This window comes from Sarcophilus harrisii, chromosome X (assembly GCF_902635505.1).
Source record: "Sarcophilus harrisii chromosome X, mSarHar1.11, whole genome shotgun sequence".
In the NCBI taxonomy this organism is placed as follows: domain Eukaryota; kingdom Metazoa; phylum Chordata; class Mammalia; order Dasyuromorphia; family Dasyuridae; genus Sarcophilus; species Sarcophilus harrisii.
In genome coordinates, this window is record NC_045432.1 from 75,399,910 (window position 1) to 75,688,267 (window position 288,358).

The window sequence follows — 288,358 nt, forward strand, 5'->3', positions numbered from 1 at the left end:
TGCAAGGTTGAGATTTCCCACTATTATAGTTTTGCTATCTATTTCTTCTTGCAGCTTTCTTAACTTCTCCTTTAAGAATTTAGTTGCTGCAGCACTTGGTGCATATATGTTTAATATTGATATTGCTTCATTATGCTACCCTTTAGCAAGATATAGTTTCCTTCCTTATCTCTTTTAATTAGATCAATTTTTGCTTTTGCTTGATCTAAGATCAGGATGGTTACCCCTGCTTTTCTGACTTCACTTGAAGCATAGTAGATTCTGCTCCAACTTTTTACTTTTATTCTGCATGTATCTCCCTGCTTCCAGTGTGTTTCCTGTAAACAACATATTGTAGGATTCTGACTTTTAATCCAGTCTGCTTCTGCCTCTGCTTTATGGGGGAGTTTACTCCATTCACATTTATGGTTAACATTACTATATCTGTATTTCCTGCCATCTTGTTAACCCCAGATTATGCTTTTCTCTTTTCTTTTCCCCTTAACCCCCCTTCCCAGTATTAAACTTATGAGCACCACTTGTCTCACGCAGCCCTCCCTCTTTAGAATCCCTCCCCCCACCTTAGAGTCCCTCCCCTTTTCTTAAACCTTTCCCTTTCAATTTCTGTATTCCTATTTATCCTACCTCTTCCCTTTTCACTTCTCCGTTCCCCTTTTCAATGAGATGGGAGAAGTTTCTCTGTAAAGCAAATATGTCTAATATTTTCTCTTTAGCCAAATCTGATGAGAGCAAATGAATCCTAGTATTTTGATGGTGATGATGTCAGCATTTCTTTTTTATTTATTATTATTATTATAGCTTTTTATTGAAAAAACTATGTGCATGGGTTATTTTTCAATATTGGATGTCAACATTTCTTTTTTATTTTTATTTTGTCAATGTTTCTTAGTGCTAATTTTGTAGATTAATAACAGTGTTTACAATGAGCTTCAATGTTTGATTAGATTAAGAATAGACATGTAGGCTGTGATATTGACATGATAGAGTAGAATCGGAGGAAATGAGTTCAAATCACATGACAGCTTGTATCTTGTTGGACTTTGACCTTCCTTTTCCTCATCAGAGATTGGACCAGATGTGACCCTAGGTGTAGGAGCCTATGTTCATACATATGTGGAAATAATAGTTCTGTGATCCCATGATTGTGAATTCACCAAAAAGCAGTAGTAATTGTAACTGCAAGTAGGATCTAGCAGGAACAAAAATTGAAAAGGACCAAAGATAGCATTCTACAGTGGCAAAAGGAAAAATAAGTTCTGAACAGGGAAATGGTTCCTATTTTTTTAGGCACAGAAACACTTGCTGGTTAAAATCATATATTATCTATGGTCCAAGAAGAAAAAAAACCCTAATAGTAAGTGAACAACATTCTTATCTGAAGGTGAGAAAGCAAATCTGAGTTACTGTGCAGATGAGGCACAGGTGAAAATTGGCTATTAAACTGGAATAAGTAAGTACATGAAGAGAACACAATTGCAGATGTGTAGAATGTACACTTGAAGGCCTGATAACAATTGTTCATATACCCTGTCAGAGAAAAGCTCTAAAATAAAACCTGGGTTAGCACAAAGGAATCTATATTGCATTTTCAGAACACAATAGAAGAAAAGAAGAAAACATTATAGCAGAAGTTATGAAAAGACACAGAAATGAAGCAGTCTACTCAACCATGAAATGAGCAAATATAAAAAGTAGGTAAGAAAATGACAATAACACACATCGAAAGGTATGGGGTGCAGCCAAGCTCGTTATAGAAAGTCAATATAGTGATCCAGAGTTGAGTGATTGATGAGTCAGTTTAAATGAAGGAGAGGAAATAAAAAAATGTCAGCTGGGATGTAAAACCATTAGAAAAGGAACAAAACAACAGACCAAGGGAAAACACAAAGGGGGTGAAAACCCCAAACATAGCAGATGTTGAAACAATAATTTGATTTAAAAACCAGGAGTCATTTTTAGAAGACCAATCAAACAGAGAAATCATTGATGAGAGGAGAGGGTAGGGGATGGGGAGGGGGAGATGATGCAAATTGGCAAATGTAATAATGGAAAATGAGAAGTTGCAATAAATGCAAAGAAAATAAAAAATAATTAATAGGGAAGCCTACTGAACTATTGTCTCTTCTGTCTTAGAATTGTTTACAAATCATATACATTTCTAAAGTATGAATTACTTGAACAGATATAACTGGAAAGTCATACTTCTTAGGCCTATCTCAAAGGAGAAATAAGAGATGTAACGAAAGCATTAGGTTGCCAGAAAACCACCTTGTCCAGATGGCCTCACAGCAAACCTTCCAAGCTGGCCAAAATAGAAGAAATCCTATTTTTTTTTTCCTTTGAGGGTGGCAGTGATATCCCTTATAGTACTCATGAGCACTTAGGAAGTGATTTGAAAGGTAGTCGGCCCCTCTACCACTACCTTGTGTGTTTTAGACAACTCATATATCCTTCCTGTGCTTTGTTTTCCTTATTTGTAAAATGAAGAAATTGGATTTGGGCAGCCTCCGAGTCCCTTATGATCTAGAGCTATGGTCCCAGCGTGTGGATGTTCTAGCCCATGACGACTATGACTAATTTCCCATTTCATGGAATGCTCCTCCATGTTCTCCCTGAAGTCCCCACTGTAACTGGTAAATCCAATTGTTTTGATTAAGAGTTTCAGATTCTTCATATTTGATGTCTTTTTTTTTACTTTCTCAATATAAATTTTATTTTTTTAATTTAAAAAAATTCTTCTTTTTTTATTATAACTTTTTTATTTACAAGATATATGCATGGGTAATTTTTCAGCATTGACTCTTCCAAAACCTTCCCGTCTAACTTTTCCCCTCCTTCCCTCCTCCCCCCCAGATGGCAGGTGGACCAATCCATGTTAAATATGTTAAAGTTTATGTTAAATACAACATATGTATACATGTCCCTACAGTTATTTTGCTGTACAAGAAGAAATGGACTTTGAAATCATGTACAATTAACCTGTGAAGGAAATAAAAAATGCAGGTGGACAAAAATAGAGGGAGTGGGAATTCTATGAAGTGGTTCATAGTCATCTCCTGGGGTTCTTTTCCTGGGTGTATCTGGTTCAGTTCATTACTGCTCTTTTGGAACTGATTTTGTTCAATTCATTGTTGAAGAGAGCCAACGTCCATCAGAAATGATCATCCTATAGTATTGTTTTTGAAGTATATAATGATCTCCTGGTCCTGGTCCTGTGCCATTATAAATTCTTTAAAAAAAGTTTTTTATTATAACTTTTTATTGACAGTATGTATGCCTGGGTAAATTTTTTTTACAGCATTATCCCTTGTACTCACTTCTGTTCTGACTTCCTTTCCCTCCCTTCATCCCCTCCCCTAGATGGCAGGCAGTCCTATACATGTTAAATATGTCACAGTGTATCCTAGATACAATATATGTGTGCAGAACCCAACAGTTCTCTTGTTGCACAGGAAGAATTGGATTCAGAAGGTAAAAATAACCTGGGAAGAAAAAAATGTAAACAGTTTACACTCATTTCCCAGTGTTCCTTCTCTGGGCGTAGCTGATTCTGTCCATCATTGATCAGTTGGAACTGTATTAGATCTCTTTGTCAAAGAAATCCACTTCCATCAGAATGCATCCTTATACAGTATTGCTGTTGAAGTATATAATGATCTCCTGGTTCTGCTCATTTCACTCAGCTTCAATTCATGTAAGTCTCTCCAAGCCTCTCTGTATTCATCCTGCTGGTCATTTCTTACAGAACAATAATACTCCATAACATTCATATACCACAATTTACCCAACCATTCTCCAATTGATGGGCATTCATTCAATTTCTAGTTTCTAGCCACTACAAAGAGGGCTTCCACAAACATTTTGGCACATACAGGTCCCTTTCTCTTCTTTAGTATCTCTTTGGGGTATAAGCCAGTAGTAACAATGCTGGATCAAAGGGTATGCACAGTTTGATAATTTTTTGGGGATAATTCCAGATTGTTCTCGAGAATGGTTGGATTCATTCACAGCTCCACCAACAATGCATTAGTGTCCCAGGTTTCCCGCATCCCCTTCAACATTCATCATTATTTTTTCCTATCATCTTAGGCAATCTGACAGGTGTGTAATGGTATCTCAGAGTTGTCTTAATTTGCATTTCTCTGATTAATAGTGATTTGGAACACTCTTTCATATGAGTGGAAATAGTTTCAATTTCATCATCTGAAAATTGTCTGTTCATATTCTTTGACCATTTATCAATTGGAGAATGGCTTGATTTTTTATAAATTAGAGCCAATTCTCTATATATTTTGGAAATGAGGCCTTTATCAGAACCTTTAACTGTAAAAAATGTTTTCCCAGTTTGTTGCTTCCCTTCTAATCTTATTTGTATTAGTTTTTTTGTGCAAAGTCTTTTTAATTTGATATAATCAAAATTTTCTATTTTGTGATCAATAATGGTCTCTAGTTCTTCTTTGGTCCCAAAATCCTTCCTCCTCCACAAGTCTGAAAGGTAAACTATCTTATGTTCCTCCAATTTATTTATAATCTTGTCCTTTATGGCTGAATCATGGACCCATTTTGATCTTATCTTGGTGTACGGTGTTAAGTGTGGGTCCATGTCTAATTTCTGCCATATTAGTTTTCAGTTTTCCCAGCAGTTTTTGTCAAATAATGAATTCTTATCCCAAAAGTTGGGATCTTTGGGTTTTTCAAACACTATATTGATATAGTTATTGGCTATTTTGTGCTGTGAACCTAACCTATTCCACTGATCAACTAATCTATTTCTTAGCCAGTACCAAATGGTTTTGGTGACCACTGCTTTATAACATAGTTTTAGATCAGGTACAGCTAGGCCACCTTCATTTGATTTTTATTCCCATTAGTTCCCTTGAAATTCTTGACCTTTTGTTCTTCCATATGAATTTTGTTGTTATTTTTCTAGGATATTAAAATAGTTTCTTGGGAGTCTGATTGGTATAGTGCTAAGTAAATAGATTAGTTTAAGTAATATTGTCATCTTTATTATATTCCTTCAGCCTATCCAAGAGCACTTAATATTTTTCCAGTTATTTAAATCTGACTTTGTGTGGAAAGTGTTTTGTAATTTTGCTCATATAATTCCTGACTTTCCTTTGGTAGATAGATTCCCAAATATTTTATGCTGTGGACAGTTATTTTGAATGGAATTTCTCTTTATATCTCTTGCTGTTGGATTTTGTTGGTGATGTATAAAAATGCTGAGGATTTATGTGGATTTATTTTGTATCCTGCAACTTTGCTAAAGTTATGAATTATTTCCAATAGCTTTTTAGTAGAATCTCTGGGGTTCTCTAAGTATACCATCATATTACCTGCAAAGAATGATAATTTGGTTTCCTCATTACCTACTCTAATTCCTTTAATCTCCTCCTCCACTCTTATTGCTGAAGCTAGCGTTTCTAATACAATATTGAATAATAATGGTGATAGTGGGCAACCTTGTTTCATTCCTGATCTTACTGGCAAAGGTTCCAGTTTATCACCATTACATATGATGCTTACTGACAGTTTTAATTATATGCTCCTGACTATTTTAAGGAAAAGTCCATTTATTCCTATTCTCTCAAGTGTTTTTATTAGGAAAGGATGTTGAATTTTATGAAATGCTTTTTCTGCATCTATTGAGATGATCATATGGTTTTTGTTAATTTGCTAATTGATATAGTCAATTATGCTAATAGTTTTCTTAATATTGAACCAACCCTGCATTCCTGGTATAAATCCTACTTGGTCATAGTGTATTATCCTGGGGATGATTTTCTGTAATCTTTTTGCTAATATTTTATTTAAGATTTTAGCATCAATATTCATTAGGGAGATTGGTCTATAGTTTTCTTTCTCTGTTTTCAACCCAACTGGGTTAGGTATCAGTACCATGTCTGTGTCACAAAAGGAATTTGGTAGGACTCCTTCAATCCCTATTTTTTCAGATAGTTTATGTAGCATTGGAGTTAATTGTTCTTTAAATGTTTGGTAGAATTCACATGTAAATCCATCTGGTCCTGGGGAGTTTTTCTTAGGGAACTGATTAATACCTTGTTCTATTTCTTTTTCTAAGATGGGACTGTTTAACCAATTTACTTCTTCCTCTGTTAATCTGGGCAAGCTATATTTTTGAAGGCATTCATCCATTTCATTTAAGTCATGGAATTTATTGGCATAAAGTTGGACAAAGTAACTCCTAGTTATTGCTCTAATTTTTTCTTCATTAGTGGAAAGTTCTCCCTTTTCATTTTTAAGACTAACAATTTGATTTTCCTCTTTCCTTTTTCTTATCAAATTTATCAAGAGTTTATTTTGTTGGTTTTTTCATAGAACCAACTCTTAGTTTTATTAATTCAATAGTTTTTTTACTTTCAATTTAATTAATCTCTCCTTTTATTTTTAGAATTTCAAGTTTAGTGTTTGGGGTTTTTAAATTTGTTTATTTTTTAGCATTTTTAGTTGCAAGCCCAATTCATTGACCTTCTCTTTCTTTATTTTATGCGAGTAGGCCTTTAGAGATATGAAATTTCCCCTTATTACCGCTTTGGCTACATCCCACACATTTTGGTATGAGGTCTCATTGTCGTCGTTTTCTTGGGTGAAGTTATTAATTATGTCTATGATTTGATGTTTCACCCAATCATTCTTTTGTATGAGATTATTTAGTTTCCAATTATTTTTGGTCTATTTTCCCCTGACTTTTTAATGAATGTAATTTTCATTGCACCGTGGTCTGAAAAGGATGCATTTACTATTTCTGCCTTTCTGCATTTGAATTTGAGATTTTTATGTCCTAATATGTGGTCAATTTTTGTATAGCTTCCATGAACTGCTAAGAAGAAAGTGTACTCCTTCCTGTCTCCATTTAGTTTTCTCCAAAGATCTATCATATCTAACTTTTCTAGTATTCTAGTTACCTCTTTGACTTCTTATTTATTTTGTGGTTTGATTTATCTAGTTCTGAGAGTGCAAGGTTGAGATCGCCCACTATTATAATTTTGCTGTCTGTTTCTTCTTGCAGCTCTCTTAATTTCTCTTTTAAGAATTTAGTTGTTACAGCCCTTGGTGCACATATATTTAATATTGATATTGCTTCATTATCTATGCTACCCTTTAGCAAGATGTAGTGACCTTCCTTATCTCTTTTAATTAGGTCAATTTTTGCTTTTATTTGATCTGAGAACAAGATGGCTACTCCTGCTTTTTTTACTTCACCTGAAGCATAGTATATTCTGCTCCAACCTTTTACCTTTACTCTGCATGTATCTCCCTGCTTCAAGTGTGTTTCCTGTAAACAACATATTGTAGGATTCTGGCTTTCAATTCGGTCTGCTTCCGCTTCCTCTTTATGGGGGAGTTTACCCCATTCACATTTATGGTTAAAATTACCAATTCTGTATTACTTGCCATCTTGTTAACCCTTGTTTATGCTTTTCTCCTTTCCTTCCTCCTTACCCCCTCCCCAGTATTGAACTTGTGAGCATCACTTGCTTCTCACAGCCTTCCCTTTTCAGTATCCCTCCCCCCACCTTACACTTCCTCCCCCCATTTCTTACCCTCTTTCCTCACAATTTTTGTATTCCCTTCTGCTTAACTTACTCCTTCCTTTTTCACTTTTCCCCTCCTACTTTTCAATGAGGTGGGAGAAGTTTTACCACAAATCGAATATGTCTAATATTTTTCTCTTCAAGCCAATTCTGAGGAGAGTAAGATATATACTATGTTCATCCTCCTCCATTCTTTCTCTCAGATATAATAGGTTTCCTTTGACTCTTGGTGAGATGTAGTACCCCCACTTTACCCTTTTTCTGGTACAATTTCCTTTCCGCCTCTAGTTTCTAGAACAAATTATACATGTGTCCTTTATATATCTTTATAGCAGAAATATAGTTCCCAAGATTTCTTTTTACCTTTTTAGGTTTCTCTTGAGTTCTATATTTGGAGATCAAACTTTTTGTTTAGTTCTGGTTTTTTTCATCAGAAATAGATGAAATTCATTTATTTCATTGAATTTCCATCTTCTTCCCTGAAAAAAGATGCTCATTTTGGCTGGGTAAATTATTTTTGGCTGCATATCAAGTTCCTTAGCCTTTCAGAATATCAGATTCCAGGGCCTTTGATCCTTTAATGTGGACACTGTTAGATCCTGGGTAATCCTTATTGTGGCTCCTCTATATTTGAAGTGATTTTTTCTAGTAGCTTGTAATATTTTTATCCTTGGTCTGATAGTTCTGGAATTTAGCCACTATATTTCTTGGAGTTTTGATTTCAGGGTCCTTTTCAGTAGGTTCTTTCAATGTCTATTTTACCCTTTGTTTCTATAATATCTGGGCAGTTCTCTTTGATACTTTCCTGGAAAATAGTGTCCAGGCTCTTTTTTTCATCATATTTTTCAGGAAGTCCAATAATTCTCAGATTTATCTCTCCTAGATCTATTTTCCAGGTGTGTTGTTTTCCCAAGAAAGTATTCGACATTTTTTTCCAGTTTCATTTTTTTTGGTTTTGCTTGACTGATTCTTGATTTCTCCTCGAGTCAAAATTAGATGGACCTTCTGTAATATGATATAAAGCATCTATCTAAAAGCAAAAGCAAGCATCATAAGCGGTAGGGATGCCCTAGAATATTTTCTAATAAAGATGGGAGTAAGACAAGGGCGCCCACTCTTTACACTATTTGATATAGCTTTGGAAATGCTATCGAGAACAGTAAGACAAAAAAAGGAATTTGGAAATATTTAAAAGCAGTGGCTCAGTGGCACAGTGGAAATCTCTATATACGTTACATAAAATACTTTTGTGTCATACTGTTGTTAAACATTTCAAAACAGAGTCAAATATTCCCCTTAGTTCCTTGTCAATTTCTTATTCCCCAAAGGTATATGTACACTAGCTTGGCGATCCTTGTACTAAAAATATGGAGGAAGCAACCAATAAATCTAATTTCTCCCTCTACAAAATGTTTTCAATCAGTAATTACACATACATCAAGACTGTGCCAATTGAGGGGCCTATGTAGGTTAAAGAGAGGCTTCCCTGCTTTCTATTTAATAGCAGACTATATCTTTACTATTGTGTAGTTGACCCAAAAAGCTATGGATTACAGGATCCCATGGCTCCTCTTTGTTGTTGACTTTTTTTAATGACTTGCAGAAGGATAATGGGTTTGATCCAAAATTAACCTAGAGGAGGGAGTAGGCTGGATAGCCTAGAGAAGCAATAGAGCTCATTTAATAACACCTCCAATTTCCTCCCTCATCCTGTGAATACTTGTACTTTGTTAACACCAATATTTGAAGCACTTCTTTGGTGGTAAGTCACAGAATACTAGAATCTATAATATATTTAAATATAGTATCATTCAGACAGCAACAGAGGCATACATAATGAACAATAGTATTAAGACATATCAAGGACTTCCGGCCAAGATGGCGGAGAGGACACACACATCTATTTAAACTCTGTCTTTGCTCTCAGAATACTTTATTTCATGACAAGGCCTCAGAATTAGTGCTTGACTGGAATAAAACCCCACAAATAATTACCAACAGAAGATATCCTCAAAATTCACCAGAAAAGGTCTGTTTTTGCTTGTGGGTGGGGACGGTTAGATCCTGGGGGCAGACTGAAGGCAGGCAGTGGCAGCACAGCAGACAGTGAGAGTACGCAAGGCAGCTCACACTGAGCTGACCTGAGGGGGTTGGGGTGTGATCTCAGCCGTTTCTGAGGGGAGAACTTTGCCACAGTGTTGGCTACTTTGCCCTGGCAGCAAGTAGTAGATTCACAGAGAAGTTGTAAACACGGGGGGTAAAGACTATAACTCTGAAAAGCTAGGGTCTCTCGGGACCTGGCCACAGCCACCCCAAGTGTCTCAGCAGGCTCTCAGAGTCTCGGAGAGCAGACTCAGCACAGCCATTGCTGTCCTGCTAGTGTAGAATTTTTAGAATAAATGTGTTATGTTTTATCAAAGGCTTTTAATTCATCTATTGAGATGATCCTGTGGTTTTGGATATTTTGGTTTTTAATATATTTAATTATGTTGATCATTTTCCTTATGTTGAACCCTCCTTAATCAGACTTAACAATGGGCTTATCAATTTTGTTAACCTTTTCAGAGAATTACTTTCTAGTTTGATCATTTCTACACTTTTTGTTTCAAATTCATATTTTTTCCTGTAATCTTTATTATCTTCTCTTTTTGTTCTTATTTTAGGTTAACTTATTTGTTGATTTCCTAATTTTAAAAAATGCATATTTAGGTTATGAATTCTCTCCTTTTATATTCTGTTTACGTATATTTGTTTTGTTGCCGCTGACTTTGTTAGCTGCTTCTAAGAAATTTTGCTATCATTATTTTGTTATCATTTTTTTCTTTTCTAATCCTCAGTTTTTCTGTTGGTTTTTGCTTAACTGAAGTGGCAGAGGTTAGATGCTCCTGATGCGCTTGATTGTCTCACTCCAATTTTTCATAATTGAAAGGTGGCGGAGGTTAGATGCTCCTGCTGCGCTTGATTGTCTCACTCCAATTTTTCGTAATTGAAAGTTTCTAGAATAGTTGGTAATCAACACTATGGACTCTACATAAGCTGATGTTTTGATATTTGCTCAATGCAGGTCTTTATTTTATGTGCTTGCCGAGAAGTTGAGGCTATAGCAAGGGTAGCCACAGTTCTGTCTGATGCCATTTCTGGTGAAATGATGTTATAATGGCATACTGATCAAGTAGACCCAGAGCTATGTCAAAGCTGGGACTGACCCCATATCAGCGTAATGAGCAACGATACAGATGACGCGTCCCACAGAGGGATAGTCGGCATTTAGTATCCCACAAGAAAGTACACAGTACAGTTGAAGTTTGTTGAGTGATTTTCACAATAAGTCATTGGACCACTTAGTCTCACTGCTCTCCTTACTCTAGCCTAGTTATTATAGCAGACAGCAAGGGAAGGGTGGCTCTAGGACTTCTTGTAAAGCATATGCCTATGTGGTAGGATGGGACCAATATCCTTCAAGTTGTTGAGTGTGCTCTGGTTAATCATCTTTCTCCTTCTCGTAGTATTAGATATTAAGCCTCCTCACTGGCAGTTTTGCCTGCTTCTAGCTGTTTTCCACATTTTTTATGAAATATCTAAAGTTTAATCATTACCATGTACAATTTACACTACAGGGTATGTTCAAATCCCCCCATGTAATAGATCTAATGGAAGTTGAGTGCAAGAGTATCCATTTGGTTAGTCCATTTGGCAGAAGATAGAAAAATGCTCTCTCTTCTCTAGAAATATGGTTACTTGTAGTTAATTGGTGGTCAATTACCTTTTAGTTTTGTTTTCATTAATATTGGTGTAGTGTGGTGTGTGTGCGCACACACATGCTCATTTTTATACTGTGGTTCTGCTTTATAACGTGGTGGTGCTTCTCTTAATTTCTAATTTATCATGTTATATTTGTAACAGATTCTACATACTATATGGGTTTTTTAGTCTTCTCAAATATATAGGCTTTTCCTTGTTCCCACTCTGGTTCCCACTCGGTGTTCCTCTAAATGATTAGTCAAAAGCGTGACCGTTCTGCCCATGACCAACCTTCTCGGGATATTCATCTAGAAGTCCCATTGCTGGCTGGTAGACAGGTAGGAAAAGTTTGGTAGATGTTCACATCTGAAACTAAAGTTTTATTTGCAAAACAACAAAACCGATTCATAGTTTGGTCCAGTAACAGTTTCATCCCTCTTTTCCACAGTTGTTCCTGTCAGCTTTCTTTCTTATCAATAATTGTAGTAAGTGGTGAAACTTGGTTTAAGTTGGCTTGCTCAGATAATAATGGAGAGTATTCTTTTCATATTGTTGCCAATAAATTGCAGTTGTTTCTCGTGAAATCTGAATTTGGGGAGCTTTGGACCATTTACTTGTAGAGGAAGATCTTTTAGTCTTTTATACAGATGTGTCTTGAATATCTGACTAAGACCATGTATCTGATGCAGAAGCCACTTTCTATCCCACAAATGATTCTCTTCTATGTGTTTTTAGGTACTTAAACTTGCTATGGATTCACTTCAATAAAAATCTATTCTTTTCCTGTAATCAGTTGTTAAACTTTGTGTGAGAAGACTCTTTCCCACATTCCTCCCAGAACTCTGTCTGAAAGTTGTAGCCTTGTACATCCCAGATGTAACTGCAAGATTGTCACTTGATTTATTATATCACACTGTAGTTTTTTGGTGAATGAGGAATTACACTCTAAATGAAGCTTAGAATTAAGCTGCTCCTATAGATGACATAATTCATCTTTCCCATTGTTCCCCATTTAAAAAATAGGTAGTATATTATGACAAGATGTATGACACTTACATGTGCCGTGGCACTGAAAGGGAAAAATAATTATAGATAGCATAGTCCCTTGCATAATAAGGAATTACAGTCTCCTTGTCTAGGTCTTGCTATATTTCTGGAAAGAGTGTTTTATACTTATATTTAATTCCCTAAATGTCATGGAAAATTAAACTAAATATGCTATATAACTGATGATCATTTTGTTCTTTTTTTTTATAAATTCAATTTATCTTATTTTTAGCCATGAGTTTCCCTCTTCCGTTACCTCCCCTTCTCCCTATCCTCATTGAGAAAGCAAGAAAAAGAAACCTTGTTAATAACAATCAAGTACGACAAACTCTCACATTGGCCATATCCAAAGAAAACATGCTTCGATCTGCACTTTGACTCCATCAGTTCTCCATCTAGAGGTGGCTAGTCCTTGAGTCAGGAGCCCTCTGGGACCAAAGTTGGTTCCCTTGTTTTGATCAAAATTTGTTGTTTGCCTTTACAGTGTTGTAGAAATTCTTGTGGTTCTCTTCACCTCATTGCATTAATTGCAATGTTTCTCTATCACCTTTTGTCATTTCCAATAGAACAGTAGTATTCCATCACCTTCATATACCACAATCTGATCTGCTGTCTCCAATCTATGGGATCACCTTCCATTTCGAATTCTTTGCTGCCACAAAAGCCGTCACTATAAATATTTTGGTACTTATGGGCCCTTTTCCTTGATATTTTCTGCATTTCATATTATTTAGAATGGCAATTACGTTTTTGATATTGCCTCTTGGATTTTTAAAAATTGTTATATACAGATGCTGTTGATTTTGGGGCTTATTTTATAGCTTGAATATTTGTGGAAGCAAATAATCTTAGTGTTAGAGAATCCCGATTCCCTAGAATTTTCTAAGTAAACTGTCACGTCATCATTAGGAAATCGGAGTTATCTCCGCTTTGCCTATCATCATGCCTTGACTTTCTTCCTCTTGGCATTGCTGCTGTTAGCATTTCCAGAACACCATCAAATAGTGGTGGGGAGAGTAGGCATCCTTACTTTACTCCTGGATTTGCTGAGAAATAGTCTAGTGTGTCCCCATTACATGTGATTTTTCCTTTTGGTTTTAGGTAGATACTTGGTAATGAAAAAGCTCTCTCTGTGCCCCTACTTTGTTTTTTTAAAGCATAAAATGCCTTCTGTACTTTGTCAAAGGCTTTTCCTGCATCTACTGAGATAGTTGCGTGGTTTTAGGATCTTTTTGTTTCATTATGTTGCTTGTTTTTCCTGATGCTGAACTACCCTTACATCCTTCATATAACTTGTTCATCAGGAATGATTTTTTGAATGAATTGCTGTATTCTGGTGGACAGGATTTTATTTAAATTTCTGAATCAATATTTAGGAAGGATATTGAGTTGCAGGAAGGCGTTTGATCATCTTCTTCTTCTCTGGTATGAGGGGGGCAATGAGAATAACCAGACAATTGGACCAGAATCGTGTCAATCAAAACAAGGTTAATTGAGTTCTTTAGTGAGGGTGGCTTTCCTGCTTGAGTAGAATCACAAAGTCCAGGGATGGAATACTGCTTTTATGGGGCTAGAAAGGACTGATTTGTCAAAGTCTCTGTTTACTTGGGGCCTTGAGGCTGATCTGGGGCATTGCCAGCTTCAGGATTAGGGGTTTCTGTATAACATTATGGAGCAGGGAGGGATAGGCTGTTTCTCTGAACAAGTTGGACAGCAATTATACTTTGGTAATCCTATTTTCCATTACTTGGATTGCAAGTACTAACAGGAGAGTATAAAATCTGTGTGAAGAAAAGAGTGATTCTTAAAATGAAGTCACGCCGGATCTACACTGCTTTAGTTATTAGAATTATAATTGTGTAGTTAAAAGAGCCTGGGAGAGTGCTTTCTGTTTTTGAGAATCGGGTGTGTACCTGTCAGATTGGTTAGAATGACAGGGAAAGATAATGCGGAATGTTGAGGGGGGATGTGGGAAAACAGGGACACTAATACATTGTTGGTGGAACTGTGAATACATCCAACCATTCTGGAGAGTAGTTTGGAACTATGCTCAAAAAGTTATCAAACTGTGCATACCCTTTGATCCAGCAGTGTTACTTCTGGGCTTATATCCCAAAGAGATCATAAAGAAGGGAAAGGGACCTGTATGTGCACGAATGTTTGTGGCCGCCCTCTTTGTAGTGGCCAGAAACTGGAAACTGAGTGGATGCCCATTAGTTGGAGAATGGCTTAATAAATTGTGGTATATGAATATTATGGAATATTATTGTTCTGTTAGAAATGACCAGCAGGAGGATTTCAGAAAGGCCTGGAGAGACTTACACGAACTGATGCTGAGTGAAACGAGCAGGGCCAAGAGATCATCATTTATTTCAACAGCAATATTATATGATGATCAATTCTGATGGACGTGGCCCTCTTCAACAATGAGATGAACCAAATCAGTTCCAGTAGAGCAGTAATGAACTGAACCAGCTACGCCCAGAGAAAGAACTCTGGGAGATGACTAAAAGCCATTACATTGAATTCCCAATTCCTATATTTTTGCCCACCTGCATTTTTGATTTCTTTCACAAGCTAATTGTACACTATTTCAGAGTCTGATTCTATTTGTGCAGCAAAATAACGGTTTGGTCATGTAAACTTATTGTGTATCTAATTTATATTTTGATATATTTAACATCTACTGGTCATCCTGCCATCTCGGGGAGGGGGGTGGGGGGTAAGAGAAGAAAAATTGGAACAAGAGGTTTGGCAGTTGTCAATGCTGTAAAGTTACCCATACATATAACTTGTAAATAAAAGGCTATTAAATTTAAAAAAAAGGAAAAAAAAAAGAGAATCGGGTATGTAGTATTAGTTGTATTTTTGCTTTAAAAGTTTTCTCCAATTGTCCTGTGGGGCCAGTAGGACCAGGACTTTTTCCTTTGATAGTTCCTTGATAACTCCTTCTATTTGCATTTCTATGATTGGATGTTTTGCAGTTGTTGCTTTGGCCTTCATTTAAGGTGTGGGTGGAAAGCAGGAATCAAGAAGATTCGAGTTTAAATCCATCTTCAGATATTTATAAGTAGCATGACCATGGACAAGTGACTTGAAAAAAAACCCTCTATTTGCCTCAGTTTCCACATTTATAAAAAGGGGATAATAGTTGCAACTACCTTCCAGGATTGTTGTGAGGATGTGAGATAAGTCATAAAATGCTTAGCACAGTGTCTGTTGCGTACTTAGTGCTATATTAATGTTAGCTATTTTGTATTTTATTTGAAAATTACTTTTCTGATGATTTAAAAAAAAATCTCCTGGCATGGTGATTTTCCCTTCTTCAATAGTGCCTTTTCTCTACCTTCTGAGGGTATCAACCTCTGACGTATTGCATTTTCAAGGAGAATGAACAGTTTCATAACATTTTCAGGCTCGGTTCCAAATTACTTTCCAGAATGAATGGACCAATTTTACAGTTCCTCCAACACTGCGCCCCACTACCCTGGTTTTCTCATAGCCCTTTCCTCTGCTGGTCATTTTCCTTTTTGTACATCTATGGCATTCTAATAGGCGAGAGCTGACATGGCACTTACTTTAATTTGCATTTCTCAGTTATTAGTGATTTTGGAGCATGTTTTTCACATGATTTTTGAAAGTTTGGATTTCTTGCCAATGTGCGTGTTTGTATCCTTTACGTCTACTTACGATCTACTGGGATTCTCTTCTCTTGTTCTTGTAAATTTGAATTTTTCTTTATATTTCTTTGTTAGGCACTTTTTCAGAGAAACTTGCTTCAAAGATCCTCCCCTGTTGCCTTTCTAATTTTAACTTTATTGGTTTTATTTGTGCACAACCTTTTCATTTTAAAATGAGCTATTTTATCTTTTATTCCTTACTCATAAACTCTAACCCCATCCCTAGAGCCAAAAGGTAACTTCTTCCTTTTTCTTCTAATTTGACTTCTGAGATAATTTTTCATTACGTGTTTATGCATTCATTTAGAACTTCTTATTTGGAACTTACTATTATTTGTAACCAAGTTTTTTTGGTCTAAACTACCTTTTTGTTTGATTTTATTTCCCATTTTCCAGTAGTTTTTGTGGTTTTTTTTCCTTTTTATGTTGTGTGCCTAATTTGTTTCACTGATCTCTTTTTTGACTACTGCCAAATAATTTTTAATGATTATAGTTGTTTTTGCAGAGTTTGAGATCTGGCTCTGCTCACCACTTTTTTTCATTGATTCCATTGATATTCTTGACGATTGGTTGCTGCAGATGAAGTTCATTACTTTTTCTAGTGCTGTAAAGTAATTTATCTTTCTTTTTCTTTCTTGTAAATTTGGGGTTTTTTGGTGAATTTATATGGTTCATTGTGTTCTAATATTTGTTATGTTGAACAAATTTGTGTTCCTGGTACAAATCCAAATTGGTCATGAAGTATAATGTTTTTAATACTTTGTAGGCTAGTTGGTAAGAGTTTATTAATTTTTTTTTTATCATTCTCATAGGGGAGATTGAGCAATGTCACTATCATTTTTGGATCATAGAAAAAGATGAAGAGTCCTTTCCCTATTTTGGAAACAGTTTCTATAATATTGGACTTAATTGTTCTTTGAGTATTTGATATGATTTGTCTTGGTCTAGAATTTTTTTAAATTAGGAGTTCATTTATGGCTCATTGAATTTTATTTTTCTGATATTTGATTATTTAAGTGGGATATTTTTTCTTTCTTTTTTTTTTTTTTTTAGCTGAGGCAATTGGGGTTAAGCAACTTACCCAGGATCACACAGCTAGGAAGTGTTACGTCTGAGGCTAGATTTGAACTCAAGTCCTTCAGACTTCATGGCTGGTGCTCCATCCACTGCACCACCTAGCTGCCCCTGATATTTCTTATTATTTAATGACTATTTCCTGTTTTTATTTGTCATCATTTTATCTAAATTGTCAGTTTCATTGGTGTTCTTTTTAGCTTTTAGTTATATAAATATTTACTTTGATTTTCAGAATTTATAAGTTTTTTATTTGCTATTTTCCTAATTTTCTTTTAATTGTATTCTTCATTTCACTGAACAATTTGTTTCATTTACTTTTTCTTTTGTGGAGGAAAATTTTTTTAGAGATATTTGTTTTTCCTTAAGGATGACATTAACCTATAAGCAGTGGTATATTGAGTAATTTTGAATCATTATTTGGTTAAAACATTCTGCTGCCACTATGATTTGTTCTTTTGACCCAAGAATTCTTTAGGATTAATTTTTTTATTCAATTAATTTGTAATTATCTTTTCAAAGTGCCTTTGTTGAATATCATTTTGTTATGTAGCCTGTAAAGAAGATGTACACATATTCTTCTTGCTTTTCTGAATGTGTTTTTCAGTTTTTTTACGCTCCACTACATACTCAATTTTGCAAAAGTGTTGTGCACAGCCAAGAAATATGTAGAATCCTTTCTCTTCTCTTTGATCAATCACCACAGAGCGGGCCTTACTAATTTTGCCAAGTTCTACTTGGGTTTTTAACCTCTTTCTTTTTTGTTAGATTTTTTTCTTGGGCTGAATGGGCGCAGTGAACTTCACTAATATGATTGTTTTGCTTTCTGTTTTCTTGCATTTTGATTAACCTGTAGTTTAAGTATCGAGATGTCAAGTTGTTTATTGTATGTATGTTAGTTGGGTCAAAGATGACGTGACTAAGGAAACAAAGGTTTGATCTTGTAAGCATTGATTAAGTAATGCCCGCCAATTGCCTACTACTAAATAGAAACCAGATCCCTTCTTCAGCTTAGGCCTTGACCCCAAATATATGGAGAGACAGACTTTTTACACATTAAAAGACCAGTTAATTAAAAGAAAATGAGACATCATTATATAATCTGATTTCTAATGGGATGAAAGATTAGAGACTTCCCAAGTTGGGAGGGGAAGAATAAACAAATGCTATTTCCCGACATCAGAAAAGGAGCTGTCGCACTGCTCCCAAGTGTCTGTGAACAAAGGAACCTGGAAACCATAATCGATGAGTCTAGGGCCAGTTTTCAGGTAAGACATATAAGTTGCTGGAGATGTAAAATTGAAAGAAAATTCTCATGTAAATCTTTGGATCTGATTGGGTTTCTGGTCAGTATAACCTAAGTCCTTAGTTCAGGGTCTCTAAGCAGCAGGTATGGGTTGTCCAACTTTCCAGCTGCACAGGCTACGGTCAAACAATATAATCACAGTTTTCTCCCAAGTCTCACAATTGACTAAAGATTTTTCAGACAAATTTGAACCTGTGTTTCTGTTTCTGGTCTTTTTACGAGGAGTGCTTAGAAGTTCTCTATTTGAGGGGCGGAGCCAAGATGGCGGAGAAGACACACGCGACTTTCTAAGCTCTTCTCTTACCCTCTTTATCAATATTATATCGAGCCTCAAAAATAGTCTTGACTGCTACAATTCGTAAAGATAAGAAGTAGAACAACTCACTGGCCGAAGAAAATCTGCAGTCTCGCCAAAAAGGTTGGTTCCGGGGCCAGGGGGAGATCGGGCAGACGGGAGAGAAATTAGGTTCTGAGGAGAGCCTCAAACCGAAAGTGAAAGCATAGATCTCAGCACAAGCTCGCAGCCGCAACCCGCAGTACGGGGCTTTTCCTTGGGGCAGCGGTGATCCTGCACGGCAGGAGGACACAGCCCGGGTTAGCCTCCAATCTGCGCAGTGGGGAGCTCGGCTTGGGGCCATAGAACTTTTCCAGGGCCGATTTGCATCAGGCAGAGACACTGGGCAGAGTTTGCTGTGGTCTGCGGTCTGCGGTCAGCTGCTAATACTCACAGTCCCACAAGAGGCTCCGGCCTGGGGCAGTGACACTTTCACCCCTTAGTTCTCAGCCAAGGGCAATCGCTAACCCACTCAGCCCAACTGGGCACTTGATAGCTCGGCCAGTGCTGAATCCACTTCCCTGTTGGGGAAGGGAAAACTCTCACCAGAGCACTCCATACTGGAGCCGGAAATCGGTTTACATCTCCCCTGCTCTGCAGAGGAAGCTGGTAACCCCCTTGCCTAGGAGACCACCTAAATTTAAAACATGAATAAAAAGATGAAAGAACGATCGACAGCTTCTATGCAGAAAAGAGCAGGTCAGCAAACCTGAAGAGACCTCAAACAGCAAAATGCATCAGACTGTCCTCCTTACATGATGCTCTACAGAAGAGACCATTAAAAGTCTCAAAAGAGAGTTAGAAGATAAATGGGGAAAGGAAGAGAAGCCTACAAGAGAGCCGACAACTTCCTGAAATAAATTGGAAAAGTAAAAATCTCAGGAAAGTAAGAATTGTGAATTGGAAAAATAAAGAATTCACTAGAAAGTAGGATTTGTGAATTGAAAAGACAAAGAACTCACAAGAAAGTAGGATCTGTGAATTGAAAAAGAAAATAATTACTAAAAAAAATTAGTGAAATGGAAAAAATTCCACATACCAAAAACAATACATTTAAAAACTCAATTGGACATATAAGAAGTAAAAAAGCTAATGAAGAAAATAATTTTTAAAATTAGAACTGAACAAATAGAAACTAATGATTCATTGAGACAAAGAATCTAAGCCAAACCAAAAAAATGACAAACTGGAAAACCATGAATTATCTACTTGCAAAACGACAGACTTGGAAAATAGATCTAGGAGAGATAATCTGAGGATTATTGACTTTCCGAAAACTATGATGAAAAAAGAGCCTAGATACTATTTTACAAGAAATCATCAAAGAGAAACTGCCCAGATGTAATAGAATCAGAAGGTAAATAGGTACTGAAAGAATTCATCGAACACCTTCTGAAAGAAACCCTAAAAATAAAACCCAAGGAATATTGTGCAAAATTTCAGAACCTATCAGATTAAGGAAAAATTTTTACAAGCAGCAAAAAAACATTTAAATACCGAGGTGCCACAATAAGGATCACCCAAGATCTGGCTGCCTCTACATTAAAGGAAAGAAGGGCCTGGAATATGATATTCCGAAAGGCACAAGAACTTGGGATGCCAAAAAAACTACCCAGCTAAGTTGGAGCATTTTCTTCCAGGGAAGAAGATGGACATTTAATGAAAACAAATGAATTCCATTTGTTTCTGAAGAAAACCAGAACTAAACAAAAAATTTGATCTTCAAGCATAGATCTCAAGAGATGCAGAAAAAGGTAAAATAACTTTGAGAATTGTATTTTTTAGATATAAAAAAGAATACATGTATAATTTGATTGTACTGATATAATATAAAAAGGAAGTAGAATGAAAAGGGATGATGGCAGAATGAAGGGGGGATAAAAAAGGAAACCACATCCCACAAAGAGGCAAAAGGAAACTTAATCTGAGGAATTTAGAGAGGGGAGAACATTGTGTGAATCTACTCCTCATCAGAGTTGGCTCAAAGAAAAAATGACATTTGTTTTAGAGAAAAATTCTCTCTCGCCCTCATTAAAACGGGGAGAGGAAAAGGAAAAAGAAAGAGTAAAAGGAAGGAAGGAAAAGACTCAAAGGGGGAGGAGGATTATAAAGAGGGAAGCATCGTGGATAAAGAGGGTAACATAAGTTTAAAAGGGGAAAGAGGTTAGGGAGGCAAAGTAAAGCCACAATCTGGGGTTTATTAAGGATGGAGGAAAATTCAGAACCAACGAAATGAATGGAGAACTCCCATAAAGAGGAGGCAGATAGCAGACTGGATCAAAAGTCAGAACCCTACAATATGTTGTTTAAAGAAACACATTTAAAGCAGGAGATAATATAGAGTAAAGGCAAAAAGGCTGAGCAAATCTATTATGCTTCAGGTGAAGTCACAAAAAGAGGTAGCCATCCATCTCAGATCAAGCAAAAGTAAAATTGGATCTAATAAAAAATAAGGAAAGAAAACTACATCCTCTAAAGGGTAATAAACAAAAGCAATATCAATATTAAACATATATGCACCAAGTGGTATGGCATCCAACTTCCTAGAGAAGTTAAGAGAGTTGCAGAAGAAATAGACAACAAAACTGTAATAGTAGGAGATCTCAACCTTTGTACCTAGAATTAGAAACAACCAAACCACAAAACAAATAAGAAAGAAATTAAAGAAGTAAATAAAATATTAGAAAAATTAGTATGTTGGATCTTTGAGAAAATTGAATGGGATAGAAAGGAATAACTTTCTTCCAGCAGTTCATGGAACCTATTCAAAAACTGACTATATATTAGACATAAAGACTCAAAATTAAATGCAAGAAAGCAGAAATAGTTAATGCTTTCTTTCAGATCATGATGCAAGAAAAACTACATTCAACAAAAATAGGGGGAAATAAAAAAAGTAATTGGAAACTAAACAACTTCATCTTAAAGAATGATTGGGAAGCAGCAAATATAGATACAATTAATAATTTCAATTAAGATAATGACAATGATAAATCATACCAAAATTGTGGATGACAAAGGTAAATAAGAGGAATTTTATATCCTTAGAGGCTTACTTGAATAAAACAGAGAAAGAAAAGATAATGAATTGGCTTGCAACTAAAAAAACTAAAAAGACCAAATTAAAACCCCAATCAAATACTAAATTGGAAATTTAAAATTAAAAAGGAGAAATTAAAAATATTAAGAAAAAACCATTGAACTAATTAAAAAACTAAGAGTTGGTTCTATGAAAAGCCAATAAAATAGATAAGCCTTGGTAAATCTGATTAGAAAAAAGGAGGAGGAAATGAAATTAGTAGTCTTAAAATGAAAAAGGAGAACTTTCCACCAACGAAGAGGAAATTAGAGAATAATAAGGATTATTTTGCTCAACTTATGCCAATAAATTGATAACCTAATGAAATGATGACCTACCTCAAAATATAGACTTAGACTAACAGAGGAGGAAGTAAATTACTTGAATAGTCCCCTTTCAGAAAAAGAAATAGAACAGGCAATTAAACAACCCCTAAGAAAAATCCCCAGGAACAAATGGATTTATATGGAATTTACCAAACATTTAAAGAACAATTGGCCCAATGCCTATATAAATTATTTGATAAAAAAGAATGAAGGAGTCCACCAAATTCCTTCATGACACAGACATGGTAAATACCTAACCAGGTAGGCTGAAAGAGAAACAAAATTAAGACCAATCTCCCAATATTGATGCAAAATCTTAAATGAATTAGCAAAGACTAAGAAAATCATCTCCAGGATAATACACTAATCAAGTGGATTTATACCAGGAATGCAGGGCTGGTTCAAATTAGAATACTATCAATATAATTGGCCAGTTAATAACCAAATTAACAAAACCATATGATCATCCTCCAATAGATGCAGGCATTTGATAAATCCAACATCCATCCTATTAAAACACGAATATAGAAAATGGACTTCCCTTAAAATAATCAGGAATCATTTAAACCATCAGTAAGCATCAATATGTAATGAGACAAACTGCAACCATTCCCAATAAGATCTGAGGAAAATTGCCCACTATCACCGTTACTATTTATAGATAGAAAGCGCTATAGAATAAGAGCAAGAAAGAGATTAAAGGAATAAGAATAGGCAATGAGGAAACCAAATTATCACCTTTCCAACGACAGATGGTATACTTAGAGAACCCCAGATTCTAAAAGATTTTTGAAATAATCCACAACTATAGCAAAGCAATGGTTATAAAATAAACCCACATGTCATCAGAATTCTTATTAATCACTAACAAAATCCAACAGTCAGAGTACAAAGAGAAATTTAAGTAACTACTGATATATAAAATATTTAGAATCATCTCCAAGGGAAAAATCAGAACTTTATGGCAAAAACCAGACCACTTTTCACACAAATTAAGTCTGATCTAACCAATTGAAAATATTAAATGCTCTTGATAGGGCAGCAAATATAATAAAGATGACAATATTACCTAAACTAATCTATTTATTTAGCGCTATACCAATCAGACTCCCAAAAAACTGTTTTAATGACCTAGAAAAATAACAACAAAGTTCATATGGAAAACAAAAGGTCAAGAATTTCAAGGGAATTAATGAAAAAAATCAATGAAGGTGGCCTAGCTGTACCAGATCTAAAATTATATTATAGAGCAGCAGTTACCAAAACTATTTGGTATTGGCTAAGGAATAGATTAGTTGATCAGTGGAATAGATTAGGTTCAAGGGATAAAACAGCCAACAAATATAGCAACCTAGTCTTTGACAAACCCAAAGATCCCAGCTTTGGGATAAGAACACTGTTTGATAAAATTGCTGGAAAATGGGAAACTAATATGGCAGAAACTAGGCATTGATCCATACTTAACGCTGTACATCAAGATAAGGTCAAAATGGGTTCATGACCTAGGGATAAAGAATAAAATTATTAATAAATTAGAGGAACACAGGATAGTTTACCTCTCAGACCTGTGGAAGGGGAAGGTCTTATGACCAAAGCAGAACCAGAGATCATTACTGATCACAAAATAGAAAAATTTGGATTATACAAACTGAAAAGTTTTTGTACAAACAAAACTAATGCAGACAAGATTAGAAGGGAAGGATAAACTGGGAAAATATTTTACAGTCAAAGGTTCTGATAAAGGCCTCATTTCCAAAATATATGAGAGAATTAACTCTAATTTATAAAAATCAAGCCATTCTCCAATTGAAAATGGTCAAAGGTTATGAACAGACAATTCTCAGATGAAGAAATTGAAACTATTTCTAGTCATATGAAAAGATGCTCCAAGTCATTATTAATCAGAGAATGCAAATTAAGACAACTCTAAGATACCACTACACCCCTGTCAGATTGGCTAAGATGACAGGAAAAAATAATGATTATTGTTGGAGGGGATGCGGGAAAACTGGGACATTGATGCATTGTTGGTGGAGTTGTGAATGAATCCAACCATTTTGGAGAGTAGTTTAAACTATGCTCAAAAAGTTATCAAACTGTGCATACCCTTTGATCCAGCAGTGTTACTACTGGGATTATATCCCAAAGAGATTATAAAGAAGGGAAAGGGACCTGTATGTGCACGAATGTTTGTGGCAACCCTTTTTGTAGTGGCTAAAGACTGGAAACTGAATGGATGTCCGTCAGTTGGAGAATGGCTGAATAAATTGTGGTATATGAATATTATGGAATATTACTGTTCTGTAAGAAATGACCAACAGGATAATTTCATAAAGGCCTGGAGAGACTTACACGAACTGATGCTGAGTGAAATGAACAGGACCAGGAGATCATTATATACTTCAACAACAATACTATATGATGACCAGTTCTGATGGACCAGGCCATCCTCAACAACGAGATCAACCAAATCATTTCTAATGGAGCAGTAATGAACTGAACTAGCTATGCTAAGAAAAAGAACTCTGGGAGATGACTAAAAACCATTACATTGAATTCCCAATCCCTATATTTATGCCCACCTGCATTTTTGATTTCCTTCACAAGCTAATTGTACACTATTTCAGAGTCTGATTCTTTTTGTACAGCAAAATAACGTTTTGGTCATGTATACTTATTGTGTATCTAATTTATATTTTAATATATTTAACATGTACTGGTCATCCTGCCATCTAGGGGAGGGGTGGGGGTAAGAGGTGAAAAATTGGAACAAGAGGTTTGGCAATTGTTAATGCTGTAAAGTTACCAATGTATATATCCTGTAAATAAAAGGCTATTAAAAAAAAAAAGTTCTCTATTTGATTCAGTGTTTGTTGTTCCTGGTCTCTTCCCCCAGAGGATTTATACTTAGTTTGGTAGGAAGTTATTCTTGATTGTAATCCTTGATATTTTGCTTTTTGTATTCATACATACATGCATATGTATATATGTATGTATATATATTACACATATATATGTGTGTATGTGTGTGTGTGTGTGTGTGTACACACACACACACACACACACACACACACACACTTTTTTTCCATTTATTTGTCTGTCTATTTTGACCTGGAAACTGGGTTTTGGTCACAAAATTCCTGGGAGTTTTATTTTGGGGTGTCTTTTAGTGTACCACTGGTAGGTTCTTTGTTCTTGGATTATCTTCTGCTTATAAGAGTTGGCGCAGCGGTAATGTGTGATTTTTTTGAAATAGAGGATAGAAGTGTTTATTTGGGGACCTGATTTTCATGGGGTTTGCTGCTTCTTCCATGATCTCTCTTCGACTGCTTTTCCTGGTCACTTGTTTTTGATAAGACATAGCCAGGCAGTTAGAGGCCTCAGTGGCTAGCTTGCTCAGCTGGGAGTAAAGACGACCCGAGTTCAGAGATAGCCTTACAGACTTACTACTTGCTGTGTGATCCTGGGCAAATCACTTCAACTCTGTCTGCCTCAGTTTCTGCAACTGTAAAGTGGGTATGATGGTAGTATGATGGTAGCACTTCCCTCCCAGGGTTGTTATGAGGATTAAATGAGGTAATTAATACTAGTCAAGTGCTTGGCACAATGCCTGGCGCGTAGTGAGTGCTTTTTAAGTGTTATTCACTGCATTTAACCTTTTCTTCCATTTATTTTTTTTTCCAGTCTTGATTTTCATTGAATATTTCTTGCATCCTGAAACTGTGGCTTTCTGTTTGGCTTATTCTAATATTCAGATAGGGGAAACTAGATGTCTTAAGTGGAGACTGTTGGGCCTGGAGTCAGGAGGACCTGAGTTCAAATGTAGCCTAAGACACTAGCTGTGCAGCCCTGGCTAGGTCCTTTAGCCTCTGCCTTAATGCTCCGAAGAAGAAAAAGGCAAATTCTCTCTGCTAAGAAAGCCTCATCCGGGATAATGAAGAATTGGACACAACTGAACAAGCCCAGTTTTGGGGTGTTCAGGGTTTCCCTTCATCTTCTTGAAAGTTTTTTCCCTGCTGTCGTTGCTCCTTATGGATTCCATTTTTGATCCCTTGTTTAATTTTTCCAATCCTCTTAGTCCTTTTGCGCAGGATATGCTTTTTTCCCCCAAGACTTTTCTCTTTCCCTGGTTATTATCCCCATTTTACGGATGAGGAAATTGCACATAGCCAATAAATGCCTGAAACAGGATTTCAGCTAAGGTCCAATTTCTCAAGCTGTGGTTCCTGGTCCCATGTGGGGTTTCGTAACTGAATGTGAGGGTCGTGAAACTCGGATTTCTTAGCAGTGGATGTTTGATGTGTGTGCCCAGGGTCACATCCACATTTCTCAGAGGAAGAGTGGTTGCGAGTGGCAAAAGCTGAAGAAGTTGCCAACTAAGGTTTCTCTTATTCCAGGCCCAACATCTCGCTGCCTAAGAACAAGGCTCTCCTAGGAGAAGGTTACACCCTTTATGCTTGGCTAGGGTGTCTCTAGACCTGTCAAGGGGCTTCCGAATGACGTGGTTTTTTCCATTATTGGAGCCAAGCCACCAGGGGTTGACCTGAGGCAGCCCTAGCCCAGTATCCTACCTGGGATGCATCATGGGAGCAAAACTGGGGGATATATTGCTGTACTCTGGGTCTTTAGAGAGAGATGGTGCCTTTCTCCTCCCCCTTTTGTCTGTGGAAGGATGGGCCTGTACGCTTCTGCTCTGAGGACGGGCGGGTGGGCGGGCTGGGTGTGAATCTACAGTGATGTGGAATGGTGGTACCGTGGAGTCATGTGCCACCCTCCACCTCTAATCTGGTGCTGACCAGCCAAGACTGATGTTAAATCCTCCTCCCTCTGTTGATAGTGCTCCTCCCTCTGTTGGTAGTGCTCATGTTTATCTTGACTTCCATAGGATCTGGCTCATGTGACGATTCCCAGCCTCCAAAAGAAACTCGCATTTCCCCCCAAACGGACTAATAGGACTGCTTCCCTACAACTTTGTTGCTTCCTGTACCTTGGTCCCATCTGTGGTCTTTACCTTCAGGTGAAGACATTTGTGATGTGCCGGGGTGGGCTTGGGGTATCCGGTGGGTGGGCGGGAGGGGAAAGGTAACGAGGGCTTCTCAGCCAAGCCCCATGGCTGTTTGGCTCTTACAGGACAGAACTAGTGGTTTTTGTCTGTGTCCCCAGTGCCTCCCACTGTGCTGGTCTATGGTTGGAGCTAACTCTGTGGGCGGGCCAGTTATCAGCCTATCTGTAAGCCATTAAGTCAGATGGTCCCTGAGCATCAAGTGGGACAGCGTGGGCCTCAGTTGAGAGAATCAGGCTGCCTGTGTTGCCCTACAGTTTCCTGGGAGTCGATTGGTCCGGCTGCCCGGAATGCTTCTGGATGCAGCCATCTGCATGACACAGCGATTTGACTTTCCTTTTAAGGGTCTAAAAGCAAGTCTCAGGGAGTGGGGTGCAATCCAGGATCTCTCTTGGTATCTTGCCCTTTCCCAGATATCCCCACTGGGTCACCTCACTTTCCTTCTCATCGCCCCTGAGAGTTGACAGGTGTCAGAGCATAGCAGAGGTCGTGGACCTTATTTTCTGCTCCTTCTCCTCAAAAGCCCAGAATGGTAACCGACACGTTGGCTTGGGGTTTGGGGGACTCCGCTACTTTATGCTTGGACGGGACGGCTGACCTGTTTACCCTCTGGTTACTCTGTGTTTTGAGAGAGGGCCCTGAGCCAGAAGGTCGGGATGTGACTTTGCCGTTGCCAGAAGGGCAACCTCCCAAGGTGAGAATCTAGAGCTCTCCAGATTGAGTATATGGGATTAAATAGGAGCAATGAGGGCTCAGTCACCCAAGGAACCAGCCAGGAGCTGCTTTTTTTTGCAAGGTCTTAATATGGGTAAAAGCCTTCGTGTAATTGTAAGCTAGTGAAGACTCCGATTGTGCCGAGACTTTAAAACACCCTATCCAGCTGAGGAATACTTGGGGAACATCCCCCCAGCCACAGTTCCCTATCTGGGAACCCCATTTGGAGATCGGGAAAGGGGGGCCGGCCAAAGACGTGCCTGGGAAGGTTAGGGCCATTGCTCTCAAGGGGATAGCTTGTAACAGACGGTCTGGTTTGTTCAAGGCATCGGTGCTTGCTGGAAGCGTGTGGAAGCTCACCAGCATGCTCACACTGTTAGGGGACTGGAGAGGGGCTATCTGCCGGCCACTATCTGCTGGGAACAGTTGGGGCGGCTGCGGCCGTCGTCTCCGATAGCTCCTTACCCACCCTGGGAACTGTCGCTCCTCGGGTGCCGAGATGGCTTCCCTCCGTGAGGGCCCACCCGGCGGGGTCACCCACTTGTGCTTGGGGCCCCCTAGGTCTGCTCGGGTGAAGATGTGTGTGTTACGGCGTCGAAAGAAAAAACCACAGAAGCAAGAGTAATTGAACACTTACTATTTATTTAATAAATTAAGAGAAATAGCACAAAGTTCTGGTGCGGGGGATATATTTAAGCACCAGGTATCTCGACAGCAAGTTACCTAAGATCATTCACAAGAGATTACCTTCGGACAAGGGGTTGGGGAGAGGGAGCGTACGAGGCAAGCTTTATTCTTATCATTAATATAGAGATTATAATAATACATCCATAAAGAGAATCTGTTGAACATTAAGGTTGCAATTATCTAGCAGGCAAGTTTTTTTGTTGTTGTTGTTGTTTTTTTAAACATCCAGATTAGTTAATAGACATTAAGATAACTTATAACTATAGATAGAAGTTTAATATCGAACACAGAGAATTGGTGATTGGCACAGGAATCTGAGAACCATGACCATGAGGGTTACTTGATGCTACTGTGTGACAATATGGAGACTGTCCACAAATGTGCTCTAAGCTAGTTATCGTTGGAGTTTATTGCTAGTGCAATTAAAAGTCTGTGGGTTTTTCAAAGGATCTCTGTTAACATGTGCTATGAGCTTGCCCTTTATATTTGACAGAAGAAATAAGATGTTTCCCATTTTCTCCGATACTCATTACTTCAGATCTGAACCAGGGGAGGGGGGGGGCGTGGTCTGGAATTGGCTTGAGGGCTGCTAAAAAGTGTTGTGTTTCTGTCCCTTACGGTTTCAGCTACTCTGCCGTCTGGGAACACTCAGAGATGGAATCGTGCGACACACGCGGTTCGCATGCAGGATTTCTTTAGACGGCGTCGTTTTGGGACAGACGAGCCGGATCTCATCCGGTCGTCATTGGAACGCTTAGACGTGCGGTTTGACGGAGCATACGGGCAAGTTGACTTGGACCTTTTCGCTTTGTTTTTTTGGGGGGACGGGGGGCAGAAAGGAGAAATCCATGCTCGAAGAAATGACCGACACCCAGCAGTACTGCAAAGCGGGCCGAGACCCCGCTGGTTTTGCCCAGCGTGGCGGCTCTCCCGCCGCCCCTCGGTTTTCCTCCTCTCACTGTCTAGGTGATCTCACATTGGACTTTTCACGAGCACGGACTGCCGCTTGCGTCAAGGCTGGCCGTGTGAGATTAGGCCCAGGGGTTCTGGATTTTCAGATTCTGCCACCTCCAGTTTCCAAAGTTTGGAACGTACACTCGGAGGTCGTGCAAATAATGTCGGGCATAAGCTAGCATCATGGAATCCTCCGGGAAAGCCACAGATCTGTGTGAAATGGATACACACACGGAAACACAACCACTCAGAACACTTGTCTACTCTGCACACAGCACACACTGGATGACCAGACGTGAGTAACTCTCAGGCCCTGGTGTCGGTGCTCTGAGTGAGGATGGTCATGGAACTGAAATGGAATCCTTAAGAGAGCGGCAGATCCGCAAAGAACACACAGATTAGAACACAACACAGATTGGTCACAAGGCTTAACTTCTTGTACAGGATTGTAATACGATGACGAGCTTGCCACTTGCACAAATGAGCTGCAGCCTTCTCTTGGACTAGCTAACGGGAGGAAGGAGCCAAACAGGAGATAACTAGCTTTGAGAAATCCAATGGAAACTCTGTATTTCTTTTTATTCCCAGAGTCGAATCATCGTTTGGATAGATTGACATTCCAAGGGCCTACTTCCGTAGTACTGAATCAAGTTAAGACTTGGAAAGTCTCCTCCTCTCGCCCTGCCAGGTGTTGCCCTTCGAGCTCCTGCCATAAGCTTGGCTTGAGAAAGGACTACGGAAGTTTGCCCTAAAGAGAGGTACTTGATATTCTTCCTTTTAATTTAGTGTTTTTGTTTTTTCTCCTAAAATCTCTGTCAATATAAGGCTAGAAGGTATCGTTTAAGTCTGCCTTTTGATTTTTTTTTTTTTTTTTTGGCTCGCTCGATTATTCTCTAAAGCGATGGGGAATTGTGGAATCAAGGGGTCGACCTCCCAGGGAATCTCAAATCGCAGAATGGGCAGCTAAGCTCTGGGATGGCGTCACCGAGCTCTATTGTGGGGACTAGGATTTTGGACCGAGGACCACCGAGAGAATGCTGATTTCCAATCGCTTGGTGCCGAAATCCGAATTTGGAAGGTGGTCCCCGGGGGGTGAAAAGCTAGTGGTGTGTGTATCTCTTATTGTCCTTCCGCTCACAAACCCGGCCACCGAGCTGCTGGGGGGGGGCACAGCACTATGTTTAGGGGGATGGACATCGTCATCACGCACCGAATGAGTCGGCTCCGACGTCCGGGCGTCGGCCGACAGGGCCCGGCCCTGGCCCTGGGGGAGACGGCGCCCGCTGGCGTCGGAGGTCACGACCCCATCTTGTCGTGATGATGCACGTGCAGGAAGAGAGCGGCGATCTAAAGAGTATATTTACTGTCAGGCTAGAAGAAAACATGCTTCTGGTGGGATAGATCTGGGGGTGGCCCGGGGCCACGGCTGCATGCACCTTTTTGGGTTTCGAGATGAGCGGCCCCCAAGAGAGATGGGCCCATTCCTCCTCCGCTACTTAAGGAGGAGTTGCCTTTTGGAGCCCACCAACGGGACGGGTTTGGCCAATTGGTCTTTTGGAAATCTCAGGTGCGCAGTAAATATATGACTTTAGACCATGCTCGTGGGCATGAGGCAAAAGTACAAGGTTGCAAAGCCATACTCAGACACCTTTGCTCAGAATGCTCTATTTACATGGGGTCCCAAAGGGGCAGAGGAAACGCTTGCCAGTCAAGCTCCCGTGATAGTTCACGTGACTGGACTTCCTCTGCGGTGAGCCGAAGCTCGGGGCCGGACCTCCTTAAACTGAACTGACCTTCTCATTGACCACGGTACAGGTATCCTCGCCTATTGCTTCCGCCGGCTGGGGAGAGCAAGGCTCCATCTCGATCACTACCTCGACTACCTCGGGAACGGGTCTGTCCTCAATGGGGACAATCTGGGGCACATCATCCTCATGGTGGCTGGGGCTGTATTCCCTGGGGACATAGGCCCGGGGGGTGAAGTCCCTCCCAGTGTATTCCCGCCCAGTGTATTCCCTGGGGTACAGGTTGGCAGCACTGACGGGGAGCTGCCTGGGAGGGCTCTTGGTGGTCCCCAACCACCCAAAGCTAAGGTATTTGAGGAAGGCCCGGCGGTAGGTCTTGTTGAAAAGGGTGTACACCAGGGGGTTGATGCCTGAGCACACGTAGCCGACCCACACAAACACACTCAGGAGCTCATCCATAGTGGACTTGCGACAAGACTGAGTGCACATCACCGCCATGATATTAGTGATAAAGAACGGGCACCACATGAGCAGGAAGAGGAAGAAGACAATACCAAGCACCTTGGAGGCCCTACGCTCATTAGCAATGGCCTGCATGGTTCCCTTACGGTAACCCTCCCGATGGCCGGGGGAGAGAAGGCGAACCGGCCCCCCAGTGTTGGGATTGTGGATCATAGAGATGTTGTGGGCGCTCCTCTCCCGCCGCAGGCAGCCGAACTTGGAACGCTTCCTCCGCCTCTCAGGGGCGAACACGCTGCTCTGGCCCTGCAAGACCTGGATGGTCAGGCAGTAGGTGATGACCATGATGAACAGCGGAATGAAGAACGCCACAAAGGAGCCGATGAGCACGAAGTTGGGTTCGTTCAGGGTGCAGCTTCCGTTCACGAAGACCTTGCTCTCATCCCTCAGGCCAATGATCGGGATGGGCAAGGAGACGGCTAGAATGGAGATGACAAAAGGGTTCTTGTGAATTGAGCCCGGGGCCCTGCAACGTCCCGGCCCCCATGGTCCTGCGGAACTCCGGATGCCCGATTGCGACTCTCGACAGGGTGAGCCTGTGCCCCTATGTCTTACAGAATGCCTCAGGCTAACTTTGGAGGGGCAAGGGTTCGGGCCAAAGCTACCCGAGGCTTTGGGGTTGTTTGACTGATGCAGGGAAAGGGGAGCTGGGGTGTGTGTTTCGTTTGGGAAATGAGGGCTGATTCAAGAGGACAGGCATGAGCTCGATCACCAGCCTGCTGGCTCGCTGTTACGGGAGCTCGCCAAAGCCACAGGAATAAGGCTTGGAGAAAGATGGTCCATCCTCCCTTGGACGCTATGTGGATCCAGAGTGGGGCGTGCCAGCTGTCCCGTAGCTAGGGGGAGGGTATTGGACCCAGCTGGTTCTCTTTTGGAATATTTTAGGACAGGCTTTCTGGGGAAGCTCATTTCTAAAGACCCACAAACCTGGGGGAGCGGTGGTTACTGGGTCTCCTATCTATAGCTGCCTCTCTTTCCCTCTCTGACCTTTCTTAAGAAATCTTGTCTGCCAGCCACTCGAAAGGTCCCAATAGGAAGTTGTTCTACTCAAGGTTCCCTTCTGCCAGCTGGGGAGTGGGATGCCCTTTTCTATCCTCTCCAGCCCTTTTATCAGCCTCCTAACACAGAAGCTCCCATGGCTCCTTTGGCTCTCATTTTGGATAGCGTCTCTTAATGCGTCCTCAATTCCGGCCCTGGCCGCTTCCTCTATGTCATGTGTCCGGGGGGAGAGATGCTATGGCGGAGCCATTAATCGTGGGCCCGTCTACAGGTAGGACGGGGTCGTCACCCAGGGCCATCTTTGAATCTGGTTGTACGTCAGAGGCTGGGCTAAGGCAACCTTTGCCCTCTCCGACACTCTACTGGGCGCATGGGGGACGATTGAGAGCACTAACACAATGGGAAAGAGCTTGGGAGATCTCACCTGTTACTGTTTCTCCCCCACTAGGTTTTTAGAGTCGGCACGCAACCAAATTCTGGCCACTGCTCATGGAGCCCCCGGGACGCTCGGCAAGACGCTGCCACCGAAGGGACGGAGGTGGGCCCACTTACCCATCGAGATGGTCCAGACGATGGCGATCTTCAGAAGGGCCTTGGTGCGAGAATTGAAGCGGCTGTGCTCAATCGGGTTCCGGATAGCGATGTAGCGATCCAGAGAGATGGCACAGAGGTGCATGATGGACGCGGTCGAGAAGAGCACATCAAGGGAGATCCACATCGGGCAGAGCTGCTTTGGAAGAGGCCAGGTGTATTCTGGGAAAGCAAGAAAGATGCACAAAAACAAAGTGAGTCGGAGTTGAGGCGGGTGTCAGAACGCGCAGTTACCTGTGCTGTCCAGAAGCGCAATCCCTGCTAACACTGCCCATTAAGCGTTAGGAAGAAGAGCCTCCTTGTCGGGAGGGGGGTTAGCTTTTGGTGGGAAGTGGTACCCGTTGTCCCCGGGGCCATCGGCTACTGCGAGGCGGTGCTCGCGTTGGTGTCTGGGACTCCCCAGGCGGGACTTCTTCACTTGGAGGCTGAATGTCTTAAGGGCTCCATTCTGGGACTAGGCTTTGTTCTAACGGGTTTCCTTGGTCATCCCGTGATATATTCTGAGTGAGGGTCCACGCCAGCCAGAAGGCAGCAAGCCCCTGTTTGAACCTATCCTGTGCTGTCGGGGGGGGGGCAGGTCTAGTTCCAAAATGATGCAAAGGGGATCTGGAGATCCCCATCATGGGTACGGGACACAAGCCTCAAGCTGTTGTTCTGGGTATCACCCGGGTCAGTAGCATCTCTTCCTGCATATGGATGCTTCCGGTCTTCACTCGGGGATCCTGGAAGGAAGGCTCGTTGGGATCCCACTGGTTACCAATTGGCCCACTTGGGGGGACCGGCCAGTGACTTCCTGTCTGGGGGGCAGGATGCCAGGCACTCTTCTCGGGAGGGCCTTATCGTCTGGCTTGTCCTTCCGTGTCAGAAGCCCCCGGTTCTGGCGGGAATGCCAGCCTTGGTGTTTGTGGGTAGCTTCCAGGGTGGGGTGCTGGGCCAGACTCACGGGCACAGCCGTGGACGCGGTCTCGGGTCCCACAGCTCGAGTCTTCTTCTCGGGACGGCTGGCGGTGACAAGCGCAGCTAGGTGGATCCTTCCCTGGCATCAGACACACGGCCATTGGCATGGCTATGTTTCCAGTGGGCTCGTGGTGTCCAATCCAGGGCCAGATTCTGGGGGGAGGATGTCTCTTTCTGGGGGTGGTCCCGGACCAGCGGATGGCTGGTTGGCTTCTTCATCTCTTGTCATTTTGTGGCTCAGTCAAGTGACAATTCTGCCTCGGAGAGTCTCTGGGTGTGAGGACCCAGACAGCCCCAAAGCGTGATTCTTGGGATGCGAGTCAGCACATTGCCCCAAAGTCCTGGGAGATGGGACCACTCTGAACTCGGGGAGGTCGGGTGAGGAGCTAGAGGGAAACTCCCAGGGTGGGTCCCCCACTTAAGCTCCAATGAACTGAACTCCTGACAATGCGCCCTGGGAGGAAAATGGAGACATATTGACATGGGTGGCTTTCCCATTAAGGGTAGGAGCGCTCAGGGGCGCCCCACACTGCCAGGACATGCTCGCCCTATGACTCTATTGCTCCAAGTGCCTCTGTGTGACCGCCAGCCTTCCTGGGCGGGAGGATACTACAGCTGGCGGCCGCGTCACATGCTAGCAACATTTCGAGGCCGGACATCTCTACCTCCTCCTCCTCTCATGGTACCCTGCCTGGGAGCGTCCGGGGCGGCTACCCAGACTCACCGTAGAGGATGGTGAGAACGGACACGGGCATCACTAATAACCCCACTAACATGTCCGCCACGGCCAGAGACATCAGGAAGAAGTTGGTGGCGGTCTGCAGTTTCTTCTCAAGGGCCACGGCCAGGATCACTAGGATGTTGCCGGCGACGGTGATGATGATGACGATGAGGATCAGGAGAGCGGGCCAGTTCTTACGGATGGGTCCAGGAGCCGAGGTCGGTTCGGGTGTGGTCGCGTTGTCGGTGCCGTTCATGTACTCGTCCAGCCCGGTGTCGGTCAGGTTGCGGCTCAGTTGTAGAGCCATGATGCCGTTTTGTAGGACACTGGAAAAGGAGACAGCACAGTCAGCTTAGTGGGGGCCTCTTACCGTGACTCCACCCACCCGGGGCGGGTTCTTGACATTTTCCCACCTGGATTTCAAGAGCATTGATTTCCTTTGGAATCTTTTGCGTTTGAAAAATGAATCTACCAACCTTCTCCTGAGAAGGGACTTAGAGACTTTCCCAGAATGCCAATGGGGTCCTCCCAACTGCTCCCTGACTGGGTTGGAGAGACTGTGTCTTCTCACCCCTTGTGGCCTTCTTGGCCTTAATCCCTGTGCTTTGGAGCTATCTGGGTCCTTGCACCTGGATCCCCAGTTACAAACTTCCTGCGGGCCACAGCATGGCAGGGATTAAGGGGTCTTCCCAGAGCCGTCAATGTCTGAGGCAGAATCTGGGGCGGCGCTCCACCCTCGGTCCCTCACGACCGTAAGTCTTGGGGAAGGGGAGAGGCCGGTCCTCTGACTCAAGGCTAGGGCTCCTTCTCCTCCCACAGCCCCAGTGGGCATTCAAAGCCCACTTGAGGACCAGACACCAGGACCATTCCTATCCTCACGGCCACATGGGAAGGTTTCGGGAGAAGCCCCTCGCCAGTCCCGCCACGCTCCCCCACAAGCTCACAGACCGCTTGGAGTTACTGTCATCTCTTCCTTAGCGTACATGTACTTGTGTTCTATGAACTGCCCCCACGATCCGGGGGTCTTTTCAGAACATGGGACCTCTCTCAGGATTGGGGCCGGGGTGTTGGATGAGCTTCCTGGTTCTGATTACGGAGGGGATCCTCGGGGATCCCTGGGAAGGAAACGACTTGCCCCCGGTCTCCCAGCTAGGATGAGGCCGGGTCAGGATTCGGGCCCAGAATCCTGATCCCAAGTCTAGTCCTGACACTCTCTCCTACTAATGTTCTTTCCCCATGTGGAGGGTTGGTTATGAGTAGGTCCCACTCTGGCATGACCCCCAGACTACGAAATGCACCCAGATAGGAAGCCCTGAGAGTGATCAGTGGTAGCTTTGGGGCCTGTAAACCGAGGGAACGGAGACCTGGAGCCCCCATGGTTCCCTTGAGCCCCCCGAGTTAGCAGTGGAGCCCTGTGAGGACCTCTCTGGAACTGCCCTAGCACAGCTTGAGGGAGCATCCCAAGTGGGGCTAGCACCCACACTAGCAGAATCGGGGATGCTTCCCAGGTTGCATTACTTGGGTCGTGGGCCCATTTCAGAGTTCTAGAGCTGGTGCTAGCGCGTCAGCGCTCTGTACTCCGGGGAGACACCGCGAGGGGATTCCACCCCACACTTTGATCTCCCATTGAGCCTCTGAGAATTTCCTCTGGGGGAACTGGTTATCTGCCAAATGGCCGTTGCCCCCAGTCCTGTGATCCGGCCCCGCTCTCCCTTTCTGGAATGGGTCCCCAGGCTGAATCATGGATGGGTTTGTAAGGCTGGAGAGTTATTTCAAGGAAAACAGTGGCCACCTGGGTCCGCTCTTGGCTGGTGGAGGGGCGGGAGGGCTGTATTTCGGTGTTAGTCTCCTGGGGCCTGACAACTTTTTGGCCCGTGAAGTCTAAAACTTTGACGGGACCTCAGAGACCGAGCCTGTCACTCGACGGCCAAGGCGGAATGCCAACCTTGGTTTGAGCCTCTGACTCCCAAAGCAAGGAGGGAGGTGGAGAGGGGCAGTTTTTTGGAAATTGCCAATCAGGCTGTCTGTCCCGGAGAATTCCAGGGAGGCCCTGTGCCAGGTCCCCTTCTGGGCTGTTGTTTACTTCTCCTGAAAGCTCCCGAGATAAAGTCTGGCCCTGCACCCGAGCGTGTCTCATCTGTGGTCTGCATTTTTTGGCAGGGTCGCCAGAAAAGCCGGCGCGCTGGCGTTTGTCTCGGGAGTTTTCGGAGCCGTTGCTGATGCCTCCGTGAGCTAGGACGAGGGAGTGGAGAGGCTGTGGCAGCCTAACAGGGAGTCACAGACACGCCGTGAGTACCCCAGGGGCTGTTCTGCCACGCTGGCTGCAGTCTCCACCCCCACGCTGCCTCTGGAGGCTGGCTCACTCACTTTGGGAGAGACTCATCAAAGATGATGGTAAAATAGATATCAAACTTGTTCCCCGAAACCTGTGCTCCCTAGGAGCTTATTCTGCCCTCATGGTCTGCTTGTGAGGGACGCACGGGAGGGCACTGTCTCTTGGCTGTTGGGGGGGGGGTGGTTCAGAGTTGGGAGATAGCGTACTCCCCAGAAAAGTCATCAAACCAGATGGAAGGACCATTGAGTAGGTGAAGGCCAAGGTCATTTGGATGCCCCCCAATTCTGTCTCCAGAGGCCACTTGGTGGAGGAGGCCCACTTTGGAATCCTGATGGCCGCCCCCCTCAGACGCTTGTTGTTTTCCCTGACACATCTGCCTATAAACCCCAAGGTCACAGAGGCAGTAACTCCAGCAAGAGGGAGCTAAGGCAGCAACCTCCTCTTAGGGAAGGGCAATGACCCCTTAGTCATTGAGAGCTGGAGCCACAGTCCTCTGAAGTCCCCGCCCAGCCTACTGCCCAAGGCCAAAGGTGAGGAGGGTGCCCCGGGCCTGAGACATCTGAGAGCAGAATCTGCCTGATGCAGCTCTACGTCATTTCCCCCCAGAAAGCAGAGGGTTCCGGGCCCTTCTGAGATGGGCAGTGGGAGTGGACTAGCAGAGAGGGAAGGCTCCCCCGAGAAGCTCTCTGAGCTCCACATAGGCCTCCCACGACATGACTCCCCTCCGCAGGAACCCCCTTCTTGGCCAGCACAGTCTCGGTCTCCATCTATGCTCCCTTACCTCTGCTCTCGGGGGTCTCAATCACCAGTGTGTCTCGTTCCTTCTCATTATACTAATGGAGATGCCAAGAGAAATGCCCCAGGTGGCCCTGGGGAGAGCGCCCGGCGGGGAGGGATCCTGGTCGTTTGCCGCCCCGGCTCTCCGAGTCTGGGGCTCGGGCCAAAAGCTCAAGTCCTTGCGAGACCGGAGCTTGGACTCTCTTGTCCCGATCCTGGCCTTTCTCTAACCTAGCCTCAGAGTCGCATTAAATAGATGCCCGCATGGCCTTGCCTTTCCCCTTTGGACAAAGGGCCAAGAGTTTCTGCATAACTGCTATACTTTTAATGAAAAGGGGATTAAAGGCTTTCAAAGAGTTACCTGGACCCTAGTTCTCCTTGGGAGGGAGGAACGCACCACCCAGGAGCCTCAGCTCAGGGGGCCAGGCACATGCACCTCTGGATAGGCTGGCTGGCTCGTGTGTCACTGAACAGCACTATCCTTGCCACCCCCCCCCATGCCCAGACATCACATAATCTGCCCAAAGCGGGGGATGGGTCTCAGGATTGGGCTCCCCAGCCTGGATGCTGGGCATCTTCCTGCCCTTTCCTGCTATAGGGCTTTGCTCCTGTTCAGAGCCGTTCTGGGCCTCCTGGCAAAGCCCCAATACCAAATGTAAGACCAGGGAGAGATGCTTCTAACCCACGGGGAGCCCTCCAGGGTTAAAGAGAATGACCACTTTGACCCTCTGAGCTAGTCTTGTCTGTGATACAAGTTAAATTACAGAGGGGGCGGGAAGTACCCAGAGAAGGAAATTTGCCCCTTTGGTATGATGAGCTGGTTGGGGAGACGTTCTGAATGACTGGGGGAGCTTGGCCGGAGTGCCCCCAATCACCTGGGATAGGCCATCTTAGGACCACATTCCCTTTAGACACACTCAGAGCTTCTCTCAGCCGGCGTGCTGAGCATTCACGCCTTGCACAGAGTTGAGCCAGTGGGCTCGGAAGCCAGTTTGGACACGAACACCCCTCCTTTGGATATATCTTAGACGGTAATCTTCGAGTTCTTGCTGTTACTGGGTTTTTTCCCTGTCGCTCCAATCCGGAGCCCCAGATTGTATGGGGGGTGGAATTGGATCAGACCCAAGGCCTCCACATGCTAAGGACTGGGGGCAAGGAGCTCATTCCCCGTGTATGGCCGTGTCCCCAAAAGTGCTGAGGCAGCTCTGTTTTGCGGGCCACGAGGGCCTGTTGGAGATCTGTTCTGACATGTTGGGCTACAAATCATTTGTGAATAAGTCTATTCATGATTATATGAGCTTTGTGCAAAAACTCGTTACTTTCTAATTGCAGGCACAGTGGAACGTCTGGCCAGGATTTGCATGAGACTTTCAGGGCACAATGACATTGTTTTTGCTTGATGGATTAATACCCCCTCCCCCTGTCAGGTATTTTTAGGGGCGACCTCGTTTAATTAATTGTGTGTGTGGCAGTCTCCAAGTCCTTCCTCCAGTCACCCCCTGTGAGATGAGAAGCCCTTTTCATGACCCGTAGTCTAGTTCTAAGTCGGGATTTTCCACAGGGCGGTTCTAGAGTGACAAACGCTGCAGGGACAGATGAGGTTTTAAGCGTACGCTTGTTCTTACACACACAGTCTTTTTGGCTGTTTATCCCTCTTCCCTTCTGGAAAGGGAGAGAGAACCAAGAGGAGGCTCAAGCCCTCAGAGCAAACACCTTTGAAGTGGCCCCACACTACTTTCCCTCCCCCCCGGGGCAGCGATGGGCCACACCAAATGTGTCGGGGTCTCCCACTGGTTTTGTGCAAGGTCCGTGGGAGCCCTGGAGAGGAGCTGAGTGAGGTCTTGGGGAAGGTCATATGTCCTCTGCTTCCCATATTCCAGCAGGGGGGTGGGAAAAAAGTAAGAGTCGGCACCAGTCTTTCTTGGGGGCCATCCTCAACCTCCCGTTGGACGTAAAAAGGAGGGGGAGGGTGTTACACCAAATTTGGCTCCTGTGTCCTGGGCTCTGCTCCCCCACCTTAATTTCCTGAAAGACAGCTAGCTAAATGAGACCAGACTGTCTTATCTTTTCTCTTGCCTCCCCTCCAAATGGCTAGCTAATTTCCACTCCTAGACAAGAGAGAGCACCAGTGGAAGGAAACCTCCAACCTCCACAAAGAGTTGATTTCCCAGGATTTAAAAAATCAGGGTAAAGGTGAAGTGGCTGAGGTTTTTGCAGTGACTACCATCGATCAACTTCTCTCTAGCAGGGTTCATTTTGCTCTGAAGGTGGGGGGGGGGGGATGGTGACCACTGCAGAATCTTTTCCACACTGGGAGCCCCAGACCATCTCTTTTAGGTTCTTACCTGGAGAGTGCCCTGAGTCTGGGTATGAGCAAACTCATGGTTGCGCGGTGCTTCCACTCGGGCGCCTAGGGAACATTATCAGTTGGCCGTTGAGTTGGGAGTCCTGGGCTTCCTTGGGGAGGAATCAGAAACTGCCGTGAGAAATTAGGCACTTCTCCCGTCATCGGAGCCCATCAAATAAAACCCACCCTTTTCTAAGTCTGTCGAGGGGAGCCCAAACGCAGCCGGGGACCTGCTCTTGGCTGATGTCATTAATGGTACCCCTTGAACTCTGCCCTTCTTGGCTGGGGGATCTCTCTGAAAAGGGTACCAATGGCTGAGGCATTCACTCGGGGCTCCTCACAAACATAACATGGGTGTGGGCAGCTCCTGGCTCTCTGACCTTGTGATCTAGGGGCAGAAATACTGAGAGAGAAGGATCTGTTTAGGATGAGTGCTGCCCCCCCCTTTTCTAGGCACATGTGAAAAGCCGCCAAACTGAGGGCCTCCCCATGGCCCCATGGATTTATTGTTCTATGAGGTGCAGGGTAGGACTTGGACAAGGAACTCACTGCTAGTGGAGCTGAGGAGAGGAAGTGAGGGAAAGACCCTTCCAGGCTTCGGGCAAGCAGCTTACCTCAGAGGAAGTTGCACTGGAGCAGGTGCGGCCCGTGTCTGAAGCTGGAAGACAAGCGGGAGATGAGTTAGGAGGCAGTTGGGGAGGGGTCAGCAGACCTCCAAGGAGGCCTCCCAAAGGGACTGGGTGCCATTTGAGACAACTCTGGCAGCAAGCAAAGCCGGGGAGACCACGGCAGCCCTAAGTGCCTTTGGCTAGCTACCACGCCAAATGCTCAGACTCGGCTCGCCAATGGGCTGCCCATGTAGGCCAGATGGTGGGGTGCTATTATTGAGCAAACCAACCTTCTCCTCTTTTCTAGTCCCATAGTCTGTTCTCTAAAGAAATACCAGTAGAAGGGTCAAGTGAGCCAGGAAGCATCAGTCTCTGCTCTCCCGGGTTCAAAATGTGGGGTGAGATCAGATCAAGCCTACATTTTCTTTGGCCCAGACTGGCAGCAGGAGCGCTGCTGGGTCGCCGGGCAGTCAGCTGACACCGTGGCTGTAAATTTGCCAAGAGTCTGGTCACTGAGAGCCCCCTTTCCTACCTGGAGAGGCCTAACCAACAGGCGCATTTGAATGAGGGGAGAACGGGGATCCAAGCTGCAAGGAGGCCCAGCCAGCCTCCCCTATGCTTCTGGGATCCACAAAGGGGTAGGTCTAGAAGCTATGAGCCCTCCCCACACCCGTAGCTTAGGTCTGGAGGGCTTATACTTACCCAGGCTGCCTTGTGAAGAGGAAAAATTCTACTCAGGGTTGGTTGAGGTGGCTAGTCATGGTCAAGTGACGGGGAGGTTATTTTACTGTCGCTGTGTCGTTTAAAGCATAGAGGTTGGTCATAAAACTCTGGAGCCCTCAAAGGGTCCGGAACCAAATGGAAAAGGCCAGATCTGGTGCGTCCATCCCTCACTTAGACATACGTCATGCCCGTGCATGTGTATATGATATATTGTGAACTAGAACCCTCTGAAGACGGGGAACTCGTTAGAACCGGGTTCTTTGTTTTCTGTGACTAAGATCAAGCTGCCTGTTCTCTAATTGACCCATAAGGACCCTGGAGCTTGATCTGTGCCTGTCCTTCAGGTGCTTCTTATCCCACAGAGGAAAGCAACAGGTTCTGAGGACAGAGCTCAGGGGCCTTGGCCACATAGCTCCCTGTTCAGGATCCCAAATTGAATGATCCCATTGCAGTTCTCCTTGGGAAATTTGATGGGACCCTCCCTCTCACCTGGGGTTCTCACCTCCTTGCCCAAACGTTAACGAGTCCACTGGACCAGGCTCTACTGGCAAAGCCCCGTGTCATCGTTCCATGGCTTAGTGACTTAGTGCCAGCTGTTTACACAGAGGCCTTTTATCCTTGGGGGCTTGGATGCCCACAGATCTTGGGCCCCCAGAAAGTCTTACCCATAGGCTATTGGGCAAAGGAGGCATATTCTTGAGTTGAAACAAGACTACTTTTCTTGTGGTCGGGGGCTTTTTTCCCCTCACGGTTTCACATTTCAGAGCTGCCCGTCGTCCCAGAGGACGATGTGTCGCCAAGAGGTTAGAGAGAAGCTATCCCCCAGGAGAAAGTGCGAACCGTTGCGAAGTCGCATGTTTATCAAAGACATTTCCAGGTGACTCAGACATTGGCAGTAGCACACGTTAAGTCAAATAGGGTACCATACATACCGGGAATCGTAGCGGCTGCCGGGGAGGTGCGTGAAGGGAAGCTTCGTCTCGAAAGGGCAGCACTCGGGGCTTTTTGGCAAAAAGAACCATCTGTAAAGAGCTGCTGTGAGCAACCTTTCCCCCGGGAATGTCCTTAGAGCTGAATCTCTCGCTTTCCTAGCTCTGAGCAGATATCCTTACAGCCAGTGCAGGTTCACTGACAGTAAAGACATGTGTGATATTCTGTGAGTGAGAGCTGAAGGGAGGGGAGGCACTAGTACAAGGACTTTGGCAGAAGTCAGAGGTGGCCAATCTCAGACTTTGAGGGAAGTCTGCGCCGGTAAGGGCTGCAGGATAGATTTCTTGCAGTACCTGCTTAGATACAAATGAATATCTTAGACTTCCTACCAGACGGGCTTAAACAGCGGTTTGTTTTGTCTTCTATCCATCCCGTAGCTGGAGCACACTGTGTCTCAGGGTTTGTTTGCCTACTTAGTAGAACAGCAGGAAAAAAGGCAAGACAATGAAGGCAAGGCAAAGCAGAAGACAGACAGGAACCATATGAAAACGACAAGAAAGCAAAATCAGAGCAGCACGATCCACAGAAGACAGCTCATTTTAGCAACACGGTGACTGAAAGGAGCTTTGCTCGAGCAGTGTGGCAACTGGCAGAGGCCGTTCCTTCTAATGAGTAAATTGAGTCACAGGTTGCTGCCCCTCCTCCCCCCCCCCTCCCATTCCTGTGCCAAAATAAATTAGCAAAGCATGATGGGGGAGTCCAGCTTGGAAACTGATAGACTTAGCTCTGTGACCTGCAAAGGGGGGGGCGTGGCTGTGAGGTAGCCAACTTAACTGCCTAGACTAGGGGAACCCATTCCTGTTTCTCTCCACGGCCCTGTGGATTCTGGAGGGACCAGGACTTGAATGGCCCTGGGCACAGAGTGGGGGCTCCTGGCAGAGTCTGAAGGGTCAGTGGGAAACTCCGAGTTGCCTCACCCCTATCTCATTAGTGCCTGGCCCTGTGGCATCCCCAGAGTGAATGTGGAGACCTCGGGCTCCGTCCTGCTGAGACAGAGGTCAAGAGGTCTTGGTGGGGGGATGGAGAGGAAAGGAGGGGGGGGGAGCCCTGCCTTAACTTTTAGCCGGACCTCAGCTGATTGCAGGGGTGAGGAGAGGTTGAGGGACTCCAAGGCAACTATTTCTCTCTTATGGGGGCGGGAAAGCCCCCCCAAAGCCTCATGGACCCCCTTCTCTCCAAGCCTCTGCTCATCCTCTGTAAGTCAGAGAGCCGGACCACAGGGTGGCCACAGTGCTTTTCAGCACTACCCACTTAGGCTAATTTCTTTCTCTTGGATTTGCCCCCCTTCCCTCGGTGATACCAATTGTGGCCCTAAGACACTGTCTCCCCCAGGTTTGTGACGGGTGGTGGAGAAGCTGCCAGATGTGAGCAAAAGCTTCTAGCTCCACATTGCCCTTCTAGGAGCCTTAGCTGTGGGAGTGGGGGGAAAACAGGAATGGGTGCAAGACAGCCAGGCTACTGCATTTCCACTCAAACAGGCGAGGTGAGGAAACGAGGGGGCTTCACGACAAGACGTGGACGGCCGAGGTCCCCAGTTACGTCTGCGGCCACGGGGGCTCCCACATCCCGGTGTGTGAGGAGGGGTGGCCGAAAAGGATGCCCCACAAGCCTCTGGCTGTGGGGAGAGCCTCCAGGGCCCGGGCTTGTGGCCACCGCCTCTGAATGGCCCAGGGATGAGCTCCTTGAGGAGGCTGGGGAGGGGTTCTCAGTGGGGATCCCTGAAGCTGTTTGCTTTTGGCATTTCACTTTGTTTGGGAGAGAGCCACAGGGCCGTGGCCGGGACGCCCACCTCCTGGTGAACTTTGGCCCAGCCAGGTGTTCCGTGGGCCACGAGGACCTCCTGAAGTGAGGGCTGAGGAGCATCAGTGGCTGCCCTCACACTCTAGCATTAGCTTTTGGAGGCCGGGCTCACATGCACCAGGGCCTCGGGAACATGAGAAAAGGATCGCCATCCGTGCAGGCCGAGACCAGTGGGGCAAGGTGGGCCCCCGGGACTTTAGGTCCTGAGGCGGGAGCGTTCAGAGCGGCGGGGGTTGGGGGTCTTGTTCAACCCCACCAAGGCCCCCAGCTTGGATTTGCCGGCTGAGCTGCTCCTGTAGAAATCCAAAGTTGGGACCAGGAGGAGCTGGACCAGTCACCAGAGTCACTTTGTTTTGGTAGAGGAGGAAAGGAGGGAGGGAGGGAACCCACCTTGAGCCAGGCAGGCATTAAAGCCGACTCCGGCTCGGAGGAATGCCAAAAGCAAACTCAGCTGGTGCCCCCAGCAAAGGCTGTTTTCTTGTCAACTCTTAGACAAAAACCAGGTGACAACCCCATGGGGAGGAGTCAAGGCTGCAGCACATCCCTCCATATGCCCCAGTCAGTCTGTGAGGCCCACCTGCAGCATGGCAGCTCAGTGTGTGTGTGTGGGGGGGGGGGGTTCAAAGGGTGGGAGCCACCCAGGCCAAACAGACTGGCAAAGCAGTTCATGAGCAGCAAAATGAGAACGGTGGAGGCCGGCTCATTCCCAGAGTGGGCATGGTGGCAAGGCCCCAGCTGGCCTCGCTGGGAGAAGGCCAAGAGCGCCTGTTCTCTTTTTTGGGGGAACAGCAGAGTAGGAAAGCCAAAGAATCTCCAGCCCCTTGACAAGATGGGGAGAAATCGAGTCCTGCCTCAAAAGGAGGACGGTCCGAGATCTTGTACAGAGGAATCTTGGTTTCTCTTTTGTGGGGGGGGGTAGGATGAGGGTCCTCAAGGCCCCTGAGGGGAGCCCCCACTGAGAATGACGGCCCCAGTAGCCATGAGGAGGAAGGATGGAGAGCCTGGAAATGAGGATGCACAGGAGGGGAGGGAGGGACACGGGGTTAGAGAGCCTTTGACACGGTGTCCATGTGGCTCCTGCCGGGGACAAAGGTGATGACTGACCACCTGTGCCTTCCAAATGGAGACTCTTTGGCAGCTTAATAAATGGGAAATCCCGGTGACCTGGGAACCACGCTAAAAGGCTGACTGCTGGTCGCGCTGGAGGCCGCAGAAGGAGCAGGACTGAGGGGAAGACAGTCCAACCGGTTCTGCGAGTCAAGCACCGACATCCACTATGGGCCATATGGGAGGGAAGGAAAGGACACGGAGGGAAACATGAGAGAGAGGAGATGAAGGGGGGACACAGGGAAAGAAGTGCTAGAGTTAGGAGATAGAACGGGGACAAAAAGGGAGAAAGATTAAGGGGACACAGATGGGAAGGAGACAGGGAAAGATGAGATAGTTAGGAGAGAAGCGGGAGACAGGGATAGAGGGGAGAGAGAAGAGGGGACACAGATGGAAAGAAGGAATAGAATTAGAGAGGAGAGAAAGAAGGAGGGACAGATGAGTTAGAAGGGAGAAAGATATAGAGGGGAGATAGAACGGGGGACAAAAAGGAGGGAAAAGTGATAGGAGAGAGGGGATAGAGAGGGAGAAAGGAGATAGAGTAGAGAAAGTAGAGGGGACACAGAGAGGGAAAGAAAGAATAGAATTAGGAGAGAGTAGATAGATGAGAGGGACAGATGGGATAGAGGGGAGATAGAATGCGGGATGAAGAGGGGACACAGAGGGAAAGAGGAGAGAGAGTAGAGAGATGACAGGGATAGAGGGGAGACAGAATGGGAGAGAAAGAAGGGAAAGAAGGAATAGAATTAGAGAGGAGAGTAGAGAGACGAGAGGGACAGATAAGTTAGAGAGGGGACAGAGATAGAAGGAAAGAAATGGATGGGGGGGGAGAGAAAGATAGAAATAGAGACATGGAGGGAGAAAAGAGGAGATAGAGAAGGGAAAGATGAGTTAAAAGGGATGATAGAGGGGAGAGACAGATAGATGAGAGATGAAGTGGAAAGAGGTGTTAGAGGGTGAGAGAGAAGACAGACTGAGAGCTCTTAAAGGTCTCATTTTTACTACCAGGGATGCTGCCAGAGAGTTTGGAGACTTAAGAGCTCTGGGCTCCCGGCCTCTGGGCCTGCTCTAAAGAGAGCTTTGGGACTTCAGATCCTTCAGCAGCTCCAGGATCCTTTATCTTACTTCCCAAGAAAGTTGTCGTGAGATCCCACAGAAGGAAGCCCTGACGACTCTGAGTCTCTGTGCCGTCCTCTGCCACTGAATTCTCCCCCAGATCTGACTCTAAGGTGTCTCTAGGAATGTCTACACTTGACCTCCTATCCCCTACACCCACTTAATTCACTTCAGTTTTAGGAGCAGACTTGACAAGGGTCTCTGAAAGGGGCCAAGGACCCAGAACGAGCACCTCAAAACAGCACTGCCTAATTCATGGCTCTGGGGACTAGTCTATGTAAGACTATGAACCATGCGACAAGTCACAGGTACATCCAGCCTTCTCTGTCAGCACAGCTCTGAAAGAACCTGGAGACTCCTTTGTGCCGAGCTTTTTCCTGGGAGCAGCTCATGTGCTTCCCCAGGCTGGTGGACTCCTGGGTCTCAAGGGATGGGGGAGAGAATTCTTGCCACTAATGAACACTGGAAAGTTTGTTCAATCCCATCTTAAGCTCTAATTAAATGGCAGAGCAGGGCATTGAGCTCTGCGTAGCTCATTATTAGGTTCTACATTTATATCGGCCTTCAGATTTGCAACATATTGGGTGATGCTCTCCCGCTGAGTGAGTGGAGATGAGGTAAAAATGGAAGCCGGTCCTTGCCTCCCTGAAAGGGGATGTACTTTAGAACCGCCCCCCCCCCCCACCTCATCGTAAATCCTCAGCTTGCTGAAAGAGCCAAAGGCCATTTAGCCAAGTCCTTACAATATGAGGCAGTGGTGTGATAAAAAAAGAAACTCTTGAGGGGGGGATTTCTCCCCTTAGCTCCAAATATCCTAACCACGAGTTGGGAGGAAACTGAGAGATCAGGCTGACCTCTAGTCACCGCAGTCCCCCAGATGTTCCTAGAGATGCCCGCTACGTACCAGGCCCTGCTCACGGTGGTCATGAGATTGGAAGCTTAGAGTCAGTAAGTCAGGTCTGGGGGAGAATTCAGTGGCAGAGGACTTTGAACAAACCATCACCACCTCATAGTAAGCATAGGGAATAGGAGGTCAAGTATCGTGTGGGCTGGCATGCCATTTCTTGAAATGAAAAGGAAAAGAGTTGTGGGAGGGAGGAACTGGCGCCAGGTTCCCACTTGCTCCTGATTACTTAGACAGCTTAAGTCAGCCCTACTTCATCTGTCCCAGCCAGTCAAAATAAAGCCCTTGGCTGGTAACAGCACTGATGTGCACCGACCGATGAGTCTGGGGAGGAGAATTTGGAAAACTGAGCAAAACTCATTCTCAGAGGTCCGCTCCCTGCCCAGCTAAGCGTGCTGGATGACGATGTGGGACCTTTAGTGCTCTCGCTGCATCCACAGTTGGGCAGAACCAGAGCGCAAGAGAGAAGGCAACGGACTTACCAGCAGGCGTGGAGCGGCAGGTAGAGCCTTCTTTGTCCAGACCTAGATGAAGAGGTCTGGGGAGAAAACAAAGATACACATTTCTGTATTATACGTGTGTGTATGTGTATATATACATATATACATATGTATATATACAAACACATACATACATATACATATTTCAATATTCAAAGATACAGATTTCAATTATAAGAGGCTCAATCATTACATTAAACACAAGTATAATCTGTAGCTACATTGTCTGACTCATTTCCTGCAGCACTCCATACTACTTGTTTTTGGAGGGGGAAGCAATTGGGGTTTAAATGACGTGTCCAGTGTCACAAAGCTATTAAGAGTCTGAGGCCATATTAGAACTTGGAGCCTCCTGGCTCCAGGGACACTAAGGGACACAGAGACTGTCCAATCAGTGGGCTCAAAGGCCCGTGGAGATCACTGCATCTCAAATACATGATGCTGGCATTGATTTCAGTTGGTGGAGGGAGCCCAAAACATGGCGACCGATGATAAGTGCCTGTCTTTTTTGTGGGGGAGCAGTGAGAAGCAAAAGCTGAGGGACGAGGTCATTTTGAGAGTAACCTATTGAGTCACTGCCCAGAGTAAGAAGAAGTGAAGAGCCTCCGGATCGGGGGGACCCTGCTTGTTCTTTATCTACATAGTTGGGGCCCAGGGAGGAAGGTTTGTCTGTGGTGGAAACTTGGCAGTTAGGGAAATGAAACACTTGGTCTCAGAACCAAGTGGGTGATCGGCCCACAGGCCTATTGAAAAGAAGCACCTCAGCCTGTGGAGAAGATTTCAAGTCTCCCACCACATGTTGGATTAGGGATCCCTCTTCAGGAGCTAAAAAGTACCGAGACACCTGTGGGCTTGCCAATATAAAGGGTGAATCGAGTTGGAGACGTTGACAAAAGACCCACCAGTAGCAGCTCGGATTCAGAAAGCCGGCCTGCTTGAATAAGCACCAACAAGTAGGATGCTACATTTTGCTACGAGACAGTCCATATTTCTCAAACCCAGTCCAAATCCAGGAGCACTGAGATATGACAATGGGGATGGCAAGTCTTCACTTATTCTTTCTTATTCCTCACGGTCCTCAAGGTTCCAGGGAACATTCGGGGCTAATTAATGCCAGGCTACCCCCACTGCGGTAATCCCCATTTCCCTCATTAGGAATAACATTTGAGCACCTCAGGGGTAGGCAGCCATCATGGAGCTTAGATAGAACATCAAAGACTCAGATGACAGGTTTGGTGACCTCCTGGGACCCTGTCTCGATGGGGGGGGAGAGCAGACCTGGAGAGCACTCTGTGCAACTGACCTTCACAATATCCAATACAAACAAGACACAGGGCGACACGAGCCCCCTCAGGATAAGCAGACACGCCACTGGGAATGTCAATCTCGAGTCATCTGTCCTCTCTCTAGCTGCCTCCCTCCTGAGCACTCCTTAACAGCTCAGAGAGAAGCACTGACCCTGGAGGAGAATCGTGACCATCAGGCCCAGCATTTAAAGCTCTGGTCCCAGTTCAGACGGACAAAGCCATCTCTCCGTGTCCGTCCAGGAAGAACCTTTGCCGACGTTGTGCAAATTCGAATCCGTTTCAAAAATGCAAGGAAGAAATAGAGTTCCTCACTAATTATCATCAGCATGTCTTTAGGGAGGCTCCAGATAGAAAACAGTGAGGAAGTAGGGAAAGAAATCATTTGGGCTAGTGTGGGAACCATCCGCACTGGCAACAGCAGGTACCCCGTGGGTTGGCTGAACGGTGGGGTTTGCCAGCAAGTGCCCAGGCAGAGCAACAACGAAGTCTCACCATTTGGGACATTCTGAGGATGGCGTGCAAGTGTGGCGAGTGTGGAGAGCCTCAGCAAAGCCCTGGTCATGCCGTTTCAAAATCAGCTCCAGTTAATACAAGGCCACTGACCTGCTGGTCTTTTCTTACGCTTTGGGGAGCTAAGGAGTTGACCCGTTAAGAAGCTCTGGCTTCTGCCCTCAAGGCAGTGCCTTCCAACTAGCAGGAGATATCCCTAGGCAGGAACTGTACCCATTCTTAAGAGTCACTGCCCTTATCTTCCTGTTCTTACTTCTACCTTGTCAGTAGACTAAAGAAATCAAGCCCTTGAAGCCGTTTCAGAGTAAGGGACGGTGAGCAGTCCTGCAGGGGAGAGAGTGCTGAGTGTGGAATCGGGGAGACATCCTCATGAGTTCAAAACTGGCCTCAGACACCAGCTAGCTGTGTGATCCTACGTAACTCAATCTCACCCCGTTTGTCTCAGTTTCCTCATCTGTAAAACAAGCTGGAAGGGGAAATGGCTAACCACTCTGTTAACTGCCGAAAAAACCCCAATTGAAATGAAGAAGAATCGACTCGATGGCAACGATTTCACAAGGACCAAAAGCCATCTAGAGTTCTGGGCCTGTGTGGGCGCTGAGCAATGGAAGGGATCCCCCAGATCCCCAACGAACACGATTGTGACTTATCTATGTAGGACTCACGCTTAGTAATGCTGTGGGGAGGGGCAATAAAAGGCTGATTATTTTTGTATTTGCCTTGCACTGGCTTCTGCCTTCACCATACTTCATACTTGTCCCTGATCCCCAGACTACATTTCCTGTCACAAGCTCCAACCTGAAAATGCCAGGGGTCGGGGGGGAGGGGGGATAGTTGGGGATGAACTCACCTCTAGGCTGCCCCTTGGAGTGGGAGGCAGGCCATCCTCAAGCTTCCCATTTTAAGTAATTATTCTTGCTACGGAGAGGGAAAGGAAGGTTTCTCTGAATGGTCATGGCCCCCTCACGTTTTCGCTGCCTTGAGACAAAGCCCCGGAAGGCTTGCCATTTGTCACAACCAGAGTTTTAATTAATTTGTGGTCACCGGTTCCACAAAGCAGACACAGGGCCTTCTGTCACTCCCCAATCCAATGTCACACTGCAGACTCAATTGAACGTCCGGATAACTGCAGAGCGCCTTCCCCCACCCCTCCCACCATCTAAAGCAGATGGCAAAACTTCAGCCTAGTTGATTTCTTCAGATCGATTTCCCCTAACGTAAATCTGGGGCCGTGCTAAGCAATTTGGGAACCCTGGGCAATCTGGCAATGAATAATAAGTAAGGTCCAATTAATACGGTGACTATTTATCAGATCTGACATTGCCAGGGAGGGTCTCATCTGAATTCTAACAGGACCATTTAGCATCAGAGGACATAGGAGTCTGGCTCCTTCCAACTGGGCTTATAAAGTGACCTTGGGAAATACTGGGAGCCTGCCTCCAATCTTTGGCCTTGGCTGGCAAGCTCTTACCTGACATCTGGGAGCAATTTTATCACCTTCCAAGGGTGGCTCTCCCCTCCCCACCTCCTCCACCGTTTCACTTGTTTCAGGATCCGGATTAGAATTCTGAACGCCTTCAGAGACCTCGGGTAAAAACGTCTCTGTGACCCTGGGTCCAATGGCACTGACAAAAGCAGACACTCTCCCTGGATATTTACCAAGAGTTTGCCTTTTTTGCTTGGAAAAGCCAAGAAGCCATGGGATTTGGACCGGGTCTCACAAGCTGTCAGCAAACATGTTATGTGCTGAGATAACTCTATTTCCTACTGTTCTAGGGCATTAAGTAAGGCCGGTTATCTTTATCACCTAATTCTTAGAGGACAAAGGTTCCCTGTGGTTGTATTGTTCTCCTGGGATCCCAAACCCAGATTTCCTGCTGGAAATCCGGGTGATTCATGATTCCACAGCATTTTTTAAAATGGCTTCATTTCATTCTTGCACTTTCATCTCGCAGTGATAAGCTGAAGTCCCTGACCTTGGATGAAAACTCAATAGGCTAAAATGGAGTAGATTCTATAGAGCTTTGGGGAAATTTTGATCCTGAAATTGGGCAAACTGTCTGGAAGTCCACGATGGGAGAATCAATCAACTCAGATGGATGTTGTACAGTCGAAACGGCAAACAGAAAAGGGGGAGCACAATTCAAAATCATAGACTCTCTGGAGGAAGGGGTTTGGTCACGCGATAGACCCTTAAGGGAAAGCGGAAAGCAGGATCGGTCGCATTTCAAGGTAATGACATAAAAATATCACCCTGTGCACAAAGCACATGTGGACACGGAGCAGAAGCTAGCATCGTGCACGTGTCATTCTCTTACCCTGCCTCACTTCTGTAAATCCCTGTTCATCGATACCCAGGAAGGAAGAGTCTGGCGGCCAAATAACTCTTGGTCTCGGGCTGGACCTGGCCTGTGCCTTAACCGTGGCCCATGGGCTAGGTCTCGAGAGCCCACACTGGTGCCACCATGTGAGATGCTATCCGTAAAGCATTCTGAACAATGGGCGGTCTGCAGAAGGCATTTTATCCCTTTCCTCCCCTGTCCCTAATCTCGCAGCCTGCCTGGGTGCCAAAAGATGGGCCACACAAGAACAAGCTTCGTTGGGGAGCCCAGTTCCCTTGCTAAGGGCTCCCGATATGCCGAAGGGAACCGAACTGGACCTCTTGCCCTTTGGCCAAACTGTGCTATGGGTTCTGCCCTTACTCCTCCTCACCTGGAAGCTGTACTCCTAAGAGTTCAGAACCCTGAGGCAAAAGTCTAAGAGGAAATGGGGAGAACAGCCAGTCCAGAATGGGGAGCAGGGGTTCTCACAGGCCATGGGAGCAGCAACTTGGGCAGGGGAACCAAAAGAAGCAGATGATGGGCTGCGGGCATGGCACTGGGCTGTGAGGAGGGGCCCACGTGCCTGAATCCAGGGCCACCCATTCTTTTGGATCCTGCTGCCCCCTTGCTTGGGTAGGAGTTCTGAAAAACAAAGCTAAGCTGGGAGTGCATTTTCTCCTGGGGACTCCTTCCAGCCTGCAAGTCCTCCCACCACTTCCCCTCCTCTCCCCCAGGGGGAATGCTGCCTTTATGGCAAAAATGGTTTCCCCTGTGTGTGTGCACCCGAGTACGTGTGAGTATGTACATGTCGGGACTCTTCTGAGCAGGCAGCATGAAATGATTTCCCCTAACCTAAGTCTTCATTTTAGCTCCAAAATGGCCATCCAGCTGCGGCCCTGGGGCAGTGAAGCCTGTTGGTACTGGAATACATAGGAGACTCAGATGTTCTCCCCCTCCCCCTGCTTTTAATTAAAAAAAGCCATCATTACAAACCCAGACCACTATATCAATGAGCACCCCAAGGTAAATGGGCTATCTGGCAATCAGGCAAACTCGGGGGCTGAAGAGAAAGCTTTGTGCCCACAGTGCCACCCTTCCTCCGGGGCACACCGAACGGGCCTTGCCACATTAGGCAATTTGTCCAGGGGATTTCTATTTGACCCCCACACAGCACTCAGGGGAGACATCCCGCTCCACTGGCCAAATGGTTTTCTGACATGGCTCCCTGTGTAATTTGCATATGCCCTTATTAATGCCATTAGCATTGTTAGTGGAAATCCTCACTGTGATTTCATTGTCCTCAGTGGCCTCTCGGCAAATGAAGAAAGGCTAATAATGTGCTTTTAAATTGGTCGTGCATGAAAAAAAAATGGAATTCATTTCTGCCTCCTGGACCAGCACTTGATTTCCAAATCCATTCTGTAACAGCTGCATTTGGCCCCCTGGAGGAGGAGGGCCACCTCATTCCCACCCAGGAATATAGCATCCTGCCCTTGGAAGTTGGTGGGCTGAGAAATTCAACTTTGAGATGAGATGAGAAGTGGGGTAAGGGCTGAATTGCGACTCCCACACCATGCCCAGCATCCCTTTCACTGTCACTAGCCTCCCTTGATCACCCTCTTCTTCTTTTAAGGAAAAAAGGAGCCCATGGAGTAGGAAAATGCTGGGGCAGTTGCCACTCTGAGGATCTTTGTCTCCACTTGCCTAGAAGACTTCCTGGCTACTGCCCTCTAGGATGGGTTGACCAAAATAACTCCGTTGCCAGCCAACAGACTCTCTTCAAACAGCGAGAGACACAACAGATGCGTCAACGGCATAGGAGAAGGTAAAGCGACGGCGTCATTCTACCTCTCATTTGAATAAAAAACTCCAGCGACTTTCTGGAGCTGTCAAACAGAAGCTTTTATAAGTACTGGCTTCGTTTGCTTTTCACTTTTCAAGGGAGAAATGAGTTGGCCACAAGTGACAGGCACAGCTTTCAGCAATAGCTGGTACTGATTTCCATTTTAAAAAAAAGACAAGTGACATTTCCTCCATCTTCTCGGCACCATTTGACACTGTTGATCACCCTCTCCTGCTGAATATTCTTTCCTCTGGAGCTTTTTCACGGCACTCTTTTTATCCTGGTTCTTGTCTTAAATATCTGCTCATTCCTTTTCCATCAATCCCCTTAACTCATTTGTCACTAGGTCCCCCTCACTAACCGTGGGCCTTCCACGGGGTTCTGCGCTGGGCCCCAATTTTCTCTCTATGCCATCTATGACTTGGTGATCTCCTAAGTTCTCAGGAGTTTAACTGAAATTAGGCTGATCATCTCCAGGCCCATATTCTGGCCCTAACCTCTCTCCTCTGTTCTAGTCCTGAAGGACATCTCGACAGTTTAGTGTTTCTCCTAGGGGATCCCAGCTTCCTTTTCTTCCCCAGCCTCTCCCTGGAATCATATGCTCTTTGGAAAGCAAAGCAGGACTTAGTTGAATATTTAAGACTTACTTAACACACGTAACTATCCCCCAAAGAGGCCTGGGCTAATAAAGTCAGGACCCTATTACTGAGAGAGGAACTAGGAGTTGGAAAAGCTGCTCAACAAAAGGGTTGCTCTCTTTAATTAAATAAATTAGAAGGGCAAGGCAATAACTAACTCATCTTCATGAATGTGTTAATTAAGACACCCTCTAAGGCAACAATGCTCGGACACTAGTGATTCATCAATTAACATCTGCCCGGTTATTTGGTGACCAAAACCCCACTCTTCTTTCATCACAGGATTTAATGCCAAGGGCGCTCTAGAGGCACAATCAGTGAATGGCCACAGCAGGGAGCTGCTATCTTAGTTTAGGCCCGCCTCTTCCCTGTACCAGAGGATTTAAGTTTAACCATTCTCGGCAAGAGAAAGGGAAGGGCAATCAGAGCAACTGGTGAAGGGACAAGGAGAAATCGGGAGATTTCTCTGCCACACAGGTTTCAGTAAGCTTAGTGTTTCCTGAGATGGGAAAGGAAAAAGTGAAACACCAGAACAAATAACAAACACCAAAACGATGCGAGGGGAAAAAAAATCAAAACAGTCCAACTTTCTAGGGCACCTGTCCCCTTATCTAAGGAAGGAATGGCTCTCTGATGTATGTGAGAACATACATTAGGGGTGCCACCCCTTTTAAGGGGACTGGTAGAGAGAAAACCTAGCTAGTGGCTAGATGCCTCTGACCAAGGTCCTGAAAGAGTGCTGTTCTGCAGGCCCGAGCTCTAGCTCCCATTTGAAGCCCTGTGTTCCTAGGCTAAGCAGGGAAAGTGCCCAGGCTCCTTCATTCCCCCTTCAAGGACTATACTCTGCATCTGCATGGGGGTAAGGACATTCTTGAGGGGAGATGTTCTCCCTTGCTACAGTAGACCTAAGATTCCGTTTCCTTCACCATGGGAGGGGTAGAGACCAGTGGACTTGAAGCTAGGAAGTCCTTAGATGGGTGGTGTGATCCTGGGAAGATGATGTCACTTTCCTGATCCTCAGTTCCCTCATATGGAAAATGGGGATGATAATGACACCCTATCTTAGAAGACTGTTGGAAGGATCAGATAAGATAAAATGTGATTATGGGTACAAAATGCTTTGCAGATTTTGAAGCACAATATAAATTTTAGTTATTACTATTTTCAGGGAGATGGCAAGCAGCCCCCTCATTTTTTCAAAACCAATGATTTCCTGTTCGACATCCATTGGTTCATTTCCCTCAAAGCATTTTCTGGTTAGATTACAAGCCTCTTTGATCTCGAAGTTCTGGATAGTATGTAACAGTGCCTCCAAGTTTTCGAAATCTTTTTCTTTCCCCAGGATGAGTTAGACTTAATCCTCATTTCTATCTTCCCTAATACATGCTGAGTTAGTGAAACAGATACTAATTATGCAAAGAAAGTTGGAAATCCCCAGTGGGAAGAATGATAGATGTTGTCAATGAGGAGCCTAATCCTTTGAATTCACAAAAATCTCACCCCATGAGATTCTGAGCTAGGAATTCCACCAAGGCCCCGATTTTCACATTTCTTGCTCTGACACAACCATCAAGGTGCTTCAGGCACTCATTTTCCTAAGGGAAGATTGATTTAAAAGGCAAAATTCTCTCATGCACAAAACAGAGCCTGGACTGGCAAGATAAGAGTCATCACGAGATAGATAAATGGATTTTTAGAGTCATTTTCCAAGAGCCTCATCTCCTACTCCAAAGAACTGAGTTTGGGATTAGAGTAGGTTGCCTCCGAAGTGTACAGGTTGGCTAGTACGAACTACCGAGCTTAAGCCATAGGCAACCATTAATTTTTCTAACAACTCATCTCTATTGACATCCAGTATTTTCCTTGGGAAAAGTGAAGAGGCAGAGAAAGTTTAATGGCACTGGACTAATGAATTCTTTGGAATATGCAGGAAGAAATGTGGTAATAGTTTCCCTAGGCAATCCACTTTAGAAGATTTCACTCAGACCGACCCAAATCCACATCTTCAGACAGAAACCAGTGGTTTTATCATCGCTCATTACTCAGGCATCCTCTGGCCTCTCTAATCTGATAAATGTAAGTACTGGTTGCAGCTGGATCTCTATGAATTTCAAGAGTAGCAAGTCATCGCATCTAATCATGCTAACGACTATAACATTTTCTCAGGAAATAGCATTACAAAACATCTTTTGTCCACAGATGATTAATCGGATGAGAAATTTGGAAAACATTAATGAAGGGCTAAATACTCTGTCTCAAGCTAAGCAACTATATTGCTGTGGCTTTTTAAACTAGGCTCCTAATCCGTACTTAATTAATAAAAGCTTAATGCATAGCAAAAGATTATATTATTTAATCTTTAAAATGAAATGCCCCTCCCCCAGGCCCAAGGCCACCTCATTAGAACATGGACATCTTATGCTTTTGGCCATTCCAGAAACATGTTTTAAAGCACCACCTAGAACTAGAGAATGACCTTTGTGGGCAAACATTAGATTTGCTAAAATGTATGGTATGAGGTGAATTTTTGCCCCACCCATAAAAGGGGATTTAGACCCAGATTTAGAGCTGGAAGGGATCTCAGAAGTCCATTTTACAGAGAAGGAAACTGAGGCCTAGAGAGTAAAACTGACTTTAAAATCAAGGTTACTTAGTCAGGCAGAGGAGCCTGGACTTGAAATCCAGGTCCTCTGGTCAAATTTAGTGTCACTTTTTTAGGCTTTCACTATCCTGGGCCAACACATATAACAATCCCCTCACTTTGTGGATGTTAGATGAAGCGATCTGGTCATTTCATTGATATTTGACAAGTTGTACTATTTTTGAACTCAGTTTTTAAAATAGCGAATTCATTTTTATCAGGGTTATTTTTATAAAGGGAGCTGGCTGTGGTCCCTCTGTGGTACAAAGCCACATCTTCAAAGTACCATAGTGAAGACAAATACAATCCTCCCACCTCCGTTCCCATTTTTGTAAATTTGGTATTTTTACAAAAATGCTGTAATACTTTATATGCCAAAAAAGCAGTCACACTTATTCTTGGGGTGTTTTTAAATAGTCTGATGAAAGTAGAAATTATCTATTTTCTTTCTAGAGGGGGGAAAAATCTCCCTCTTCCAAGAAATAACCGGTCCAAGAGAAAGAGGAACTGCTGCTAAATAAAAATAACGGTTTTCCAATTTTCCTGAGGCAGACAAGTAAGGAGTGTCCTGCTAGAACACACCTGGCTTCTGAATCAAAAGCGGAAGCAAATTCTAAAACATCACTTTCCTCTTGAAAGGATGGTGTCATTTCAGGAGTGAAGTGGCACTTTGGCGAGAAGGATCATCTCGGCTCTCCATCTGCCCCCCGTTTGACTCTTGCCCTGGGGTTTTTTAAAGAAATAACTTGGGTCTAAGATCTGCAAATAACATCTGGCTTCTGCAATCAGTGGGCTTGTCTGAGGCACTCATTCCATCAACAAAACCCAACGTTGCAATTCCAAGACGCAGGAGCCGGAGGCTTTGACAACAACAGATGGAGGCAGAATTGGGCTACACGGGACACCCCACAGAAATAACAAATGAAGCCATTCGGTTGTTTTGTGTGGCCTTCGTGCCAGTAGCACCTTAACAGAAAGTGTGCTGTGCTAGCACTGAATTTGGAGGCAGGGGACCTGGTAAAATGGGCTTTGGCGATTTCCTTCCTGGGTATACTTTCTAGAGGACCATTTTCCTTCTTTGAGTCAGAGTTTTCTCCTACAGAAAACGAAGGGGTGACATTACATGGTTTCCATGTGCCTTTCACCTCAAAAAAGATTTAATCTGATAATCCTAATACTAATGGCACTGTCCAAGAGTCACTTTTCTCAATGCTAAGGAATGGATCGCCAAAGAACAGATTTCTCGGGAACCCTGAGTGGATGCCTGGGCCCACTTTCTGGGAGCAACTGAGCCCACTGAGGACAGAGAATAAGGGCTTCATCTTGTCAGACAGAATACCTGTCTAATCCTTCCTGTTCAGTCATTTTTCAGTCACGGCTGACTCTTTGTGACTCCTTTGGGGGTTTTCTTGGCAAAGTTTCTGGCATCCTTTGCCATTTTCATCTCCAGCTCATTTTACAGGTGAGGAAACTAAGGCAACCGCTTAAATGACTCGCCCAAGGTCACACGGCTAATATCTGAGATCAGTTTTGAGCTCCTGAAGATGAATCTTGCTGACTCTAGGCCCAGGGCTGCCTCATGTATAGGCTATACACAAACCAAATCCACATGGAGGATCTTAATCTACTTTTAGACAGACAAAAGGCTTTTTTTCTTGATAAGTAGTAGGAAGATCACTAAGACAAGACCGGGACGGTTGTAGCAAAGACATTTCCTCCTACTTATGAGATTCCTAAGGTTTCTAAAGGCCAGAGATGGGTGGATAGGTTCCTTCTTTCCTCTTTTCCTTTCTCCCAATCTCCTTCCCTCCTTTCTATTCCACCTTTCCTTTTCCTCTCTCTTTGCCTTCCCTCCTTTTCTTTTCCTTCCTCCCTTCCTCCTTCCTTTCTTTTTCCTTCCCATGTTAGCTACATGACTATTAACAGGTCCCTTCTGGGGCCAGGAACAAACTTTGAAGAGAAAGTTATAGAGAGGAAAGCAGGTGGACTCCAGTTGTCCCCTGAGTGCTCCATCAGAGACCCCCTAGAGCTAGATACTCAGGCCGTGGCTTGATTCCACTCCATACTCCACTCCAGTATGGCCTGAGTGGAGACAAGACCTTTGTCATCCAGTTTCTGTAGATCCTGGCCACTGACAGCAGCAGGAGCACTCTGTATAATTTGCCTTCTTAGAACCTGAGGGCTAGCTAATATGATTGTGAGAGCAATGAGGAGAAAATAATGGTCATCCCAGACTACTTCTCTAGCAAGACAGAGCTTTGGAAACCACCTCATTTCTTCCCTTGATTTCTTCTGCTGCAGAGCTAACCTTAGCACAGACAGTATCCATATAATGGGGACTACAAAACATACAAACAGGCCGCCAGGCTGCCTGAGAGATGCTGTCAGTTGAGCTAGGGAGCTTACAGATTCAGAAAAGGATGAAAGGAAAGACAAATCCAATCCACAGGGGGCACTCTAGTACTTTGGCACAGAAACATTCAGAAGAATCTTCAAGACTGGTACCCAAATGGCCAAAGTAAGGACTCAATTTTGCATTTTTTTTTTTGCATCCCAGGGTCAGAAACCTTCCTAGAGTCTCCTTTGGGAATAAGCAGCCTTATTCCTCCAGGAGCCCTCCTCCTCGACTCTCTCCTTGGCAGTGACTGACCACTGAGGATAAAGGCTCCGATCAGGAAGAGTAAGGGCACTAGTGGGACAGAATCTCTCATCTTCCCATGAAAGCCCTAGGACCTTCCCGGGGACTCCTCTGGGGAAACGCTCCCCTCACCAAATGAGCGCCCTATCTGTTGAAAAGTACAATTACATTTTCCAACCAAATTGGAAGCTCAGTGGGTGAACAAGGAAAATTTCTCAGCTCAATGAGTTTAGGCATATGCATGGGTCTCGGGCTTCTGAGATTTCCGTCACTTGGATGGGGGCGATCGAACAACCCTAAGTGGTCAGAAAGGAGAGGGATCTAGCCACGGTGCCCTACGTGTCTCTGGTCCTGCTCTTATTGTCAGCCTGGAACCATACTGTCCTGTTCCATGACAGTGGCTAATGCTGGGCAAGCCCAGTCCCCTTCCTAGGCCTTGTGCTTATCCTCTCAGCCAGAATAAACAGAAAAGCCACAGATTTAACTACTACAAATCAGACACAGACAATGAAAAAGCACACCAAAATGTTATTCCTTGGAGGACTCGGGAGAAAGTGGATTTTCCCCTAAGCCCTATTCCATAAGCATTAAGTTAAAATTGCCAGTAATTAGCTGCTTATTGGACATGACTTGGAGAAGAGGGCTCCTTTGAGTGTGTGTCTTAATGCAGTGAACATTATGTATCTGAGAAGACCCAACCTGATGCCGTAGGTTAGGTTTTTCGCTCCATCTGGCCTAGGCAGTTCCATTGGCGCCCCCTGGCCTCTCTGCTGCTGATTATGAACATCTGCAATGAACATGATATAGGCCCGTGGGCTGAGAGCCGGAAGGGAGCTTGGAGGATCTCCAGAGCTAACGACACACAGGAAGTGAACAGCAAAGGTGAGATTTGAGCCCGGAGTCTCTGAGCCCTGGGCCGGGGCTCTTTCCATTAGACCTTGCTGCTTAGGCCAATGTAGTGTTCACCCTGGAGGGTAAAGGTTTGGCAGGAAATAGGATCTTGCCAAATCAATGAAAAGGAAGCTCCTTTCCAGCTTGTAAAACCTATAAACTTAAAGAATACACAATGGGCCTGCAATTTCATTCTGGTGGTGATTTTTCCACCCTATTAGTGGACAGAGCTCATTCCCTAAAATCTTCAGGAGTTTCCCAAAGCTCCCAGAAGTGAAATGACTTGCTCAGGTTCACACAGCCAGAATCAGAAGGGGACTGGAATTCAGATCTCTCAAGCCTCTGGCCATACTTCATCTTCCAAGTTTCATGCCTGATTCTAAGTTAGAAACTGCAAAACAACTAAAAGCACGTCACTACCTTTCCATGGCGACTTTCAGCAGAGATGCTAATGCCTGTCTTTGGGACACTGGACCAAGCTTTGTCCCGGTAGGGTCCAGGGCATGTACTGTAGGCAACTGTGAGCTCCTCTGTGCAGAAGGCACCAAGAGGCTACTCTGTCCAGTTTCTCTCTTCATAGCATACGCTGATAGAACATGGCCCATGGAGGGCAAGTTTGACAGGCCCATCCAAGACGAGCTTGGGCTCCAATTGCCAAATCTAAGGCCAGGGTTCATATAATACCAGTAGAGGCAGGTTTTTGTTTTCTGAAATCGTTATCGGTAGTTGTTATGGCCTGAGATCTCTTTAACATATCTCTTTATGGAATATTGTGTTTTTTGAATGCTTCTGGCCAATTTGCATATATTATTTGCCTAATTAAATGCTTTTAATCCCTACAGAATTTAACCTACCAACTAATCTTATGCATAATTTTCTTTTGGTTATTATTCCTTTAGCTTTCATTCTTGGCACAATAATTAGGAAAGTGCTTGGTTATTAGTAGTGGCTTTAGAAGTAGTAATTAACCATTGCTTCATCAAAGGGGACAACAATTCTCTTTTTGTCCACTGAGGCAGCTAATTCTATTTACCTTCTCTTTTGGCCCCGATTTATCTATGCACTATGTAACCGACAACGAGAGCCCACGAGACCGCTCTCATCGGTTCCCTCGGCCCCACGGCCTCCCCTCACAGCTCCGTGTTGGACTTTAATTTGATGCACTATGCATTTCTCAAGGGGCTATTGGGAGCTAGATGCTGGGGAGTGAGTGGCCCCAATAAACTAGAGCCCAGCAATTATATTTAAGAGTCCCAGTGGTCTAGAACAAAGAACATTGGACTCGAGGGCAGAAGACCCCAGGTTTGAATCTTGGTTCTCATGCTTACTGACAGACAGTTTAATCCTAAACACACTTCTTAATCTCTCTGGGCCTCAGTTTCCCCATCCTTAAATGGGGGAAATAGTGGAAATAGTACCTGTAATACCTTTCCAATCAGATCGCTATGAGCACTTAAAGTAATCTGCAAACCTGAAGCATTAAATATCAGCAAAATGTGATAAAATATCACATTTTGTTAACTTGGAGATTTTCATCAGAGAGACAAGCAAGTCGAGTGAGAAATGCACAGCACCCATGGTCAGAAGATGGAAGTTCCAGACCCATTATTTTACTCAACCTGTGAGGATGAACAAAGTATACCCTCACTCTGGGTCTTTGTCTTCCCATTTGGAAAGAAAAGAAATTTTTTTTCCCCTTGTGTGTGGCCCGTGACTGTTTATTCTTATACTAGTGGACCTGGAGAGAGGAACTTTGGGGAAAGCAAAGTTGGTTCTTCCTCAATTTAGGCCCCTAAAATAAAACCCACTGCTGGAATTCTAGGAGTGCGAAGATAAAATTAGAAGCAATGGCTTTCTCCAAGGGTTTGATTACGAAGGTCTCTTTATATCCATGTCTGAATTCCAGACCAGAAAACCAGACCGGACAGAGAAGGATTCTGTTCTAGGAGGGGCTATTCCCATCGTGTGGTCATTGCTACAGTCACAGCTCAAAGAAATACGGGATGAGGCTGCAAAGAATAAAGGGATTCAAAAGGTGGGAAGACATCTAGGTAACAAGAATGTGCTTTGGGAGGTAGGGAGGAAGGGGGATCGAGGTTGGCTTTTGTTGGTTGTCCATAGGAATCGGACTCGGTGTGCCCTTGGAAACGGGGCTTTCAGGTTGGTAGGATAATGTCTACTTAACAGAGCACTCGTTACCAAGATGCCAGCCTGGGCTGTAACAGATCTAGCCATCTTATCTCAGTTCTACCCAGTGCTTGCTGGGGAACCAATGACTGAACACCTTTCTCTTTTTATATTTAATAATACTTGGACTATCTGCCTCATTGGAATTTGAGTAAGGATCAAATGAAAAAGCAAACAGGATTTTGCTGATCATAAAGGAATATTCATTATTGTTACTTTTGTTTAAATATGTATCCTGCTCGTTGAGGCAGAATTAATTAATAATTACTCTTTTTTTCTATGGCTCTAAATTAAACTGCAAATTTTTGAAGGCAGGGAACATAGGACATTTCATTTATTTCTGCATCCCACAGCACCCAGCACTGTGTCCTGCACTCAGAAAACATCTACGGCTATGACCCTCCTGATCAAACACTAGTCCAAGCCAACAGCCGATATTCAGATGGATAGTTTCTTTGTTAATTCTTCCCATTTTGATATTTCTCTGCTCTGTTGCCACCTCTCCCTGCTTTCTCTTGCTATGTGAAAGCCTTATGGAAATCTCCAAGGACAGCTTGGTGTGGGTGGAAATCGGGCCTTCTCTCTGTCAGCTTCCTGAGACAGTGGATTCTCTTAATTAGCAAAGTTCAGAGCTCTCTTGCTGCTTATGTAATGTCAGTGCATTATGTCGAACTGAATGTTAGCTGAGTGGTCTGTGGGCAACCGATGAGTTAAATCTGGCCGGGGTAAAAAGGGAAGTCATTTCTACAGCTTGGGAGCGACAGTCAGTTAAATGCAGCAAGTCCATGTGCATCTGCATGTCTGCGACTGGCTTGAAACCCAACTCGGCCCAAAGGAAAAAATAATCACACGTTGCCTTGTTTCAAAGGAGGGCAAAGGCCAAGTTAATAATGTAAATAGGTTAATATATTATGAATGTAGAGGGCCAGAGCAAGAGGATGGTCTAGGCCCGGTGCCTTAAAAGAAATTAGGCCAGATTGCAAAGAAAACAGGCTGTGGGCGATTCAGTATTAATTAAAACTCGAAAACACTTTCCAACTAGTGTTTTTCTGGGCTCCCAATGCTTACTGTTATAAGGCATGGGAGTTAAGTGTGAATAAAGACTGATAGGTGAAAAAAAATGCTGAAACCTGAGGCTTCTGCCAATGGTTTGTTTGTGTCTCACCCCCCTAGCCTCATTGGTACAGGGACTTCACACACCATAGCGTGTGAAGCATGGGCCTGGACTCAGGAAGATGAGTTCAGATCTGGGCTCAGACATTAGCGGTGCGACCCTGGGCAAGTCACTTCACCCTGTTTGCCTCGGTTCCCTTTTCTATAAAAGGAGCTGGAGAAGGAAATGGCAATCCACTCCAGTATCTCCACCAAGAAGACCTCAACAAATGTGGTCATGGAGAGTTGGGGATTCTGTTTTTGCTAGTTGGGCCAGCAAACTCCTGGAGTGGAAGCAGTTTCACCAGTCACCCAACTGATAAATATTAGAGCCCTTCAGGCTTCCAGGCCAATGTTTACTCTTTGGTCTACCCCCTTCTGCCCTTTCACTAAAGGATGTTTAGTTGAAAGAAAACTTTCATGTTCATAGTCACAGAATGGTTTATGGAGATGGGGAATAGAAGGGCTCCTCAGAAGACAGAGGGATCCGGGTGAGGGCTAACCGAAAGAACTAAGCAAGATACCCAAACGGACATTGATCAAGCTGGGTTCCAGGCCTAGATTTGCCTCAAATGACGCGATGGACTTGAGGCAAAGCGTCATTTTCTCTTCCGTCACATGGGGCTCATAATGGCTGGCCAAACTAGCTCACAGCCTGTGATGAGGGGGTTCTCCAAGAGTAAATATCTGCTGGCAGTCCCGTGATCAAGTTCACCATCACCCACCTGAGCCCACAGCTAAATGTCACTGAATGTATTTAAGCAATTGATAGGTTGGAAGGCAGATACAGGGCCAATGTCAAAGGAAGACTCGTCGTCATCAGAATCCAAAGCGGGATTCTGTCCTCCAGTAGGAGGTTGGAGTCTCATTCTTTGGACTGCTCTGACAAGATAGTCTGTCCCATAATAGGGAATGATGGAATTCCCAATCACTAGGAAATGCCAACCGTTCCCCTACCTCCCGATTCCTGCAGAAGGGGGCCTTGCCACAAAGCCTTGCTGGGGAGCATCTGAGCGGAGGGAAGAGGGAGATGATGGCAAGCTTTGTTTTCCCAAATTTAAGATGCCTTGAGCATTCTTAGCCAGATCTCATTGGTTTAGACTAATTTAATACAAATCTAATTATCAACAGTCATGTCCTCAAATTCATTAAAAATCATCATGGGGATGTAAAAATGTGAGTAAAGGTCAAAGTGTGAAGAGAATCATTTCAATAATTTAGCAAAATCAATCTCTTGCTTGTTACTTTGTCTCAGAATTCATTATTCAGCAACAGATTCTTTTTTCATCTTGCAAACTGCTATTAAGTCCCTTGGGGCAGCTGCATGGTATCGCTGTGGTTTCCCTGGGCTCCCTTGGTGGGTGACCCGCCAGGAGCCTTAATACTATGGGCCAACACAGCTAATTTCTATAACCTGAATGCTCGGTATTTCTACCTCATGGCCTCCAGATGCATCATAAAGGCAGGAAGGGGAGCAGGAGCAGGTGTGCAGTAACCCAGGTTTACCTTCAGTGACAAGCAGGACTTACTGCAGAGGCAGTTGCCTTCCTCCCCCTTCCAGTAACGGTCCCAATGATCCAATGGGTACTTTAGCTGGGAAATTACTGATCAGAATAAGCCAGTCACAAGCCAATGGCTTTGGGGCAAGCAAACTTGGTGGAGGATGGACTGGCAGATACCCAGTGGCACCTTTCCCCTTCCTCCCTTTAGTTGGACTATCGAAAAGACCAAGGATTTCCTTTAAAGGATGGGGAAAGGAGATCTCCAGCATATATGGATTTAGAACCAGGGTGAGGGGAACCTTAGAACCCATCTAGTCCAATCCCCTTATGAGAGAACTGAAAACTGGAGGAGGACAGAAAGTAGAAGGAGCTCTTTGACCTCCAGCTTCACATACCTTCTAAAGCTCTAACTGGGGCTGGTTCCAGCACCGTCTAAGGTTCAAGACCATCCAGTCACCTAGCAGCAAGAGTGGACTTCACCTCTCGGGACACTGTCCCCATCTCTATTTGATCAGGGGACCTCATACGCTCTTGCTTCTCCTTACTTGCTATTCTCCTTCTTTGGGATTTGATCCCCGTCACCACACCATTGCACAAGCTGCTGTCCCCCCATGTCTGGAATCCCCCGTCTCCACCCTTCTACATCTTGCAGTTTCTGCCTCCCTTTGATTGTCAGTTAAGGTGCCAGCTCCACCACTGAGCCTGTCTCAATCTCCCATGATCTTCATTATGTGTACTTCACTCATCTGTGTATCCACCACATCCTTTCCCCTTTTGCCCCTACTCACATAGACTACAAACTTTTGAGAGCACGGACTGCTTTTCATCTTGTCTTGGTCCCCTCAGTGCAGAGAACAGGGTTATACACTTAGTAGGTGCACATCTGCCCAGTTGGCAGCTAGGTGACTCAGTGGATAGAGCTCTGGACTTGGAGTCCAGAAGATCTGAATTCAGATTTGGCTTCAGCCAACTCCTAGCTGTGTGATCCTGGGCAACTCACTTAATCCTATTTGCCTCAGTTTCCTCATCTGTAAAACGAGCAGGAGAAGGACTTGGTCAACTACTCCACTGACTTTGTCAAGAAAATCCCCAAAAGGAGTCACGAAGGGTTGGATGTGACTGACCCACAACAATCTGTCCGATTGGCCCGAGCAGGAGCAGGGTAAGAGGTGGGGGAGGGAGGGGCAGGCTCATGGAAGAACGAAGCAATAAATGAACAGAAACAAGGACAGGCCAAGGCTAAATCAGGGAGATGGATGATTAGAAGAACAACAGAATCCTGTCTCTCAGGGGTGACTCAGTTTCTGTCGATAGACCCCCAAACACACACATACCCCTGCCCGTTTTTAACTCAGACTCGTTCCCGGTAGTTTTGCCTTACTGCTTGGAACTCAAAAAGGGCATTTTACATATCAAGCTGTACTTTCTGAACTCCCGGTCATGTTTCCTCTTGCACTTGGCCCTGGGAGAACTTCCTTAGCTGGGGGGCAAGACTGCTGGGAGCTGGTACATAAACATGCAGCATTTCATTGGTCACTTTCCACTACGATCTGGACCCCTGGCACAGGCTTTTCATTGGGCCGTGTGATGCCAGTCCTAGGCAAGGACGGTTTCCTCCCTGCTCTCCATTATGATATGGTTTTTCTCCCCATAGAAAAAGCTAAATATAATTGACCAAGTTACTCCTCCCTCCCATCTCTCTTCAATAATTCTCCCCAATAGAGCTAAAAGGCTTTTGGAAGTTTTCTTTGCTTTTCTGTTTTACTGTGTTGTGGATCTGAAGGGACCTGAAGTGCTCTTCTGATTCAGAGGCATATGAGTCAGTGGCGACCTTTTCATTTCAGGAGTTTTAAAAAGAAATGGTGATGAGATATGTTTGGGTGAGATTCAGTCTTCATTCTCGCTAAGCAGACTGCAGGACAAGTCCTTCAGTCTCTTAGTCTCTCTGTCTCTGTCTCCGCCTCTCCCATTTCCTTATCCCCCTTCCCTCTGTCTTCTCTCTCTCATCTCTCTGCTCCCTCCTCGCACTGTCTGTCCTCTCTCCCTTTCTCTCTGTCCTCCCTCCCTTTCTCTCTGTTCTCCACTTCCCTTTGTCTTTTCTTCTTTGCTCTCCACTTCTCTCACTCCCTTTCCCTTGGTCTCTCCCTTTCATTGTTCCTCTAACTCTCGCCACTTCCCTCCCTCTTTCCTCCCCCCCTCACAAAAACCTTCTGACCACCATTATCCCCATTTGTAAAGAATCAAGGCCAGCAACCTCCAAGTACTTTTTGTCCCATCTAATGATGTGACTACTCTGAGGAATGGGTGTGTGGGAGGCCACAATGGAGCACAAAAGTGTCTTTAAAGTCCCGTCACTCCCAATAGTGACAAGAGCCACGATACAGTCATGCAAAGGGGCCAGGACTCACACTGAAAGCACAGAGGGAGGCCGGGTACCCTCAGTGCAACCTCACTAACACCCAAGCACGGTGTCCTGTGAGCCACACGGAGCCAGGGACAACTTTTGTTTAGGTCTAAAATGCTCCAGAGGCTACAGATTAGGGGCAAGAGAGGGAAGATAACATCCTCTCTCCTGGCCACGGAAGCAATGGAGAGAGTGCTGGACTCCTAGGTGCAGGAAGGGGCAAGTTCAAATCCCGCCTCGGCTATTTTCTGGCTCAATTACATCAGCAGATCACCTCTCTTCCTCCTCCCCAGGCCATTGACCTCTTTGAACATCTCTTTCCTCCTCTGTAAAATAACCATCCCTAGCTCCCAGAGTTCAAATGAAGCCATGTGTATGGAGCGCTGTACAGACTTTCAAGTATGACCTCAAGTGGGTTGTGACCTGCAGTCAGAGACCTTGGGGTTCAATCTTGGCTCAGCCCCCTCTCCCCCTGTCTCTGAGCAGGTCTCTTCCCCATTTGGAGCCTCAATTTTGTTCTCTGTAAAATCGGGAGGCCGGGCCAGATGGCTGGGCAAGGACTCGGGCCAAAGCACTGCTTCCTTCGGGGGCCTTCACAAGGGCGGGTACATTTTGGGAATTCACGTGTGAGGCTTAACTGCAACCATGAAGGCCATCCTCCTCACCTCCAGAAGCCTGATGTCATTTGTCTGAGCCTGAGAAATGGCCACTCTTGCCAAGAACATGATTCATTCAGTTGCAACTCAAATGTTTCCCTTTTGCAGACTCAATCTGGGAAGTTCAGAGAATGCTGTGGGGGGAATGACACTGAAATCCACCACCCATCCTACACTTATGGCCCCCAAGGGACCAAGGAACAGAGAGAAAATGCCCTGGGATGATCTGCCAGCTCCAATGAGATCCTTCCTTGCAAATCCCATTGTCAGATGCATTAAGCAGGCCCCCAAAATTGCCTAAGGGGTCACGTTGTTTTGGTTGCCTTCAGACCACCTAACAGGGTCATCATTCTCCAGAAGTGTTTAGAAAAAGTGTTGCTCGTGACAGCACTGGGATTGCTGGGGGAGCGAGGAGAATATGGGCAGGGGCTTCCATTCCTGCAATATCAGACCCTTAGAGCTGTCAGGGAACTTAGAGGTCCTCAAGTCGTTTTATAGAAAGGGAAATAGAAGTTCAGAGAAGGGAAGTAATTTACCCAAGATCACACGGTCATCAGCTGACAGTGTCAGGATTTACGATCAGGTTTTCCAGATGGAAACCCCATAACCTTTCTGCTGCAGCCTATTACCATCCCCAAAGTCATCCCCACAATGAATGACAATAGCAGCTCCTACTGAACCTGGGATTTCACTAGGGTGGAGACTGCCTCTACCAATACAAAGAGACAATTTCATCATAAGGAGCCACCTTAGCAAGCTGCGAGAGGGCACCCGAGAGGAGGGGACTTGCTCAGAGCCAACACACTAAGACTGGCGTGCCCGCTTCCTCCTTCCACTTTGCCAGGATGCTTCAGAGAGAGGCTGGGGCCAGAAGCAGCCCATTTAAGCAGAGCCCCTGCTATATCCTGACTGGGGCTTGAGTCCTTTCCCTACCACTATGTTGTCTGCCTTCTATCAGCCTGCAAAAGGTTATAGGAATTAGTGACTTCTAACATGAGCAATTGAGCCGAGGACAAAAGAAACACACGTTCGTTTGAGAGGAAAGGCCGACGCCATTTCTGAGTGAATTGCCTAGGAGATGGGACCTGCCCATTTTTCTAGGCATGGAGGTCTGGAGTAGAGAGCAAACTGCTTCTTCTTTTGGCTCCCTCACTGAACCAGGATTCAGTCTAAATAGCCCAATATACTGCTACAGTACATAACAGGGGCCTAATTAATTGACAGAAAAGCTCAGAGAGGGCTTGGGCTTGGGTACTCTGTTCCCCTGTCCCCATGCTCTGAGAGAACTCTCCTGCCCCAGCACAAATGCCAGAGTTAAATGATAACATGCATGCTCAGCAAAAGCCAATCCATTCTCACCAAATTAATAAATGAGAATATTCGTTTTTAAATTGATTTTCAAGCTTGAAAGTAGCACATAATGATCTGCATCCCACTCTGGCTCAAGCAGGAAGCTAACTGTCTTTGCTCCCACTTATCTCGCTAATCCAAGGGGTTGCTTTCCCAGGCTCCATATCTGCTTGACCCAGTTTGGTGATAGAAAACATCCTCAAACCCTGGACCGTGTCACAAGGCTGGTTGTATCAGTTCATAAAAACCTTCCCCCCTTTCATTTTTTCGTATCATCGGTCATGTTCAACGAGAGCAGGCCTTCTAGTCTAGTCCAACTTCCGATCCCCCACCGCTATGCCTTTGCCCGTTCAACCCTCCCCCATCACTGTCAGTGGTGTTGGGTAAATGGTCACAGTCAGAGGAGCCCCTCTCTAGGCCTTATTCACCAGGCTTACCTGGGACTAGGTTCACAGGAAGAGACTGAGAAAGGACCAATTTGAGATGATGTAATTATTGATTTCTAAGTCTCTCCTCAAGATTGGTCAAATCATGAATAATTTCCTTTGCAGAGGAGTCTGCCATAACTTTCTCAGACCTTTTCTTCTCAAAAGCTGTAAATTCTCTGTGCTTTCCTCCACACAGCCCAGCTCAGCACTCTACAACATTATAAAGAAAGGAATAACTCATAGTCCAGCCATTCCAATTATCCATAGGTCACAGAAAGTTATGGTATCCAAGGAAACCATTCATCCATCTGTCTATAACGGGTGGGAAACTGAGAGAATGCAAGCTTTCTAGAAAGCAAGCCAATACTCTTATCGATGGCACCACTGGAGTTGCCTGGCAACACTTTCTCTTGCAAAAGAAAAGTTATGTTAAGACAAGAAAGCTTAGAGGGTAATCATTCCATTTACACTCTAGATGTTGACTGGGTTTTCAAAGAAACAAATCATTTTTCTCTCTTCCTTTAGAATCGATTTGACTGGAAGAAAATCTCTCTGCGCCTCCGAAATGTTTCTGCATCTATTTAAAAAACCATTAGAGACTCAACCTGATGTTTAAAGAGCAACAGAGCAGGGCTGTTTTCCGGCCACTGGGGAAGGAAAACCTAATCGACAAACATCACGACTCACTCTGTCATGATCAGATGTCCAAGCCGTTGGCTTCAATAGGAACCAAAACTGGGGCATTTCTTGGTTGCAAAAGCCCTGTTCGTGAAGCCTGGAGATCCTCATACTTCATAAATTTAATCTGAGCAGATGTCTTAGGAAATGAAACCAAGGATGGCCCAGCTAGCCACCATTCCTGAATTGTTAGTGTTTAGAGGCAGCTCTGGGCCAATGGACAAAGAACTGGATTTGAGTCCCGTCTAACAGATGCTTAAAAACCCAATGGCCGCTTACTAGCTGTACGATCTAGGACAAGTCTTTGTCTCCATCTGGGCTCGAGTTCCCATTTCTGTATTATTTGGGATCTCAGTGATGGTCTGGAAAACGAGGGGGAGATTCAGGTGACTTCTAAATCTATGATCTCGTTCTATGAAGAGACAGGCTGGGTTGTCAATGTTTCCTGAGCCTTTTTTGGGATAGATATTTGATGAATTTGTCACAGTGCTTCCTCTTCCTCTGTTCTTTTTAGCGGGCCCACAACCATCTCCCTCTTCTGGGGCCATCTTGCTGGGGCAAGCTGGGCAAGGAGAGCTCTTGAGGTTCCCTTGCTGAGCTCTTAACTTTTGCTGCCACGCAAGGCGTTATTGATAAACAAGGGTCCCTGACTTGCTGGGGCACTTCAGTCACTTTGTGACTTCCAAACACGCGGGTAAATGAAGCAGCTAAGCCATAGTTGCCACTTAGAAGGGAGATGTTGTAATTCCTCTGGAATGAAAATGAGCTTAACCTAGAGCAAGTTTTAGTGTTTTTTTAGATAATTAGAAGAGTTTCTGTTCCCTTGTAGATCATGCTTATTTCTTTGTGCTTGCCTGAGTTCTCCTACTGATTAAATCCATTTCATCAACGGACAGGACTGAATAATGGGGACAGGCATGTGCCTTTGAGCAGAAAGAGTTAATGTTGCCCCTCCCTGTTGCCTAGATAAAGATCAGGGAAGGGCTGCCCTTTCATGGTCATCTAATCCACTCCCCTCAATTTTTTTCAGAGGAAGAAGCTGAGGTCTAAATAGGGGAAGACTTGTCCCAGATCACTCAGATGGAGGAATAGGAGCTGACCTCTCTGACTCTTGCCCATGGCTGCCTTGAATAATTATTTTCCTTCAGACTCTCTGAGGCTTCCTCCTCGACTCACTCAGACCTTAATACTCCTGTCTGGCAGGCTCTTTGTGAGCCATTTTGTGGCCAGCCTCGTGATGAGCTTCCGTGCCCTCAGCTAGGCTAAGATGCCCCCAGATGAGGGACAATGCAGTCTGTTCTTTGAAGGTAACTCTCGGCCTCTCCCCAAAGCCGGACTAGCTCAGAGAGTCCTGCTAGGACTTGGATTTTGCTACCACAGCCACAATGAGATGATGTGACTAGTCACTAATTGGGGAGAAGCGGTGTACAACATCATGAGATTTCCCACTGGCAGGGCTCTCCAGCTTACCAAGCTCCTGCCCTTATGACTTCCTTTGCCAGCCCAGTGGGACAAAGCCAGCACTTTGCTGGTCCATGGTCCAGGCCGTCTCTACGGTGGAAAAGGCATCTGACCATTTCCTTTAGCTGGATGCCTGGGCTAGGGCAGGGGGCCACCTTAGGTCAAAGATACCAGACTAAGGCAAGAGAGGCCGGTGAGCTTCAATCTGGGCCATTCACAGGCAGCCATTCCTCCCAAGATTCAAACATAGGCAGAGGGAGGCTGGGTCAGGGCAAATCTGGGCTCCCAGAAAGCCAACATTAACTAGACCCTTTGACCCTGGAGTTGGCCTTCTCTTGGCTGGCCAGGTCTTCATCTTCTCATCCCCTCGGTTCTCTACTCTCTCTTTGTCCCAAATGACACTTTTTCGTAACAGTGACGCCTTAGACCCCGTCTCCTTTGGTCAGAGGAGCATGCTGAAGCGCGATGCCTCTGGAGTCTGGAGTTTTGATGGCCTTTGGAATGGTTGGTTACACTTGAGCACCTGAGTCTCAGAATCAGAAATATGCACATATCACCAGGCACCCGAATGCTAATCGAGCAGCCAGTTCCACCTACCTTCAATCCAAAGCAGAGAGATGGCTCTCCAAGGGCTGCCTGCCGCTTGTCACTTTCAAATGAAGCGAACTTATTCAAAAAAAGCGATCCAGGCCAAAGTAGAGAAGGAAAAGAAGGAAAAGAAAATCTCCCCAACAGAAAAAAAAGCAGAACATGAATAAAAATAATAAAACAGGAGAAAGTAATGGAATCATTCTGGATAGGGTCCCACTGGAGAAGACACAAACACAACAGAATAGGCAGCTGTCAAATGGCTGGGAGAATCGCAAGTGTCAGATGGGGATGATTACAAGACTCAGAACTCGCAAAAACCAATGGCGTGAGCGTAAGTACACATGACAGCAGGTTAGAAGCAGTGAAGAAAGTTGCTAACAGCAGCCCTTTCAAGAACTCCAGACGTTCCTCATTAAAGACATCTCTGCTACTACTCTCTTTCCTCCACATTTTGGTTTGTCTGTTTGGTGTTTGTTTTGCTCCCCGAATTAAACTTGGCCAAGGTGTGGGGGGGATTATCTGTGTTCTCATAGCCCACTGGAATATAATGTTCAGATGTTATATTCCAACTCAAATACAGGGTTTCTGAAATCTGAACTGACCAAGCGGCTGAACCAGAGAGAGATTATTAGTATGGCAAAGCTTGGGGGGCAGTCTGGTGTAGTGGTTAGAACATGGACCTTGGCTTAAGAAGGGCCTGCTTTAAATTCCCATCTTTGGTACTCATTTCCCTCCATGACTACGGGCAAGTCTATCTCTCTGAATCTTGCAAGGTTGCTGTGCATTTTAAAAGCGAAGCGATGTGCAGATGTCAAAGCATCCCATAGAAACGCTAGCTATTCTCCCCTTTAGTGTGGCTCTCTCTGTAGAGGGTGCTAGCTTCCTCCCCCTTCCCATTTTCAATCAGAAGCCCTTTGGATCAGAACTGTCAGGCCAATCTGTCATCTTGGGGCTCTGGGAAGTGTGTTCCCTTTGTAGTCAGGAGCCCGTCATTCCTACATTGGAACTCACGGTTCAGAAATACCAACCTCGCTGCCCAATCTCAGCAGTTCACTTGGCCTAGCTGTCTCTCTTCTGCAGTGCTTCTCTTCATCCTTCTCCGCTCCTTAGTTTCTTGACCAAGATTTTCTCATCTTTTACAAAGCTTTTTAGATTCCTTCTGGGTTCTTGTTATCGGCCACATGAGCCACTTAAGGAGGGCTTGATGAGTCTGGGGAAATTTTCCATCACCCATGTCTCAGGAAGTCAGCAGGTCTACAGATAGCTACCTTGGTGACTCTCAGCAGGAAGTCGTCAACCTCCATCTCTTTCCTTTCTCTGCCCCTTACAAGAGCAGCCCCCCCCCCACCTCCATGTCTATCACTTAGAAGAAAAGTAGCTGCTGACTCTGAACTCCTGCTCCTCCTCCCAGTGTTCACTCCCTCCTCCTTGGGAAAAGCTTGCTATGAGTCTCTTAGTTCCACATGTTGGTGGTCCCCCTTTTCCTTTCCTCTTATCCAGCCTCAGATCTTGACACAAGTCCAGATCCTCTGTGTCTTCAGATCCTTTTTCTTCTTATTTTCTCATCGAAGCCTTCAGTCTGTTTTGTCTCGGTCATTTAGGAACACCCCATCGTTCCTTGGGACACAAAGGACGTTGATTCGGCTGAAGCCTCCTAGCTATTGTCATTTGTCTTAGCCACTCTGCCAAAGAGCGGTGGTAACCCACTCTCTTGAAGAGAATGCTTCATCTCGGTAGCATCTTCTTACCTTGTCAGAACCTCGTGATCTACACTTAACTTCCTTTTCTCTGTCTTGCCCGCTTTTCTTCTCTTTCTTTTTCGTCTTGAGTTTCCCCTCCTCCTCCTCTTTTTCCTTCTCCTCCAGATTGAGTCTTTCCCTCCTCCTCCAGCTTAAATCTTCCCTTCCTCTTCCTCCTCTTCTTCTTTCAGCTTGCATTCTTAGCCTTCTGGTTCTCTTCTTTCCACTCATCATCCTTTGCTTTTTGTCCTACTTTTCTTCACATTCTGCCAAACTTTCTCCCTCTGAATTCAATGTCCGGCTTTCTTTCCAATTTCCAAATCTTTGGGATCACTTTCTCGATGACTTTATTGCTTTCGGCTCAAGATCGTTTTTTGTTCCTTCTGCTGCTCAAGCCAGAAGCAAAAACCGTCGTCTCAAATCAAAGGCATGTCGGAACCACAGAGTCAGGCAGGCCTTCCGTGGCCAATGGCCTGCAGCTCCACCTGAGTAAGAATCTCCTCCACAGCAGTCTCCACAAGCAGTCCTGGCTTCTGGCCTAACTCAGTTCCAGAAATTGGAATGCTCTTTCTGCTGATCCGCTCTTCCACATGGACTCGATTTTTGCCTTCGGTGTTTTCAAGCTATGAGTTTCAGCCTACCGACTGGGGCTCTCCCCACCGAATTACCAATAGCTTTCAGCTACGTAGAGGAGTCAGATTCTGGAATTCAGGCCTTTCATTAATCCTCAACTACAGGCTTTGCTCAATACATTTCAGCTCTGAGGGATAAAGAACCCATTACACATTATTCACCAAAATATGCCTCAGAGAAGTATTTCATTCCCTGGCACATCCAGCCTAAAGCGACGCCCTGGAGCTGTGTGGTGAGGTTCCCTAAGGCATGCAGAACTGAAGAACCATCTTTTGTCTTTTGATGTCACAGAAGAGACAGTACCCCTGATTAGAAAAATTGAATTGACAAGGGGATTACGGAGTCGGTCTTGGATCGGTAATACTCCACAAAAAGCGCTTCCGGTGGAGAACCTGAGACCTGGAGATAAGAGAGAGAAGCTGCCCTGGCCTGGAACAAAGACGGGCCTAGCCTCCACAGTGGCTCCCTGTTGGAAATTTGCATTCCAAAGACAAGTCTGAAATGTTTTTATTTTGAAATAAAACTTAACACACAATTACTACATAGTTTGGAAAAATCCATTCCAAAGTTATGAAAAAGATCGCTAGCACACTGGGGCTGGAGTCAGGAAGACCTGAACCCAAACCCCGCTAGCTGGATCACCTGAGGCAAAGGATTGAAATTCTCTAGGCTTCCATCTCCTCAGCCACATTCAATGACCAAAGGGCCCTTCCCCATCTGAAATTTGACCTCCTAAAAATTTCAAAATCGCAAAGCGTAACTTTAAATGACTCTGCTTTCCGTCCTCATAGAAAACCATAAGTCCTGATTTCTTGCTCAAGTATGTTCAGAAACCAAAATTAAGACTCAAGCCTTCTTTTTCAGCTGGCTCTGCCCCTTTTCTTGGTTGGCAGTATGTGTTAAGTTTATGTTTGGCCACAAAATCATCTTCTGGGTTGGGGGGAGAGATCAGCTGACCAGCCTTGAATTTAACACAAAAGGCAAGTTCAAAACCGTGTAAAGAATGAATGCATTCCGTCATTTTCTTTTTTCCCCAACTACCAAAGGCCTGGTGAGGAGAGAGTAGAAAAGATGTGGGTTTTTTTAAAGAATAAATTTGGAAGTAGGTGAGAGTAGCAGCAGCAGATTGGGATGTTCTATCTCTACCTGGGAGGTAGGTACTGAACTCAACTGCCTCTTTTTCCCCCCAGTTGGGGAAGTATCAGAAGCAGTAGCCCCGGAAAGGAAAGGCTGCCAGAGGTCCAGCAATAGGGACTGAGGGGAGTTGCTCAATCACTGAATTTGCTTTAGTTTTGCCCTGAGACTTTCTCTGAAAATTGCAGCAAGCTACCCCAGAAGCCTTAAAGCAACCAGGAATGTTTTCATGATTATATATTTCCAAAGTGATCCATTTCCCCATCAATTAAAGATGAGAGTTGGGAGAATTGCAATGCAGGGAAAGTGGAAGCAAGCCAAGGAATGAGGTCTTAATGCCAGGCGAGGGGCCTATGGCCAAGGGATATAGAGTGTTGGGCTGGCATTAATGACAAAAATGATCCCAGGAACTGGAGATACAGAACCTCCGACCAATGTCTCCCCCAGTGATATCCCCACTATTTTTTTTTTTAACCAGGAACTCCTTAGTTTCAAGTACAAAATAGTACTTAAGCACCAATTTCTCTCCTTTAGAAATGAATGTCTGTCCTGGCTGTTCATCTCTGCTAAAACTCATTTGGGGGAATAAGAATCAGGATGTAGGAAAAGCTATAATGCTCCTTCTCCAGCTTTGTAGTCAAACTCCAAAAGTGCCATTAGAATTAATGGCGCTACATCAAGAGGAAAAGCTGGCATGAGTCAGTTTCAGTAAAGGAACATACTGAAGTACAAATGAACGTAATGAATTGTCAGTGCACATAGTCCCTGAAATGACCTACCTTCCTTCCTCTCTCTTTCTCTCCCCTCCCTCTCCCTCTCTCTTTTTCTCCCTCCCTCCCTCCCAACGGGCCATTTAGAATTTATTCAACTAAGAAAGAAGATGTGGATTTCAAGGTGGCAGATTTCAGCCGCCATGACATTTTGGGATGTCATTCCTGTGTAGGCCTGGCCCCGCAAGCCCTTGACAATAGTCACAGGCACCTCCTCATGGTCCGGCAAGAATTCTCTCTTTTTTTTTTTTAAATAAAACTGGCTCCAGAGCTCAATGAATTATGGCCATAGTGAGACCAAGTTATTACTCTTTTTAAAGCTTCAGGGGGCCTGCCTAAGTATCCAGAAGCCAAACTCTATAAACCACTCATGGTACAACATCTCGGGGGTACTGAGTCTACAAGGGGTTAGTCAACAAAACCTCTCACTCTTTCCAAAGAACTTGTTCATTTCAAGCCTAATTTCTTCACAGTTCTCCCCCATGAAAACATTTTCCCTCTGTTTCTACATAAGCAGCACGATGCAGTAAATAAAGCCAAGGAGACAGAGTTGAGTCCTGCCCCAATCCAAACAGTACAGGTGACCCAAAGCAAGTCTGCTCACTTCTCAGTGCTCTAGATAACTAAAGATTTTAGGTTGAAGAGAAAGGAAAAGCAGGCCTTGGTAGAGGGAATTTCCTCACCTGGGAGTTCCCTAGAGCAATGACTTTACAGGTCCAATCTCTACCCCACCCTGATCTTATGTTATCATCATAAGGTGATTGAGTTGTATGATAATATGTGCATGTGAAAGGCAAGAAGACAGAGGTCACCAGCTCCATTTCAATATGACTACTAGGCCAAGGAAATAATCATTTGATTTGCTTTAGTTTTTGGATTTCATCAGTGTGGAAACTCCCTCCACTGATGCAAAGTGCTCCTCTGTAACTTGTCTTGGAGATTTGCTTTGAGAGGTGGAAGGAATCTCAGGGGCTATCTAGTTCAATTCTTTCATGATGTAAGGGGAGAAATGGACACGCGTGGAGGTGAAGGGCTTTGCATGGGCTGCAAAACATCAGAGTCACATGGGATCCGAGGCCAGTTCTGTATCTTTAGGGCCAGTGCTCCCTCGCCTGTGCTGTCCCCTCATCCATGGGAGCTCATTTCCAACCCTGCCTTCAGTTTGCTGAACAGACATAAAGGCCAACCCCCTTTGCATAAGTCATACTTTTTCTCCTCCACACAACGGGAAGTAGCTTATGGCCAACGAGCCTCAATGATACAGAACGGTTCTCGCCTTACCACGACTTCCCTATTTGTTGTCACTAGCAAGAGTGGCTTTTCCCCTCCTCTTCCTTGTCTATATAGCATTTATTGAAATTCTTATCCCCAGACCTTTTGGTGGTCAAGTGACTTCTATGACATTGAAGTTTTCCTTTTTAAAAAAACATTTCTGAGGGACACCCACTTCGTGATGGCCACGTCTCTGTGGACAGAAAAACTAACCAAATCCCTCAGTCCTCGTGCCTAAATTCTGTAACCTTCTGCTTGATTTCACTGCCGAGTTCATCAAGGATGAATCCTTGCTAATTTGGACCTACTCAAAATAATCTCAAAACAAATCTCTCAATTTATGTATCTACCGAGCATTTCCGAGCAAACTTCCAATATTAAGAGGTCTTTTCGGTTTTTTAGTATTCTGAAAAAAAAGGTTCCCGGTTTTCAACCTCTCCCCCGCCTAGTGGCTGCATTCTATCACTCGATTTTTATCCCACCAGTCTGCACTTCTGAAATGGGGAGGGGGGAATATGTTTACAAATGGACATGGAGGTGGTTGATGACAATATCAATAAAGGCAAATGACATACCTTTGCTTTCTTCAGAAAAGCTCCAAGTGCTCCCCGAACAAACCTGTGAAAAAGGCACGGTGTTACTCCAATTTTTTAGCAAAATGAATTCTGACGGCTAGCTTTGGTTTTTACGTCCCACATTTCACCATAGATTTCACTCCCCACCCCCACCCGATTTCAATTTTTCAGGCACGGGAGCTCGTGCACACAGAGTTTTGATTGTCCCCATTGTTTCAGAGCTGGGACTCCACTCGCAAATGCAGCTCTCTATCCACTGGCTTACACGCCCTCCTGCTTGTGCAGAATGGGTTTAGGGATTTCTGACTGCTAATACAGAATAAAAGGACGTTGAGGATTGTGGAGTCTTTATCATCTCTTTGGCAAATTTCAGAGGTGTCGTGAGGTGATGGAGAGAGACTGAGCGCCTTGGAGTGGGGATGACAGGGATTCCAGCCCTGCCTCTTTCACAGCCCAGCCGGGTGATGATGGGTAAATCCCACAACTTCTTAGTGTCCCCAAACACTAAGAGGTTCTAATGTTCTACAGTTCCAGAGTTACTATCTGCACCAGCAAAAGGAGTTTCCATACTGGGAGCTTCTTAAGCTGATACAGTCACAAATTTGGATTCTTGTCTCGCCTCCCCCCCCCCACCCCCGTTTCAACAAACATTTAAAAACTTATACGAGGTTGCTAATGGGAGACAAATCACTAAAGAGAGATATGCATTGATCCCCATACACCACGCAGTGTGTTCGCTAGATTTTGGAAATGTCGCAGGGCTGATTTGCTGGACTGGGACATCTCCTAAGGGGCTATAGTGCATATCCAGTTCCATGGAAGATGCCCCACTCCAGTCAATCAGTAGTACCCTAATCACTTCTGCTACATAAAAAATTCTGATGAGAATTATTAGCGAGTTTCAGAAAGCCGACACTTTTCTGAAAGTAAACCAAAAAGGCAAAAGGCAATCAGTGTTCTGGAATGGTGGCAAAGCAGGGGCTAAGAGTCAGGCGTGAGCTGCCACTCCAACTCCTGATATTAACTCATGCTCAGGCAATTTCCCTTCTTTAGTTTTCAGTTTAAGGAAGCCTAAATGGGCTCCTTTGAAGGCTACTGAAAGGCTGGCTTGGGGAGCTCCCCCATAAGCCTACCACCACAATCCCTCATCAGAGAGAGGCAGGCCATTGCCTGGGGACATGGTCCAGTGATTAGCTACTCTGACTGGGTTCATTTTCTAGCTGAGGGCAGGTCTACGCCCATTTGGGTTTGGGATGAGAGGTCTGAGAAGGTTTGGAGTGAAGGTTGTGACCTTGGTTCTTGTGGGCCAATCAGCGAGAGCAAGAGAGTATAGTCCATCGAAAGGGCAGTGGGCAAGATAACCTTTGTTTTTATACTAATGGGTCCTGCTAAATGGTCAGTTTGACCCAGTCTTCTCATATAGAACCAGGACCTCCCATCAGCTACTTGCCATGTAAATTATAACAAGACTTAATTGTATAATCAATTTTTTTTTTTTTTGCAAAAAATACCGACTAGTGATTCAACCAGAATTAAGGGATTAGGAAAACGGCTTTTCTCCGTTGCTAAGGTAGTCCATGTCCTTGATGGAGTCTCATGCTGGGCACCTGAGCAGACTGGTGGGGGCATGCAGCCCTGCTGGGGGCATGTAGCCCTGCTGGGATAAACCCCGCTGAGTTTACAGTCAAGTTTAATACATAAAAACTATTCTATGAATCTCTAATCCAGGCATTGTATAATTGAAATCTCTATAGGCAGGTTTCTGATGTGTAGTGAACACATTACTCTCACATAATTGAACTCGCTTGGGCTACTAATTAAGGAAGGGACTGATTTAAAACCCCTTTTATGCAAGGACCCAACAAAACAAATTATATTTACATCGAAGGAAATATAGAATTTACAGAAAAACTCCAGACAGGGCTCTCGGGGCTCAATATTACTTGGAAAATAGGTGACCCCGCCCAGAAATGAAGATGCTTTCTATTTTGCATGAAAACTCGATCTGGAATTTGAGTAAACTTATCTCTTAGTCATTTGCCCTCTTCAAGAAAGGAAAACCTCCCAGAACTAGTTGGGTTCGTTCATGCTTTTGGGACAAGTGACTCCATACAAGCTCCTTCTTTAGCCAACTTCCTGACTTGGTGAGACTTTTGGCCAAAAAAGAGTTCCTTGCCTTCTGTATATTACTGGCTGTCTTAAAAGTCTATTAAATCTTAAAACTGAATTGACAATGTTGAGACATCCCATAGCATCCTTCTGCAATAAAAAGTGTTTGTTCTCTATTTGCCAAGGACAGGTGAAAACATCTCTCCAGGATTTTAGCTTTGAACAACCCTTTGGTTCCTCCCTTCTGGCATTGTTCCCAGTCATAAAACAATCTGGTTACATCCCTCAGGTACACACAACGTTCAGAGCAATCAATCAACAATTTTCAATTACCATGCACAATACATTTTTTTTTTTTAAAAGAGGGATATCCAAAATAGGACACAGTTCCTACTCACAAGGAACTCACAAACTATTTCGACAGTCAATAATAACAAAAGTAATGATAATACTAATAGCTAACATTTATCTAGTTTTTTGTAAGGGATTTACAAATATCATTGCATTTGATTTTCATAACAATCCTGTGAGATAGGTCCTATTTTTATAGATGAAGAAACGGAGGCTATGAGAAGGTAAGTGACTCCCCATAGTCACACAATGACACCAAATCCCCTAAAGGAACTTGTCTTGAGATGCCTAAATTAGGGGAAGGGAGAGAGATGCAACCTTTCTGTTTCTTGGCTAGCATCTGCCATGATGTTCTGGTTGCCCTCATCATTTTCATGATTTTATGCTTTAGAGATTTCAGACACTTGCCAAAGGCCATGTTTACCACCTTTCTGAATGCATAATCATTCCGAAACTCTAAAGTGTCTCTTTGTAATTTTCAGAGAAGCAAAGTCAAATAATTACAAATCTGTCCTAATGGCTCCCATGGGGCAATAAAGTCTATTAAGCTTTGAAATATCATAAAATATTTTAATGGTAATAAAATTAAAATGTATTTGCATATCTAAAATGAAACCAGGGACTGAAAAGTTACCAAGAGATTCTAAGTGGTTTCTCAGGCCATTTTCCAGGGTTACCTTTAGGCCAAGTGCCCCTGCTTCTTCTAAACATCATACAGAATTTTCCCAAGACCTCAGGTCCTCAGAAGAGAGAGTTGCTCTGTGTTCTGATCAGTTAAACAACGGTGGGTCCAAAGGAAACGAAAAATTGGCCCCATCGTCCGAAAACATTAAAGGACTAATAGATGTAGATGGGCTAGTCGATTCCTAGCAGAACAAATGTGTGCTGATTTAATTCTGGGTTGTAAAGCAGCTTGGCTTTTAAAAGTTCTGCTTCTTAAAAGAACATGAATCCAGTAAGGAAATGGGAGGGGGAAATTCACTTTAGACCTTGAAAGTTTGCCTTAATATCAGCTAGAATAGCCCTCAAGGGGGACGATAGATAACTTCATCAGTGATCTAGGCCTATGAAAGATACTTTATGGCAACGGGGCTGGGAAGTTACTGCCTCAGTCCAGTGATGGCCTCTTGATTTCAGGGTGTCTCTGAAAGAACCAGTATGGAAGAACTCCTTGAGAATAGGCTCAGACCAAGAGCAATCGATGATCCTGGAGGTTCCCTTACAAAACTCAAGAGAATTTAGGAATATGGGCTGAAATGGTGTGCCGTGGGGATATTTTCTCCTATTTGTAGGTCCAGAGACTGCAGTAAGTGCTTGAATCACCGAATGACCAAATGGGAAGGAGACATTAATGACCCTCTGGTATAATCATCTCCTTTTACAAAGTGGAGGGGGGAGGAACTGAACCCCAGAGAAGGGAAGGGACTTGTCCTCACAGAGTCACATAGTCTTGGTCTAGTAATGGTTTGCTGAGGCATCTGATAACACACAGTAGAAAGAGACAGGCTGTGAGGAGTGTTACCAATGGAATAAAGAGTGGATGGGGGCCCGTTCCCCCAATGCCTAAGACATAAGTTCCTAACCAGCGATGCATATAATTAGGGAAAGGGCAAAGAAATTAAGAAATATGTCAAATGCAAATCTGATCGAGGCCCTTAAATAGGATGATTGGAAGCTTTTGTCTGACAAATATGCAGCCTGGGAGATCAGGGGAAGGAGGAATGATGTAGAATGCAGAAGCGAACTTGGAGGACCTGGCTTGCATGCATATAAATCAGGGAGCAGGGAAGCTACAAGTCCAAGCACACCAGGAGCCCAGCTTCCCAGTAAGTATGCAAGATCTTTTCATCTTTTTGCCCATCTTGGGCTCTGGAATGGTTTTACCCATAAGAGGGGAAGAGAGAGAGCTTAATGGGCTTTGGAAGAGACCCCAAGAAAAGGTAATTTTCCAAACCACTGATAGGTAACAGTTACTTTGCTTTGTTTCTCTTCTCCCCAAAATCCTACTTCACACTGAGAACCCAATGTTGGAGCAGCTGCTGAGAGAAAATACCCCCTTTCTCAGAGGATGTGCCTTGGAGAATAGCAAAAAAAAAAAAAAAAAAAAAAAAAAAGGGGGGGGGGGAGAAAAAGAACTTTCATGGCTAATTCTACAGGGTGTTTGGGAATTAAATATTGATAATGTGGGCTTTTATCAAAAAAAATTGTGGGATCAATCAGCCAACATTAGCATGTATATATATGTGTGTGTGTGTGTGTGTGTGTGTGTGTGTGTATGTGTGTTTTAAGGGGACAGAGAGCTTTCAGAGATGGGTCAATCTTTCTGGAGGCAGGAACCTATCCTAAATAACCTTGCCATTTTCCCTTCCAACTTCCTTCCCTCTCCTAGCAGAGAAAAAACTGCTCAGACGAGTCCTCTTCACAACCTCTGAGGTAACTTCTTGGTAAATATGCCATCTGAGGAAGCTTTCCCAGAAGGAGAAGTCATGCAAGTATGTAGTTGATTTATCACTACACTGATGTAATTTCCTCTTAACTTAGTAAGAAAAATGACCAATGTGATCTCATTGCTCTTTCAGTTCCAGATCTTTGCTGAGGGAGAGACCCTGTAGGTTATGCTAAAAAGAAAGGTTAAGTAGCCACATGTTGTTCTTTATTCATGCAGTAGCTATCCAGTGGATACACGAGGCATTGTGGGAGACACAAAGTCACAGAAAACCCTGCCCTCAGGGAGCTCACGATCTAAGACATGATTGAGTACACGTAAGTTGGTCTGAGTGGTAGAACCATATGTGAACTGGGAGAGTTGGGAGTATGGAAGGAGAGGGAACTGGGATCTGAGCTAGAACTTCAAATGAAGGGAGCACTGCTGGCCCAAGCACATTTCTGAAGCACGGACGGGAATATGAGACTTAGCTTCTGTGGTGTAAGGACTCAGCTCCCCCACTAATAAGCACAACAGCCTATCACAAGAGGAGACACTTAATGTTGATTGAATTTTGACTGAGAGGAGAGAAGCCCTCATGGTGGGTCCAGCCCAGTCACCGCGTCCTTCCCATCAGAGTGTAAGCTACAAGGACAGAGGAGGATGACAAATGGCTGACTTGAACTGCTAATGCTGACCTGTAGTCACGACACTGGCTTGGTTTTTGCCATCGATTCTTCCAAGCCATGGGTTCTGACTACTGATCGGGGCTTTCAGCCTTTCCTACCTCAACAGCTCTCAGCTATCTGGACAAGTGAAGCCAAGTCCTTGGGGGCTGTACAGAGCATTCACATTTTCTCTTAACTGAAGGCACCTGCCATTTGCCCGAGGGAATAAATGAATGTCAGGATTTTAATGAAGGTTGACTTCAATAAAAGGCCCTCAACGTTATTAGACAAGCAGTTAATTAAATTAAATAAAGCCAAAGTAAGCATATAAAGCTGGAAATCAGTTTCTGAGAGTGCCGTGGTCAGGGAAATTAAAAGAATTAGGAAGTATCCGTAATCTTAACAGAACCTCTTTTCCAATTTGTGATAACCTGACAAAGTTGAGGGGAGTCACTCCAGCTAGCTAGCCGCAAGGCCCCCACTAAGTCTCTTCCCAGTCTCCTCGCCTTGTTGCTTTCTGCTTAACAAAGTGACGCCAAATGGAAACTGGCCTTTCCCCCACTGCCCTTCCTCTCCTTAAGTGAGACACACAAATAAGCTCTCCCAGGAATTGCCAGCCCATGCAGGTCAGTGTCCTGGGGCTCCAGTCTCTTTGAATCCTCTGAAAGGAGGATTTTTTTTTCTGAGAAAAATGAGGGATTCATGGCAAAAGCCAGATGCTTCCAGCTCAAAGCACTGTTGCCCAAGGGCTAGGTTGACATACCAATGATCTGCTCTCCCCGTGGACGTCTTGGGATTGGCTCTCGAAATTAATTTTTGCCTCGGCCGTTTTCTCTTTCTAACCCTATTGTGAGAGAAGCTTCCTAGAGAGTGACATTTCTGGGTTTCAAGGGACATGACAATTCTAAATGATTATAGATATGATGACAGGGGGTGTTAGGACTTGGATCAGATGAGAAGAATTCATCACATATTCCCCGTGTAAATAGAGAATTTACCCAAAAAATTAGGTCTCACGTAAAAATCAGATTCCTTTCAGGTAATAAAGGTGAACTTTTTTCTGAAAAATTTATCAGATCTATAAATGCTGGGAAATCAGAAGAATAATTACCATGAAGGGGCTCTGTGAATTTCTTTTGGTCTCAGAAAAATTAAATTCATCAAAGAGTGGAGAGTCTTTTTATTTTCCTCCTTGATCATTAAAGCACAGAAAAGGATGGCTTCACATCACAAAGTGACTGTTTTGTTTTCTAAATTTTACAGTTAACATGTCTGTCTGTCTGTCTCCTATCTGTCTCTTTCTCTGCCTCTGTCTCTCTCTGCCTGTGCCTTTTCTTTTCTGTCTCTCTTCTGTTCTCCTCTCTCTTTTCTGTTCTCTCTCCTGTTCTTCTCTGTCTGTCTTTCTGTCTCTGCCTCTCTCTGCATCTTTGTCTCTCTCTTGTGTTTTGTCTCTGTCTCTCTCTCTCTCATATTCCATTTTCCCTTCTCCAGTTTGAAAATTTCAAAATAAAACTAATCATTCCCTCCCTGTCCCCACACCACCATTGTTCTTGTCCCCCGGCTCAAAACCAGGAAGTTCCCTTGACCCCTTCTTTCCACTTTGTCACCTTCCCAACTCTGGCATGGCCAAGTCTTGGTCATTTGGAATCTGACATCTCTCAGGCTGTTCCATCTCACCACTCACACCTCCAAACCTCACTGTCAAGGCTCCCCTCACTCAGTACTTGGCCATTATAACTAAACTCTCACTGGCCTCTCCCTCTTCCTGGGTCTTCCTATGACTAGTCAGGTATGTGACAGTTATCATTTGGACTAGATGGCCTCCACCCAGCTGGGGAGGCATGGGGGCCACTTGGGGGGGGACTTTTGGATCAACTTTTCTTTGCCTTTCTGGGCTTCTGTGCCCCACACAGAGCCAGCTTATGCCCAGGCTGAGGATTATTGGGCCAGTCCATTCTTAGGACATTCCAACAAAAGGCAAAGCTCATTATTTCAGCCTCTACTAATTGAAAATGTGTGATAATGCCTTGATATGAAGAGAATGTTTTTTTCAGTAAAATAACCCGGTAGAATGGGATGGGGCTTAAAACACCTGAAAGGCCAAACTTTTTGGAAGGCCTCTTCAAGTTTACATAGAAACAATGGCAATGATCCTGATTGTTCTATAGCATATCACATCATTCACAGCTTCCTCCTTTACATTCTCTTCTTTGGGGGACTCCAAAAAACATGCGAACCAAAGGAACTGCTATACTTAGGGCAGGTGTATGACCATTACCCTAAATGCCAGACCCCTCCCAAAAAAACTACGTGCCTTGTCTGAGGCTTTGTCCAGTTCTTTTCCCATCAGAATAGCATGAATAAGTATCTCTAAGGACATTCAGTTTGCTCATTTTCAACACTCCAATGTATCGGTTATCTCTCTGGACTACAGGATGGACATCCTACTGTGTTCTTTCTATCAATCCAGCAGCAAGTCAGAGGCTGACAGTTTTCAAAATGATGTTTTGCTTCATATGATACAGATTTAATCCCTACATGGTAAAATGAAAGAAACAGTTTCTGGGGATGTGACATCGGCCCTGGTAGTGCAGTGCAACAATGCCATTGACTACGGGCCATTCTCCGGCACTCCCCGCGTTCTATTTGTTTGTGCTAAGTGGTGGGGTGGCTGGCTACCTCAGTATTCTGGCGCTTCCTGCTGTCTCAGCCTGCCTAGAGAATACCAATGCCCCCCGTAGGGACTGTGCAGAACCCCTGAGAAGCGGCCAGTGTATTCTACTATTGAGGAGAAGCTCTAAATGTCCACTCCATGGAGAACTGGAAGAAACTCCACAGGACACATCCAGTAAATTATATTTTGTGGGGTATCACAGCATTTGGTTCAATGACACATTTCCCTCAGTTTCTTTCACAGTGCGCTGAAAAATTGGGTAGCAGCTAAAGTGCCTGGACATCTTGGGCTTTCCAGGAGATTCTGGGAATTTAAAATCCTAGACTAGGTTTACTGGGCAGAATGCTAGCACTGAGTCTTGGATAAGCTCTGTTGGGTAAAAAGGGTGTGGTGTGTGTGTGTGTGTGTGTGTGTGTGTGTGTGTGTGTGTGTGTGTGTTAAGATTTTAAAAAATGGAACCTGTGGAAGGCCATGAGAAATTGCCAATGCTTGGTTATTTAGAAGAGAGTTAGGATTTCATGGAATCATTGAATTTACAAGAAGAAGAGACTTCAGAGCATGCCTTGTCCCCTCCCATTCCAGATCTTATCTTGAACATCCCTCAAAATGAGTAGCTAGCCAATCAGCCTTCACTTCCATTCCCAACCTGGCAGATGCCCTTTCTAAAATGCAGCACCCAGAGCATCATTCACACACAGTCTTCAAGTACTTGTTCCTTCCTTTGAGTTGGGGCCCATCCTCAGATGCAGAATCTGACTCTAACCCACCTCTCTGGCCTTAAGCCACGACACTCGGCTCACTATACCATTTCCCAGCCAACATCCCGTGTGCTCTCCTGCCCCCTTGATTTTGCCCAGACCATTCCCTTTGTCCTAGCTTCCCCCTTTTATCTGCTGTAGTTCCCTCCTTTGACCTCTTTTTGTCAGCCCTGGTCTTCCTCTTTTGCCCCTACAGGACATTTGTCAGCTCTCAGCAATTATCACTCATGATTTTGTATTTGAGTTATTGGGAACAGTGGGGAGCAAAAGGGGAGTTTCTGTGTCTATAACACTGCAGATCCTATGTGCACAGGGACCATTATTCCTCATCTCATTTTTCATCACTCCCAGTGACTAGTACAAGGACATTGTGTCAAATTAATTTGCTGACTGAATTAACAGTCCCCAGGACGGGCTGAGTGGCATGGTAATAATTCCATGGTTATTAGAAGAGGCCTTAAGCCTTCCCCAAGCTCGCTTGGACCTCAAGGAGCCTGGCTCCCACCCAAATCATTTGCAAAGTCTTTTCCTTTGTGGCCCCCACATGAAGGAAAGTAACTGTTTTCTCACTGGAATCATTTATTATATTATGGAATCCTGCCACATTCGTTGCCCACATACTCAGCCAAAGCAAAAACCAAGACGTGGCAGATGATACGAACATCAGCTTTTCCATAAAGACCTCTGTGGGCTCCACTGGAAGGCCCGTTCTGAAAAAGGACAATCCAGCCTGTTTGATTTGCTGATTCCCAAATGGGAGATGGTCAGTGCCATCTGCATGAAAGGGGCCACAACTCATTAGGTATTCAGGGTGCAAGGCAAAGAGGAACGAGGCAAACAGAAAGTGGGCACACAACCGGGATGGGAGAAATGATCAGATCCCTGACAAAATTCGATATTTGTTCATGGAACAAACCGAAAACAAACGACATCTATTAACTACAAAGACTTACAAGGCACCAATGCTACATAGAGGAAAAACAAAGAGATGAAGTATGTCCAGAGAAACTGATTTCTGTTTACAGAAATCACACAAAGTGAACAGGGTAAGCATGCAAAAGAAATGTAGCTTCCAAAGCCTGAGCGCTCCATTTTAAAAGGAGACGGACTGAATATTCACTTCACAGCCTACTGCCCTTGATACCATCAATATACATGAATTCTATTGATAGGAATCCATTATCTATTGATAAATCCATAGGAGAAACCTTTAACAGAGCCAGCCAATGGGCTTGCTGTCTAGGAGCCCCCAGTGGGGAAGTCTAAGTGTCTGGTCATACATGGGCACTTGCAAAAGCCTCGTGAAAATCCTCAGAGCCTCTCTCCCCTAATTGAATTCCCAGAGGAATCGGTTGAGGTAGGCTGGGAAGAAAAGGAACACATTTCCATGTTAGATCAGGAGTGATCATGCCTCCAAGGAAGCAAATTGCCAAGTTCTTGCCATAAGGAAAAACAAAACAAAGCAAAAACAACTCCCTTCCTTCCATCTGTTTCAAATGGGTTGCTTCTTAATTTCACTAAGTGCTTTCTACATGTAGAGTAGAAAACTGCATTATTTTAGGAAATGGCTCAAATCAAATATGAATTATTTATAAAGGGACAAATTGCTATTATTTAACCTCATAATCAAGGGCTATAAGCACACAGCGGCCCAGCGCTGCCAGCAAGCATTCATCCCAGGGCACCATTCTATTACACTGACAGAGGTCATCTGAGTAAACACCCTTGGACTTTGGCAATAACCTTTTCAAACACGAGCTGCTGGATGAAGATGTTTGGTGACCATTTAATTTTATTCAGTTATGATCCTTGTCACTGAGAGCCCAATGAGCAAGTGTTTTCAAAAGCTCTTTGAATCTCCTATCAAGAAACTGAGTTTCTCAGGAAGTGTGGAAAGGTAGAAGTGCTGTGCTCATTTCAACCTAATCATGCTCAAGGAAAGACAAACGGCACCTTTCATCACCCTCTTTCACCACTCTAGGATGTACAACTGCACCTTTACAATTCAGAGGGCTGTAGATATGTGTTTGTGAAGATGTTTCTGTGGCTCAGGACTTAATAAATCATGTTAGATGTCAAATCCCCACTAGCAAGAACCAGAAAATTTGCTAGGTTTCCTTCTTCCTTTCTGTAGTGAAATCAGTCTTCCCCTTTACCTCTCCACATGACAGGTAGCCACAATAAACAGGAGAAGTGGGACACTGCAGTGGGGACGTTTGTGGAGTGGTGCTTGTTGGTTTCCGGTCACTTTGTCAGATCAAGCTATCTTATGGTCCAAATGGAATAGCATGAATCTACCCTTTGAGATAATTCCAAAAATTCAACTGTGAAATCAAACTTTCAGCTTGCCACTTTCCAAGCAAATTAGATTAATGTAATATATTCCTTGAGAAAGATTTGATCCACTAGAAAAGGTCTCAGAAAAAAGGTGACAAATCTTCCAAGAGGTCATATGGGATGATGGGTAAATAAGCATTATTCTAGGCAGGAGGACTTTCCATTCTAGGTTTGAATCAAATGGAAATCTGTCATAAAAAGGCAAATTACTGACTAGAAGCCAAGCCTTTCTAACTTTTTAACTGAATTCTCTGGCTTGATTTCCTCTCTCTCTCCTCCTGCCCCAAGATGGAAAAAACCTTTTTCTTTCTTAAAAAAAATATTGTTTGTCCTTAGATATTTAAAGGCAAAACAGCATGGGAAACTAACTGGATATGGCTTTTTGACAGTCAGTCAGGTTGTGAAGCGTGTTGGTTTGCGGTAAACCTGTGGCTATGATATTTGGCCCTTCCTGCCAAGCTCTGCCAGCTGCCATCATATTTGCTGACTATTACTTGTTATCTGCCCTCATTTTAGAGGCCCAACAATTCAGTGAGCAATTAGAATAGTTTGAAATTCACAGCTTCTGGATCACCTATGGGCCCAAGACCCATAAGAATGGATTTGAATGGAGGTAAAAAAATAATTTATGAGGAATTCATTGTATATATGAATAGAAAAAAGTGAGCTTGAACACAAAGTAACCATTTTACTTCTTTCCCTACCTTGCCTTTCCCTCACTGAGAAGAAAAACGTGTACACAATCCAACCCTCCTGGTGCCCTATTAAGATCAACAAACAGTTAGGGTGATATGGGACAAAGATGACCCAAAGAATTAGCAGCAAGCTCAGAGAGCGTCTGGGAAGGCGTACAATGTAGCAAGACAAAAATCAATCGAGCAGATGAAATAATAAAATAATTCATCTCCTTGTACACAGTGACCCTCCACGATGATCAGCTGGCTCCGAGATCATGCAAACAAAAATTAAATGCTTAGTGGAAATGACTGAAAAATACAAAGGCCAGGATGGGAACAATCCAAATAAATGCTTCCTGACTCAGCAAGGAGGTTGTACAACCTTTTTATGATCAACATGTACATGATACAAAGTTGGAAAATCTGGTCTAAACTAATACAAAATGTCAAATACTAATGACAACCTGAAGCTGCACGCCATGGCAGAAGTGGAACCTGTCCATATCGGGGAACTAAGATCAGACGGTATCTCGTCTAATGATCTAGGTAAGGGGAATCTGTGATTAAAGAGTTGGTACTGGATAGCTCCGACTAGGTCAGAGAGCATTTGAAACCCACCAAGGCAACTTCAGTTAGTGAGAGGTGAAGATTCAGGCTAAGTAAAAAACACCAAATGGCTGAGATAGCACATCAACCAATCACCTTCCAGCGAGGACTGAGACAAGATGGTCTGTACTGAAAACTTACAAAAAGACTGACAACAGATGGGGGCCAGAGCCTCTATTTCTTGTCAGATACCAGATCCCAGTCATCTTTCCAGCTCTCAATTTCCAGCATTTGCATTAAATATCAAATCCTCAAGCCCATCTCTTTTCTCAGTCACCTGAATCTTTTAGGTTTCTATTCCTGCCTTGCCTCTATTTTCTGGGACGAATTGTGTAGCTTCCTCCACTCACTAGGGAGACTCGATAAAGTGTCTTACCAGGGCCCTGATTACACTCAAAGGATTTACATGACTTATCATTTGTTTGAAGGAGGCTACAGACAATCAGGCTCAGCGATAGAAAATAATTTCTCCCCCAATGGACCGATTGTCCAATTCTGGTGCATGTTGATGCCAGACCAAACCAGGTTTTGATTGAGGAAGGTCCCTGAGCTGCAAATCTTCACAGATTGGGACAACATCGAAACAGGTCAAACCTACAGTTGGAGCCCACCATAGATACCATAAATGTCCCTTGCTCAGGCCTAACAGTGGTCTGATAACATCTGGGCAGCATCTGAAGCTGGGACAAGAATTACGATCAAAACCCAAGATGGCCACCAATCCCATCTGTTCCATCAGGAATCTGGCCAATGCCTGCCCCCAAGGACAGGCTACTGACCAGACAAAAGCATCTGGTACAGCTTCATTAGCACATTTGCTGAATACACAAGGCCAGCGACCTCTCGAGGAGAGCAGAAAGAAATGAGTGATCGCTTTAGTACTGTTTTGACAATCACTTAAGCTTCAGAAGAGAAGCTTTCTCCCACTATTTGATGCCCTGCTCCTCCTGGGAAGTCTGGCCATAAATAGTATAATTACATCTACGTGTAGATATATATCTAGTTATTCACGTAGCACAACTACCAAAGGAAAAAACTCAGCCGACCCATATTGTGATTCTGCAGATGCCATCTCCATTTCTCCCACCTTCAATTTCAACATTCAGAGCATTTTCTCAAATACACAGAAATTAAGCCGTGTCTGCCTAATGAATTGGAATTAAAAGCTAAGTTCCATTCTCTTAGTCTATCTGGAAGTAGTTGAGAGTGGTTTAGAAAGCTGGTGGGAAAAGTGAATATGGAACAAGAGTTAAGAAATGTGCCGCTCTCTAGTCTCAGTTTGCCTGAGCCATGGTAGCAGCTGCCATTGGGCCCAGACACTGTATGAGTGCAACATGTGAAACACCCTGACTGCATGGCCACCACCCTCCAGTCCCAAACACTCCCCGGTCCCAAGGATTCGATTTTGGCTATTACTCCTGAATGCCTGAGTATCACAGAGTCCTGACGCTCAAGTTTATCCTATTGGACAGACTGGGCTGTCCTTGAGAGCGGGAGCTCTGTTTTACCTTTCTTTGTGTTCTTAGTCCTTAGCACAGTACCTGACACCTAGTAGGTGCTTAGCAATAAATTCTCATTGATTTGACTTGTGCCGTATCTGTTTTGTAAGCAGATCGGATCTGAGCAGGCAACATAAATTTCAACTGATTTATAGAATAAAGACCCATAACTCCCTCTCTTAGATTTTCATTAAACATTGCAGGGGGGGAAGTCCCCAAGTCTCCAAGCACAGCATATGATACGGTATCCCTTTTAGGGAGAAACAATTTCAGGACACCTGAGCATCAGAATAAAATTTGAACGCTCAGTCCCGGGGAGAAATTATAAATTCAATTCCAGCACCACGTATTAAGGCACTGTACTATGTGCTGAGGAGATGGAGATGAATCAAGAAAAAAGATCAGCCTGCTCCCAAGGAACCAAGATGCTACCAAATTATCTCAGCTAAGTTTTGTCTCAGCCACAAGACTTCTGGAGCACCAGCAAGTCTCTGACATCTCATTCTGAATTATGGACTTGATTTCCCCATCCTTCCCAATCCATTTCTCCCTGCTCTGCCATGGAGAGAAACGGAGGCCCAAGGATTCTGCTCTGTTGTATTTTTCCATCCACTTCCCAGAGAGCCCTCCTTCTGGCCAGGAGCCTCTTGGCACTGAGCTTGGCTGCTGTTGGACAGAGCCGCTTACAAAGGCATTTCCAGCATGCCAGGACCTGCACTGCCTCCACTTGGAGACCCTAGGCTCACCTCTAAGCCACGATAAGTCCACAGAAGCCTCTTTTGTTAAAAGGCATTGAATGTAGGCAGCACCATCATTTTTTGATCATGAGTGACTTGTTTTCCCTGATAGGGCGTCAAACACACTTCAATATGAAGAGATAATTGTTGGGGGGAAGTCACGGTGGGGTGGCGACATCCCCTGAGCTGTGTCAAATTTCAGAGGACAAAATTCTGAGGCTTAACTCTGCAAAATGGACATGCTATTCCCCAAAGCTCTGAATGTTTTACTCTCTTGATCTACCTACCTCCCAAATGATGAGGGCAAAATAAACACCACGTGCTCATTCAAAGCACTGGCAGAACAAATTAGTGGAATTAGAGGGACAGTTCATCAGATAGGGAAATTTGGAACAAGTTTACTTTTCTTATTTAGCCTTTCTTGTCTTCAGTACTCTGTCGTAAAGTGGATCAAGCCATTTAACAAGGAAAAAATCAGTGATGACAGAAAAAATTGGAGTATTTTTTAAAACAAGGAATTGTTCTCTAGAGGGGAACAATTGAAACGGGGACAGTAGAGAATGAGACAAAGCAATTTACGGCCTACTAGATGCCATCAGAGAATCAGATGAGGAGAAGAAGAAAAAAGATGGGCCAGATGTAATGAAAGAGAAGAGGAACTGATGACCAAAGGGGGTTGGAACCACTGGAATCCAGAGGCTGGCAAGTTATCTAGGGCAAGGGACACAAGATTCTGGGCCAACCTCTTGTGGCATATTTATGATAAAACATGGACAAAAGTCTCACAGGACAGGCAGGTATGGATTGCTGCAATCAGCAATTGAAATAGTAACTCCCCTCATGTCAAGGATCCCTGCAACCTGAGAGGAGTGACTCTTTCTGGAGATCCCATCTGCCACTGAGAGCAAGAACCACAAACAGAAGAGAAAATGGAGGCTCAGAGCTAGGAATAGCTTACCCAGAGGCCCTCGTCAGCATTTGAACCCAGGTCCTCCAGTGATTTCTCCAGTACCCCTAGGCAAACATGGCCTGAGCCAACTCAAGTTCAGCTTTGCAGCCATTTTACACTTGCGACCTATCAGGCAAGAGTTTGGCTAACTTGGAACATACATCTCCATACAAGGCTACCTGAAACCACAAACAGATGTGTCAAGAATGAACGATTTCTTGGAATGAGGCTGCCTGAGAGCTCCTGTCGGTTCTCATGCATCAGTTTTCTGTGACATTGCATTTGTAGCTGGGCCTACTTAATGCTGGGATCATGGGTCCTGTCTGGGCCTCTTCCAGCATCTGGAGGGGGGTATTTCTATTGATTTTCCTCTGCAATTTGATGGTTCCAGAGCCTTTTAGCAGCAGTCTGTGCTGAATAAACAGCAGGGCCAGTTCCCTACGTGAAAGAAGTGACTTCTTGAACTCAGCAGAGCTGCTGTCTGAAGGAGTGTCTCTACACCATCAAAGCATCCAGATTTTTCAATTATATCTGGATGTATGGGTGATATAGAGAAACTACCTCAACACAAATCTTTGAGGATTTCTCAATAAATTCCCATTCAAGGCAATTCACTGATGAAGAAGAGTTTGTAATAATAAAGCTCTTTTCTCACCCCAGGGGTTAATAGGAATAATCCTTGGTGGCACTATTACAATGAATTCTCAAAAGTGACTAAACCTATGGGAGAAACGTCTCTCTGCCCCATGTCCTATGGAACTTAATACAAGGATGCTCTCTGTCTCAAGAAAATCCCAGCAGTCTCTTTGCATAGTAGGTAGGGAGACAAAAAAACAAGGCTGACAATGAAGAGACCTCTCCACCATCCCTACTTAATCAGCAGCTCTTAGTCATCCTTACCTACTTCCAAGAGCCATTCTACTTATGTTTGGGTCTAAACATTATCATAAGATCATAGGTTTGAGTAGCCAAGGAACCTTGGAAGTCACCCAGTTCAATCCAACCTTTTAATTTGGCAGATGAGGAAACTGAGATACACACACACAGGTTAGGGTAGGTGTCCTGCCTAAGTCGCATGAGTATTGAGTGGCAGAAGTGGGATTTTTCCCAACACTCTTGGACTTTCAAGTCTCCAGTTTTGGGTAAGTAGCGAAATCTCCCCTTTAAACTGAAATGTTATGTTTTTAGTGTCCGGCTGAAAGTCATTCCTGTATCCTCCATGCCAACCCGGAGGTCTATAACGCCAACTTATTTGAAGCCATGGCTCACTGTCTTAGGCCACAGCTCACCGTCTTCACTAGAAAAGAAAGGAGGGCTGGTCAAGTGGCGAGGGATCGGGGATAGCCTATGTGCTCACCTGATGTCCTCTCTATGGCAAGAGAAAGTGAGGAAGCGAGGCAGCACACGGGGGTCCCTGGGGCGAATTCTTTGGGCAAGAATTCCACAGGATGGATGGGCGGGCATGGAGAGGCTGTGGGCCGCAGCGTTACTCAGTCAGTGCAGTCAACTTCCACCTCTGTGAGTCCCCAGGTCTGCTTGAGTCTGTCCCAGAAACAGTCCTTGCATGGCAGGAAGTCATACTCTGGCGTAAGGCCAGCCCCCTGCTTCTCCGGACAGCTCCTAGGAGGCCTGGACAGTCCCCTGGTCATGCTTCCTCGGCCACAAAATGGCATTTAGAAACATTTCCGTAACAACACGTAGAAAACTAGCCCTTCTCATTGGTAACAAGTTCCAAAGCCATGATTTCTTCATTGGTTCAGTGAATGAATAACCCCTGAAGAAAGATGGCTGCTACAGTCACATCATGTGATCATAACCAAAATCAGCATCTATCTGGGATCTACAATGTGCCAGGCAGTCAGGCAATTTGTTTTTACAAATGTTATCTCATTAGATCCTCAAAACCACCCTGGAAAGTTGGTGTCATTATTATCCCCATTTTATAGTTGAGAAAACTGAGTAGGCCAGAGATCAGGTGCCTTGCCCAAGGTCACACGGCTAGTAAGGATTCAAGGCTAGTTTTGAACTCTCCGGGTTCTCTCTGCTCTGTCACCTGGCTGCCTTTCTACTCACATGACCATACTTTCAATATAAACATCCACATCCACATACCACCCTCTGTCAGGGATGAAATGAAAACTACACTTGCGGGCCCGGCTGTGGAACCTAGGACCCTTTGGGGCTTTTCTTTTGCCTTTTGAGGAATTCAGATACTACTGGATTCACTTTCACGGGCAAGGATGAGAATGAGAGATATTCCCTTTCAGTGACAAGCGGGATTATTGAGAATAAGTCTTGCTTGCCTGGATTTAGACAGTGCTTTCCTCCAAGGAGAATAATTGTTGGAAGAAAAGAAATCTCAACAGGATCTGCCTTGAGGATTAACCTGCACAAAAATAAGCTGAGACTGACAGCCAAATATCCCTGTTGGTCTAAGGGCTTGGAAAAAGCATTAGTAGTCAGTTACTGAAGGGGAAAGGGCTTTAGGGAACCTCTCCTCAGGAAAAACCTGAACAAGAGGTCATTTACCCTCTGCTGAAGACAGGCCCTATAAGCCCAGGGTGGCCCATTTCACTTTGGGACAGCACTAACCATTAGTGACTTTCTCCTTAGAGTTAGCCAAATTCTTCCCCTTCACAGCTTCTACCCATTGCTTCTTGCCCTGCCTTTGGGGTCAACAAGGACAAGGCAATTACAACCCATCCACTACCTGGAGAATCATCCTATCCCCCTTCTCTGGGTGGTTATGGGTGTTCCCACGGGTTCTGCACATAGGCAGTGGACAGGAAATGTGGCGAATGAGCATTTTCCTTTGGATATTTTTTAAAAGATTTTTCAGCACTGACACGTCCTCTTCAACCTGACAAAATGGCATTCGAGGTAACATCTCAATTCTATTTGTTAAAGATTTAACAGTCACTGCCTCTGGAGATCCCCTTTCCCATTCAAGCTCCCTTGCTTTCCTCTTGCTGCTTTTTCTAGTGACCCACGGATCAACACTCTGAGTATCATCTTCAAGCAGACCACCCCCAAAGCAACCCAGAACTTGCATCTCATTTCAAACTGTCCAAGTTTTGCTCCTGCTTCCTTCTGTAAGTGAGCAGAAGCAAAAAGAGGAGGGAAAACAATTGTCTGCTGACAGGGACTCAGTTTCTGATTGGAGCACTAACATCCATACACTATAATTTAAAAAAGGTCACGCAGCTTACAAACAAAAACAATTCTCTCTAATGTTCCTGAAACATTGCTTTCTATTTCCAACAGTGGCAGTTTTTATGATCTATTATGCAGCTAGGAATATTACAATATGAATGTGATGGTAGAGACTTACGAAGAACCTAAAACGGAGAAAAATCACACTCATCAGTTCTGTGTAAGGGACCTTCAGGATGGCATCCGACAGGAAATAGGCAAGGGAGAGGGAACCAGCCAGGAAGCCAAGATAACATCACTGTCTCTTGGAGCTAAACCCTTGTTCCCAGAAGAGGTTTCCAAGTAGGAATAGCAAGCATAAGTACAAAATAGCATACCCGTCATTAAATTGGATTTCTGAATGGAGAGAAAGATGAAGAATGTTCATATCCCTCTCTTATTCTTTGTTCACTTTTCCTAAGTGCTGTTATTAAAGGCTAATGCTAACATGATCCAGGAGCCTATGAGTGAAATCTTAACAGACTTTCAATGGAGATAAAAATGAACCTAAATAAAGGCTGTTATAGCAACAGGAGACAGAGGCAGACATTGAAATCATGAATTGAAAATCTAATTTGGGGAATGGAAAAATTAAGTTTGTGGCCCAGTGTGCTGTCAAAACCAAGTCTAGTGCCGAGTACAAAATGTGACATTAATGAAGCATCCCTCAGAGCAGTTCCCCTTAAAAATGACAACTCTTTGATCATTCCCCCTGTATATTAATCTCCATTCCAGTCCCCATCACCATGCCGTAATGTGCAAAGGGAATGCCAAGTCCACTAGGGATATAATTGTCCAAAGCATAACATATGAAAAAAAGTCAGGAAGAATGTTTCTGATAATGCATAAATGGCTTTTTTTGGGAAAGGGGAGCTTGGTAGTTAGTCTGAAAACTGGTCAAAAGCTGGGAGAGTACAGGGTCAAAAGGGACTGATATATAAGGTAGCCATTCACTGCTACGGTAACCAAAGTGTGTGTGTGTGTGTGTGTGTGTGTGTGTGTGTGTGTGTGTGCGAGTGCATGTTATAACTCATGTCAATTCATCCTCCTACATATCTAACTTCCTTCTTTCCCTCTAGCATCAGGGGAAGTGCAGAACAGCTGCATCAAAGCCTACACCCATCGCACTGATTCCCTTGCCTTTAGCTATTCAAAGCTATCTGTCATTCTTCTTCAGACAGCAGGAAGCCCTTTCCTCAGAGGGCTTATTTTCAAATCCTTTCATCAGTTTTGTGAATCTTACAACTTTCTCCATGTCCCTGTTCTATCTCTTCAGTTGAGAAGCCCCAGACCGCACCCAATACTTCACTAAGGGCTCTGGCTTGAATGGCGCAAAATGGAAATGCTCCCTACTGAGCTCTCTGCCAAGCTACCACTAAGGGCCATTAATCATATTTGTCTTAAAAATCTCACCAACATCATATAAATGGCGAGGCTGTCATTTGGATTTCTGAATGCCACTGAGCCATCTTCATGCTAAAGTAGATGTTCCCAAATTGGAATTTGTCTTTAAGAAGGACCAGGGAGGCTGTGCGAGCAGAGAAAATGACTCCCAAGGGACTCTGACTTAGCAGCTTCCACTGCAAATCAATACACTGGCTCATTACCAAGGTCCACAATCTGCCTTCCTTGGAGTGGAAGCCGGAATAGTGGGGGTAATGGGGGACTCGAGGTAGTTAAACCAAGGCTTCAGTGACACCCTTGAGATTTAATTCCTTCAGCCTCGGTTACATGTGGTAGCTAAAGTACCTTGGATGGGCTCTCATCTAGCACAGCTGACTGCTCCAAATATTGTTAATATAGTAGGGCACTCTATAGAAAGGCTCTCAAGTTGGATATCAACTTAATCTACAGGAAGCAATGGTGTGTTGGACAGTGTCCAACACAGTCACAAAGAACACTCGAGCTATGTGACATTGTGTCTCCTCCTTTCTCTGGATACTGGGGAAACTCATTGTTAGAAAGTGTCTCTTAAACCAGCATCCCTATGATAGTTCTGGGATCACATGCTGTCACTTCAACCACATCCTAACTTGTGAGGTCAATAAGGTCAAATGAGGTCAATAAGAAGCCCTATTTTACAAAACATTCCTAAGGTTTAAATGAGAAAAGGCACATAAAACACGTTGACAACCTTAAATGCTAGCTATTAGACATTAAGGGCTGTAATTCAATCAACGTATTTTGACTTCCTTGACCCTTCTGATGGCAGTTTTCTGTTTAGTGATTGGACACTGTAAGCAACAGAGTCATGCACAGAAGCATCCAGAGATAGAAATCTCATCAGTATCAAAATCACAAGGATTTTGTCTTCTTTGTGAATGATGGAGAGAAATATTTGTGGCTAAAGTGCCTTGCTGATGTTTCCATCCTTAGCCTGGGACTACTCCTCAGGAAACTATTCCTTAATATTCAGAATCGGCTCAAAGTGGACTTAGAGGACCTCAGTTTAAATTCCAGCTCTGTTCTTTCCTTAAGTGACTCTGAGTAGGTGACCTCCTTCCTGTGGGCCTCAGTGTCCTTGTCTGTAAAATGGAGATGGGCCTAGATGACCATCAAGGTCCTTTTCTGCTCGAAATCTATGATCCAAAGGCGGGGAGGAAAGACAAAGCAAATTCTGACTTTCAAATCATACTGCATAGACTGTCTATTGTTAGGAATACTGGTACTAAGAACAGTACCACCAAAGTGTTTTTTAAAAAATAAGTAATTGTTCCCAAAGCTCTAGAGCCTCCACTGAGAACAGTACTCAAGCTTGAGAAAACTATTGCTTTTACTGGGCCACAGAGAAAGACCATGAGACACTAATGTTATTTAAACTATGGTTTTATGAGCTGGAAAACAAAGACAAAGAATATCAAAGTCAGTTGAAAGTCATTCCTTTGTAACAGGATAGAAATCTGACAACTTGAGCTTCACTACAATTTAACCTTCATTAGCCAATCTCTATTTAGTGTGCACTAAAAATAAATGCCTAGCCATATGTTCTCATCACAGATTCCCCTATAAATATTGCACTAGAAATGCAGGCGAATTAAATAATCATTTTCACCAATAAAGTCAATTTAAAGAATACCCAACAACTCGAGGAAAATTAATTTGGCTTTTAAAGTGTTCCTGGGAGCCAATTAAAACGACTTCCCGATGTATATAAGTATTTACCCAAGAATGACAATAATACTATCTGAAGATGAGCCAGGAGTCTTTGAAGCAGGCTTCCTCTATATGTAGGCTCCTCTCCAATCTTCCAGAACCCCTGGAGTACAAGGAAGTGAAGGCCAATGGTACTTTTCTCTATCAGAGATACCCTAATAAGCAGAGAGCATTTAGGTTCAACTCTAAGTCGGTAGTTTCAAAGTACCTGGAGATGTTCTGGAGGAAATTGTCATATAATCAGCTCCTATTTCTATAGCTGAAGACTGAAAAAGTGTTTTCCTCACAATCACCCTGAGCGAGACTGAATCTGAGGCATGTTTTACAGATAAGGAAACTGAAGCTTGGGAGCCACACATGGGATTAACCCCAGACTGTATGGTTTCTGGCCTGAGACTCCTGCACTACATGTGTACAACCTTTGCCCATGGTCAAAAACAAAACCTCACCTTCTCGGCTGTGGCTAATGATACCTTAAAATTTCTCTTGATCTCCTTTGATTTCCATTTCTCTCTACCTGTGCTCACCCACTGAAGTCTTGAGGACTTGTCATGGCGGGGAGGACACTCTGGCACAAACATCCATAGGAACAAACACTGGGAAGACCTAGTATGAGCCTGAAAATGGCTTGAGGATTATGACATGGAAGGCCAATCTCTGTCAGCTGGGTAGTAGGTTCAAGGAGCCTTGAAGTATCTTTACTTTTTATTGTGTATTTCTTCTCTAACAGGTCCATGGTTCCCTGTATACCAGCAGACTGTCAGGGGGTACTTGCCCTACTTCCCCCAGGCCACCTTAAGAGGTCCTATATGAGGGACAAGGGGTCCAAGGATAAGAGTTTATATGAAACTTCCTCACTCTTCTTAGTGACAAAGATGCAAAGGAACAGTCCTCAGAATGAAGAGGAAGAGTGGTTTTCTGACTCTAAACTTTGCCATATAGTAGCAATTAGCATAGATGAAGGAAAGAATATGGAGGCCATTTTATCCACACCTCCCAGGGCAAGTACAGAGTAAATCTCATCTTAGCATACTCTCTTTGAAAGGTTGTTAATATCTATTGGATAAGAGAGACAGCCTAATATAGAATACTTATTGACAAGTTAAGAGAGCTGGGCTCAGCTGCCTAGTCCTCCATGAATTACTAGCACGACCCAGGGCAAGTTACTCCCTGATCTGGGCCTCACTTTCCCATCCTTCTGCAAAATGAGGCAATGGTTTCTAATAAGTTCATGAGGTTGAATTGGGAGCTCTCCAAGGTACTTCCAGACGCTAAAATTTCTATGAAGGTCTTAATTTGACAAAGAAGATAGAGAAATTAGATTGAATAGTGTTTTCCTAAATTTCCAGGAAGTACTCCTACAAAATCAACTTAAAAACACCTGAATCCAGGGGTTTCCTGGATCCAATCCAATAAAATAATACACTGGGAAAGGTTCAACATCTCTCCTAACATGACAGTTACGGCAGAGCTGATACAGCCTACTTTACTCTCCCAGTCAGCCCTTCCTCACCAGTTTAGTAACACACCCCCTACTCTTTATATTTTGCTTTGGCTCCTTTTTAAAAATTTTTTGGAGCAGCAGTTTCTTTTCCAACTAATCTGAATTGCAGTCCTGCAGCATATACTTCTATAAATGACCTTAAGCAGTAAATTGATGACCATGCGATGATTTTGGTTTCTGGATCTCTTCCTATACAGGGTAATTTATATATAGACAAGATCTGGGGTTATTGTGACAAATGCTCCTATACTTTACTAATTTTTAGCCAACAGCTTGGGTACGAGAAGAGTTTTTGTTCAGAACAGACATGAGCCACAATCACTACCTATTCTCAACTGAATTTTGCCTCAAGCCTATAAAGAAGGGCTTATTCTTTGTTACTTCTCCATCCCCTACAGAGCTGAACCTATTCTACTGTGACTACAGAGACTTCTGGAGGAAAGTCGAAAATTACATCCTTCACAAGACAGTTTCAGATTAGAGCTGCCTGAGTAGAACAAGACTATACCCTTCAAGATACCAATGTTCTGTGAAATTGAAATTCATTAAAACATGGAATTAACATTATCATTCTTATTAAGTAGATGGATTGTCTGCAGAGGCTGCTAAATCAGCACATGCTCCAGGAATCTAGCCCTAGAAAAGAAATAAGATTCAGCAGGCTAATGCACCTTAGTGCAAAAGAGATATCTAGGAGTCTCCCAAATTTACGCCTTCTGGGAATACTTAGCATCTACAACAAAGTGCTTTATTTCATCAGTCACCATTTCCTATTGTTTGTTAATTACTTGGCCTAACCTTCCCACCTAAACCAGAAGTTACCTGAGAGCTCGGACTGGATTTTTAATATTTTATAACTCTCATGGTACCTAGCAACAAGGCTTAGCACATAGTGGGTGCTCAGTCAATTCTTGTTGAGTGACAGATCTGGAAATCTTATAGGGTGGAAGGAAATCAGTAATAGAGAGAGACAATGATAGAATGAAAAAAACTGGGCATGCCAATGGAAGAGGGGGTGAGACCGAGGCCATAACGTTAATGAAATGGGACCACTGTGAGGCTGGGAAAAATGTATGCACCAACTGCATCTGTATCCAAGGAATAACTCACTAACAATCCCATTTGTGCTCCCTATTACACTTCTTCCAAATAAACTTCCCCTTCTTGTTTATATTTCTTGGTCATCAGACTCTCCTCCCCTTATACAGAATCTTATTGTAATACTCACTGCAATCCACTTAGATTAAAAACTTAGGGTAGGAATAAAAGTAAGTAAAGGTCAGAAACAAACAAGCAGCTTTGCATTTTGTCATTTCCAATTATCTTGGTTGCTTCCTTTCATGTCGGGCTGACAGAGGACAAATAAAGTAGAGGGGACTTTGGAAAATGTTGGCCCACGGCAGTACTATGGGGCACCTTAAAACAAATTTCTCTGACCGTTTTCCAGACTCAGGCCAGGGTATTTACAATGACATCCTGTCTGGCTCCCGGCGCTATTTTTTGTGTTTACGCAGAAGAGAAGTAAAATAGATAAGCTGAAATACCCGACACTCAAATGAGCAAAGTTGGGGAGCCTTAGTCACCTGGCAGTTGTACAGGGAATCACTCTAGACTAAGTGAGCTAACCACTGCACCACTCAAAGATCAGACACTAATGTCTGTCTATGAAGGATGCCAATATTTAGCTACCAATCTCCTTCCAGTGAGAGGCTAAAAATGTTGGCTAATTGGTAGGAGTTTACTTTCTGGAAGGGCTTTTAACTACTGAGGGAGTTGGCCAGAGAGCCTGAAGATGATATTCCAAGTTTCTCTAGCACATTGCTCAGAAATGAAGTTATCGATTCCATGCTCTGACACACCAACTGTTATGATCGTGATCAGAGTAGTTTGAGACATCAGACCCTAAGAGATAGTTTTCAAATGAGTTGTAATTTGATCTTTATTTGCTAAACTACAAACCTGCAGAATCCAGTCTCATATATTTGGCTCTAAATAACAAGGTCACCAAAACAAAACCTTTACAAAACCCTTTGTAAGGTGGTTCTATTTTGTTTTTGTTTCCCTACACCACCTCTAGCGGTCCCCTGTCACAGAGAATGTGCATGATGACTTGTTGGTTCAAATAGACAAAGAGAAAAGGGGCCCCAGAGCAAAAGACCATTAGTTTTATTGTGAAATTCTGTTCTATATTTTTAAGAGAAAGGTAAACTTTCTCTGGTTTTACTCGGGGCTCAATTCTGCTCATTTCTATTGATAGAAAGGATTCTATGTCTAATAAAAAGTGATTTCACTAAAAGAGGAGGAGCAATGTGTTTCAACTCATGTGTGTGAACTCGAATCTAAATGCACCTGTTCCTTGACTCACTGGAATTTTCAGTAAATCAGGTCCTGTTTCCATTTTTGGATTTAAATGAATACTGTTCCTCATCATACTGAGAACTGTAAAGGTTTGTGTATGTTTTCATCCAGGGGAGTTTATCAAATGTAGGAGATGCATTAACACAAGTCATTGTGTTACTTCTCCTTGGCCAGCCAAGATCTCAATAATCAGGTACTTTCTGGTTAGGGATTTTGTTTTAGCATTGGGGATTGGGAACTGATATCTAGATTGGCTATTTTTTCCATCAACTGTTGAAGTTGTCTTTTCTCTATAGAAGGCAGCTCGATCATTTTCCAAACACAATTGTGTTCAGACAAAACAAGCTTATTTGCTCAAGAACAAGTGCTGATTGTGTTGTATTTACCCAAATCAACAATACAGGAGCAAAGACAGCCCCAAGAAAACTCCAACCAGCTCCGTTCATGTTCTTTTCCTCCCTTCACCTTTTCCTAAGCCTTGCAGCTTCCTATCATGTCCAACTACAAGGACCAGAACTGAAAACACCGATTTCATTTTTTGTTCAAAGAATCCGGCCTATTGAGAGGAGTCTACATTCCCCAACGACTGCAAGGCAGCCATCCCCATACCTGAGCAACTTTCAAATATTAGTTATTTTTTCCACAGCAGAACAGGAAATTGTATCCTTTTGGAAATCCTCTGTTTTTATGCTACAATACAATAGGAAAGCATCTCAAACTGAGTCTACATAGCCAAGTTATCAAATGCTGTAATGATATTTTGAGTACCATGGAGTGTTGATATCAAATATTACCTACTGAGTTTATAAAAGTAGAATGAGACACTTAAGAGTGTGTGATAAAAGATCACTGAACTCTTCTGATTTGGGAAGGACTTAGGGGGTTTATGAAAAGTTTAAAAGAAACCCAGGAAGAAGAAATTGGTATTTAATCACTATTTCATCTCCTACAAAGAGGCAGTGTGACCTAATGAAGAGAGAGCTCTGGCCTCCAAGCCAAGAAGACCAGAGCTCAAGTAAATCCTTCCTCTGACACACACTGGTTGTAGGACCCTGGGCAAATCATTTAACTCTCAGTGCTCTGGACAACTCTCTAAGACTAGAGGGGAAAGAGAAGACACCAAATTTTGAGTTTTAATATTTATGAAATTGAGATTATAGCCCCCTGTAGGCTTTTGTGCTCACCTTCCATTCCTCAACCTTTTTTCTATCTCTAATCAATACAATATATACGATATGTATATATAAACACACATATGTGGGTATGTATGTCTGTGCAGATTTAAAAATCTACATGGGTCAGTGAGTTCCTTGGACAACCACTCTGGACTCTTTAGATCCCTTCTGTCCCTACACAAAGAATCCTTTGTGTAGCAGGGTTTCCTTCCTGAGGGCAGTCGATCATTCTTGGGCCAACTCTACATCTTCTGCCTAGAGCTGTTCCCCAAGGAGGCAATGCATCCAAGGCTCTGCCTGCCTTTGGCCTTCTATTCCTTATCTAGCAGCCTTTGCCCTTTGTTCAGATTGACCATCTCCAGTTGCCTCCAGTGCTCCCCAGATAGCATGGGCTTGAGATCTCTCTCTCCCTTGCTGCTTGCCTTCATCTCGACACAGTGGTCTATGCTTGGGGCCCAGAAATGAACATTTACCCTCTGTCAGACTTCTAGAATTTACTGTCCACATACCCTGATCTTTTAAAAATTGCCAAAGAATACAACTGTAATGGAAACTCCTTGATTTGCGGTTGAATCGCCTTCGAAGAAACAAGTAGGAGAATACATAATTAATAGCTGTCAACAACTCACTGACTCTTCATTGACTGACCCTTTTATCACTTTTTACTGAAATCCTTTCACCCAGAGCTCTTTGCCCTGTTAAGTTAAAATGTATTCATTTCTGGGTTGTACAGTGAGCTGAAAGTCCAGAGCTCTAGGTTTCATTCCCAATTTGATACAAGCAACCAAATGATCCAACTTTAAAATTATTGCTTAAAGATGAATACATGAGAATTTATACATTACCCATATAAAGCAATAACAAAAATCAAGAGAAGAAGGTACATAAATTAGAAAGACAGTATCAATTATTCAATCAATTCTGCTCTAAGAAGTAATTGCTTCATCTATATTGCCAAGAAAAGAGACCCAGCAGCACTTCATTTATTAGGAAGACATTGATTCAGCAACCACCCCAAGCTAGACCACAGTTGAGAGCCAAGAAAGAGGCAGGGGTGTGGGGGGTGAAAGTCCTCCCCACAGTCCAAATAGATGGAGATATGACCCCATGCACTAAAGCCAGTGCTGAGGCTTAAGCTTATCCAGCTCCTAATTTACCAAGTTTTCAGTCATTTGAAAAAGCTTGGCTATTTGGGGTCCCAAATGTGGAGAAACAATCTGCAGTGGGGAAGGGAGGAGCCATCCCTAGAGGCAGGTGCCCAGAGAGTAGTAGAATCATGGGGTCTTCAGTGGCTGCACAGTCAATCTCTGCTATGACACAATGGACAAGTGGCCACCTAGCCGTCTGGCAAGAATTAACTAGTGAGAACCTAACAGTGGACTCACAACCTCACGAAGCCCAGTGGCAAACAGATTTCCTCTTGGAGCTCTCCCTCTATGTATATCTCTGCCTCTTCAAGTCCAAGGTCAGGGTCTACCCACTAGACCTAGGACAGCAATTGGCTTTTAATCTAATTCCATTTTCTTTGCTGCTCTGTTTATCTCAGTCATTATGCAGACTTTTATTCTCTATTTCTAGACGTCACTATTGATAGAACTGTATACTGGTCTTAAACTAGTTCCATTTTACAGATGAAGAAATGGAGAGCTTAAGCCCAGGACCACAAAGCAGGATAGACATACTTCACAATCAAAGCACATGCCTTTCAACATACCCTTATTTTTCTTCTAGTTTGGCAATCTAGCTACTAGCTGAGCTCCCCCCTTTGGTGGAGGGCTGTACCGATATTTACTCTATGAGAAGACCTGGCCAGTGCATTAATTCTTTGTATCGTTCAGGTTGGTTTTTTTTTTGGAAATAAAATGGAAGGCTTTCCCAAGTCAACATCATCATCGGCAGTTCCAGTTGTGTATATTTGAGACTCCAAATGGCTGCCTCAGTGTCACCTTGGCTCATGCCTCATTTCTCCTAACGCTTCAGATTGAGAGCTATAGTCTCACATAACATTACTTCGGCATAATTATGTTTAATGCCATATACTGCCTGTTTCAACCTCGGAATGAATGGAGCCCAAGTGCAAGGGAGACTGGGCCTTTTAAACTTGTCCTTTGCTTTACACATGGAGCACTTAAGTCCCAGATTTAGCTGCAGTCTTAATATTTCAGTACATTGTCAAGTGATTCTATATGCCTTTATGTTTCTCTCATCCTTTTCTTCTTCCAGGCTGAATGTTTAAAAGCCTGAGTGCTCTATAAATCGAGGAAATAAAATCATACCATTTTACCGGCAGAATAACACAGAGGTTGATTTATAATTCATATGTATATTTGAAGAAATGGAACCTCAACAATTTACTTATAATTCAACTTGGTTTCCAGCTAGTACTAACTGGTTTTCAGCTGTTCACAAGCATCTCTGCTTAAAGTTCTTTGTTGTCCTCAGCCTATATATATGTGTATGTGTGTCTATATATGTCTATATATACATATATGTATATGTGTGTGTGTATATGTCACCAGCAGCTTCTCTACATGAAAAACTGTGCAAAAAAAGGCATACCCTAAGGCAGGACATTTGGCTAGTATGGAAATCCAGCAAACCAGCAAAGGCACTTTGGTGTATGAGATCGTGTTTGTTTAATCAATGAGATCACAAGAGGGTCTAGTGACCAATTTAGTCCTTATGAAAGGCTGACTGCCCCCAAACACTTGTATTCCTGCTTGGAACAACCACACCACGGTGTAGAAAACCACTGTGGAGCCATAGGAAAAGTGGTTTGTTGAAAAATTGTTGTGATGTTCAACCTGTGTTTTACAATGATCAGGAAAGAAAATGGCAAAGCCCTAGTAAAAAACAGATTTAAAAAGGCGCCAGTGGAGGCGGAGCCAAGATGACAGAGTAAAGGCAGGTTCTCACCTGATCTTTTACCCAAATCCTTCCAAATGCCTTTAAGTAATGATTCTAAATAAATTATGGAGGGGCAGAACCTACAGACAGATGGAGTGAAACCATTTTCAGCTCAGGACAACTTAGAAGGTTGTCAGGAAATGTCTGTGGCAGCAGGGTGAGATAGAAGCACAGACCAGCACAGGCCCCAGCAAAGCAGGAGGAGGCCTGGAGAACAGTGGCAGCAGGGAGAAAAAGGAGGCCCCCAAATAGCAAAGAAAGCAATACCTGAAAAGACAGAATAGGCCAAATGCTAAAATCCACTAAAGAAAAGAATGCCTTCAAAAGCAGAACTGGATAAATGGGGAAAGCCCTACAAAAGCCGACTGAAGAAAAGAACTCCTTAACAAAAGAAGTGACCAAATGGGAAAAAGGTATAAAACCTCACTGAAGAAAATTATTCTCTAAAAGTTAGAATTGAGCAAGTGAGAGCTAATGACTTTGTGAGACATCAAGAAACTATGAAACAAATCAAAAGAATAAAAAAAATTGCAGAAAATGGAAAGTACAACAACTGACCAGGAAAATAGATCCAGGAGAGAGTAAGAATTACTAGACTACCCTGAAGGTCCTGATCAAAAAAAGCCTACATTTCACATTTCAAGAAATTATCAAGGAAAACTGCCATGATATTCTAGAACCAGAGGGTAAAATACAAATTGAGACGATCCACCGATTATCTCCTGAAAGAGATCCCCAGATGAAAACTCCCAGGAATATTATAGACAAATTCCAGACCTCCCAGATCAGGGTAAAAATACTGCAATGGTTAATCAACTAATTCTGTTATTATATATGTTAGCTCATCCAACTCTTTGCCCAAGTAGCCACAGGGTCTCTGAACCCATCACCTGGCGACAACTGGTAGCAGCTAATTGAGTCTCTGGCACAGAGCCTGGACGTTCATAATCATTAAAAAAATACCTATTGTGTGCCTATTACTGTATCGTGTGGATGGCATAGTCTCGAGAGGGCATTTCCAGGCTTTTCCAAGTGATATCAGGGCATCCAACGGAAGCCACAAGGTATTTGTGGGCTTCTTTCCTAGCCAATGAAAAAGTCTTTTAAGCCGAAGGGCCCCAACAGTTTCAGAGCTCACTCACTCCCCTCCTCTGTTCTATGTACATATTGTCTTCACATCACACTCAATTTATTCTCTGATGTCTGTTCAATTACTGGCATCAGTGACGGGAACAGTGACTGACATCTTAATTTGTCCCGAGATTGTCTGATTTGTGGAAGGAAAAGACTTTATTGCCATTTTACAAGGAAGGAAATTGAGAGGCAAAGAAGTAATTTTGTCTAAGGTCATTCTGTGCTGAAATGCTAAATCAAAAGGGAATCTAGGAAGGCGACTTAGCTCATCAACATCCCCATCATCCAAATAAGCAATACGTAAGTCAGACACAAGGCAAAAAAATACAATGAAACAGATGTGAAGGCCAAACCATCCACACGGTAAGCAGCATGGGGAGTGGCAGGACATCAACACTTACAGATGCCTATTCTTTCCTATGTTTGAGGCGCTCCAGCCAAGCTTTAGGTAAACCAGATTTTTGTGGCTGGACTTCCACATTGAAATGCACAGGAGACCTCGCTCTTTACAGGAATCCTTTTTACTAAGGTGAAAATCATCCCCTGATTTGTCCATTGGGCAAAGCGTTTTGATTCCCACTTTTGCTGCTTTTAAGCTGGGTGACTCTGGGCAAGTGCCTTAACTGTTAAGATGACAGTTTCTCCTATCTGGAAAATAACAATAAGACTGACTTCACGCTGGGCAGGAATACGCTCTCAAACAAGAACTTGGCAGCTCCTTTTGCAGTCACTGCCACCTAAAGTCTCTCCTGGGACAAAGTTACTGCTTATGTCCCTTGAAGGGCCCTTAAGCTCCTCTGTGTGTATTCAGGCTAATAAGAAATACAGGACAGTTTCAGTTAAACTCCCAAGAGAAAACCTAGGTTAATCTGCCAGCTGTGCCCCTTGAGAGTCAGGAAGAAAACCTTGCCTTTCCTGGAAAGCCCATGTGACTGTACTAGCAAAGGGCGGGGGCAAATTTACCTCTCATGGTTTCAGGGAGGCTGAAGCTTTGTCTGCTCTGGGGTACAGATGCTGCACCACATTCTAGGTCTAAGTGAGGTAGACAGAGCCAGGCTGCCACTCCCTAGCTTGCAGGTTCTGGGTCCATGTCCTGTCTCTTTCCTTGCGTGTCCTCCCTAGGATACCTGCCCCTAAGTGCACACTTTCCTAGTAAAGGCTCCTGGGCCTGCGGCCCTGCCTCTCCCTTTGGTTCTCTTCTTCCTCGGGAAGGTATCAAGCAGCGCTCAGACCAGGATGCAGAAGGACTGACTGCATCCTCAGCCCAGACCACTCTCTGGCTCATCGGAGCAGCCGCTTTTTAGTGGGCACTGCCAGAGAGATGTCAAGGCCCCTGGAGGGCTCCGGGTTGCTGGTGACTTCGTCCGTGGCCGATTTCTGCTACCAGAGGGGATGGCGTGTGTCAGGCAGGATGAGCATTCCGCTGCACTGGGTTAGGTCCCTTCGTTACTCCTGAGACAGGAGACATTCTATGAGGAGTAAAGCTGGGACCTAAACCAGCTGCGAATTCAGAAGAGCAGGCCCCGAAGACTTCTTTCTGGGTGAAGAAGCTGGCCTCTGGCAGCAATAGGATCTGGAGCTCCCATCCATAACCGCTCCTGGAGAAGGGGACCTGTGGAAAGAAGTGACTGCAGCCCCCCTCTGGGGAGGGGCCCAAGGTCTCATTTTATCCCACAGGGGCTTGGCATTTGTTAACCCAAGAGGAGCCTCAAGGTAGAGTCTCCTTGTTTCTCCCGTGAGCCAGTAGGGAATGGAAGCTGCTGTCAGTTGTCAAGCAAAAGATGCTCCTGAGCAATGGGTCACTGATGCCAAGGGGTGGGCTCTATAGTCTGTGCCCTCAGCTCACCAGGGCCCAGTCAAAGCACGATGGAGAGTTAACAAAGGATCTTCCTCTGAGGACACGGGCTCATCCCCCCCCCAAAATGACCCCAAACTGGAGAATTCTGGTGGGCTTTCGAAGTTTTCATTTTAAAAAGGTTACTCAGAAAACATGAGGGCGAATCATGGTACCTTTAGCATTTCCGAGAAATTCTCAGGGAGTTGGGAAAGGGGACATCAAGGCCAGGACTGGTTCTTACATCAGCCCAGAAAGGCAACCGCTATCACAATGCAAAAGCTGGGCTGATGGCTGTCAGCTGGGAAGACAGCCTGCTTTCCTTGGGCCTCAAACAAGCCAGGGGCTACTTGGCATTTAAATGTGCACGGCCAGAATCTCTATACCCCAGACGGGCAAGGTTCCCCCCAAAGAGCAAAGCAGACGAGACACAGATTTGGTTGATTAAACAATCTTGATGGCCAAGGGAGCCACCAAAACCAACTCAAGAAATGTCTCTCCAGCTCTACTGAAAAGTGCTAACTGAAATGGTCTCTCCTAGACCGAAGAGACTGACTAGATAGGCCTGTAGTTAGGTACTAAGTAGCAGGTCTTGGAGGATGAGAATATGATGAGTAAGCCAGAGGGGTGGCGCCCCCTCCTGCCCAGACAGATATAGAGCACTGAGCATGACTATTTTAAAGTTGTTCTGTTTCTGCTCTGTATGGTTCCCTAGAATAAGCATGGCGCCACTTCTTAAAATATACTTCTGCGCCCCAGCCCCAGGGGGGCTGACTAAACAATGCCCCCCTCATTCCAGAGGAGCAGCTGTTTTTCAGGAATCCAAGGAAACATGCTTTTTCTCCCCAAGAACCAAATGAAAAGAAAACCCACCAGCAGGGAGAGAAAGCAGGGATAATTCCCAGTGAAACTCACAGCAGCCCATGCCCTCAGGGTAAATGCTAGGAGACAGGATGCTGGGGAATTCTCACCTACCCACGTGGACCTCCAAGATAAACCAGATTATTTTAAGAATTCGAAAGTTAGAAAACAACTATTTCAAAGACTGGCTTTTGACATCTTGTTATTTATCGGTAGATTTGCTGGGGAGGAGGGGGTGGGAGGCTATTTTCAAATAACATTTACGCCACTTTAGCACAACAAAAGAAGCCTCTGTCCACAGGCCATCTTTCCCAGGGCTGCTTCACCCATTCCAGATGAAGGAGATGGAAATGAGGCTTCAGGAAATGGCCAGAAGTGGGGCGATTCTCCCTCTCTGCCAATTACAAAGCCCTTCTCAAATATACTCCTCCCTCCTTTTTTCTAATACCCACCACAATTCCCTTTCAAATTAGGCTAACTGAGAGACCTCTAGGGAAGCCCTTGGGATACTGAATCAGAATCATCCTTTCTAGTTTGTCTTTGCCTGAAGTCCCTAAGAACAGTTTCCTTAAAAAAGGAACCTCTTCTCTTTCTGCTGAAAGGGATTCTGAGCCATGACAGGAAGCTATCACTCCCTTAGTCAGAATACAGGTGCAGAATCCCACCTCAGTCCCATTTTATAATAGTAAATACAAAATGCCCTTAGAGGAAAAGAGATCATCCGGTACCTCGATGCCATTCTGAAGTTCATTTAATTGGGGCATTAGCTGAGGTCCTAGAGCCTCAGACTTGGAGCTGAAAGAAACCTTAGAGATCTTCCAAGCCTTTTACTTTACAGATGAGGAAAATGAGGGTTCTAGAGGAGGGATATATGTATGGTCCAGTCGGGGTATTCACAGAGCCATGTCCTGTGCTCAGACTGCCTGCCTCCCTCCACTGTATCCTTCTGCTTCACTCAGCATCATCCAAAGAGCATTTCCCAGTTCTCCTTCTGCTTCTGAACACACTGGGAAGCCCACATGTATCACTGTCACTTGTCAGGAAGCACTGGTAACTATTACCAAAACCTGATTGTTGAAAGCAAGATAACAAGGTGGTAACCCCCAGTCCAAAATCAAAAGGAAAAGAGTTCAGTTTGGCCTGACCTATAGTACGGGAGCTTATCCAGTAGACTGGAGGAGTTAGGGTCAGCCACCCGGAAGCTCTGTCCACAAATCTCTAGCTCCTGGCACACAATAAATGCTGGCTGACTGATGGATGAAGTCCTGGGGGTTCCCAGTGTGCTCATCCTACTTCCTGTGCTGGAGGGTCACTAAATTCGCGGGCAAAGACCCAAACTTCATTGAACCTTGGTGTCCTATGTCAAGCAAAACCCTGCCGTTTAAGAAGGAGTTGTCGACAAGATTCTACCCTGCAGAGTGGAGATAACTAGCGATGGCTTGGCAGGCACCTGGAACCCAAACACTCGGCCTCATGATTGCTTTTTTTCCCTCCTCCCTAATCTCACACACATGCATAAATAATGTTTCAGTATCACAAATAACTATATTTAGGCACTCCGGGAACTGCAAGAGCTGACAATATGTCCTCAGTTGCAAAGAATATGTTTCAAATGCATTAACATTTGAAAAGACCAAAGCATAGGGGAAAAGATTAAGTCTTAATGCCACACAGACCCATTTCCTTTGATTTTTCTCAGCAAGATAATCAATCCCATTGTCATCACATCAAAAGAGAAAAAAAGCAACTTATCTCTGTCCCAGAGAACAGGGATGTTCACTTCATTTCAAGAAAGGAGGGGGAAATTTTCCTGGGGAAGTCGTGTTTGCCCAAGGGATTCTGAGAAGGCATGAACCACACGGATGGTGACTGCACCAGGGCCACGCAGAGACAGGACTTTAAGGAAGTCCATCATGAGCATCCAAGAGGGTCATCACCAATGGGCTCGAACGTATCCCTTGAGAGACATAACTTATTCTATTCTACAGCCACTGTCCTTGGTGCTGACGAAGCACCAAGTGGCCCAAATCCACTCTAAACTGAGCAGAAACAGTGGGGACACGGACTGTCACATCTCAGAGTCATAGTGCTAGATACAGAAGGGACCTCGGGTGGCATGTAGTCCGGCACTCTCATTTTGTTGTGGATCTTATCTCTTTCTGCTGGAAAGGAATCATAGCATGGTATAGAGAGAGCTAGCCTCCAACCCAGGAAGACCATGGCTTGGATGCACGCTGGCTGTGTGACTAGGCAAATCACCTTTCCTGTATGAGCCATAATTTCTTTCTCTGTAATATGAGGGTTGGTTAAATCTGATGACATCTGAGATCCCTTATAATTTATTGAGTCTTCTCACCATTCAAGATTTCTAGTCCCTCCCTGAGGGAAAGGGTGGTGCTTACGGAGTCTTTCTTAAGAATTCCCACTGGAGGCTACCTACAGTGGAATGATGAATTGAATTGTCAATTGCCTTTCTTTTCCCTTCATTTTTAATGGCCTGTGTGACTCCCATAAGAGCAAAGAGAAGAAAGGGGGAAAATGAACTAATTCATCATGGACCAACATTTGTTCAGGATTCTTCCAACAGCCAGATGGTTACACTGAGTTGTTGGGAAACTTTTCTGAGTTTTTAAAAGCAAAATAGAATCACAGAATGTCAAAGCAGGAAGGAACCTTAAAGTTCACCTAGTCCAACTCCCCTCATTTGACATGGGGAAAACTGAGGCCCATAGGAACAAAAGACTAGCTCATCGAATATTTCTGCTACTAACCTGTGTCGCAAAGGGCTTTCCATCTCTTAATTAATTTGCACCTTCCCCAACATGACAGGGAGCAGTCATCCCCAAGTATTTTCCTTTACCTTCTAAGGATGAGGGCCAGAGGCATAAATCTCTGTGACCTAAGTCCCAGAGGCAAGATTCCAACTCCTGTCTTTCCAAACTAAAGTTCAGTGCTCTTTCTCCCGTAGCTCCTCGCCTCCCTGAATAGTGCTACTCCATCTCCTTGTTCCCTCCTCCACAGTAGGAGCATTTCTTCACCATTACAAGCGCAGGCTGTGTTTGTTAATAATATTTGTTAATAATATAATAATATTACTAGCTCCCATTTGTATAGCATTTTCCCAGTAAGCCCGGTGGGGCAACGCTTACCAAACAAAGTCCCTCCAAAGCTTAAAATTCATACCTACAAGAGGTAATGGCCAACTTCCCTCCCCTCAGGCATTTCTCTTACACACACTTTGTATTTGTTTATCCAAGTACAAAGTTCCTCAGGGTAGAATGGAAACTGCCCCAAGGGGCTAAAATGGGGCTGATGTTAACACCTACCACACCAGGTGGTCCAGAAGATCAAAGGAGGTCACATTTGTAAAGCACTTAGCTGAAGCATTAATTCCTATCAGTCCCTTCAGCACCCTGGCCAGCACCTACAAGATGCTTACTAAGTGCTTAGGGTTGATTCATTTGACTTTACCTTGGGGATCTGCTACTCACTACTTGGGGGCCCTTGCGCCTCAATTTCCTCATCTGTAAAATGAGGGGGTTGAGCTAGATGCCCCCCAATGTTCTATATCATTTAAGCACTTAAAAAACTTGAGGTCTAGGTCTAATCTGTTTCTGATAATACATGTGTGAAAGAAGTATTAATGGGAAGTAAGGTGTCAAAATGGATAGAATGCAGGAGACTGTCTTCATGAGATGAAATCTGGCTTCAGACACTTAGTAGCTGCATGGCTCTGAGCAAGTCATTTTACCTTGTTTGCCTCAGTTTCCCCATCTATCAAATAAGCTGGAGATACTCCAGTATCTTTGCCAAGGAAACCCCAAATGGGGTCACAAAGCATCAGACAAGACTAGACAGCAACAAAAAGTGTTATTGGATTCCATGAACAGGATCCAATTTGAATCATTTATCCACTCTTCAAATTGGAGTTTTGTTCACCAAAAAGAAAGAAATCCCGCTCAAGCTACTTCCCCACCAGATTAATCCAAAGTCCTATTTTCTTTCCTCATATGAAAAGGGGACTTCAGTGGAGGCAGAGCGTCCTCTAACGGCTGTTTGGGTTAAGGATAATTCTCCCACCAGTTATCCCAAGGGCAAGACAATCCTCAAGACAACCCAAGAAGCCTTGAGGGTGCTTGCCGCCTTATTTTCCCCTTCCTCTAATTCCCTGGGTCCATTTATTCATCCAGTAGCATCAATAGGATTGTGAAAGAAACCCAAGAAGCTCATTTCTGATGGGTACTTGGGGAGATCAGTAGTAGATAGCACAAGCTTTGTTTCACTTACGGATCATGGTCTTCCCACTACCAGTGCCATCACAACCTGTTTGTAAATTGGAAACTTGACTTATCTTTCCAAGATACTAGCTAGAACTTCTGAAAAGGATGCTCCTTTTCATCTTCCTCCTCCTCTCCCTCTCTTCCTCCTCCTCACTACTCGAATGTTTAAAGGGCTTTAAAGTTTGCAGCTAGGTGGCACTGCAGTAGATACAGTGCCGAGCCCTGAGTCAGGAAGACTCATCTTCATGAGTTCAAGTCTGGCCTATGACAATTACAAGCTGTGTGACCCTGGGCAAATCACTTCACTATGCCTCCATTTTCTCATCTGTAAAATGAGCTGGAGTTGTAAATGACAAGCCACTCCAGTATCTTTGACGAGAAAATCCCAAATGGGGTCATGAAGACTCAGACGTGACTGAAAAATGACTGAACTACAACAACAAAAACAGTTGCAAAACACTTTACATATATTAGCTCATTTTGCTTATGCAGTAAGTGTCCAAGAGCCAATGACCATCTTTAAAATTGTCAATATACCCAGCTCACACTTTTGATCCGAGAATAGTCTCCAGGAAACTTTCAATTTTGAATCTCCAACACTTGTCAAAAGGCCTCCTGAGAGATGGGACCGGTTCAGCCCCTCGCCCAATGAACATGTTCTCTTCCTCTTTACAAAATATGTTCTTCATAAGACTGATCCTTGGGCAACTAGCACTGCTGATCAGCCTATATTTAAAGTCTTTTCCTTTGGGTAAGGCTTGACCTGAGTTCATATTCTACTGGCATAGCCTTTCAGAACCCAATCAATCATCGACACACATTTATTAAGCATCTGTTTTGTGCCAGACACTGTCCTAAGGGCTGAAGAGACTAACAGTAATACTTACTGTTAAGTTTATTTATTTTGCTGAGGCAATTGGGGGTAAGTGACTTGCCCGGAGTCACACGGCTAGTAAGTGTTAAATGTCTGAGGCCAGATTTAAACTCAGGTCCTCCTGACTTCAGAGCTGGTGCTCTATCTACTGTGTCACTTAGCTGCCCCATGTTAAGTTTATTTATTAAGTTATTGTCATTAATTATGATGATTATAATAGTGCTTTAAGGTTTGCAAAATGCTTTACATGTAATGTCATTCGGCCCTCACAAATACCCTGGTGGGTGTTATCATTAGCCTCATTTTACAGTGGAGGAAACTGAGGCTGAGAAGTCAAGGATCACATCGTTACTAAGTATCTGAGGCGGGATTCCCACCGGGAAGACAGATGTCTGACAAAAACAGAACAGTCCCAGCCTTCAAGGAGAGGGGAATACAGCACATCCATGTAAGGAAAATGCTGACAAAGTATTCACCAGGTTTTTTGTGGGGTGTGAAACTAGTGAGGAGGAAGAGAACACTAGCAGCTAAGGGGGTGGAGACTGAGGAAGCTCAGAGTTCTTTCTTGGTGCCTTCATGGAAACAGACACATTTGGGCCCACCCAAGGCTCGGAAAGAATGGCTATGTTCACACAGCCATTACCTTTCTCTCTTTTTTTTTCTTTTTAATTTTAATTTTAATTTAATTTAATTTTATTTTATTATTATAACTTTTTTATTGACAGATCCCATGCCAGGGTAATTTTTTACAACATTATCCCTTGCACTCACTTCTTTTTTTTTTTTTATTTAATAGCCTTTTATTTACAGGATATATACATGGGTAACTTTACAGCATTAACAATTGCCAAACCTCTTGTTCCAAAGCCATTACCTTTCTCAACTTCTCTCCAAGTGTTTGCTATTTTCTACCTGACCCCTATTTTCTAAGATCCAAGTTACACAGACAAAGGTTTCACAGTTTTATTTCTGCAGTGGCCCTAAACAAATGAGTTTATAACGTCAATATCTGTCTGCTTAAATGAGCACTCTGATCACAACAAAGCATCTTTGGAGGGCACTTTTTTATACTCCCTTCATTGACGAAGGAACAATTCACTGCCATCATTCCCCTCAAGATTTCTGTACCCAGATTTACTGGATATGGAGAGTCCCCTTCCTCAGCAATTGGGTGTCGTGTATTCACATGATCTAAGTTTGGCTAAGAGGATTGACCATCTTTCAATTACATTCACTTCTGAGCTCCCATTTATGAATTAGAGTGCTATGTAACTAGCCATTTATTTGGTTAAGATAAGGAGATGGGAGAACGCGCCCAGAGTCAGAAGGCTCAGGACCCCATGCAACAGAGGATAAGGAGAGGGGAACAACTCATAAGTCTCTAATCATAAACTCAATCTCCTTGCACATCTAGTGACCTGGCAAGACATACGCTAACATGGAGCTCACAAGTGGGGGAACCCCACTGGAAGCTCTTGGGGTAGGCCATGCTACAGACTAAACAGCCACATCCTCAATCATGAGAGAGGGATCTTTTTGGTTAGGAAGACAATAAAAAACGGAAAATAACATGAAGATACTGATGGAATGCACCATAGAGTATTATTCCTTTTATATGACAAATCACTGAAAATGGATCATCAATTGTTTCTAAATCTATGTTAATGTCTGTTTCCCAAGTCTCCATGTCAGTAACCCGAGTGATAATTATGACGAATTTTGGCAATTTTGTATTTATTATACTCAATGGTCAGTTAAAACCAAGGGCCAGTTAGGAAAGCACATAATAGAGAAAACCCAGACACTAGCCCAAGTGGAAAAGGCACAGCAAGAGCCAAAGGGTGGACCGATGGAGAGCGCCCATCATCTAGTACTTCCCTAGACTAGCTGGCTCCATGGAGGTGTTGGATGCTGGATTAGAAAGCAAGGGCTGAAAATGATGCAAAGCAGCTGCACACCTCATCATTCCATCTGTCTCAGGGGCCCAGCAGCAGCACTCCCTGGGGTCTCACTTTCCACAGCAGAGTACCTGAAAACTTGCCTCTAAAGTATATTTCCAGAAATCCAATAACGGTTTCCCCTCAGTGCACATAATAAAGATAAAGAAAGTGGGCCTTTAGGAAAAGAGCTGTCACCTGAGGAGTCACAAGGTCACCCTCAGAATGCTGGGAAGCTTGCTTTGGCCATCACCTGTCTAAAGAAGAAGGGCCTATTCCTTCTCCTCAAGACAGGCCAATAACTCCAAATACTGCCTTCCAACTGAGGCTGCTCTTAAGGGCAGTTGGGAAAAATGAACAGTTCAGGTTGATTTTATCAGGGTTACTTCAATGCCAGGGTAAAGATCCCTGGAGTTTTCTGTTTTCCTTTGTAAGGACTTTCGAACCTGACACTGACACAGGGGAAGTCTCTATCATTTAAAACCTTTGCAGCAGTTGACGGTTTCATCACATTTTGTAAAGAGTCTCAGAATCTCCTATTTGTCCTTTGCTGGCAAAGGATTGGGTTGTTGATCGAGCCCTGCTGCTTATCTTGGGATGTCATTAAAACTTGGCTCTCTCTTTTCCTTAGCAATCTGCCTCCTTATGGAACCTAACTGAAATGGCCACTTTCTAACAGAGAGCATGATGGAGCTCAGCCTGTAAAAATCAAGGACCCCAGGGCGACTTAAAAAAATCATCCTGAAACTCTGCTTGAGAAAACCCATTTGCTTCATTGACAGGTGAATGGGAGGTGAGCTACACTATCTAGAAGTAAGAGAACTGGACCGTGCTCTAAAAGATAAGATGAACCCAGAGAAGTCTGGGTGCCTTCCACGAACCCTTGCCTGGTACCAATCAGGAGCAGAACTAGAAAAACGATATACACAATGTCTCCAATAAGAATAAAAGAGAGGAAACAAAGCTAGGAAATCAAACACACTAAGTTCAGCCTTAAAGAAGAGATAGGAGAAGGCACCACTTTGCCCCACATTTGGGGAGCTGAATGGGCAAACTAGGTCAGAATTTCAAGAATGGAGGGGAACTTGGTGATTTGGTTACTATTTAGTCCAGTTCTGTAGATGGAGAAGCTGAAGAGGAGAAGAAGGTAAACTGACAGCCGGGTACATGTCTCACTGCTTACAGTAAGTCAATTATTTGTGTGGTTGAGGGGATCAAAGCACAGAATTAAACAGATCATCGGGCAGATGTCATTCACCGTGCCCAGACTGGCTGGCCTGGACTTTTCAAGACTCTCTCTGCGCTTTCTTTTCTCTAGTACATGCACTGCTATTGAAATTTCGACACTCGTCAATACATGACAACAGGCACAGCCTCTGTTTCCTAAAAATACCATTGTTCTTATGAGCCGAACCCTTCAAACAAACTCCCTTCCACCAGGCCTTCCTTTACGTGTTGCAGCTGCGACAGTGCCCCCGAAATGTTATCTTGAAGAAGATGTGCATATATTGAATACCTATAATTTAAAAGTCCCTCCTCATTTTTGGGGAAATGTATCTCTTAGACAGTGGGTGGGTTAAGTAACATCAACTACCACAAATAGAACTTTTACCCAGGGTTGTAGCGAAACCAATGTAGCATCAGAGAGCCCTTCAAATACTAGCTTAAATTTCAACTTACCTTTTCTTCCAGCTGCTCTGGACTTGAGACTTCATCTGAGAGGGACTTCCAGTGTGGAAAATGGTTTCTATGGATGCTCATTACCCATACCTTAGCCTTAGAGACTATAAGATCTTACCTTTTAACCTTTAAATGACCAAACCATTTTCTTTGCATTTTTTAGTCCTGAAATGGCGGTAGCATGGTGCAAGGGAAAGAGCAATGGAAGTGGTGTCAGAGGACTTAGGTTCGAATCCTGGTTCTGCCATCTATTGCCTCAATGACGCTGGCAAGTCCCTGCTGATATTATTTTCTCCCCTATGAGAGGGGATGGATTAAAAGCCCCCACTTCAGGCTATAAATGTTAGTCACAGAATCCTGAATTTTGGATAGGGTGGGCTGATTTCTCCATCAGCTCAGAGTTTTGACAAGGGCGGCTCCATTTAGCACCCTCCAAGGCTTCTGTCTGGAAGCCAGCAATAAGGATGGAGAAGCAAATATTCACACTAGTGGAAAAAATGCTCACAGTAGGAGGCATTTGTTCAATACTTGGGAAACAAGACTGGGGATTCGAATTGAGCCCCAATTGCCTTCAAAATCCAAGACTGTGTCGTGTGCAACTCGTAGGCCATTAGAAAATAGAAATCACCTGAGTGCATCAGCCACTTAGCAGAGACAGAGAAGAGGCAAGTGCTAGCTCCTTGGACAAAGCTGCCTTTCCTACAGGTAATTCAGGTCATTTCCCCCAATTCACTGGGCACCCAACTCTGTGCACGGGGCCTTCTGAATCTCACAGAGAATAATTTGACTTGCAGATTTGGGGTCAGTACACTGTGTCACGGTCTGCTGTTTTGCTACTGTCTGGTAAGGTTTTTTTTTTTTTTTTCATAATCTTACCAGATGTATTTTGCTTTGGATACATTAACATGACCTGTGAAAATCTGAGTTTTGCTTACTCGGGGGAAGATGGGGCTTTGGCATACTATATCAAAACCAGGTACTTAAAGTCTGTACGTGGTTAAGTCTCATCCTATTGGTTAAAAGGGGACAAATGTAGTTGCTTATTCTAAACATGTGCCCTTGGAGGCAACCATTCACTTCTGAGGATTTCAATTTCTTCATCCCACCAAAAAGATAGATTAGGCATCTGTGGAACTGAATTTCAAAGTTCAAAATGAACCAATTTTCTAGGAGACCAAATTAGGATTTCTCCAAATACCCAATGTTGGGTCGTCACTTATTGGGATTTCTAGAACTTTATCTCACCCCATCTGGAACTTTGACAAATCTCCTTAAGCTAACCTAGAAGTTGGTTACTGTTAGTAATGAAAGCTATCTATCAGTGGGGCAGGAAGGAGGTAGGGAGTCCAAGGGAGCCTTTGATATAAAAGGAGCTCCTAACAAAGAAAGTCTACTTCCTGCCCACTCTGGTCCAGCTCTGGATCTGTGCAGCTACCCTCAAAGTGCACACAAGAGCTTGTTTTTGATAGTGTTCGTTTGATTGGATTATACTCCACTGGACTTGCCTTGCTAAAAAGCTCAAGGTACATCACTCATACGTTGAGACTGACATTTTTTGGAGGGGGTCACATAAGTCCCTTGATTGTCATCCAGTGGCACTGATTTTTTCTTCAAAGGGAGTGATGTCAGACTGCGAATTTACTGACGCAGGGAACTTCTGATGTAGAGACTCCCTCCCTCAATGAGGCCAAGGAATTTTTCTGCAATGTATACTTTTAGGAGGCCTCCCAAGACACCGAGAGGCCGAGTGATTTGTCGACAGGGCAATTAGCAGGAGACAGAAGCAGGATTTGAACCAGGTCTTCCTGACCCCAAGGTCAGCCCTCTACCCACTACACTATGTTACCCCTTGGGTTCGACTCGAGGCATCCCAAATCAACACAATCATTTCATCGGATCATGCAACATCAAAGCTTAGTCTGTGTCCTCTGTTTTAATGAAGGGTACTTAAAGGATTCTCTGCTTTAGTAAAAGAGGAATCGTTCAAGATGTACTTCTCTCCGTGATGAGGTAGAACAACATGAGCAATATCTAGGCAATTCCATCTCGGGCATTTTGGATAACGAACATGACCCAGACACCTCAAGCCCCTCCTTGGGATTGGCTCCCGCATGCAGGCATGCGTATACTTACTTTTGGAAGTGGGCAACGTGGAGAAGTCAGTCTCTTTCAATCACTGGAGAAATCAGCTTTCTCCTGAAAAGAAGGATCGGAAAACCAAGGTTAACGGCACATTAAGGTACATCCAAAGGCACTAGTTCTGTTAGATGTAAAGAAGGTGATAGATGGAGCTCCATGCAGAAGAGCCGGGCTATAAATTTATACATTCAAACTGCACTAAATCTAAATGAAGAGCAGGGACCATAGGTGGGCCAGGGCAATTTCTGTCCTAGAATCATGGCAGAAATGAGATAGCACCTAGCTTGAAGAAATGAAGGTTTACTTTCCCAAGAAACTCACTTATTTAAGAGCTGACTTTATAGGAAAGCTGTTTCTCCCAGAAGGGGATACTTTGTATTAGAACATTGCTGCCAAGGAATGGAACCCACAATTCTATTTCTCCCATGATTGTATTCATATGTGAAAATGACTGGTACGGCTCAGACCATTTGGAAGCTACTTGCTATTTTAAGGAACCGATATCCTTTGAACGAGGAAAATAACAGTTTTCTACATTCACGTGGCAGGACGATGGGAACCGTATAATGACATTGCTACTTAATATATTCTAAGCGTCACAGGCTTGGAAAGACTCGGGGGAGAAAAACAAGAAGGACAGCTTTAGATGCAAAGATTTTATTTATTTTTTTGGAAGCACATAGCATCCCTCCCATCATTTAAATTTCTCCCAGAACATTAGAAATGTGGCAAATACAGAGGCAATGGTAGAAAAAAGAGCAAGGTTCTACTCTCCCTCTAGAGATCACCCAATAAGTACTAAGTGCCTATGATGTGTAAAGCACAGATGCACTTGAGTTTAACGTCATGGTGGGATTAAGTGAGTCAGGAGTTGCGTTACGTTTAAAAACCACACGTCTACTCCCTTCCCCAGAGCAGCAACGACAGAGACGATAAGGCCGACCTTTTATGACTACAAGTTTAGAGACGTTAATTAATATCAACAATTTTGTCTTGACAGTATCCGCAAGGTAGACGATCGCAAAAGTCATGCTGACAGTGGGCTGGGACTGCATTCATTCCTCACTCCTCAACACAGAGCAGGATGCTCCAGAGCCTTGAGGCAGGGCCAAACTCAACCCAAAGCCAAATCACATCCTGCGCTCTTCTGCTTGATTTGATATACTGGGCTAAGAATGCTCTCATTTGACATACTTTCTCATTGAAAAATAGATGGTCTATAAATATTGCTACTCTAGCTTATCTGCAAGAACCTTGAAGAATGGGAAACCAGATTAAAGGGGAACGGTTCATCTGATTTTCAGAAGAGATTGAGCCAGAAAGGAATTTCTGGGAACACAATTAGATTATTTTTTAAGTCGTGATTGGTTTTTCTCACCTGGTCGATGTTATTTATAGGAAACTGAGTTAGTATATTTGACCTTGCTGGGTCTGCATCACTATTATTCATTTCTTCTATTTTCTCAAGTCATTTTGTTTTATTCCATTCCTTTATTTTCCTCTGATTGCTTATTTTGAGAGGCTATCTCTTATCCTGAATCTTGTGCCAGAAAGCCACAGCTATTAGGATCTATAACCCAGACCTATCAAGATATATACTACCATTAGTTAGGCTCCCACATTTTGGGAGGGAGAGAGGGAAACAGGAAGCGAGGGACAGAGAGAGAGGGGGAAGAGGAGGAGAGAGAAAGAGGGGGAGAGAGGGAAAGGTAGTCAGTGGAGGAGAGAGAAGGAGGGGGAAATAGGAGAAAAGAGAGAGGGGCAAGAAAAAAGAGAGGGAGGAGAAGAAGAAGATAGGAGAGAGGGAAGGAGGGAGAGAGAAATAGGGAAAAGGGAAGGGGAGAGGAAGAGAGGGGGAGACGGGAGAAAAGAGGGAGGGGGAAAGAGGGAGAGAGGGGGGAGGAGGAGAGAGATGAGAGGAGAACAGAGGAGAGGAAGAGAAAGGAGGAGATTGCAAGCTTTAACGTTCTATATATGAAATGTTAACTGAGTGCTTCATTGAGAACCATAAAGTGCCAAAAGATTTTACACTGGACACTGGGGTGGGGCGGGGTGTTATTTAATTGACTATACTGCCAGAATCTTTGGTTGCTAATTGTTCCACTTTTGAGAAGATCTCTCATCGATGTCCCTGCAATGTTCCGGACAAGCTGACCAGATTGGGGTCCAGGGGACAAGGGAGGAGGCAGACCTGTTTATCACTTAAAAGTTAGGGCTTTGGTCACTGTACTTTACTTAGCTGCCTTGTATGAAACTTATGCTTTGTCTAAATCCCGATTACCCTGCCCTGGCCCTCAGTTTCTCCATTTGTAAAACAAGGGAGGGGATTAGACAACCTCAGAGGATTTTCCCCCATCTCTGGCAGCTGTGCTGTATCAAGGCAAGACTGCATTTAGATCCCTGCAAAAGGTCAAAGTTAAAAGCCTGCCAAGTGGCTCTGAGACCTTAGGCATGTCACTGTCCTTTTCTGGTGCTCAATTTCCAATGGTATAAAATGAGGAGGTTGGACTCCGGGGTCCCTCCTGGCTCCCCATCTCTAGGCTTCGGCTTCCTAGTTTTACAAGGTTGTTGTGAGAATCAAACGCGCTATCTCCCGTGAAGCCTTCAGTGCAGCGCGGTGAAAATGTCATGGAGGAGATTATCATTATTATGGTGCTTCACAGGGGAAACTCTGCAAGTACATTACCCATTTAATCATCATACTTTGCTTCTATTACTTAGGGATTCCCATGTTCAGTACTTAATGTCTTGCGGCTTTGCAAGCTGTTAATGTGGGTACTTGAGCATTCTGAAGTACTTAGCTGGGAGTCCTGGGTTTCTTTCTCCTCCCTCCCTCCCTCCCTTTTACCCCACCCCTCAAAAAAAAAATAAAGAGCTCTCAAGGATCAATGGCTTGGTTTGGCCACTTAACAGGCCAGCTCTGTGCTCTCAGGACCAGTGACTTTGGCTACAGCTTTAGGAATCATGGGCTCTAAATTAAGAGCTTACTGGTGACTTACATAAAAATGTTCCTGAACTTTGGACATCTAAGAGAGAAAAAAAATTCCTCTGGAGCCTTGGTTACCTTGTGCCCCTTGAGGGCTGGCTCAACTGAACTGGCTTCATCGTGGTTACCAATGACCACCACCTTCCTTAATGAATGTTGCTCACTTTGATGACAGCTGACCACTGTCTCTCTTTCTGATCTCAGTTCAGTGGAAACCTTTGGGGATTCTTGGAACTATCCTTAACTCAGTATAATCCAGTGGCTAGCACAGACTTATTAAGAAGTAGACTTGGTTCACCACCAGTAGACCATGCTAGAATGGTTTGCAGTTTGGTACAGTTCCAAAGTCGACTGGACTTTTAAGACCATTTCCGATCGCTAAACAGCAATAAAGGGCATTATTACTTCTTTGACTTCTTTCAATCTCCCCCTGCCCTTCAGTTTCAGTTTTTGAACCCTTACTAAATACTTTGAGCATAAACATGTTTGAAGCTCAGACAGTAATGAATCTATCGCGTTTCACCTTTCAGGGAAACCAGCATGTGCCCACTGCCAGCTGTCACACAATGCTCTCCAGCCCAAACTGGCTGATGAGTCTCTGCTGCTATGCTGTTTCTGTGCTCTGGGGAGCTCTGTTTAGGATCTAATCGAAGAGCTATCATTTATAATTTAGCAGTTTCTCAAATGAAGTTGGATTTCATCTCCCTCTCCATTCTTTAACAATACTCTACGGAGGCTATCACTGCGCAAAAGTTTAAATAGAAGTCACCTAGAAAAGGTTATGAGTAATTTGTTATTGATGGCTAACATCTTGGAATTCACTTAACTACTCTATCCTGAAAAAGAAAGCTATTTGTCTCCCCTGCTATAGAGCTCCCTCCTCCCACCAATCCAATAGGATGCTTTTCGATGCAGGGAAGTTCTATATTCATGGAAATGCCTTGGATGTGGAGATATTTCCTCATATCCAGTGGCGGACGGCCCCTCTTTTGCCTAATAAAAATGATATAGTTTAAGATTTATGATCGTCATTATCTGGGATCCTAAACCCAGATCCTCTAACTCGGATTCCTAGAGTGGGTTTTGACAACTGGAAAATTGATGACAAGATTAGGCTCTCAGCTGGGAGACGCTGGGTAGTCTGAGTCTTGGGAACTAGCCTAACACCATACAGGTAGTTAATGGTAGAGCCAGGCCTAAGAGCCTAGGGCATGAGAATTCCTCCCCTGACATCAGATTGCCTTCCAACTCCAATGCACTGCTTTCCATTCACTCCAACGGTACACATTATCTTTAGATAAATTTCATATTCTCATAGGTTCTACCACCTTTTCTAAAGATTCCCATATAGTTCTGGCCTTATTTTCTTCTCAGAGCTTTGGCCCCTATCTCCATCTGCCTTCTGGAACTCTTTCTTTGGGTATCCCATTTTCACATCGATATGAAACACCCAATGCAGCTTCAGAAGGCAGAAACAGATGGATGAGTAAAAACTAAACAATTGGATTAACATCGGATGAACGTGTGCATCTTCTTAATAATTTGAGCTGCCCTCAAATGGAATTGCTGCCTCATCAGGTAGTGAGTTCTCCATTACAGGAGGAATTCAAGCAAAATCTGGATTGCCATTTATAGTGGATGGGGAAGAACACTGGCTTATGCTACATGACCTCTCAGGTCTCTTCCAACGCTACAATTATTGAGTTCTAAAACCGAATTCATCTTATCCCTTCTTACCACCAGACCCTCACAAAAACCAAAACCAACTGATCTCCTCTCCTCATCTTTCTATTTTTGGTTATGAAGCCATCCAATCCTAGCTATTCGTTATTGATAATTTCTTTTGTAGCAGAATTCATCTAGGGCTTTGCTCGTGCCTCAGAGTACTGTAATGCTTTGGGAGTTACCTTCACCTATACCAGATAGAGCCTGGATCTGTGATTTCCTCAGTATAAAGAATTCCTAGGATGGAACATCTGATCATTGATCTATCTTGAACTGAGTCTGAGAGAGCTGCCTCAAGTATGTGGAGCTAAGTGGTTTTTCTATGATCACATAGCTCCTGTGTGTCAGATGCTCAACTTGAATCCAGGTCTTTGGTGTTCAAGTTCAGTGTCTGACACCTAAGCTTCCTACTGGGTCTTCTAACCTCTTCATCTCATAGATGAGGAGGAAACTGAAGCCAAATAGATAAAAGTGCCTCAGCAAAGGCCCCACAGCTAAGAAATAGTAGAGCTGAGAGCCAAACTTGTGTCTGGATTCTCGAGCTTTCCAAGATCTTCCATTGTATCGTAACAAAGGGCAGCAGGCTGGCCGGGAGGACCAGAGGAACTGACCTTAGATAGTAGATCTTGGGCAGTGACCAGAGCTGAAAAGGCTCTCTGGGTCCATTTTACCGAGGTGGAAGTCGAGGTCAAAAGAAGCAAGACAAGCTGAGATGAGCCAAGTGCCAGAGCCGAGATTCTGCTCTTGTGTTGGCCAATCAATGGGAAGGACCTGGCAGTGACACTTTATAGGGTGAGCTGCCAGTATCGGGTAAGAAGGTTCTACAAGAGGCAGGGAGGAGGCTTTCAAGGCCATTCTATCTATGCTGGTTTTCATGTTTACATAAAGAAACACCCAAACTGTCAACCTTCTAGCCTCATTTTCCGGTGGTTTCCAGATATGTCTTTAGCACTGTGCTACAGAAATAAATAACTGGCCTCAGCTTGTTGTTTTATCAAATCAGGAGACTCAATATTCAGTACGGCTTTATCAAATCTCTAATTAAAGAATTTGGCAGATCCCCCAAAAAATGGCATTTTCTTAAAGTAAAATATAAAGCTTAGTAACAAAGAGGAAATCAAATTACTCCAGTGACAACATTTCTTCACTTGTCATTCTGTCTCCATGTTATTTTTTCCTCTCTGCCCACTCTCTGTCTGATAGCGACATTTTTATCACTGGGTTCTTCATTTCAGAAAAAATGCTAAGATGCCAGAAGAGAATTTTAAGAATGACTCTTAAGTCTTTAAGAAAGACTCTTAAGTCTCAGCTGAGACTCCATTTTAAATTGTTATATCACAACTATGTTTCTTTGAGCTCGTATTCTATTTTGTATCCAAAAATCAAGAAATAGTTAGCAATATTTTGCATCCTTTTGTACGTGTATAATCTATTGCAGATTGCTTGCTGTCTTGGGGAGGGGATGGTAAGGGAGGGAGGAAAGGAGGGAGAAAAAATCTGCAACACAAAATCTCACAAAAATGAATGTTGAAAACTAAAAAAAAGAAAAGAATTTTATCTTGAATCAAGAGAAGTCTCACTGACAAAAACCAATTTTGATCCTCTCCTCATCTCCCCAGACCCTCAAAGTTCATGATCTAATCTATTTTCTCATTTTACAGAAAAGCAACCGAGGTCCAGAGATACCAAGTGACCCTCTGGATGTCACACAGACAAGATTCAGAACCACCTCCTTCAATTGCAAATCTCTTCACACTGTACGTATCGCCCTGTCTCCTCGACCTGTACTAAGCTTGTTGAGTTAGGAGAAAGATTATCCCTTGGTGCAGGGCAAGAATTTTAAAACCTGGCAGAAGCTGAAAAAAAATAAGGCAGTGGTAGGATTTTTCAGAAGCTACAGTCATAGTGGGATTCAAGTTTCTGTATTTTAGAAGTAATCCAAGGGAAACCTAATTACCTGCAACGTTCTCACATCCCTGGTCAAAATGAAATGAATTACAACAATGCACCTGTCCCAGCTACTCAGGAGGGTAGAACAGACAGACCTCGAATGGGAGACAGTGATATCTAACGGGCAACCTTGTATAAATGACGAAAATCAGACGCCCATTATTGACAACTGCTGAGCTGCGCCGGCCTCGCGGCCGGGGGAAATTGTGATCCTAATAGAACAGCTGTCCAATTCTCGCACTGGTTAGTGACAACTTCCTCCTCCAGCCATCTTCAATGTAGCCCACCCATTTTCACTCACTCACCACCTTCTTAATATTTTGTGTGTGCCTCCCCTGGCTTTCTGCCCTCCTGCTGTGGAGCTGAACGCAAGAGACCTTTCCCAAACTCCATGCTTTGTCTGGCCAGGTCAGAGCTCTTATTTATAGAGCACCTTAAAGTTTGCCAAGTCTTTTATGGACATTATTGCCTTTGTTACAGCACCTGGAAGGTGGATCCTATTATCCCACCCCTATTTTAAGATATAATATAATATTAACATATTACTATTATATATATAAAATTAATATTATTATATTATTTCTGAATAAGGGGATTTTTAGGCTCGGAGGAATTCAGCCTAGCATTCGAGGGAGATTCAAGCCCAAGTCTTTTTTATTCAGTCATTTTCCCAGTCATGTCCACCTCTTCATGACCCCATTTGGGGTTTTCTTAGTGGAGATACTGGAGAAGTTTGCCATTTCCTTCTTCAGCTCATTTTACAGATGACAGAACTGAGGCAAATAGGATGAAGTGACTTGTCCAGGGTCACACAGCTGGCAAGTGTTTCAGGCCAGATCAGAACTAGGCTCATAGGCTCCTCATCACCATTCTGCCCAAATCTATAACTGTTACACTGGAACAACAGGACCCAGGTTCAAATCAAGTGGGATTACTTGTCGTCTAGGGGAGGGAGTGGAGGGAAGGGAGGGAAAAAATTGGAACACAAGGTTCTGCGAGGGTGAATGTTGAAGATTATTCATGTGTATATTTTGAAAATTAAAAGCTTTAATTAAAGAAAAAAAAAAGGAAAAAAAGGAGCATGTTGGCTGTACTTTCAAGGTCCTTCCTTGTTTGAAATAGATCATTCTAACCTCTACAAAATCCCTAATGAAATTTCTGAAATTTTGGATTATTTTTAATGTAAGAACATGATCCCTATTTCATGGAAATGTTAATACCACACAGCCCCCCACAAGCACACAGGCTCATCCCTGCACACTCATCTTCCCACCTAAGCTAATTAATTGCCTTCTGAAGGCCCCATCCCCCCCCCACTCTCCTTCATGGCCAGTCCCTAAGCTTGCCACACACTAAAAGGCAATGAGCAGCCCACTCTGCCTCACTCTCCCTGCTCTGCCCATCAGCCAGCTGCTCCTCTGCCAGCAACTGTCCGGAGACTGACTCAGCCGTGTCCTAGCCCAGAGGCTGCAAGGTCAGCCTTCCGGAGGTCCCTGCCCGAGCCCAGAACTTTCATCGGTGCTCTTCATAGGCAGTTTCCCTAGCCTGAAACAGCAGCCCTGAAAAACCAGAGGCAGCAACCAGCAGGGCTCGGAGATAAGAGGGAGCTAGTATATTTCACTGTCAAACTCACTCTGCTTTTCCAGTGACTGTCACCTTCAAAGTCCAAATTGTCCCTCCGTCTCCTGACAGCGGGGAGGATGAGTCAAGCAGCCTTGGCTGGTATGTCTGGGCGTGGGAGAAGGCTGAATCCTAGTCCTATGGAAGGGGACCTTGAGAGGACGGTGCCATGTCCAGGAAGGACCGTGAAAAGGGGCAAAGCCCAAACACCGGCTCAAATCGGGCATCTGGCCTGTCCCGACTAGCAGAGGGGGCCGGGGACTGGGTAAGGAGAATCACACCAAAGAGGGAAGTGGGGAGAAGTTTTCTTCAGCGAGCCCCTTTCTCTCAAATCCGACAAATACGTGTTAAGCCCGCCAAGTGCTGGGCAATCAGGAGAGGGCACGGCATGGAGCACGTTGGGGTATGTGGCGTGCACACAAATGAGAACGGGAGGTCGGCTGAGAATAGAGAAAACAGCGATAGCAGGCTGTGAGGATGGGAGCCGAATCTGGAAAGAAGAGAAAGGCTCAGGGGACAGAGAAGTAGCCAACTGGAAAAAGGCAAGTCTGATTCAAGGAATAGCTAGCAGTCTAGGCTAACTGCAACGGAGCCTGTGGTAAGGAAGCTCCGAGTGAGACTATATTGGGCTGAGGAGTTTGGATCTTACCCTATGTCTTGAGACAGGAAGCCACTGAAAGTCTGGGAGCTGAGGGATACGAGACAAGCTTCCATTTTAAGAAGGCTATTTTGGTAGCTGTTTGGAGGATGGATTGAAAAGCAAGGCCAGTTTGGGAGGCTGGTTCAATAGGCTCGGTGAGCAGTACTGAGGGTCTGAACTAATACTCAGAGGCACACACTCACATTCACTGTCTGTCTCTCTCCTCTTTCTGTCTGTCTCATTGGCTGTGGGAGTGCAGAAAAAGAGGCAGGTGACAGAAAGGTAACATCCACAGGGTTTGGCAACTGCAGGGAAAGGAGAAAGGGATGATTTACAGAACTGCAGAGGCAAAGGCGCCTCAGAAAGCATCTAAGTCCAACCTGTTTCTGACCAAGAATTGCCCTCTCTAAGGTTTTCAACAAGGAGAGAACAGCCTCGTGGGGACTTGTGCTGGGGCTCTTGGAGTCAGGTCATCCTTAGAGTACTTTTGGGGTCTGGTCAGATGACCTGGTACAAATCACCAAACTGTCGGTTCCTTTAGCTCGCATCTCTTTTTTTCTTCCCAAAAAATAACCTAAGAGGCCTTTTCCAATCGTTTGCCAAAATCCAGGCAAACCACGTCTCCAGCCTTCTCTGTCCTGAAGATAATAATAGCAACTAGCACTTACAGAGTGCTTCATGGTTTGGAAAATGCTTTGCTATTTTACATATTTCATTTGATCCTTACAATAACCCCGGGGAGACTGTATAAGGCTGATCTGCTGTAAGGCTGCTCGAAGTCTAGGAAAATGGACACAAGAGCAACTAAGGGGAGTCTGCTATGCTCAGTTTTGATAAGCTCGTGCCAATTCTTTCCTTTTTTAGATGTTCACTCACCATCCCTTTAATTATGTATTATAGAAGCTTGCCAGGAATCAAAGTCAAGATCCCAGCCCTAAAACTTTACAGACTCTACTGTCTGCTCCCTTTTGACAATCCAGGGCTCACTGGCCTTCGGGAACCCTGCCACGCCTTTCCTGGCCGAGGTAAGTGCAGATGTCTCTGACAGAAGAGAAATGTTCACATCTGCAAGGTCTTTCACCCCCCTGGGACTATCTGGCCCCCATGACTTCAATTCACCAAGGGCCATACGGGTTATCTTCCTGGCTCCCAACTTTTCTTGCATAGATGGAAAGTTACTATTGGGTGAGGGATGAGCTGCAGCTGAGCATTAGCAGTAATGGGATGATGCATGAAAGAAGGAAGGAGAAAAGCATGGAGCGAGTGTAGAAAACAGCATCCAGTGGAAAAGGTTAAATGTGGAGACAAGACTGGTAGGAAGGAAGAAACGAGACCAGCCACAGTCTCAGGGAACGTACAGCCCAAAGGAAGTATGATGGCGGAAGACTATGATCAGATGAGGGAATTTCAGAGGTCAGGGTCCTGAAAGTGGGCTGTTCAAAGGTGGGACTACTCCTAAGGGGAGCCGAAAGGGAGATGGAAGGCGTGAAGGTTGAAGAGGTGCTCTAAGGGACATCGCCAGAAACAGCGAAGCTGCCCAGAAAATGGGCAGGATCCCTTGTAGTTGATTTGTGAGAGGTCACAGATGAAAGCTACAGGGGCTTAGCAGGCAAGCAAGGGTGGGGATCTTTACTGCTGGAGGCAACATCCACATTGGAGTATTCTCAGCAACTGCAACATCCACATTGGAGTATTCTCAGCAACTAGCACAGCACCTTTGTAGACAGTTGGTAGCTAATAAATACTTGAATTCTGGGAACAGACACAAAACTACTGAAGTCAACTAGATCTGACCAGCAGTTATGACTGCTCTAATATCCTCCGCTCTTTCCAGTTACATGCTGAACTGTCCATGGTGATTAAACAATAGATGTTTCAGAGGAAAACCAAGGAAAGCAAGCTGAGAGTATTCCTTTTCCAGTTTTTCGGCAAAGAGCTTAGCATCCTAACCTGCCACAAGTGAAGGGCTCATGCAGCTGCCCTCCCCCCATCATCAATAAAAATTTCTCTTTTCCGATTTTTCATCCTCAAAGACTGTGCTTTACCTGAACTCTTCAAAAGACAGTGACAGAAAGCAGACTCCGCAACATAATCACTTCCAGAGATTCCTAAAGACAAATGCACCCAACACCGTCTCTCCATGTTGATCTCAGACGGATCCCTACTGCTTGTGGAAGGAGAAGGAGCTAGGAGTCTCCCTCTCCCCTCCCCATGACTGCAGCAGAGACAGTTGTGAAACACCCCCAAACCCTTCCATGTCCAGATTATCCAAAAGGGCAGAGGTCACCAGAAGGAGGCAAAGACAAGGTTTCCAAATTCCTACCTGAGCATTGACCCAACTAGTCTGAGCCAGCCCTTAGAGGTTCAGGGCTGTTCCTGCTGGTGAGAAAGCCAATCTGTCACTGGAGAAATTGCAAGGAGGAAAACAACTCTCTCACATTTTCTCCTCAAAATGGGGGAGTAAGAAGGAGGAGGGAGCTATGCAAGGGAAGAAGCCCTACTATTCACTCTGTTCTACCAAGCTCCAGTACAGGAAGGATCCTTAAGAAAAGGGAAGAGAGTAGAAGAAATCATTTTCCCCAGGCATCAGGCTATCTTGGAAGGTTTTTTTTTTTAATTTAAATTAAACATGCCCAAAGAAAAGCAATACTCAAAGTGAGTAGACTGTTCTCCGCAGCCTGCCCAAATAGATGCTTTATGGCATTTGCTGAAGGGTCCCCTGAATCTGAAGATCTGGCTCCTGCTTCAGAGGCAGCCCGTTCCCACTAATGGCAGGAAGAGGGCATCTGGCCAGGGTAAGAATGAGCAGGGAGGGGACTGCTGTCAGAATCCCAGCATCCTGGACCCTGCTCTCCTCCTCGCCTTGGCTAAGGCTGTCAGTGTCCGAGCAGGAGAAGTAATGGTTACATGTATCACTCTCACACTCCAGCTCAGCCCGGGGTAACTGAGGGACCCTCCTGCCTCAGCACCCAAGCAGCTGGGACCCCTGCCTTGGCCTCCCCGCCCTATCTGCCTCAGGGCCACTGGGCGAGGCCAGCGTCCTGGGCACTTCTCAGCTCTGCATCCCCACGGCGGCTTTGACGGGGCTGGCTCCCACAAATGGTAACGAATGACTCTTCCAGCTCTGGCTCGGAACTCGGACAGCACGGAACAGCCTGTAAAAGCGGGCCAGCGGGAGGGAGCAGGCACCAGCTGAGGCAGCCCCTCCTCCAGAGCAGCTCCCAGCCTGAGCCCCCTTCCCCATTCTAGCCCCCCCCCCAGGCTTGGTGCAACAAGCTGGACTTTTCCAGCTTTCCAGCCTGGGCTGCTCCGCAGTCATTTGCAGGTTCTACTCAGTGGGACCCCTTTGAGCCTTGGGGTGCGCTTCTAGAGAAAGAAGTATACCAAGAAATAAAGGGAAATGAGGTGGGCCAGGGAAGCAGGGAACTGAAATCACAAGCCCAAGGGGGCAGGTTTGAGAACAGCTGGGAGCAGGCGCGCCCTCAGTACCAGGCCCCCAGGCCAAGCTGCTGAGCGCTGGCGTTGGGACGCAGCGGGCCTGCTGTTGACCCAGGTGCCCCCAGGTCCTGGACCGAATGCGCAAGGCTGGCCTGGGGCACGGAGGTCCGCATGGCAAGTGCGCACACATGGCTAGCTCCGGCCTGGGAGCCTAGGCAGGGAGGGGGGGCAGCCAGTGGGCGTGCAAATTGCAGGGGCAGTTTTAAGAGGCACCCCCCCCCCCGGCCGTGAGGGAGCTCTGGTCACAAGGGTCCAGTCCAGCCAAAGGGCTGGTGGCCCTGCCGGGGAGGGCGGTCTGCAGCCAGCACACGCTTGGCACGGTGCGTGCTGGGTGCTGCGGTGGGGGCGGGGGTGCCAAACTTACCGCGGGCGCCGGCAGGAGGGCGTGCTGGGAGGCGGCGGGCGCACACATAGGGTCCCCCGGAGCTGCCTGCGCCTGCGGGAGGGCACGGGAGCAAGCTGCGGAGCCGGCCGACAAGGCTGGGCAGGAGCCCGGGCGGAGCGCACGGCACCTCTGCGTTCCCCTCCCCGCAGAAACCCAGAGGCTGCCAGGCCCAGAGAACGCAGCGCCGCGCTCTGACTGGGGCTGGGCAGGGGCTCAAAGGGTGGCCGGCCAGGCGCTCTCCGGCTGGGGAGGACCGGCTGCCCGGGAGCGCAGGGGAGCGCAGGGGCCCGGGGAGGCGCGCGCTGGATTGCGCACCACCTTGCACGCTGGTGAGGGGGTGGCGGGACTGCGGGAGCTAAGGGGGTCACGGACAGAGCGGGTCCCAGCGCGAAGGGCCGGGCTCCCCTCCCTTCCGCATGGTGGCAGCAAGCTATGCCCTCCACCAAACTAACTTTCAGGGGGTGGGAGGCTGGGGGAGCGGGGCAGACCCTGCCTCAATGCGGGGAGGAGAGGCGGGGCAACACGCAGCCAATCACCCTCGCTACCGACACCCCCTTCGATCTGCCTCACTGCCGGTCTGGAGCCCGCCAGGGAGCTTAGAACATTTCGGGGGCTAGAAGCCTCGGGGAGAGGGGGATGAGTCACGGACGGGAAGCCAGGGATGGGAGGACAGCAGGCAGCCAGAGCCCCTTCTAGGCACATGTCCTCCACTGAGGGCTCCGAGGGAGGGAGTGGGCCCAACCCCCAGCTCTCCCCCAGAGTGCCCCCATATCCTCAGCCTCCAGCTGGAGGTGCCCCCGTGGAGGCCCAGGGAGAGCTCATCTGGGTGGTGAGGGACCCTTTCCAACCACCTGCCCCCACAAGGGAGGAGAGAACAGCAGTATGTGGGGGGCCTCTTTCCTTCCCAAGTCCCCCATGCTAAGGGAGAGTATGGCGTGAGAATGGGAATAGAAGCCATTTCTGGCCCGGTTCCGATCCTGGCTCTGTCCTGCTTTAGGAGGGTACGGACCACTGCCCGGCTCGGCCCGAGGTTGGTGGGGTGGGGGGGGGCTCTCCTGGTGCAGCTAAGACTCCCGGCCCACAGCCCAGACCCTGACCATCCGGAGCAGCAAAGCCGTCGGTTTACAAGCCCAAGATTTCTGCTCTTCTGGGGATATTTGGCTCCAAAGCCTCTCGCCAGGTCCGAACGATCCCAGCCCAGGTGCTCCGGTCGGTTGGGCTGGAGAAGCTGGGAAAGGGCTTGCTCTGGCCATGGTTGGCGAGGCCGGTGGAATCTTGTCTCTGAGCTTTCTCCTGCTGGAGTCCCTAACTGAGGGGAGCGGGGCAGGGGACCAAGAAGAAGGGGGAGAAGCAGGTTCTTCTCTTCAATGTGGGGGTACAAGATGGTCAGAACCTATGGTAGCAGCCCCAGGGAAAAGCCAGACACCAAGCCAACTTCAGGGATCCCTACCACTCCCACAGATCTGAAAGGGGGCACACGAATGGCACCTGCAGCCAGGCCTGGGAGAGCAGCTCAGCCAGGCTGGGTTTAAATAAGGAAACCTTGAGATGCTGGAGCCGTCTTGAAGCATCTGTTGAATGCAATAAAGCCCAGCACAGCAGTCTGACAAAGGACGCTGGGGTTTTTCCATCATGGCTTTCCAATCTCAGACCTTTCCATTACTGCCCCCTCCCTGAAGCTGATGGCACGTGGAAACCTATTTCTTTTGTCAATGCAGTTAGAAAAGAGTACGCTGTGCTAGCTCACAGAGGGCTGTGCAGAGGGGTCCTCCACAGTTCTGGGGGGACACCCAAACCCTACTGTTGGTAGAGCTGATCTCCAGCCTCAACACTACCCACAGCCATTCTTTAGAAAAGGTGAGCAGCTTATGGCAAGGTGCAGGAGAGGAGGGGCAGGGGTGGGGAAGGAAGAGAAGGGAAAAAAGCATCCTCCTTGTTGGGGCAGCTGGCCACACGGCAGGGCCACAGCCCCTCATTTCTCCTGATCGCCCAGACAGCCCATCTCTTTCTCTATGAGGTCCTGGGGGGGCAGGGGGCCTCATCTACTTGTTTGTCCCTGGTGTCCTTTGCGCCGGGCCCCTTTTCCTCTCACTTAAAGAATTACTTTTCTAGCCAAATGGATTAAAACATTTAAGGTGCGATGGGAGAAGGGCAACAACTGCCTTTGAATAAGATGCAGTGAAACAGACAGATGGTGTCCTGTGAGGGAGGCTTGTTTTGCCAGCTTCCTCCCGGCAGCCTCAGAAGCTTGCAGTCTACTCGCTTGCCTTTCTCTTCTTTTTCCCATTTTGTCCCTTCCCCTTCTAGGAACTTCCTCCTAAGGGCCTGTCCAGTCCAGCCCAGGTTTGATACTAGTTTCAATGTGCTGCTAAATACCATCCACAACCCCACGCCTCCCCAGTGAGCTACATGTCTCCAAAGGCAGCTCCTACGGGCCAAAACCACCTGCTAAAAATCTCCAGGGACAAGGGAGCCCCTTCAGCAACTGTCATCTCAGCATTAAGCCTATCCCTCGGCAGCCCCTTACCCCATTTAACAAAAGCTGCCCCCTTCCTCCATTGGCCTGCCGTAGTAGTGATAGCCGGCATTAGGGGATCCCAGCCCAGTAGGATACATGCTACTATTTCTGACCAGGTAACTCTAGACTGTATCAAGTGACTTAAACAATTCCCATCTCTGCATAACAGACACAGATTCTAAGTATTCTTTTTGTCAAAACAATCCCAACCCTTTCCAGTCATTATTGTAGCAAATCTGTCAATTATGGGGCCGTGACGCTACAGCCCTAAATATGTAAAGTTGCCAATCCCTACAGCCCATCACTGGGTGAAAAACTTTCTGCACAACAAGGGAAATAAGCCGCTGAACTCTCTGCTCTATTGCAGAAACTTCTAGGAGACTAAGATAAGGAGAGGGAGATGAAGAGGGAGTCCTTGATTTTGCCCATCTTTGGTCACAGCTGCAAATTATTTGTGGAAAGGTCTCCACTTCTAGGGAATAGGATGGCGGTCCTCAAAGTGGGCTGCTCACTAAAGTGAGGCAGGGGTTTTGAAATGCTGGAGAGCCAGCTAGAGGTTATATCCTCCAAGATATGCTGACATCAAAGTCAGAGAACCTCCTGCCTCTGCCACTTGCTGCAGACTGATTCAGGATTGAACTCCTTGGCTCACTTGCTACCATGCACACTACCTCTCTTGGATATTCTTCATCTTTTCATGAAGACTGGGAACAGGGAAGAGACTACAACACAAAATGACTTGCTTCTCTGGCCATTTGGGGCTTAGCTCGGGAATATTTTACAGGTGACCAGGAAAACTGTCTTAATTTGGACACATGGCAAGATGGGCTAAATAACTACACCAATCGGCCACACCGTAAACTCTGTCCAGGCACTGTTTTCTGGCAAAGCTGAGATGACACTAGGAGAAGATAAAGTGGTTAAAACACTGGCCCTCCAAGCCTTGGCAACAAACTTTTGGAAGTGTTGAAAAATTCCCTTTTCTAGGCTGCTTTTGTCATCATCAGGTAACTGAGCGGCTTCCCTTTGGCGAGCTGGCATCAGTTTCCCTTCTCTTTCCCCAGGAGTCGTCATTGAGGTTTAATCGTATGCTGCCAGACTTCTAAAAAGAGAGGATTTAAAGGAAGCTTTGGAAATATTTCCTGGAACTCACTAAATAGTTTTGAATTTTAATCTCCCTACAAGTTATAGGGAAGCCACCTGTTTCACCCCAATGAAAAATGGGGGCTGGGGCTGTTTTCATGGCTGCCACAGAGGTCAGAAGAGCAGAGCTCCAAGTCCCTCCTGTCTCTAGATGTAGCAAGTCAAGTTTCCTTTCTGGACCTCGGTTTGCTCATCTGTATAGTGACATGTGGAATTCCCAGAGAGGGACAATAGACTATCTTCCTACACTGAGTCCTGATCCCATACTGACCATTGCATTTATTTAATCATTGGAAGAAGCCAAGTTGAAAAAGCTCAAACCACACCAATGATTCTCAGGCTCCTCACTAGATAATTAACAGGACCAGGGAGGTATCAGTCAAACACTCAGTTGGTGGACATTTCATCAGCCTTACTGAACAGAATCGGCTTCCATTTCAATAAATAACCATCCTTCCATCATGATCCGAGGATGGTAGGCTTTTGTATATTAGTGACTCAGAGAAGCAGTAATTGTGGGAAACTGGCCTCCTGGGAGGAAAAGCTGAATTCTAATAGGATAGGAAGCTCAATGTCACAATTCTATAGGGTATTAACATCATAGAGCTAAAAGAGAGTTTTAAAGCCCCAGAGTCCTCTACACTCCCCACTCCATTTTGTAGCTGACATAACTTAGGTCCCAGCAAGTTAAGTGGCTTGGTCACATAGCTAAGTGCCCGATGTTGGATTTGAACCCATTCAGATTTGCCTTACTCCACATTCAATGCCCTATCCACTATTTCCACTCCTTACACCTTTTATCTTTTGATCAGACTATGTGGCCAAAGCAAATTGACTTTTCCAGGGGCATTCTGCTCTCAGTTCAGCTACAACTGTCTGGAGTGGAGGCAGTGTGTGTGTGTGTGTGTGTGTGTGTGTGTGTGTGTGTAAAATTCTTTTCCTTTGGTTTGAACCTGGATTGACAGCCCTTAAGAGCTGGTTGGTCGCTCATGCTCTATGTAACAAGGACAAAATGAACTAGGGGAAAATCTGAGTGACAAAGTTCTGAACCTGATAATGACCAAAGAAAAAGCTAGAGACCACTGCCATCCTAGCAGTGAAATCCTCCCCTACTACTCTGGATTTATGCAGCACAAACTCAATTTTTCCTAAAGGATCTAGAATTCACATTGTGGTAGAACCCAAATGGCTTGATGTCTGTTCACTACTCAATAAAAATAGTAGGCAAGTCCAAGTTCTTTATTCTAGTCTCTGACTTGTTTTATAAATAAGTTTTCTCAGCAGTTAGAGAGTGACAGTAACTCCATGCCTCCTGCCATAGAGAATGATGAATTGTCCACACGAGATCTAGGGCAAAATGAGTGGGCCAAGAGGAGCTGGAGGACTTCAGGTTATTGGCCTTCCTCTTGGCCAGTAGCCTTCAACTTCTAAGATACAAGACATCAGTAAGTCTTTAAAGGCTCCAATATTTTATATCCATTAACAAAGAAAAGACTTGCCAACCTAAGACCTATATCCATCCCATGTCCAACTGCTGTCAAGAAACCTCAGGCTTCAATGATTACTGGGGAAAAAATTACTTTGGCAGTATACGATATGTTGGCCAGAGGACAATAGGTGTGAAGAAAGAAGTTGGGAGTATGGGAAAGTGTTGAACCTTCTCCCAACTACAGCCATGAATGAGTGTGTGTGTGTGTGTGTGTGTGTGTGTGTGTGTGTGTGTGTGTTTAGGGGCCTGGGAGATATAGAGCAGCATCTGCTCAGCTCAGTTTAATTCTAAAATCTGAATTGAAATCTGCTTCTATATTTCTGGTTTCTCTCAGATATTTTCAGTCTGTTGTGTGTGGACTTTGTTTAACACAGCAGAACATACATATCCATATGGTGTTGTACCCTTCCAAGAAGTTACCTTCACTATATACTTATTCCAATGAGGCTCCCAGTGCTCAGAACACAACACCCTACCTATTGTAGGAAGACACACACTACTTACATATATACTTATTGAAGACACTGAACTAAGAAAAGTCTTTTTATCAGAAGCTATCATTGCCTACAAATACAAGAAGGATCGACAGTTTTATCGACATTTGGAGCCCATTCTCAGTGTGGAAACTTGTCCCACAATTCTCAGCCCATCTAAGACTCATTTAGGGAAGTCCTAGGGAGCTGCCTAAGTTATTAGCCTAGGATCTCATCAAGTAAAGAGTTGAATCCTCATCCATCTGTCACCAACCCTAGCACTCTCTACACTATATTGCGCTGTTTCAATAAGTTAGCACTAAATCTTGTAGAAATACAGAAACTTATTTAGAATGAGACTCAAAAGTTAATGGCCTCTTCTCTGAACGAAAATTTATTCAAAAAACCCTTAAAATACCCTTAAAGTCTGCTATCTATTAAGAAAGCAAGTTGTTCCAGATAAAAAGTTATCATCCATCAATAACGGGGCAATTCGATCAGAGAGAAGGGCTTATCTTCAAGTTTATTACAGGTTGGCCCACTTGAAGACAAACAAGTTACTGGTCCAAGCAAAAATTTGGGAGTGCCATCTGCTGGTGACTTAAGCAAACTGCAGGCACGTGATCCTTAGAGCCCAGACAAAACCAAAGGAGATTCCCAGTTATTCAGCCAGTAAGGGAAAGACCTCCTGCTGGGTGATGGCAAGTGATCTGGAGAACAGAAATTCTTAAAGCTTGAACATCCAGTCATCAGATTAATAAGTCACACTCATTTGGATCCAGGGCTGCTGAATTACTAAATTCACCCTGAAATAGGGTTCCTTTAGACCAATAATTCTTGAGTGTTGCGGCCCCTGCATGTTTAAATAGTAGGGTTGGAGATTTAACGTGTATTGGACTACCTGCTATCTAGGGGAGGAGGTGGGGGAAAGGGGGGGAAAAGTTGGAACGGAGGGTTTTGCAAGGGTCAATGTTGAAAAATTATTCATGCATATGTTTTTGTAACTAAAAAGCTATAATAAATAAAAATAGTAGGGTTGGACTATTGTACCATTGCCACGCTCTGACATTCTAAGCTGTTTTAAGAGTCCCTTTAGCTGTAGAATCTATGGAACATAATCCATTTCCAACTCTGACGTTCTAGGTCCCGAGGTCCTTTTTAATTTTTGCATTCTAAATTTGAGGATAATATTCTAAGTTTTCTTTCAGCTGTGACATTGCAGGTTCTAAGGTTCCTTTCCAGCTGGGACATTTTGGGTGCTATAGTCCCTTTCAGCTGCAACATTTTAGATTCTAAGATTCCTTTCCAGTTGTAATATCTTAGGTTTTGAGATCTCTTTCAGATGTGATATTCTAAATTCGAGGTTCTAAGCACCCTTTCCACTGTAATAGTCTAGATTCTGAGGTCTCTTTCTACTGATGACATTCTAAATTTTAAGTTCTCTCCAGCTCTGCCAAATTAGGGGAAAGCACAGCACTACACATTTCTTCCATTCACAAGAAGCCATTTTTAGTAAGGGTTTGAAGAGTTCTCTCCTTCTCTAAGAAGAAAAGGGGAGGCAAAGCCTCAGAGAGTCTCCCCTGCTCTCATTAGCACGAGGCTTCGGTTTGATTCAGGTAACAACCCCGTTAAGGTACTGCATTTGGTCAGCAACTCCTGCCAGAGATAATGACCTTGTAGACCAGTGGGGGTCAATTTCTGTTCACACACTGGAAAGGAAACTAAACATTCTGCCCCTTGGTTCAAACATCCCCCAGGACTTATTCAGGGTTACTTTATCTCTAAGAGAGTCTGGCCTGACTTTTTCTAGAATGCCTGTTAAAATTCTACATTTGAAAACTTTTTAAAACATGAGATGGCCAGTAAAGAAACAAGCAGTCTGATCCTGTACAGAATCCTCTCTGGATAGCTCACCTTGCAGGGATGACCCTGGCTTGGTGAAGGCCCTCTGCCCATGGGGCATGTTCTAGCAGATTTTACCTGGAAGGGCACTGACCTTGGTCCTGAAGACAGTCTGAGTCTGCTGTTCATGGTTTAAGCAACCTAAGTCTCCTGAGACTCATGGCCAGTAGACTGGTTGCTAATTGATGAATTATCTAGCCATAGTAAAAAAAAGAAACTACAAATCCCCTAGTCTTGTGGGGCTCCATACATAATGAGAGCAAGGAGCAGTGAGAGCTAAGACTGCCTGTTTTGGGACATTAATAGACTTGACTATTAGTGCTTTAAATGAGAGACATGACCAGTGACCCACAAATTGTTATTTCTTCACAGGAAGGCAAAGTATTTTTGATGGTTTTGAGTAGGAATGAGAGAGTATAAAATTGGGTCCATTAGCCAAAGGCCTCAAAGAAATAAGGCTAGTCCTTAAAAAAAAACCAGTACTTCAGCTCCAAGAAACAGATAACATACAAACATGCAGACATCATTCTCACTATCATAAGATGTACTTTTACTGCAACCATGGAGAGAAATATTGAAAAAAATTCTACTAACTCAGTACATTTGCTGAGACTGATTAAAACAAAGAGCTAGATGACTTCCTCCCCCTTTTTTCTTTAAAATAAGTATTAATGACTTCACCTTATCATAGAATCTGGGAGTTGGAAGGGACTTTTGAAATCATGAATCCCAAAGCTCACCTAATACAGGGATTTCATTAACAGCATATTAAATAGATGATTCCCCAGTCTCCACTTGAACTCCCTCCAGTAATGGGATTAGGGTGCCTAAGGAGGCATCCCGGTCTGTGTTAATAGGCTCTAATTGTTAGAAAGTTCCTCCTTCTGCTGTGTTGACATCTGATCCCAAGCAACCTGTGCTGATTCTAATTCTGCCTTCATGTACTACACACACCAGAGATAATCGATTTTTTTGCACGTTAGGCCCTCAGTTATTCAAATTGCAGGCATATGACATCCCTCTCAAGTGACCCCTTGATTGACCATGCCCACTTCGTCAAACTGTTTCTAAAGTGGGCCTGGTTTTTAACTGCCTACCATCCCATTTGTTTTCCTCTGTATCCCTCTTAAAACGCAGCACTGAGATCCACTCAAACACCTCAGCGGGAGCCTGATTGGAATGGTAGAAACCATGTCAGGGTATTCATTTGGCCCATCCACCTACCATACCTTGTACGCTCATGGCTCAAGATCACTTTAAGAGCAGAGGCTGAGGCAATGGTTTTTGACAGTTAGATTTATGGTCTCTTGGGTCTTGTAGATGCTGTCAAAGGTGTCTTTTCTTTCCCCAGACATTATTGAAGGAGTAAGGGATTTTGTAAATTACAGATTCTCTTTTTAGTATTTGAAGTTGGGTTTTTACCCAGATCTGCTAACACAAGCAAAACAAGACCACCACACTCTTTTGTGGGGAAACCATTTTTTTGAAAAAGATTCTTGGTTCAAATGTTTGGTGCTAAGGGATAGAGTCTTTGTGCAAGCACTTTCTGATCTCTCAATCGGGCAGTTTGTAAAAGTTACAGATTGCTTGTGGCTGCCAAATAGAAGGCTGTATTCTAACTTCAAATTACAGTGAGACAGGAGTTGCCGGCAAGACAAATAGTTGTTTGTTTCAGAGTACAGTGGACAGCTACCACCTGACAGCAACAGCTTTAGGCAACATTGGAGAGAGAAGGCTCACTAGGCTATATGGTCTCTCTTTTTTCTGGAGCAAAGAGGAATATGGGTGAAATCAAAAGCTCCAACTTGCCCTTTGAATGAATAAAAAGGAGCTGTTGGAGGAGGAGGATGGGGGGGAGTTGAAAAAGCCCTGGACTTGGACTTGGAAGGACTCGGCTCTTGACATTTTACTAATTGTGTGACTTAGCAAATTACCCTCTCTGAGCCTCGGTTTACTCATTCAGAGGCATGAGGTAGTAATACTCATATTACCAACGTCACAGGGCAGGTGTACAGCAAGATCTCTATAGACCTTGACAAAATGTAGATTATGATTATTGGAGACAATTAATCACTAGCACCATAGTTACACAATCAATCAGAAGAGCTCTGGCAACGAGGAAAACACAGAAGCTGGGAGATCTACAGGTTCCCAGGAGTCCCTGCATGAGAGATGAGGGAAGGCCCTATGGGCTTCTCACACTGAAACTTGAGAAGATCTTAGAGGTCATCGACTTCAGTCCCATCATTTTACACTCGAGGAAACTAAGGCCTGGAGAGGTTGGGATTTGTTCAAGGTTAAACAGCCAATGTGGGCTGCTGTAAGCATTTGAATCTGGGTAGTATTCATAGAATCTGAGCTGAAAGGACTCTCGATGGTCATCTATTCTAATCCTATCCTCTCATTTTATAGGGGGGAATGGGGAGTCCAGGGAAAGGAAGTGACCTTCTAAGTCACCTCCAAACTAAAGGTCTCTGATTCCTGGAAATTAATTAGGGGTTACTGAGAAATCTAATTAAGTGACTTTTCAACTTTTGCCATCCATGTAGCATCTTCTTACCAAATTCAGGGTTTAAGTTGGATTTTAAAGGAAAGTTTAATTCTTTATCCTGATAACCATAGACATCTTTTTATTCAGGTCACATTTGTTCTTGGGGTCAAGTTCAGCTGCCAAATGGAAATATTTTCCTAATGAATCAAGTGACAAATCATTTCTATGCTTTCCTCTTTACAACTGGCTGAGCTTCTTTGTTTGCATCCGGTTTTTCTTCCCAGTTCATTAGCCTATCAGTGGGAGACTGGGGAACCCTGTCCCACTTTGCACTAAACATTTTTCATTATTTTCCTGACAGAGCTGACACAAAACTCCAGCTATGATTGCGATGCTAAGAGCAAAATATTTTTTAACATTGTCAGCCCAGACTTTTTCTTCATCCACTATTAATTGATATGTGGCAGACTGACCATCCAGTGCTTTGTCAATGACAACTCCTACTCAACCCCCCTGATCCATGACAGATAATGAGTTGGGAAGGGATGTCTGGCCTCTGGGATCTCAGTTCTTCTATCACAATGGCAGAAAACACTAGTACTTTCTGGGTCACCACAACTGGCCGGCTTTGATAAATCCTTTGATTAAAAAGCACGAGACTCTGACAACAAATGGCTGCCCCAAGGTAAGCATTTCTGTCTGTTACGGGAGCCTCCTCAACGGGATTGCATCGAGATTCCCCTCTGCTCCTCCGTCAGCTCCACCTGCCTTCCCAGGGCTATTCTGTTCCCCCTTAGCAAAGATATTCCTCTTGACCTCTGTCTCCTCCCAGTAAATCCTACTTTGGTTTCCAAAGTAGTATTTCGAAGCAATCGGACAAGACTCCAAATATGTAGGCTACTACGCAAACTCCACAGCCCAGTCAAAGACCTGGATAATCTGGTTCCCAACCTACTCTCCCAATCATATTTTCAATTGCTGCTCCTCACATGCTCAAGAGCGGCCTGCAAGCTATTTCTCTGAGTTTAACACTCCTTCTTCTCATGGCTGTGCAGAATGGTCCAGGATGTCCGGAATGTCCTCCCTCCTCACCTCCAGGAAGCCTTACCTCCCTTTAGCACACAACAGCTCCCTAGGAAAGGCAGTTCTTCTAATCACAATGTCCTACTTTCAATATACTTTGTATTGACGCTGGTGTCACAATTAGGAAACAGCCTCGAGTGCTGTCTCTGACATATACTGGCCGTGACCCTGGGCGAGTCCTTTCACTTCCCTGAGCCATTACACTTTTCTATGCCTCTGTGTCCTTTAGAAAGGCAGGATTTTGTCAACCTATGGAACCTCCATGGGGATGGGGGCAAACACTGTGTATCCTATTCCAGGAGGTCATGTGTGCATCATTTAACATGCTTTCTGACAATGAGCATTTATCCTTTCACACGCTACATCTTGGTGTTCTGTAGGATGTCACAACTTTCCAGAAAAACATTAGATGTTGTGGCGGGTCTTAACAGAAGGTTATATTTTCCTAGAAAATCAAACAGATCAATTTTCTAAGTCTGCTAAAGATTTCTAGCCCTAGCACCACATGAGCTATTTGGAGGGTGCACTCATGGAGACTCCTGGAGGCCAGCGGCTCGGAGCCTTCCCTCCCATTTTTTAAGAGAGGCTCAGAAAAGGGGAAAGATTGAACCTAAGTCACACGAGCAAGGACTGCTGAGCTGGGGAATCCTCAGTGTCTGGCCAGAGTCTCTCCACGGTAAAAGTTCATTTCCATACCCAGCAGAACTATTCCTACCAATGGCAACACAGAGGGGCTCATTCAAGTTTCATAGTCATTATCAAGGTTTAGCCTAATTAAATGCAAATGCTCCAACTCCATCTGTTTGCTTTTCTTCCCTTTGGAAATACAGTTCTGTTAAGAACCCTGAACTGAACCAAAACTGCTCCAAGGAATCTGGAAGGAAAGAAACTGCACATCTAGTGATTTGCCCAAGGTGACACAGGAGGACAATGACAGAAGTAGGATTTAATCCTATGTCCCCTGACTCCAGATCCATATAGTACAAGGACAGGGCTGGCTCGGGCTTACTTGGAAATCAGTCTTTTGCCATTATTATCTAACACCACAGGATACAAAGCTAGCATGTGTCAGAACAATGGCTTGGACCCAGATCTTCCTGCTTCCAACGCTAGTCCCCTATCTGCTAAGCCACATTGCTTACTTTTCCCTTCCACCATCCCTCTCTGCTTTTTTGTATCTGTCTCTTTGTTGCCACCCATTCTCTCTCCCTCTTCTTCCTTCTCCTGTTCTCTCTTCCCCTCCATGTGTGTCTGTCTGTCTGTCTCTCTCTCTCTCTCTCTCTCTCTCTCTCTCTCTCTCTTCTCTCACATAATCTCCTCTCCCCTCTCTGTCTCCCTCTCTTACTCTTTTGTTCTCTTCTTGGTCTTTCTCTTCTCTCACCACCTGTTTTTTCCCTTCCTCCTCTCTTACGCGTTCCCTCTCTTCTTTTACTTCTCTTTCCCCATCTCTCTCCCGCCTCTCTTCCCTGTCCTCCTATCTCTTTCTCTCTCTTATCAATCCCCCTCTCTCCCCTGCAGCTTTCTTCTCCTCTTCTTCCTCCTCCACCCTCTCTCTCTCTCCATACTCCACGCAGATATTCTGTTTCTCTCGCTCTCACCCCTTCTCTTTCCCCCCTCTCTCCATCCCTTGCTCACATTCAGTACCCCCCAAACACTGCATCTTTCCTACATTAGCTAGTTGTTTCTGCTAATTTGTTCCTACACTAAGGAGGGAAAACCTCAGCAAAACAGGAATGGCCCATTTTGTCAAATTATCCAATCTAAAAATCATTTCAACTTTTTGCGCTCTCCCATGCCAGTGTCTTGGGACGACATTTTGCTGACTCTGTCCTGATTATGGCTAGACACGCAGCATTGGGAAGCCAGATATCAGCCATGCTTTATAATAAAGGGTCCCTTTTCCCTCTTCTCTGTCTCTCCCTCTCTCCTCTTCCCTCCGTCTCTGTCTCACTCACTCCCTCTTCCTCTCTCCCTAGTTTTTCTACTGTCATGATATTTTAAAGTATAAGTCCTTGGAGGAGGACGCCCTTGCCTTGCGACTGTTCTTTGCAGAGCCTAGCACATTTAAGATGCTCAATAAATAAAGGGAGAAAATATATTGCTCTAGTCACTAGAAATTTGGTGAAATAATTCATAAGAACTGCTGAAAGGCAGGCACTGCAATTTTCAGAGAGCTTTCATGGTAAGGACTTCTATTCCTTAGAGTTGGAGAGGGAGCATGGGCTTTAGTCTACACTTCTTTTCTGTCTCCCGTGTCCTGTTCAGCAACATGAGATTTCTTTTTCCTCCTTTCTCCTTTGGATTGTCTATAGCTGAGAAGGCGAGTTTGACACTCCCTTCTGGGCCATCACTGCTCTTACTTGGAGCTCTCCAATCTTTGGACCCATGTTTAAGCCAGAGGTTACATTCACGTCCTTGAAATGAGACTTTTCATTTTTGCCAATGAGGGAAGCACCACGGGCAAAAGGCACGGACCAGGAAGCCACACTAGAAAAATGTACTCATCCTTTCGACTAAAGCAAGTTTCATTTTCGTCTCGTGACATTACAACTCAGGAGAGGAGTCACCTCCCGCCTCCAACACCTACTATTGTATGACCCTATCTCTCCGAGCTTTAAGACTCTCAAGACTTGAACTTAATGATGGATGGATGGGTATTTTCCTAGGTGGAGGGAGCTCCCATCTTGAAGGCTCACACACTGACAAATTTCTGTTCACTGCCATAGAGCTTTTCTAGAATTTCAAACGGGGACTTCTAAGTGTACATATGATATAGTATCCATGTTCCTGTCTAATTCACAAAGATCCAGTTGATTGGTGTGCATGTGATCATTTCCAGATCAACAAAGGGCAGAGAGGGTACATGCATTTTGGCATAATATTCAGGGCATTGAGCTGGAGTCAGGTGCTGCTATTATTATTTAGATGTGCAATTTTGGGTGAGGTATTTCTCTCTGGGGCCTCAGTTTCCCCTCCTGTAAAACAGTGGATTTGGATGTGATGATCCCTTGGGTCACTTGCAACTCTGATAGTCTCTGCTCTTAAGTTCCTTCTCCTTTCTGGACCTATGTAAAAGAAGTAGGCTGGAGTGGCTAACCAAATTGCAGTGCTCTACCAACTGGGACATCTTGTGATCCTCAGTTCACTAGTGCCCTATTTTAGAAAACATCTCAATTTTCCTCTTCAGTGCCTTAGTTACCATTGCTGAGCTGTTATACCTTTTATCATCTTTGCCTCAGTTTCTCCAAACTTCATTCTAATCTTGTCTTTCGAAATAAAAACTGGCTTTTATGGGGAGTTAGTGTGGAGATTACTCAGAAAAGGGAGCAGAAAACATATATTAGTTGTAACAACAATAAAATTCCCTTTTAACTTTGGCTCTCTGCCTTGAAAATGACAGCTTCCCTGTTGTTCATCAAATGGAGAAATAAAACCTTTCTGACACAGTCACTCTTGGCTCAGAGCAACAACAAAACCAAATCTGTTGTGATATGCTTGAGAATCTTAGATGAGCAGAACGACTTTGATCCACTCAGTTTTCAACTAGAAACTTGAGTCAAAGGTTGAGATTCTCCTGTCCAGACAGAATCCAAATTCGGCTAAATCTGTTTCAAAGACAGTATCGTTATCCTGACAAACTGTGAAGGGTCTGTCAGTCTCAGTGTGAACAATGCAACAGCCTTTACTGAATTACAAAAGGGTGCCTACATCTGACGGGGGCCGTGTAGGCCACTGGAGAGAGAACTGCACATTACAGTCCAAGTCCTGGGTGATTTTGGCCAAAGTCCCTAACTTGGCTCTCGGTTTCCTTGTAGATAAAATGAAGGGAGGTTAAACTGAATTAAATAACTTGCTAGGGAACAGCTCCTTCGAGTTGGGGAAGGATGTTGGAGTTAACCAGTCTGTTCTGGGAAACCTCACCACATTTCCCTTTCCTCCAGACACAGCTGGAGTCAGGAAGAGCTGAATTCAAATCCTGCCTCAGATAATTGACACTTATTAGCTGTGTAACTCAGGGTAAGTCAACAACAAAACCAGCAAAACCCCCAAAGCCTGCCTTTCAAACATTCAGTACCCCCCCAAACTTTGCACCTTCCCCACATTAGCTAGTAGTTCCTGCTAATTTATTCCTACCCTAAGGAGGGAAAACCCCACCAAACCAGGAACGGCACATTTTGTCAAATTATCCAATCTTAAACTCATTTCAACTTTTTGTGCTCTCCCATGCCAGTGTCTTGGGCCAACACTTGGCTGACTCCGTCCTGGTTATGGCTGAATCTGCAGCATTGGGAAGCCCGATATCAGCCATGCTTTCTATTTGAAGGGAACCTTTAGTTTGAATTTTAGCTATCGCTTTATGGATGAAACCTTTGACCTGCTGACATTCTCCACTGGTTTGGCTCGGTCTTCACCTTCTGCCCTTGAGAAACACATTACTTGGAGAAAGTCTCAGATAGTTTATGAGGAAAATTGGCTAGCCATGGCTATCAGCATGGTTCTACCTGCTTTACTAAGGGGGATCCATCTGGTTTTCTGAGCCAAGATTTGAGAGGGGAACAGCAAAGACCCAGAGGCTGGAGAGTTGGTCTGTGCTTAATTATCTTGTTCCCTTGCTGAGACACAAGATGCACAGTGCCAGTTGAAAAGAAACCTGCTCGTCTGTCCACGGATGGCGACTCCTTCCATAAATCTCCAAAAGTACCTGGCAATTCGATCCCCTATTCCAGTCAAATTTTTGCCTTTTTCTTGCTGTTCCTCTGCACGCCAGTCAGTTGGCATTCAACTGGGATGAGGAGGGTTATATACCTACTGGGAAACCCTGGTCAAAATGACTTCCCAGTACTGCTATCACATACGATGGGATTCTGGCAATTTTAAATCTGTGAGACATTGAACTACTTTTGAACTTCTATATTAATGAACAGCTGGAAGTAATTACAGATCAATGAATTTGGAAAATCTGCTAAGGCTCCAACAGGCTCCAAACATAAGTTAAGACTGACTGGAAACATACTTTAGCTGGCAGATTTTCTGTCACTGATCATTTGGCTCAGTGGTTGCCAGCCTACACTTAGTGATTCTGGAGGCAAAACAACACATGCACACGCAGAGCCTGCCTGTTGGCAATACCACCAGCATATTGCCCCTTTCTCCCCCAACCCTGGGCCTGTTTCAGTTAGGGTCCCAGCTCAGACAGCATGGGTTGGACCTATGCTGGTCTCCTCAGTGGGGGAAAAAAGGACCAAAACATGTATCTTTCTATCCCTTAGAGAGCAAGAAAAGTGGGGACCGACTGCTACAGTTCTGCTGATTCTCCATCTTTCTCTCTAGACTAGTGACTTGAGAAATTTTTGTTTTAACACTGAATAGCATTTCGTCCACATTTTTACCCAATTTGCCATTTTACCAATGGCCTTTTACCATTGTGGACAAATTTTTCCCTTTAGAGGGCACAGGCCACAAATAGTTGCAACTGGTCAAATGGTCCAAACCAATGGTACACTACCCAGGGATCTAGTGATATCTTCTGTGGATCTTACTTTGATCCTGTGCTAGTTAATCCTTTTTCAAGGACTTAGATGAGGCACTAGATGCCAATTTGGCCCATTCCTCCACACTAAAGTGCGCCTTCATGTCTATGGCTTACATTTAGATGCTTCTGTACACATTTCCAAGTACATTGAGCTCAATCACTCAGTCTGTCTCAAATATGGCAGGGGGAAATGGTCTTCACTTGGAGCCAGTTAAATCACAATTGCCATTAGTGCTGTTCATTTATGGGAAGGTACCCGATTTCGAATTCTCCTCCTAAATCAAGCATTGATCTTATGGTCTCTGGATTATGAATCTGAAGACCCAGGTTCCAATCCTGCCTGTGACATTTGTTATAGTCATATGACCTCAAGCAAGTCACTTCTGTCTGGCTCTCAATTTCTTTACCTCGGCAAGAGACATAATAGTGACTTCTGCTTTGCAGCAATAAGTGATGAGCAAATGAGGGAATAGATGTGAGAGCACTTTATGAGCTAGAAGGATTTTAGGGATTTGGAGCAGGAAGTCAATGAAATGCTTCCCATTAGAGAGCCTTGTAGCTCCCGTCACATGAGGGGCAGTTGGAAAACAAGACATAAAGAGACGTTTCTTTAGCCTCATGGTCCCAACAAATAAACCTGCCCAGGATGAGGGTGCTGGCAGATTCACGATGCAAAGCCATTCTAATATAAACTGGCATTTTCAATTAAGAACCAAAGAATTCCTGAGATATTAATTCCCTTCTGGAGCCAAGAATATTCTTAAGCATCTCTTGAGAGGTGGCAATCCTCTCTTCCAATACGAGAGGGTTTTTTTTAAAAAAAAATAAATTGTTTGCCCTTTGCACATTATCTTCAGGAATCTTTGTGGCAGGAACTTTGAGTGCCTCCAATGAATTAGGTATTTAAATAGTTCTCCCTGGGAAAGACAATAACTTTCATCACAGTTTGGGGTCAGAATTAAGCAGTGGAATAATTTAATTGACACGAGTTTTAAGGAACAAGCTGAGGCCTAAGTAAATACTGGTTTTTCTCTGTATAAATTGAAAAAAAAGTGCTTCAATTCCTTAATGCCTTTTCAAATACCATAGTGATACTGTCAGAAAGTCTAGGTTCTAGTCTTGCTCACTATCATGCTGTAATGATATTCAGTTGTTTTAATCATATCTAACTCTTTGTGACCCCATATGGATTTTCTCAGCAAAGACACGGAAGTGGTTTGCCATTTCCTTCTCCAGCTCATTTTATAGATGAGCAAACTGAAGCAAACAGGATTTAAGAGACTTACCCAGGGTCATACGGCTAATAAGTAGATTAACTCAAGCCTTTCCCTGGGAGCCTGTTCTCAATATTCTTGGAAATGCTGCCTCTCGAACCAGTCACATTTCCTTAGAATCCCTTCCTTTCACTCTGCAATAGACACAAAGCGCATTGTGGCAGCATTTGCCAGCAATTTATTTTAATCAGAGAGTGCTATGCTAAGACCTCATTAATTTAGACTGCAGGAATTGGGCATTTGGGACAATTTGGAGCGAGGGAGTCTTGCCTCGGTTCAGACTATGAAGAAAGGACTTTCGTAGTGGGTCAGAACCGTAGTCCAGCAAACCGAGTCAGCTTCCTGGACAGAGGCCGGCGACCTAATCATCTGTAAGGGTTTGCCATTCTATTGGGGAAAGGGGAAAGTGAGGGGGAAAGTCTAAAAGAAGATACAGACAGAAGACCTGGTTCAAATTTCAATTCCATCATTTAGTAACCACAAAATCCTAGGCAAGACACAATTTCCCTGAGCCTCAGTTTCTTTACCTGTCGAACAGGGATGAAAAATCCTTGCATCTACCTCACAACATTTTTCCTAAGGAAAGAACCCTAGAAATGTGAGCTATTATTAGAGAGGAGTTTGTACCTGCTTAGAAAGAAAGAGCTGAATCAAAGCTGCCTAGAGAACAGAAGCAGTAACATCCCCCCTGCAAACACACACACACAGTGGCAGTCTTAATTTCAAGCACTTGGCACAGGGAAGCTCTGGCTTGAGTAGTCAAGTTCCAGACAATTTGGATGTCAAGTGAAATTCTGATAAATGATACCTACTTCCTTTGAGGCTGTCATTGCTAAAAATGGCAAAACAAAATGGCCACAGAAGAGCACAGGCAACCTCTCTGAATCCAAATTCATTTTTAGAGAGAAAAGCAAAATGACTATGGAAACCATGATCCATTTTGTGAAAACTCTCAACAACAATATTAGAAAGGGTTCGCCACTGCTCTGGGCCACTGTGTGCAAGTGATGCTCGACTGGGGCCCAAAAGCATCTCTGGCTTCCCAGAAGCTCTGTCAGTGAGCCCCAGTCCTGGGAGTTCCAATTACAGTGGGAATAAACTACACTTGGAGAGTGGCCAACCACCACTAAGTCAGGGAAATGGATTTTGTAGCCAGACCAACTCTCAAAGAACATTTATCAAATCACAGTGGACATGCTATCAGCATCAATGGAGGTAGTATCCACATAAAAACATCAGAACTTTGCAATGGTCTCGCAAATTCACAAATACGAGTATAGAAAGGTAGAGTCCGGTGTGGCATCAGAAATGCCAGCAGGATATTCAACAACCTTGCCTACCCTGACTCACACAATGTTCCCACTGCAAACTTGGCAATCCCTAAAACTTGAATCTTTTGGTGAAGCTCTGCCTGGTACAGCCACACACTTTCAACTTACAACCAAGAGAATACTTTTAACCTTTTACCACACTCTTCCTATCATTTGTGCTTCTTTGTCTCTTTCCAGGTATTGCCACTTGGTCACAGCATCCCTGAGAGTGGAATATCATCACGCAAAAGTAACGACTCAGATCGGCGACCTTTGCTTAGGGATCAAAGATCATGCAGATCGACAACCAGTGGGCAATTGGCAAACGGGGAATTGTGGTGCCTGCTCCTTTTTTTTGGCCTGATGGTTTAACTGATCATCACTATTCTTGTCACAAGACATTAGCAAATTGATGGAACTGAGAATCAAACACTGTTAGCCAATAGCTGTCTGCCAGATTTTGGCCATAACATAACATGAAGAGAGACAAGAAGGCAAGTGCGACATGCTGACATGAGCTATCCAAATTTATTTGCTTCAATCGCTATGATTTAGAGAGAATTTGTCACTTAGTGAGTTAAATTCAGGATCTCTGTGATGAGATTCACTTGGGTACCTTCCTTCAGTCAATGAACTGCCACGGTCTACGTTATCTGAAATTTCCAATGGGTCTTGGGAGCCACAGTAAGGAGATTTTATTAGTTATCTCTCCTCGAGATCAATCAAAATTGCGCGATTATGGAGCAGTACATGTGAGAAAGGCAAACTTGAGCTAATCAGAGGTGGGAGAGGCAGCCCTGCACTCTTGGGCTCCAGATCAATTATGCAACAGCCAGAGGCCAACTTGTGCTTTACTGAGACCCTCTCCATTTTCTGGCAGACCTCCTCTGGAGCTGACTGAGGTTGGGTCTGGGCTGAACTAGATTACACAGCCCCAGTCCCTCTTTTTTTTTTGTCTCTTTTGTGAAAGTTAAGTCCAACATTTCTGCCAATGAGAGTACCTCTTCGGTATAAAACTCATCCACCAGACTAAGCTGTGCAAAGACTCACTTGTGAGAACTTCACGCTAAAGCAATCATTGTTATTCGAACAATGAGGCTCCACAGACCAGTATGCACCATTAATTTGTTCTGTTCTGTTAATAGTTTTATGGGGTATTGAAATAACACATGCTGTAAAAATGCTTATTTCCAAAGTATAATTAAACCTAAGTTGAATTACCATGAAATTGACTACATTACAATGTATTCATTGTTATAAAAAAAGATCCAGTATCAGATGCATATTGAATTGAAGGAAATTACTGAAAAGCTTGGCACTGCATCGAAATGAACACACAACTCTTTGGATACACAACTTCCCCCAATATAAAGGTGTCTCACAGCTCCGTCCATTTTCTATTATACACATACACCCACACGGTTGACAATTTAAGCTGAGCAATATGCCGTTTGCCATTTTCTCTTACTCCTTGGGAGTTCTAGAAATGGGTGAAAAATACTGTATTTGGCAAGAATTGACAAGCCTGACCTAAGCAATCTCAGCAAAGAGACTCTGTAGAGTCACCATCCAAACTAATTAGCCTTGTAAAGTTTGCCTCCATGAACTGATACTTGTAGATTCTCCCCCATCCCATAGAGATCACGGCTTTTCTAAGACTGAGCTGAGGATCTTTGAGAGTTGCGAGCTGGGTACAAAATGTTCATTACCTGCAAGCAATCTGGTGGTGATGCCCGTCTAGCTCAGTGGGAGATTTGGTCTCCTAATAAATACTTTCTTTCCTTTCTTCTTACATCTATTTTGTCTTCCTTCCTTCCCACCTTCTTTTCATTTTACTTTTCTTTCATTCATATAGAAAGACAGATGCTCCAATCATTACGAATAGGAGAAATTTAAATGCAAACAATGCTTGGTTTTAATTACACTCAGTGAATTGGGAAAGAGAACAGAAGATGGGAATAGTCAATGTTTGGGGGCTGCTTAAATTTAAGCAGAGTAGAGAAATGGAGGTAAATTTGTGAACTGGTCCTACTATTCCAGAAAGCAATTTGTCATTATTTTAAAAAGTGACCTAATAGTCTAAAACATTTATAGTGGTTTCTTATTCTTTTCTGTAGTCCAAAAGACCTGGAAACAAAGTAGATGCCCATTGATTGGGAAATGGCTAACCGGCTTATGGTAGTAAATGTAAAAATAATACTGTCCTGTAAGAACTGATAAATACGAGTAACTGATGAAAAAGGAAGTAAGCAGAAGCAGGAAAATAGGATAGACAGTGATCACAGTGAAACTAGAATGAATAATGAAACAATTGAAAAAAAAGAAAAAAAAAGAAACAATTGAAGCTGAATGTGTGAAAATATAGTTACGAGTTTAGCACCTCAGAAAGGACTTCCCTCCTTTCTTTGCAAAGCTGGCTGATTATGAGTTGGGAATGGTACAAATAACATCAGAGCTTTTTGATGTGCTGGTTAGGTTTGCTGAACTGATTTTTTTCCCCATTTCTTTAAAAAAATTCTGTTATAAGGGATGATTCTGGGAGTCACAGGGAGAGTGATACATTAGGAAATGTAGGTGATGCAGAAACAGAATCCATCAATAAAATTAATGTTTAATAAAAAATTTGGAAAAAATCCAATCCAATTTAATAAATTTACCAAGTGCCTGCCACGTGCCAGGCACTGTGCTAAGCACTGAGGATACAATGGATAAAAACAGGCTCTGCCCTCCAATTAATAAAAATATAGATTGGTTTAGAAAAAAAGACTTTCAAACATCATCCTACAAAAGGTCCAGAGGCTGAGGTGCACTGATCAGTCATTAAAAAGTTAAATTGGGCCTAAATCAATCAGAACAAGCTACTCCTCATCCAAATTATTTATTTTCTAAGGTATTATCAGGCCTCATGTAAAGTCATGGCTAAAGCAAAGGAAGGCAGGACTTAGAACAAATGGGATAAATGGCTTTTCACAGGATTAAAAAAAAAAGTTTCCTGCCCACATAATGGAAGGCCTTTCACTTTTGAATGACATAACTGGGGAGTATAGCAAGCACTTGTTTCCTCATTGAGCCAGAGTCAACAGAAGAGTCAGGAATAGTAGCCGTGGAGGTTCCATTCCCTTCAACAATTTCTTTGATGATTACATTTTGACCACAAATAGTTTCATAGCTTGTTCAGAAAGGGCTGAGAGGTGGTGGCAGGACATGTAACTTTTCAGTTTAGGAACCCTGACACCTTCAAATGTATTTTGACTTGGATTTGGTTTGTGGTTTCTCTTTACTAATTCTGATTTCCCTTGCTCAGATTTTCTTCCCCTGCCTTTCTTGAGCTCCTTTGAAACACCCATCGAGAGTAATGATTGCATTATTAAAAATTGATTTAACAGACTTTTCGCTTCGTATTTCTTCTGGACATTTTCATTAGCCCTTTTTGGGATCCCACATAGTAAATGAGCATCTATATTTCAATTCATATGGGCCAATATGCACCTGTTAGAATCCATCCCATTTATATGGTTTCATTTAAAATTAAAATATTATTTATACAATAAAGACCAGGAGCTGCCTCATAAGGTACCATAGCCTAGGCAATTTTTTTCTGATGATAAAATTTAGTTGCGGCTATGAAGTCAAATCTAAACTCAAGTAGCATAATGAAAGCCTCCTGGAGGGCAGAGGACTCTGTTTTTTTGTCTGTGTATTGTCGGTGACTGGTGAATAGCAGAAGCTTAACAAACATTTGGTAAAATGAATGAAAGACACGGATTACAGTAAGTAAGAAATGAATGAGTGCCCAGTGAATTGTCAAAAAGAAAACAGTTCTTTCAGCACATTGAGGAGCAGTGTTCAATGGTGACTGAAGAATCAGTGAGTGCATCTAGTGAGAGAAATTGCCACATTAAACTTAGATACCATATTTCTTTTAAATCATATTATCCATTCTAGTTTTTTTTAAATATAACACCATATCTAGGAAATACTTAGTATAGTTTTATACTGCCTATTTACTTTTTTTTCTGGAAAATAAATAATTAATTGACTTATTTTAATTGCCCAAACCTATTCACATCTAGGGATGACTTATACGCAAGGGCCACAGTCCCTAGCTACTTTGCCTGGTGACAGATGCCAGAATTGTGAACACAGTGTTAGTGTTTCTATATATTGTGTCTTATAAATCTGATCCCATTAAACAATGGCAAATGTCACACAACTACTCCCCCCTCACTTGTTATTTTTAGGAAAAAAAATTTCTCTCTGAGTGATGGGAAAGACATTCTCTGCTATCCAAGCCAGAACCTCTCTATGCTTGCTTATCTTTTCCCCTCAAAAAATATTTTTTCCCAAGATGCCCCAAAGACATATTCATTGGTATACAAAATGTCTTTTCAATCATAGGAAGAAAATGGACATCAGAGAGATAAGCTCTTGCTATTTTGGTAGGACTAGAATGGAACCAAGAAGCCTAAATGTAAAGGATATACCAAAATCTATGCATAGTATAAATGAGTATAACAGTCTCATTGAGACAATTTGGAAATTGCATAGAGATAACATCATTCTTGGTTACGTGCTCGAATAAAAATTAATAGTTGTTAAGAATGAAAAGAGGTTGTAATAACAAAAATCATTGAATAACAGCCCTTCCTTATAGGTAACTAGAGTATGATATGCCTTGTCTTCCTCCCACCTCCAAAGCTGGTGCCCACCCACATGGACTTTTGGAAGTATTTTAAGAGGTGTGATAGCATCTCCGAGTTGGAAGGGATCTCAGAAGCCCTCTAGTCCAACTGGCACCCAAATAGGAATCCTCTGTAAAATTTTCCAAGAAGTGGAAATTTTCCTCTTCACTGGAAAGAAATCTGGGCAGCTCTAATTGTTAAGAAATTCTTGGTAGCAAGCCTCCTTCCAATTTCCCATTATCTGGTTATACTTCTGCTTACTAGGACACAGCAGAACAAATAGAATCCATCTTGCATATAATGATCCTGTAAAATTTTGAAAGAAGCCATCAAGACACACCTAGGTCCTTTCCCGGCTCCACGATAAACATTCCTACTTTCTTTAACTATTTCTCATTTGGCAAGCTCTTTGGTCCCTTCACTCTCCTGGACACCTTCATCTACATTCACTCTAGGTTCTTCTGTTGCACCTCACCAAAATGCTCTGCATCCAAGTCCTGGATGCTCTCACATGACTACATTTTCTTAATATATAGTGTTATTCCACTAGCCCTTTAAGCTTGTTTCCAGAGTCATAATCAAAACGTCAGACTCATCCTTCCACTTGCAGTGATATTTTTGAGATTAAATTTGCCTCCATTTGTAGGGCTTTCTGGTTCATTCTGTTTTTAGTAGCCCTTCTCTGTTCATTTGTGTTTAGCTTATCTGAGGCCTTGAATTTCACTGCTGGTTCTCTTCTGAGGTTTTATTTCCTCTGAATTATTGGTCTTTTAGATTGCTGTTCTTAATTTTATGCTGTACTAACTATGTGACTAGTTTTCTCCTTCTGCTCCATTTTCAGTTTAAAGTCTTCTTATTAAAATTCACAAGATTCTAGGAATACATATATATGTATATATTTAAAGAACTCCAAATAATTTTGGTACACTAGGATTTTGTGAGTAAATGAAGAGGTAGGCAGAAATGTAACTATCATACAGAAATAGTCCCTAGATGGACATTTAGTTTTCTCTTCGTGCCTCCTTGCAGAAATACAAATAAATCAACTTGGCCAAAAGACGCTCAGAGGGAGAAATCTCTAAAATTTTCCCTCCAGAAGCTGCTTAGATTTACCAGTCTTTAACATGAGATATTCTTTGTAAAGTCAAATCTCTCCTATATTAATGTTAAACTGACTTTTACTTGTCATAGCTTCAAAGGAGATAAGTGGAAATCAATGAAACAAACACATATATACTTGTGGATCAGTATTACAGAATAAGCAATTATTGCTGCCATTTTAAATGTGCTTTTTTCAGAGGAGATAGAGAGTACTATATTTTTTGTAACTGAAATTGCAGGAAAAATATTGATATCCATTTATAATGGTTATAATATGTGAAGGATGGTGAACCAGTGACATTGGTGACCTGTCAACTCAAGGAATTATTTTCTCAGTCAAGGTATGGTGTGACACTAGAGTGTAACATTTCCCGGGAAGAGAAACTTGCCTCAGATATGTTGGACAGACTGTGTTAAACGTCCATTTTTTAGATAGAACACTACTAATAGTCTGGAAGATATTTAATCCTCAAAGCTTTTCCTGTTGGATGATGTAGGAAACAGAAATTAGCCGAGTGGAGTTGACAAGAGCCAGGCTTTAAGGCTGCCTAAGACTCAAAGTCAGTAAAGGGACCTCCAGAGAGAGGTTGGGTAGTGAAATAATGCTTCTGCTGACCCCTGTGCTGCCCAGCTCCAGAAAATGCTAACACACTTGTAAGACTGAACACTACAAAGTAGTAATATATATTTTTGAGGGAATACTAAAGATACTAGCCTAACTAATAATTCAATTAGGCTCTCAAGTGGGTATTGTTTCAGTTATTTGTATAACAGTGCTCTGAGACTTGTGCGATTGTTTTTATAGCATCAGTTCATTTTGAATTCTAAATTACGTAGTCCTTGAAGGTCAGGACTATTTTCTATTAATATTTTTATCCTCAGAATCTTGTACATGGTCTTGCAAACAATGGGTTATTTAACTGGCTTGTTGAACTGAATAATCATGATTATTAATATTACATAATAGTGTATACTTTGGATAATTAATAGTGCCAATATTAAATATTAATTTTTAATAAAACAAGCAACTCTCTAAGATCACCAGTTGCAGAACCGGCACCAATATGCACGGTAGAGGAAATTTCCTCAGAGGGAATTCATGATAGCAAAAACAACAACAACAACAAAAACCCTAGGTCCAGTAAAAATTTTTTAAAATAAATATCTTTGAAGAAAATGTGGATCCACATGTGAACAAGTTTTTGAAAGCCTTCCATAAGTATAGGGCTAAGAGCTGGGGGCCAGCCAGCATAGGGCAAGGCTGTTCAAGTCAAGCTAATGAAAATACAAGTGACATCTCGTGGTGAAACCGGATAACTGCAGCAGATCAGTGGTCCAAGTGGTGACTATTCTATAAGTATACTGGACGTTTTGGGGGGAAATAACACAAAAAGTGATGAGTGATGTTTTAGCTTATGGAATTACTGTCCTTACTCTGTGTCCCTGTTTTCCTCCAATCGGGACCACTTAACCCTCACCTCCAGGGTCAGTCCCATGTCTCATGACTAATCTAGCCCACTACAAATAGATGGTTCATCAAGTCAGACTTAGAATCAGACCTATTCTGACTTCCTACCTTGGTTTGATTAATTTCATCCCTTTCCATGACTTCTCTGTCCATTAACCAATTCTCCTTGGACTAAGGTCCTTGACTTGCTTTCAAGAATTTTATTAGAAACTAGAGTTCTACCTTCAACAATGACTCTTTGCCAGACTTTCTCGCCGCTAGCTAGCTAGACACCTGCCCAAATTATCATCATGCTGGGCTCTGCCTGTCTATGCCCTATATCTAAACTCTTTAAGTTTAGCCACTGATCACCCGACTGTCCAAACTTCTGAGAATTGCCTACTACCACTCCCCTACATTATACGTATGTGTCCAAGCTTCCTCCTACTACCTGCTTCTGGGGTCTTCCTGGGCAGCTCGTCTTGATCACATCTAGTCTCTTATTCTGTCTGGTCCCCTTGTGTCAAACATTCATGGTTTGGCCCATAGCTACTATCCACTAAGCTTCATCCTAATATGCATAATACAAAAAGGAAAAAGCTGTTCTTTTTAGACTTTTTTTAAAAAAGAAATAGGTTGATTGTAGAAAGCTATACTGCTACATGCTAAGGGTTGTACCGATCACATTGTTTTGGAGATTTTCACAGCTTTCCTAATAAGGCAGGCTAGAGTAATAGATAGCTTTTGTCACATGGCACCTGGGTAGAACTAGACAGCTCCAACAAGCCCATTTTCCTCCTTGCTGACAAAAAAGTATCACTGTGTAGGGGCTCTATGACCATGTTCTTTCTTGTAATTATATCAGTATGACAGGAAAAATATGAGAACAACTCAAAAGAGGCTCCTTCTCTCATCCCTCTGCCCCCTATTCCTTTAGCGGGGACAGCTTTGGGGGTAGAGAGAATCTTAACTATCAATTCTGAACTTAAATGCTACAGCACCTACAGAGTATCTAGTTGAATATCTGCAGCCTGCCCATTAAGTGAAACAGCTGGAGTTCGTGGTACTAAGGACTAGCAGAGATGAGGGGGGTCGGGGCTGCCTTCTAGAGTTTCAATTTGAGCTGTAGTCGGAAATCAGTAGTGCTGTACAACTTGTTTCCGAACAGTAGTCACGACCACGCTGTGCTTAGTAATGAGATAGAAAGCACAAGAAAAGTACATGGATTATTCTTTGTTTAAATTCTTGCTATGCTCATTCTTTAATAATTGGTCATATAGTTCAGTATTTAATTCAAATCGATATTTGAATCAAAAGGAGAATTTTTAAGGACAAATTAACAGTTGTGAAAACGGATATGCTTATTAAGGTTGTTGTGAGGAAGGCATTTTATAAATCTTAAACTGTGAAGTTATTGGGGCCCAGCAGAGAGCTTGACCGAGCAATGCTGCCATCTGGTGGTAGAACGTTCGAATAGCAGCCAACCAGCCTGAGGTGCTAAGGAAAATTTGAGAGCTTGAGTCCAGCCAGTCTAACTCAATACACAGTGTACTAAATGACACTAGAGCTCATGGAGACTTGTCGAAAATCTACACTGCACTGGGTTATTTCATATAGAGGAACGAACTCAAGAACCTGGTTTTAGGGGTCAGGATTAGTGCCCACATCTGAGGTTGCAACAGCAGGCTGGAAATGGGTAGAATTTTTATTCTCTCGAGATAGATTTTGACAAAGTCAATCTGGGGACACTATCACTGACTGATTTTCAAGGCCCCATGTTCTTGAAGGCTGTGCCAGAAAAGGGTAGGCTCTGGCAGGTCCTACCAAACTAAAACGTGTTCAGGTATGGACCCTGCAAAAGACAGTGCATCTTTCAGCTCAAGACCAACACTAAACAATAAGAAAGATTGAAAAATTAATGGATTCAGGGGCAGATAATGGACAGTGAATAGAGCACCAACCCCGAAGTCAGGAGGACCTGAATTCAAATCTGGCCTCAGACACTTAACACTTTCTAGCTGTGTGACCCTGGGCAAGTCACTGAACCCCAACTGCCTCAGCCAAAAAAATTAATGGAGTCACTGAAGTCTTAAAAGTATTGAATGACACTGTCAACTTACTGCTACAAAGTCTATTTTTTCCTATCGCATTGGCTCCTGAGGTGAGGCTGCATGGTACTGAAAAAAAAAAGGGCTGGACCAGGACATCAGGAAGACCTAAATTCAGAGCCCACCTTTGAACCCTTAGAAGCTGTGTGATACTGGACAAATCACATAAACCTTTCTGAAGGCATTTCCTATTTAAAAGCTGTAGCAAAGTCCTCCGGCACAGGATTATTGTGTAGCGTTAACAGGGTTTGTCTCTCTATTTGAGATCATTAAAGGGGAGCTATCATTGGTCTACCTGGATTCTCAAACGTGCTAAGGAACTTTTTAAAGACTTCACTGACTTTGGCTCCCGTGGGCTAGGGAGCAGCACTGGCTGAGCCATGCCAACTGAGAGGCAAGTCTGGGTGAATATCCTTCACATATTCTCTTCTAACTGGCCTCCCCTCACAACCCTCAAGCTCTACCTAGGGCCCCAAGGCTTGGGATAAATTAGTGGCAAAGGGATTTCCGAGGAGGACTGAGCAGAGGACCATCGGCCTATGGCAAGTTCCCCTGTCCCTGGAACTTGCCAGGGCTTTGACCAAGCAAAGCCCCAGAGAATACTGCAGAGAATACCGTGCGCTACAGGTAAATCCATTGACCACCAGGACGCTAAATAATTCCCAATTCTCAGATCTGTTTAATGACCACGGCACCTTAACGAGAAGGGAACAGCGAGCTGTGGGGTCTTGATCACATCTCTCTTTCACTCACCCTTCCAACTCACTCAAATTCTAAGGGTTATTTATGCCTGACACCATAGTTTATAATCATCTGAGAAGGAAATGAAAAGCAGACATGTAACTATAATAAAAGGACCAACTGGGCCACAAATCATGTCTCTGAAACACAATGTGATGAATCTTGCTCTAGAAATCCCCAAAGGTGGGAAACGCTCCTACGGGGATGAAATATTTTCACTTAAATTCCAAGTTTGTATCTAAAGGAGTTACCATATCCAGAGGGCTCTGAGGCTCAAAAGACTAAAGGTCTAGGTTCTGCTTCCGTACGAAGCAGCCAGGTGATCCTGACCAAGTCACTTGGACTGTGCTTTAAGACAGATCCAGGTCTCTCAGCTTCTTTCCTATAAATACGGAAAACTGACTCTCCGAGAACCAAAGGGACTTTCCTCGGACCATCCCATCAGTAAGCATCGGGGTCAGGATTGGAATCCAACATTTAGCATTGGCTCCATCACGCTATACAAAATGGAGGGCTCCTGCCACATGGCACTGCCTCAATCACTGGGAGAAAACCCAACCCAACCCACATCAACAGCTACCTTATCTCACTTGAGCCCCTTCTAAAAAAGACTCCCCACAATGACTTCTCTCACTGGCATATCCTGGCCTTGGGGAAACACATCAGTCTGCTGGTTGGGAGAGGTTGTGGCCATTAATCGTGTGACCCTGCCCCAGTCGCTCTGGGTTTCCACTCTAAGGCAAAGGGCCAGACTGGCCCAGGGTCCCCTCTCATGTTATTGCTCACTGATTCCCAATGGAAATTAACCAGGGGTCTTTGGCAAGGCTACAGAGATCCCCTGCGTCTCCCTGGGGGATGAAAACCAGGGAAGCTGCCCTTATCCCAGTGGGATGCAAATTTGGCCCCTGCACAACATAACTAATGAATGCTTTTGCTTTAAATAGCTGATGGGGGTGGTGTTGGTGCTCCCGGGCTCTAGGCTACTGAGCCTCCTATTTCTACAGCCATCTATTTGCAGAGTAGGTCCCGGGGCCAGGATCTCTCAGCTCTCCCAAGCTCCATCAAGCAATAAAAATCCCCATCAGCCGATTAACCTCCAAAATGACTTGGGAGCGATTGAGCAGCTCTCCCATAATCACTCTTAACCGGAAGGCAGCTGCAAATTGTTTCAACTCTAAAGTTGAGATTAATTAAATTTACCATTAAGCTCGAGCACGGCACAAAGGATTGGGAGCCCGTGATGAAGAAACTATGAGAAGGTTTGAGTGGGGGGATGAGGCTTCTCATGTGGAAGAGAGGTTCCAGGATGCTAGACCTCGAGCTAGGTCAGAGGGTACTTTAGGGGCTACCTAGTCCAACCTTGTCATGTTGCAGATGAAGAAATTGGGCACGAACTTGGTTCAGTGACTACCCAACATCCTACAGCAAGTATTTGGATCCAGATCTCACTGGATGGATAACAGGAACACCAGGAGTTTTGGTAGTGGGATAGGGTTTGTAAAGTAATTCCTACACATGATTTCATTCAATACCCACACTACCTTTTGAGGAAACTGTTCAATATCCTCAATTAATATATGACAAAATGAAGGTTCAGAGAATTGAAGTGACTTACCTAGGGACACACAGCTGGTAAGGGTTCAAGGATGGATTTGAACTTGGGACTTCCTGACTCCAAGTTTGATACTTTTAGAACTGTTCCTAGAACTTTCAAATCTGGGCTTTGACCTTTTTTTCCTTCTGGATTCGAGGGCCATAAAGGCAATGAGAGCCATGAGACTCTGTGGATGGCTGATTGGGAAAGGGTAAGGTAAGGCTTGACCAGTAGGTGGGTGTCTTCTCTGTTCTCTTTGAGTTTTTCTTACACACTTGAAAGAGATACATAATGGTCTATAATTACTTAGCTGTGAGACCCTAAACAAGTAACTTAGCTTCTCTGAGACTCCACTAAAAAGAGGGCTTTGGGACTGGATATTAGTTATTTATTTATTCTCCAGAGGCAAGCAGGAAATGGTGGTTTGCATAGATTAATCTGTGGAAATATCATTCCCTGAAGAGAATATGAACTATTAGGGTTCAAGAGCTGTTTAATTTTAAATTTAGGCTTATTAAATTTCATCACCATAAATTTGATTATTCTCCTAAAGAAACTAATAGAAGGAATTTTGTATAATAAGTATATGACCTTTAGCTCTTAAAAATTTTCTCCACAGAGACTAATGACATCATAGGGTCATCTGGAGCTGGAAGTGAACTCAGAGGTCATGTCATGTAGTCCTCCCCTTCACTATACAATCATGGAAACTGAGGCCTTGAGAGGTCACAGGATTATAAATTGAGAGCTTGCAGTTCTGTAGAGGGGATTTATACCAGTCTCTAAGTGGGAAAGTGACTTACCCACAGTCATACAACTAGTGTCAGTGAAAACCTTTGAAATCAGATCTTAGAAGACCAAGGAATCACAGATTTAGAATGAGAAGGAGCTTTAAAGGGTCCCTAGGGTTTACCTCTCATTTTCTAAAGGAATAAAGTGAGGCTCAGAGGGACCTGCCCAAGGGAAGTCACAGAGCCGGGATTTGAACCCAGCTTCACAGACTCCAGACTCAGTCTTCTTCCCCCTAAGTCCCAGGACCTCCTGGCTAATCAGTGAGGTGACTAGGTACAAAACCCTGCTGGCCAACTGGTTATGCACTACTCTGGTTATCCTGGCACCCAAGATAATGCAAAATTGCACAAACACAAAAGGCAAAGCCTTAACGGGACAGCACAGTCTGACTGGCTCGGTGGTGAAGGGGCCAACTCCAATAGCCTGCACCGGCATCAACTACTTTTAGGTTAGCTGTACTCATTCGGCTGGGAAAACACTTTCTTTGGAGCGAGGACAGTCCGGGAGAACGTCCATATGCCTTGTTTTGGGGAAATATAAGAGACATTCTCAGCCCTCTCTCCTTCCCTTCTTTTTTCCTCCTTCCCTTTTTCCTCTCTTCTTCTGTTTCTCTCTTTCTTCATTGTATATACTTTTTCTCTTTCCTTTCATCTTTCCCTTCCTTTTCTCTTTCTTTTTTCTTCTTTCCTTCCATTTGCTTTTCCTTTCTCTCTTTTTTCTTCCTTCTTTTTCTACCCTCTGCCTTCTGTTTTCCTTCCTCCTTCTCCACCATCCTTTAAAATTTAATGCTTTTTAGATATTATGATTATTATTACTCTGAGGTCCAGTGAAGTGATTTGTCCATTATTTTCAGGTAAACACACTTCTGAAATCTCACCTGATGGACTTGATTGTTTGTGAATATCAGGGCTACTGATAACTCTATTTTCCTTAGTTATTAAAAAAAAATTCTCTTTTCATTGTCTCCCTTGCTTTGTAGCAGGGATGGAACTAAGGAATAGCCATGTGACTTATTTTCCTTAAGAAAAGCAGACTTTGCCCAGCAATATAGGAATCAGGAAATGAATCTTACAGGCGCATTTTTGCTTTTATTTATGGGGGCCAAATTCCTGCTCTCCTATCATTTATACGACTGCCTCCGACTTGGGGTAACTCTGCGGCTTTCCTCATAATCTGTCCAAAATACAAACTGCCTCTTGCTCTCTTCACCCCTCTTCAGGCTTTCTACTCAGATTTCTTCTTCTAACTTCAAACAGTTTAATGTGCTCTCTAGATCTCCCCCTTGCTGCTGCTACTTTATTTTATCATGGTAACCACTTCAGTCAAGTGTTCTCTCTGTAATGGAAGGAGCCGAAGAGCTCCCCTGTTTTGTGCTTCTCTAAGCCCTCTGTTTGAAGCATTTCAGTTCCTTCAACTTTCACCACTGTACTCTCTACGGTGATCCCCGACTTTGCTACTTCTGCACTCACACCTTACTTTTCTTCAGATGAAAGGTTTCCCCTCTGAAACATGTGACCACTTTGGGATCTTGTAGAACCTATTCTCTTCTCATCATGATGGTTCCTTGTGATATGGGAAGGTCAGCTATTTGAAATCTCTTCCTCCCTTTGGATTTGGGCCAATTTGCTTTTGCCTCGCCATTTTATGGAGGGCATTCTTGCCGAATGAAAGGGAAAATGGGGCTGCCCAGTCAGTGGTAGGAGGGCGTGGCAGAAATGTTGACGGATGGGTGCAAGGAAAAAGACAACAGTCAACTGTGCAAAGTCACCTTGACAACTTGCTTTGCCAAAGGGTTATTATTAAGTCAAGTGCTAATTGAAACATTCATACCAACTGAACGGTCATCAAATAAGACAGCTTTTCATTTGTGGCTTTTAGAAGTGGCTGGAGTAGTATTTATAGTCATGGCCATTACATTTAGGAGGCGACACAGAGCAACTATACATCCAATACCAGCATTTACAAATCTAAACACAATCTACTCACCTTGATCCATCTGGTCAGCTAAAAGGAGGAGAAGAAACAGGCAGGTAATTTATGTACACTTTGGCTGAATCGCGTGGGAGATGATGCTTGTCCTTATCCCTATTCTTTTTTGTATTATCTGGTCCTGCTGGCACTTCCCCATCGTAAAGCACCCAGTGCCATTGTACCAAGCCCCACGGGCCCCAGGTGCTCAACCATTCCCAAATAGGATACACTCATGCAATATCAAGCCTTACCTCCTTGCCAGTGTCCCGCTCCCTCGGGGCCCAGAGGGATAACTGAGACATGGCAACATAATACACAAATGCAAGCTGAGACCTTAACTGACAATGATTTTGGGGCTCAGCCTTTCCACATCACATCTACATCTTAGTTGGTCTTCAATGATTTAACTTAAAGGACTGCTGTCAGCTCTGCTAGCAAGTCTCTGTTTTTTTGCTACCTGAGTGGTCTCTTGTCATTCAGTCTACCCATTAATCATCCTCCCATATGCACTTAAAAATTCATCAACCTTTCCAACAATTGCACTTTAATTCACAGTTAAAATATACACCCCTTACAAAGGTCATTTCAGCTCCTCTGGTCATTTTACTGAAACAGCAGGAATTACAATCAGAGACAAGATACTCTACCAGACTGTCCTGAAACCTGGACTTTCCCAGGGTGCAACATGGCACTCTCTCCTAAAGCCACAAAAGGCAAATCAAGAAGCCTCTCAAGGAATTCCCAAGGGAAGACACCAGCCCATAATTCCCAGCTGAAGAAATGCAGAAGCACAAGGTTGGAATAATTTCTGGCAGGAGTCTCAGGATGACTCAATCTTATTTAGGCGAAATTCGAATGTGGATTCACAAAGATGGGAAAATCAGCACGTTCCACAAAATGGCACTCTTGGTACAATTAGGCGCAGGCTAGAAGGAAAGGTTGTCACTCCTGCACGGGGCCTTCAGCTCTAGTCGGTTTGCTGTTTTGGGGAGAGGGGTGAATATGGGATGGGGTTGGAAACTACCACATGCAGGTCTCAACTGGGTAAAATGAGGAACTAGAGAAAGAGAAGGACATAGATAAGAAGACAGGGCATCATATGTAGAGAAAGAATGAGTAGAGAGGGAGGAAAGAGAAATAAGAGAAGGGAAGAGGAAAAGATGTATCTCATTACTCACTGAGCCCGAAGCTCATGGTGGCCCCTGCCTTAATACTTCCCCCTTCTCAGAAGAAGCCTAGAAGGGTTTCTTAAGCTCAACAGAACAAACATGCCTGCCTCAAGAGGCAGCTTTAGTGCAGAAAAAAAAAAAAGAATCGAATCTGGGCTCAGGGTCCCTGGGGTTGACTCTTGACCCTGGTATTTACTACTGCAAAATTGTGGGCAAGTCAGTCTCTTTCTGATTCTAGGTTGAAGGTTCTCTCTAAATTTAAAGACTCGAAGTCAATGACGTCCAAAGGTCCCTTCTAGATCAAAATCTATGATCCTGCAACAAATCTCCCAAAAGAATAAAAAAGCAAAAAATTGGAACGCTAAAATGGCTTCACATTTCTCGTGGTGGAGATGGGGGGTTCTAAGATCATTTCCTATTTCTGAAATGGACTCCTCTGCCAACCCTTTAGCTCGGCCTTAAGCTCTACTCAAGACAAAAATGACTATGAGTCTCTTCTGACGTGAACATGATGAGGGTGATTCCCCATGGGTTAGGACCCCAGAACTAGGCGACAGAGTTTGAAGAAGCTTAGCTAAGACTAACACATGCTGGCATTGGAAACTTTAGCCAAATTTCTATCAATTTCCATAATTCAAAATCAAAGAGAAAAAATACATATTTCAGGGACTTAAAACCATGGATATTGTAAATAAGGGTCTTGGAGAAGAACTGCCAAAAACAGAAATCACCTCTATCAGACCTCCCGTGTACAGGCTGCATGTTGGGGGAGAAAGAGACTTGGGGAGCACAGTCCAGAGAGAAAGGGGGGAGAGGGAGCGATGGGGAGAAAGAGTAGAGAGAGAAGGGAGGGCAAAGAGAAGAAAAAATACACATACAGAAAGACAGACAGAGACAGAAAGGGCAAAGAGAAAGGGAGGGAGAAGTGGGTAAAGAGGCAGAAAGGTGAAGGAGAGAGAAAAAGGGGGGGCAGGAGAGAGAGAGAGGAAGAGAAGGGGGAGAGGGAGAGGTGGAGAACAAGGGAATATTAAGGCAGAGAGAGGAAGGAGGGAGAAAAAGAGAAGGAAGAGGGTGGAGGAGAGCCAGAGCTGAGAGAATAAAAGAGAAGAGAGAGAGCAAAAGAGAAGAGAAGAAAAAGAAACCGAGACAGAGTGAGAATCATCAAGAGAAAAGCAGAAAGAAAGGAGGGCAGGAGGGAAAAAGAGAAAAACTCAGATTGGGGAAAAGAGAAGAAGAAGAGACAGAAAAAGATGAGACAGGAAGAGAAATGGGGAAAGGAAGGAGAAATTAAGGGACAGTGAGATAGAGCCAAAGAAATAGAAAAAGGGATGAGAGAGATGGGGCATCAAAACAAAAAATGGGAGTAGGGAGAGAAAGGGAAGAAGGGGGCAGAGAGAGATGGAGGGAAAAGAGGGAAGAAAGAAGAGAAAAATAAATGTCAAGGGGGGAGGTAGGGGAGGATAGAGGAAGGGAGAGACAGAGACAGAGACAGAAAGAGAGAAAGAGAAAGGAAAGAAGAAGAAAAGGGGACAGTGAAGGAAAGGAGAAAAGAGAGGAAAGAAGAAAAAGAAACAGAGAAAGGGAGAGGGCAATCACTGAGACCAAGAATAGGGAGTAGGGAGAGAAAGGGAGACAAAGATGGGGGACAAGAGAAAAGAGAAAGAGGAAAAAAGAGGAGAGAAGAAAAAGAAAGAGAATGAGAAAAATAGAGAAAAAGAGATGGGAGAGAGGGGGAAGGAAAGGAAAGGAGGAGCAGCAGAGGTGAGGGTTTGAGAGGGAAGAAGAGATGAGAAATAGGAAACAGGGAGGACAGGAAGAGGGAAAGAGGGGGAGAAAGAGGGAGGGAAGAAGGGAGGGAGAGAGGGAAGAAGGCCGAGACAGAGAGCTAGAGCTAGAGATGAGAGAGAGAGACAAGGAGAAAGAAACAGATAGAGACTGAGACAGAAAGACACACATACAGAGCAGAGAAAAGGAAAGATAAAGGGAATAAAGGAAGGAAGGGGAGATACATGTTAGAGGGAAAGGAAAGAAGAAAAGGGGACAGCAAAGGAATAGAAAGAAAAAAAGAGAAGAGAAATAAAGGAAACAGAGAAAGGGAGAGAGGGACCACTGAGAAAGAGAATAGGGAGTACAGAAAGAAAAGGAGACAGAGGGGACAAGAGAAGATAGAAAGAGGGAAAAAAGAGTAGAGATGAAAAAGAAAGAATGACAAAAATAAAGACAGAAAAGGATATAGGAGAGAGAGGGAAGGAAAGGAAAAGAGGAACAGCAAAGGTGAGGGTTTGAGAGGGAAGAAAAAAGAAGAAATAGAGAAGAGGGAGAAGGAGAAGGAGACAGACACAGAGAGAGACACATAAAGAGAGACAGAGAGAAGGGGGAGGTGAGAAAGAAGGGTAGAGAGATGAGAAGGGAGGGAGGAGAGAGAGAGAGTGTGTGCGTGAGAGAGAGAGAGAGAGACATAGAAAAAGAGAGACCAAAAGACAGACAGAAACACACACAGAGACAGGCACAGAGAGAGACAGAGGAGAAGAAGGGAGGGAGAGAGGGAGGAAGGGAAGCAGGGAAGGAGAGAGAGGGGGAGAGAGTGTGTGGGCAAAGAGATAGGGAGGGAGAAGTGGGTAGAGAAGCAGAGGCAGAAAGGTGGGGCAGTGAGAGACAGATGTCAGAGAGACAGAATGAAAGAGTGGAGAGCAAGGAAATATTAAGGCAGAGAGTGAAAGGAGGGAGAAAAAGAAAAGGAGAAGGGTGGAGGACAGCCAGAGATGAGAGGATGAAAGAGAAAAGAGAGAACAAAAGAGAAGAGAAGAAAAAGAAACATAGAGACAATCAGAATCATCAAGAGAAAAGCAGAAGGGAAGGAGGGAAAAAGAGAGAAAAACTCAGATTGGGGAATAGAGAAGCAGAGACAGAAAAAAGATGAGACAGGAAGAGAAATGGGGAAAGGGAGGAGAAGTTGAGGAGCAGTGAGAAAGAGCCAAAGAAATAGAAAAAGGGATGAGAGAGATGGGGCACCAAAACAAAAAAATGGGAGGAGGGAGAGAAAGGGAAGAAGGGAGCAGAGACAGATGGAGGGAAAAGCAGGAAGAAAAAAGAGAAAAATAAATATCAAGGGGGGAGGGAGGGGATGATGGAGGAAGGGAGAGACAGAAAGAGACACAGAGAGATGGTGATAGAGACAAGGAAAGGCAAAGCAAAAAGGCGAAAACAAGATAGAGAGACAGAGAGGTACAGATAGGGAAGTGAGGCAGAGAGAGGAAAAGGAAAAGACAGAGACAGACATGGAGGAAGAGAGAAAGAGAAACTGAGAAAGGAAAGAGAGAAACACACACAGACAGAGAAACAGAGACAGAAAAAGAGAAGGAAGAGATAGGCATAAAGAGAGAGACAGAGAGTAAAAAGGGGAGATACATGTTAAGAGAAAGGGAAAGGACAGAAGAAAAGGGGACAGTGAAGGAAGATAGAGAAAATAGAGGAAAGAAGAAACAGAGGAAGGGAGAAGAGAGACCACTGAGATAGACTAGGAAGTAGGGAGAGAAATGGAGGCAGAGATAGGGAGACAAGATAAAAGAGAAAGAAGAAAAAAGAGAAAATGAGGAAAACAAAGGCAAAAAAGATGGGAGAGAGGGAAGGAAGGGAATGAGGAGCAGAAGAGGTGAGGGTTTGAGAGGGAAGAAGACAGAATAAATAGGGAGAGGAAGAGGGAAGGAGAGGCAGAAAGACAGAGAGAGACATATACAAAGAGACAGAGAAAAGGGGAGTGGGTGGGGAAAAAAAGATAGAGAGAGAGGAGAAGGGAGGGAAGAGAGAAAGAGAAAGGGAAAGAGAAGGAGGTAGGAAAGGAGGGGAAGAGAGGGAGAGACTGAGGCAGAGAAACAGAAAGATATATATAGAGAGAGATGGCACACAGAGAGACAGAGACAGAGACAGAGAAAGGAAAGGTGAGAAATAAGAGTAGAAGAGAGGAAAAGGGAGGGAGCAGAGAGAGATAGGAGGCAATAAGGTAAAGGGGGAGGAGGGAGAGAAAGAGATAGAGGAAAGAAGAGGCAGAGAGGTACGGGAGTTGGAGGAAGGAAAAATCAGAAGAGGAGACAGACAGGAAAAATGAGGAAAGAGACAAAAAGAAACAGAAATTTAGAGGCTGAGAGAGGGGGCAATGGGCCCCGGGGGGGGGGGGGGGGGAGGAAGGAGAATAAAGGGAGAAAACAAGTGACAGAGGAAAGGGGGCACACTGCCTAGGAAGGAACTGAAAGCCAGAGGTTCCCTCTACCTCCAGGTGATCACTGATGAATGAGAGCAGGAGGGGTTGATTTCTGCTCATAAGGTGGGAAGGAAGAAAGTGCCTCTGCTACCTTTCTTTTTTCCTCTTTTTCCTTTGCGTTTTTCAGGACCTCGTCTCCCTCTCCTACATTTGAGTTGCTTCTGGATAGAGCAAGTACTCAATCTGTGAATTTTCCTGGGGCTTCTGGGCAACCAGAATCCAAAAGGTGAAAACCCAAAGGGTGCCATCAAAACCCCTATTTGGTGATATTACTATCCATAGGGGTACAGACATATCGGTAAAGGTAGGCAGCCAAGTGTTTGTGGCCCAAGTTTCTTCAAAGTTTGAGGATTTCCTGTCAAAATAGGAGAAGCCATTTCTCAAAATTGAATTAAAGAGCTCTATGATATTTTGCAAAAAGTTTGCCTTGGTGGAGACTTGAGAAGAAACATCTTCTCTGAGTCGGTCCCAGCTTGTGTCCTCATCAGGCCAAGGAAGGGAGGGGAGGAGAGGGGGCAGTCAAGATCCATTTGATGAACTTGCTGCCTTTTTCAGCACCCAAATGGCCCAGATGAACACCATTCCCTTACCGGTACTCCCCAACATGAGCAAATTTCTCTATTGGGGATGGATCAAGGCCCTGTCTTAAGGGTGGTTGACTTCCAGACCAATTCCAGCTACCTGAGATTATTATTTTTTTAGGCAAGACGTTTCAGTTGATCCCTGGGCTCAGAGATGGAATGGAGTAAGTAGGTGGGGATGAGGTGAGGTGGAAGGGGACATGAGAGCAGGTTGGATTTGGGTTTTCATAGGTATAGGAGGCCCTAGAGTGGAAATTCTTAGAAAACTGCCTGGGAACCTGACAGAGGAAATGTATGCGTTCCAGGGAGGACTTTAACTCAGCTTTTACTCATTTTTTTTGTTTTACTATTTCTATTTTCCATTTTTTTTTGCTATTTTCAAAACCATCCATCTGTCCACTATGCCAAAGCTCCTCTCTCCATAGAGCAGATATTTTATTCCTATTGAATAAGACAATTAAGAAGATAGTGGAGGTGCCTATGGAAGTGTGATTTGGCAGGTAACAGGCCAGCCCATCATGGCTCTATCCTTCTATAGCTTAGTAAGGTTCGGAGAGCCAACCATTCAAGTCATTCCTTTTAGACGAGTCACAGTCTCCAGAAGGTTCCTGCTAAATAGAATTATGGTACTTAGCAAGGGTAACATGTTAAGCCACTGCTAAGAAGGCAGATTTAAGATATCAATAGATAACACGATCATTTCTGGGGTGCAGTGTGGAATGTGGGCTAGGGGTGCCGGGAGGCCCAGATTTCAGCCCATTAAACCTTTCCGGACCAGATGCTCATCTCTCTCAAATTCATATGGCATCGCCCCCTCGTGGCTGACTCAGAGATGACAGCGTTTGGCATGGCCAGGGACTAACAAAGTAGCCATATTGTCGAAACAAAATCACCATCTGCTAAAAGACGCTACTTTGTCAAAATTCTCATTCAAATTTAACTTCCTTTTCTTGCCATTGGGATCATGTTGCAAAATCTGGGTCACATGGTTACTAACAGGTAAATGAGACCCGCAATGGATTAGAAGGTCCCGGGTTCAAAGTACTAGACATGATTCCTATGCTTACTGTAAAGTCATTGAAGGATTAGTAAGCATCAGAGGTGGGATTGAAACTGAGGGCTCAGGGATTCTAAGTGTTCTTACACTGGGCTTTCTTATTTCCCTTTCTGCCCCCGGACACCTTAAATGCCCACGGTAAAATCAGAGACCCAATTTTTGCCGGGAATTCTCTCCCAATTATGGGATGCTTAGTGGGCAGCTAGGTGGCACTTTGGATGGAACCCTGGACTTGGAGGCTGCAAGAGCCGAGTTGAAAATTCTGCCTCAGGTACATACTAGCAAGCTGTGTGGCTCTGGGCAAGTGCTTTCACCTCCCTCAGCCTCAGTTTCCTCATCTGTAAAATGAGGATATAAAGTGAGCACTTAACTCCCATGGTCGTCCAGAGGATCCAAGGAGGTAACACAAAATGCTTGGCCAACTTTAAAGCGTTTATAAATGTGAGTTATTATCTAGACCTGGAAAGGACTGGAGAGGGCATTTAGTCTGATGTCTTTATCCCCAGATGGGGAAACTGAGGCCAAGAGAGACCTCACACACATGGTCACGCAGGTAATAAATCACTGAATCAATTTTTAAACTCAGTGTTTAAATATTTCCTTATGCCCTTTAGGTCAAAGCTATAAGGCAAAGCAATGGAACCTTAAGTTGTTGGGTGGGGGGCTCTTGGTCCTCGGCAACTGAGTAAATGCTAAAGTTTTAGGTGACCAGATGCCAAAATTATCGACACTGGAAATGGGATAAGGACATCCAGTGTGTGTGACTATTAGATTGTAAAAGCTGAGAAAAAGGCCCCATAGAGTAGCTGTCATAAAAGCCACTGTTAGAGTCAAGGGGATTAAGCTACAAGTCACTCGGCTTATCTGCCCAAAGGGGCCAAATGGCAAGGCTCCTGGCTCGCCGTGAAGGCAGCAGGGCTCCATAAACAAGGCAGCACTAGGAGTGGTCAGCAGAGAAATGGCTCTGCCTTTGGCAAGTGTGGGCAGCGGAGGGCCCTGGAGCCAAAGGGGTGCCCCAATTACCAACAGGCTCCACTCCATATTCTTTGGCATTAGACCCACCTTCTCTTTTTGTGGTTTTTTTAACCTAGATTATCTTTAAGAAATAGAAATCACTGATGGGCAGGCAGCCCACAGCAAAGTTTGTTTTTAGTGTCAGCTTTTGCCCTTCAGAACCTCCCTGTGTCCGGATCGGGGTATGAGGCTGAGAAGCTGAACAGGTCAAAGGGCTCCTCAGAGTATTCTAGAGACCTTGGTATCATAAAATAATAATAGTGATAATTCCATCTTCTATATGGATTTAAGGCTTATAAAGCACTTTCCATACATTACTTAATTTGCTCACAATGACTCCATGAGTCAGGGGCTATTATCATCCCCCATTTTACAGATTTGGAAACTGAGGCTTAAAGTGCTCAAATGACTTTTTCAAGGTCAAACGGCTACAAGTATGGTAAGGCAGGATTTGGAGCTAGGTCACTGTGACTCCTTGGCAGCTCTGCCCCATTGAGGCACCAGAGGACACTTGAGCAGCTTTAGCCCTGGGCCTGTTCAATTTTCTACACCTCAGTAGAGGTAATGAAAATACTGATTCCAGGCTGCTCAGGTCTGCCAGAGAAGAGCTTTGGAAAGCAGGAAATGAAATCAAATGTTGGTTTCCTTTACCTGAATTAGGTCTTTCTCCCACTTCCACTCTGTTCTAGGCATAGCCCTTTCCCTACAGTCATTCCCTGTCAAGGAAGAATCTACCTAATCACCTTCTCTCAAAACTTACCTTTCTGGGGATCCAGGCTCCTGCTAGGTGATTGCAGTGAGTCTGATAAATTAATTCACAATAAACTATTAATGGCCAATAAGATATTGCTCAATGTATCATCCTCCCATTAATAAGTTTCCATTTTGCCCCAGAGATGGGTCATGGAAAGGCATGCCCCCTTAAAGCTGGCTGTACTCGGGGTCTTTGCTATCATGGTCTTTTGCTCCGGTGGCAGATGCCTGGGGAAGAGCCTTTGGCATGAGGAAATAATTCGGCTCTTCTCAAACCACAGCAGCAAGGGTGGGGGTTATACACGAGAGTGGGACTTACAGGGGTCAGCCCAGTTAATGACATTAGTCTCAAAGCCCCTGCCTTAGTGAGATGAGTACAGTAGTTGTACTTGGGCATGGTGTGTCGATGGATGTTGGATGCATGCAGGCTGTGCGTGTGTGTGTGTGTGTGTGTGTGCGTGCTCGTGAGGAGAGACAGCTGTAAATGAGATGAGTTTGCTGTGAAAAATTGGGATGAAGGCCATGGCGACTCAAGCTGGGACCCTGGATAGATGGGCATCGGCTTGGACTCACACCGTATATACTTTGTCCCATTTTGCCCAATCCCAGATGGGGAGCAGCTGGGCTGAAAGGCTAAGCTCTCCGGTGGGTAAAATGGAGGATGCCAGTCTCCATAGCTCTCCACTGGTCAACAACAGAGAAAATTTTGCCGCAGTCTAGAGGGTGGGGTTCAGGGAGAGGAGGGGCCGTGAAGGCTCTGCCAACCAAGCCCCCTAGTGGAGCAGATGTTACTGGCATCTGCATGGGCACCTGCAATGCGGCACCTAGCTTCAATGGATTCTTACCCAGTGGTCACAGCCCCCGATGGGAGCAACAACAATGACCAAAAGCTTGGAGAGCTGGAAAGCCAACAAACTGACAACTGTTGTGTGTCTAACCAAGGTTAAAGAGCGTAATCAATGCAAACATTTTCTTCAGCCATTTTGTAAAAGCCTAATGTAATAGGAGGGGAGTGGGAATAGAGGAGAGACAGTAACTATCACCCTATGACAGGAAGACAATGTCTCGTTTTCACATAAGACCAGTGCCCATTTTGCCCCCCCCCAGAATTGAGCTTGCTCTTTCCCCAGAAGCAACAGAAAAGGTTCAAGGGGCAACAGAGGTCCATGGAGTCTGGTTCTGTTGGCTGTAGAAGCCATGGCATACGCAGGCAGGAGCCTAGAGCTGTCTTCAAAGAAAGTCACGGTAGAGTGGGAGACGCACACAGAAATAATGACAACAGCAGCCGCAAGAGAAATGTTTATTAAACACCCGCAGTGTGCCTGGTCTTGTGTTACGCACAGGATGGGGTTGGGAAAGAAGAACACAAGGAACGCAAAGCTCAAATTAGACCCAATGCCTGTCCTGGTGGGGTGGGGGGTGTAATGGTATAAATAGGAAAGTGTAATCTGCAACTGATTATGGGGAATTAACCAGAGAGGTGCCAAGCAAATCTGGGGGGGCACCTGACAAGAAAATGGGCCCTGGAAGCTCAGAACAAACACCCGATGCTCTCCAAATGTGCGGGGTATCTTGGCAGGGAGGGCCAGAGAAAGCAGAGACCGTTTTGACGAAGAGCTATGCCTCTGTTGTTTCATTGCTCCCTGTGGTGTCTGTTGGAAATGGTTTTCTAGGGGAAGTTAGGGGGTGCAGTGGATAGAGCAGCAGCCCTGAAGTCAGGAGGACCTGAGTTCAAATTTGACCTCAGACACTTAACACTTCCTGGCTGTGGGACCCTGGGAAGTCACTTAACCCCAGTTGCCTCAGAAAAAAAAGATAATGGTTTTCTAAGCTTTTCTCCATCCCTTGCTAACTTCCCCTGTCCTCCTGCTTCCCTGCCCTTCAGGTGTCTAGTCCTGTGTTCTCGGCCTCCTGCCACCTCTTCAAATGTGCTCTCGGTATGGGAGCTAGGCATCTTGGTCCTAATGACACTTCTGAGTCCTACTTCCCTTTTCTCAGAGAGGAGGGTGGGAGGGAGGGGCAGCTGGGGCAGAATTCTACACCTGCCCCCAGTGGCCCTGGGGGTTTAGAAAAGACTGGAATCTTAAAAAAAAAATCAAAACAGTTTGATCGATAAACTCCTCACCAACTGGGGTCAAATCACCTCGAGATCTTCATGACCTTGAGCAAAGGAAAGCAAGAAGCAGCACCAGAGCTCCCCAAACCTCCCATTTCCTGCTTTGCGGAAAGGGTGGATTTCTAAGGGCCCTTGAATCTGAGGTGGCTGCAGACCTGACCCAAGCCTGGGCAGCGACCCCGCTACTCTGGGATCGACAGGGATTTGGGAATGATTTTGCACCAATTTTTGTTCCCCCCCCCCCCATATCGCTGGGAAAACCTGCCCCAGGCATTTGAGGGGAGGAAAACCGGACCTTTGCTCTCTTTACCAAATCTGGACCCGGGGCAATTCTAGGCAACCTCTGGGGTGGAGCTAACTGTCCTGGGGCAGAGAAGCAAATCCGAGTCCCGGGGCCAAGCAAGTTTCTCTAACTTCGGAGGGTCTCAAAGACAGCCTCAGGTTCGCTTATTTGTTTGTTTGTTTGTGGAGGACAGGACATGAATAAATTGATTTTTAAAAGCTGTGGAGGGAAACAGTGTGGGATTTTTGCCTAATTTTAGGCAAATAAACCTGAAAGCCTGTCCTGGAGTTGACTGTGACTTGTTTTTTAAGGGCAAAAAAGGGCAAAAAACAAAAGCCAGCTTTCCCCAAAGTGTCGGGCTGTACAGATGGAAAAGGGCTGAGGAGACTCCTGCTAGCTCCCCTCGCCAGCAGCTTCCTGCAAAGTGCGCCCCTCCCCTGGGGACAGCTCCCCATCATCCCGTCCGCCCCAAACGGGAGCTCCCAGGCTGCAGGAGCAGCCCAGCAGCAGCAAGGAAGCTAAAGGCCAGCCCCGTTTTTGCAAGCGAAGGGGGTGAATGGGACTGCACCGGCCCAGTTGGGGTTAAATTAGAGCCTGTGTTTAAGAGTCTAAAGCCAGCCTTCACTCTATGGGAAAGGGGCCCTAAGATGCACGCCCCTCCCTAACGCCCCAGGATTCTGAAGGCCCGGGAACTGGAGCTTCATTGTCAAGGTTAATTAAAAGCAAACAAACAAAACCCCCCCAAAGTGGAAAAACCGGGAAGGAGAGAGGGCAAGGTGCTGAGGATTTCGCTGCGCTAAATCTCCTGGCTGCCATTTCCCTCCCTCTGAGGCTGTCTGGTGGTCGGGGCGGCCCCTGCAGAGGGCTCAAAGCTCCGGGTTAGGAAGCCTCAGAGGTCACGACCCTCCAAATGGCGGGGTTGGAGAAGCCTGGGGTCAGTGCCCTCTGCCTGCTCTAGCACCCCACTAAGGAAGAAGCCCCGGTCAGTGTGTGTACAGCAGCTCCCAGATGCTAAACGGGTCCTTGGCGATGCGGTGCCCGAAAAAGCAAACCAAAGCCAAGTCCAAGATGCCAAAGCCTCCCGCCTCTCCTTAGAGCGCCCCCTAGGCCCCCAAGCATTCTCTCACATTCCACCAGAGGGCCTCATTCTGCCCCCTGCCCCCCAAGAAAGAGGGCTCCGAGTGACCCCGAGCCCGGCTGCAGTTGCCTCACTGGTGGCACAGCGGCGCGAGGGGCCATGGACATGGGCTTTCCCGAGTACCAAATCCCAAGAGCCCCCCATCACATTTACTGGGCTGGGACCCGCTTTGGGGACTCTTTGTGTACTCCTAGCGGCCCAGCCGACCCTGGCTTCCTTTGGGTGCGACGTCCTTGCTGGGACACTGGAGTCGCCAGCACCGCGCACGCTCCCAGCCCAGTTCCACGCAAGAGGCCTTTGCCCCTTGTAACCCGATTACTCTGCTGCAGCCCAAGATGTGTCAGCCTCTCCCTCCCCTCTCTTTCCTTCCCCTCCCCTCTGCCCCCCTCCTCCCATCTCCAGACTCAGTCCCGCCTCAGAACGCTGGCCGTGTGTGTGTGTGTGTGTGTGTGTGTGTGTGTGTTTACACGTACATATACACTTAACTTTTCCATCCCACTCATGTATCTGTGATAGGCCCATGGGGGGGGTTGATCCAAAGCAGGGGAAGGAAGTGGGCTGGAGGTCTGGGGAAGTCGCCAGGATAGGGAATGGGAAGGAAGGGGTAAATACAGCAAGATGGGAAGTGGGGGGGGGGGAGCGCACAGGGTAGGAAATGAGGAAGGGGGATAAGTGGGAAGGATGGAGAATGGGATGGGGGAGTGAAGAGGAGGGGGCGGGGTAGGGGAGGAGGGGGGAAATGGACAGGATAGGAAGTGAGGGTGGGGAGTAGGGAGGGGGACTGGAGTGAGGAAGGAGGATGGGGGGGAAGTGAGGGAGTGGACAAGGGGGGAATGGGGAGAAGGGGGACAATGGGATGGGGGCTGAAAATGGGCAAGATTTTGGAGAGAAGTGGGCAAGATAAGAACTGGGGTGACTGGGAAGTAGTGGGTGGTGGCAGGGGTGAGGGACATAGGGCTGGACAGGATGGGGAGTAAGGCAGAGGAGCAGGGAAGAGAGCATGAGTGGAGAGGAGGGTTAAGGAAAGGGAGTGGGTGAGAGAAGGAAGAAGGGGAGGAGCAAGATGAGGGGGAGAAAAAGCTGGGGGGCAGGGGAGTGGACAGGATGAGGAATGAGTGAGAGGGGAGTGATGAAAAGGAGGGGCAGTGGGAAGGAGGGAAAGGATGGGGCGGAGAAATGGACAAAATAGGGAGTGGGATGGGGTGCAGGAGTTGACTGGGGGCAAGGGAGTGGGCAGGATGAGAAGTAGGGTAGAGAGGGGAAAAAGGAAGAAATGGACAAGATGGAGAGTGGGGGGGAGTGGGAGGGGGAGGGGAGAGGGGAAGAGGGGAGAGGGGCCAGGGTAGGGGGAAATGGCAGGATTGGGGAGCAGAGAGGAGGGGCACAGTAGACAAGAAAAGAAATGGGGATGAGGACTGAGAATGAGGCGGGGTCAGGGGGAAAGGGCAGTGTGAGTAGTGGGGAAGTAAGAAGTGGAGAGCAGGGATAGTGGGGAGGATGGAAGTGGGGTGGGGTGAAGAAATGGGCAGGATGAGGAGTGAAGGGTGGGGACTAGCGGAGGAGTGGAGTCGGAGGGGGTAGGCTGGGGGGGGCAGAGGAGTAGGGGTGACAGAGGGGAGGGACAGTGGGAAGGAGGGGGAAGTGCGGTGAGGGTGGGAGCAAGGGGAGTGAGGAGAGAGAAAGCATGAAGGTGAAGAAATGGGCAGGATGGGGAATGGGGTGTGGGTGTGGGCAGGATGGAGGAGAGAGTGGGGAGCAAGGGAGGAATAGAGAGGAGCAATAGGAAGAAGGGGAAAAGTAGAGTGGGTGGGGTGGGGGAGTGGGGAGTAAGGCAGGAGGGGGGAGATTGGTGCAGAAATGGCAAGATAGGGGAGCAGAGAGGAGGGGCGGAGTGGACAAGATTTGGGGAGTAAGAGTGAGGTGGGGTCAGGTGGAGTGAGCAGGATGAATAGAATGAGGACCAGGGGAGGATTGGAGAGGAAGGGCAATAGGAAGGAGGGAGAAAGTAGGGTGGGGGTCCCAGGCATGGGGAGAAAATGGGTCGGAGAAATGGGCAAAATGGGGTAGGGGAGGGGGGAGAAGGGGACGAATGGAGAGGAGGGGCAAAGTTGGGGGGGTGGAGAAATGGGCAGAAGGGGGGGGGGGGAGGGGGGAGAGGTGGGGCAATGTGGACGGTGGAGAAATGGGCAGGATGGGGAGGGGGTGAAGGACTGAAGAAGAGGAGGGGAGAAGTTGGGGAAACGCATAAATGGGAAAAATGGGGGGCACAGAGGAGGGTCAGAGTGGACAAGATAGGAAGTGAAAGTGAGGAGGGTCGGAGACAGGATGAAGAATGGGGAGTGAGGGTAAGAGTGGGGAGCAGAGAAAGAAGTGGGGTGGAAGAGTAGGCCCGGAAGTTGAGGAGTGGGCAGGTTGGGGAGTGGGATGGAAGAGCAAGTAGGAGGAGAGTAGAGAGCAGGGATAGTGGGGAGGATGGGGGGGGAAGTGGGGTTTGAAGAAATGAGCAGGATGAGAAGTGGGAGTAGGATTGGGGAGGATGGGGATGAAGAAATGTCCAGTCGGGGCAGTGAGGAGGAGGGGGAAGTGTGTGGGGTGAAAGAGGAATGGGCAGGATGGGGAGTAAGGAAAAGGGGAGAAGTAGATGAGAAGGGGCAAAGGGGGGGGGGGGAAAAGGGGAGAAGAGGGGAGGGCAGGAGAGGAGGAGAAGGGGGAAGTTGGTGGGAGCAGAGAAGAGATGGCGGGTCAGGAGGGGAGGGAGAAGAGTTGGGAGGAGGGGAGAGGGGTGAGGGGGGAAAACAGGATGGGGAGTGGGGTGAAGGATGGGAAGAGCGGAGAGGAGGGGCAGTGGGGAGGTGGGCAGAGGGATGGGGAGGATGGGGAGAGGAGGGGCAGTGGGGAGGTAGGCAGAGGGATGCGAAGGATGGCGAGTGGAAAGAAGAGGGGAGGAGGAGGATGTAGGGTGGGGCAATAGGCTGGGGAGCAGGAGAGGGCAGGATGAGGAGTGGGGAAAAGGGAAGAAGTGCGTAGGAGGGGAGAATGGGTAGGAGGAGTATGGGAGAAAGGGGAAGAGTGGGGTGGACCCAAAGAAATGAGGGATGGAGAAGAAGGGAGGAGGCAGAAGAGGTAGAGTAAAGAGTGAGAAGGGGGAATAGGGGAAGGGAAGAGCGGTGGGGAATGGGGGGGGCCGGTTTCAGATGGGGAAAATGGAGTTTGGGGAGGAGGGCGAGAGTGGGGGGGAAAGGGGGATGGGGAGAAGGAAAAGAGCGGTGGGGCTTGGGCGGTGGGGGAGCAAACAGGGAGGGGAGGGGTGAGGAGGAAAGAAGATGGGAAGGGAGCAGGAAGAGGGGGGGCAGGGGAGCGGGATGGGGAGGGCGAGAAGGGGGGGGGGGCGGGGGGGGGGGGGGCCCGCATTCCCACGCACCCAAGGGCCCCCCGGCTCTGCCGTTACCTGCTCCCCGGCCAGCTTATGAGACAGAGTCTGCCAGCCTCTGGAAGTGGGGAGAGGCAGCGGCGCAGTCCCAAGGCCGAGTGGCCAGACACGGACTGGCCGCCCCCGCCCCCGCCCCGCGGCCCTCCCCGACTGCTCATTTGGCAGTAATAAACAACCCCCCACCTGTAGCCGTTTCGGGCGGCTTCCCGTTCCCGGCGCGCGGCGCAGCGGCTTTTTCTGCCGGGGGCCAGCTAGTGAGCTGCAGCCGCTTTTATTCAGGGACCCTGCTCGAGAAGGAGCGGCCGGGGCCTCAGCCCCCTTGAGCCCCGCCCTTCCTGGGGTGGGCCTTTGCAGCGCCCCCGGAGCCGATGCCAATTTTTTTTTCCTTTTTAAAGATTTAATTAATTATTATTTTTTTAATTTCAAAGGCTGCTCCTTGGGGGCTGCAAGGACCTCACCGGGAAGGTGGCCGATACTGACGAAGTTTCGAGACCCTACAAATGTGCGTGTGCCTACCGAGTGTGTTTCTGGGTAATGTGGCGCTTTTCCCACGGCGAAATCGGGAAAGAAACCGCATCTGCTTACCTGGGGAACGTCTTCCGCGCATCTCGCTCAGGCCGGCGCTCCGCTCGCCTCCTCTTCGGCGCTGACGGGGGCGCGGAGTTGGCTTCATTTGCTGATCCGAATCCGCTCGCTCCTAAGCCGAGCCCAAGGCACGGCTTGGGATCGCAAGTCTCCGGCTGCCGTGGCCGCGCCAAGGACGCAAAGCTTGGCGAGCCGGGGATTTGCGATGGGAGCGAAGGCTCGGCTCCCCGAGCGGCTTTCTCCGAGCGAGTGTGTGCCTACGTGTGTGGGGCGCACTTGGGCTTTGCGAACCCGCTTTGAAATCATAAAGCGCCCCGGGGCAGTCCGCGCAAGCAGCCGCCACCGCCCGAAGAACAGGTGGCGGAGGCGGCTGCGAGCGCGGCCGGGCTGGGGAAACACTTGTTGGCTATGGCGAGCGCTGCCGTGCCCGCGGCTTATTCTAAGAGGGCACTAAAGCCCGGCTCGGCCGTTCCCTGCGGGTGCGCCCATCTCCCCGCGGCCGCTCTCCCGAGATTTCTCGGAAGCCGTGGCCGCTCCTGCGGCGGGTGCGCAAAGCTTCCCGAAGCGCTAGCATTCGCTACTTCCCATTCCCAGTGTGGAAGGCTGGCTGGCAAGCCCCGGGGAGCTTCGATTTTTCGCTAACAGTTCGGTTCCCTCGCGTACGCCTCCCGTCCTCCCCAATCCTCTATGTCTGGGCAAAACGCAACAGGTCTCCCGGGACCGCCCGGAACAGGACGGTGCCAGAGGGAGCTGGCCGTCCCCGGGGCTCGCCTCGCCTCGCCTTTTCTTTGCTGTCCCGGTCTCGGTGTCCCCTGGAGCCGTCCCCCGAGCCCGTGAGCCGTGTTCTGAGCTAATGTTCGGGAAGGGCAGGGGATGTGTACTTGGACGCCCGCTCACCTCTCGGGCTCCATTTCGGGGAGCGGCGACTGCCGCGTATCCCCATACCACCCACCTGGAGCGGAGCGCACGGTCTGCGGGGCGGACGCGATGCTCTGGAGTCCCGGGCGGTCGCGGCGCGTCGGAGCGGGCGGGACGGCGGCTCGGAGAAAGGTCTCCCAGCCCCGCGGAGCCGGGAGCCGGGAGCCGGGAGGGCGCCCGCCCGGAGGCAGGCGGGTGGGCTGCCTGCCGCAAGAACTGCGGCAGGCAGAGGTGGAAGAGAGGTCGGCGGAGCGGGAGAGCTCCGCCGACGGGAAGGGAAGGGAAGGGAAGGGAAGGGAAGGAACGACGGCAGAGGGATTGGCGCGCTCCGAGCGCCGCAGTCTATTTCAACAGTCGCGAGCCCGCGCAAGCAAAGACGCAAACACTTGGTGGGGGTGGGAAGGCGGGGCCACTTAACCCTTTGGTGCCTGGAGCCCCCTGGGGGGAGGGCACCTCAGAGGAGCCACCCAGCCCCGCCCGCGCTGGCAGGATAGTGGGGAGAGGCGAGCTTCGTCTCCCCCATCGCCCCCCAACTTTGGGGGTCTCAGGGGGCAGTATTTACGACTTTCCTCTCTCCCTTTCCCCCCTCCTCTCCACTAAAGCTCTGGGCTCGGTGCTTTAGTGCGGGGAGATGGAGGCAATGAAAAAAAAAATTTTACTGCAGAGCAGCCATGAAGGAGGGGGACAGGGACGTGACTAGGGGCAAGGCAGATAGATGGAGGACTTAGAAAAAGGAGTCTTGGGGAGTCGGGACCACCAGGACTTTTCTCAAGCCGCAGATTCAGCCGAGAGCCTAACCCCCAGCCCCAAGGCAAGGGGCAGATGGCCAAAATTACCCAAGGAGCCCCCTTTTCTGAAAAGGGCTAAGACTTGGCTGAGTTCCCCCCTCCCTCAGTCACACACAGAAAGGTACCTCGGAATTGCTTAATAAAAAAAAATACTAATTACAGTCTTGTTTTTTACATCGCCTTCATTTCCAAAACATATCCCGACCCAAATAACCATCCTTTGCAATAAAATAAAAAAGCGAGAGGGGGGGCGAAAGCGTTAGGTCCCCCCAAACTGACAGCCAACACCGCAAACTCAGTCTCCCAGAATGTGCATCGCTCCCCACGCAGGGTCCACTCTTTTGAAAGGAAGGGGGCAAGGTACAATTTTTCCTCTTTTTTTTTTTTAAGGTCTAATCTTGGGGCTTATTAATTAGATAACTTTCAGCATCTTTTTGTTTTTTAATTTGAATTTTTGCTATTGTGCTTGCTCTTTCCATTATCAAGATTTTAGTCGTTGTGCATGTCGTTTGCTGGGATCTGCCGCTCTTCCTCTGCAGTATTCTCTCTGCTTCTCTGAATTCACAATTTCGTGGAAGCTTCCTATCTCAGAGAAAAGCCCCAGACAGAGGCATACAGAGACAGGGAGATAGGGAGGAGACAGAGATGGAGAGACAACTCTGCCTGTTGGGTCCCATTTCCAGGGGCTGAGAGTAGTCATTAAATAGGTCTCAAGTCCCACCTGGACCGAAAGGGATTTTTGGCAGCACTAAGGCAAGGCCACTGGACTTCCGAATCAACATGGGTGGGGACGACAAGTTGTGTTCCACAAGAGGCCACTGTTGAGACGAGACAGTAGCTTTTGCTTCGGCTTGGTTACAGCTCAAGAGCTACAAAGAAGAGGAGACTAGACTATTGATTCTCCCTCGGACACTGGCTGGACTTCCCAATGCCAACCCTATGGAAGCACTGACCTTTGAGGGACTTGCCTTCCCCAGCCAGGCTTATTTTCTTCTGAGTTCTCCACAGCACTCCCCTTCCTAAGCCCCGGCTCTTGTGCTCAATTCTAGGGACCCCTTTCCCCAGCAAGTCCCAACCTTTGGAACCTGGACTGGGGGGACAATTCATTTGGCTTGGGAACAGTCAGCGCCAAGAGCTTGGGCATGCAAAGGATGGAAAGAAATAAGGCTGGAAGAGTGAAAGCCCCAGGCTGAAGGCAGTGGGGTGGGCTGAGCCTGCTGGGAGAATCTGCTTTTGCAGGGATCATCCTGAAATGGTTCCGGAAGCAAGTGAGGCAGGTGCTTTCTGACCAAGTTAGAAGAAAATTCAATAAGCAGCATTTAAACACCACGCTTACCACCTCATGACCTCAGACAAGCCATCACATCTCCCAGGCTCCCAGCCATCCTACCCATCCAGGCTGGACTAGCTAGTCTTACTCCGAGGTCCTTTCCAGCTGGAGCTCTAGATCCTATGCCCTATTGACTATTTACCAGGTACTATGCTAGGTAGTGGGCAGCCAAAGGCAAAAATGAGATGATCCATAGAGTTAGAAGAACTTAAGTGTTACAAGCTCGGAGTCGGCACCCTTTTGGAAGCCTTCAGGTTGAAGTAGGATGTCCACCTGTTGGGTATGTTTTAGTGCTTGTATGTTTTCTGGTATGACTTGAATGACTATATGGCCTGAGGTTCTTTTCAGCTGTGAGAGTCTATGATTTTATTTTTATTTTGGGACAATTTTGGGAACTCATTCTACCAGGAGTTCAGGTTAGACTTGATGATCAGCAAATTCCAGGGGTGTGTGTGTGTGTGTGTGTGTGTGTGTGTGTCTCAGAAATTCTGAGGACACTTAAAAATTGGAAAAAAAGCAGGAAAGGTCTAAGTTTTGTCTTGATTAGATATAAGGATTCTAAGAAGGAAAAATGATATGGGGTTCTAAGAAGGGGTTTTAATATAGGGGTTCTAAGAAGGAAAAAAATCATCCTAGACTTGGGAGGCAGACTATGCAAAGGCTCAAAGGTGGGAAACAGAAGGTTTGCTGTTAAGAAACAGCAAGTTTGTTAGGGAAAAAACTATGTAAAAGAGTCATAGTCTAGTTCCAGCCTGAAAAGATGGGCAAATTCTCAGCAGATCATCCCTCTGCTTCACCTGGGAAGGGCTTTAAATGCCAAACAGAAGCTGGATTTTAATCTTAGAGGCAATAGGGAGCTACAGAAGCTTCTTAAATAAAGGAGTCACATGATCAGAACTCTGATTTGGAAATACTGACCTGGCAGGTATGTAGAGGGTCAGCTAAGTGGCACTGCAGTGCTAGACCTGGAGTCAAGAAAACTCTTTTTTGTAAGTTCAAAGCTGGCATCTGACAATTACTATCTGTGTGACCGTAGGCAAGTCAACTTCATTCTTTGCCTCAGTTTCCTCACCTTAAAATGGCCTGGAGGGGGAAATGTCAAACCACTCCACTATCTCTGCCAAGAAAATCCCAAATGGGGTGATGAAGAGTCAGACATGACTGAAATCTGTGCAGAGAATGTATGGGAGAGAGATAAGATGGGAGATGGGAGCAGAGTAATGAAGAGGCTTTTGCAATGCTTTAGGTGAGAGGTGATGAAGACCTGAACAAAGTGGTTGTAGAGTGAGTAGAAAATAGAGGACAGATGAGACAGGTGTTGTGGAGGGAGAGTCTAGCTCAAGTTGGTATGAGATTGGATATGGGGAAGGGGAAGGGTGAAAGTGAAGAGCTGGACATGACTTCTAGATGAGTGGAAGAACAGTGATGCCCTGAAATACAATAACAAAGTTGGCAATAATGCAATAACGATGAGTTCAGTTTTGGCCACGGTAACTTTGAGATGCTTTCGGGGCATTTCATTCCATAGCATAAAGCTCTTTGTCTTCCCGTGGCAACCTCCTTCCCCAACACTCCCAAGTTCAATAATGAGCCTAGCTAGAACAGACTGAGCCAGCCAGATTTCAAGAACTTTGATTTGGTTTTTGAAAGAGATATACTCAGAGGAGGGCTTTTGAAGAAGATATACTCAGGAAGGTTTGTGAAGAAGATAGAGGCAGGAAGGTCTAAAACCTTTTCCCCAGACAGGGAAAGCACTTCTCGCCTAAGGCTTCTTATCAGTTCCCATGGTGGAGAGCTGTGTTCTTCCCTGCTAGGAGGATAGAAGTGCCTAATGTAGACTCCCTCCTGGTATCTTTCCACCCACATGATACATCAGAAATCATGTCCTGTAATGGCTTTGGAGAAGAGGCTTTGGAGCTGAACCTGGAGCCAGGGTAGAAACAGCAGGCATTTAAAATGTATTTCAAATCTGAAATTCAAGTGAAAAAGGTAGAACCACAGGTTCCATAATATCAAGGATTTAGAATCGGAAGGATCCTTAAAGATAATCTAGTCCATCTTGCTCAGTAAACAGATGGGGAAACTGAGGCCTAGGAGGTTAAATTACTCCCCAAAGGCACACAAGGAGTAAGGGGCAGAGAATCCATAAAGTCTGTCAAATTGCAGAGTGGGTTTTACCAGAGGGAACCCTCCCCTCCCCATGGCTATTAGGTATCAAAAAGTACGAAGGAATAAGCAGATTGCTCACAAAGGTAAGGAAAGGCATTTTGAGGCTTTCTGCTCTCTTGGCTTGTCCATCTGCAACAGTCTGTTACTTTCCCAGAGCATCAGTCGAGACGTTCCAGGATAGGGCTTTGTGGCTGGATTTTTTTCTATGGTAATCTGATTAGTATGAAAATACTGCAAACATTCTGCATCATAACAGTTATATCAGTTATCTGACCTCAAACCTACTAACTCGAAGAGGGTCATTAACTGAGCACATTGTTGGGCAGTTCAAAATGCAGCTTTTATAACACGATGCAATTCCAACCAGATTCTTCCAACAATATTGTCAATTCAATAAGATAACATTTTTAACTCGCAGAAAAAGAGATGTATATTATACAAGTACACAGAGAGGAGATCTGATTTTCATATTTTCTGAGAGGAAGGAACCTTCAAAACAGCCATAGAGTAGAAAAGTATTCTACAAAATGCATTCTCTTTCTGTTTCTGTCTGTCTGTCTCTCTCATACACCAAACACACACAAAAGAGAGGGCTTTTTGTTGTCATTTTATAATTTCTGATTGGGAGGCCTCTTCAAAACAACTGCATATTTGCATAATGGAATCCTGCTATACAATATAGCAAAAATGGTCTTTCTCTTTTCCCTTCTCTTCTCCCTTCTCTCCCTGGCCCTTTCTCTTCCCTCCACTTATCTCCTGCTCTCTCATCCCTTTCCTCTCTCATCCATTAAGAGATTTTTTTAGTTTCTGAGAGAAAGGCACCTCTGAAACAACTGCAGTATTTCAGAATAGAGCATTTCTATATTATACAGTAAAATGGCTCTAGCTCCCTCCCCACCCTTTTTTCCTTCCTCTCTCCCTCTTCTCTCTTCCCTATTCCTACCGTCTCTCACACTCACAGAGGAGATTATCATTACTATTATTTTTCTTACAGATTCTAAGAGGAAGATACCGTTGAAACAACTGCAGTATTTCCGAATGGAACCTTTCAATATAACACAATAAAACTGCTTGCTCTCCCTTTCTCTTTCACTTTCTCTTCTCTTGACCCCCCATTCTCATCCTCTCTCCCCCTCCTTCCCTCCCCCTCAATGAGAAGTTTTTTTTTAAACAGACTCTGAGGGGAAGATATCTTTGAAATAATAGCAGAATTTCAGGATGGAAGCTCTCTAAAACACAACAAAAGTACTTGCAGTTCGTTCTCTCTCTCTCTCTCTCTCTCTCTCTCTCTCTCTCTCTCTTTCTCCCTCCCTTTCTCTTTTCCCTCCTTCCCTCTCTCCCTCGCTTTCTCCCTCTCTCTTTTGTTCCCCCCTACACAAAGGAATGGTGTTTTTTTAAAAATATAACTAAGAGAAAGTCTGTTGAAATAACTGCAGTATTTCAGAATGGAACCTTTCTATATAACACAATAAAACTGCTTGCTTTCCCTTCCTCCTTAGCTTTCTCTTCTCTTGCCCCCATTCTCATTCTTTCATCCTTTGTTTTTCTGTCTGTCTCTGTCTCTCTCTCCCCCCTCTCCCTCCTGCCCTCTTCCCCCCCCCCCACTCAATGAAAAGTTTTTTTTTTAAACAGAATCTGAGGGGAAGACACTTTTGAAATAACAGCAGAATTTCAGAATGGAAGCTTTCTATACAACACAACAAAACTATTTGCAGTTCTCCCTTCCATTCCTCCTTCAGTCCCTCTTCCTCTCCGTCTTCCTCTCTCTCTCTCTCTCTCCCTCACTCCTTGTGCCTTTCTTCCTCTCTCTATTGTCCCCTTTCCACAAAGGAATAATTTTTTTTTGAAATATAACAGAGCAAGACCCCGTTGAAACAACTGCAGAATTTCAGAACGGAACCTTTCTATACAACACAATAAAACTGCTCCCTCTTCCTTCTTCTTCCACTCCCCCTCCGATCCCCATCTCCATCTCTGTCTCTCACACAGAGGAATTTTTTACAGCTTTTTGAGAAGAAGGCATCTTGGAAAATGACTACAGATTTGCAGAATGCAAGCCCTCTCTCCAACATAATTGCGCTTTCTCTTCTCCCTCCCTCCCTCACTGCCCCCCTCTACTCCCCCACTCCACGTCTCCTCCCTTATAGAGAAGATTTTTTTTTACAGACTCTGAGGGAAAGCTACCTTTGAAACAACTGCAGTATTTCCAAATGGAAGCTTTCTAGACAACACCGTAAAACTATTTGCTACTTCCTCTTCTTCCTCTTTCTGTCTCTGTCTCTCTGTTTCTCAGTATGTCTGTCTGTCCCTCTCCCTTGTCCCCCCCCCATCCTCCTTTCTGTCTCTGTCTCTCACACACAAGAGAGATTTTTCTTTCCACTTTCTGAGAGGAAGGCAGCTCGGAAATGACTACAGAGCTGTCGAACCCCTCTATACAACACAATCAAAACGCTTGCTCTCCTTATCAATGCATCTCTCTGTTTCTGTTGCTGTCTCTCCTTCCCCTCCCTTCATACTCACATATGGTTTTTTTAAACAGATTCTAGAGGAAAAATAAGGGAATTAAGCCACTCTAGTAACCTCCCAAGGTCAGTACAAGAAACACAGATAGGAAAGCTCTTTGTAAAGAAGAACAATAATATGCAAATGTTAGTTTTTCTTTATAATAATTATTGCTTTGATAAAAATGCCCAATAATCTAGCAAGGAGCTAGCTTTCTCAACTAGATGTGCTCAGAGGGGCCAGTAGGGGGAACTGTCCATGCATTCCACTTTGAAGAAGACAGGCCTAAGAAACTAGTTCCCAAACTCCTAGGTATGAGAAAAGACAAACAGCTCAGTGGTCATCTGTGGAAGAGTTATGGACGCCCTATGGTCAGCTCCCCTAGGGTAAGGCTTGAATCACAGAATCACTGAATTTCCAAGTTGTGAAAGATTTTAGCCGAATTTATACCTGAGTAAGAAACCCAGCCTGCTCCCAACCACCCAATGCACCCCACAAATGGTCAGACTTTGCCGGAAGTTCTCTAGCACACAAATATCCAAGGCAATACATTTCACTTTGGAATAGCTTCAATTTCTTAGAAGTTTTCCCTTCTGGCAGTCTTCAGTGAGTCTTTCAATAACCTGTCCTTCTTGGTAAACTCCATTTCTTACATGTTCAAGCTTCTGGGGCTGATCAAAAAATATACCCAAGCCCTCTTTCATATGCTAGTCCCCCCACCTACCTGAAGACAGATCTCATGCTCTCCCCTAATTCCTTGAATTCAAGGCCCTCCAGCAGCCTGATTTTCAATGGAGAAACAGAGGTGTAGAGGGATTTGATCAAGATCATATAGCTCATTAGTGACGGGAAGTTGCTTACAAGCCTTATCTTAGGGAAGTGCTAATGATTTTCCCCTTCCCTTAAGGACATGTGCACATATCCCAGCCATTCTTTCATTCTTCTCTGTAAGGAGCACAGCTCTGGATTAAAAGGGAGTTAATTTGGCCAGAGGGAGCTACTGTGCTCCACTCTGGGCTTCTCTCAGCCAGATCAAACCAGGATCATCTGGACATTCATCTGAAACCAGCAGATCTTCAGTTTCCCCAGATCCAGCAGTGTGCAAACCTGGGCACTGCATGCTATTCCAGCCTGCTGGTCCTTTCTTGGTTCCCTCCAGATAGCAGCAAAGAGCTATGCTACTCCATGGAATCTTGCTGATTTAAACCCAGAATGCCGAGCATTCTTTTACTCTTCCCCAGCTAGCTCTGACTGCTCCTGTCTGCATCCCCAGCACCTCGAGACGTGACCCTAGCAGATGCTCTTCGGCCCCCTAAGCCTTAGCTTTGTCCAATCAGCCAATCAGAGATCGAATCTCTCTGAGGTCAGTGACTGGTTCTGTTTTGTCTTTGCCCAATGCTTAACGAAGTTTAGTTGTCTTCAAGTGAATGACTAGCAGGGAGCTCAACGACATTCAGACATACTGCTTTCGAAATACAAAATCCATCTTTTTAGCTATCACCTACAAGTAGTTTCCTTTCCAGCTGTGGCAATTTGCTGATGTTAACTTAGCAATAGGTGGGCTCTCCCAGTGCTGTTTGAATGTAATTATTTCCTTTCTGATCAATTTTTAATTACATTTTTTTCAATTTTCATAATGTTTCCATGATGCACATGTAAAAACCAGTCACTCCCCACCTCTAAATCAACCATGTTCCATTTCAAAATCGGAGCAGTCTGTCTGCAAGCCTTCAAGGAGCTTAACCGTTGCTTATTATCGGCAGCACCTCCTATCAGAGATAGAAACCACTGGATGGGGTTTTCGACATGTTGAAAACTTAGTAATGAAATTGCCAGTAGGGGAAGCAACCTAGGTTCAGCATTCCTGGTGCAAGTATATGATTAGAAAATGAGTAAATACCACATCATAAGCTAATTCATTACAGAAGGATTATTTGGATTCTTTTCTAAGTATGTGAAAGCTTTGAAGGCAGCTTAAAGAAGAAAGTATGTCAATCCATAAAAACTTTTCCAAACCATGTTTATACTCTCTTCTCTCACACTTAGCAACCTCACTGCAACAGTAAAGCTTTCTATCTAGGAGCCCATAATCAAGTCACTTGAGCTCTGGGTCTTGGGTTTCCCATCTGTCAAATGAAAATGATGATCCGAGTTGAGCCTGGCTCACAGGACCACAGTGAGCAGCAAATGAGAGCGTCAATAAAAGTGCTTGGGAACCAGGAGTGAGCTCTCCCAATGGAAGGTGTGGCTGGTGGGAGATGGGCACGAGCACTGTTAACATTTTGAAACAATATCTGCTAGAACACAGAAATGAGGGAACTGCCTCACCTTGCTAAGTGTTATTATGGAAAGTTGCTAGCCCCATTAGCAGTTTTGAAAATGGTGAAGAAATAAATCTCCAAATATTTAGCTGGCAGACAAAAGCCCACAGTCAGAATGGAATGCAAATCAAAATAATATTCTCACTTGTAAATGTGGTATGCATCTGTGGACTCTTGGCAATGCAGTTGGTTGCTTGGCAAAACATTTGCAAACCAATCAAAACCAATATTTTGCCAACTTCCCAAATCACAATCAGTACATTAGTGACATAAAACATCCCTGGTTTTCCCCCTTTATGTGCATGGAACCCGTGATCACACAAGAGCTTCAGTTAAATTGCTCTGTAAAAGCGGGACCTTACCTAACATTTTCCTATACTTTGAACCCACAGTAGATTATTGAGAGCAAATGCTTTGGCTTGGAGGCATGCTCATAGGAGCTTAAACTGGGGTTAAGTTTCTCCTCTCCCAATTCTAGCCCTTCTTGAAATTTTCAAGGTAACCAAAAAATTCAGAAAAATCAGAACTTAGAGTTGTTATGGACTATCTAGTCCAACTATCTCACTTCCCAGAGGAGAGCAAGATTCACAGAGTAAATGGACCTGTCCAAGATCACACAACTAGATTAGTATTAGCACCCAGCTGTCAAGTCCCTATTCATTGCTTTTTACAGGAGATTTGCCTCATTTCTTTACTCTTCATTTAAAACATGTTTTCTGGATGGTTTTTTTTAATTTTTACAATTATTTTTACAAAATTATCTCTTTTTCATTACCTTCCTTCCTTTACCCCCAATTGCTTGCTCATAAGAAATAGAGCCAAGCCAAAAAAATTAAAGTTTTGACATACCCACAGCCCACTATCACTCTAGCAAAGGAAGGCAGAATATTGAATTTGCCTTATTTTCTCTTAAAGTACCATAAAATTTGATCCTTAAGTTCTGTTAGAAAAAGATAGTTTTCATACAACAGAAATCTTTTAGTTATCTTCAAAACTAGATCTAGTAGTCACCTGATACATACATATTATGATTCCTAAAACTTAGAGACTTAGGGACTCAGTTGCCATACCTTTTTCACTAAAGTAGTTTGTTCTTCACAGGAGAACAAACAAGTCCAACAATGGTCATTATTATCCATGGGTTGGATGACCGAACCTCATCTACTTTACAAGTCTTTCTTCCTTTTGATGGGATGGAAAAATGTCACAAAAGGCAGTGTTCCTAATTATACCAAGAACACTGAGCCTCCATCTCTGGCTTGAAAATAGGAATAGTCCTAACGTCTGAACTTTTTTTCAACAATCTGGAGAAGAAAAAATGGTCTAGACTGCAAAATCTCTCTCAACCTGTGCTCTCTGGGCTCTTTAGTATTCAAAAGAAAAAGCCCAGTCCCGATGTGCCAGTCTTCCAAAGATCTTTACATCCCTTTATAGGAAAACTCAAAGGCATTCATCTTTATTGGCTTCCATCTAAGGACTCACGAAAGCTGATAATGTTCTTACTGAATAGTACCCAAGGCAGCAGCAATTGCAATAGCAAAAATCTCTCCTCAGAAAATCCCAAACTATTGTTGGGTCTAGGAAGCCTGAATCTGAGCTTCTTAAGACTCACAGTACTCCCAATTTTACAGTTTCTTTAGAAAGGACAGATTTTAATCAGCACGGAGCTGTCCTTGGTTTTGAAATAAAAAACCCACGATGTCTCATGCTCAACAACATAGTACAAAGATCAATGATTTTTTTTTTCAAAATGGGAGAGCTGAAGTCAGTTTCTACCCAATCATGCCATTATCTAGGATATTTTATTCCCATCAGTCAAAAAAGTATATAGATCTTGGAGGTATAAGTATGGGGTCAAGATGGAGGTATTATCAGAAAAATGTCATAGCCACCTTTCAGATTCATTATCTTTCCTCTTTTGTCAAGGGTCTGCTCAGTGCTACTCCTTTGTGTAATCTTCTTTCATCTCCCTAGAAGCAGTCCTCTACCTCTTCAAAAATCTCCAGGGTTCTTTCATTTACCTCTTCCATAGCTATCATATTTCTGTGTGTATTTGTCAGGTCCATTCAGTAGAATGTCAGCTCTGGGAGGGCAGGAACTGTTTTGTCTTTATCTTCCCAGTAGCAAACCTAATAACTTGCACATATGTTGCTGCATGTGCTAGTAAGTGGTCCCCACATGTAGGATGGTTGGCTGTCAGATATGTAGCAGATGGGCTTCTTATTCAAATCTGACTAGAATGGATGACCTTTGAAGTTTCTTACAAATACAAGATTCCCTGTTTCTGGGGACCTCATCTGAAAGGTATGAAAATCCTGTGGCCAATAAGATAAGCTGAGTAGTGAGAGACATAATTAGCATTATCAGAGAATGCTGGATCAGAGTGGGGGTTGTTATGATCCAATTCGGGACCAAAATGGACAGTGCCTTATCACTGAAGGAAGCACACCCAGGACTGAATCCAGTCCATAGACTACAGTGGCTAGCTACAGGACAAAGAGGAACAAATGTTCCTATCCTTGTGGACTCGGCCAAATTGAAAACTTGGAATAGCAGTGTTCTTAGATCATCAGCCCTGTTTCCAGTTTGGCCTCCCATAGCCATCATTGAGGGGGCACAATCCACGGAGAGAAGGGACTCACCTTCCTCATCACTACCATCAATCCCTGACTGTTATCAGTGGTCAGGTAATCCCTAGCATCCAATGATAACAGCACCTGAGAGACCATTAACTCTGCTTCCAACCCAGTTCCCAAATCCATCATTTGTGGAGGCAGCAGTCATAAGATATGAGAAGGCAACTGTTACAGATCCCTGCTTCCTCAGCAACTACCATTACTTAAAACCCAGATGTTGAAGGCTTTGGTACTTTCAAATGGTTCCAACTCCGAAACAGGTAGAATTTCAGCAGTGCAAATGATATTAAAGAAAATACATGATCACTTGCTACCACATGGCCTCTCATCAAGGAGCAGCATCCTCTGATACTCTAGTCCCATTTTCTGACTGCAGTTTCTCCTGGAGAAAGACCTCGGTCATCCCATGGAGGCTGGATTGGCTCTGCTTTGGCCTTTCTGCACTTTGACACAATGCCATGATGCATCACCACATGCAATATCGGCACCCCACCACCCTCACCCTGCCCCAGCTCATCAGCTCTCTTTGGTCTGGTGTTCAATTAGAGTGTAAGCTCATCAGAGGAAGGAACTATCTTTGTGGGGGAGGGAGCTTGTATTTATATCCTCAGTGCTTAACACAGTGCCTGGCCCATAGTAACTTCTTGACAAATGCTTCTTGCCTTGCCTTGTTTTGCCATTGCACCTTAGACAATGAGACCTTTCCATCTGTTCTTAACCCTCCTATGTGTATTGTGTTCCCCCATTAGAGTGTTAACTCCTGGAGAGCAGGGACTGTCTTATTGTATCCCCAATGTTAAGTGCAGTCCTTCCATAAAGTACCTACTTAAATATTTTCCATTCCCCCCCTCATTGATTGGCTCTTCTGTGATCTTACTGATGTAAGAACTACATCTCTTGGAACAGATCAGAACTCAAGAAACCCTGTCTTCTTATCCTATGAGCCTCTTTCCCACGCCTACCCTAAACCATCCAAGGTGATAGAGATTACTTAACACACTGGACATCGCATGAATGCTATTAGAATATGTGGGATTACCATCAGTTATCCCCTATTCTTACTACCAAGCTTCTTTCTGAAAAAAAGGCCCTGATTACCACCACAGAGAGAATTTTCTGGTTCAAAATAAGTGCCTTTAGCAGGAAGAAACTTGGTGTTACTTAAATAATCGTGCAGGTCCCCAAAGACCATCTAACCCACTGTTTTCCTATTTAATTCTAGGCCCAGTTCCTTGGCTACTTGCAACGTGTTTCCAAAGTATTTATCTTGAAAGATGAGCTCCACTGGGATTGCCTTCCAACTGCAGGTCAGAGGTTGGAAAATAGTCACATTTTTCATCCATTTATTATTCCTGCATGGAATAGTTTGGTCAAACTCTTATGAAAGATTATGAATCTAATTTAGGAAGCTCTGCAGTGTCCTGGGGCTTGATGTAATCAGCACAATGACATCTGCAAACACAAGCATCTGGAAGACTTTGCCATAGGGAATATCTCTTCCATTTGGACTTTGCAATGGAGAGATCTTGTTATGGTGTAAACCCCTTTAGTGAGCGTACCTTCTGTTGTTATTTTTTTCGTTGTGTGTTATGATAATCCGAAGATTACCAAACTTTGTAACTTCTACTGTTGAGCAGCAACCTGGTGTAGTGGAAACCAGTATTGTATTTGGAGGCAGAAAGACAGAGATTTGATTCTCACTCCTATAATTGCTCCTCATTTGAAACCCAGTCTCAGCTTCCTTGACTTGTAAAATGGGAAGGAAAGTAGAATGACACCTATTTCCCAGGGTTGTTGTGAAAACCAAATGTGCATAAAATAATTTCTAAAGCTTAAAGTAAATTATTGTTATTCTGTGTTTCAAAGGATCCTGACTAATTCTGACATATGCACGGGGGGCCCCTTTTTGGAAGAGAGCCTTTAAGGCATGAGAAAGAATCAATAAGACTTGCAGGCATCTTCTTGCACTACTTGCAAATAGCTCAGTATATTTTGGCAGTCACCTAGTTGACTTAAAGTGATAGGAAATACAACTGTGATGATTATTTATTGACTATCAAAAAGTATTTGATTCAGTGGGTGAAAATCTTTTGCACTTTGGAGGTGATGAATTTGTTGATTTGAAATCAAGCAAATAAATCAATATTCCCCACCATACAATATGCCAGTTTGCTGCTCAACAATAGAAGTTACAAAGTTTAGTAATCTTCAGATTATCATAATACACAAAGAAAAAAATAACAGCAGAAGGTATGCTCACTAAAGGGATTTACCACCATAACAAGATCTATCCATTGCAAAGTCCAAATGTAGAGTGTAAAATAGGAGGAAGAGTGCTGCATTGGGCACCAGGAGGCTGGAGTTATAACTTTGCTAGTAACCAAAAGCATTAGGTACAAGTCTTTTCACTTCTGAGGGAAGGGAGTCCTTAGTTTTTTCCTATAAAATGATGGGAACAGACTAGATCTTCTTTAGGGGATATTCCTGCTTCACGATTCTAGAAATAAAAGTAAAATCATGCCAGGATAGTTTCTTCTTTGTAATAGGGCAGATTTCATACTCTTACTCTCTAACAGCATGTAAGTTCCATGAGGATGCAAACTGTTTCATCTCTGGTTGTCTGACTCCTTAGCACAGAGTAGGCATTTACTCAGTGATGCTGAATTGTACCTCTACTAAGGTTCTTCGCCCCCCAAACCTCTGCCCCTCATTTCGTATACTAGAATCCTTGTGGTGGTGGTTGGGGTTGGTGGTGCCAGACTCAGGATAGGCTGCCATCTCCTCTGAAGCTCTTTTTGTTTATGTTTGGTATTCAAAGATAAGGACTCGGGGACTCAGGAACATGAATCAATAAACACATTACACTAATTGGCAAAGGGCACCAGCCTGGAACACTGGCTACATGTGTACGTGATTAGTATTGAAAGTCTACTCCTACCGCTAACAAAATGAAATCCTGGAATGGGGAGGGACTTTCTTTTCTCAATTAAACATCCCTTTTTTCTTTCATTCAATTTTCAATAAATAACCAGCGTCAGAAACTCTGAAAATGCAAAAAAAATATATGAGGGCAAGACACAGTTCTTGGGCATGAATTGAGTGACTCCCTCACTTTTTACAAGTCCTATTCAATTACAATGGCATACTATCCCTGTCATCTCTATATTTCATTTATTCTTTAAGATGAAAATATTCACTGATTTGAGCAGTCATAGCTCAATTCAATATTTAAACTAAGAGGACTAGCTTTGTTGATAAGAAAAATAAAGTGATCAATGGCCTCTTTATCCCCAAAGTATCTCCTTCAAAGTCTGACTAAAGTACTGAAAATTCTCAGAATCAGCAGGCCCTTAAATTCTTCTTCTTTTGAAGTCTCATTTTTGGCCTAAAGGTGACTCTAAAGTTCTTGAAGCCATTGTCAGTAGAGTACAAGGACCATCAAATCCTTCTCTATTGGAAAAACTCTGAGTGGGAGTCCACCATTATACTATATGGCATCTGTCACCTCGGGTTGCTATCCTCACTAAGGGAGGGAAATCTTAGCATCAGAGAGCTCGCCAAAAGGAAGAACCTTGGTTTGTTCATTTTCATAGCACTAGCTCATGAAGAACTCACTACTAAGGGGTAGAGAGATTGTGTTTATACTGGACCAGCAAAGCACTCCAAATAAGAATACCACAGATCCCTGACATATAGAACACCTAAAAGAAATCTGAATGGAAAAAGGCATTTTTCTTCCTGGAAGAAATGGCCTAGGCTGAACTCAGAGCAGCCTCCGGACACTGCTGAACTCAGAGCAGCCTCCAGACACTCACTGTCACTAGCAAAGAGCCGGTCTTCAATGGGCAAATTAGATTGGGGGTGGCAATAGAAGATCGGGGTTCTCTCCCAGTTTGGTGGAATTCGCCAAACAGATGGAGAAAAGTTGGCAATGGGTTTCCAAAAGGAGGGATGATTGGTCTTTACCGGCCTCCCAACATTGCTCTAGGTTGGCTCTCACAGCCACTGAAGGGAGTGGATTGATTCTACTTTTACTGAAACAGAAAGGATGAGCTTTCCTTTCTACATTTCAGAAGGCAGCATATGATGACAGGCATGAAATTGGTAAGCTCTGAGAGAGAAATTGCTGACCTCTCCTTCCCCTGCAATTTTTAATCACAGCTTAGCTGAACGTGGGTCTGGAGCAGTTTGGTTCAGGTGACTGGACTAGATGACTTCCCAACATTCTTTCTACGTGAGGGTTCTTTGAGACCTCAATTTTGAGTCTGAGACAAAAATAAAACAAAATGCTCAGGAAAGTACACTTAGAAATTTAACTTTTAAAGGCTTTTCCACCTTTGATTTCTTTTATTAATGAAACAGTTTTGGATCATCCAACTGATGATGAGAATACTGGTACCTAAATTACAATCTCCCTTTCCCAAATAATCCAAAGACTATCTTGGAAACATAAGGGAGCAGAAAAAAACAATTCAAACAGTTTTCTTGGAACCACTACAAAGTCCATTTATGACAAAGGGATTTATGAAAGCTTTTGGAAATGGAAACACTTTACCTTGGGGCTTTGAAGAGAAGAATAGCCATGAATGGTATTTCTAAACTGGCCATAAAATATATGTAGCCAAGTGGATTTAATACTCAATATGATGTGACCTTAAGGTGATGGAGAGCTTGGGATTCATGGTTCTTTTGGAAAGTGAGAAAAGGATGTAAGGCTGAGCTTTGTATTTTAAGAAATATGGGATTTGGGGTATGAGCTACATAGATGACACACTCTCAAGTGCTTAGCAAATGAATGAATGAAAAACATATGTAAAATATTCACCTGTGCAAGGCACCATGCTAAGGGCTAGGAATACAAAGACAAAATGACACAAATCATGGCCTCAAAGAGTTTATATACCAATTTGGGAGGCACTATGCATAATGGAGTAGTGGCCAGGGAAAGGAGCTTCGGTCTGAGAAGTTGAGAAGACGGAGGGTAGAACAGTAAGGCAGGCCTTTAACATTCCTTGTTCAGGTTATCCATGGTAGTGACGATTAGATTATTGTACTCAGAGAAAGAGGTGAACATCAGTGGAGGCAAGTGGAAGTGAAGATGGGTAGAAAATGACCAGAGTGAGTATGTCACAAGGAGAACAGAACCTTGTGGCTTGGCCAATCCCAGAATAAGTGTTTTCATTATAAATGCCCTCAGAAAGAGAGACTGCAGGTATCATCTCCATTTCACAGAGGAGAGAGACTTGAGGCAAGGAGACCAATTAGGAAGCTAACGCCACAGTCTTGCCAAGAGGTACTGAGGGCCTGTGTAAGTAGAGAGAGGGGGGCAGATGGCAAATACATTGTAGTGATAGAGTTGATTGGATTTTCCAAATGATTGGATATGGGGGTGAGGCAGGTTATGAACTTGAATGATTCAGAAGATTGAAGTGAACTTAACAGATCAATGGGAGTTTGGTGGAAAGACAGGTGTGTGTGTGTGTGTGTGTGTGTGTGTGTGTGTGTATGTAACACAGATACATAGTTATTTGTATATTGGCCAGGGCTATGGAAGAATTTAGAATCTGGTCACCTGGCTTTACACCATGAACAACATGGCAGCAAATTCTGGACATAGTCTTGGTATCAAAATTATCCTATTTTATGGCTGCAGCAGGTAACAAGTCTTGGGCCTAGCTATAATATCCAACAATAGAGGAAGAGGCAGACTCTGACCTAGACACAAAGTCTTACAGCAAGAACTAAAACCAGATATATGAGAAAATGGGAAAAAGTCCTACTGTGATGAAGAAATGTGATAGGCTGACATAATTCCAAGATAAAATTCCAGAAGGAAATAACTCCAAAACAAAATATACAACCTCAGGGGGAAAAGAATGGATTTGCCATGAAGTCTTCAAGCATGGATATAAGAAATTAAGAAAGAGCTGAAGCAAGAGATAACACATGAAATTATAAAATGTGTAAAGAGACTACCTTACACTAAAAAGTAAGGGATTTTTGCCAAGTAGTTGACACCGAAAAAACTGAGTGGAACAAATAAAACTCAATGATTCAACAAAGGCATCAAGAGATATTAGAGCAAAGTTAATGGACTTAAAAATTGGAAGTGCAAATGAAATATATTCTATCAGAAACGACTGACCTGGAGAATACAACAAATAAAAATAATTTGACACTCACTGGACTTCCAGAAAACTATGACCAAGCAATAGTCTAGATATCATATCTTGAGAAATCATTAAACAATTGTCTATTACTATTCAGGGTAAAATGGCAATGGAAATCAAAACCACTCTCCAGTCAACCTCTTCAAAGAAACTCTGAAATGAACATACTCAGAAATATCATACTCGAAATTAAGAGTTTCCTGGTATAGAAAGTAAACCATGGAATATGTTATATCAAAAAGCACAGTTAAATGTCTTCTTACCGAGAATAACCTATATGACAAAACTGAGTATAATTTTACCAGAGGAAAAACAGGATTTTACTATCTTGCTCTAAAAGACTTCAACCATTCCTATTGAGAAAACTATGAATAGAGGTGTGAAATGCAGACTACCAACACAAGAAAAACCTAGAAAGGTAACTTTATTTTTGCAATTTAAATGAAGAAAATGATGATTAAGTGTTACAACCTAATGGAAAAAAAGAGACAATTGGACCTGCAAAACTTCACTGTTTTCAAGATCAAAGAAAAATGAACTCAATGACTGATGGAATTCTGTGCTGTTTTGTTTGACGTTAGAAAGTAAAGCAAAATTAGGAAAAAAAAAGGAATCTATTGGGGAAGATGTGAGAAAGAAGAAAGAACTTAATATTCTCATAAAAGGAGCACCTTAGAAAAACATACAAACATTTAGGTAGGGCTAAAACAAAGTGGGCATTTCATGAACTTCACTCTTTTTCCATTATGTTGCTTGGTTTTGTTGAACTGTGTTTATCTTTTTTATTTTTCATTATAAAAGAGAATTTTCTGGGAGGTTGCTTTACATTAAGAAATGAAGGGTAATAAAAAACAAACAATATTAGTAAATGTTTGTTTACTTTTTTAAAAATTTAAAATCATTATATCAAAAAGGAAACACTCCAGAAGAGATAAAGGAAGAATTAGGGAAAGGGACAAATGATAGTCCAAGGACTAAAAAATGCAATGAATTCAGACAATCAAACTACATGGAATTAATAAACATCAATAGATAGAAAAAAGTGAAAGACAAGCCTGAGAAGGTAGAAAATTAAAAATAACTAATACAAGAAACAGATTTATAAGACGAAGCTAGTTCTACAAACATTAGAATAAATGTTAGCCCATATGATATAGAAAAAAGAAAAAGAAAAAAGAAAAAAACACTTCGAGAATCCAAATGAAATATCATAGTCTTCAAAATTAGACACACTGTTTAAAAAGACACAAACTTCAATTCTAGAGAAATGCTACTGGGAAGGAAGTATCTTCAAAAATTCCTAACTAAAGACATCCCTACAAACAGTAGGAGAAGAAATTTACATCTATTAATCAATGAGTGATTAACAAAACTGTTACAAATATATAAATATGAGAATAAAATATGTAATCATTTCTAACTTCAATAGAGGCAACAAATGAGAGCTGGGGACAAAACATGTATGTATTATAATCACAAAAACATATAAAAGAAAGGATGCCAAGAATGAGTGCTTTTAATACTAAAAAAGCATTTACTTCCAAATCAGAGAAATGTCATATTTAACTCACCCAGAAAGGTAGTTGTCAACTCCAGGGTTTCCAGGTCAAGCAGAAAATATTGCATGATGTCAGAAAGATACAGATCATGTACCAAGGAAACCCAGTCACATTTGTTCAGGACCTTCAAAAAGAAAGAAAAAGAAGTATTGAAATATGAGCTAGTCAAAAATGGGAAAATGATATGCACCCAAGGATAACATTTTGTAAAGCTGAAGATAATCCTATGGAGAGAAAATGGACTTTTAAACAGAATCAATGATTTCTGAGCATTCATTTTGAGAAAATCAGAGTAGGGCGAAGCCTTTGAAATATGAAAGCAGGGGATCAAAGAAATGTTAGGAGGTTAACCATTTGAATAAAAAGGGCTAGGTGAATCTCTGGTTTATATATGAAAACACTGTTGTCCCCTGGGAGTGCCACCTTATCTAAGGTCTTCAAGTAAACAAAGAAAGGAAACTTCTGGTTTAGATCTTCAAAAAGAAGTACTCTGGACAAGGAGAGAGGATGGAGAGAATATCAAGGCAGCAGAAGTGAAGTCTATTCATTTCAGCCTCAGGTTGGGAGAAGGAGGTTCTGAGAATCTTATAAATCAAACTCTTATCTGAATCAGTCATGACAGATTAAACATGATTGTAGTAATAGAAATAATGAGAGAGCTGGATTGGGGATATGGGGTAACAATTAATTTTAACCAGTTTGTGAAGTTTAGGGAATTAAAATTAGGAAGAATGGGGTAAAGAGAAGAGTCAGGAATCTTATTGTTTTGAAAAAAATATAAACTATAGATGATTAGTGGGGCTTTAAGAAATAGCATGAATTGATGAGGAGTAAAAGCAAATCTAACCATCATATCTATCGATATGAATGGGATGAATTTGCACCCAAAATAAAGGAGATTGACAAAGAGGATTAGAAAGAAAAATCCACCAAATTATTGTATGCAAGAAAGATACTCCAGACATAAAAATCTGTGCAATTAAATGCATAGGTCGAATAGAATTTTTTATTCCTTAAAAAATAAAAAAAACAGGAATGTTAAATATGATCAAAGGTAATGATAAAAATAGATATGGCAAGACAAACAATTAAGCATTAAAGGTAATGAAATGATACATTAAACATATGTGTGTGCGTGCAATGAATAGCATATCATCTAAGTATTTAAAAGGAAAGCTAACATAAGGATAAAACGTTGTAAATGGTGACTTCAATGACTTTTTATCAGTTATGAACAAATCTAAAAGATGTTAAAGCTGAATAAAAAATTAAGAATGAAGAGGGTGTTAGAAGTTGGACTATAAAATTCCTTCCTTCGTTATTGAATGAGGACTTTAAGGTAAAAAAAAAAATCTTTTTTTCAGAAATGTACCATAGCATTGCAAAAATTGATCACACGAGGGGGCATAAAGGACTCATAAAGAAATGCAGAACTATTAAACATTCTCTTTACAAATCATAAAGATAGAACACCAGAACTGAAACCTGGAAATACTGAATTAAAGCCCTGCCTCAGGAACTTACTACCCATGTGAGCCTGGGAAAATCACTTAAGCGCTCTGTAAAATGAAGTCAATAATAGCGTCTACTTCAAAGAGCTGTGAGAATTAAAGAAAACAACATATGTAAAGCACTTTGCCAAACCTTAAAGCACTGTATACATATTTGGTATTATTTTTATTATTAAGGTAAAAAGATTTTTTTGGACTTCCTTCATACCCTCAGTACTTAGTACTTTAATGGCATATAGCTGATGTTCAATAAATGCTAGCATTTATTGTATTGTATTAATATCAGTTAATATTAATAACTGACAGACTTAAATGGAAATTAAATAATGTTATTGTATATAATGAGGAGATCAAGGAACATATTAGAGAAGCAATTTTGAAAAATGGTATGTGAGAGTAGGAGTTGATTAAGTCAACCAAATATTCCATATCAAAGTAACTCCTTTAATCAGATGAGAATAACACTATTGAATCAGTCAGTCAATTAAAAGCACTAGAGTAGAAGTAAGCAAATCCTTGATCAATTTGGAAGGAGTGAGGGCTATTGGATGAAGTGGAGTAATCCTGTCCAAGAAGCTGAGTATATTTGGTTTGGTTGAGAAGATTCAGGTATGTCCTATGGGACTTGTACACAATTAACAAACTCAATAACATCTGGGGTAGCATAGACTTGAGAGTTTCAGCCAAGCCTTAGAGAGGGAATCTTTTGGAGGTTGTGGCGGGGGGTGGGTGGAGGGAGAAGGACGAGCTGGAGATGAACCTTATGGCCCTCTTCTATATCTTGACTGGAAGACAACTTTGTGAACTTCAGAGGGTCAGAGGACTTGGACTTCTTTATGTCCCAGCAGTGTTTTAGAAACATCCATGACTAGCAAAAGGACCTGAGAACCAACTAGATCCATTTAGAAAAGGTAATTTTTAGGACTTGACAAGGAGGGAACTCAACAGAACCTCATTTCCAAGGAGATAAAGAACCACATAATAGAACATGTTGAAAATTCTAGCAAAAGGAATTCTAGTTGTGAATTACCTCATTTGTCACCTGTGCTTTAAGTCTGAACCCATTCTCCCTGGACTCATGATGTACTGCTGGGAGAATGCCAGATTTTTGTTGCTATACTTCATATCAAATCTTCTGACTGTACTATTTTAGTAAATACCTCTTTATAAAAGCTACTTAAGCCTGACTAATTGCTATTAAATGATAAGAATAGTGGAAAGCATTGCAGCAGGGGCCTATGAGATAAAACATTAGAAATCTCTCTCAACCTATTAGGGATATTCCTACAACTCTGATGAGAGCTGCTATTTGCGTACCAACATGCTGGTGCGAGTGGGGTTTGGGAGAGGTAGTCTAGGAGTGTGTACTTCAGCAGAGTAGCATGACACAAAATAAATCCATAACCCGCCAGCTTTTCTGAATGCTATCAACAAAATTAAGGAGGAAAAGATAGGAAGAAAGATTTCATCTAAGAAAACAAAAACAATGGACTCAAATATTGAGGAATTGACCTATACCCAAACACACATATGCTGTATACCTCAAAACATTAAACTCTTTGAGGGTTGGGACCATTTTGCTTTTTTCTTTGTGTTTCCAAGTACTAGGTACTATGTCTCCAATGAGTGCCTGGTATGGAATAGTCACTTTATACATATCTGCTGGAGTTGATCAGAGGAATACAGGAAGGGCTTTTTGCCTAAAGATCTCTCCCCCAGGATGTGAAATTCTGTCAGTAGACAGTCATTTCTTTGGGTTAAGGCAAATGTATTTCCAGTTATTCCTATTAAAAACCCCCCTTTTTCTGGGAAGTTATTCTGGCTAGTGTGTAATTATCCATCATTAATACCCCATCACCTATTTTCTTTTGCAAGTTTGCTGATAAAGGAATGAGGGTCTTTGCAAAGCTTTAATAAGAGGAAGGGGAATATGGTCACTCAGGCTCATGGCCACCACTTTAGTTCAGATTCTTTTCCCTCTTACTTGGAATACTGCAATTACCTCCTATTTGAATTCTATACTTCCCATTTCCAATTAATTCTCCAAGCTGTCCAATCTGTGTTTCTAAAGCATAGGTCTGACTATATCACTCCAGTGGTCATGTCTAACAATATATGCCTCATTCTATACCCATAATGCACCACCTCTCTCCTAAGAAGTAGGTAACATGCCCTTTGAAGTCATGACTGGCACCACATTGACATGAGTTACTAAGTATCTTAAGTCCACTGCTCTTTCTAGACCGATTTCACATTACTCTTTCCCAGAAACTCTCCATTCAATTCTAACAGTACATGAAGTTCCTTCTCCTTTGGTGCATTTATATAGGCCTCCCTTTATTTCTGAAATGTTCTCCCTCCTCATCAGCTTGTATAAAATCCCTATGAGCTTCCTTGCCAGCTTGACCTGAGTGCTACCTCCTCTTTTACAAGGTCATTCCCAGTCCCTCTAGTTACTAGTGTTCCCTCCCAAGTGACTTCATATTCATTCTGTATAGATTTTGCATTTATAAATTCATGTCTAAGCTGTTTCCTACCAGTAGAATGTAAGCTCCTTGAGGTTAGGGACTATTCGACTTCTGTCCCAGTATTCTAAGTGCTTGACCCATAATAGGCACTTGATGCTTGTAGGACTGTAATAAAAGCCAATGAATAATAGAAAATTAAGAGGCAAGGGAACTAGTGCTAGTTAAAAAAAGTGAACTTTTTTTTTTCTTCCCAGAGATGTCTTTCGAACAAAGTGCAGCTTCTGTTTTAGGTGCTACACAGGAACTACTCATCTTGGCAGAGCTGAGAAAGGTCAGAGGCACTGGCTGACAGCTCAACATTTTCTTCTCAAAATATTCTTAGAAACAGTTTCTGAGATAAAGGCCAAAACCTTTCTCCGGGCAAACTTCTTCCATTTCCTGGGGTGTGGCTCTAAAAGGGCTCCAAAGCCCAAAGCCAGCGTATCACTTACTTTCAATATTGCCCTGACAATATGCTGCCCCAAATAGAAGGCAAACACAGATTTGAGAGCCATCCAGTTTTCTCTGGGTATTGGATATACTGAGCTGAATGTCCAAAGACTCTTGAAGTACACTTTGATGGGGCCGGGGCTTCATGACGATCCTGAATTCAGTTTTGAGTTTGAGTTTGAGATGCCTAGAGGGTATCCAATTCAAAATACCAAGAGGCATTCAGAGATATGAAACTGGAGTTCAGAAGAAATACTAAGGCTGGCTATCTAGATCTCTAAAGGACCTACTAAGTGCTAGGCACCAGAGATAGAGAGATAAAAAATTTGGCATAGGAAACTAAATGGGAATTTTGAGGGGGGAGTTTTGTGGAAGCTGCAGCTGACCTAGAAAAAGTTTAGAAACTCAGGAATGCATAAAATATATGTATAGTATCATATAGTATCAACAGATTTTATCTTTTGATACCTAGAAAAAGTTTAGAAACTCAGGAATGCATAAAATATATGTATAGTATCATATAGTATCAACAGATTTTATCTTTTGATACCATAATGATTAAGAATTCTTCTCTGGTACAAGAAGGCATGATTTTTCTTACAAACAGAATGCTTTGGATTGTCAGCTGAAGAATGAAAATAACCTCATTAAGAAGAGCTACATTCTATCATGGCGATAGGATGACATTCATTTATCCAGCATCGCTGAGGAATGAGCTGTTCTACAGAAGAAAATATTCCATATAAATGAGATTTACCTTTAAAGTTCCATGTTTTTGACCATTTAAAGTAGAAATCTTTCTAAAATATGTCATATACTTCCATGGTTTCTTAAATGGGTACGCTCGGTATTTAACCTTTTCATGATTACTCAGAGTCATCATTAAAAGTGCTCATTTTGTAGGGTATGTTGATACACTTCTCCTACTCGTAAGATTTTCTGTCTCCTTTCTTGACACCAAACCATCAACTTTCTACTTCAACCGATCCCCCAGGCTCTTGTATTTTCTGGGTTCTGAGAAACCATAGAGAGGCTAAAAGCTAGCTCTATAATCATGATCATTGGTATAAAGAAGAGAAAACTCCCCTTACAGGTGCAACTGAGACCTTTCTTTGCAACTTCTAGTCATAGGGAGTTATCTAGATCACCAAAAAGTTAATTGGATTAATTCAATTTAATCTTCTGGTCCTTTTATATACATCACTCTTCTTCTTTCACTATAGGTCAAACAGGCCTTTGTGGTGTTCGTCATACTTGCCCCTCCATCTCTCATTTCTGTACCTCATGCCAGGACTGCTCTTCCTCCTCACCTCTGTCTTTTAGAATCCCTGTTGTTGGAGAACATTGTACAGTGTAACGGCAACATTGTACAATGATCAACTATGAAGGACTTTGCTCTTCTCAGAAATACAACAATTCAAAACAATCCCAAAAAACTCATGATGGAAAAGAGAAAGAACTGTGGAGTCTGAATGCAGATGGACATAATTTATTTTTGCTTTTTTTTTGTTTCTTCTTTCTTGTAGTTTTCCTCTTTTGTTCTGATTCTTTTATGACATGACCAATGAGGAACTACTTTTAACATGATTATACATCTATAACCTATATCAGATTGTTTGCTGTCTTGGAGAGGAGAGGAGAGGAGGGAGAAAAATTGGGAACTCAAAATCTTACAAAAATGGATATTGAGAACTTAAAAAAAATAAAAGAAAAAAGAAAATCAATAGGGGTAAAAGTGAACTTTTGAATTTGTGTATTAAAATAGGATTTACAATAAAAAGGAAGCCCTGCTGCCATTCAGTCATGTCTGCTTCTTCAAGACCCCATAGATGATGGCATGCCAGGCCCTGGATCTGAGGGGTTCATCTTCTGATGTTATGCATTTTTACACTGTCCATAGGGTTTTCTTGACATAGATTCTGAAGTGGTTTGCCATTTCCTTCTCCATTTGTCACCGTTTGTCAGAACTCTGCACTATAATCTATCCATGTTGGATAAATCCAAGTATCTACCTCTCTCCATTCCCATCCTCAAATCACTTTGTATTGACTTTGTATATATTGATAAATAGATATGCTTCAGCTCCCAAAAGATTGCAAGATTCTTGAGGGAAGGGACAATTTCATTTGTATCTTTGTGTTTTCAGTGTCTGGGACACCATGTTTGGAAAATAGGCATGGAATCAATTGATAAATTTTATTAAATACCTACTATGTGTTGGCACTGATTGTTGACTGATCACTCAAGGTCACAGAGGCAGTAAGTGACAAATCCTGGACATCTATGGGAGAGGGAATCATGTTTTCTACATGGTGGTACTCTGGAACAAAGACTCACCCCAGTTGTGGCTTTGCTCCCAACTATCATTTTTGTATTCTTGTCTCTGTACTGTGTTGTAATTGTATAGTTAACTTTTCCTTTGAAATTGACATCTGTGCAGTGGTTTTCACTGATTTTAATGCTGTCTAAAATCAAATGTGCAAAGGTAAGTTTTTAGAAAGAAAATCAAATCTTACCCTTAGAGATGCTAGTCATTTATCTCAACTATGGGTCATCTAGACATTGACGAAAGGCAAATTTTAATGACATTCCCAAATTGTAATAATGGCCACGGGCATAACATTAGCAGAAGATCAACTTTCAGATCATAGTATCGTCCACTTGTTGTTGGTATTCATTTTGCCAAGTGAAGTAGCTAGATAAGATAACCCCAAATGGTTCTTCAGGCTCCTTCACCACAGGACTCTTCCCCAATTTGGTAGTGAATAAATTAACTCCATTCCATTCCAATTCACAAATATTTATCAAAGCTCTACATGATAGTAATAAAAAAACAAATGAGACAATCTCTGCTCTCAAAGAGCTTACATTTTATTGAAGTCAATTGCTGATAACTAGGACACATAGAATGGCTATATCTATCCTAACCCTTCTTGGGTCTCCACACCAGTGGTGCCCAATGATATTTAAGAATTACCAATCAATTTTAATTTTCTTGGGATTGGAGTGAGAATAGGCCCAGAAAAGAATATGCTGACAAAGACCAGGACAGTTTACTGATCTGACAAAAGGGAAGCAGGGAATGATGCTAGATGTTGGAGCCTCCTGGTTCTGTCTCTAGGGAATCAAACAAATCATCACAGCTCTGGTCAATGCAAGCTTTCTCTGTCTTCCTCCTTGATATGAGAATCATGTGAACAGTGACATTAAATTGGTACTTTTCTGAAGGAAAAGGTGTTGCTTTGACTGCTCATTTCTTGATCAGTCTCTTACTCCAGATTTGACTATCATATTCAGGTCTATGTGGAAGTAATGTGCTTCTAAGTTCTTCATCCAATTTTTCTATTCCTCACTTCTGAGATGTCCAAAGATGTTGGCAGATGTATTTATGAAGATGCTATGCCATGGAGTGCCTGTGGAGTGCCTTCTCTTCTCTCATTCCTTAGAAAATGGACCAAGTTCTTCAAGCAACCTGACTACAAGTCCCCCCAAAGATCAGAATGCATGCTCATTACAAACAATATATCTCACTGATGATGGGTGGGGCTGAGCTGTAAGCAGTGTGAGACAGATGGAAGCCTTTTTACCAAGCTGTCACTATTTTTTTTTTCTGGAACTAAAAATCCTCCGAAGTGTGTCCCAAATTCATATAATGTTATTGAAGGCTAATGGGACCTTTATAGAAGCAGACATTCAGTATGTGTGAAAATTAACGGATTCATCCATCTGCCTACTGGATTCACATCCGAGGAAGTAGCTGCTCATCAGTTATTGTACCTAATGGGGAATTCATTTATTTTTACTCAACTGATGATGGCTTCCTATGGCCTGTCGGACCAAATCCAAAATCACCAGTCTGCCATTCAAGACCATCTATGGCACAACTTCTCCATATTTGTTCAGCTCCATGGTATCTTACTCCCTTCCCCTGCCCCTTCTAGTTCAGTCAGGCCTCCAGCCTAGCTTTTTCCTAAAGCTTCAAACTAAATTCAACAAGTTGTTATTGAAAACTATCTGTCTTTCTCCTAGCTGAAAATGGTATAGTGCCTGTTCTTGTTCAACTAATCCAAGGATAGGAGAGAGGGACTGATCACAGGATTTTTTGATATGTGGAACTCCTGGATGTAGAAGCTGCATCTACCAATGGAGCTTAATCCTTTCTCTAGGCTACACCTAGAGCCCTGGGGAGAGGGGAAGAATATGTTTGTCCCTCTGGGTCATAAGTGTATGTGACAGAATTGCGTTTGAACCCAGGCATTCTTCTAACTACTATGCAACATCATGTTGATCAGTCAAAAACACATTTTTTTCCCCAAGGAACAGCCATTTCATCTTGCATCCTTACTTTTCTCTTTTGTAAAATGAGATCTCTAAAAGCTTTTCTAGCATATTCTTCCAACTCTCTTATTCCACCTACATTATATTTTCTTTCATAATAACATTCAACAAGTATTTCTCAAGACCCTGTTAGTACGAAGAGTGCTGTCAGGTGCTGGGATATAATGCCAAAATGAAGACTGGTTCCTACCTCAAGGAGCTTAAACTCAGAAGATAGTGGAATGTATTAGAAAGCTGAATCCAATAAGATATTGTTTATAAGAAACACAATTGAAAAACAAAAATTCAGAGTGACTTATAGTAAAGGGGTATAACAAAAAAATTATATTCAGCTGAACTACAAAAAGCAAAGGTAACTAACAATCATGATCTTAGACAAGGCAACAGCAAAAATAGATGAGGCAAACAAGGACACCATAATATGCTTAATGGTCTATTGTCAGTGAATTAATATTAATATAAAACACACACACACACATATATATATATATATATATATATATATATATATATATATACAATGAACACCACAGATTAAAAAGTTGGACAAGTTATATCAAAAAATAGAAAATAAAACTATAATACTGGGGGACCTCAACACATCCCTTTTAGAACTAAACAAACAAAAATAAACCAAAAAAAAAATTAAGGCTCTGAATGGGATTTTAGTAACATTAGATATGTGGAGAAGGAAATAGCAAACTACTCTCATATTTTTTGTCAAGAAAATCCCAAATTAGGGTCACAAAGAGTTGCACATGACTGAAATGACTGAATAACAATAGAAAAAAATAGATATTATAGATCTCTGACAATAACTGAATGAGGAGAGGAAGAAATATATAATGTTTTAGCCCAACATAATACATTTAAAGAGATTGACCATATATTCAGGCATAAAAGAATCATAAATAAATGTAGAAAAGCAGATATATTAAGCACATTATTGAACACAATGCAGTAAAATTTCTATCCTGTAATATGTCATTGAAGAATGAATGGACACATTAACTGGAATCAAACTTACAATAAACTTAAATAACTTAAACCTTGGAAAACAAAAGATAATTTCATCACAGAACAGTTCAGAGAATGAATGAGGGAGCCAGAGAATGATCCCCACTGAATTAATTAATAAAACTGGGAGTTGTTGTTGCTGTTTTTGGTGAATTCCAGCAAAATCAACCATTAGTTAATTTGGCTAGAAGAAGGAAAGGAAAACTAAACTATCAGTTTGGAAAACCAAACTATCAAAAAAAAAAAAAGAATTTACAACAAATGAAGAGAAATAAAGGAAATTATTAAAATATAAATTATTAGGCTTAAAAGTGGGTATCTTGCAGTCTCCAAAATGTTGAAATCTTGGTTCTCCCTCAAAATGGAGGACCTGGGAATAACTCAACAAGAAGAGAAAGGGGTTGCAGGGCTGGTAGGAGAAGGCAGCTAAGGCACAGAGGCAAAGATGAGAGAATGAGGTCCACTAAATAAATAAAACTTGGAGTTGTTTTTGCCGAATTTTAATAAAATAAATCATTAACAAATCTGACTACAAAAAGGAAAGAGGAAAATATAGTAAAAAAAAAAAAAAGGGAGAAATCACAAGTAGGGAAATAGACGAAAACATTAGAAAATATTCCGCCTACCTATATGTCAATAAAATTGACAACTAAAAAAATGGATATTTATAAAAAAATAAAATGTCCAGATTAAGAGAACAAATTATTTGTTTAATTATAACTAAATATATAATTAAAATATATTTATATTATATTATATTAATTTATATTATATACATAAATAAATATATAAAATGTTTATATGTATATATTTATATATTTTGTATATCCTATATTTATATATTATATTCATTTATATATTTATATAGATTTATTATAATATATGATTATATTATAGTATATATTAATATATTATGATAATTAAATATATTATATTTATTTACATACTTGTATATAAATAAATATAAACATATATTTACATATAAACAAATAAATATTTATGTGTATAAATATATAATAAATAAAATATCTAAATTAAATATAATTAAATAACCCAGCCTCAGAAAAATAAACTGAATATGGAATAAATGAATTAACAAAGGAAAAAAAACAATCCAAGATCAGATGGATTTACAAGTGAATTCTATCATTCAAAGACTAGTTAATTCCAATGTTATGTAAACTTCTTTTAAAAAACAGGAAAAACACAGATTATACTTAATTCTGACTATAATAAAAATATGATCGTGATAGCTAATCAGGGCAAGACAAAACAGAATAAAAACTATAGATCAATATTCTCGGTGAATAATGATACAAACATGCTAAACAAAATATTAGCAGTAAATGGTAGTAGTATACAAATGGAATGATGTAGTAGGAATATGATTGAATGGAAAGAAATGATGAAATGGCCAGTTTCAGAAGAAAATGAAAAGATGTCTATGAATTCATGCATAGAAAAGTGAACAGAACGATAACAATTTATACAATGATAATGATATTACAGAGAAAAACAACTTTGAAAGACTTTGCAACTCTGACGAATACAATGACAAACCATAAGTGGAAAAGAATGAAGATGAATCTTACCATTCATCAACAGCCTGACAGAGAAGTGATTCAATGAAAATGCACAAAGAGTTATAAATTCTCCAACATGGTTATTGTGGGAAATTGTTTTGCCAGACTACACAGCTATGTATTGAGAACTTTATTTTTTTTTTAAAGCTTATTCAATGTGGGGAGATTAGTGTGAAAGACAGATGAATAAAGATGCTTAATTGAAAAGATGGGAAACAAGATTCTAAACTTGAAATATTAGGAAAGAGTTATCCATAAAAAAATGTTGGATTTATAGCAAGATAGTAAAATTTGTTCAATACTTGGAAAATTATAAACATAAAATATAACATTAATAACAAATAGATTAATGGATGCAGAAAAATCTTTTTGAGAAAATTCATCACTAATTTCTGTTAAAAATAAAAAGAAATAAATATATCATTCCTTCATATGGTAAATATTATTTATACAGAACCCAGTCCAGTATTATATGTCATAGGGGGGAAGATGGAGATCTTTACAATAAGATCAGGCACAAAGAAAAATAGCCACTATCTTTACTATTATTTGATATAGTACTTGAAATGGTAGTTATAGCAATAACACAAGAAAATGAAATTCAGGGAATAAAAACAACAAATAAAAATATCACTTTTTGCAAATGATGTGGTTTACTTAGATAACCATAGTGAGTCAACTAAAATTAATTGAAGTAATTATTAAGTACAATAAAAATGAAGGATAAATATAGGATATATACATACAAATCATCAGCATTTCGATATTTTATGAACAAAAGCCAGCAGGAAGAATTAAAAAAGGGAATTCCATTTAAAGTAACTATAGAATGTATAAAATGTCTACCTACCAAGACACACAAGGAAATATATGAGTACAACCATAAACCATGCTTTTCAGGAATAACGGCAGACTTAATTAAAGAAATAGTAATTACTCATGAGTTTGCTGAGTCAGTATAATAAGAATGACAATAATACCTATATTTATTTATTTGGTGCCATATCAATTAAATTACCAAAAGATTATTTTATATAGCTGGGAAAACACTAACAGTAACAGAATTCATTTGGAAGAACAAAAAGTCAAAATTCTCTAAGTAAATAATAAAAAATAAAGTGGCAATAAAGAGGCCCCAGCAGTAATAGATCTCAGATTAAACTACAGTTATTCATTCCACATTGCAGGGATTGGGCAAGCAGGACCCCTGTGATTTGGAAAACAGACGTAAAATTTTTGGCCCTTCTTTCATATCAGAGAAGAAGTCAGAGTTATGATGTTATTAAAAGATGCATTTCTGAATTTCTAAACTTTTTCTGTCATTTGTTGGCCTTTACTTGTCATCTATGATTTCTGCAAAACTCCCCCAAATTCCCATTTAATTTCTTATGATGAACTTTGATATAACAAAATCATGATGGAGATCGTTGTGATGTGAAAGGGTTAATTGTACAAAACAGGATCAAAATGATTTCATGATGGTTAAATAATGGAGAATTCTATCAGTGTAATAGACTGATACACAACTTAAAGAAGTAGACACATATAGTGGCACAGCATTTCATAAACACAAAAGCTCCAATAAGAGCTAATTATTTAACAAATATTGCTGGGAAAAACTGGAAAACGATATAACTAGTTATAGATAGCTATGCATACCATATACTAAGATTAACTTCAACTACATCTATGACCTAGCTATAAAAAGTTACATCATTAAAAAAATTAGAGGAAAAAGAAGAAAATACCCTTTATCCTATGGATTAAGGAAGAGTTCATGACAAATGAATCTTTATATCAGGTTTTCTGATAAATATCTCATTTATAAGATATGTAAGTAACTGATTTAAATGTCTAAGAACAAGAGCCATTCTCTCATCAATAAATGGGTAAAAGATATGAATAAGGTTTCAATAAGTAAAGGTAGTAAGCATTTAATAAATGCCTACTATGTTCCAGGCACTGGGCTAAGTGCTGGGAACACAAAGGCAAAATTTTTCAGACCCTATAAGCTCACACTCTAATGGAAGAGCATGAGAACAAGCATATATAATAAATAAGACATGTACAAGATAAATTGAAGGTGATTAACAGAGGGGAAGCACTAGTGTTATGTAGGACTAGGAAAGGCCTCTCACAAAGGTAGAATTTTATTTAAGACCTGAAGGAAAGCAGACAATTCAGAAGATGAAGGCAAAAAAGCAGAGCATTATGAGCATGGGGAGAGCCAGTAAAAATGTAGAGAGCTTGGGAAATGGGTTGTTTTCTACAACAAACAAACAGCAAGAGAACCAATGCACCTGGATTGCACAGTATGCAGAAGGGAGTCAAATGTCATGAAAGGGAGGAAGGGCCCAGGTTATAAGGGCTTTAAAAGCCAAACACAGGTAATTATATTTGATAATGGAGGTAATAGGGAGTTTATCAAATGGTGGAGTGACATAATCAGATTTGTGCTTTAGGAAAATTACTTTAGTAATTTAAAATAGTGTAGATTTTAAAAGTTGCCTCTTGCAAAGAGGGGCAGTTTCATATAAACCAGGGCTTCTTAAACTTTTTCTATTTGTGACACCTTTGCACGAGAGAAATTTTTAAGTGACCTCAGGTAAACAGGTATATAAATCAAACATTTACTGATAGTAAATCATAAAGAAATTTACTTTAAAACAATCCTTGGGTAGACATATAATTTTACCATTTATTAAAGATAAAAGCAAATGCACATACTAAAGAGAGGGATGTGTTTGTTTATTTTTAGAGAATTTTTTTTAAAAAAAGAATTACATCTTGGCAGACTATTTCATACTTTTTACTGTTACCAAATTTTTCGTGACCCTCACATTCAGTTATATGACCCCATATGGAGTTGGAGCCCACAGTTTAAGAAGTTGTGATAATTACTACCTTCTTGTGTCTTAAAATGTGTGTTTTATTGTTTAGTCATTTTTCAGTCACGTCCAACTCTTTGTGAATCCTTTAGGGCTTTTCTTGGCAGAGATACTGGATTGGTTTGGCCATTTCCTTCTCTGATTCATTTGACAGATGAGGAAACTGAGGCTAACAGGATGAAGTGACTTTCCCAGGATCACATAACCAATAAGTGTCTGAGGCTGGATTTGAACTTCAGAAGTTAAATCTTCCCGACTCCAGGCCCTGCATTCTGTCCACAATGCCACTTAACTGCCTGAGTCCTATATGGAAGTACTCATTTGGTATTTATTAAGCTTCGAAGTCAATCATCAACCACAAACACTTTTTATTAAGTGTTTACTATGTGCCAGGCACTGAGCTAAGCACTAGGAACATAAATGCAATGAATATGAAAGTACCTGCCGTGAAGAAGTTTATATTCTAATAGGAGAAGATAATTGAAAATGGAACAAAAAATGTGTGTGGGGTGTGTGTGTGTTGGACACAGCTAGCCTTCATACCTTCCTTATATAGGGCTTCTGGGAGGAGCCAGCCAATCAGAGGCAGGGGCTGCGGAGTGGGAAGATACTTCCAAAGTGTGAATTTTAGGGCTAGAGGGAGCTTCCAGGGAGAAGAGGTTTCTGGAGTATAGTAAAGGAAGTTCAGAGTGCAGCCTGGAGAGAAATGAATTTTTTTCAACAAAAGGAAAAAAAAAAGGACCGAGATGGCAGTTAGACTATCATTAGAGAAGGTGGGCTGTCCAGTTTGGATGTAAGAAAGAGCACTGCACACTGCCAAAAACATCAGAGAAGACAAGGAGGAGAAGGATGGGGCAATGGTCATTGGATTCAGTTAGGCTCTAACTACTGAATTTGACATTCAAAATCCCTCATAATTTGGCTTCAGTCTATCTTTCAAGATTTATTTCACATTACTTCCTTTTCCTTACTAGATATACCCACAATGTTGGTCTATTTTTTGCTCCCAGAACTCAACATTCATCTCCTATCTCTTTGCCTTTGCATAGGCTGTCCCCCAAGTCTGGAACATATTCCTTTTTCATCTCTACTTCAAATGACCTTCTATATATTTAGCTTTTTCATGCTGTACTCCTCCTTTGATATAGGTTCCTTCAATGTAGGGATGACTTGTTTATGTTTTTCTTGGTAACTCAAATGCTTGGCTTATGGTAGATGTTTCCTAAATCCTTGGTGAATTGAATGGAATTGAATTGAAATAAGAAGATGGCATGAGAAGTGGGAAGGAGAGGTTAAGATGGGGAGCTCTGTTAGGGTATTTGCCTCAAGTCTGTTCTGTCAATTTGACATTCTCTCTTTTTCCCTCCCCTCCTCTCCCTTTCTCCCTTCCCCTCTGGCTGTCCTTCTTTCCTTCTCCTCTCCTGCTGTGGACATAATAATAATAATAATAATAACAATAACAATAACAGTTGACATTTATATAGTGCTCACTATGTGCCCTGGCAATGTGTTAAGTAAGCACTTTATGATTACTACTTCACTTGATCTTCACAAATCCCCATTTTATACTGAAGCAAACAGAGACAGGTTTGCTGACTTTGTACAGGTTGTTTTACATGTGTATACTGCACAGTCCTTCCTTTTGACTCAAATTACCTTACTTATCTTGATAAGTAATATTCTATTTAAACCTTGTTCATGCACGCATACACACTCTTCAGATGCATCTTAGCTTAACAGCCACCATCTCCCTGGACAAGTCAATTGACTAGAACTCATGTTCTAGGCACTTTACTAAGACAATAAATTGCAGAGAAAGTGCCAAACTGCCTATGTAGAGGATATTTCCTCATCTGTGAATCCTCAATTGGAAATGAACACAGATATACACATATACTACAGATGGACAGTGGGCTGAGCAAAGACTTGAGGAGAAGGAGAAGGAATCTTGCAATCTGGATTCTGATCCCGCTACTCAATTCAATTGCTTCCTCTAAGATTCCCATTGGTTTCTTTATGGCTAAATCTGGCCTTTTCTCAGTCTTCATCCCCCTTGACTTCTGGGTTGTCTTGGACAGTGGAAACCAGCCCCTCCTCATGTATACTTACTTCTCCCTTGCCTTCTGGGACACTCTTCTTAAGTAACTCTCCTCCTACCTGTCTGATTCCTCCTTCCCACACTTGAATGTTGGATTGTCACCCATCTTTTAAATAATATGTTCCTCTATAGTATTGCCCTCTCCTTCTAGGAACTTTGCAACCTCATTCTTCTCCCATGTGTATAATCTTTAAGCAAGAGGCCTCCTAAATCTATGTAGAGAGTTCTAGTATCTCTATTATCACCTGCTGGATGACTCAACTTAATATATCTGAAAGGTATTTTAAACTCTATGTGTTCTAAACTGAACTTATAAGCATTCGCCCTAACCTTCCCCTCTTTGTGTTGAAGAACCTTTTTTAGTCCCACAGGTTTGGGTCCACAGATTCATCTTCCATTCTTTTCTCTCACTCACTTTTCACATTCAGACAGTTGACAAGGCTTGTCAATTCCTCCCATAGCTGTTTCCTTCTCTCCACCGATAGTGACTTGTTTCATTAACGGCACAGGCTCTCATTGCCTTTCTCTTGGGCTACTGAAATAGCTTCTCCTTTCTCAAATTCATCTTCCACAAAGATGTTATGGTCATTTATCTGCCTAAAAGTCCCAATCACTACCTCTCCTATTTGAGAAATGACAGGAATTCCTTGACTCCTACTAATAGGCAGACTTTTAAACTTGGCATTTAAAATCCTTCACAATTTGGCTTCAATCTATCTTTCAAGATTATTTCACATTATTTCCTTTTACTTACTCGATATTTAAGTAACGTTGGCCTATTTGTTGCTTCCAGAACTCAGCATTTCATTTCCTGTTTCCCTGCCTCTGCATAGGCTGACCCCAAGTTTGGAACCTATTCCTTTTTCATCTCTGTTTCAAATGACCCTCTATTTATTTAACATTTTACATGTTATGTTCCTCCTTTGAATGTAGGTTTCTTGATGGTAGGGGATTATTTTTCTTTGTTTTTCTCTGTAACCCAAAGACTTGGTTTATGGTAGGCACTTAATGAATGCTTAGTAAATTGAATTGAATTGGAATAAGAAGATAGCAAGAGAATTGGAAAGGAGTGTTCAGGTAAAATCCAACTGCTATAGTATTTGCCTTGGCTCTCCTTCCTTTATATTATCATGGGAAGGGGAAAAGGTATTAATTATCAGGTGTTTCTTCTAAAACTTGGAATTGGGGACTGATTACTCCAGATCTCTTCTTCTCTCCTTCCTTCCTCCCTTCCTCTCCCAGTGTCCCATACATTTACAGTTTATACCAGTTGTTGGAGCTAATGATGATGAGAGCTGTGAAATCAGATTCACTTCAGTATTGCTCATCTGAATTGTGTTGGCAGAGAATGTCAATCCTTCTAGACATTTCTGCTCGGTTCCAGACTACTTTTGATTGGTTGTAAGCAAATGTTCTGCCTTGTGGATTTTCCAAGGCATATTTTTTTATCTTCGGCTTACTTCTCTGTATCCTCTGGCACTTGGGCTTACCATCGTGGTTCCAGAGGTGAACTCATCATTAAAGAATTGAAATTCATGAAATGAGTAGAACCAAGAGAACATTTGCAACAACAAGAAGATTATGTGATGATAACTCTGAGGGATGTGGTTCTGTTCAACCATGAGGTGATTCAGACCAGTTCCAATGGTCTTGTGATGGAGAGAGCCATCCAGAGAGAGTATTGTGGGGATTGAGTGCAGATCACAACATAGTTTTTTCACCTTTTTGGGGGTTGTTTGTTTGCTTTTTGTTTTTTTCCTCATTTTTTCCCTTTTTGATCTGATTTTTCTCTTGCAGCATGATAAATGTGAAAATGTGTATAGAAGAATTGCACATGTTTAACATATATTACTTGCTGTCTAGGGAAGGGAGTCAGGGAAGGGAGGGAGATACTTGGAATACAGAACTTTGCAACAGTGAATGGTGAAAACTATCTTTGCATGTATTTTGAAAATAAAAAGCTATTATTCAATAATTTTTTTAATTAAAAAAAAGAGATGAAACTCTCTTCAGTCTCAGGTGAAGCAGAGCCATCTTCTCCAGCAGGCCAGAGCAAAGCCCTTGAGGAAGCTTCAGGGTAAACAGCCATGAAGTGCAGATGAACAATGGTCTCTCTTTCCTTCACTGGTAAAGAGATCCCCACAGCAAAACTACCTCATACGCATAGGTCCTATTCCATTAAATTTAAATAGTGGGTTTACTTGGTTTAAGAACCACTGAAAAAGCATTAAGTGCCTATGATGTGCAAAGAAAACATTCTGGCCTGCCTTCAAGGAGCTTCAAAGCTACTTTGTCAGAGTCTAAACTCACATGGATCACTTGTTAGGTGGCTAAGCACAGATACCCAACTCTACCCCCACATAGCTCCCCACCTATCAAAAAGGATTCAGTATTAACAGTCTTATTCCCTTTATTTTACAAATGAGAAAACTGGGGTACAGGAAATAAAAATGAAGTGAATGCTCTCAAGAAGACGGCATTAATCAGTGCTCATTTCCCTGATACATATTGCCTCTATTCCCCATTTCTTTTTCAGGTCCTTGGTCTCCTCCTACTCTTTGCTTCCCCATTTTCCTGTAGACATTAGGCAGATGTATCTTAATTAAGAACGGTTTGTCAAATGAGAAATTAGAAGCTGCAGAATCAAATCCACTGAGCTGGAACACCTGGAGAACCATTTATTCTAGGGATTATATAGAATTCACTCCAACATATAATAAACTCAGCATAGACAAATCTATTAAAAGGAGAGATGTGATTTGCCCAGATGACCTTTTTTTAGCTATACAAAAGAGAGTAATTGGATTAGCTAGAGCTCCTATAACCTTTTTATTTTTTTAATCAGGTGTGTTGGAGAAAATCTGAAGCAATATTTCATATCATAAGGTTATTAACCTCTTGAAAGATTCATGTTCTTAAGAAATTAAAGAAATTGACTCAAAAGTAAATATAACCAAATGATGATATGCATGAATATTAGAACTCAGCTATCTTACAGCCAAAGATGAAAATTCCACTAAAATGTAGCCAGCTAACCTCAAGGATGGTCGAAGGAATGGGGCTAAAATCCAAGGCATTGTGAAGAAGACAACTCGTGTTACAGTAACTTGACAGATCGCAGAGCCAGCAAGCATCTCCCAAAACCTCAGTGGCACCTTCTACTGCTGATATCTGAGATTCAAATTCATTCTTTCTCTCTTCTCCTTTCCTCCTTTTCCCCTTCTCTACCTTTTCTCTTCTTTTGAGAGAGGATGCTTATAAGGGCAAGACAAAGATGGCTATACCAGGAAGTTGACCCCCAAGATAAAGAAAGAAATAGAAAACAAGGAAACATTTAGCTGCCCTTGATGTATTCAAGTTCCCTGGTCCAGATAAACTACATTATTAGATTCTGAAAGAACTAGAATTTATGGCTACTGTGCAAGATGATGGTGAACTCAGAAAGTACCACAGGACTGAAGAAGGCAAATATTAATTCAATTTTTTAAAAATGCATAGATTGTGGTTTGCAAACTATAGTTCAGTGAGCCTGACTTTGATTCCTGAAAAAATAACAGAATGGAGCACTTAAACACGGAAAGTATGGGAGTTGGTTTTATTCGATTATGTGTATGTACTACAAGCATTTAAATTTTTCTTTTTTTTTTCCAGTGGGGGAGGGAGAGGAAAAATTCTTGCTAGTTGAAAAAGTTAATTAAAAAGAAGTAATTAGTGAACATCTAGCAAGAGAAGTTGTGATTGTAGCGAGACAACAGGGCTTCTTGTACAGATCATGCCAGACAAACCTAATTTTCTTTGTCGACAGGGTTACTAAACTAGAAAATGAAGGTGATGCTGTGGATAGAGTTTAGGTAGATGTAATAAAGTTTTTGATAATACATCTTGTGCTATTCTTGTAGAGAAGATGGAAAGATAAGGAACTGCTAAAATAGATTCAAAGAGTAGTTGTTAATAATCTCATTATTTTACTGTTTTTTAAAATTTTGAATTCAATTTCATTTAATTTTTAGTTCTCTTCCTCCCCCCCTCTCTCTCCTCAAATCATTGTGAAGGCAAGAAAAATAAAGCTCATTACAAATATGCATAGGCATACAAAACAATTTCCCCATTAGCCATGTTCCGAAAAGCAAAATGTAAGAAAAAGAAAAAAAAGAAGTAAATATGCTTTGATCTGTATTATGAATCCATTAGTTATCCATGTGGAGGTGGATAACATGTTTTATCATTTATTTTTATATGTGGTGGGTCATTGTGCTCATCAGCATTATTAAGTCTTTTCAAGTTATCTTGACAATATTACTGTTCTTCTACAAATTGTTCCCCTGGCTTTGCTCATTTCACTTTGCATTAGTTCATATGTCTTCCCAGGTTTTTCAAACCACAGGGCCACAGTCAAAATCCCCCCAAGATTTAGCAGGCCTCATTGTAAAGAAACAGAGGGTTTGGAGTATAATATGCCCAAAGGCAAAGGATCTAGGACTGCAATCAAGAATAACCCACCCAGCAAAACAGCATAATAATAGAGAAGAAAAATGGATATTCAATGAAATAGAAGACTTTTAAACATTCTTGATGAAAAGACAAGAGCTGAATAGAAAATGGGATATTCAAGCACAGGACTCAGAAGAAGCATAAAAAGAGAAAAAATGAGAAATCCTAAGGGATTAAAATAGTAGTTCTTTATGGCTGTATTTTTGTTTGGTTTGCTCTTTCTTCCAGTGTACTTCTTGACTTTGGACTTTATGTTAGAATTGTGCTTTGCTAACTTCTGGCCTGAGCTTATGCTAGCTACTTTCACACCTCAGTCCAGGGTTGTGCAAGTTTTCAACGCTTCTATAGTGATGTTATCTGGGGAGATGTCTATTCATAGCCCTCCAGGTCTGGACTGTGTGAATTCCTGTAACGGGTTTGAGCTTTAGTAGACTTGGTAGACAGAGGCACTGTCAGCTCAGTGGGAGGATCTACAGGTTCAGAGCAACTGGACTACTGGCTCACATTTGGTCTTGATTTTCTGTCCTTGATTTTCCCTTGCAGATGTACATGCTGGGCTACATGTAAGAACTGAAAACCACACTATCAAGAGCTATCGTTTGATTCTTTATCACAACAATTCACTCCCCAACCCTGTTGGTTCACTTGAGTGTTTCTGTACATGCCGTGCGTCCCTTTACATCAAGCTGTGTCTTTGTGTTCAGTCCCACTAACCCCTTTATATTTAGGTGTTTTAAAGCCTCATCCAGTTTTCTATTTAAATGGCTTTCTCTGGGAAAGGCACTGGTTTAAGCACATGTGCTACTCTAAAGGATTTTATTGGATCATAATGGCAGGACTGCCATGGCTAACATGAGGGAATATAACCAGGGAGATTTGACTAGGAGGTGAGAGTTTTCTCTTTAGCTTTCTTCATCTCTGACTTACTCATATTAAACAGAATGAACCATTCTCTTTAAGGTGTTCATTCTTCCTAATTGAAAAATATTAAAAAACCAACCTTGGAGCTTAATCTGTATACAATGTGAATTTTTGAATATGGAATCAAATCTCCTTAACTTTTGAGTTACAGTGTCAGATGTGCTTTTATAAGAAAAGCATGTCAGGTGCAACAAATTAAACATATCAACCTTCTAAAAAAGTAAACATATCAACCTTCTAAATCCTCACGTGGACCTCAAGAAGTACTCTGTTTTTCTCATCATCCACATGGTGTACAATGAATTCCACCCTAGAAGAATTCTTTCTTCTAACAAGTTATGACAGTGAATGAATATACAGGGAAGCATATGGAATATAGAATATTATATATATATATATATATATATATATATATATATATATGCAGTTTGCATATCCTGTGTAATGTAGCCAGCTTTGTATTTGGAGCAGCTGGATTTGAAGCTCAGTCCTGCCACTTACTGGCTGAAGCCATTCAAATTTTCTCAGCCATAAAATGATAGGTCTGGACTCGATGCCTTTCTAACTTCTTCTGATCCTCAGAACTACTTATTGATCTTGTAACACTTATATAGTCACTGGGCTTTGTGTAGCTTCATGAATATAAGTGAAAATCACTAATTGAAAACACCCTGCTCTAAAAACCAAGATATCACCACTCTCTTAAATATAAAAGACTTGCTGCAAGTAAATGATGATTGACCCTCAACATGGATAAATCTGAATTTTGGAGTTCAAGCCACATAATGGAGCTCATCAGCCCACAATGATGACCAAGTTCAAACCCTAGATGCAAAGGATGGAACTACCAGATGCTGGTGCTACCCACTGGAGTATGTGCCCCACCCTGAGGTCTAGAAAGGTAAATGATTTATTTGCTCAAGGTTACTTCCCTAGTTACGAAAGAACTGGAGACCTATATCTCCTCACTTGCCATCCTGAGTGACTTCCTATTTCTCCAGGGTCAAATAGAAATTCTTCTGTTTAGCTTTTTAAACCCTGTACACCCTGAGCTTAGTGAGCTTTCTATCCTCACTGAACATTTTTCACCCTCGTGTTTTCTACTTTCTAGCCAAACGGTCTTTCTCTTCCATACAACATTCCACTTCCCATCTCCTTGCCCTTGTGGTGACTATTCTCCATGCTTGGAATTTACTTCCTCCTTACCATCATCTAAGAGTCTCTCTGTATTTAAGGCACGGTTCATCTTTTGCAAAATGTCTTTCCTGATTCCCCAAACGTTGAAAGGGCTGTTAGGGAACATCTGGTTCAATCCCCATTCCACTCCCCATTTTACAGACAGAGAAAGTGATGCTAAAGAAATCAAGTTAAAACTGCTTACTTATTCATTAGAAAATCAGTAATAAGAGCTGAGCTACTGAATGAATGGGGGTCTTCAAAGTTGGTTTTATTCCTGTAGGCAGTTACCTCTGTGGAGAAGTCATGCACCCAAGTACAGCTCAAATATGCAAATATGATCTCAGCCATGCTGTAATAAATACATACATTTGAGTTTGTGCTAGAGGACACAGGTTGGAAAGGACCACAGGAAGCAACAAATCAATGACTCCATTGGCCCACTTCCTAAGTATGATTCACATTCATTTACATCCTGTTCTGTAAGTGTTCTCAAACCTTTCTCCTTTGGGTTCTCTCTCAACACTCAAAGTGTGAGCTTTGATAAAGCTGAGGTCAGGGAGTCTCACCATCCTCTTCCCTGATCAGTTAGAGCATTAAATTCAGCTCTGGTTGCCCTCCCCTGGACATTTTCCACTTTGTCAATGCCTGCTGAAATGTGGGGCCCAGTGGGAAGAACCAAGAGCAGAGGGAGAAAAGTCGTAAGGACAAATTTTCTCACAATGAGAGCTGCTGTGGGAGGGGGTGGGTTCACTCTCACTGGGGATTTTCAGGCAGAGTCTAGATGGCTATTTATTGAGCATATTGTAGTGGGGATGACTTTTTGGGGGAGTATGAGTTGGAAGAGATGTCTTTGAGGTCCCTTGTGTCACGTTATTCTGAGAATCTCCCAATAGAATCTTGGGCCTATCTATGATAAGACATCTCACGACTGCTCGTCCTGAAAACCAAAGCCACAGGATCTGCTACTAAAAATTGGCTGAAGCAAAATAACTGTATACATATATTGTATTTAACATATACTTTAATATATTTAACATGTATTGGTCTACCTGCCATCTGGGGGAGGGGGTGGGGAGAAGGAGGGGAAAATTGGAACAAAAGGTTTTGCCAACTGTCAATGCTGAAAAATTACCCATGCATATAACTTGTAAATAAAAACTTATAATAAAAAATAAATAAAAATTGGCTGAAGACTTTCTGGGAAACTGAGGATTGTTTTCTCAATCCCTGTACTCCCACCCATCCATTCTGTTTTGATTGCCAGGCCCTCCCCTGGTTCCTCAGGTCATTGATCATCTTGGAACAAATCATCAGAGATGCCATGTCTAACTGATTAAATTAGCTTAGCAAACCTTATTTGCACAGCACCATTTATTTGCTTATACTGTCATTCTCAAAGGAACAGTGGGGGAAAATCACTTTCAAAAAGTCTACATTTTTTTCCTTTGGTGGAGCAGGGGGCTCACTGAGATTTCTTGGACTATCTAGATCTATGATTTTATCAGTAGAGAACTCTCTAAGAAAATTATGTACTGATGCAAGTTGGCATTTTTTCTGCAGCTTAGAGACTTGAATGGTGTGTGCCAGAGACAGGAGATTACCTTTTCCTTTTCCTTAAGAAATGTCCCACTTGCTCTAATACGGTAGAAAGAGTCCTGGATTTCAAATCAGAGGACCTGAAGTGAAATCGTGCTTCTGGCATTTAGCACCTGTGGGCACTTCAATGAGCCATTTCTTTTCCCCTGTTTTCAGATTGTTTTTCTAGATCAGATGATCTTTGATAACACATGTGTTCTAATTCTGTTATTCCATGATCCTGTGACCTACTGAGATGGCAACTCACGTAAAGAGAGAATGGACCTGCCTAACTGGGAGAAAGAGGTGGGACTGACCCAGACGCAGACTCCTGTCACCATGTGACCAACTTCTCATGGCAAAGGATGAACTAATGTTTCCTGGATTGACTGGCCACTTGCACATAGGTGCCTCTATCATTTTCATGACTTTGTCAAATTCCAATATCCCAGTTGCTAACAATACGATCAGCTTTATGTCAAAGCACTTTCAAGTCTCTCTGAGACCTTTCTTATGGTCCCCCAATCAAGCTATGAAACATTGTGATTTATAACAGCTGTAAAGTTTACTCTGTATATGTTTCTTGATGAGAGTTAGAACATCTAGAAAGACCTATGTAACATACATATGTTGTAATTAGTGTTAATTAATGATCTCTACTATCTAGACTTTCACATAATGTCAAAGATCAAGGGTCAGTATGGAGTTGGTAATGTTCTTGCACAACCTTCTGATCCTTAAATACAGTTTGTTAATAAAAGAAAACCAATCTAAAATGATGGGCAAAGGTGATACAGAGGCAGGTATGGAGAACAGATTGTGGCCTGGAGGGCCTTGATTATCATCAGATTCAATCTGAGGAAGTTAGTAATGCCCGGGAACAAAAATCAAATGGCACTTCTCCAAGTGAGAAGCCAAGTTAGCCTTTTCTATTTATCAGATAGAAAAACAAAGTAATTAGCATTCGAGTCAAAGCTAGTGCTATTTCTTTGCCTTGACAAACATTAGCTTGGAACTTAATTATGGGGTAGAAAAGAATGGTCACAGGAATCGGATACTGAAACCAACCATGTTAATTACCTCTACTTTTAAGGGCTAGCAAACATTTCTCAGTGTCAGGGCTCTCTTGCAGAACCTCTAGAGCTCAGCATGGTTGCACCCATGGAAGAGAGAGGAAAGAAGTGATCAAAATATGACATACCAACCATAAAAGCCAAGGGAGTAAGATTTGGGGCTGCATGCTGTTACCTACACTTGGATCACCTTATTGCAGAAATTAAAATGTCCCTATGAAGGGGGAGGGGACAAAAAGAACATTGAAATTCATCATTCCAAATAATTTCTGTCCCTCAAAGAATGTGTGGACAAAATTTTATAGAACAAGAAAGGAATGAGTAATCCAAAGTAATTAACATAGACTTAAGACTACTTACCATCCTGACTATCTTTCTTTGGATACTCTCCAGATTATCAATATTCTTAAACTGTGGTGCTTAGAACTCAACATAACCCTTTAGATGAGCTCTGATGCTGGTCCTAGACTTGACTGTCCTGCCTTTTATTCTTTTAACGTACTTAATTTTTTTTGTCCAGTAAGAGGTCTTCTAGAAGATAGTAGGGGCGCTCAGGCTGTAACACATTGCAAATGAAGATTTGAGAACTTATAGTCCATATGGCAATGGGAGACCCTGGCCCTGGCTAAGCATTATATTCTAGGATTGGATAAGAGGGACAGAGCTAGGAGGTCTATATTCAACTACAATTAGAAGAAGTCCAGTATAGAGAAGGGTACAAAGATTTAAATCCCAAGTTTACCAATCCCATCTAGTATGAATTCTTTCCCCTAGACAGCTCAAAAAGCAAGATTGCTGCAAGATATTATTTGCCAGGCTTGCTGGATACTCTTCTCTAGGCCTATTACTGAAAGCTTAATATGGGCTCTTGCCCCTTCTATTCCAATCATGGATCCTTTACTGAGGGGCAAGGGTGACAATAACTCCAGCAATTATGAAACCAAAAAAAAAAAACTTTTATCATACCCCAAGTAGATAGGTTAAGCACAAACAGAGGAAACACCTTGATCCAATGAAGAAATGTTATGGGTTGAGAAAAACACAAGATAAAATTCCAGAAGAAGAAAATAATCCCACAAAAGCTACAAGTAGAACTCCCGAAATAGGAGTGGGTTGTCCACAAAATTCCAAAAGTGTATGGAAAAATGAAGGAATCATTGAAGTGTGATATAAAGAATGATATTAGAACTCTTAAAGAAAAACATGGATGAAAAGTAAATAATTTAGAACAGAAGTCAAAGGCCTTATTCAAGTAAGGTTTTGAGGGGGAAAACAGAATGGGGCAAACAGAAGTCAGAATTCAACAATAGAAGAAGAAACATTAGAATAAAGTCAAAAGAATGAAAAACGAGAACATATAAGGTATCTAAGTTAACTGGAAACCAAGACAAAAAACCAAGAGAGAGAAGTTAAGAATCACTGAAGTATATAAAATCATAATAAAAGAGGAGGAAGGTAAAGAAAATAAGCTTTTATATAGTATCCACAATGTGCTAGGCACTCTGCTAAGCACTTTTTATAAATACTATTTCATTTGATCCTTACATTAATCATGTGAGGTAGGATTATTCCCATTTTATGACTGAGAAAACTGAGACAGAGGTTAAATGATTTGCCCAGGGTTACATAACTAATTAAGAGTGTGAAATTGTATTTGAATTGGGGCTTCATGACTCCAGACCTAGGACTCAGTCTATTATCTTAGAACTTTGTCCAGCTGCCTCAAAAAACTCCTGATACAATAGTTCAAGAAATCATAAAGTAGAATTTTTCAGAATCACTGGAATCATAGATCAAAATAAAAATATATACAATTCAAAGAACACTAGCCGAAAGAAACCAGAAATGTAATATCTGGAAATTTGCTTGCCAAATTCCTTATCTTAGTCAAAGAAAAAAAGTTCTGTCCTTTTAAAAAAATAATATTTTATTCATCTCCAGTTGCATGTAATACAATTTTAATATTCTTTTTTAACATAGTATATTTTGTCCAATTAGATGTCAAGACAATTTTTAGCTTTCATTTTTCAAAAGATTTTGAGTTTCAAATTTTTCTCCCTTCCTCTTTCCTCTCCCTTCTTCCAAAAACAGTAGGCAATTTGATATAGGTTATACATGTGTCATCATGTAAAACATATTTCCATATTAGTCACAGTTGTGAAAGAAGAAAGAGATCAAAAGGAAAAAAGAAACCATGAAAAAGAATAAAGTGGAAAAAATTGTTTCATCTTGCCTTTAGAGTCCCTCAGTTCTTTATCTGGATATGATAGCATTTTCCTTTGTGAATCCTTTGTACTTGTCTTGGATAATTGTGATACTGAGAAGTGCTGAGTTGCTGATTCTGTGTATGATATTTTCCTGGTTCTGATCATTTAATTTTGCATCAATTCATACAAATCTTTCCAAGTTTTTCTGGAATCTGCCAATTCATCATTTCTTATTGCACAATACTTTTCCATTCCATTCATATACCACAGCTTGCTAAGCCATTTCCCCAATTGATAGGCATTTCCTGAGTTTCCAAAATTTTCTCACCACAAAAAAGGCTGCCATGAATATTTTTGCACACATAGCTCCTTTTCCCTTTTCCATGATCTCTTTGGGATATAGATTTAGAAGTAGTGATGCTGGATTGAAGGGTATGTTTGCTTGCCCTTTGGGTATAGTTATAAACTGATGTCCAGAATGGATGGATCAGTTCACAACTCCACCACCAATTCATTAGTGTCCCAATTTTTACCACATTTATCATCATTTTCCTTTTTTTTTTTTTTACCTTAGTCAATCTGATAGGGTAGTACCTCATAATTGTTTTAATTTGCATTTCTCTAATCAAAAGTGATTTAGAACACTATTCATATGCCTAGAGATAGCTTTGATTTCTTCATCTGAAAACTGCCTGTTCATGTTCTTTGATCATTTACCAACTAGGGAATGGCTTGTATTCTTATAAATATGACTTAATTCTGTACATGTTTGAGAAATGAGGCCTTTATCAGAGATAATTTCTATAAAGATTGTTTGCCAGCTTTCTGCTTTTCTTTTAATCTTGGTTGCATTGGTTTTATTTGTACAAAAGTTTTTAAATTTTAATATAATCAAAATAATCTATTTTATATTTTATGATATTTTCTATCTCTTCTTTGGTCATGAATTCTTCCCTTCCCCATAGATCTGACAGGTAGACTATTATTTGCTCTTCTAATTTGCTCATGGTGTCACCATTTATGTCTAAATTGTGTACCCCTTTTCATCTTATCTTGGGATAAGGTGTGAGATATTGATCTATTCCCTAATTTGTGTCCTATCATTTTCCAGTTTTGTCCTTTGTTTTTGAAGAGAATCGATAGCATCACATGGTAATATCTTGACTTGTGCGTGAATTAGATATGAGAGATAGTGTTACAATAAATCATCGGCCTTATTCTTTAGTCCAGTGGCAAGGCTCAAGTCAGGATGCCACGGATTAGCCTGGGCACTGTCAATGTCTGGCCAAGCTCTCAGCACTCCACATTGCCTGCTTCAGTTACTCTGTTGGCCATTGGAAGTAACTATTCTCATCTACCTGTTCCACTGTGACAAGTCTTCACGTGCTTGGACTAGACACCTCCTAACTCACCAACAGGTGAGTTACCTTCAACCTGCTTTAAGTCCATCTGCCAAGATGGTTTACAGGGGTGTGGCCACTGAGTGGGGAGGGGGGTAAACACCAAAGGTGGATAAGTAGTCTTGAAAAGGACTTATCAAGCACTCATACAAGATGTAATCATCTTCCTTGAACGCCTAAAGACCCCAAAGAAAAATAACCCACAAGTAACAAAGAAGATGGTAATCAAATACCTAGGAACAACAGTTAGGGCCATGTAAACTTGAATGTGGAAGCAAAAAAAGAAAGGGGAATATTAATTTGATATACAAAAAGAAAAAATAAAATTAATTTACAATTCTTTCCCACAATAAAAATCATAAGCTCCAAATAAGCAAAATTCTCCTGACTTGGCAGAATCAATGACTTTCAAGTATGCCTCTGAGGAAAATTAGACCAGGGAGAATCTTAAAGGAATCAAAAGAAACTTAGAAAATTAAACAAACTTTTGAGAGTCTCTTGGCCAGCAAAGAGAACAAATCAGCCAGTACTTAAAGAAATTAATTCAAGCTCTTCACTAGGAGGTCAAATACTGAAAGTGAACTTTAAAATACTTTGACCATATTATGAGAAATTGAAACTTACTGGAAAAGATTGAAGGCAAAAGGAAAATGGGAAGGCAGAGAATGAGATGTATAGACAATGTGACGGAAAGAATGGACATAAACTTGGGAAGAGATAGTAGAGGATAGAAGGGCCTGGGTACTGTGGGCCATGGAGTCACTAAGAGTCCGACATGACTGAATAACTGAACAACAACAACAAATCTGAGTTGTTTACATCCTAAAATGAGAATAGGATGTTTTGATTTCAGAATCCTACCAACTTCAAAGGAGGAACAAATTAACTCAGGAAGTAGATGTGGTTTTATTGTTTTAAAAGAGAAAAGAAAACTAGAGAAAGAATTTAGTAGGAAAGCCATGAGGAAGAATGGGAATGAACTTTATTGTTTCTTATAATGTAGAATATATAGAATACGATAGACTTCTGCTGATTACTGAGAGTAAATTTGAATATGCATATATCTCTATCTCTATTTCAAGCTTGTCTTGACTATTTCTGCCATAAAAAATTCACACACAAATTTAACTCCCTTCAAATTATTAAAAATTCTTTTGTAACTATGATGTGATAAATATTATAATCAAACTGGCCATTTTAAGGGAAAAAACTTCAACTGAAATAAGAATCAAGAGTGAGTGAGTCAAATAATACATTATAGAAACAATGAATAATGTTTTCAAATGAAGTGAAAGCCATTAAATAATGTAGGGAAATCTTTGGGATAAAGTCATAGCAAATCTTAGGAGAAATATATATATATATATTTTTTTTTTTAAAAGCGAGATTAATGAATTGAACATTTCACTAAAAATACTAGAAAATCACCTAATTAGAAATCCTGCAATACAAAGAAAAATGTAAATTCTGAAAGAAGAGATAATCAAAATCAGGGCCAGCAAATTCTAAAAATTTAGTTAGTAAAGCTAGAAGCATTTCTTTTTAAAAAAGGGATGGCAAAACAGACAATCATTAATTTGATATAAAAAGAAGAAAATTAAGTTATCTGAATGGAAGAGGAAAGGGGGAATTCATAGGAGATAAAAAGAAATAAACAAAATTATCAGAAACTATTTTACCCACTGATATTCTAAGAAAATGAAAACTTAAAGAGAATAGATGAACATTTACTAAAAAAAATTTACTCAAATTTAAAAGAAAATAAGAAATTAAAAATAGCCAAATTTCAGAAATAGAAATTATACAAGGCATTAATGAATTCTCAAAAGAATAAAAGTCCACAGGTTCAGATGTACTAACAAGTGAATTTTTTGAAACGTTCAAAAACAGTTAAGCCCAATGTTAGATATTGTTTGAAAAAATAGAAGTAGAAGATAGCTTTTCAAATGTTTTATATAAAACAAACTATCATGATACCCAAACCAAGCAGAGAACAAATTCCAAAATCACTAATGAATATGCCTAAAAATATTGAATAAAATATTGAAAAAAATACAGAAGTACATGCACACACACACACACATATTGAAAGAGACTACAGAAATAGATTGCTTATGATGTGATTTGAATTCAGAAGTGGCTCAACAATGGCAACACTATGAATATAATTGATTATACTAATGACAAAAACAGTAAATGTAGTGCAATAATATTAATGAATATAGAAAAAGTCTTTAGCAAAATACAGCATTCATTAATGTTAGAATAGCAATAGTAAAAAAAAAACCCATAAAAATGAATATAGCTTTACTTAATAGATTATAAAGTATCACTAAAAACCAAAATTGATTTTTATCTTTTAAAAATCAAATGTGATTTGTAATGGAGAAACACTAGAAGTCTTTCCAATAGAGTCAGGGACAAATCAAGGATGTGAATTGTCAGTACTATTATTCTAGATAGTTCCATAACTACTAGCTATATAAAAAAGACAAGAAAAATAAATTGAAGGATTAAATATAGGCTAAGAAAGGAATTATCTATATTTTGCATTAGAAATGACAGTTTACTTAGAAAACTAAAGAGTCAATGAAAAAATTAATTTAAACAGTTTACAACTTTAGTAAAATAGCAGGATATAAAAACACAAAATCATATATATGTGTATGTATATGTATATATGTACACACATATCAGCATAAAACTGAATTTTTATCTGCTTTCTTACTGAGTCAAGAATCCTGCATCTAAGTTTCAATTGTACTTTTCTTTTGATGAAATTTAATGCTATCTTCTTAGAGATGGATGAACTATCCTACTGGTACATATTGTTAACTAGGCCAATGAAGAGGAGATAGAAAAATAAATTCTATACAGCATGGCTAACAAATTATCTTAATGTCAATTTGCCAAGACACATTCAGGACTTTATATGAATATAACTACTTTTTTATAGAAATAGATGAAGACTAATACACTTGATTCTCATCAATTATAGTTATTATATTCTATAAAGTTGCAGAAAACTGAATTAGTGAATAATGAGCCATTGCCCCTAGGGTAAATACAGGCTCAGACTTGGGAGAGTCTTTGGTTCTGACCTTTATTTAGCACTTTTTGGAGCAGCCCATCCATGTACAGACCATTTCCTCTTCCTTTTTCTGGATGAACTGTATTGTTGATTCATTAACATTGAACTTATGGCTGAACAGCATTCATGCCTAAAGGGAGCATATATTTTCTCCATAAAGCAGATTAGTCTTCTTACATTTAAGGAGCATTTTACACAGCACTTTAGCACAATGTGCAGGGGCCATTTTAAACAGTGAAATTAACAACAAAAAGCACAAAAAATGCAAAAAAGTGGTAGAAATTAGACCACAAAAAGGACATTTATTTACAGCATAAGAGCTGAAATAAGAGATTAGACCATTACCGTGTTCAATCTTAGCTGGGAACATGGGTACTGGGTAACTCAAATTATTCACAAGTAGGCAAATTTACAAACATGGAATCTCTGAGTAAGGACTGACTGCAATTGGAGAGAGATGCACTGTTTGTAATTGGGCTGCATCAATATAATCCAAAATTATGATGCTACCTAAAAATTAAATTTACTTTCATATTTAGTATCATACAAATTAAAATGCCAAGTGCTTACAGATTCATCTGGAGAAACAAAGATCGCGATTCTCAAAGTTAAATGATAAGAAAAAAAACAAAATTAAGGGGGACTGACCATATAAGATCTTAAACTATAAAGCAGTAATAACCAGAGCTAGCTCAAACATAAAACCTAATCAGTGGAACAGACTAAGGCAAACAGGACCTAGGAACACATGAAAATGCTAGTTTAATGTAAACTCAAGGACACCAATGTCTAGAATGAACACTTTAACAAGTTTTCAATAAAAAATTTTCAATAAAAATTGCCATGAAATCAATTTGATCACATTAACGCTCTGCTCCATGGAAAAGAGCTTCCCTAAAATTCCATTTATTTAATATATGCCATTATGCTCCAAATAGATATATGACTAAAATATAGGAGGAACAACAACAACAAGAAGATGGTGGCCTTAAAACAAAACTAATTGAATGGAAAAAGTTACCTTGCATAAGAATTTTTAACTAAACAAGATTATACATGATCATAGAAGAGAAAATAGATAATTTTAATACTTTAAAATTGAAAAATATTTTGTCCCCAAAAAATCAACCTAAGAAGAATTGGAAGAGAAACATTTAACTGGAGAAAATGTTCTGTAGAAAATATTTATTGATAAACATCTGATATTTAAGATATGTAGAAAATTGATACAAATCTTATTAAAAATCTCTAGTACATAAAAGTAGTCAAAGGATATGAATAAACTTCCCTTAAAAGAACTAATGCCACCTATTAACCATATGAAAAAATATTCCAACTGATTCATAATAATAATAATGGAAATGCAAAATAAAAGAACTCTGAAATTTAACTTCATATCAATAAGACCGGCAGATTGAAGAAGAAAATGGCAAATATTGGAGGAGGTTGTGGGAAGACATTCACTGAAACATAGTAAATGGTGCTTTGATACTGAAAAACAATTTAGACTTGTTCTAAATTCATACCCTATTCTATTACAATTTATCTACCTTAATAACATCAAAAGCAGAGGGAAAGAAACCATGTATACAGCAACATTTGTCAGATTTATTTATAGGAGCAAAGAACTGAAGGAAAAGTAGGTCCCTGTCAAATGGGGAGTGGTTGAATAAATTTTGACATGTGAATGTACAAATTAACAAAAATTTAGAGAAACTTGAGAAGACTTGTATTGACTGATATAGTGAAGTAAATAAATCTGAAAGAACTTATACAATGATTACCACAATATAAAGGAAAACAAAATTGAAAAAAGACTTTGGAACTTTAGCCATTGTGAATATCTATTATGCCTTTAGAAGGACTAAAGGTGAAGCACACTTCCTGCTTTTTGAGAAGTATAGGCAATAGGTTCAGAAAGAGACCTAGATTTTCTGACATGATCAATCTGTTGATTTATTTTATGTGAGTATACTTATTTGTTGCAAGAAAAGGTACTACGTGGGGGGGAGGTTAGGACGCTCATTGGGAAGTGACAGTGCTATTAAAAAGAGTATCAACAAAACTTAAAAGAAAATAGTAAAGTGAACCAGCCTAAAATAATTAGAGAGACCACTACCATCACCACCACCACCATCAAACTCTTCAAACATACAAAAGATGGTCTGAACATGTAGCAAGAGCCAATAATAAAGAGCTTTAAAGGGAAGATCTGCCTTTGGCAGATTGTACAGACCCTTCTCTGTAGGATTTTAATGGAGTACATTCATTTAAGCCACCAGGGTGTGCTATTGACCACTAGCCCAATTCCATCCAACAGAGGAAGAGGAAGACTCAAATTTATGTATTTCATCTAAGTGTTACCAGGGATCGTTTACAGGATTAAAGATTTATTACCTATATTATATCCCCTAGCTCTGCCTCAAGGTGGGTGGTACCTACTTGCCTTTATAGTTTGAGGGACGAATTTATTTGGGTAGATTGTCTCGTATCGTTTCCTGGCTGAAAACCTCCACCCTCTTCTTTTATAAATTATTTTTTGATAACCTTTTTACTATATGACAGTAGATACAACAATCACTATGGATATAAGGCAAATGAAGATGCAAGTAAGAATTGATTGTAGACAGTTTGTAGATTAATTGTAAAAAAAAAAAAAAAGGAGAGCAAATAGCTAACAATCAAAATACATTAAAAGCACAAGTATGCTTGGAGCTTCTCCAATCCCGATTTCTCTTCTTTCCACTTTGTGTCTGCTTGTTGTTCTGCTGTAGCCATGCTTCTAATCTCCCCTCCTTCTAGTAATTTTGGGGGGTTATTCTGACTAGAGGTGTGGCCTTGCTATCATTGCAATAGTGTAACAGGCTCTTTCTAGACTGATGAGATCATGTCTTTTGTTTGTTCCCACCATTTTGCCTGTTGCACCTCCACCGCATCATTTATACCATAGTCTTGGTGTCTCTTTTGTATAAATGGAGGTTTATGGGCAGGAGTTACCTAGTTATATGGAGGCATAATCCCTGATGCATGACCAAGATTGTCCTAGAGGGGCAGACATGGAATAGATTCTGATCTGTGCTGTTTGGGGAGCACAGATCCATCAAAAGTCTGGAAGGAAAAAGTTAGAACTAAAATAATAGTTTGGAGTATGTCTGCAGGCACAAACCTAGGATGACTTTAAGAAACTTTTCTGGAGGCAGAACTGAGAATTCAAGGTCCATCATCTCAGCTTCAGCATTTTATTAGCATGTCGACTGACAACAGAGAAAGTACTTTTGTTCTTCAGTGTCAAGTGGTTCATTCTAGGCAAAACTATACCAATGTCTCACCTGGTGATTCAGCAAAAATTGGCTCTGATCAAAGAACAAGTTTTACATAAGAAGGGTAATGGGACTGCCTGGAAAGGATTCAGTGAGAGGCTTTTGATTCTGAGCCAGTATTTTGATTATATCATTTCAGGTTATGAATTGACATGGAAAATGCTTTGAGTTATTTTTTTTCCTTTTACTTATTTTTATTATCCATGTATTTCTACACCAAACTTGAGGTATATGTGTGTATTCTACCTTTCTTTGATCAATTCAGATGGAAGTGAGATCTGATTGACATCCAGTTCTGCTATTACTTCCTTTGATTTGGCATAGTTTTTTCCTGATTTACTTAGATTATGTCAGAAAAGTCTTACTTTCCTGTAATCCCCTCCCCTTTTTTATAATGTTTGAGTTAGCTTTCTGAAGGATCTGAGGACCAGCCTTGGTCTTTAGTGGGGAGGCAGGAGAGCCAACAGGAGGATGGTCAAAAATGAAATGTCCCTCTTCCAATCCTTCTTAGCCCTTATATACCCTATTACAATTACATCATAACAGTACATACTATGTATGTGTGAACTAAAGAACCATTACATCACCATACTAAGTACTAAGTATATATATGAACTAGAGAACCATCATCTCATCAATTCCACTGAGTTAACACCTTGCTTCAAGTATACTTCTCCAGAGTTCCAGCTCTCTACACTTCTTCTTTTCTAGAAAATCACATTGCCTCTATTTTCTTTCCTTTTTAAACATAAAATAGAACAATTCTACTGTTAGGTTCTCTGTATTATTTAACTTCATCTATGACTCCTGATAATTTCAGAGCTCTGAGCAGACACTTGTTTCTTCTCCCTCTATTAGCATATAAACATTTTATCCTTATAACCTTTATTTCAAACTATTTACATTTATTTAGACTTAATATTTCTCTTGACTTCTATGTTATTATTTCAAAGATTCTACTCTGTTCAGATCATCAGGAATACTGAGAAGACCTCCATTTCATTAAAGGCTAATTTTTATTCCTGATGTTGGATTACATTCAGTTTTTTATGGGGGAAGGCAAGTTATTTTCAGTTGTAAGCCTAGATCTTTTGCCTTCTGAAATATAACATTCTAAACTTTCTATACTTTTACAGTGGTGGCTGCTAAATATTGTGTTTTCCTGACAATGGTTTCTCAGCACTTGAACTCTTTCTTTCTGGATGCTGCAATATTTTTTCCTTCCTATGGAAGATCTACAACTGGCTAAAATATTCCTGGGAGTTTTAATTCTTTTTTCCCCAGGAGATAATTAGTGGATTCCTTTTTCACTTTGTTCTCTGGTTCCCATAGATCTAGGTAGTTTTCATTTATGATTTCTTAAAATATGGTATCCCGGTTCCTTTTTGATCACGGCCTTTACATACTACAATGATTCTTAGATATTTTTGTCTGGACTTATTTTCAAGGTCAGTTGTTGTATAAGGTCCCTTATGTTTTCTTTCTTTCTTTCTTTTTTTTTAGTCTTTTGATTTTGTTTGACTATTTCTTATTGTCTTACTCAGAGTCATTAATGTCTGTGTACATCAGGATGTAAGCCCATGTTGAGTATGTATTGCTTCAGATGCCTGGCAGAGCATTGTTGCTTAATAAAGGCTTGTTGATTTCTTAACTGTTGATTTGTCCTTTGTGATTTTCAGGAAGTCGATTACTTGGGTAAGGGTGTATTAAACTATGAATTCTTCTGCAATATTTTTTCTTTATTTTCTTTGCTCTTTATTTTTCTATAATTCTTTCCTTGTTAACTCTCATTTAACTTATAAAATGCTTTTGAAACTCTTGCTTCTTTATGTTGAAGGTTTTCTTATCGGAACCCCTTCCCAGTTTCCACAGACCTCTGATAGTCTCTCTGTACTGACCCGGGCTGGAAAAAAAATCCCTGCTCTTTTTTCTTGGGTTTCTGGATCACTACTTAGTCTGGTATTCTTCTTTGATCTTTCCTGAAATGGTTCCAGGAAAAACTGGGCTGGGTTGTCCTGCTCCTTCCTCCTACTCCACCATCTTTTTTTGGTCTCTTAGCAACAAACTTTTACAATCCTTACTGTAAGACACTGAAAAGTAGTACTCTGTAAAGTGAAGATCTGATTTTTTTCATTATTAGTTGTAGAATTTAGAGCATTAGAGATAGAAGGGATCTTAGAAACTGTATAGTCTGGGTCCTCAAAATTCAGGCCCCCAAATAGTACAATTTGTTGATTTAAAATGTAAGGAATTATAAATATGAGGAAACATTTCCTAAAGAACAGAAGCATGCAAAAGTGAAAACGGCTATTTCTAGAGGAAATGACAGCCCCCACTTCCCCACACCATTTTTTCTGGATTGACTATTTTTCAGAGAGAATATAAAGGGAATTTCTGTTCATATAGAGGTTAGACCAACTCCCCTTTGATCTTCTAGAACAGATATGGCCTTCAAATATTTAATGGCTTTACTCTGAAAAATACTCTTTTCTGGTGGCCCTTTCCTTAAAGGTCTCTCTCCTGATAACCATCTCAGCTTCTTGAAGGCAAAGATTGGGTTCTTTGGGAGGTAGCATACAGGAGGTACTTAATAAATGCTCACTCATTCATTCATTCATTCTACAACTGAGTCAAGATCCTACAGACTCAATCGAGGAATAGGAATGAGGATGGGGACTGGATCTATTCTTTCAATGGAGATGGAACTCTTGGGATGAGGAATATTTCTTTACCAACACCAGTATAACCCTAATGTCAAACTCAAATGGAAGGGAATCCCTGTTAGCATAATTGATTTAGAAAACCACAAATTAACATGATACTATACTGCAATTTTATTTATTTTGTTAACCATTTCTCAATTACATTTTAATTGAGATCAGGCCAAGTTTGAACCCTCTGATAGAGAACCCTAAAAGAGGAGGTGATGTTCCCTGAGACATAGTATGTGTCAGAGTCAGAATTTGAATCCATACCTTCCTGACTTTTAGACCACCTGTCCACTATCCTTCATTTCCTCTCCAATCAAATAATACAAATTTGAAAGCAATGAATATAACTCTTCCATCTATGCTGTTTAAAGCTGAATTCATAGGTCTGAGATGGGGGAAGGGAAGGCAGTATTTCATGTTTGCTGTAATTTAGGACAGCTTTTAGAAAAGGGCTGATGAAAGGACTGAAGACTGGGCCAGATGAGTATCGGTGTGGGGCCAGCGATGTCTGATGTGGAGAAGAGAAGACAGAAGAAATTTCACAGCTATCTTTAGTATCCAAGTCCATGATTACTATGCTTTTTAGATGGTTTTTAAAAACAACTATCCAAAGGGTTCTTATGAACAAAATAAACTTTTTAAAAAAGATAATCAGGGTTACGCCAAGGATCATGGACTTGAATTCAGGTTCTCCTGCCTCCAGGGCCAGTGATCTCTCTACCACACCACTTAGCTGCCCCCTCACTTTCCCCACCAGAGGACAGAACTTGGAGCAATATGTGTAAATTGTCCAGGTACATTTTGCCTTAGTGTAAGGAAAACATTCCTCATAAATCCAGCTCTCTGAGGGCAAGTTCTTTATCTGTGGAAGTCTTTATTCAGAGGCTAGATTCCCTCTTAGAATCTATAGCTAATATATGACATCCTTCCAGCCCTCATTGAGCTTGTGGCCTGCTGCTGCTGCTGCTGCTGCTACTACTAGATAATATTAATACAATATTGAAAAAATTTCAAAGCATTGCACACATTATCTCCTTTGGGCCAATGGAGGACTCAAGTTATAAATTCATGGAATCATAGAAACAATCAAATCCAAGAGGTAGAAGTGACTTCTGGGCCTATATCCCTAAGCAGTTTACTTCCCCAAGAAGTTTGCTTCTAACTGTTAGGAAGTTTTCACTGGCATCGAGTCTAAGTATGTCTCCTATTTCCCCTATGGTTCTTACACTTTTCTTCTGGGGTTGAGGAGAACAAGGTAATCTCTTCCATACAACACATTCCCTTCTTGAGTCTAAACATTGCCAATTGTTTAAATAGACCCTGATCTGTGGAACCAATCGTCCATGACATATTCTGTAGTTTTATTCCATCCTGGTTGTCCCTCTCTAAAACATGGTGCCCAGAGCTAAACAAGAACTGCAGTAGTGGCCTGGCCAAAAGGCATATTGCCCATCCCACTCAGTAGACCTCTCTCAAGGTAATCCAGGGGAAACAAAGGCCTTGGGGGGGGGTGCCACATCACCTGCACCAAACTTGAAATTACATCTCTTGCCTCTGTGACTTTGCACAGCCTGATCTACATACATCAAGTTTTCTTCTTCTTCCCCTTTACCATGGAAACTCTTGAGCACTTTTCAAGGCTGAGCTTGAGCGCGATCCCTGCTGGATACTTGACCAACTCCTCTAGATATTAGTATTTTCGTAACTAATCTTAACATACCTGTGTGCATCCTTATGATCCCTCCTCCCTGGCCCCACTCCAGGAGAATGTAAGCTCATTTGTATCCCCAACACTTAACACAGGGTCTTGCACAGAGGAAGTGGTTGAGAAATAACTATGTCTTAATTTAATAATACCTGACATTTAAATATCACGAAGTTTTTCAAAGCTCTTTGCAGACATTGTTTCATTTGATACTTAGAAGAAGCTTCTGAGATATCAGGATTACTGTCCCACTTACACAATAGTGAGACAGTGTCAGAGAACTTAAATCATTGGCCTAGGATTTCTCAGGTAAATAAACATCAAGAGTTAGAATTTGGACCCAGGTCTGGAGGGTCCCCAGTACACTATGCTGTCTTGAACAACAGTTCTATTCCCCAGGAGTTGTTTCAAATACATTTTAAGGAAACATGTTCTAAGTTCATTAAGAAGTTGGTTGTTTAAAAGACTTTTGTGAAACTTTACAAAGTAAAGAATCCTTTTGTAAAATAGGTCCTCTTGTCCTTCGCCCCTTGCCCCACACGTACATAGACACATATTGACTGTTTGGAAATTCAGAGGATCATGTACGATAAAAACTCCATTTACCAGTATAATCAAGCAGCCAGCTGTTTTGGATAATTTAATTTTCTGGTTAATTGAGTGTCAAATAGAAAATAATTTTTGCTTTAACCTTCATTTTGGAAATTCTTCCAAAAATGCTACAGTAAATGGAGATCACAGATTAGACAGGATTCTGCATAGCCACAAAGTTATCATTCAAGATACTAGCTGGCACCTTATTGCAGAAGTAGGAAAAGCCACATTTGGCTGCAACAATTTCAAGTATTAGTGGAATTAAATTAAAATGTAGATGGGAACTGTTTGACTAAATAAATAAAAAGGCAACAGAACATACATAATGTCGACATGGGATTTTCTAAGTCACTGTGTGTCCAGCAGGGATTGCTATGTATGGTGGATGGCTCTGTATAAGACTTGAAAGTGGACCTGACTGACCATGATATCCCATTGCTAGAAAAGTACCTGAAGGAGGTCACAGATAGAGACAAAGGTCAACCAATTAGTTTAGAGTTAGGGTTAACCCTAATCCTAACCCTAAATTTATTAAGTCCTCATTATATGTCAGTTATTATACTTGGTGCTGGGGATACAAGTGCAAAGAAGAAAACTATCCCCACTTTTGAGGAGATTACATTTTTTAGAGGAAATCATTTTTTATTTGTCAAACAAACCAAAGAAACTAAAACAACTTAATTTTAGAATGACAAATAAAATTGAATTAAAATACAGACTCTGAAAATGAGATACAAAAAATAACAAAATTTCTTGGAGTCATTAGAATGGATCCAGGCATACTTGGCACACCCCATATATGTGTCTGTGTATGACATTATATACATTAAGAAGAGTTGCCTGTTTCAATTCTTTATTTTCCACATAAAATCAAGGAGATTACTTTCTAATGAGCAAAGATAATGATATATTATATGAGTATATATTTAGAATATGTGTGAACTGAATAAATCCAAATACATATGAAGTTGCACTGTTTATAACAGAAAAAACTAGATATCAAATGGGTGTACATCAATTGGGGAATGGCTAACGATATTGTGGCAAATGAATAAAATAAAGTATAACTATGTCACAAGAAATAAGGAATACAAGGAATTAGTATTAACACAGAAGACATATCAATTGATGAAGAGTGACAACAGCAGAATCAGGACAATATACATCAAGTGATTACAATAATGTAAATGAAAGCAAAATACACTTTAATTCAACATGAAATTATTAGCAATAAGATAAGGTGTCGATATCAGTCACTGAACTAGAAGACAGGAATACAAATAGAGAAACAGACATCAATCCTGTCTCTCTAAGAGTTTCCATTTTACTGGAAAGCTGAGATTAAAATATATATATATATAACTAATCGTTCTTTCAGAAAATGGATAATGGAACATACTTTTCTCCTCTAGGTAGGAGAACTCCACCACTAGACACAATGACTGTTTAATTTTGTTTGGCTATTGTTTTCCTTTGTTCCCAGGCACAGTTCTGTGAATGGGGGGGGGGGTACCAAGAAGATACCGTAGTATAGGTCTAGATCTGCGTTAACTTGAGGACTTGGACTGAAAGCTAAGCTTTCAATTAGGTGGATTCTGGTGATGTCTTTTACAAGTAAATTATCACACCAAGGTCCATAGACTAGCATCAATTTCCCAAGGCCATCTTAATGAATTAGAAACCACGTAGTAGAGAAAAAAAAGCATTTCTAATGACCAATCTGCCAGTCATATCCAATTCTGGGAAATCATCACCAGCCATGGTGGTTTATGGCCTTCAGGGGATACTTTGTACTTTTCTAGTCAAAAACTTTTGTCATATTAAGAGGCAATTATCTTAACCTGATTGCTGGGAGTTCTGCCCTCCTAAACACTGAATAAGCCAATGATTTTGTGGTTGGCTTTAGAAATCACTCTTACAATATTATCTATTAGTCTAGGGCGTTAAACATGTGTGGCTTTATTCCAGAGTGGAAAAAATGGTATAAGGAATGCACAATGAAGACTAGAAGACGATCTAATGAACTGGGACAAAATATCTTTTCCCAAAAGCTGTTCTCATTCATGGAATGAAAGCTCCTTGGGAGCCTGGATTGCTTCCTTTATTGTATTTGTACCTCCGGTGTCACACGTTCACGGCATGGAAGTGAAGTGTTTGATCAATGCTTTTTTTATTGATTGATCGTTGGAAGAAACTTGCAAACTCTTCTTTTTGGAGACTTTTCTCCACTAAAATGTCCATGCAGAACACCAGTGTATCTTCCCCTCTCTTCTATGTCATAAGGGAACCAACTCACAGATGCCAACTTCTCTGAAGATCAGAGGTAATGCTAGGCTAGGGACCTGAGTTGGGATAGCAGTCATTGTAATTAAACCACATTATTCTAAGTTCTAGAAAAGTGTATGGGTCCCAGAAGGAGATCTGACCTTACAAACCAACATCTGTCAGGTACCTACTATGTGTCAAGGCACTAAGGTAGGCACAGGTGGTGTAAAGGTAAAAGAGAAAATGATTCCTGACATCAAGGAGCTTTTGATTTTCTACAAGTTCCAAGACACATTTCCCCAGAGAGGCAGAACTGCCCTAATGAACACACTCTCTCTCCTTTCAGGTACATAATTTCTGTGATTAATCTGGGAAATGTCCCCTTGGTTTAGTGGATCTGGGTTATAAATTGACTTTACATTCACAAAGAAACCTCAAATACCCCCATGTACTCCCACCCATAAAAAATGAAGAGAAGTCTGGGGAATAAATACATATTCCTACAAGACAACTGACAAAGAGACTTATGGCCAAAGAATACAATGCTCTGAACTTATTAGCCAGAGGGAAAAAAGCAAAAAAGGCCATTAGTTTTATTCTACTGATTAATGGGGAGACCATGTGACTTGGTCAGCTGAAGTAAGTACACAAATCAGAAAAGGAATAAGTAATTCAAATGGATTTATACAGTGTTAATCAAACCTTAGTGAAATCTTATTTATTCAGGAATAGGATGTAGTGTTAATCAGAATTTTAAGGGGACTCAGAAAATATTCAAAAAATAGCAGGTAAAAAATTCTTAAAAGCAAATGTTTGATACAAGGTTGGCAGCATTTAATCATTTTCTTAAGCCTTTACAAACTCTGACCTAATCCATATGAATATGAAATTGGTCTTGGTAATCTCTTAGGATTCTGAAATTGAAAGGAAATTGGTTTGTCTATTCAAGGGATGTTAGGAATTCTTTCTGATCAGGCTTTGTAGGGTGAAGGGAGAGGGGAGACTGTCACAAGAATGATTCCCTGCCTCACAGCTTCTGGAATGAAACCCATGGGATAAATAATGTTTTAATGCAGACGTGAATTTGATGATGTGGACACTCCCTTATACACTCCAGACCGAAACTCATCCATATTGCTCAAGTGGTGTGTCCATCTACACCAGCCCATAAATTCTCTCCAGGGGGTCCAGTCAATGAGGTAGGGGGATTTCTTGTTTTCTTTTGATCTATGGTATGGATACCACATGATATATAAGTTATCTATTTGCTATTTATCATGCTCTGTATGCTATGGTCATGTGTTTTTCTAATGACATCATTTCTACTGTTTCCTTGTTAGTTCTGTATTGAAGTCTGCTCACATCTACCATGTGGCTCCACATTGATCTCTGAGTGAAATACTTCACACTATGTAATATACCCTAATCTACAACCAGTCAACATCACCAGAAGAATATTGAAGTTCAAAAAGATTGACTTTTGCTTGTGGCAGAAGGGTGGGGTTATTAAAATTATTATTCAGGTTCCCTAGGCTGGTCCTCCTGAGCCCAGGTCACTGTCCTTTGTGATGAATTTCTAAAATACATGGAGTAATAGACAATATCAGTGGGTTGTTCGGACAACTACATATTAAGAGTTTAGAAAATACTCATTCTTTATCCATTTGTTGGGGGGGGTATGTATTAAGCACAATGTATATAGAACTATGTTGAGCCCTGGAGCAGATTGAGATCAAATCTCATGTTTTTCCTCATTTCACTTCAGGTCTAAGTGCCTAAGACTTGGTTTCTGCTCACTTGGGGCCCATATTCTTAATATAGGAAAAAATCCAAATGTAAGAAGCTGTAGATAGTAATCCAAAATGATTCTTTCTCCAAATATTATTTGATTTTAACCTGGAGAGGACATTAGAAATCATCAAACGGATTTTTTGTTGATATTCAGTCATTTTCGTCATGTCCAACTCTCTGTCACCCCATTTGGGGTTTTCTTGGCAAAGATACTAGAGATGCTTTTTTTCCTTCAGCTCATTTTACAGATGAACAAACTAAGAAAAACATGATTAAATGACTTGTCCAGGGTCACACAGCTAGTAAGTTATCTGAGGCCAGATATGAACTCATAAACATGAGTCTTCCTGATTTCAGACTCAGCCCTTTATCCACTATGCTACTGTGCTACTCTAAGCTAATTTTACAAATGGGGAAACTAAAGCCCAGAAAAATTACTTGACATGTTAAAATCAAAAAAAGTAGTAAGTGGTCCATACTGCAGATCCAATGATTCCCCCCCTTCAATCTCTAAGGAATTCTAATGAATAAGAAAGTTGCTTAACTTCTCCATTTCTTTCTGGCCCATATCGTATGTTCGTCAGAAAATTACCTACCCTACCCTAGCCATGAATACACATGACATCTAATATTATTCTTTTCTAATGATTTTTTATCACGTATTATTTTATATTCAAATCAAAAATGATTTTTTGAGGATATTGTGGCATGTGGTGTAAGATATTGACTTTATCTAAACATAGTGACCAGCTTTACTGAACTAGCAACTTTTGTGTCAAGGGGCACAAAATTTGCCCTTAAATTAAAATTTTATGGTGATTAGATTAAAAAAGGGGAGAAACAACAGGATATCATCCTATGGACAGATCTCCTTGGATATCATGTTTGCTATTGGGGAGGCTTCCATCTGAAAGGGAGCAGTGTAGGTCTAGACCTGGGAAGAGCTTACTTGAGGTGTGACTTGTGCTAGGAAGAAAAACATCATCTGGTAGATTTCTAATTTAATTAGTTACTCTTGATAATTAGGTGCTAGGCTGAGATGCATCATTACTGAAGGATGACTCCTTGAAATGTGTTCTAATTGTGTTCAGCATCCTGAAACAAAGTTGTCCCATTCTAGGTAAAACTTTACTTATAATTAGTAAGACATCAACCAAGGACCATTACTGAGGTTCAAGGTAACTTCTCCTAAGACTGTTCAGCCAATTTTCCCATCAAAAATGAGCCACTGGAGAAGTAAGGACTAGCTATGAGCAACTTAATTAGTTTTATTCTCCTTTCAGTAATATTATGCAGGTAACATGCTACAGTGGACAGAACACTGGTTCTAGATCAGAGGACCTGGGCTTAAATTCCTGATGCTGATGCTTCCTTCTTATGTGACTTTGGGCAAGTCACTTAATTTTTTGGTTTCTTCATCTTTAAAAATCTGTAGGTTTTGGGATCACTGAAGAACTGCCTATTTAAAAAGAAATTCTAAAGGTTTGGCAGAAATCAGATTGAGATCAACATCTTACACCACATGCCACAATATCATCAAAAGTGCATATTTGATTTGAATATAAAATATTATATAATAAAAATAATCAGAAGAGAATGAGATTAGGTATCATGTGTATTCATGGCTAAAGTAGAATATTTAACCAAATAAAGGAATAGATGAAAAAATAGAAAAATTCTACTGCATGAAACTAAAAAATGTTAGCACAAACAAAATCAATGCAGCCAGATAAAGAAGGGAAAACATTAATTGATGGGAAAATCTTTGCAACAAATATCTGATAATGACCAGATATCCAAACTATATAAGGAACCAACATAACCATAAAAAGCCATTTTCCAGTGGCTGGGTGATTAAATAATATGAATAAATGGTTCTGAAAAACAGAATAGCAAAATATTTATAGCCACATGAAAAATTGTTCCAATTCACTAAGGAGAGAAATTCAAATCAAATGAACAAAAGATTTCACAACACAGCAAACTGACAAAGATAAACAAAAGCAGGAAACAATGCTAGATGAGCTTTGAGAGAAAAAAAAAGAATGAAAACACTGTGGGCTGATCTATGAATCGGCCTGACCATTCTTCAAAATAATTTGAAATTATACCTTGAAATGTGCTTAAGTTTTCCATATTTTGGTCTAGAGAACTTAAAGTCAGAAATATATCCCAAGGAGGTAAAAAGCAGAAAGCTCTCATGTATGCCAAAATATTCGTAACAGCGCATTTTTATACACAAGAAAATTAAGTTGAATATTGCATCATTATTAATAATCTGGGTATCAGAAGAAATTTTAGACAACACACCTCTAATTCTTTCAAGAGATGGGAACATACAAGCATGGACTATTGTATATAAGATCAGAGAGAACATATTTGTTAATTTTACTTTTGTTCTCTTTCTCTTAAAATCTTTGTTATAAAGGATGTCTCATTGAATAAGGAAGGGGGAAGAATGCTTTTAGAAATGGAGGTAATGTAAAAAGAAGTGTTAAAATTAAAACATTTAAAAAATAAATGGAATTTTAACATGAAAAGCTTAGACTAGATTACCTTTGAAGTTCCTTCTTATTCAAGATCTGTGATCCTATGATCTGATTTCTGATCTGATTTTGAATATTAATGTCTTTTTCTTTGCCTTTTATACCATTATTTTCATGTAGCAAAGTTTTATGATTTTCCTTTTGGGCATGTCAACAAGCTTCATCTACATTTCTTGACCAAGAAAGTCAATGGAATCTGCTATTACAAGCAGTACTCAAATTTTGTAACTTCACATTTCATGGAAATACTAATCGTAATCCAAGGTTGCCTAAACTCCTATATTTCACCTTGTCTTGCCTGAATCCACTCATTTGTCAATTTCCATTTCTCCAAGTTCTTCCTCATCGTCCAAAAATGTAAATTATCAGTCAATGTTTTGCTTTACTGATGCATGGACGCCATCTGGTGCTAAAGTAGAGTAACTGCTGACTTGCCCAGGCTTTTAAACCACACCACTACATGAGATGAAAGGTCATTCTGCACTAGGTTGAAAAACTTGGGCTATCTACATTCTTCACTTGGTCGTATGGTACTGGTCTATAGTGCCTTTTTGCTTCCCCTCTCATAGACAGTGAAAGTAGTCCCTTGGATTGGTGGTGCCTAGGGCTGTCCTTGGGGTAGAGAGGGAAGGTCTGGGGCAAATTGTGTACCTCTCCATGACAACTTTAAATGAGTAAAATCAGGTCAAGATGAACATAAAGGTGTAAAGGGGAAAAAGTTCAGAAAGAAGATATTTGGAGACTATAGAATAAAGGTTGATGAAGTCAGTTGGTTGTATTTGTGGGTTGACGACACATCCATACATTTCAGAACCTTTCATCTTTCTTCCCTTTCTTTTTTCTTTTTAGCACCATCTAGAGGAATCATTTGCAAGGGTCTCCCATGGCATCTGCTCTTTGATTTATTAGGAACATTATGGAGCTGAACAAAGTATCTATTGATATACTATGGTTTGACAGCATGAAGCCCACATAGGAAACACTCTTGTATCTATTACAGGTAGTCACATTTTGGACTCAATATTTGGGACCCAGGGCAGTAGTTCCCTAGAAGAATCTGGTATAGGTATGGCTACAGTCTATTTGGACACATATTCATCTGTGGAATGTACTCCAAAAGTCAGGAAACAATATCCAATAGATTGCACCTCTTCTACTCCATGTATATCTAGGGTTCCTGGGAATCAGCAATTTTGGAGCAGCCATTTTAAGAAAAACAGAGTTTGAAATCAGTCAAGAGGGACAGAGTCAGAAAGAGTGGCTTCTCAGGTTTCTTGACATATTTGAGTATGAAAGGGAGCAAAAGTGCAAAGATGGCAGCATTCCAATGATCAATTTATATTTATTTGACGATTCATCTTTCAAATGGTGTATACATTTTTAAAAATATGATGCTACAATTAGGATCCCTAAGCATACAGTTGGTTATAACTACTTCAATTTTAGACAAATGGTCCAAAGTGTAGAGATCAATATGATCTGATTTCTTGAGATTACTGTGTTTGTACCTATTTTACAGGAAAAAATAAATATTTTTCTCTGATTTTATTTTTTTCTTAATTACGTGTAAACTTAAAAACATTTTTTTTAAAAATTGAGTTCCAAATCCTTTCCTTCCTCTCTCCCCTCCTTTTAAAGGCAAGTAATTTGATAGAGATTATCCATGTGGGAGTCATGCAAAAGACATTTCCACATTAGCTATGTTGCAAAAGAAAACATGGACCAAAATAACCCCAAAACCAAAACCTGAAAAATAATGAAAGTCAAAAATAGTATGCTTCAATCTACATTTAGACTCCATCAGTTCTTTCTCTAGAGGTAGATAGTATTTTTATCATAAATCCTTCAGCATTGTCTTGGGTTAAGTGTTTTGCTCAGGATAGTCAAGTAATGTCCAGTTGATCATTATAGGATACTGTTGTTACTGGGTAAAATATCCACCTTGGTTCTGTTCATTTCACTTTGTATCAGTTCAACTAAGTTTTCTCAGATTATTTTTGGAAACCTTCCTGCTTATTATTTCTTACAGCACAAAAATTATAATAAATATTTGAAACAGCTCAACTTAACATTCCAAAGCACAAAGTTATATGAAGATGCACATCTTTCAAGGTAACAAAAGTTAAGGTAGTTGGATTTTGTTTACGATGCTTAGGGTTTATGAAGAATATGGATTTGAAATCATAAGCCTGAGGGGGAAGGTCCAGTTCTGTGACTTACTAGCAGTATCAGCAAGGGACAAAACAATTAAGTTCCTTGAGCCTCAGTTTCCTTTTATGTAAAAAAGGGAAAAGGATGACTTCACTAGTTATTTCACAAGGGTGTTGTAAGGATGAAATGAGATAATTTATGTCTAGCACTTTGTAAGCTGTGAAGTACTGTGTGAATGTCAACTGTTAGAATCCTCAATAAAGCAACCAAAATACTTTTCTCACTGTATGAGTTTACCAAGGTCCCTTACCTACTCAAAAATTGTCAGAGGAGTCTCCCTACCTTCTGGAGAATGAAATATGTAGACATCACAATCTGGCTCCAGCCTATGTTCTGCATCGAGCCCCTTCACTCACCCTGTCTTTCAACCAAATCAACCTAGTGGGTGTCTATTATTTTTATTTTTGTAATTTTTGTGGTTATTTTTAACGGGGAAAATAACCTGATAACACACACAGATATCTGCATCTACAAGGATCAGGAAAAAATGATTGTATATAAAGTTCTCTTTAAATATCTATTTCTAAAGAGTTAGTTTGAAAGTCATCCTATGTGTCTGTTTCCCTCCAAAGTTACCCCTCTTCTTTTTTATGCATTAAAAATACTTCAATAACTTATTTTCTTGTTTTTGTGTGACATCATTATACTATCTCCATGTCTCCCCCAAATCCTCCAAAATGAAAAAAAATGGCTCTCTTTGGTTAAAAATTATGCATTGTTAAGTAAAAATTGAACTACCCTTCAGCCATGTCAAAAAATTGTATGTCTCCTTACAAGTCTCTACTTCATAACTGGTTCTTTAGAGTTGCAGTTGATCAGAGTACTCCCCCCCCAATTTGATTTTCTTTACAATACTGTAGTCTTTATATAAAGTATTCTTCTGATTTCACTTTGGGTAAGCTTTTATGTTTTCCAACGTTTGTCTGAATCTATCCCATTCAATCATTTATCACACAATAACATTCTACTGTATTCATATTTGTTCAACGATTCTTCATATGTTGGGCATCCACTTTGTTTCTATTTCTTTGCTACAATAACGGGTGCTGGTATTGATATTTTTTAGACACAAGTCCTTTTCCTTTTATGTAATGTCCTTGGGAATATATGCCTATCAATGGTATACAAGGTCAAAAGACATATGCAGTTTAGCAACTTTTGGGGTATATTCCAAATTGCTTGACAGAATGGCTGGACCAATTTATAGCTTTACCAACAAAGTACCAGTATACTTTGCTTCCTGAAGGCTATCTAACCAATGTCAACTTTCCTTTTTTTTTTTTTTTTTTTTTTTAGTCATCCTTGTAAAGCTAATGAACATTAGGTAGAACTCATTTTATCAGTGGTGATTTGAAGAATATTTTTTCATTTCATTGTGACAGCTTGGATTTCTTCCTTTGAAAGCTGTCTGCTCATGTCTTTAGACTGTTTATCTACTGGGAATGGTTTGTGTTTTTATATATCTGGATCAGTTCTCTACAATGGTTGAACATTAGACCTTTATCACACAAACTTGTGAAAGATTTTTCTTCCAGTAAGCCATTCCTGTTCTAATGTAAACTGCACTAATTTTATCTGAGCACAGATTTTTAAATTGAATGTAACCAAAACTGTCCATTTCATCTCATGTGATCCTTTTTTATTTCCCCTTTCCATAGTTGCAAAGAGTATTTCCTTCCCTGTCCTTGAAATCTGTTTATGTTGTGACTTTTTATACGTAGGTCATATATCCCACTTGAAGTTGATTGTGGTGTAAGATACTTATTTCAAATAATTGTCTACTTTTGAGTTTTCCCAGCACTTTTTGGGGAATAATGAGTTTTTCCTCCAGTATCTGGGGTCTTTGGGCTTATTGAACTATCGTACTAAGTTCAATTGCATGGGCAGCTAGGTGGCACAGTGAATAGAATACTGGTTTGGCAGTTAGGAGGAAAATTCAAGTTCAATTGCTTCTGGTTTTGTGTACCTAATTTGTTCCAATGATCAACTTTTCGATTTTTAAAACAGAGCCAAATAATTTTTATGATTGCTATTTTATAGCCTAGTTTGAAAGCTGGTACCCTTACTAGCTAGCATTCCTACCATTCCTTCTTTTTTAATTTTCTTTGAGATTCTTGACATTTTTTTCCTCTTCCAGGGAATTTTGAAATTATTTTTTGAACTCCATTCACATATTTTTATCATTTGATTTGTACAGCATGTACTGTCATTTTTATTATATTGAGACAATATGCCTGTGGGAAATTAATATTTTTCTAATATTGTAGATTTATATTTATGTATGTGAAGAGTGCTTTGTGATCGTGATGATGTAGTTACTGTTTGTGTCTCGGTAGGCGCTTGCAAATATTTTATATGTTTTGTAGTTATTTGGAAGAAAATTTCTCTTTATATCTTTTCCTCCTAGGTTTTGTTAACAACATACAGACAAGTTGATGATTTATGTAGATTCATTTTCTATCTGCTACTTTGATAATTAATTTGTTTTAATTACTTTTTACCTCAGTATCTAAGATTATCTAAGTATACAAATATATCCTCTTCAGAGAACATGTTTTGTTTTCTTGTTTCTTTTCTATACCTAACATGTCTAGAACTTTGTAAAGTAATAGTGGTGATAATGAAGATATTTACTGTACTCCAATCTTATTGGAAGGACCTCTGGCACTTCTCCATGATATATAGTTCTCATTTTAGATAGTATTATTTACCATATTAAAGAGTGGTTCATGTATTTCTATACAGAATTATTTTGTTAAAAGGTTTTTGTGCACCTATTGATATAATTGTGATTCTGATTGCTTTTATTAGTAGTGTGGCCCATTATGCCTATAATTTTTATTCATATTGAACCTATGAAATATTTCTGCTGTAAGTCTCATTAGCTAAATAATTTTTTGGAGAGTTGGAAAAAGCACTGGGGCCTGGATCCAGGGAGACCTGTGTTCAAATCTAGACTCAGGCACTTCCTAGCTGTATGACCCTGACAAAGACACTTAACCTCTGACTGCCCAACAGAATGGATCCACTGGACATATTATAGAAAGATATGTCAAACCATTTCAATATCTTTGCCAAGAAAATCCCAAATGTGGTCAAAAAGGGTTGGACCGACTGGAAAATGACTAAACAACCATAAAACATAATCTTTTAAACATCTTGCTGCAACCTCTTTGCTAATCCTTTAATAAATATTTTTGTATTAAGGATGTATTAAAGATATTGGTCTATATTTTTCCCCCTCTGCTTTGTCTCTTCTCAATTTAGGTACCAAACCTGCCTCTATCTGAAGTGGAAGCTCAGACTTTTAAAGTTTTTTTTCCCATATGATTGCTGATAGCTCAGAAATCTTGCAAACTTTGTTCATATCCTTTGATCAATTATCTATTGGAGAATGGCCCTTACTCTTACATAGTTGCATTGATTCTTTACTTATATTATATGTGACACCTGTGTCAGACACCTTGGCTGGAAAGACTTTCACCCAATTGTTTCTTTTCTAACTTGCATTTATTTTCCACATACAGAAGCTTTTCAATTTTTTTTGTTATCACAATGGTCCATTTTATCTTTTGCAATAATCTCCATCCTAGTTCAACATTTTCCCCTTAGCTATTGTTGTGATGTGACCTTTTATGTTTCAGGCAGGTATTCATTTGGAGTTTATTGTGTTCTAAGGCTTAAGACAATTAAATTACAATTTATGATTATAAAAACCTACCTTCTGCTGGATTGCTTTCCAATTTTCCCACCTTTTTTATGTCAGATAGAGGTGATCTTTTGTCAAATAGGAACTCCTGACCATAATCATCGGCGTCCTTCAGTTGATTGAACATTGTGCTGCAATGTCCAATTTCTTCTCAGTTTTGTTTACTGAATTTGTTCCATTAATCAACTCTTCTATTTTTAATCAATCTAAAATAATTTTGATGATTACTGTTTCATAGCATAATTTGAGATCTCTTACTATTAAGGTCCCCTTCCTTCCTACTTAGTTTTTATTATTCCCTATAAGATCTTATTTCCTTTTCTTCCTCCAGATAACCTTGCTTATTATTTTGTCTAGTGTCTACAAAATATTCTCTTGCTATCTTGATATGGTACTAAATCTATAAAGGAATGAAAGTAGAATTATCATTTTTATTATCTTTTCATAGCACAACCATGAACAATTAATGTGTGTCAAATTATGTATTCCATTATTTTAATAAAGAATATTTTGTGTTTGTGATAATATACAAGATACATATGAAGGTCTATAAATATTTTACGTCAATACTCATTGGAGATATTGATACATATTTTTGCCTCTTATCAGCAGCATATTTATTTCACAAAGTTAATTTGACATGACACTTTCTGTTTATATTTTTGCCCCAACATTTATGTAGTATTGAAGTTAATCACTATTAGAATACTTGAGAGAATTTACTTGTAAAGCCATCTGAATTTGTGTTTTCCTCCCACTCCCTCTTCAGAATTCTGTCTAGTACTTCACTAACAAAAACTGTAGTTTAAATAAAATGGGTGAATATTCATAAAGTATAAAATTTCCGGTTTCACAGAAAAAGAAATAGAGAATTTAAATAGCCCTTTACCAGGAAAAGAAACTGAACAAGTCATAAATGAATTGGCAAAGCATAAAGAAAACTAGGATAAAATGAATTTACAAGTGAATCTCAAATGCCTCCTATGTATTAAGATGCAAGAAATGATAAATTGGATGATTTCAGAAAAACCTGGGAAGATGTGCATGTACTGATACAAAAGGAAGTAAGCAGAATCAGGAGAATTTACACAGGAACAGCAATTTTTTTTTAAATTTTTATTTAATAGCCTTTTATTTACAGGATATATACATGGGTAACTTTACAGCATTAACAATTGCCAAACCTCTTGTTCCAATTTTTCACCTCTTACCCCCCCCCCCAGCCCCTCCCCTAGATGGCAGGATGACCAGTAGATGTTAAATATATTAAAATATAAATTAGATACAAAATAAGTCTACATGACCAAAACGTTATTTTGCTGTAGAAAAAGAATCAGACTCTGAAATATTGTACAATTAGCTTGTGAAGGAAATCAAAAATGCAGGTGTGCATAAATATAGGGATTGGGAATTCAATGTAATGGTTTTTAGTCATCTCTCAGAGTTCTTTTTCTGGGCGTAGCTAGTTCAGTTCATTACTGCTCCATTAGAAATGATTTGGTTGATCTCGTTGCTGAGGATGGCCTGGTCCATCAGAACTGGTCATCATATAGTATTGTTGTTGAAGTATATAATGATCTCCTGGTCCTGCTCATTTCACTCAGCATCAGTTCGTGTAAGTCTCTCCAGGCCTTTCTGAAATCATCCTGTTGGTCATTTCTTACAGAACAGTAATATTCCATAATATTCATATACCACAATTTATTCAGCCATTCTCCAACTGATGGACATCCATTCAGTTTCCAGTTTCTAGCCACTACAAAAAGGGCTGCCACAAACATTCGTGCACATACAGGTCCCTTTCCCTTCTTTATAATCTCTTTGGGATATAATCCCAGTAGTAACACTGCTGGATCAAAGGGTATGCACAGTTTGATAACTTTTTGAGCATAGTTCCAAACTACTCTCCAAAATGGTTGGATTCGTTCACAACTCCACCAACAATGAATCAATGTCCCAGTTTTCCCACATCCCCTCCAACAATCATCATTATTTTTTCCTGTCATCTTAGCCAATCTGACAGGTGTGTAGTGGTATCTTAGAGTTGTCTTAATTTGCATTTCTCTGATTAATAATGACTTGGAGCATCTTTTCATATGACTAGAAATAGTTTCAATTTCTTCATCTGAGAATTGTCTGTTCATATCCTTTGACCATTTTTCAATTGGAGAATGGCTTGATTTTTTATAAATTAGAGTTAATTCTCTATATATTTTGGAAATGAGGCCTTTATCAGAACCTTTGACTGTAAAAATATTTTCCCAGTTTATTGCTTCCCTTCTAATCTTGTCTGCATTAGTTTTGTTTGTACAAAAACTTTTCAGTTTGGTATAATCGAAATTTTCTATTTTGTGATCAGTAATGATCTCTAGTTCTGCTTTGGTCATAAAGACCTTCCCCTTCCACAGGTCTGAGAGGTAAACTATCCTATGTTCCTCTAATTTATTAATAATTTCATTCTTTATGCCTAGGTCATGAACCCATTTTGACCTTATCTTGGTGTACGGCGTTAAGTATGGATCAATGCCTAGTTTCTGCCATATTAGTTTCCAATTTTCCCAGCAATTTTTATCAAACAGTAAGTTCTTATCCCAAAAGCTGGGATCTTTGGGTTTGTCAAAGACTAGGTTGCTATATTTGTTGACTGTTTTATCCCTTGAACCTAATCTATTCCACTGATCAACTAATCTATTCCTTAGCCAATACCAAATAGTTTTGGTAACTGCTGCTCTATAATATAATTTTAGATCTGGTACAGCTAAGCCACCATCATTTGATTTTTTTTTCATTAATTCCCTTGAAATTCTTGACCTTTTGTTTTTCCATATGAACTTTGTTGTTATTTTTTCTAGGTCATTAAAATAGTTTTTTGGGAGTCTGATTGGTATAGCGCTAAATAAATAGATTAGTTTAGGTAATATTGTCATCTTTATTATATTTGCTCGCCCTATCCAAGAGCATTTAATATTTTTCCAATTGGTTAGATCAGACTTAATTTGTGTGAAAAGTGGTCTGTAATTTTGCTCATAAAGTTTCTGATTTTCCCTTGGCAGATAGATTCCTAAATATTTTATATTATCAGTAGTTACTTTAAATGGAATTTCTCTTTGTAACTCTGACTGTTGGATTTTGTTAGTGATATATAAGAATGCTGATGACTTATGTGGGTTTATTTTATAACCAGCAACTTTGCTAAAGTTGTGGATTATTTCTAATAACTTTTTTAGTAGAATCTCTGGGATTCTCTAAGTATACCATCATGTCATCGGCAAAGAGTGATAATTTGGTTTCCTCATTGCCTATTCTTATTCCTTTAATCTCTTTCTCAGCTCTTATTGCTAAAGCTAGCGTTTCTAATACAATATTAAATAGTAACGGTGATAGTGGGCAACCTTGTTTAACTCCAGATCTTATTGGGAACGGTTGCAGTTTGTCTCCATTACATATGATGCTTACTGATGGTTTTAAATAGATGCTGATGATTATTTTAAGGAAAAGTCCATTTATTCCTAGACTCTCAAGTGTTTTTAATAGGAATGGATGTTGGATTTTATCAAATGCTTTTTCTGCATCTATTGAGATGATCATATGGTTTCTGTTAATTTGGTTATTAACATGGCCAATTATATTGATAGTTTTCCTAATATTGAACCAGCCCTGCATTCCTGGTATAAATCCTACTTGATCATAGTGTATTATCTTGGAGATGATTTTCTGTAGTCTTTTTGCTAATATCTTATTTAAGATTTTAGCATCAATATTCATTAGGGAGATTGGTCTATAATTTTGTTTCTCTGTTTTCAGCCTACCTGGTTTAGGTATCAGTAACATGTCTGTGTCATAGAAGGAATTTGGTAGGACTCCTTCATTCCCTATTTTATCAAATAATTTATATAGCATTGGGGCCAATTGTTCTTTAAATGTTTGGTAAAATTCACATGTAAATCCATCTGGTCCTGGGGATTTTTTCTTAGGGAGTTGTTTAATTGCCTGTTCTATTTCTTTTTCTGAAATGGGACTATTCAAGCAATTTACTTCTTCCTCTGTTAGTCTGGGAAGTCTGTATTTTTGGAGGTAGTCATCCATTTCACTTAGGTTATCAAATTTATTGGCATAAAGTTGAGCAAAATAACTCCTTATTATTTCTCTAATTTCCTCTTCGTTGGTGGAAAGTTCTCCCTTTTCATTTTTAAGACTACTAATTTCATTTTCCTCCCTCCTTTTTCTAATCAGATTTACCAAAGGCTTATCTATTTTATTGGCTTTTTCATAGAACCAACTCTTAGTTTTATTAATTAGTTCAATAGTTTTTTTTTACTTTCAATATTTTTAATTTCTCTTTTTAATTTTAGAATTTCCAATTTAGTATTTGATTGGGGGTTTTTAATTTCGTCTTTTTTTAGTTTTTTTAGTTGCAAGCCCAATTCATTAATCTTTTCTTTCTCTGTTTTATTCAAGTAAGCCTCTAAGGATATAAAATTCCCTCTTATTACCGCTTTGGCTGCATCCCACAAATTTTGGTATGATGTCTCATCATTGTCATTATCTTGAGTGAAATTATTAATTGTATCTATAATTTGCTGCTTCACCCAATCATTCTTTAAGATGAGATTGTTTAGTTTCCAATTACTTTTTGGTCTATTTCCCCCTAACTTTTTGTTGAATGTAGTTTTTATTGCATCATGATCTGAAAAGAAAGCATTTCCTATTTCTGCTTTCTTGCATTTAATTTTGAGGTCTTTATGTCCTAATATATGGTCAATTTTTGAATAGGTTCCATGAACTGCTGAGAAGAAAGTATATTCCCTTCTGTCTCCATTCAATTTTCTCCAAAGATCCAACATACCTAATTTTTCTAATATTCTATTTACTTCTTTAATTTATTTCTTATTTGTTTTGTGGTTTGATTTGTCTAATTCTGAGAGTGCAAGGTTGAGATCTCCTACTATTACAGTTTTGTTGTCTATTTCTTCTTGCAACTCTCTTAACTTCTCCTTTAGGAAGTTGAGTGCCATACCACTTGGTGCATATATGTTTAATATTGATATTGCTTCGTTGTTTATGCTACCCTTTAGCAGGATGTAGTTACCTTCCTTATCTCTTTTAGGAACAGCAATTTTGTAGAGATAATCAACTTAGCACATTTTAGGAACTCTGATCAAAAGAATAACCTAGCATGATTCCAAAGGACTCATGAAGAAATATACTATATACCTTTAGTAGATAACTAATGGACGCAGAATGTAGATCGAAAAATATTTTTCTTTCTTTTTATTGATTTTTTGGGAACATGAGTGATGTGAAAATTTGTTATTCATGCACATACACACATACACATATATAAATGTAATTTGGTTTTCTTCCTTTCTCAGTGGATGAAGGAGAGAAAAAACTAGTATTCAAAATAAAATTGAATAAAAAAAGACCAGAATTTTTATCACAACAATGACAAATGATGACTTCAAAAGACTGAAAATAAAACATACCTTTCACTCCTTGACAGAAAGGTAATGGACAATATAGAATGAGGTATATATTTTCTGACAGGGCCAATATGTTGATTTATTTTGCTTGATTACATTTATTTACTTCTAAAGAAGGCTTTTGCTCAGAGATGAGAGATAGGGAGGTGGTTTAGTGAATAATGATAGATTTAAATTAGTATTAATAGGACATATTAAGATGTACAGAAGAAATAGTATCAAAGATGACACAAATAGAATATAGTTATTACTTTATTAAACTAAAAAGTATAGACATATATTTTTAAAAGCTGAAACAAGTAACACAAGTTAGCAATTTCTTCTATAGTTCTCTTTTCTTTATATTATGAAATGTCAGTTTGTTGATGACTACTATATTTACATTAAGACAGGCAAATATAAAAGCCCAACAAAATTTTAAAGACATCCACCACATTTTCCTAAGTCTTATTCATCCTAGGTCCTTCCTCTGTTCTTATGGAATGACCTTAAGGTTTTCCATTGACCTCCCCCTTACCAATATGGTATAACCAGTGTGGTTTCCAGAACTGAAGCCAATGTTCAAGATATGGTAAAACAACAGGATAAGGGAGCACATTCGGTTCCCTCATTCTGGACTCTGTGCCATTTGCTTTTCTCACTGTGACCTAAGATCCCATGAGATTCCTTCTGGTCACTATGTATCAGTGTTTACATATATGGTGCCTGCAGTCTGTTAAAAATAAAAGCCAGTAAAGATGTCACCACAATCCCAACTCAACTCTTCACTTTTACTTATCCAACATTTCTAATTAATGCCAAGTACTGTCATTTGTATCTTCACAATCTCTCTTGTACAGATGTCTTTCTCTCACACAGACACCAGCCTAAGGTAGCTCTTCTCTAGACTTTTGCAATAGACTTCTAGTGGGTCTTCTTGCCTCAAAAGCCTCTTCTCAATATAATCTGTCTACTTGTTAGTGATTTTTGTAATCATGTTACTTTGTTACTTAATGAACTCCAATGGGTCCCAAAACAAATATAAACTCCTATGATTGTAATTCAAAGCTCTTTATACTCTGGTGCCTTTTTACCTTTCCAGTCTTCTGAGAGTTTACTACTCTTTATAATCTACTTATTTTCAATTCCTCAAACACAGCATCCACCTGCTATGGCTTCACTTTCATCCCAGGTACTCCCCATGCCTGGAATGCTCTTCCTTTTCGCTTCCAACTTTACAGCTTCCCTCAAGGCTCAATTCAAGTCTCACATTCTACAGAAAATGCTTCCTGGTCTTCCCAAATGCTAGTGCCTTCCCACCTATTCCGTCTATACCTTGTATGTACCTAGTTAGTTATATGCTGTCTCTCCTTCAGAATGAGAGCTACTTGAGGGCAGGGATCTTGTTTTTGGCTTTTCTGTCTTTCCTCAGTACTTAGCACAGTGACAGGCACCTAGTAAGAACTTGATAAATATTTACTGATAAAAAACTGTCTAGATCTTTTTCATCAAAATGCTATCTTATTCTCCCAATTTTACATTGTTGAAGCTGATATTTTGAACCCCAATGTAAGACTTTTACATTTATAGTTACTCAATTTCATTTCAGTAGCTATGATCTTATAGATATCATTGTCTTTATATCTCAAATCACTTTTATCAGTATTTTATTCAACTACCCTCGATACTAAATTCACATAAGGCTGTCTACAGGATAACTGTGTATCAGTGATCCTATTTCATTAGTTTGTTATTTAAAGATTGTAAAGCTATATGGGCTTTAGGCTATGAAATATCATAGCCAAGAGATGTGGAAGGGCTAGGTAATAGTGTTTTGAAGGGGAGAATGAGCCAACTTCAATAATCATCATTGTTCTGGGCCTAAGGAAGAGAGCATCCTCCCAAATGAGCCACCCGAATGCAAAGCTTTAACCTGTCATTTCTCATCCTTCCAATATTGAACTCAAGTCACTTTCCAACACAACATTTTTATTACACTTGGGAAAGTGGATCATTTGTCAAAGTAGACACCTCTAAGATACAAAAAAAAGTTTGAACGTAGAGAACTTCATGCTGGATTTCATAACAGAAAAAATAGAAAACTATGTCTTGATTTAAGAGAGTCAGCAAGACAATTAATTCAGTTGTTTATCAAGATCTATGATCAAGCCATTTAACAGCCAAATGAGTGGGGGTGATATTATTATGATTAATGAGCTAGTTTATACTAATATAGTGCCTCATTATGATGGTAAAGACCTGCTACATACTAGAAGATATAAAATTAAAATTATTAAATAGTTATTGTTGGTAGTATAAAACAGATTGGTCGTGGGCCTTCAAACATCTTCTTTTCTATAAGAATGTCATTTCTGTTTTTTTATGATTTCTCTATTTTATGTACAAAAATTCCAGGGACCCTGGGATCGCATGCCCCAACTAGTACCTTGGCTTCAGTTCATTAGGAGGACAGAGGAGAAAAAAAATGGAAAGATAAGTTGGTGGAGTGAATACTCACCTTTGAGATGATCAGCTACCCTACTTCACCTTAAAAATGGTCACACGTTTCTGAAGAAAATAAACAAAAAAACAACCAAATGCAAAGCAAAAACCCTCACAAGGAAAATCACTATGCCAAAAACTCAAAAAAACCCATTGAAGAAATTCAATTCAATAAATGCTGGAGGTTTTAGGGCAAAAATAAAATACCTTCCCTCAAAGAGCTTCCATTCTGGTGGATGACACAGACATAAGCAAACACTACAATCTGGAAAGAGAGGAGAGAGAGTGAAAGTGAAGGGGGAGAGAGGAGGAGGAAAGGGGGAGAATGAAAGAGGGGGAGGGAGGACAAAGTGGGAGAGGGGGAGAGAGAACTAATGTGTTAGGAAATTAGAAAACTTTCTATTGGAAGAATTCTAAGAGGCAGGAGTGCAGTGGGAGAGCATTGCAGTCATGGAAGAAAACTGATAAAAAGGGACAGAAACAGAGCATGGCATATTGGGTTTGAGGGACAATTAGAAAGTCAGAGAAGGCAAGTTTCACTGGAATCCAGGAGTGTATAATAGGTAATATAATGACATAGGTGAAATGCAATCTCAGAACCCAAGACCTGGAATGGAGGGCCTTCCATTAGCAGCTTGTCCAATCCCTACCATGGCATATCTGAAAAGTAGCCATCTATCCTCTGCTTAAATACCTTCCATGGAGTTATTAATGATTGAAAAGATTTTTTGGGGAAGAAGCCTAATTTCCCTCTTTGCAACTTCTTTCCAGTTTTCCTAGTGCAGCCTCCTTGAATAGCTTCAGCTCAGCTGTCATGTCTCCTTGATTTCTCTTTGCCTCAGTTCCTCACAAATGATCTTCATATGATAAGGATCGAAGATTCTTCACCATCCTGGTCACCCATCTTTGTATGCTCTCTAGAGTCTTTGCAAGCTCTCTAGACCATGATATCTAGCCTGGCATATATCCACAGAGATGCACTTTCAATAAAGCAGAATATATAAAGTACTACCTAAGATCATATTAACATTTTAGCTATGAATCACATTGTATTGATTCTTAGTGAGCTAAAAACCCCAAGATCTTAATCAAACTGTTGTCTAACCATATTGCACATGTGAAGGTAATTTTTGAACAAGAATATATGACTTTATATAATTCCCTATTGAATTTCTTTCTTTCTTTGTTTTGGGGAGGCAATCAAGGTTAACTGACTTGGCTATGGTAACACAGCTGGTAAGTGTCTGAGAAGAGATCTGATTCCAGGGCCTCTTGATTCCAGGGCCAATGTATCTCCCTTCTGAGTTTCACCTTGATACCTTGGTATGTGGTGGTTATATATCAGAATTTCAATGCTAAACAACAAATTTTGTTACCAACTGTGATAAAGGCCTTAATATTATGAAGGAAAGTTAGTTAAAATAGTATAAAATTAATTTTTTATCTGTGAGAAAGTAGAAGTAAGATCAGAACGAGTTACTCCAAAAACCAAGGGAGAAAGAAATGTGCTCCTCAAATGCAGAATGCAGACACAAGCCTAATAATCGATGAAAAACATGGACTTTCAAAAAAAGAAAGACATTTGAATCACTCCTACAAAAGAAACAAGATAAAGAGAATGTTCAAAAGCCAAACTCTCCAAGTAAGCAAATCAAAAGAAAGATAAAAGACATTTATTAAAAAAAGACTTAGCCATGAAACAAAATCTCTCCTCTTTCTACAAGAAGAAAATAGTCTTTCTATAAAAATAATAAATATGATTCAGGATTAAAAGAAAATAAAAGTCAGATAGATGATCATCAAAAAAATATAAAAGGAAACATTTAAGGGGAAGTAAAAAAGGAGAAGGGAAGAAGGAAAAACTGAAGTGACATGGCAATAAGGTAGAGAAGAGAAGTCAATATTTGTATTACAGAAGCCCTATTTTTCACGAGGGACAAAGAAATAGTCTTTTAAAGAACATGTAAATGTATCATTCATGAACAAGAGAATAAAATCAAGACAATCTAGATAGGGATAGAAGTATGGAGAGAGATAAAGGAATACTACTTAGAAAAGAGTATCAAGGCTGGGCATGGTGACACAGGCCTGAAATCCTAGCTACTGGAGAACATAACGCTGCCAGATCTTTGGAATTTGGATATTCTGAGCTGTAATAAGTTATGTCCATCAGGTATCTGCATCAAGTCTAGCATCAATATGGCGTGCCCCAAAAATCGGGGGCCATCGGGTTACCTATGGAGGGGTAAATTGGCCCATGCCTAAATGGAACAAGTCAAAGTAGAAATATCCATCAGTAGTCAGAAAGAACTCATGAGTAGCCTTGAATTTTTGGTTTAGGTAGGGTAGAGAAATCTAATCTTTAAACGAGAGAAGACAAAGAAATGGGTACTACCAAAGGATGTAAAAAATTAAGAGGTTGGGGATCGGAAAAAGGAAAGATACTGAACAACATTCTTCTCTAGGTAATAAGAGAGAAAAGAGGCAAAACAATAGGAGAAATAAATAATGAGGTAGAGAAACAATTTAAGTCAATTGAAGGAACTTGGCATTGGCCAGGTAAACATAAATGAAAAAGGGAGAGACTTTTGAAATGGATAATGATTAAATGAATATAAGCAAAACTAATCATAGTGAGAAAATGCTGAATTAAAATAGGAAAGAGAGAAAAATTAATACAAAAATGAGTAAAACATAATAATCACAAATTGTAACCTTAACAATGAATATAGGAATTCGATCCAGAGAAAAAATGATAATTTAGAAGAAAATGTATCATCTGTAAAATGATTCTTAAAAAAGCAAGTTTTTCAATTATGCTATTGGATAAGCAAAAAGAGAAATTCACAACCTGAAGAAAAATAAACAGAGAAACTTCATTATACTATAAAGCAGCATGAAACTATTCCCTTATTGAATGCATAGGTGCCAAATATTATGGCATTTAAATTAATTATAATGATTGAACAAACTGAGTTACAAACAGATATAAGTAAGGAGACAATAATTTTAGGAGATTCTAATATTCCTCTTTTAGAAGGAGATAAACAACAAAAACAAAATTATAGAATCAAACACACTACTAGAGGACTTAAGATATACAAACCATTTTATCTTCTGAATGGAAACTTTTTATTATGTTATTTAAAAGCTTATACAGTGCTTACTGTGTGCCAGGCACTGTGCTAAGCACTGAATGGTTATTATCTTATTTTATCCCCACAACTCTGGGAGTAAAATTCCTCATTTTACAGATGAAGAAATTGAGGAAAGTGGGAATTAAGTTATTTTTGCCCAGGATAACACTGCTAGGAAGTATCTGAAGCTGGATTTGAACCTAGTTTTCCTAATTTCACACCCAGTACTCCATCCATTGAACCACCTAGATGCCCATAAGTTAACAATTAACATTAAATAATATACAAAGTCTTCTGTATTACATTGTAGCCTTATAAAAATATTCCTTGTGCTACTGTACAAAGAAATTATGAATACCTACTTAAAACCAAACAACATTAAAAAACATCCTTTACATAGTGATAAAAACGATAAGTGATACTGTACAAGAAAAACATGCAAGATACAAATCTAAATGGAGACTAAGTAATGGAATCTTGAGTATCACAGATCATAGAAAAAATACGCAACTATATAATAAAACAGAAAAACAATGGGAGAGCATACCAAAATTTGGGAGATTTAGGTAAACATCCTCAGAGGAGACAGATAGATATGTGTTCACATGCATCTGAATAAAAATCAATTAACTGAGAATCCAATTTTAAAAACTAGAAAAGAAACTAATAAATTAAATCCAAAATAATTTCACAGAAATTTTGAAAAATCAGAGAAGACAGAGGTATGATGGGAAAGCAAAAAATAATAAAAATGATAAAACACAGCTATTTTTATTTAAAGACTAATAAAGTTGATAAATCTTTAGTTGATTAAAAAATCAAATTATCAAAGCAAATAAATAAAAAGAATGGTCTGGATTTTCTGCACAAATTATACACTTGATGCATTAAAAGAAGTGAGTGACTCTCTACAAAAATACAAAATGTCCAAATTAATAAAACAAGAAATATAAGGGCTTAAATAGCTCAATGTTGGGAAGTCAATTTGAACAAGCCACAAAGAGATTGTCAAAGTGAAAGGGGGGGTCCAAGGTGGAATTAGAGGTGTATTTTAGTAAATTCAAAGAACAATTGGCAGTCATGCTACACAAGTTATTCTCAAAAACTGAGGGGAAAAAGTATTGCCCCCAAAACCTTTTGTGAGACAAATATGGTTCTGATAGCTAAATCATAGAGTGATGAGAAAAAGGAGAACTAGAATGAATTTCCTAATAAATATTGATGGAAACATTTTAAAGAAAATCCTAGCAAAGACCTACAGCAATGTATTAAATTTTCACTGTGACCAACTTGTATTTATAGCATTAATGGAAAGATGTTTTACCAGCTAGAAAATAAGAAATCATATCAAAAAACCAAAACACAAAAATGCATGATTATATCAAAGATGCAGTAAATATACGTGCACACATATGTCTGCATACATATATAAACAGTCATTTTTCCTAAAACTATAAAACAATATGAAGGATTATTTTTAATATGATAAAAGTATATATCTAAATGAAAAGTTAGTATAATTTGAACTGGAAAAACACTTTCCATATTGAGAAATAGATTTCCCAAGAAATATAAGGATAAGAATAAAGATACTCTCTCTCTCCACAATATTATTAAACACACTTCTAGAAACGTCAGGGCAAACAATAAGACAAGAGAACGAAATTAGAGGTATAAATATTAGCAAAGAGGTGATAAAAGTATCCTATTCGCAGGCAATATGATGGTTTACTTAGGAAATGCAGAGAATCAGCAAATAAATTGAGAATATTAACAATTTCAGGAAAATGGTGGAATATCAAATAAACCCATATAATCATCAGTATTTCCATGTAGCAGAAACACAAAAAACAAATAACAAAACAATGATAAAAGGAGGATCCATATATGAAATAACTATAAAATGCACAACCCATCTGGGAATCAATCTACCAAGACATAATAAAGAAATATAAATATCACTGAAAAACACTTTTTTTATAAAAATAAAGAAATAATTATGTGATGGAAGGGACAGACATTACTCAATGTTGGGCAGTACTAATATAATATAAATGATAGTATTACTTATAGTAATTTACAGATCTAGTGCTATAGTAATCAAGCTATTAAAGGGCCACATTACAGAATTAGTCATAATAACAAAATTCATTTGGAGGAACAAATGGTCTAGAAACTCGACAAAAATCACGGGGTTAGGGAGAAGTAGGAATCAAGTGAGAACAGTACTTCCAGACTTCAAATTCTAATATAAAACAGTATCAATAAATGATTTGTTATTGCTTTTACAACTACAACCAGAACAACAGACTCTATAAACAAGAACCAGAAGCTAACTAATTCATTAACTCAGTATCTCAGTAACCCAGTAATGCAAGCATAGAGATTGTTTGGGTACATACTCCCTATTTGTTAAAAATCGTTGGGGAAAAATAGAAAGCAGTGCAGCAAAAGGAACCAACAACAACCTCAGAGTTCCTACGTGAAGCTTACACATCCTTAAAGTATATATGAACACAATACAAAGATCATATCATTAAAAACTTAAAGGAGGTACCTTTTACATGTCTAAGGGGATCATTCTTAATGAGACAAGGGATAAAACTGATCACCAGAGTTAAAATCATAGTATATGAATATGAGACAAATGTAAAGAACACCAGGAAAAGTGGGATTGCATAACATGATGTAGAAGAAAAAAAGGTGAGGAGAGAGGGAGTAAAAAAGACCAATAAGCGCACTCAATTCAATTTGTTCCATGATGGCATTTCAACCATCAATAGGGGTCATGGAAGAAGTGCATGCCTTGAAAAATCAAAGGTGTACAGTCTTCAAAATACTATCAATCAGCAAATAAGAAAGGTGCTCTTATGTGCACAATGATCTGCTACTTTTTTGATGAATGGCTATATATATATATATTTTATAGGGTTTGGGATGAATTTTTTGCTTTGTTTACTTTGGTTTATTCAGTGATTGGTTTTGGGGGAAAAGAAGTGTTTTCTTTCAATTACAGGGAAAAGAAAATCAGGTCTCAATACAACTGGTTCTACAAGACAACACAGCATACAGTTACTTAACTGACAAGTTTGAAAATAATCAGTTCAACTATTTCATTGATAGTGTGTAGTACAAAGACAAAAGGGAAACAGCTGTCATAAAACCAACAAGTTTGATTCAACCAAATGTGTACCTATATGTATAGATTAAGCCTGAAAATACTCCTTCAAACCTCAGTCTCACTCAAGTAGTACGTCCTACTTTTCATGACCCCATTTGGAGTTGATGGAGATACTGGAGGGGTTTGCCATTTCATTTTCCAGCTCATTTTACAGATAAGAAAACTGAGGCAAACAGGATGAAGTGATTTCTTCAGGGTCTCATTGCAAATAAGTGTCTGAAGCCTGATATGAATTCAGTAAGGTAAGTATTCCACATGGCTGCCCCATGCAATACAGAACTGAGACCAAAAGTCACCAGTTGCCAGAAAGCTCTCCCTTATGTGGGGCTAGTAGATTTAGGGCTAATATTATCTTTAGATAATCTAAAGCAGGATCACATGGAAAACCCCCAAACTCCAAATACGTATTTTATAAAATATTTGCAAGGGGTTTAAATGCATTTCTACAGGATCTTCTGTTCTAGGGCAAAATAGTTCCTTTGTTAAATAGCTATGCTCCATCTGAATAGTGGGACCCCATGTCCATCCAACTCATAAAGCCAAAGATCGACAGAAAGCCAAAATGTCTAAGAGGCAGGGGATATAGTCGTCAGCTAGTGTAGAAACCTAAATGAATAGGAATGGGAAAGAGAGGAGTTGAAGGACAGAGGAATCAAGCTGATGATCCAGAAGGACAACTTTCCTCAGGTACAAGGTTCTGAGAACACCGTAGCATATCTAAGTTTGAGTCAGTTCATGAAGCCAGCAACAAGGCAGGAGAAATTGGCAGCATCTCCTGAACAGTCATCTGGTAGATAAGAGGAGATTCTTTCAGTGGTGGTCCACAGCAAGAGATAAGCAGCCCGATCCTGAATCAGGAGTTTCCTGAACTTGCTGGGAGTAGATCATTATTTAGGAACTGTTATTTTATGAACATCCTTGACTTATTTCTGGAGTACAGAGTGTATGTGACTAAACAAGGACATCTAGAATTAGAAACCTTTTGGGTTTGGCTTTGGAGACTAAAGACCATGTAAAGAGACCGCTCTGAGAACAGTTGTGTATGTGTATGTAGAGCCTGTGTGGTAACTGTGTCAGCCCTCCCTATGCGAAGGGCTAGATTGCCATAGGGAACATGGTTGATTGCATAGTGTCTGGTTTATTGGTCCTTATGGTGAACAGAATAAGGAAAAATAACAGGATTATCTTCTAGTGACTAAACTAGTAATTCCATATGAGTTGTCCAATAGAGAAGTTGGAGTTAGGCTTTCTATTTGGACTTTCTTTCTCTCCTATGCCATTTCTTTCCCTTCTGTGCCATTTCTTTCCCCAGGGCTGGATGATAATTACAGATCTTTAAAGGTAATCAAAGTTCCAGTGAGCTCCTGATAGTACTGCATTTCAGTTAATTAAAAAGAAATAGGAGTTGGGGCCATTGCACTAGTCCTCCACAATCAGGAGCTTTTTCTGGGTGCCTCTAGATTACACATCATTAACTTGCAGCATCAATGTACTACTGCCTCACCTGCAACATAATCTACTCTTGACATTTATCATTGAATAAAGACACCCAGTTTTTTCTACCCATAACTTAAATAGCTGGTTGAGAGTTAACACAAGCAATCCAGTTATATACAATACTCATAGCTATACACAAAACTATATACAAAAACATTATATCCAAAACATATCCGACAATTCAGTAGCTGAAGAAAGAAGCATGGTACCAGATGGCCCCGACCCTCCCTTCATCTTGGTGATACTGCACTTGTGTGTGCCTAAATCTCTGCTTCCATTGTGGAATCTCTACGTGTAAAAATAGAACTTTTAAATCCATATACTCTATTACTGCCGAGGGTACCACCATCCTTCCAATCAGTCAATAACAATCAAAAAGCACTTATTAAGAGCTAACTAGACACTGTGCATTTTGTTAAGTACTGTCATTATTTAAAATCAAATTTCTCTTTCTCTCTCTCCCTACTGGACTTTGTCGGTAATATACAGAAAGGGGTTGATTTGTTTGGGTTCCTTTTATATCCTGCAACTTTATTAAAGTTGGTAATCGTTTCAGTTCCTTTTTTAGCACAATGCCTCTCGAGGGAACGTTTCCATCAAGGAGTTAATATCTATGTTGGTATATTGAAGTCTATATCTATACATGTATGGATCAACTCAAGGTTGAGCTCTAAGGATATTCAACTGTCAGCCTTTTCTAGTTTGAAGAACACAAACTGAGGGCAAACAGTCATATCAGAAATGCTGACTGGGAACATCGCCTATATTAAATAAATTTCCCGTTATGCATCTTTGGCTTGTCTACATTTATGGCCATATGTTTACATGGAATCCTGCCCATTTATGAGCAAGTGTGCCAATTTCACTAGGGCACTAAGTGCTCAGTTAAGATGGATCCAGATGGGGTGTCTGGTTCACGATGGGAGTGCTGTCACCTTGGCGTTACGCCACCCCTCTGTGACAGAGCCACATGGACAGCCCAGGCTTCTTCAACTTAATCACACCTGTTGATGAAGAGAAATGCTTGCTTTTGGAATCTTTAGCCACAGGGGGAAAACGCTATCTGAGGACTTTTGGTCCCCTTTGCTCTGTTCCAACTGGCACCTGAGAAATGCAACATGGCTGCAGGAAGTCAGTGCAATACGGTAGTGTGGTACGATGGAAAGAGGGTCAGCTTTGAAGGGAAAGGACCTATATTCATACCATGCATTATTCACAGCCCGGCCATGTTACCTGGGGAAAAACATTCACCGCTCTAAACCTAGGTGTCCCCTGTCAAATGAGTAGATTGAACTACAGGGTTTTTATAATCCCTTCTAGCTTGAAATCTCACAACCCACTATCCAGTGTCATCAAAACTCAGTCATTATGAACATACAAATGCTGGATAGGATTCAGGATATGAGACAACGATTCTACAAAAGCAAGGGCAAATGACTCCAGAGGGAGAACGGGGGCAACGGTGTAAAGAGTGAAAAATCATCACAGCAGGATTTTGGGGGGGGGAATAAGAGACAGATATTGACCAGAGCAATTTTGCATCTGGTCAGTTGGGGATAACAACTGGAACCAAGTTTCATAGGAACAGAAGAGATAATATGCCTGGCTATATTCTGTTTCAGAATTGCAATATATTGTTTCAGATGATATCCTCCAAGTGTCTAGAGTCATTAAAAGGACTGATTAATCTTCTGGTCTTTTTTAGTACATTGTGGGGCATTCCCAGCCGAATCACAGAGTCACGGGGCTAGATCACGGGGCTAGAAAGAACCTCAGTGGTCATCTGGGGCCGACACACAGCTGCCAAGAAATACCTGCAACAATACCCCCGCCAGGTGGTCTTCCAGTTTCTACTTGAAGACTTCCAATGGCAGAACACTCAAGTCCTCCTGAGTCTGCCCTTTCCCTTTGGGACACTTCTCAAAGTCAGAAAGTTTTTCCTGACATTAATCCTAAATCTCTCTCTGGGCACAGCATTGAAACCTCCAGGTTCTGCCCTGAAGCTAAACAGAACAAGTCGAAGCCCTCCTCCACTTGGAAGCCCTTCAAATATTTGGATCACTAGCTCATCCCAACTCTTCTGTTTTTGAGTCTAAACATTCCTGTATCCCTTAACTAGTTTTCAGAAGGCATTGCTGCCGGGCCGTCCACCACCCTGGTTGCCCTCTTCTAGATGCTTTTCTAGCCTATCAACAACATCCTTTTGAAACTGTGGTCCCAAAGGACTTGAGATAGGATGATTAGAGCAGAAGGCCTTTCACCCCTGTATTCCTGGAATGCAGTCCAGGATCCTTTTCACTTTTCTCCATGGCACATCACATTTGTGATTCCTCTTGCGCTTGTGTTGAGGATAAGTGGATTTACTTGTCCTCCCTCACAAATGAGTTCAGGTCTTGCATAGGTTTTCATGAATGTGCTGACAAACTTGCCTGCTGACTCCTTGACCCAATATTGAGCTGAGAACTGGCTTAGGCACACAGCTCAGTTTGTAAACAATCAATGAGAGACACCAAACAAATGGCTATTTGGCAAACTGCTCAGTAATGGATTCTTACAAACCAGTTGGCTGAATGTGTACATTTGGGGAGGAGGCCTAGTTCATGTATATAGCCACAGCCTCCATGACATATTCACTGAACAAATTAGTGCTGTCATTTCTATTGAACATCTAAGGCTGTTTTGCTGAGGTATAAAGCACTAGGTTGAGGGTGGCTGGAGATCAGATAATCCTGCACAGGGCCTCCATTTAAAAAAAATCCTATTTAATATTTTTTTCAATTACATGTAAAAACCAATTTCAAGATTCTCTTTCTTTTCATATTTTGAGTTCCAAATTCTCTCCATCCCTCCCCTCTCCCCATTGACAAGGCAAGTAATTTGACATTGGTTATGAACAAATAGTCATGGAAAACACATTTCTATGTAAATAATTCTGTAAAATAAAACACAGATTAAAAAAAAAACAAGAAAAAATGAAGAAGGTAAAGAAAGTAAAGTATCTTCGATCTATATTCAGGTTTTACCAGTTCTTTTTCTGAAGATGAACAGCATCTTTCATCATAAGTACTACAGAATTGTCTTGGATCATAATGTTGCTGAGAATGGCTAAGTTATTATATCAGATCATACAATATTACTGTTCTCCTGTATTGTTCTCCTGGTTCGGCTCATTTCACTTTGCATCCAGTTCATGTAAGTCTTTCCATGTTTTTCTGAAAACATCCAATTCATCATTTCTTATAGCACAATAGAATTCTATCACAATCATATACAACTTGTTCAGTCATTCCCCAATTGATAGGTATCCCCATAATTTCCAGTTCCTTGCCACTACTAAAAGAGTTACTGTACACATTTTGTACATATAGCTTCTTTCCTTTTGGTTCTTTATTTATTTGAGATACAGATCTTGTTAGTGGTATTACTTGGTCAAAGGGCATACATAGTTTTATAATCCTTTGGGTATACTTATAAATTGCTCTCCAGAACGGTTGGATCACCTCACAACTTTACCAATAGCATATTAGTATTTTAATTTTCCCAAATGCCCTCCAACATTTGTCATTTTTCTGTCATATCTGACAATGTGACAGATATGAGGTAGTATCTCAGTTGTTTTGATTTGCCTTTCTCTCATCAATAGTGATTTATAGCATTTTTTCATATGACTATAGATAGCTTTGAATGCTTTATCTGAAAACTAACTGCCTGTTTCCCTTTTTTTCCTGTTTTTTTTTAAAGATGTTATTTTCTTCAGTATTTTCTGTACCTCCTTTACTAAGGTGTTGACTTTTTTTTTCATAATTTTCTTGCACTACTTCCCTTTCTCTTCCCAGTTTTCCCCTTATCTCTTTTACATGATTTTAAGAATCCTTTCTGAGTTCTCCCATAGCCTGAGACCAATGCATATTTAATTTTGTGTCTGGGGATGCAGGAAGTTTGATTTTATTTTCTTCTTCTGAGTGTGTTTTGAGCTTCTTTGTTGATGTAATAACTTTCTATGGTCAACATTTTTTCTGTTTGGTCATTTTCCCAGCCTATTTCTTGATTTTGAGTTCTATGCTAAAGTACGGCTCTGTTTCCCAAATGGAGAGGACAGTGTCCCAAAACTTCAGGTTTTTTGTGCAGATGTTTTCAGAGGTAATTCTGGGGACCTATAGGTTTTTGACTTTTCCAAGGTGGTATGCTCTATGGAGAGGTGTGTTTACTACTTTGCTGTACTGTACTCTAGTTTGTGAACAATCATAAGCACTCCTTTCAATCCTGGAACTGTTACCAGAGTCCCTGTTCCCCAGCCTTTGCAAACTCTGCTGTGCTAATGCTCCTCCTCACACTTAGACTAAGACCCAGAACTGTGACACATATCCAAGTACAGTCAGTGTAAGAGTTCTGCCCCTGATGCCAGCAAAGGGACTCTGTAAATCCTTTTCTGACCTATCATCTAATCCCCCCTACCATCTGTTAGCCAAGAGGTCTGGAAATCACCACTGCTGGTTACTCCACAGTTACTCCAAGGCCTGTTTCAGGTTTGTTGGGGCCTGGTCTGCGCTGGACTTCACTCCTCTCTCACCCTAGTGAAACAGACTTTTCCCATTGACCTTTCAAGTTGTCCCCGGCTGGAAACTTGTTTCACTTCAACAAGTGGGTTCTGCTGCTCTAGACTTTGTTTAGAATCATTTTAAAAATGTATTTAGTGGGGGAGAGTTCAGGCATGTCTTTGCCTTTACCATCTAAAGGCCTCCATTTTCAAGATTCAACTAAATTCAATTTAACAGACATATGTTGAATGATTGCTACATATAATCCTGTCTTCTGGATGCCAGGGATATAAGAATAAGCAATAAATTTACCCAGAGCTCATGAAGCCTTACAGATGAAAAAAGATGTATATACTTAACTATTGCAGGTGATGAGGAAACATGATACTGTGTGAAGGAGGTTGGTCCTTGAAGATAAAAAGGTAAAAATAAGAAGAAAGGGGAAGGCAGGATAAGAATAGGAAACAGGAATTTCCCCTGCGGCAGCAATATGGAATATATAGAATATAGAATAGGACAAAATACAGCTGGAGGGGGCAGTTGGATCTAGATTGTTGAGGGCTTTCAATGAGAATTAAGAATCCCTTCTTGATTTGGTAGGCAATGCGGGGAACCATTGAAGGCTTTGGAACAGAGAAGAGAAATAACCAGAACTGTGTGCTGGGATGATTACTTGGGCAATGGTATTACAGGATGTCACTATGAAAGATTAAATGTTTAGACTTAAGATCAATTTGCTCCAAGCATACAACGTTCTGAACTGGAGCCAATTCTCTCTGCAAAGAATGTGTCATGAACAGTGTGGGGGTGGTTTCTTTGGAAACTTCCCATAAAATGACAAGGGGAACACTGATGAAGAACTAGATTCTGAGCGTGAGTGTGTGTGTGTGTGTGTGTGTGTGTGTGTGTGTGTGTGTAATCTCATTTTCCACATATTAATGATGTCATTTTTGTCAATGTTCCAAATGCCATCTCCTTGATAAACTGGTGAATGTTTGAATCTTAAGAGTTGGCTGGTTAGAAAGAAATGATCTCTTCTAAATTTACACCTTGACTTGTTGACGAATTGAATGCTCCTTTGGACCTTTGCCCATAAGTTATAGATGGCTCTTAGGCCCATAAACCATTCACCTACTGAAGAACACGATGTTGCTTGAGATAACATAATGCCAGAGTAAACCCTTTCAAGGGCAAAGTCCTTTATTTTGGCTGTGAATCTTTGGTTGGAAAGCTATGTTCAGTGGGAAAAACGGCAAATCATTGTGTATATGTAAGTGTTAGAGTTCTCTGCTGGGGATGAGGGGTAACAGGATATGGTTGCATGAGCACTGGGGCTGGAAATCCAGACACCTGGGTATGAGTCTGCTATTAAGTGATTATGTATATACATTGATTGTGCTAAACTCAGGCTTAGAATTACATCACATTAATTTCAAACATAGATTACACATGTAATCTCAAATTGCTTATTGTCTTGGGAAGGGGAGAGGTGAGGGAGGGAGAAAAAATTTGGAAGGCAAAATTTTATAAATTTATAATTTTTATAATTACATATTTTATATATTTATATATTATAAATTTAAAAAATTTATAAAAATGAAGGTTAAATCACGTCCAAAGGGCTATCAAAGCATGCATATCCTTTGATCCCACTACTGGGTCTATATCCCTTAGAGATCATAGTTGTAGTAGCTTTTTTGGCAGTGGCAAGAAACTGGAAAATGACTAGATGCCTATAAGTTGGGAAAAGGCTGAATAAATTAAAGAATATGAAAATAATGGAATATTGTTGTTTTATAAAAAATTATGAGGAGGCAGATTTTAGAAAGGCCTGGAAAGATTTACATGAACTGATGAAGAGTGAATTGAGCAGAACCAAGAGAACATCATACACAGCAACAGCAGGATTACACAATGATCAACTATGATACACTTAGTTCCTCTCAGTGGTTCAGTGATCTAAGGCAATCCCAAAAAACTTTGGATGGAAAACACCATCTGCATCCAAAGAGAGACTGAATGTAGATCAATACAAACTATTTTCACCTTTTTTGTTTTTCATGATTTTTCCCTTTTGCTCCAATTTTTCTTTCCCAACATAATTCATATGGAAATACGTGAAAAAAGGAATGTACACATATAATAAGAAAAGACGTTTCTACATGTAACAAGGAAATGGAAAAACACTTTCAAAAATGAAAAAAAAACTTTTAGAAATATAGTAAATATTGTTTTGAAGTGCATTTCAATTGGCGCATGCCACAGGAAAAGCTCCCAACCATCCTGAAATCAGTCATATGGCAGAATCTCTGATTGACAGTGTCAGCCTTGGTTCAAGGAGATGAAAAGTTTCTCTGTGATTTTCAGCTGTTAAATCAAGATATGGGATGCACACCCCTCTCCTCTCAAACCACAGCTACGCATACCTTCAATGGATCTGTAGTGCAAATCTTGCGTAAACTGGAGTCTCCTTTTCTCTAGCATACCCAACAAGAGACCCGCTAGTCTTGGCTCAAACACCTGAAGCAGGTGTTTTCTAATCTTCACAGCCAGCCCATTCTACTTTGACATAGCTCTAATTACTGAAAAGTTTTCCCTAATGTCCACCTTAAATTGATTTCTTTGCAACTGACCCAGTTGCCAGAGCAATCCATTGCTCTCAGTTGTGATGTCTGGGGATCAATAGGCCATGTATAATTACTCCTTCACATGACAACCCTTTAAATATAATATAACTATCATGTCTCTTTCTCTTCTTCTCTCCATTAGTCTTTTCTTCTTCAGGATACCCACCCCAGTTCCTTCTCTGGACACAGTCTAGCTTATCAATGTCTTACCTGAAAGGGGGGACCCACAATCGACAACAGTATCCTAAATGTGATCTGATCAGGGCCCAATGCCGCATGCTCAGTGATCTCCATAGTTCTGGATGTGATGATCAATTGTTTGGGCCATGGCTCTCTGGACTCATATTGACTTTGTCAGCTACTAAAACCTCTACATCTTTTTTAGATAAACTGCTGTTTATCTATTCCTCCCCTGCTTTAACAATGTTCCCCTGAATCCAGCATAAGGCATTATATTTATTCATATTAAATTTCAGTTTATTAGATTTGGACGGACCTTCGAGGTTATCAATCCTCAGTGTCATCCATTGTTACAGTTGCCTCCAGGCTTTATATTCCATGTAAATTGGACAATCGTGCCAACTTTGTCTTTATATCCAGGTTACCGAAAGCACTGTTAAACAGCACAGGGAAACTACACTAGAAGCCTCCTGTCAAGTTGACCAAGAATTAGAACACAGTAGGCATTTAATAACTGTTGATTTGAAATCAAACCAATAATGATTACTCTTGGGCTGTCCAACCTGTTCCATATCCATCTAATTATACCTCTCCTTTGACTTGATTTACCTTCCTTTCCAAGCTTGACCCTATATTTAGACACTGACCTGATGGTCTGCTTTCAAATTCTTGTCTTCTTGTCCGGTTATAAGCTCTTGTCTTGCCGATTTCCATGTCTGGATTACTGCTTTCGCCACCCCCTCCATCTCCTATTGGTGAGTCATTGGAAGGAGCTGTAAGAAGACAAATACACTTATTAGGTATGCTACAGAGTCGTTATCCAATCTCAACTGCACAGTCACAGTTAGAAGGATGTACTTGGATCCCACCCTAAACGACTCCCCATTTCACTCCTCCCAGAGGATATGGCAAACCTCTTCCTTCTTTGAGCCTCCCAATTATGTCTTCCCTCCTCTCTCAGCTGAGGACCTTGCCTTTTCCTTTCCCAGGAAAATGAAGGTCATTTGATGTGAGCTTCCTCTTCATCTCAAAATGCACCCATATTATTTCTCATTTACGTTTCCTTTCACCCAGTCTCTGATAAAGGTCCTTCTCCTTGCTAAGGCCAACCTGTCCCCTTCTTCTTTCAAACTGGATGTCACAGGGACACTTTGAACTCGACATGCCCAATACATAATTGTCTTTCCCCCATCCTCCTTTTCCAAACATCCTTATTTCTTTCAAAGTTATCCAAGTATATCAGTTTTGCATTGTCCTTGTTTTCTCATTCTTTCATCCCATATATATCTAATCATTTGCCAAATCTTGTCATTGCTCCCTTCATAAAATCTCTCCAGTCTTTTCCTTTCATTCTACTCACACAGTTACCATCTTAGTTCTAACCCACATCATCTCAAACCTAGATATTGTAATGGTCTCCAAATTGCTCTCCTTCCCTCATGTCTTCTCTGCTCTAATCGCTGACACATTGTTGTCAAGGAAATTTTATTTATAAATATAGATCTGATTATGTAATTCCTCTACTCAACCATTTCCAGTGGCTTTCTCTGGCCTCTGGACCAAAATAAAAAGTCCTCTATTTACCTTGGGAAGCTTTATACTACCTAGTTCCAACCTACTTTTCCAATCTCACTGGATAATGTTCCACTTCATTTACTCTGCCAAACTGGTTTTTTTCTGTCCCTTATGCCTGACGCTCCACCACCTTCCTATCCCCCATGTCTGGAATGTTTCACGTGCCCCTTCCTGACCTCCCCTCATAAAGCCCGTCTTCCGTTCACATGAAGCTCAATCAACTTTTCTGATTTTTATCTATTTTGTATACACACATATTTACATGTTTACACCCATGTTCACATATATGTGGGCTGTATGCACACACATGTATATGTTCTAATTTTCTATTCATTAGAAAGTAAGTTTCCTGAGAGTAAGGATTATTTCTCTCTAGGTACTTCTATCCCCAGCGCTTTACACAGTGCCAGACAAACTATAGGTACTTATTGATTGAATACTCCATTATTTATCCATGTTTCTATCTAATTCTATACATTTAATAGAATCTTGGCTGGTAAGCACCTTGTATATATACACACAGATCATCTATTCAAACAACTTCTTGCCCCTCTTATCAGAAATGCTTTTCTTTGTGACTTCAGAATTCTATTCTTGAAAGTTTCCCACCCCTTTGGGGTTGATTTTCTTTGTGGAATTAGATTAATCAATTAGTTTGTATCTATCCTTTCTCTGAACCTTTTATCTTTGTTCTCCCGAAATCTCAGGTGCTTATCTAGGTACATTTCCCCTCTTTTTCTCTAGTAAATATTGAAAGATTCAATGTTCCACTCCCCTTCCCAGGTCCCCATCCTTTACATCCCAGAAATAAGTCCTTTCCTGTTCCTGAGAATCAGATTCAGACTATTTTTCTTTGTTGGTTCCTCTAAGTTTTGATAGATGAAATTATTATTCCAAGTCAAGAAAGTATTAGTTGCTGTGTTTGGGCAGAAAGAGAATTACAGCAAATGTTTGGAAAACTGAAGCCACCCATCATTGCTACATCATTTCTATCTAAGAGATCTATGGAATATGCTGACGACAAAATTGCTTTGATTTCTGCTTCCTTTTGTCTTCTACCAAATGCTCACTTTCATGTTCCCTCCGTCTGGTTCTTGGATCTTGCCACATTAATATAGCTTCTTAACATACATTGCTACTCCACTCCACCTTCTAATTCATCTTTTTTTTTGGGGGGGGGGGCAGGGAACAGGAGAAAGGCATAAAGCACAGCCACGGAGTCTCACTGACATCTATGCGTTCAAATTTGTTTCCTCAAGTCAGAATCTTTAGTTCAATTTTTTTATCCATTTTTTGTATATTTGTGGATAAACATTTGAGACAATTGGCTTTATGACTGACTCCTATCTTTGTTTGTTTTTCCAGCGAGCTTCTGGATTGCTTTATTGCTTTTTTTTTCTTCCTACATCACTCTGCCTATATTCTCTTTCCCTGGTTACTCTCATATATTTTGTTAGGTGGCTATATATAGATTTTGCCCCCCCCCCCCAACTTTGCCATTTAAAGTAATTTTGAAGGGATTGGTCAGACTGCAGGTAAATACATTTTTATTGGACTTTCTTAGAAATATTCCATTCCTTGTGAGGAAACAATTGTTCCTATATATTAACGTTTTGGTCCAGCAACCCAATCCCTTTCACAGATATTATCTTTGTATTTAGCTCTTCACTTTCCCAGTCGGCCTTTAATAGGCAACAAGGATGAAAACAACATCTGTGTCCCCTAAGATTAGCATGTTGTTGTACAAGACCTTGTAACCTTTACTAATGTGGTTTCTTCAGAAACCACCAGAAGCGGCAGGAGTTGATTCTGTTTGGCCAAGTCCAGGGAGGTGCTCTGTCACATTTTGGCCCCATGTGGCAGTGTTCTGTGCTCTCCTAGTGCTCCTCAGCAAGGAGTCTCCAACCACCATGGATGTCCTCTGGTCCCTACCACACTATGATCAGTATGGATTCATTCCTTCAGGGAGATCCTCCCATCTGCTGATGAGCCCCAAGAGTTCAGTGGCCATCATCTCTGTCTTCCTTTCCTCGCTCCCCAATCTTCTTCTTAGCACATTAGGAATCCTGTCCGCCATTTTGGATAGCTTTTCTCCCTTGTTCTCATTTTGCAACCATTTTTCTTCTTTTTTAAGGAGTCCTTTTCTTTGAGGGGTTAGAGAGTAGAGGGGCATTCCTCAATCTCCCTTTACCTTGGCTTCTAGAAGGGAGAGCAACTGACACTCTTGAGCATAGGTTGGGGGCATTTGACTACGGCAGGAATACAAAGATGTACAGCTTACTTTGTCCAGATCATGACAGAATCCCTCCCACCCCCATGCTTGGTAAAAGTGAGTCTTCAGAGGACAAAGGCTCTAACAAGCAGTTTGGGACTGTTTTTATCTTCCAATTTGTCACTCCCTAGCTACCTACCTACTTTTTGCATCTTTTTGTCCTTCTTCTGCCTCTTCAAGCTCTCCTCAAGCCCTCCCTTGCTCCCCATTTCCAAAGTCAAGGTCTGATTTCCTTCACAACGTCAACACCTTCCAAATGCCTTTTAAAATTCTGTCCTCTCTTCTTTCAATCCCTGTCCCTTCTTGCACACACAATCGGGATCTCCCAGGAAAGGCGAAAGCTTGGGCTGCCCATTCTTAAAGGTTCTGCTCCAATTCCATCTCCTTTCTGAAAGCCACCCTCCTCACCCAACAAGTTTTCCCCTGTCCTGCCTCTTCCAATTTCACCTCCACATCATCAGTAAACAATCCCCCTTTCTTTGTTGTGACCCTGTTCCCACCCTGATACAGGTTCTCATCACCTCATGCTGGG

At 42.0% G+C, this 288,358-nt stretch overlaps 1 protein-coding gene across 3 annotated transcripts; it reads right to left on the reverse strand.

Annotated features, from left to right (window-relative positions):
* Positions 1-30,387: 30,387 nt before the first annotated feature.
* On the reverse strand, positions 30,388-188,543 carry HTR2C (5-hydroxytryptamine receptor 2C). Of its 3 annotated transcripts, XM_031944351.1 has the most exons (10): positions 137,225-137,777; positions 124,436-124,498; positions 79,624-79,666; positions 73,507-73,716; positions 48,285-48,340; positions 41,169-41,212; positions 40,553-40,664; positions 35,099-35,421; positions 33,379-33,579; positions 30,388-32,246 (listed from the first exon to the last, which is right to left on the reverse strand). In XM_031944351.1, exons 7-10 carry the CDS (start codon positions 40,588-40,590, stop codon positions 31,342-31,344), a joined length of 1,467 nt encoding a protein of 488 aa, XP_031800211.1. In that variant the 5' UTR covers positions 40,591-40,664; positions 41,169-41,212; positions 48,285-48,340; positions 73,507-73,716; positions 79,624-79,666; positions 124,436-124,498; positions 137,225-137,777; the 3' UTR covers positions 30,388-31,341. The 3 variants fall into 3 exon arrangements, with proteins under 3 accessions (XP_031800211.1, XP_031800210.1, XP_031800209.1); XM_031944350.1 differs by lacking the exons at positions 73,507-73,716; positions 137,225-137,777 and adding an exon at positions 188,234-188,543; XM_031944349.1 differs by lacking the exon at positions 73,507-73,716.
* Between the last annotated feature and the right edge of the window lie 99,815 nt (positions 188,544-288,358).

Coding starts and splice junctions, on each gene's coding strand:
- HTR2C (XM_031944350.1), bottom strand. CDS start 40,590: ATGAGTTTGCTCATACCCAGACTCAGGGCACTCTCCAG. Junction 33,580..35,098: donor CGTTCTCACCATCCTCTACG/GTGAGTCTGGGT, acceptor TTGCTTTCCCAG/AATACACCTGGCCTCTTCCA. Junction 32,247..33,378: donor CGTCTGGACCATCTCGATGG/GTAAGTGGGCCC, acceptor TCTCCATTCTAG/CCGTCTCCTTGCCCATCCCG.